The 263,213-nt window shown below is 47.3% G+C and overlaps 24 protein-coding genes, 8 long non-coding RNA genes and 2 pseudogenes across 46 annotated transcripts; 18 read left to right on the top strand and 16 right to left on the bottom strand.

The window, feature by feature from the left end:
* Positions 1-8,667: 8,667 nt before the first annotated feature.
* On the bottom strand, positions 8,668-10,875 carry LOC120672636 (eukaryotic translation initiation factor 3 subunit D-like). Its single transcript, XM_039953146.1, has one exon. It carries the CDS (start codon positions 10,726-10,728, stop codon positions 8,977-8,979), a length of 1,752 nt encoding a protein of 583 aa, XP_039809080.1. The 5' UTR covers positions 10,729-10,875; the 3' UTR covers positions 8,668-8,976.
* Positions 10,876-14,863: 3,988 nt separating this feature from the next.
* Positions 14,864-15,912, bottom strand: LOC120672638. The gene is made up of 2 exons (XR_005674219.1): positions 15,603-15,912; positions 14,864-15,372 (listed from the first exon to the last, which is right to left on the bottom strand). It is a non-coding gene; the product is annotated as an uncharacterized LOC120672638 (long non-coding RNA).
* An 8,886-nt stretch (positions 15,913-24,798) lies between these two features.
* LOC120672637 lies at positions 24,799-26,395 on the bottom strand. The gene is made up of 4 exons (XR_005674218.1): positions 25,832-26,395; positions 25,384-25,459; positions 25,198-25,262; positions 24,799-25,042 (listed from the first exon to the last, which is right to left on the bottom strand). It is a non-coding gene; the product is annotated as an uncharacterized LOC120672637 (long non-coding RNA).
* Positions 26,396-52,160: 25,765 nt separating this feature from the next.
* On the top strand, positions 52,161-55,645 carry LOC120673824 (probable receptor-like protein kinase At2g42960). The gene is made up of 8 exons (XM_039954845.1): positions 52,161-52,519; positions 52,885-53,624; positions 53,697-53,801; positions 54,107-54,226; positions 54,328-54,498; positions 54,601-54,730; positions 54,811-55,020; positions 55,146-55,645. Exons 2-8 carry the CDS (start codon positions 52,990-52,992, stop codon positions 55,230-55,232), a joined length of 1,458 nt encoding a protein of 485 aa, XP_039810779.1. The 5' UTR covers positions 52,161-52,519; positions 52,885-52,989; the 3' UTR covers positions 55,233-55,645.
* Positions 55,646-56,558: 913 nt separating this feature from the next.
* On the bottom strand, positions 56,559-64,138 carry LOC120673823. Of its 4 annotated transcripts, XM_039954842.1 has the most exons (9): positions 63,986-64,129; positions 63,474-63,867; positions 61,900-62,602; positions 60,717-60,905; positions 60,559-60,650; positions 60,351-60,410; positions 60,150-60,219; positions 57,371-57,574; positions 56,559-57,227 (listed from the first exon to the last, which is right to left on the bottom strand). In XM_039954842.1, exons 3-9 carry the CDS (start codon positions 62,578-62,580, stop codon positions 56,847-56,849), a joined length of 1,677 nt encoding a protein of 558 aa, XP_039810776.1. In that variant the 5' UTR covers positions 62,581-62,602; positions 63,474-63,867; positions 63,986-64,129; the 3' UTR covers positions 56,559-56,846. The 4 variants fall into 4 exon arrangements, with proteins under 4 accessions (XP_039810776.1, XP_039810777.1, XP_039810775.1 ...); XM_039954843.1 differs by lacking the exon at positions 63,474-63,867 and having other exon boundaries at positions 63,986-64,138; XM_039954841.1 differs by having other exon boundaries at positions 63,474-64,126.
* Positions 64,139-65,486: 1,348 nt separating this feature from the next.
* Positions 65,487-71,092, bottom strand: LOC120673826 (carboxyl-terminal-processing peptidase 1, chloroplastic-like). The gene is made up of 13 exons (XM_039954846.1): positions 70,669-71,092; positions 70,371-70,490; positions 69,779-69,916; positions 68,946-69,050; positions 68,679-68,847; positions 68,070-68,146; positions 67,628-67,672; positions 67,123-67,206; positions 66,652-66,690; positions 66,509-66,571; positions 66,262-66,391; positions 66,090-66,177; positions 65,487-65,805 (listed from the first exon to the last, which is right to left on the bottom strand). Exons 1-12 carry the CDS (start codon positions 71,014-71,016, stop codon positions 66,122-66,124), a joined length of 1,374 nt encoding a protein of 457 aa, XP_039810780.1. The 5' UTR covers positions 71,017-71,092; the 3' UTR covers positions 65,487-65,805; positions 66,090-66,121.
* A 3,314-nt stretch (positions 71,093-74,406) lies between these two features.
* LOC120676272 lies at positions 74,407-82,035 on the top strand. 2 transcript variants are annotated; one of them, XM_039957505.1, is made up of 10 exons: positions 74,407-74,813; positions 76,673-76,716; positions 77,091-77,211; positions 77,295-77,373; positions 77,467-78,101; positions 78,760-79,042; positions 79,117-79,396; positions 80,118-80,255; positions 80,819-81,283; positions 81,429-82,035. In XM_039957505.1, exons 1-10 carry the CDS (start codon positions 74,636-74,638, stop codon positions 81,702-81,704), a joined length of 2,499 nt encoding a protein of 832 aa, XP_039813439.1. In that variant the 5' UTR covers positions 74,407-74,635; the 3' UTR covers positions 81,705-82,035. The 2 variants fall into 2 exon arrangements, with proteins under 2 accessions (XP_039813439.1, XP_039813438.1); XM_039957504.1 differs by having other exon boundaries at positions 74,422-74,813; positions 76,661-76,716.
* Positions 82,036-82,267: 232 nt separating this feature from the next.
* Positions 82,268-85,603, bottom strand: LOC120676273 (pterin-4-alpha-carbinolamine dehydratase 2, mitochondrial-like). 3 transcript variants are annotated; one of them, XM_039957506.1, is made up of 7 exons: positions 85,388-85,603; positions 85,232-85,293; positions 84,460-84,545; positions 83,955-84,040; positions 83,745-83,868; positions 83,313-83,396; positions 82,268-82,643 (listed from the first exon to the last, which is right to left on the bottom strand). In XM_039957506.1, exons 1-7 carry the CDS (start codon positions 85,448-85,450, stop codon positions 82,549-82,551), a joined length of 600 nt encoding a protein of 199 aa, XP_039813440.1. In that variant the 5' UTR covers positions 85,451-85,603; the 3' UTR covers positions 82,268-82,548. The 3 variants fall into 3 exon arrangements, with proteins under 3 accessions (XP_039813440.1, XP_039813441.1, XP_039813442.1); XM_039957507.1 differs by having other exon boundaries at positions 83,313-83,381; positions 85,388-85,597; XM_039957508.1 differs by lacking the exon at positions 85,388-85,603 and having other exon boundaries at positions 85,121-85,264.
* Positions 85,604-87,937: 2,334 nt separating this feature from the next.
* Positions 87,938-93,143, top strand: LOC120676323 (aspartic proteinase oryzasin-1-like). Of its 3 annotated transcripts, none has more exons than XM_039957559.1 (14): positions 87,938-88,050; positions 88,223-88,602; positions 88,701-88,761; positions 89,832-89,926; positions 90,026-90,138; positions 90,399-90,567; positions 90,705-90,744; positions 90,835-90,899; positions 91,207-91,320; positions 91,498-91,562; positions 91,777-91,936; positions 92,024-92,143; positions 92,511-92,599; positions 92,874-93,139. In XM_039957559.1, the coding sequence occupies exons 2-14, from the start codon at positions 88,237-88,239 to the stop codon at positions 92,956-92,958; spliced, it is 1,542 nt and encodes a 513-aa protein (XP_039813493.1). In that variant the 5' UTR covers positions 87,938-88,050; positions 88,223-88,236; the 3' UTR covers positions 92,959-93,139. The 3 variants fall into 3 exon arrangements, with proteins under 3 accessions (XP_039813493.1, XP_039813492.1, XP_039813494.1); XM_039957560.1 differs by having other exon boundaries at positions 87,949-88,050; positions 91,780-91,936; positions 92,874-93,143; XM_039957558.1 differs by having other exon boundaries at positions 91,780-92,143; positions 92,874-93,143.
* Positions 93,144-93,968: 825 nt separating this feature from the next.
* LOC120675537 lies at positions 93,969-95,141 on the top strand. Its single transcript, XR_005675385.1, has 3 exons — positions 93,969-94,111; positions 94,205-94,430; positions 95,096-95,141. It is a non-coding gene; the product is annotated as an uncharacterized LOC120675537 (long non-coding RNA).
* A 3,696-nt stretch (positions 95,142-98,837) lies between these two features.
* On the bottom strand, positions 98,838-102,183 carry LOC120674235 (mannan endo-1,4-beta-mannosidase 1-like). The gene is made up of 3 exons (XM_039955380.1): positions 101,697-102,183; positions 101,330-101,524; positions 98,838-99,959 (listed from the first exon to the last, which is right to left on the bottom strand). The coding sequence occupies exons 1-3, from the start codon at positions 102,021-102,023 to the stop codon at positions 99,216-99,218; spliced, it is 1,266 nt and encodes a 421-aa protein (XP_039811314.1). The 5' UTR covers positions 102,024-102,183; the 3' UTR covers positions 98,838-99,215.
* Positions 102,184-115,558: 13,375 nt separating this feature from the next.
* LOC120676790 lies at positions 115,559-117,150 on the top strand. The gene is made up of 2 exons (XR_005675991.1): positions 115,559-115,961; positions 116,783-117,150. It is a non-coding gene; the product is annotated as an uncharacterized LOC120676790 (long non-coding RNA).
* A 1,931-nt stretch (positions 117,151-119,081) lies between these two features.
* Positions 119,082-120,455, bottom strand: LOC120675493 (GATA transcription factor 15-like). The gene is made up of 2 exons (XM_039956696.1): positions 119,810-120,455; positions 119,082-119,720 (listed from the first exon to the last, which is right to left on the bottom strand). The coding sequence occupies exons 1-2, from the start codon at positions 120,218-120,220 to the stop codon at positions 119,442-119,444; spliced, it is 690 nt and encodes a 229-aa protein (XP_039812630.1). The 5' UTR covers positions 120,221-120,455; the 3' UTR covers positions 119,082-119,441.
* Positions 120,456-124,991: 4,536 nt separating this feature from the next.
* On the bottom strand, positions 124,992-125,673 carry LOC120675544. Its single transcript, XR_005675387.1, has 2 exons — positions 125,360-125,673; positions 124,992-125,285 (listed from the first exon to the last, which is right to left on the bottom strand). It is a non-coding gene; the product is annotated as an uncharacterized LOC120675544 (long non-coding RNA).
* A 16,393-nt stretch (positions 125,674-142,066) lies between these two features.
* On the top strand, positions 142,067-144,941 carry LOC120675207 (1,4-dihydroxy-2-naphthoyl-CoA synthase, peroxisomal-like). The gene is made up of 9 exons (XM_039956314.1): positions 142,067-142,424; positions 142,589-142,711; positions 142,794-142,895; positions 143,508-143,546; positions 143,627-143,725; positions 143,927-143,974; positions 144,148-144,243; positions 144,334-144,456; positions 144,586-144,941. The coding sequence occupies exons 1-9, from the start codon at positions 142,152-142,154 to the stop codon at positions 144,700-144,702; spliced, it is 1,020 nt and encodes a 339-aa protein (XP_039812248.1). The 5' UTR covers positions 142,067-142,151; the 3' UTR covers positions 144,703-144,941.
* Positions 144,942-146,203: 1,262 nt separating this feature from the next.
* Positions 146,204-149,440, top strand: LOC120675209 (iron-sulfur cluster assembly protein 1). The gene is made up of 3 exons (XM_039956318.1): positions 146,204-146,649; positions 148,138-148,192; positions 148,945-149,440. Exons 1-3 carry the CDS (start codon positions 146,334-146,336, stop codon positions 149,102-149,104), a joined length of 531 nt encoding a protein of 176 aa, XP_039812252.1. The 5' UTR covers positions 146,204-146,333; the 3' UTR covers positions 149,105-149,440.
* Positions 149,441-149,546: 106 nt separating this feature from the next.
* On the bottom strand, positions 149,547-151,924 carry LOC120675208 (50S ribosomal protein L12, chloroplastic-like). The gene is made up of 2 exons (XM_039956317.1): positions 151,252-151,924; positions 149,547-149,813 (listed from the first exon to the last, which is right to left on the bottom strand). Exon 1 carries the CDS (start codon positions 151,807-151,809, stop codon positions 151,258-151,260), a length of 552 nt encoding a protein of 183 aa, XP_039812251.1. The 5' UTR covers positions 151,810-151,924; the 3' UTR covers positions 149,547-149,813; positions 151,252-151,257.
* Positions 151,925-160,908: 8,984 nt separating this feature from the next.
* Positions 160,909-169,443, top strand: LOC120671957. Of its 2 annotated transcripts, XM_039952236.1 has the most exons (2): positions 160,909-161,259; positions 167,935-169,443. In XM_039952236.1, exon 2 carries the CDS (start codon positions 167,993-167,995, stop codon positions 168,647-168,649), a length of 657 nt encoding a protein of 218 aa, XP_039808170.1. In that variant the 5' UTR covers positions 160,909-161,259; positions 167,935-167,992; the 3' UTR covers positions 168,650-169,443. The 2 variants fall into 2 exon arrangements, with proteins under 2 accessions (XP_039808170.1, XP_039808169.1); XM_039952235.1 differs by lacking the exon at positions 160,909-161,259 and having other exon boundaries at positions 167,246-169,443.
* A 6,313-nt stretch (positions 169,444-175,756) lies between these two features.
* LOC120676212 lies at positions 175,757-177,072 on the top strand. The gene has a single exon (XM_039957446.1). It carries the CDS (start codon positions 175,926-175,928, stop codon positions 176,736-176,738), a length of 813 nt encoding a protein of 270 aa, XP_039813380.1. The 5' UTR covers positions 175,757-175,925; the 3' UTR covers positions 176,739-177,072.
* A 2,777-nt stretch (positions 177,073-179,849) lies between these two features.
* LOC120673269 (AMSH-like ubiquitin thioesterase 2) lies at positions 179,850-186,368 on the bottom strand. Of its 5 annotated transcripts, XM_039954030.1 has the most exons (10): positions 184,098-184,382; positions 183,953-184,031; positions 183,593-183,634; positions 183,231-183,507; positions 183,029-183,118; positions 182,880-182,942; positions 182,700-182,774; positions 181,639-181,701; positions 180,624-180,676; positions 179,850-180,467 (listed from the first exon to the last, which is right to left on the bottom strand). In XM_039954030.1, exons 3-10 carry the CDS (start codon positions 183,604-183,606, stop codon positions 180,284-180,286), a joined length of 819 nt encoding a protein of 272 aa, XP_039809964.1. In that variant the 5' UTR covers positions 183,607-183,634; positions 183,953-184,031; positions 184,098-184,382; the 3' UTR covers positions 179,850-180,283. The 5 variants fall into 5 exon arrangements, with proteins under 5 accessions (XP_039809964.1, XP_039809965.1, XP_039809966.1 ...); XM_039954031.1 differs by adding an exon at positions 186,070-186,368 and having other exon boundaries at positions 183,593-185,231; XM_039954032.1 differs by lacking the exons at positions 183,953-184,031; positions 184,098-184,382 and adding an exon at positions 186,070-186,314.
* Positions 186,369-187,313: 945 nt separating this feature from the next.
* LOC120672648 (putative exosome complex component rrp40) lies at positions 187,314-194,829 on the bottom strand. Its single transcript, XM_039953171.1, has 10 exons — positions 194,657-194,829; positions 194,489-194,563; positions 194,288-194,374; positions 193,495-193,551; positions 192,919-193,011; positions 192,242-192,314; positions 188,658-188,733; positions 188,489-188,579; positions 188,266-188,387; positions 187,314-187,683 (listed from the first exon to the last, which is right to left on the bottom strand). The coding sequence occupies exons 1-9, from the start codon at positions 194,702-194,704 to the stop codon at positions 188,268-188,270; spliced, it is 720 nt and encodes a 239-aa protein (XP_039809105.1). The 5' UTR covers positions 194,705-194,829; the 3' UTR covers positions 187,314-187,683; positions 188,266-188,267.
* Positions 194,830-194,836: 7 nt separating this feature from the next.
* Positions 194,837-195,927, bottom strand: LOC120672650 (annotated as a pseudogene).
* Positions 195,928-196,161: 234 nt separating this feature from the next.
* Positions 196,162-198,616, top strand: LOC120672651. Of its 2 annotated transcripts, none has more exons than XR_005674232.1 (3): positions 196,162-196,302; positions 196,391-196,830; positions 196,930-198,616. It is a non-coding gene; the product is annotated as an uncharacterized LOC120672651 (long non-coding RNA). The 2 variants fall into 2 exon arrangements; XR_005674233.1 differs by lacking the exon at positions 196,162-196,302 and having other exon boundaries at positions 196,689-196,830; positions 196,930-197,037; positions 197,775-198,616.
* Positions 198,617-199,358: 742 nt separating this feature from the next.
* Positions 199,359-202,593, bottom strand: LOC120672646 (CASP-like protein 4A3). The gene is made up of 3 exons (XM_039953170.1): positions 200,877-202,593; positions 200,637-200,772; positions 199,359-199,811 (listed from the first exon to the last, which is right to left on the bottom strand). The coding sequence occupies exons 1-3, from the start codon at positions 201,731-201,733 to the stop codon at positions 199,620-199,622; spliced, it is 1,185 nt and encodes a 394-aa protein (XP_039809104.1). The 5' UTR covers positions 201,734-202,593; the 3' UTR covers positions 199,359-199,619.
* Positions 202,594-202,797: 204 nt separating this feature from the next.
* LOC120672647 lies at positions 202,798-204,849 on the bottom strand (annotated as a pseudogene).
* A 2,880-nt stretch (positions 204,850-207,729) lies between these two features.
* Positions 207,730-209,517, top strand: LOC120674897. The gene is made up of 3 exons (XM_039956000.1): positions 207,730-208,256; positions 208,559-208,829; positions 208,916-209,517. Exons 1-2 carry the CDS (start codon positions 207,730-207,732, stop codon positions 208,698-208,700), a joined length of 669 nt encoding a protein of 222 aa, XP_039811934.1. The 3' UTR covers positions 208,701-208,829; positions 208,916-209,517.
* Positions 209,518-210,529: 1,012 nt separating this feature from the next.
* Positions 210,530-212,067, top strand: LOC120674896 (protein FAR1-RELATED SEQUENCE 5-like). Its single transcript, XM_039955999.1, has 4 exons — positions 210,530-210,623; positions 210,707-211,162; positions 211,273-211,557; positions 211,660-212,067. Exons 2-4 carry the CDS (start codon positions 210,779-210,781, stop codon positions 212,065-212,067), a joined length of 1,077 nt encoding a protein of 358 aa, XP_039811933.1. The 5' UTR covers positions 210,530-210,623; positions 210,707-210,778.
* A 2,216-nt stretch (positions 212,068-214,283) lies between these two features.
* Positions 214,284-215,496, bottom strand: LOC120676406. Its single transcript, XR_005675803.1, has 2 exons — positions 214,984-215,496; positions 214,284-214,723 (listed from the first exon to the last, which is right to left on the bottom strand). It is a non-coding gene; the product is annotated as an uncharacterized LOC120676406 (long non-coding RNA).
* A 15-nt stretch (positions 215,497-215,511) lies between these two features.
* Positions 215,512-216,591, top strand: LOC120676405 (Werner Syndrome-like exonuclease). Its single transcript, XM_039957672.1, has one exon. It carries the CDS (start codon positions 215,648-215,650, stop codon positions 216,248-216,250), a length of 603 nt encoding a protein of 200 aa, XP_039813606.1. The 5' UTR covers positions 215,512-215,647; the 3' UTR covers positions 216,251-216,591.
* Positions 216,592-223,229: 6,638 nt separating this feature from the next.
* Positions 223,230-224,321, top strand: LOC120672201 (Werner Syndrome-like exonuclease). The gene has a single exon (XM_039952510.1). The coding sequence runs from the start codon at positions 223,311-223,313 to the stop codon at positions 224,010-224,012; it is 702 nt and encodes a 233-aa protein (XP_039808444.1). The 5' UTR covers positions 223,230-223,310; the 3' UTR covers positions 224,013-224,321.
* Positions 224,322-227,938: 3,617 nt separating this feature from the next.
* LOC120671930 lies at positions 227,939-229,886 on the top strand. Its single transcript, XM_039952191.1, has one exon. It carries the CDS (start codon positions 228,451-228,453, stop codon positions 229,609-229,611), a length of 1,161 nt encoding a protein of 386 aa, XP_039808125.1. The 5' UTR covers positions 227,939-228,450; the 3' UTR covers positions 229,612-229,886.
* Positions 229,887-230,309: 423 nt separating this feature from the next.
* Positions 230,310-231,374, top strand: LOC120674895 (Werner Syndrome-like exonuclease). The gene is made up of 2 exons (XM_039955998.1): positions 230,310-230,333; positions 230,676-231,374. The coding sequence occupies exons 1-2, from the start codon at positions 230,310-230,312 to the stop codon at positions 231,372-231,374; spliced, it is 723 nt and encodes a 240-aa protein (XP_039811932.1).
* An 18,843-nt stretch (positions 231,375-250,217) lies between these two features.
* Positions 250,218-250,859, top strand: LOC120674894 (Werner Syndrome-like exonuclease). Its single transcript, XM_039955996.1, has one exon. The coding sequence runs from the start codon at positions 250,218-250,220 to the stop codon at positions 250,857-250,859; it is 642 nt and encodes a 213-aa protein (XP_039811930.1).
* Positions 250,860-253,863: 3,004 nt separating this feature from the next.
* LOC120672290 lies at positions 253,864-254,600 on the top strand. Its single transcript, XR_005674047.1, has 2 exons — positions 253,864-254,313; positions 254,435-254,600. It is a non-coding gene; the product is annotated as an uncharacterized LOC120672290 (long non-coding RNA).
* The last annotated feature ends 8,613 nt before the right edge of the window (positions 254,601-263,213 follow it).

The raw sequence follows: 263,213 nt of genomic DNA, 5'->3' as shown, positions 1-263,213 counted from the left end.
CGCTTCCGCACTCGCGCGCCTCGGCGCCTCCTCGCCGTCTACGCCTGCGCGCTCACGACGCCACCGCGCCCACGCCTGACTCCTGCGCTTCGCTGTCCTCGTGCCTGGGAGCCGCCCGCCGCCGTGCCCCGCGCCTGGGAGGACCCGGCGCATGAGCCGCCACCGACGCAGATCCGCCACCATGGCCGCCGGATCCGGTCGCGGAGACACCGGATCTGGGCAAGCCGGCACCGCCGCGGCTCGCCCCGCGGCGTGACCCTCCGACACCATGCGCGGCCGCGCCCGCCAGGCGAAGGAGGATGAGCAAAGGTGGCCCCGCCGCCGCCGTCCTCGCGGGCCGCACGGGCTTCCAACGGTCGGCTCCGGCGGCGGCGCTGTGACGGGGAGAGGGAGAAAGGGGGCGGCGGCGACGGAGGGGGCTTCCGCCCGTGTCGCCCTGCGCGGGGGCAATGCGGGGGAGAGGGAGAAAGTCACACTGGAAGTATATACATATATATAAGTTTCTTGGTGGGTGTTTAATTGTTTATAAACTAGTGTTCCATTTGGATCCAAGTGCTAATAGGTGAAAGTGCTAGCTCATATAAATTGGTCAAACAGGCTAAGATTTAAAACCTTTAGCATGTATATGGGTACTAATATGAGCTAAACTTTAGCACTTAATTTTTGACCATAAATTCGCGGTCACGCCCTGATTTTTTAAATTTTTGACTTTTGTCGCAACGTGGACTACCCTACACCTCTCCTTCAAAATGCTTTTTTCTTTTTGTTGTTCTGGATTGATAGCAAAATGATCCAAACTGCAGGAATTTACGTGTATACATGTACCAAACTAGACAAAGTTTCTATACACGGATCCGGTTGATCCGACCTCTCTACTCGACACCTGTGACTGCCTTGTCCTCATGGTTTCTTTCTTTTGCATCGGTTGATTGGTGTCATCCGAGAGCCGTGTTCCTCTGTTTAGTTAAAAGCACGCAACATGATATGGCGTGGACCAATGACAGTTGAAACTTGAATAGCGTTTCGCACGGCTTCGTTCGTACCTTGACATGGCGCAGTTCGCACGCAGTCTAGTCAATTTTGTACTACCAACAGTTTGCGTGTGCTGCAAAGGGGGGAAAGAATGCGCAGCAGCAAGTATACCGTCTCAACCCTGCTTCATGGCACCAGCAAGCTAGCGAGAAATTGGTAACGGTTAGTGCCTCCCGTTAGAGGCAATAATCACCACACGTTATTACCGCACCTGTGCCGATGTCACATACTATATTTTCGGTAACTTGGCACGTGACGGCCGCCATCGCAACAACTTTTCTTGTTTCTTTTTTTTCCCCCCAAGACACCCAGCTCCAGTCCAACTTCACATGGCAGCGCGGCGGCGTTACGGACGGACAGACCGGCGCGCTCGAGCCGTCGCTGTTGCTCGAAAAGCGGCGTCCACATCCCGACGCCCGGGCCCAGAGCCCCCCATCCCGATCCCGATGCCGATGGAGCTCGCCGTTGGCTCGCGCCGTCGGTTCCTGAGCGCGCCCAGGGGCAGCTACGCCACAACCGGCAGCAAGTCCCGGCCCTGTCCTCGATCGAGCACCATCCGCGGCGGCGATCCGTTCTTCATCCTCACGCTGCGCTCGCCGACTCGCCGTCGATGATCCCCAGGGCGACGTGCACGGTGCACCACCCACCCGAAGCCCGCGTGCGGACACGCCCGCAGCAAAGATGCAGCGAGAAAGCGGGAAAAAAAATTATACCGTCTCGCGGAATCGGAAGCGGACACGGGCGCGCGGCGCGGGGGGATTCCGGCGGCAACTTGCGCGAGTTGCCGGAAGCGGACGGCCGAGATCGAGCAAGAAACTGACCGCGCGCCGGCCGCGATCGGGCGGGCCGGGAAGCCGACGGCGCCCCCGCTGCGGTCTCGCTACCAGTCGCAGGCCGGTGATAAGCTGCTTTTGGCTGCTGGTTATGCACGCATGGCTTGGACGTCCCTGGAATTTAATGATTGCGATAATGATGAGTACTAACAAGACATCAGAGTGCCGTCGGTTTTGTGCTGCTACATGCATGCGAATTTGTGTTGATGTGACATTATTCTCGGTCACAGCAGCCAATAAGAACCTTCCAGGAAAAATGATTTTTTTTTTGTAAATTTCAGCTCGCTATTTTTCACACGCGCGATACGAGTGGCCGTGCCCGCGAAAAATAACGAGCTGAGATAAGGAAGAAATTTATTTCCAAAACTTGAAGGAAGGAATATGTTTCCTCCAAATAGGTTTGAGGAAGAAATTTTTAAGTTTCATGCTAGGCGCGAGCGTTGTTAAGCATAACTAAAACGCCGAGCAAGACAACAAAAGTGTTACTAGATTTGTACTGTGTATGTATGTAAACTGTGTTGATGTGACACTGTCGGTTACATAATGAGAGGGGAATCATGCAGGAAAAAAATTGTTGAAATATCAATACAAGAGAAATGCTACTATATTTGTACTGTAGGTGTGTTGGTGTGACATTCTCAGTTACATAATGAAAGGGGAACCATACAGCAAAAAAGTGAGCTCCTTCATTTTGACACGCACGCCTAAGAGGATATTTGTAGGCTGCTGCTGGTGCCATTAGTTGTTAAGGGTGAGTATGACAAGAAAAAGGCTATAGCAATCTTATTATGTAGATAGGTTGTTATAGCTAGCTAGCTAGCTAGCTCATTGGTCGATGTCAATCCATAAATCTTTGAAATGACAGTTAAAGATTTTTGGAAAACTGTCAATCCAAAAATCTTTGAAATGACAGTATATGAAATTTATCTTTCAAGAAAAAAGACTAAAAACAGGATTTAAAGACTTTGGCCGATACGCTATCAACCGAAACTTTATCCTACGATCATTCTATTCCATGTACAGTGATCTTTGGTTAGGTTTAGTACTAGAAAAATAGGACATCTCACCTTCACAGTTAGCACAAGTATTTCCTCGGTCAGTTTAACCGCTTTTCCTCCTAAGAGCTAAACTAAGATATTTGTAGGTTTCACTATTAGTACCATGGTTGTTAGGATGACCAAAATAAATAGGACAAGAAAATTGCTAAAATTTGATACATACAGTTGTGTTACAGCTACCTAATAGCTCGATCGGTATCACACTACACCAAAAATGTAGAAATATTGGTGCTAGGGTCTCAAGTTTGGCCAACAATAATCAACTTGCATCATAAAGAAAACATTTTTCCCAGGTAAATAGCATCAAGAAAATAATTATTGTTCTTAACTCATGAGGGATCTGTGTATGATAACTTGTGCTTGATCCCTATTAAAGCTGGGATAACAATCCTCGCAAAAAAAAAATCCTGGCGTATGCAATTATTAAAATATAGAATGCAGACGTGGCGCATAGGAGAGCAGGTGGTCCCACATGTAGATTTTGGAACCTTGTTGAAATATGTATGTATGCTTCAGCATCAAAGTAAAGCAATCAGGGCAAAGCCAATTGATCACAACTCAGCAAGCAGGACATGGACACTCTCCTACTAGGCATAGCAACTAACTCCATCCAATAATTGAGATTGGAATTAATAATCTAAAAGCTGCCCCACGCATGCCTCTGTCGGTCAGGAACATGATTGGCCGATTTTTTGCTGACATAACAATGCGATCCGGATCTAATAACTATTAAGGTGTTCCTTTCACAGTGCTGATAATTATATCGTTCGTGATGCTGACATTTGAAGAATAATGCACTGCTCAGGGGTGGCAGGGGCGGTATGCATCACCCTCCGTTCCAAATTGTAATTCGTTTTAGGAAATCTAGATATATATAAATTTTGCTACGAACCTAAACATATACTATGTCTAAGTTTACAGTAAAATTTATGTACCTATTTTTGCTAAAATGATCTATGATTTGGAACTGAAAAAGTATTACTCTAAACAATAACTAGTCACTGGTGCTTCATGCCAGTGAGGCTAATTTGGGAAAAGGAGGCTGCAGCTCCGGCTTCGACAAATGTAATAGTAACAAAGCATTTTTAAATCAGTGCAAAAAATAAATTTCCTAGATCAAGGTGCCACGTGGTCCGCACGCCCTTGGCAGCACGCCGGATGGTGGTCGACTTGTCGGGTCCCATGGCGTTATCCACTTGACAGGCACAGTCGCGAGCGAGGCTGCGAGAGGGTGGCCACTCTCGGAAACTTCTCGCCGGCTCGATCGTGTTGTTCAGTGGGAACTCCGTACACAGCTCGCGCCCACTGTTTACAGTTACAGGCCGACCTGGTAGTGGCAAGCAGCAAGCACCCACTGGTTCAGGGCACCCGCAACAGTCCTAGCCAGTGCTAGCGACGTCGCCGGCTCAAACGAGCTCGGCACAGTGCCGGCGGGGGCGTGGGCGAGCGTGCTGAGAGAGGAGACGGCATCGGCAACTGTGAGCGCTAGCGCCGAGAGAGTCACTAGCTCGGCACGGTGCGTCACTGTTCATCGATTAAAAAACCAAATCGCCGGGCAAATCGCCCACTGCTGCGGACGCCCTCACAGCTGCAGGCTGCAGCAGCATTCGGCAGAGACGAGCCTCTGCTTTGTTCTTTGTAGCTAGTGCATGAAGCTGTAGCAGACGATGGGATGGGGCCGAGGCCGATCTAGTGGCCCCTAGGACGGACTCCATTTCTGGAAGACCCAATCATGCCGCCGGCGGGCGATCGGAGACACAGACACGGTCCCTTTCCTCCCTTTAATACGATAAACGGATGGCTTGGATGCAAGCGTGGAATCGCCGGCAATTATAACTGATCGCCACCACATTCAAAGCGCAAAGCAACATGCCGAAAGGTCAAAAAGCCAAGCCTAATTGTGGTTACTGGAGGACATGCTCCTTTTTAACCTCCTTTCCCAGTACTGTATGTGCTAGCTTTCGGTCACCCGGTGTGCGATTCTCCTCTAAAGCTCGTAAAGCAACCAACTGTGCGGTGAGCTTATCGGCTGCGGACCAGCGTGGCACCTCGATCGTTGCTTCTGGGCTAAGTAATTCTACTTTGCATAATCTATTTCGACTGATTTAAGTAAGTAACTATAGGTACAGTCTACAGGGGGCACATGGTATTTTTCAGTTATAGACTGCAGCCATCAGGTGCCCTGGCGGCCAATGCAGTGCGATCAGACAGGTTTCACATGTAGATGGATTACAGTTCAAGAACAGTGACCGGTGGCAGTGTTCTACGGCTAGCAGAGAGTAACATACGCACACGCGCCTACGAAGGCCAAACTGGCAGATCGGCTTCAGCTAGCTGTTCATCTGGATTGAACAGAGAAGCTAGCAAGGTTCTAAATAGCGGTTTATAGGTTTATATCTCGATATAGCACGCTTTAGCCTGCTATAGCCTGCCAAATCGTTGTTATAGCCTGTTGCGGCGACCTTCTCCAGACGTTGTAGCGCCGCTATAGCTGGTCTATAGCCCGCTATTTAGAACTATGGAAGCTAGTAGCATCGCTACGACGTTACCACCATTAAAACCCCATCTGATCATTATCACCGCGCGCGCACGGACACGCACGGCAGCGGCGACATCGACGGGGTCGGGCAGCGGCAGCGGCACGCGCGCCGCGCAGCACGGCGTGCCATGGCATGGGATCGATCCACAGCCACATCGGCCAGCCGGCCGGCAAGCCTATCCACAAGCCGCTGCCTCTTGCCTGCCCGTATGGGCAGCGCGCGCCCGGCTCTGGCAAGTGTGGTGTGGCTGTGAAGTGCCCGAACCCGGCCGGCCGCGGCCATGCCCCGCCGCTTGCGGAACTGGGCTCGTAACGGCCGGCAAGCCTATCCACAAGCCGCTGCCTCTTGCCTGCCCGTATGGGCAGCGCGCGCCCGGCTCTGGCAAGTGTGGTGTGGCTGTGAAGTGCCCGAACCCGGCCGGCCGCGGCCATGCCCCGCCGCTTGCGGAACTGGGCTCGTAATTCTCCCGGAAAGGGAAGGGGACGTTAAGGGCGGCGGGCCACGGCTTGCCGGCCGGCCTGCTGGTTCGGTCCATGGCACCTTTGCCTTTTTTTTATTGATACTCGGCAGGCGGGACCTTTGTTTTTTTAGGAGCTTTGTCTGCTAGCCGCCTCTAGAGTCTAGATTCACAGTTCAGCAGTTGCATGCTACTCCTACTTCCTCTTGCAGTTGCATACTTGCTGTTTCTGTGCTTGCTCCGGTAGCCTCTTGCAGTTCCTCTTTCGCTCTCCTGCCCAGAACAGAAAGGCTTCGCCGATGGATGCAGGCATGCAGCACTGTATATCTTCGGACTCCGGTAGCCTGTCTGGCAACGCCAACGCTTGCCGTTCCCTTTGCTGTCCCGGCCAGGAAGGATCGTCCGGCCGCCCAAGGACGTGCGATCCGGTGCCGATGAGGAACACCTAGGAACAGTGACGCTCCTGCGCTGGGCAGTTGGCCACCGCGCGATCGATCCCTATTGGTCGATCTCCATTGGATACGGCAGGCAGCAGGCAAAGGCAATTGCTTTCGCCTTTCTAGTTTCGTGGCGGGGATGCACGGTGGAAGACATGCGTCGCCACCTTGCCTTTCTTTCTCTCCCCGTCATTGCCCTGTGGGCCTGCTCTGCTTCTGGGGCTCCCCCTTTGCTGCAGGCAGGCCCGGACAATGCGTCTTGCCCTTATTTAGTTGCATCTAAAATTCTAAAACTTTACAATATTCCACATCACATCGAATCTTTGAACGCATGCATGAAATATTAAATGTAGCTAAACAAAATAACTAATTACGTAGTTTGTCTGTAATTTGCGAGACGAATCTTTTGAGTCTAATTAACCCATGATCAGATAATAATTACTAAATACAAACGAAAATACTATAGTACCAAAATTCCAAAAGTTTTTGCAACTAAACAAGGGCTTGCTCCAACCTGCAATTCACGCCAGGTTTCGAGCAGAAGCAGATTCTGCGCGGGGAGAATTGTTTCTAGGTTTGGTGTTTCAGTGTTTCTGTAGTCTAGCCCTGGAATCCGAGGTCGTGGCAGAACTTGCTGGGGGACCCAGCAGTCTTCACGCCATTTCTTCGCCTCTCCTCTCATCCATTTGTGCTGTCGCCTACCCAAGAATGCACGATCTGTGCAGTCGATTATCCTCCGACGATCATCATCAAGTCGTGGTTTGTGTGATGGTAATCCGGAAGCGGGCGTGGTGGATGATTCATAAACACCAAATTATAAGCAAGCTCGCCGCAGCCGCTACCACCTGTCGTCGCTGCAGTCCAGCTGACAGTAACTCGCCGGGAAAAACCGGCAGCCCGCGGCGCGGGCAGGCCACATGCGTGATCCGTCACGCCATCGACACCAGTAGAGGATGATGTGTCCGCCCCTCTCCTCTGCGCTGCGCCTCCCGCTCGCTGAATGATCGAATTGGATAGGCACGCCACGTTGGCAGGTTCTTGCGCGCACGGAGCGCGTGCGCGTCGCCGGCGAAAGCGATCGAGCGCGTTTACTGCGCGAGGCGACGTGTGTGTGCGCGCGCGCGCGCGGCCCTCGTCCGCCAGCCGGGAAAGGCAAAGGATTTCTTGGCTTCTGCCTGACTGCCTCTTCTTGGGCTTCCTCTTGTGGCTAGCTTCCGAATTGTGTTCCGCGACGCAACTCTGGCGTCGTGAAGAACGAACGGAAGGAGAGACGGCATCGTCGTCGTGGTAGCTAGGCTCAAGCGAGGCGTAGACGTGTAAACAATGGAGACTTGGGAGAGATCAAGGAAACATCCGAACACACCACACGCGCGCCATGATGTGCCTTGCATTTTGTGAGGTGGAAAAACTCGTACGGACCAGTAGCACCGAAGGCAGAGGGAGCGAGCTGCGAAGACGAAAATATCAGACTTGGGTTGAGCTCCACGTACAGCCCACGAATCCAAAACGGGCCTCAGCGATCGAGCCCAAACGTTGACCTACTTCTTTTTGGCCCATCCATACTGGCTCCGTCCAGCCCACTCTAGATTGATCGAGCACCATTCCTAGTAGTACAGTATTGAACACGCTGTCAGAAAATCCCGCATTGAACATACGGCCTGATAGCTTCGGCAACTTGAAGCCATGACAGACTATTTTTTAACGACCAGTAATAGAGGAGTTGTACAAAAACTCCATCAACATGACAGCAGCGACAACCACGACCACAAACAACGAAAAAAACGACCACTAAACTTCCGGTATACTGGCACTTCTGAAGTGCCCATGGCTTCATGCCTTGAGACCAAAGCCCCAAACCAATGATCAAGTATCAAAGAAGTATGTTTCTTCCATTCCTGAACTTTGACTACATCCCTCTTCTGTTTCTTCCATTCCTGAACTTCGACTACAGCCCTTGCTCCCAAAGAATACAGCCCTTGCTCCCAAAGAATACTGAAACTACAGCTGCCTGTTATGGGTTTTCAGTCTCAGTAATGACGTTGGTGGGAGCAATATTTGCCTTCTAATCAGCAATCAGGCAGCCTTTTGCCCTGGGTCGCGCCAACCATAGGGTAACCACAAAGCCCTAGTCTGCGAGGCCAGCTTCACTCGGAAGGGGGTGAAAATATGCTATGCCACGAGAAGCAATATCCCACGCATACATTTTCTCTAGGTTGCTTTTTCGACAGATGCGAAGCAATGGATTGCACATAGCATCATAAATTCATCTAACATTCAAGCTACGAACAAACATAAACCAACATTTGAATATGGTCAACTAGATAAATCACCAAAACTTAAATCATAGGAAAACAATAATCTGACTACCCGTAGGGTATGATACAAGTCTAAACGTGCAATATGTTATTGCAACAAGTCGGCCCCAAACTTAAAAGAAATTAGGACAGGTACATAGGAAACATAGATAAATAATTCACTGGTTTGGTACATCATAACGACAATAGCATAACCTTTGATAGTAGAAACCTAAAACATCTTTCAAGCAGCCCTTGATTGTAAATAGCTATCCAAGGTTACCTTTATTCGAGATCCAAAGAGACCTCTGTATCCTTTCTGCCTTCACGCAGCAGCTGCTTCACCACTCTTCTCAGCATCTCCATCTGCACCTGCAGCTGCACCAGTAGCCTCTGCCTCTGCAGCAGCATCCATTTCCTGTGCAGTAGCATCGACGTCCTCGGAAAATGGACGCACTTGCTCCTCCTCAGGAAGTGGTTCCTCAACATAGTCATTCTCAAATGCATCATTCGGCACTTCATAAAGCCGGACCTGAGGCTTCACTGGGTCCTTAACAAGCACATACTTGCCCTCTCCAAGCTTCATACAGACATCCACAATCGACTTCACAATTCCCCACATGTTTGCGGTGTTGAGATTGATCTGTGCAGCAAAATCCCTAGGCTTGTACCCAATCACACTGAGTATGAAATGGTTGTAGTGATCGCGGGGGTGCAGACGCGACACATAACCCAACTTCATCATGTCTGCACCGGCAAGCAATGCCTGAGTAGTCCAGCGTGCAAGCTTGTTGGCATTGTTCTTGAGCTCAGTAGCAAGCACAGCTCCCCGCTGGGTCTCAAGCTTCTTCCTCCAGTCAACACCAGTGACCTTGGGATCAAACTCATTCAGAGCATTGAGTGTAAGGAACTGGCGCTCACCACGTGGATCAACATTCACGGCATGAACCTCACAGCGCGCAACCAAGCTGGTCTCATCATCAAGCTTCCATCGGCGGTAGCGATAAGCAACAGAAGCAGCTTCCTCCCCTTCAGTGGCAAATGGGTTAGGCTCATCGAAAGTGACCTTCTCACCATTGCGGAGCAGCACCTGCTGCGAGAAGTTCTGGTTGATGTATGTGGCCTCAACTGCGAGGGAATGTGCAGAGTTGATGTCTTCCTTGGCCTCGGGGAGTGGCTCCTGGGCGGTTTCGTTGACGGTGAGCAGATCAAGCTGAGAACCATCACGCTTGTCAAAGAACAGTTTGTTGCCCACGCGCTGAATGACAATGTCCCAGGACTGGACACTGCGGGGCGCACACATGAGCGCCGCCAGGATGGTGTCAGTGGCAAAGACCGTGGCAGTGTCATTCTCGGCAAGGCGGCGGATGACGGGGTCGTCAGTGGTGGTGACCTTGAAGAAGTTGCGCGACTTGAAGCGCTCCAAACGGCGCTCCGCCCTGGGGGTGACGCGGTCAAAGGCGCGATCGTAGAACTCGACGGCGCCGCAGACCAGGAGATCCTCAGGCTGGTCGGCTACAGCGAACGAGAGCTTGGAGAAGGACGAGAAGGGGATCTGCTCCTTTACCGACCACTCGGGCTGGATGTCGACGGACGGCTTGGCGGACGAGGAGGGCCCGCCGCGGTTGAACTGGTGGTGCGTGCGGCGGTTCTGCTGCCAGTGGCGGTCGCGGCGAGCGCGCTCCTTCTCGGCCTCGCGGCGCCGGGCCTCGACCTCCTCGTCGCGGCGCTGCGGGAGCTGGGGACGCTGCTGGAAGCGCCAGCGGGGCCCGAACCGCGGGTGCCGCGGCGGCGGCTTCCCATCGACGAGGCGGAAGGAGGCGTCGTCCGCGGACGCGAGCCCGACGGAATCCTCGAGCCCCGCGAAGTCGAAGACGGTGTCGCGAGCGGCGGCGAACGCCCCCGGGCCCGGCGGGTTCCGGGTCCAGTCGGCGATGCGGCCCAGCTTGTCGGAGCGGGAGAAAGGGGCGAAGGGGACGGACGCGGAGCCACCGCCCAAGGAGGACGGCGCGGCGGCGGCCTCAGGCGGGCCCCACCCATCGGGATTGTAGGGGACGAAGCCCACGTCGAAGCCCATCGCGGTCCGGCGGCGGCGGCGACGATGGCGGATTGGGGATGGCTCAGGCTTTCTCAGGAATTGGTTGGATCGGGTTGGGTGTAGGAAAACGCTAGGCGGCGCCGCGAGGGTTCGGGAGGAATTAGGGTATGGTGCGCCACTGTGAGAGCGATGCTGAAGTGCTGGGCCCACGCGTCAGTCTCCTAGTTCAGATGTTACCGAAAGTCTCGTCAATACCATGATCGGAATATCGGATCTCAGAAAGAAAAAAAAAATCATGTGGAAATCGTCTAAAATGTTATCGCTGAAACGCTGAATTAAACTGCAGCCAATTCTTACGTAGGACAACCTGCAGAAATAAATTTGCAGGTCTCTAAGGATCATGAAGTGAGTGTTGTGTGTTAGGCCAGTCCAATGGAAGTATCGTGAGAGTGTCATGAATATTAAATTTGTTGACATGGTAGAAAAGAGAAATGGAAGTGTCATGAGATGTGAAAGAAACGTCATCACCATGACACTCCTCTAGCTCAGTTACCTAATTCACAGTCTTAGTAGCTGTGCGATGACACTCTCCAACTAATCTTATTTGTCATAGAACCGTTTATTAAAGTTTTCAATTCAGCACACTCACACTTAAGTCTAATTATTATTTTAGTGATAAGTGACGTGCTTTCAATCACAAGGTTCATGTGATGAATTTATCACCTCAAGATATGTGAGCCTAGTTTCGCAGATATGCTTATAAAAATAGGTGTGTATATTTATGTGGTCATAAGAAATATGTTTATAAAAAATGGTCTATAAGTTTTGATTTTTTGATTTTTAACTTTTTTAATAATATTTTAATTTCAACCCGTATTGGTTTTTATTTGCAGCGAGTAGCCCATTTGGTCGCGCCACTTGCCCTGGCGCGACAGATAGGCTCTGTCGCGCCAGTGCATGTGGCGCGACAGGGTGGCCACGCTGGCGGCCCTAGCCAGCGTCGCGCCGCGTCGGCGATGATGTGACCCTCCCTGTCGCGCCACATGCACTGGCGCGACAAGCCTGTCATGCCATGTGGGCTGGCGCGACAAGGCCAATGTCCTGGGCCCACGCTGACCCCTTCTCCCCCACCCTCCCTTTCTTTCCCTCCTCCTCCCCGACCAGTGCTGCAGGCAGGGCGACGGTGCCGGCCGCCGCCCCCCAAGACCCCCCCCCCATTCGGATTTTTTGAGGGGAAAAAGTGGGGGGAATCGTTTCTCATCCTTGTCCGAAGGTATTGCCCATAATATCTCATCGTTTAACCGTGTGCATTAGTAGTTATTGGTGGTTTTTTTTATTAGGGTTAGGTTCTTGATATGAGAAACGGTGGTGTTGTTGATAGTTTTCTCATGATTAGGGCTTTAGATGATACGTAGATGGTACTCTGCTCTCGATTTGGACGTGAGGTAGTACGTGCATGCATCGATTAATATGATTTCTAGGATTGAGTAGTGGGGATGTTAATATGAGTTACATGTAATTTTATTTCATAGTTTTACGAACGTACATATTATATTTTGAACGCTGGTATATTGTGCTTAATTAGTATATACTTTGTTTCCATAAGTATTTTGTTTTTGTTTCCATAAGTATTTTGTCTATTTCACATGACAATGGAATTTATGTATCTACAGTACACATGGCAATGAGCGATGCCCGGTACAAGCTGCTTGGTGGTGATGCCCGGTACAAGCTGCTTGGTGGTGGACAGTACCCATCCGAGTGTGATGAGGATGCCCCAGTCCCTCCTGCCCTTCCAGTTCCATTCTGTCGTTGTGAACCGGGCAATCAACTGGCAGTAGTGAAGCAATCGAGGCATCCCAAGACGGCCGGTAGAACATTCTACATATCCAAGTGGAATGATTCATTGAATTCTTGCCACTGCTTTTTCTTTCAGTGGATCGATGGTCTGGATAAGTTCGATCCTAGAATTCGGCTGTTCCCTTATTATCGGTCAGAGCCGTGGGCGTACAATGAGTTTAGACGATGGGTCGATCGATGTCCACGATTGTTCTTCAGTTATGCATTAGAGTAATAGTTCTTTTTTTATGTTAACTTGTGCCAATTGTTAATGGATCTGGTATTCTGGTGCACAAATGAATCGAGTTTCTGCCCCTGACAGCAGAGTTACCCATTTAACCGTGTCGTGCAATGGCTACCGGTTCCTGAACACGGTTTCGTGGCGCGCACGGGTGAGCACCATGGGTTTCTCGTTAGACATATCACATTAGATTTGTCTCAAATCAGATTTGTTAAACTTTGATTGAATTTATAGAAACTATAGCAACATTTATACTATCAAATATATATGCATTATCAAAACATATATCATGATGGATTCAATGAAACAAATTTGAAACAGGCAGCAGGTAGCAAGTGCCTTGTCGCGCCAGTATGGGTGGCGCGACAGAACAGCCGTGCCGCGCCAACGACTGCCCAAGACCAGAAAGGGCTGCAAATCGCGCACAAATCCACTCCCAACAGCGCGACAGAGTAGACTTGTCGCGCCAGTGTTGTTGGCGCGACAGAGCCACACTGCCGCGCCATGGAGTGTTAAAGTCCAGAAAGGACTGCATTTTTGACTTGGTGGCGTGGCAGATTCCTTTGGTCGCGCCATTCCCATTGGCGCGACAGAGAAGGATTGGCGTGCCATCCTTGTTGGCGCGACATACCCTTTCTGCCGCGCCTTGTTTTCCCACAGCCCAGAAAGAGCTGCATTTCGCCTGCGGTGGCGCGAGGGCACAGTTTTGTCGCGCCACCCGGAATGGCGCGACAAGCACATAATTCGGCCATCTAACTACCTTGGTGCTCTGCCTTGCTGCTCCCTCTCGCTGATGCTTGCTTCTGCTGCTGCTCGCCGCTGCTTGCTTCTCCTGCTGCTGCATGCTTGCTTCTGCTGCTGCTCAATGCTATTCTTGTTGCATGGAATTCATTATGAAAGGGTCGGTGGGGCGCCGTTACAAGCTACAGTGTATCATTACAAGCATCTTGTCCATCACAACCTAAAGTGGTCCATGACAAACACAAAGAGTTCATGACAAGCACAAATAGGTTCTAGGTAGTATTTTTACAATACATCTAGGAACAAAGTATCGGTGCTCCTTCATCTACGGCGCCGTCCACGCTCGGCAGGGCTGAAAGGGTCGGTGGGGCGCCGTTGCCTTCCAGGAGCTGTTGGGAGCTCGTTCAGGCTACCAACGTCGGTGTGGTCACGAGAATGCCTTTGTCGGCGACGCGGAGGAGAGTCTGGGGGTGCATCCTGAGGTGCCTGCACAAAAATATATAATATGGAGGCATGTTGAAGACCAAAAATGTGTACAAAATCACGTTTTCTTTATAATGATGCAGTATCACCTCTAAGTTAAAACATTTCAATTACACATGCTTACCTGGCTCGATTCACCCTGAGTCTGCGTTCCTGGGGGAGCATCAAATAATTGAGACATCCTGAGCACCTGAAAGGTTGGGTCTTCATCTTCTGAGTTGTCCTGGTGGTCGGACTCTTCACTGGTTTCTGGTGATTGGATAGCTTTCCCCCTAGACACGGCACGTGATGCCGTCCTCGAAGTGGACCGCGAACGACTTCTGGAACCGAAGGGCAAAGGAGTTGTAGCGGTCACATCACCGTAGTGAATCGGTGTACGGTTGCTTGAGGTGGGGCCACGTGCACTAGAAGCTCCCGCACCAGGGGCCAGTGGACCAAAGTCCTCGTCAGGGCGAGCCATGCAATTAAGCTTCGCGGCCATCCGCCTGCAACTCTTGCGTACCCTCTGTGTGCAGCCATAAAATGTTAGGCAAATACCGTAAGAAAGCATTACAAAGATGGTGACAGTATAACTAAACATAAATATGGTTACCTCGGCAAATGCCCTAAAGTGGCCCCCTCCATTATCTCCTTCGCTTGTCGCGCCAGTGCATGTGGCGCGACAGGGAGGGCCACGTCATCGCCGACGCGGCGCAGCGCTGGCTCGGGCCGCCAGCGTGGCCACACTGTCGCGCCACATGCACTGGCGCGACCAAACGGGTTACTCCCTGCAAATAAAAACCAATACGGGTTGAAATTAAAATATTATTAAAAAGGTTAAAAATAAAAAAAATTCATAAGTTTTCGATGGCATTTCTAACATAAGAAAGGTTCATAGAAATCTAGGATCACAATTACTTATCAGAAAAATTCATAGTAAACTCACCAAAGAGCTACTAGTCTGCACTGTAATATCGTATCTTGACTCTTGTCTCATGACTCTCAACAAACTTTTAGCCAACCACTTCACATATCAAAGCTCTCTGTCAGTAGATTAATCACAGGTTCACAGTCAGCTGCGACTGGGAAAGGAAAGCTGCAAATCAGTAATGATAGGATCCCATATTCAGTTGGTGCCAGGATCTTGAATTACAGTATTCCCTCCCTTCTATCACGAAATAAAAAGGCTCTGTTACTTTTAGCGCATCTCTGCACGCTCATGCACTTCTCCTACAAGCCTTGCAATTGCAATGAGAGCAAGAAGCAGAGCTTTGACAACTTGAGCCGTTTCAGAACACCAGCATCAGGGTGATAAGTGTCATGCAAATGATGCACAAGGTGGCAACTATTGCTTCACGGCCGCTATCACCAAGGACAGTATTGCACGGCCTTGGGACTCTCTGTCCAAATATTACAAAAAATATGATAAATTTTCATTAAAAAGTTCTGCTGAACTCGTATGTAGTGTAGTGTGCTGCCAGATGGTAGCCAATGAAACAGATGGCGAAATACCGAGAAACTCAGATTTAAGAGGCCATATATAGCTCAACACATCATATGTTTTCTTTCATTAAAAAAGTAGTGTTATGAAACACCTTAGTTCTAAAATGATAGGCAGATTGAATCGTACCTCAAGTCGATAAATTGGAAAAGGGCAGTGGCGATGACAACAAGTAACATCGTTGATACAGCAAGGACCAGTTCACCTGTAATAGTAAGATGCAGGCACTGGCATTTTCGATTTTTGCATTTACTTCTTACACAAAATCTTACTATCACTAATTGGAAGCTTATTTGGAGCCTCCACATGAAGTGACCTAGGATCCTAGGTAGACACTAAAAAAATAGAGAAATTCTATAAATTCTCACAAAAATCAGAAACATCCGGCCATCAATCTAACTAATTATAATAATCATTGGATCTGTTATCTTTTTTAATAAATTACCAACATCTGCCATTATGAAAATAGACTAAAGTAACCCCTAAACATGTATCTAAATTACCCGCCTATGCCATTATTAAAAAAACCTAAAGTAACCCCTAATCTTTGTGTAAACTACCCACCTATACCATTACAAAAATTACTATTACTAATTGGAGGCTTCTTTGGAGTCTCCATATGAAGTCACCTAGAATTATAGGTGGACACTCTAAAAACATAGAGAAATCCTATAAATTCTGACAAAAATAAAAAACATCCAACCATCAATCCAACAACTCTAATTATAATAACCATCGGATCTGTTAACTTTCCTAATAAATGATATACCTCTGCCATTATGAAAATAGACTAAAGCAACCCCTAAACATGTATCTAAATTACCCTTTTCTTTTTTTTATGGTTAAATTACCCATTTCTGCCATTAAAAAAATCTAAAGTAACTCTCTAATCTTTGTGTAAATTACCCGCCTATGCCATTATACAAATAATACAAATACCCTCTAAATTTGCACATAAATTATCCAATCATATTATTATTATTACAATTTAAATTACTCCTAAATATGAATCTAAATTATATAACTATAATATAATATTAAAGTGCACCAATATAAAATTCTAAATTACTATTTATATCATTATTAATATATTATTAATATTATTATTTATATAAAAATGCTAGCCAAGATATATATCACCACGTATTTATGTATGATGGATGAGATAAGAATACCAACCCACAGACAAACAGTTCAACTAAATATATATTGAATATATATGGAGGTGTGATGCAAATTGAAATTTATTATAAGTAGATAATGATAAATATATATTTTAGAATATGTGTTAGCGTAAGATTGATAACTATAATTATTGATCTTATTTTTTAATCTATTATCTTATTATTTGGTCAATAAACGGAGCCTCCACGTTCGCTCTTAAGGGCTAGAAATTCCCATGTTAATCAAAGAAAAAATAGAAATAATAAAAATTACCCACCATTGCCATTACAATAAAAATTAGCCTAAAATACTCGTGAGCCTAATTAAAAATTACCCACTAATGTCATTATTAAAAATTAAATATAAAATATCATTTAGCTATGTATTAGTTACAAACATACTATAATAAAAACTAAAGCTAACAACAATCACTTAAAATAAAAAAGAAAATAAGAATAATTATATGCATAATATTATTAAAGCTCAACAAATCAAATTGTTATTATAGGTAGATCATATTTGAATTGTTTTAACCAACAATAAGACATAATTTACGATAATAAATAGAGTGATGTATGGTAACAAATAGTATAATCTTTAAAAAATCGTAAGGATACAACGGCATGCAAATTTTTGAATTTTCAATACTAGCCGCGCAAATGCGCGGGCCATATGCCTAATTAATTCTAGGGATCCCTTAATTCTAATTAGACCGTCGGGAACACGGGTTGATAGACTAATATAGTAAAATAGGACACTTGAATTTCCTTCAACTAATCACCTCACTTTGTAAAGAGGGATCGTATAGACAACACCATCTTTTACTCTACCTGGATTGAACCAGTGCAACAAGCGTATAAGAAGACTAATGACGGAAGCAATCATCGGACCGTGACCGCCCCTGAAAATACCATGTCAGAAATTGTGTATACCAGGTCAATGCCTCTATTGGCTTTTTTTTTTCAGAAATGGTAAAAAGAAGTAGCGTCGGCTTCTACTTGATCCAGGAGATGCCGCTAGAAGGTGCCTGCAGAGCAAAGAAAAGCACGAGGAGGCATTTGTCTACGGTAGTTCCCGTGGCAAGCATCAACCTCCTGCGCCGGAAAACAAAGAATGGCACAGAAATGTTCATCAGCATTCGCCAAAACGAGTGAAATCCTTGGGACGAATCGCTCATCTGTGTCATCATCAGCGTCAAGAGGCAAGAGCTTGGAGAAACGGGAGGGCTCACTCACGCTGCGGCCGTGATGGAGAACCAGCGCAGGGCGTCAGCGCAGTGGTGCGCCGGCGCGCAGCACAGGGCCGCGCCCGCGCTCCCCAGGCCCAGGCGCCAGCACCGGAGGCTGCTCCGGGCCGACGGTGGCCTCTGCAAGGGCGAGGCGCATGCTCCCCGCAGCACGAACAACTTCACGCCCATCGATCGCAGAGAGGTTCAAGGCAGGGACAATCCTTTATCTAAAAAAAGAATCGATCGCAGAGCCTGGAGTGACCTTGGCGGTACGAACTATGAACCGGCCATCCGACGGGCGAGCTGCAGGAAATGTCGATTCGTCCCGTAGGTAGGGTCGCCTTCACCGCCGGCTTCCAAACGAGGGGGAAGACAAGGTGCACGGCCGGCAGCCTGGCAGGGAGAGACGCGGGGGGAGAGTGACCTGATCACCTGAGCGCGACCCGGGCGCGGTGGTTTTGATGGTTGCTTCAGGAGAGGGGACTAGGCAGAGCTCCGGCAGCCGCAGCGCGAGCGGATGGCGGCACGGCTGGAGTAATGACTACACAACGGATGCTGAACGAAGCTGACTCATCACTCAACACTCAACACTCATCAGTGACTCTGGATACTGAAATCAACCAACCACAAACGGTCCAACAGATGACACAACGATACGATCCTGTAGCTCTCAGGACACTTCGATGGGAGCAGGGCTCTGCGCCACACGTCGCGGCAACATATGTTCGAGTCCAAATATCAGAAGAAAAAAGATGCAGAATAATACTAGTACTACTACTGCAACGGCTAAGAGCATGAACTGGTAGCTGGTTAGCCAGTATATGAACAAGTGATGCAGCATAACCAAGGACCACCTCAACTTTTTTTCAAAGCAGTTCACAATCACACACCAAAATCCTCATGCCACTAGATTAATCACAATATAATTTCATTATACAGTGTAATGTTAGGATCTTGCATTGCAGTGTACCCAGACTTGTTCCAGAGGAAAAGGGATTCGGTACTTTTCGTATGCTCTCTGAAGACTGCAACCAGCTTTTCAGGTTAGTCTTTTAAAAAAAAAGCTTTTTAGGTTAGCTCTGTTGGGTTGATCGACTCGCGCTCTGATCGGGAGCGCCCAGCCCAGTGCAAGGCTGGTGGGCCCCCGTCGCGCAGTGCAATAAATAGGAGGTGAGGGCTAGTGGCGCGACTCATGAGTTTCGCTGCCGCCACTGTTCCATCATCCCAACCCTAGACCGATCGAGAGGTGCACTGTAGGCGACGGGAAGCCCCACCGCCGCCGCCACTGTACCACGACGCCGGCGCCCCTGCACGCCGTCCGCGATCTCTTCTCCAACTACGGCGCCACCTCGTCAACCCCTACGGCGGCGCCATGGACCACGGCAAGTGGAGCCAGAAGAAATTTTGCCAACAGAGTTAGTTTTCCCGTTTGATCTACACTCTAGTCGATCCCAATGTTCTAACAATGGTACCAGAGCCGATCTAGTGAAGTAGATCAAATTTGGGGATGGATCCGAACACGGATCGAAAGAAATAGAGACAAGAAGGAATCAAATCGATCTCGGATCGACCAAGCAAACGAATCCGAAACCCTAGTTGGTCTGGAGGATTCGAAAGATTGCATCATTTCGGTGTGAATCGAAAGAAAAGACAGAGATTCGATGCAAATCGATAAAACACAGTTAAACCCAAACCCTAGCAAATGAAAAGGGCGACGGGACACACCCACCGACGCCACCGCCGGCCCTAGCCGCGCGTGTAGCCACCCCAAGACGGCCGGCACACCAACGCCGGCGCCAGGGATGGACAGGAGCCACTGCGCTCGAGAGAGCTCCGTCCCGCCATGCGTGCGCGGGCTCGGGGCACCATCGTCGAGCCACTCAATGGCGGCGCGCTCCAACTCGGGTGAGCGCGCGGGCCGGCGAGGGGGCCGGCGGTGGCGCCGCCGCTCCTCCTCCGGCCGCCATGGCCGCCGCCGCTCCGTGCTCGTCTCTGTGTGCGCCGCGGACGGACAAGACGGGGGGAGAGAAGAAAGAGTTGCGCTCAGGATCGCCGGCCATGGTGGCTCGGTGGCCGGGTCGAGCAGCATGGCGGCGGCGCCACCGAACCCGGATCGGAAGAGCTGAAAAAGAAAGAAAAGAAAGAATGATCTAGGGTTTCAGGGGGAAGGGCGACCAACCCGGTTTTGTTCGGGCGAAATGGACGGGCGACCGTCGGATTCGATCCGACGGCCAGCGCCGCTCCGCCGCTAATCGGGTCGTGGCCGGCCCAGGCGGGTGCCGAAGTGAGCCGTCTGCCAGCTGCTGGGCTGCCAAGCCGCTGGGTCGATCGAGCCAAGGAACTGGCGCCGCGCGTCGGGCCGTATGAGCTGCTAGCCCAGGGTGAGCACAGAGCTGAGCAGGCCACGGGCCGAATCCCCGAGCTGGGCCGCGTGCACAGTAAAAGAAAAAGGTAAATTTCTCAATTTCAGAGGCAGATTTTGATGAAATTTTCAATAGTTTCACCCTCTAATCAATTTGAACCAACGGAAAATTGATCAGAGAAAAGTAAAGTCAAAAGAATGCTTCTGAATATAGAATTTTATATGTGTCAGCTGCAAAGTTTTTAGAGTTGATGCTCTTGATTTTAAAAGCATGATTAAAGGGCCTACTTTGAGTAAGTTTTGTACAGTTTTATCTCTATTCAATTTTGAACCAACGAGATAAATTGTTTAGAGAGAAAATATTTACAAAATACTCTTTCTGAAAAGAAAGAAAAGTTTTCCACTGCTATAAAGAAATGCAAAGATTTCCGCTATCTTACAATTAAGTCGGAACCAACGAGAAGATTTAATTGGATGAATAGTCTAAAAGTCTTAAATGAGTTTTTCCCTGTGGCTAAAAGATAGAAAAGCTTCCGCTATTTAAAGTCAAAGTTGAGTTTTAGCATTATTCTGCCATTTGAAGTCTCAAAGTTGAGTTTCGCTGGAATCATAAAGATAATTCTCAAAGGAGAGAAATTTAAAGTTAATTATAGTATTGTTATTTTCTGACCAACGTTGATGATAACAATATTTTTGTTATGAGTCATAGCTTAAAGTTTAAAGTCTCTGATATATGTTGCATCAAAGTGACCATTTTTCAGAGAATAGATAAAGAACTACTCTTAAACTAGAGATATGTATTTTCTAGTTTTTGCTGCGACAAAGTTAATTACCCTCTAATTAAATTCGAACCAACGGGATAATTTAATTTTAAGGAGTAGATATATGGTTTTAAAGTAATTGAGTTTTCCATACGTTAATTCTGTTTCTGCCCAACGGTGATGTGGAATTAACGTAAAAGGAAGATGTTTTTATTCTATTTCTGTCCAACGGTGATATAGAATAGAACTTAAAGTTTTAATTGTTGTATGTTCAGACAAAGATTTGCATGTAGTCCTTCTTGAAGGGACAAAAGAAAATGAACTGAGTACTTGCGACTTATAAAGAAAGAAAGTCATCGCAAGAGAAAGTGTATTCTCTTTAAAGAATGTCTTGAAAAAGAAAAGTACTTATGGATATTGATCCAAGGAAAAGAAGATAGAACAATAAGAGATTGTTTTGAGAAATATCTCTTATGTACTCTCTATCGAGTAGAATTCATTTTGAGTTCATTCAAAGTTGTGATAAGTCATACATGTTTAATTTAACCAATGTCGGATTAAGCATGTGTGTCATGAAATATTTAGATTTATTTCTGAATTTGATATGAGCCAATCCTGACATTCATGTCTGGAAAAAGTATGAAACAATACCCGCATGACGGGGTAAAGTTGACATAGTGCTAATCCTGCATGGTGGGAGAAAGTTGTGATGACTCATGTGCTGGTCTATCCCACACTGGGAGAAAAGTTTGGAGTAGCTTTGCTATTCTAGAATTTATCGGGCACTTATATTGTGTCACAGTGATTTAGCACTCAATGAGTTTTAAGAAGAACAATACGAACCTCAAGATAAAAATGATATGCAAGCGTGACTTGCCAAAAGGTCTGAAATAAAGGACTATGTTGAGTCCTTAAAGTGAAATGGGGAAAAGAACTATCATATAATATAAAGGACTCTGTTGAGTTTTTAAAGTGAAATGAGTAAAAGGTACTTCCATACGAATTAAGAAATTATTTTTGTTCTGCATGACATAATCATGTGGATGAAGTATAAAGTTTTCTTATTTACAAAAGTTGTGAATAGTTTTTGAAATTATGGCAGAAAAGTTCAAGCCACATTTCGAGGGGGAGAAATATGAGGCAGTTAAGAAAGATACTCTCCTGTAATGTGCATTGAAAGTAAGAGATGATCTATTAAAGAATGAATGTGACCGTCAGGGGGAGTACAACGGTCACTATACTGATACCCCTATGTAAAGAAATAGCTACATTTCAGCATTCATGCTGGACGACAAACAAAGAGATTTACAAATACATAGTAAGATGGTGCTTACAAAGCACATATAAAGTTTTTTAACAGATAGAACCCAAGCAAAGAGATTTACAGATACGCCATCTTTACAAAAGATGGCAAAATTTGGGGGAGCATGGTATGTAGAGACCTAAGACTTGAATAGAAGAGGGAATCCGTGTCCGCTTCGATGATTAAAGAACAACAAGTTTCTCATACGTGCTGATGTTGTATACAACACATGTTGTTAGCTCTCAAAGAAAATGAATAAAGAAAGAAGAATTTTGTTATGGTGGACTCATTAGTCCATTGCAATTTCGCAAAAAGGAGCAATAGCAGCCATATACAAAGTAAAGAAAATCAAATGGAGGTCGATTCCACCTCATTTGTAGAAGTCATAAGAGTTTCATGTGTTAAGTCCATAAAAAAGGAATGATTCCTAAAAGAGCCATCACAGTAGGTTATAATGAACCTACAAAACGAAATGTGACTCCAGAGGGAATGTTGAAAGATATAAAATAAGACTTGTGTCAAAAGATACAAAGAGAAGAAAGTTTGGGTTTTAAAAAGATATTGAGGAGGGCAATAGCTTTTAAGCAAAGTAAAAGAATGGGAAATCTGATTTTCACTTTTTAAATGAAGATAACATCCTATTTTCTAGTGGTGGTGTTAATATACTGATAGATAAAGAATTCTTATCCTCTAGTTTTGATCTCAGTGATGAGTTTTTCATTCTACGAATTGAGACTCATCGAGATAAAAGAAAGGGGTATTACTATTACTGCAAAGGCATACTCAGAAAAACTTCTAAAGAAATGAAGTATGCGAATGAGTAAACATACGCCTGTTCCTATAGTCAAGTGTAATAGTTTTGGGAACCTTAGTGTTCCAGGAACGAATGTGAAACAGAAATAGTCCCATATGCTTCAGCTGTTGGAAGCTTTATAAGCGCGCAAGTAAAGACCTTACCCTGACATAGTTTGTGTATCCGGGTTATTTTGGCAAAAGTTCAATCCAGATATAGATCACTGGAATGAAATTGAGAATGTCGGCCTCATGCTAAGTTGGAAAAAACATGTACTCTCAAAAGATTGTGAGTACAAAAAGTAGAACTTGTGAAATGTATAGCGAAATCCACAATTGTCGCTAACTTTCACACTTGGAGGTTTTGTGTGGAAAAGCTCCAAAATAAAGCAATTATGATCATTGTGATGCAAAGATATGGTATAGCATGATACGAGACTGAGGGACAGGCAAAATGATTAAGGGAACCTGTACCCGGAGTTGATAATGGTTGACAAACAGCAATTACCATTAAATAGTTCGCTCCTATGGCAACGAGTCAAGTGTGGTGCCAAACACATTGACACAAAGTTATACGTTGTAAAGGAGAAAGTCTGGAATCATGATAAAATGTATTGTGAATATATATGACAGAGAAGTGTTTACGGATCCGCTTATTAAAGGCTTACCGCCCAGTGTGTACAGAGAGAACACAGTCGACATGGGTTTATGGTATAGCCTATGTTTTCTGGACAATAAAGGGCCCAAAGCTAAAAAAATCTATTTCAGAACAGAGACATGTATTGTAGCTGTTGAATCTATCGGCAACTGACCGTGACGATGAAACTGCTCTATGCATTAATCTGTGATGAAATATAAAAAGAAGTAAAAGATATAAAGTTGAAAGTATAAGATGAGATCAAGGGTGAGAATGTTGGGTTGATCTCCACAAGTTGGCCCAACGGCCAACTGGGCCTTTGACTCGCGCTCTGATCGGGAGCGCCCAGCCCAGTGCAAGGCTGGTGGGCCCCCGTCGCGCAGTGCAATAAATAGGAGGTGAGGGCTAGTGGCGCGACTCATGAGTTTCACTACCGCCATTGTTCCACCATCCCAACCCTAGACCGATCGAGAGGTGCACTGTAGGTGACGGGAAGCCCCACCGCCGCCGCCACTGTACCACGACGCCGGCGCCCCTGCACGTCGTCCGCGATCTCTTCTCCAACTACGGCGCCACCTCGTCGACCCCTACGGCGGCGCCATGGGCCACGGTAAGTGGAGCCAGAAGAAATTTTGCCAACAGAGTTAGTTTTCCCGTTTGATCTACACTCTAGTCGATCCCAATGTTCTAACAAGCTCCTGCACTTGATTAAGGCCATTTGCATAAAGAATATCATGCAGATGATGCTGAAGGTGGCGATCATCGATTCACGGCGAAAGGCCCTCCTCCAGCTTCCCACCCCGTTAAATTGTTGAAAGGTGAGATACATCGCTATTGCCGCGGATAGTATAGCGCCACCTTGAGACTCTTTGTCCAAATATAACACGACCTAGGGGTGCAAAGAGGTGCACCTAAGAATATCCACCGGCCCTCTTTAGTTCAAAAGTTTGTACTAATTTTTCAGAGTGGGAGCTCAATTTGAAAAAAATAGTATAATTTTATGAACTAAACAGGGGCAGTGGATACCCTAAGAGGCACTCATTTGCACCTCTAACACGACCAATATTGAGAAAAAAAGTTACACATTAAGGAAGCAGTCCTGCTGGATTACTCTGGTAAGTGTGAGCGGCTGAGCGCTATGGGCCTATTGTTTATCCTTTACATAGCCAGATGGTTAACCAGTGAAGAAGAGATGGCATGAAACAGAGATGGCATAATACCAGAATGAGCAACAGGCAGCTTGATTCCGTACCTCAAGTCCATAATTTGGTAAGAAGCGGTCACAACAAGCAGAATTGTTGACAAAGGAAGCTCCAGTTCACCTGTAAGATGCAGGCACAAACACTAATGATTTCTTCATTTATCAGTCTCACAAAAACTTAATTCAGACTTATCTAGTCGATTCTGAATAATGCAGAAGAGTAGAAGAAAGTGGCGGTATTTGTGAAAGATAGCTTAGAGTTATCTTCAGCTCTACCAGGAAGGGAGTAAAACAAACGCAGGAGAATACCAACAAAGGCAATCCACCGGCCGTAATCACCCCTATTAGCAAAATGGCAGTGTCAGAAGTTCCTAGTATGCAACAATATGATACATTTTCCTTTTCCAAAAGTGTTGAAAGAATGTAAGTGTTTCTTTCCTTGGCCAAATAGAGGCACCTTACTTGATCCATGAGACGGTGCTGGAAGGCGCTTGTAGAGCAAACAGAGGCACAAGGAGAGATCTGCGTATGGTTGTTCCTGTAGATAAGATAGCTTTGTATTAGAACGTAACACAGTTGAGTAGTAAGCTAGCTTTGTATTAAAACTAGAATAGCTAAGTTGTATGTGTAGCGCAACCCTGTGGCCATCGAGGTCATCTATCTGAAGTCAACTTGATGACTAGCTAGAATAATGTAGAATCTCACACCATCACTGAGCATTAAAGATGATCTAAAATCGAGCCGAAATAAAAGAACACTATGCGTGGTTTGAAATTTGATCAGCTTAGTTTTGCGTAATAAGACGGTAAACTGTCAGTGCTCCTCATGAATCGCACGAGCTGTGCAAGCAACATCAACAACGAGAGCAATGTGTGGATCCGAGTATGGAAACTGGCAAGCGCTCACTCACGCGGCGGCCGCGGCGGAGACCCACCGCGCTGCCTCGGCGCAGAGGTGCGCCGGCGCGCAGCACACGGCCGCGCCGCCCAGGCGCCAGCACCGCTGGACCAGGCTGCCGGACGACGGCCTCAGCGAGGCGAATGGTCCCCGCGGCATGACCGACTTCCACGCCGATCGATCGGAGAAAGCGCGGGCGGGCCTGTAGGCTGTAGTACTCTGGTCAGTAGCCACGGCCGCAACCCACGGACGCAACGGGAGGCGCCGATCCTTGTGCTTTAATTTGAGGCGATACGAGCTATGCGCCGCTCGGCCGGCGAGCAATCCGCCACCGAGTCGCAGACGAAAAGGAGAGTGCACGGCGCCGGCCGGCAGCCATGAGAGTGACGCGCGTGGAAGCCTGGCCTGGCCTGGGGCGGCTAAAGCGCGAGCAGCCGGAACGCGAATGGCGGAGCGCCGTGGGTGGGTGTTTGTGAAATTTCGTCCATGGGCCGCCAGGACTCGACTCGCCTTCGGTAGGCCCGGCTGGTTGTATCTGCAGAGAGCCTGGCTGAGTCATATCCAGGCCACAATCATCCCTCATAAGTCTAGATGCCGTTGGGTATCCAGTGTCCATACCCAAACCCATACCCGTTGTATTTGGGTAGGGTATGGGTTTACCCATCTAAACTTAGGTATGGGTAGGTATACGTGGGTAATATCCATTTTATCCATGCCCGTAAGTTTATACGCAGTAAGCGTAGCTGCCATCGCAGCGAGTGCTGTTCTCTGTGGCATTGTCGCCGCCGGCTGCCATCGTCGTATGACTAGCAGAAGGTAGAGCACGCCATGCATCTGCCAATCACAGTGCCCGTCTTCATGCACCTTTCCTCGTCTGGTGGCCGCGGCGCCGGCGCCGGCGCCGATCGAAGTTCACGGACGGTGGCGGCGCCGGCCTTTGCGAACATGGCGGCGCTAGAGTTCTCGATTGGAAGGTACCTGTGCTCAGCGCTCAAGTGTTCATGGATGGCGGCACATGAGTTCGCGAATGGAGGTCCTCGTGCTCAGCTCAGGTGTTCATGGACGGCGGCGCTAGAGTTCGCGAAATGGAGGTCCCCGTGCTCAGCACTGAGGTTCGTTCTCAGCGAACTCAAGACCTTTGCGCCGGGTCTAGGGCCGGACACCCTAACGTACAAGCCTCAGCTGCCCGCACTACTACACAAGCCTTTGCGCTTCCAGCGACGAGTCAGCGCGAGCTAGGGGAAGCAGCACTAGTTACATAATCAGCTGCATTTAGCCGTAACGTGCAAATGCTGCTCTGGATATGGATTATCTGTGCCCATTGGGTAATTGCCCATTGATTTGGGGATGGGTAAATTGGGGATGGATAATATGTGGGCATGGGTGCGGGTAACCCGTTGCTTCCCCAACGGCATCGTGAAGTCTCATAAGAAAAGAAAAAAATGGCCTCAACTTGTTGTATGGGCCATATCCCGTGGACTTAGTTGAAAGGAGCGGACCCTAAGAAAAGGATGAACATTCTCAGAAAGAAAACTTGTGCTCCTAGAATAGCTGCTGGTCAAGGTCAATCTGTATGTGCTCAATGTAAAGTATAAACCGACTAGGATGTACTCCAGCTACTAGAGTAGAGCTAATTAAGCTCCACCACTGAAGCTGCAGATCATCATCAAGTGGCGCACAAAGAAATCTGCTCTTAGCCAACTAAAAAGGTAGTACCCCCTATGTGATAAGATGGATCTGATGACTACGCAGCGACATCCGCGTGGGGCGCCTGCAAAATTCCCCCGGCACATGCGGAGATCTGATCATCTGCCCCTCACCTACTCCGAGCTAACCTCATACCGATCAAGCAAATCAAATCGAACCGCGCACCCGGCCAAGCGCACACGGGGAGTTACCGATCTCCTTCCCCGTACACATTGCTGTTAGTACTACTCGGAGTGCATAATACAGTGCTGATTTGCTAGGTTTCCTAGAGTCATAATTAGGGGTGGTAAAAAATCTTAATTTTTAACCTAGATAATCTAAGAGCCGGGCAATAATCGGGGTCTAATTTTATACAATTTTGAGCTAAAAAATTAAGAATCAAATTGGATTGTGAAGAAAACATTAGGACCGTGACCCATTATCACACCTAGCCATAATTCAGTTTTTCTTTCTGGAGACAGTTGGGCTGATGCTTAGTTATTTGCCGTTGCGACGTCGGCGTCAGTAGTCAGTTAACCTCTCTGAACAAACAAGGTGGAGCTTCGCATTGGGATCGGGACGACGTGGTTGCCTCGTTAACCACCATATAAAAACCACGGAGCAGAGACGGAGACTATGTTGACGTCAACCGCGAGCAGTTAGCCAGTGACCGACCGACACCGTCGGGGCCGGCTCGGCGCGGCGTTCGTGCATCCCCACACCGTACGCTGCCTGGCGCATCCCCTGCCGCGAGCGCATCGAGGCCGTCCGCACGCAAGCGAAGGGCCGGCGATCCCCCGAGAACAGGAAGCATGGAAGGAATCCTAGCTAGTTTGTAGGTGCGCGAGGCACGACGTGCACGCCAGCGAGGTGTGCAACATGTCGCCCACATCGCGGACTTGTAGTTGCAGGAGGTGCAGTGTGTTCTTCTCAGCCCAGCTACTACCGAGATAAAATCCTTGGAATACTTGCGTGTGTCGGTCGTCCCCGTGCAGGCAGGTGACCAAAAAAACCCCCGCAATCCGCGGCCGCGCGGCACATTTTCCACAACGGAGACGATGGAAGATCGAGCACAAAAAAAAAAAAAACTCCACCGCAATCCGCGGCCGCGCGGCACATTTTCCACAACGGAGACGATGGAAGATCGAGCACAAAAAAAAAAACTCCAGCAAGGACGGCTAGGGGTGGTAATGGGCCATGGCTTTAGTGGCCTCTTCACAGTCCAATAAAACCCTTAAAATTTTTAGTTCAAAAATACATATGTTTAGAGCCCGACCCTTTTAGGACCCGATCCTTATTTTCTAGTTCAAAATGTTGGGCCCTTTACCACCCCTAAGGACGGCGCGTACAGACCGGGCCAGCAATCCATCAGCACGGGGGCCGTCAGCTAGCTGTCGTCCGAACAAAATGATGATTAGCCTAGCTAATATCTTAAGCGAGGGTGGTTTTGCCAATAATCAACCACGGGATGATGACTAGCCGAGCTAGAAAAAGTCGATGCCGCGCCATGATCTCTCCTGTCCACGAACCTCCGCGCTGATGCTGTTCTGTGATGTTCTCCCTTTACGCTCTCTTCGCGCTAGCTTAAGAAGAGGGGAGTGATATATAGCAAGACAGGGTCATGATGGCCTGGGGCGACACCGGCAACTAACAAACCGCTAATCAAGCACGCATGCTTGGTCTAGCTGCAATAATAAACCTAATTAGGTAGGCCGGGCCGGGGCAGGTAGTACACTGTGCAGATTTTGATCGGAGCCTGATCGAGTGTGTCGTCAACCTAATAATGCCCTGCAAATACACATATATATATCGCCGGCCGATTTTGCCGCGCGAAGGAGACACCCTGCCGATCCGGTGCGTCCCCTCAAGCTCCGTATGCCCGCGTGCACCGGAGGGAGATCGATCGAGTCGACACAAATAGAGATAGCTAGAATAGCATCAGAGAAGGACTACGTGCTGCAGGAGCAGCAGCTAGCAATGGCAGTGACAGATGCTGTAACGAACATGGCCTCATTTAGGCCATTTCGAGTAATTTTGGTGATCGAGTAACAACGCAATCAACGAAACTAACGAGTTTGCGAGATCATACTTGTAGGATTTCTTAGGTTCCTTGGGTGACGTCCAAACCATATCCGAGACGCCCAATGCACCGTCGAGACGAGACGTCCAATGCACCGTCGAGACGAGACGTCCAATGCACCGTCGAGACGAAGTGTCCAACCCGCCGTAGAGATATCAAGTGTCCAAATGACCGCTGCGACGAGTTGGACAAGTGGAACAAGAAATAGGAAAATTCCAGAGGGGTCAGATAATCCGAAGCAATGGGGTCGGATAAACACACCGAAGAACCCGTTGCAATGATCAGTGAACGTTGCAAATAGAATTCAAATTTGGCACTGCTCCGGATGATCCGACGCATTGATCAAGTATGAGTCGGATAAACACGTCGGACAAATGACGTCAGCAGGAGTTGCACAGGGTAACAGCTACTATGGAAAAGCTAGTGGGGTCGGATGATCCGACGCCTTGTCACAGGCACCGTCGGATTATCCGACGCTATGTAGAAAAAAGCAGCAACGGCTACTCAACGGCTATCTGAGTTGGTGACCTATATAAGCGACTCTCCCTGGTCATTTGGAGCTTGCTGGAGTTCAGAGAAGTTCCACACACATCCAAGAACATCTCCAAACCAACCAAATTGCTTAGTGATCACATCTTTAGGTTTAGCACTAGTTTAGCTCTTGAGTGAGTGAGTGAGTGAGCAAGGTTGTGTGCTTTGTGCTGTGGTTCTATAATGAACCAACATATGTACTCGGTGAGCTGGCCATCCTTGGAGTCTTGGTGACTCGCCGGCACGTCTTCGACCCTCCAGCTTGGTGTGGAGCGGCGACGACAAGTTTTGTGGGGGGGACGTGGAGACCCCCTTCCTTGGTGGAGAAGCTCCTTAGTGGAACCCGGGATCAAAGTGACCGTGGACTTGGTGTCCTCGGGAGAGACTTGATTGCGGAGAAGCAATACTCTTTGTGAGTGCTTCAACAACGTAACGTATGTGTGCTTTTATGGCTAACCGAATCACGGGATAAAATCTCGTGTCACAAGAGTTTGCATTCTCTCATCCCTTTTTAAGCTTCCGCATTTATCTTTTGCAATCTTTGTGTGCCTTTACTTTCTAGAGTAGAATCTTGATATGATTGGCTATAGGTTGCATAACTTTTTTGGGATGAGAGTTTTCATACTAGTTGAACCTTAGTTGCATATCTAGATAATATGTCTTAGTTTAATTTATATGCAAGTAGTTGGAGTTTAAGGTTAAGATATTTAGTTTGTCTAATTCACCCCTTGTTTTTTTAATTACGAGCACCCGATTCTTTTGAGATGCGCGCTGATGCGTAGCACACTGTCTGATGCGACAGCAGGCGGGAGCAAATTGAAGCTGGCCTCTTGATCGTTATCATGAGCCCACAGTGCCCTACTCCACCAGACGTCCGGGGCTGACGGGAAACACGGCTCGCGGCGACCGGCACGTACGCGTGCATCAGATAAAGCCTGCACGACCTAAGAGCATGGTTTATAGTTCCGCCCGCTCGTCGCCGGGGGTGGCAAGGCGCGCCAGAGGTTGGGTCCCGCTACTGTTTAATGCTTAAATTCCTTCCTCGTCCAATCGTAGCATGCGCGGCGCGATTTCGCCTACCGCAGTCAGCGAGGAGCTACACGTCCGTTCTTAATTTCTCTCCCCTCCACGTAATCATACGCCGGCCATAATACCTGCTCTAATTAATTTGCCTTTAGAGAAAGGCCAGGCGGACAGAAGCAGCTAGCTGTGTGCCGAAGTTGATGGTTGCAGAGTAGAGTGTTCGATCCGCTCCTCCGATTCAAGGCATATTAAACTTTAGTTTCATTAGGATAAACAAAGAAAATGATTTTATTTTCGTCATGTAGCAGTTGATTCTGTTTGAACAAACAATAGTGATTCTAAAGGCACATGCAGTACAGTGCTTTTATATAACTTTTTTTGGCAGCTGATGGGATAAAATCTGATGAGATGAGACTAGACAATGGAGGTGATCAATCGAGCTGCTATTTTTCTTTTGTCGAGTCAACAACCTGAATGATGTGATGAGACATCAAACCCTACAGTCATATACAATGCGTGCCATTTGGGTCAGTTTGGATCCCAAATCCCCCCAACGTAATATCAAATATTTGGACATATGCATAGAGTATTAAATAAAGTCTATTTATAAATTTTTTTGCACGGATGTGTTGTAAATCGCGAGATGAATCCAATGAGTCTACTTAATCCATAATTTGGAACATTGATGCTACAGTAACCGTCTGCTAATTATGAATTAATCATGAGTTAATTAGGCTCATTAGATTCGTCTCGCGATTTACAACCCATCTGTGCAAAAAGTTTTGTAAATAAATTTTATTTAATACTCCAAATTTGCAAGATTCACTTTCAAATTTTTTTTTTGCCAAAATGATCTAAACATTGTCATGTCAGTATATAGCTTTTGGTAACAATAAATTGAATCTCATAAAAATATCAAACTCACAAATCCGAAGTCACAATACAAACAGGCATGGAATCTGGTTGTAGTCGTGTGACAAACGAACTCCTATGTCAATCTCTTGGCACCATGTCAATCTCTGTCGTCCTGACAACACTTGCCCAGTCAGCAAGCCGAGCCCTAGCCCCCAGCGCCGTGCCTGCCAATGCCGGTGAGCTCCCCATGCGTGGGGAACGGGTGATCAGGCTGGGAGAGAGAGAGAGTCGGGGGAAGGTGGGCACGACTTGTTGACTAGGCAAGTGCTACCACGTCAGACGACGTGCGTGCCACAAAACCGGAGTGGTTTTGGTCTGAGGGGGTTCTTTGTACGGTTTCGACAATTGCCAGGTGCAGAATGTCCGGTTTTATAGTAATGACTAAAATCGAATGATCGTGATAGTTTAAGGTTAAAAATGAATTTTACCCTTTTGTTAGCTAGCCAGACGACATATGAACTCCCACGTCAGTATAGCTCTTGGCAACAAACCGAAGAGGTCACACGCGAATCGATTCTACATACATGACTTATTGACAAGATGACACGGAGACTATATACCGGATGCCGCTCACCAAAACTACGTGTTCTACAAAAGGCACCGCCCACCACCCCCTCCCCTGACCCGGCGCCGCCCATCGCCGGCGGCCGCCCCACCCAAGATCCTGCGCCGCGAATCCCCTACCACAAATCCAAGCCCGCAGATCCACAAGCCAGCAGCCGCGGCGGCGCTTAGCTCGTGGGAGAGCTTCTTCCTTGAGTCCCCACCTCCGCCTCCGCACCATGGACGCCCGCTGGTCGACGAGGTCGACTGGGTTCCTCCCTCGCCGGATCCGAGAGTCACTTAACCAGATCGAGCCCCAGCGGCTTCGCCCCCGCCCATCTCCTACGCGGATGCGGCCCGTCTCGGCAAGTCAACGCAGAACCAATGGCCGGCATCTCCTACAATTACTCTGCCGCGTCGCCAGAGTCATCACTCCGCCGGATTGGCTCGTCACCCATCCGCACCGGTCAGGCCTATACGACACCTAGGACGCCACCCTGAGCCGGCCTTTACTCTGCCGTATCGCCCCCTGCGGGGGAGGCACATTCATGGCGACGATGGCGATGGACGTACCACTGAGTTGGAGCCCGGCTGGACAAAGGTAAAGGACCGTGGGAGACGCACCTTGCGCCGCGCGCCGCCCAGGACTCCTCGACAAGACGGCCGACATGACTAGCATTCACGGCCACCTTCAAGACAACCACCTACCTCAGCACTTCAGGCTTTCATCCGAGCCACCACGGGGTGCTGCTTCAACTGCTTGGCAAGGGACCATCGCGCGGCTGCCTGCAGGGACCTGGTCAAGTGCTTCCGCCATCGCCGTTCGGGGCACCGCGAGCGAGTCTGTCCTTCCCTTCTGCCTCGCCGCCTCCACAAGCGACATCAGCCCCGCCCCCAGCCCCGGCCACTGCGGACGCCGCCGCCACCTCCACCGCCGCCTCCTCCCCCTCCACCGCCACCACCACCGCCTCTTCGACTGAAGCGTCCCCTCATAAGAGAAGACTTAAATATGATACAATATCAGTCCCAGGAGGCTGATAACACATTTATTACATCAGATGGTACATCACCGTACAACTCTACGCGGTAATGGGCAGTGAAGCGCCACTATCGCGAGGACAACAACTACAACCAAAACAAGAACGTGAAGCACGAAGAAGTCATCAGAGTCTTGCGCCATACGGAGCTCCAACGGGTGACCCTATCCACAGGCAAGGTTGGGTGCAGAATGGAACCCCTACTCAACGTCCTCGGGAACAAAGTCTGGATCTTCCTTTGTAAAAATTAAGTAAGGGGTGAGTACAAATGTACTCAGTAAGTCCAACCACACCCACGGAGGGGGTATAAACAGAATACATGCACAGGATAGATCAAGGATAAGGCTAGGGTTTTATTTGCGGAAAGCTAATTTTTATGCATGGGTTTACTTGATAGAAAAGGGTTTTCCAAAGCAATTATCTTGTACCGAGTACACGTAGGGTTGGTCTACACAGGATCCCAGTTTATAAGTTGCTACCGGACTCCCCGTCCGCTGTAGCACACGGCACAACTGCCGGACACTTTCCAAAACAACTCATGCCAACCCATCCATTCCCAGAAAAAATGCTAGTTGTGTGACCAAACCGTAACTCGCCCAGTACCGTGGGCACGACTATTCGAATAGATTTTATACTCTGCAGAGGTGTGCAACTTTACCCACAAGCGGGGTACCACAGCACGATCACCTTAGTGTCGGTGCATATCCCAACAAAGCCATTACCCACCTTCGCTAGACCTGACTAGCCAACACGGGTTCCACCAAGGGGCCATTGACCTATCACCGAGGTTTAATCGGGGCATAAGTCACACAGAGCTTATCCCTTCTCCTTGGTCACCCGTTGCTCTCAGCTCTCCTGATGGTATAAGACTAACTAGTGGGGTTTATGCTAAGCCGTTGTCACATACAACGGTCGAGTGGTTTGCACAATAGTTGAGTTAGGCAAGATGGCACATCAACTCAGTCCTTAATTGTGACAAGATGGATATCTCCCAACCTTACTCAACCACACAGGTACGAGCACACCTTTCGGCAATTCACACAGAAGTGCCATCCATATCATCTTTCTTTTGTTTCCAAAAATTCCACATTCTCCCTTCCCACACACTCACATATTTTCCTTTTGTAAAACAAGTTGTACCATTTTCAAGGTCCTAAGCGTTCTAGCAGCGATTAACATCCAAATAGAATAAATCGTATTCAGACATTAATCTAGGTGGTCAAGGAATGGTTATAACAAATCGAGGGGTGCTATCCAACCGGGTTTTAGAAGCAAAACAACATGCAGTTTTGAAAACAGGCCAATAGGTTGTGTTTATAAAACTGGGGCAAAATATGCATCAAATGATGAGATTGAACTTGTTCTCAAAGCCTTCCGGGAAGTCCTGATCGAGGTACTGTCCTTCGGGTTCGGGGTCGCGGTACTGGTCCTCGCACGCTTGCTCGCATTACTGCTCATCGACAGGTTCTCCCTCGTTTACACCGTGATCTACGACGCACACAAGTAAGCACACAATAAAGAAAAAGAAATAAAGGTTTTATCGTTGAGCTCGAATCGGGAACAATTAAGATATAGAGATAGGAGTAATGTTTTTGGGCGGTTTTCTAATGGCATGTTCGAACTTATGTTAGAAATGGCGTGGTAAAGTTTCAGGTCAATCCGGGGACGTTTGATGCATGAAATGATAGGTTATTACAGAGAGGTTTAGGGGCTAAACCGGTATCAGGGGCCTATTTGTAAATATGTTTGAGAGGGCAAGGGCTTGATTGGAATTTTAGAAAATATCTGGGCTACTCGTAAAAAGGGCAGGGATCTATTTAAAATTAAATTTATATGGTGGAGGGGCTAGTTCTTAAAAAGAAACAAGGGAGGGGTCTCTTTTGCAAAAGGGCTAGAGATAGAGAGTGAACTCTTAAATAAAAAAAGAAAAAGGTAGGGGGTTTTGGGCATATTTGACCTTCTTATACCTCCCCTTTCCCGTGAAACAGGGGAGGGGGGCGCAGGGCGCCGGCGGCCCTGGGCATGGTGGCGGCCGAAGGGAGGGGGAAAAGGGAGAGGGGAGCCCGGGGGTTCGATTCCCTGCCGCGGCTCGAGCGGAGTTGGAGCGAGGCGGCCTGGCCACGAGGGACGGCGGGCAGCGGGCATCAGCGCTGTGGTGGCGGTGCTGCTGCGCAGGGGAGGGGGTCACGCGGTGGTCGGACGGGTTTGTGGGAGTCGAGTGGGTCCTAACCCTGCCCTCACCTTGGGCGGAGACAGCGCGAGGAGGCCGGACCACGGCGGCCGGCGGAGGTGGGCGGCACTGGTGGTGGCGGCGGCACTGGGGAGCTGGAGAGGAGGGCTAGCGTTGGCGGTGGAGGTCGTGGGGGCGGTGGGCGACGTCGAGGGCCCTTTTATAGGCAGGGAAAGGCGGTGGAGTGGTGGTGGCCGGTGAGCTCGGCGGGCGGCGAGGCGGCACAGGGTCGACGATACGAGTCGAGCAGGGGCGCAGCGAGCATCTCGGGTGCGTGGAGCGCGTGGGTGCACAGGGGCGCGCGTGCCACGCGTGGGCGCACAGGGAGCGGCCGGCGGCGATGGCGGGTCGCCGCGCGTGGCTCTGCCAGCGGCGTTCGCGGCGAGCGTGAGCGTCGAGGCGGGCAGGGAGCACGGGTGCACGCAGAGGTGGGGACGGGTGAGCAGGAGGCGGCCGCGCAAGTGGGGGCGGCGGTAGCCGTGGCTGGGCGCCGGTGTCGGGCGCGCTCGGCGCGCCGCGCATGTGGGAAAGGAGAGAAGCAGGAAGAAGGAGAAGGAAGGAGGAGGGAAAAGGAAAAAAAGAAAAGGGGAAAAGAAAATGGAGAAAAAGAAAAAGGGGAAGAGAGAGAGAGAGAGAGAGAGAGAGACGCGGGGGATTCGCGGCGGTGGTCGGCCACGAGTGTGCCGCGATGTTCGGCCGGACAGCGACATGCACGCAGAACAGGGGAGAACAGAGAGACGAGACAGCGATCGGTACTGGTGTCGGAACGACGAAATGCCGGGAGAAAATTTTGGGAGATTGGGAGCTCGGGCGGGGAACAATTTTTGAACGGATTGAGCTCAACGAGGAAAAATATTTTGAAATGAAATTTTTAGTGAGCGATTTATTTTGGATGAATTTTACGGGTGTTACAGACCTACCCCACTTAAAATGAATCTCGTCCTCAAGATTCGGCTGGTTCTTAAAGAGATGGGGAAACTCATTCTTCAGAGCATCTTCGCGTTCCCACGTAGCTTCTTCTACTCCATGTCTGCTCCATTACACTTTGCAAACCCGTACTTCTGAGTTCCTCGTCCTTTTAGTGACAGAGTCCAGAATTTTGACCAGTACTTGCTGGTATCGTAGGTCTGGCTGCAAATCTATTGCCTCCACTGGCATGTGTTCTGTCTCGGGTACTCTCAAGCACCTTCTTAATTGTGAGACATGGAACACCGGGTATATGTCTGACATTCCTTCTGGTAGTTGGAGTCGGTAGGCTACCTTTCCGACTTTCTTTAGCACTTGGTACGGTCCAATGTACCGAGGGGCTAACTTTCTGTGTACTTGAAATCTTCGGGTCCCTCGAATATGTGAAACCTTAAGATGGACGAAGTCTCCTGTATTGAAACTTATTTCTCGTCTTTTCTTGTTCGCGTAGCTATTCTGCCTGGACTGGGCTACTTTCAACTTTTCACGGATTTCTGCTACTCTTTCTTCCGCTTCCTTTATGAGGGCTGGTCCGACTACTGAATGCTCTCCTACTTCTGACCACACCAGAGGGGTTCTGCACTTTCTCCCATAGAGAGCCTCATATGGTGACATACCTAAACTTGCATAGGGAAAACTCTGTTCCCAATCTTTACCATAGGTAAGGACACATGCCCTTAACATATCCTCCATAATTTGATTTACCCTTTCAGTCTGACCATCAGTCTACGGGTGATAGGCCGAACTAAAATCCAATTTGGTCCCCATGGCCTTATGCAGACTTTTCCAAAACTTGGAGGTGAACTGGGTCCCTCGATCTGAAACGATTCAACTAGATACGCCGTGCAGCTTTACTATATTATTCACATAGAGCTGGGCTAATTTTTCTCCTCCATAGTTGGTCCGTACGGGTAGGAAATGAGCGACTTTGGTGAGCCGGTTCACTATTACCCAAATGGAGTCATAAACTTTCTGGGTCTTGGGCAATCGTACCACAAAATCCATTCCTATCTCATCCCATTTTCATACTGGGATAGGCAGGGGTTGTAGTAATGCTGCTGGCTTCTGGTGCTCAGCCTTGATCTTTTGACATGTATCGCAATGGGCAACGAACTGGGCAATGTATGACTTTATTCCATTTCACCAATACTTTTGTTTTAAATCCAAATACATTTTGGTGGATCCTGGGTAAATGGAATATGCCGAGTTATGAGCCTCATCCATGATCATTTGCCGGAAGTCCCCTTCTTTGGGCACACAAATCCTATCTTTATACCACAAGGTTCCCTTATCGTCCACTGAAAAATCCGGTGCTTTGTTCCCTCCGATATGTTTGCGGATTTTCATTAAATCCTCGTCCGAACCTTGGGCCTCTCTGATTCTGTCCTCTAGTGTGGGTTGGACGTCCAGCGTGTGACTGGAGCCTCGAGGGACGATGTGCACATTCAATCGTGCCATTTCTCTCGCAGATGGGCATCCTTGGGTCCATAAGATTTCCGACTTAAGCCATCGGCTACCACGTTAGCTTTGCCAGGGTGGTAGTGAATTTCCACATTGTAATCCTTGACTAGTTCTAACCATCTTCTTTGTCTGAGGTTTAGGTCTGGTTGGGTAAAGATATACTTCAGGCTCTTATGATCCGTGTATATCTCACACTTGTTTCCAATCAGGTAGTGCCTCCAAATCTTGAGGGCATGCACTACGGCTGCAAACTCCAAGTCATGTGTTGGGTAGTTCTGCTCATGAGGCCTGAGCTGTCAGGAGGCATATGCAACTACCTTCCCGTCTTGCATAAGGACACACCCTAAACCTTGTCGGGATGCATCACAATAGATGACAAAGTACGGATGAATATCCGGTAGGGTCAGCACTGGAGCGGTCTGTCAATCTACTCTTCGATTCTTGAAAATTTCTTTCACATTACTCTGTCCAGGTGAATTTCTTATCCTTCTTGAGCAATTCTGTCATGGGTCGGGCTATCTTGGAAAATCCTTCAATGAACCTTCGATAATACCCAGCTAATCCAAGAAAGCTTCTGATTTCACTAACATTGGTCGGCTGCTGCCAATTGGAAACTGCCTCTACTTTCTCGGAGTCGACTGCTACCCTTCTGCGGTCAAAATATGACCAAGAAATGCTACTTTCTCAAGCCAGAATTCACACTTGCTGAATTTGGCATATAGCTTATGTACTCTCAGCTTTTCGAACACCACCCGCAGATGTTGCTCGTGTTCCTGGACACTCTTGGAGTAAATAAGCATGTCGTCGATAAAGACTACGACAAACTTATCTAACTCGTCCATAAACACCTTGTTCATGAGATTCATGAAATAAGCAGGTGCATTGGTGAGTACAAAAGACATCACCGTAAACTCAAACTGCCCGTAACGGGTGACAAAAGCTGTCTTTGGGATGTCACCTTCCTTAATCTTGAGCTGATAATATCCTGACCTCAGATCAATCTTGGAGAAGTACTTGGCTCCTTTTAGCTGATCAAAAAGTTCATCAATCCTGGGGAGGGGGTACTTATTCCTGATGGTAACTTCGTTCAGTGCCCGGTAATCTACACACAACCTCATACTCCCATCCTTCTTCTTGACAAATAGGACTGGGGCTCCCCAAGGCGACGAGCTTGGTCTGATGAAGCCACTTCATTGTAGTTCTTCCAGTTGCTTCTTTAATTCCGCCAATTCAGAGGCCGCCATCCTATAGGGTCTCTTGGCTACAGGAGAGGTTCCAGGGACAAGGTCGTTGACAAACTCTATATCCCTATCTGGTAGCATTCCGGGGAGTTCTTCAGGAAAAACATCTGGGTACTCATTTACTACTGGAACTTCTTCAAAGGACTTAGCTTCCATGCTAAAAACCATTGGGTCTGGTCCACTTTCCCGGGTATGGCAGGTCACTTGTACTCCTTCTGGGTTTGTTAGGTGTACCACTTTATCAGTACAACCTATAAGACCATTGTGTAGGCTTAACCAGTCCATTCCAAGAATCACGTCTATTCCCTTAGACTTAAGTACTACTAGGTCTGCTAGGAATTCTACCCCATTTAAATTGATCCTTACCTGTAAACAACCTAGTTGACACTTGATGTCACCTCCAGGCGTCCGGGTTAATAGGGGTGTTTTTAGTAGTACCATAGGTATTGTATGCTTATCCACAAAACTTGACGATATGAATGAGTGTGATGCTCCAGAATCAAATAATAATGTTGCCAGAGTTGAGCTGACTAGGAACTCACCAAGTACCACTCCTTGTGCACCCTGAGCCTCCTGCGCGTTGATGTGGTTGATGCGGGCTCGTCCATAAGGCTGTTGATTGTTGTTGTTGCCCTTGTTGTTTCTGCCGACGGGGACACGGTTGGCTCCGGACACCAGTGGCCTAGGCCCATTCACCGTGTTGGAGAAGGCTGATGCAGCAGGCTTGCTTTTGGCATAGGGGCAGTTGGCAATGTAATGCCCTGTCTAACGGCAGTTGAAACAGGCTTTAGCATTGTTGTTGGTGGTGGTGACTTGGCTGGCATTGCACTGCGGGGCTTTTATAGTGTTCTGGCTCCTGAACTGTGTGTTAGAGGCCTAGGAGCCTGTCACCTGAGACTAGGTCCTATACTGCATTGGGGCCTGAGATCTCGGTGCAATATAGCTGGAGCTTCTTGGTTTCTGGAAGCGGTCCTGCTGGTGAGCCTTGCTTTCCAGGAACTTATGCTTGTTTTCCTTTCTTTCTTCAGCTTTGGCCCTTTCTGTGAGGATGGCCATGTTCATCAGAGTATTAAAGTCTGGGTATATCTAAGGGGTAAGCAAGGTCCGGAGTTCTGGGCTCAATCCCTTCTTGAACATGTCCTACTTCTTTTCATCCTTATCCACTTCTTCTGGTGCATAGCGGGAAAGCTCCATGAACTGGTAGGTGTACTCTTCCACAGACATGCTCCCTTGCTGTAGTTCGCGGAACCTATCCTCCTTACGCTTCATAGTGGCTGTGGGGATATGGTAGCGGCGGAACTCCTTCACAAATTCATCCCAAGTGATGGTGGAGGCGTCTTCGGCAGCGGTACAATAATTTTGCCACCAAGCTAAGGCAGTTCCGGTGAGTTGGTGAGCTGCCAGAAGAACCTTGTCCTAGTCTTGGCATTCGAATGGCTCGAGCTTCCTTTGGATCACACGCAGCCAGTCATCTGCCTCCAAGGGGTTGCACGATCCTGCAATGGTGGGTGGCTTGGTCCTCAAAAAAGCTGTCAGCTTGTCATTCATGGTCTGCTCTCGTGGCCGCATGTTGATGAGGGCATTGGCCAGGGCTTCCAGTATGAGGGTCTGATTCTTATTGCCTGTGCCAGGTCCCCGAAAGGTGGAGGTGGTGGCAGTGGCGCTTCTCCTTGGTTTCCTCCTCCATTCTGGCTCACTTCCTGTTCGTTCGGAAGAGGGTCCTGCCCGTTAGGCTGTCCTCCCGTGCCAAGGGCTGCAGGGGTCCGATTGCGGGAAGCTCTCGAACTGTTTCAGGAAGCCATCTGTAGATTTGGTAGAGTCTTTGTGAGATTGGGATTAGGATTTAGTGATGTTTAAGTTGTTTAGTTTGTATTTTTGAAAAGGCAGAATCCATCTTCTGCCGATAAGCACACAGACTAACAACAAGCACACAGACTAGCAAACAACAAGCACAAACAACTTCATTACTGCAAGGGGGGCTACAACATGGGGGGCAAGGCTAATACACGCAGTACACGTCCGGTTACAAAGGCCACAATTAAGAGTACAACTTAAGCCAAAAGGGCTGGGGGATTATTCTAGGGTGGCTTCGGAACGTGCTACTCGCGGGGCGAGCCTTCTTCGGAGTGTGCCTCCAGGGGAATGAGCAGTCCTTGCTCGCCGTCCTCTAGGTTTCCAATTTCTAGGGGTTTCTCAGCAGCTTCACCTTCAACGGCGGTAGTAGGCCTTTCAGGGTTCTCGGGTGGGACTTGTGGGGTCCCCAAGAGTGGTCCCCATCCTATGACAGGCGTTCCAAGTAGGACATGGTTTTACCCAATTGCCGTGACTGGCGTTCCACTTCTGGTCCATTCATGCATACGTCGGTCCCGGGCCTGCCTGAGGCTCTCCTGGGCAACCGCTTCGCTGCTAACAGTAGCTATGGCTCTTGCCTCGGCTTGGGCCGCTCGGATCCATTGCAGTCTTACCGCGAGCTCTGCTTGCTCGGCCCGGTGGACTTGCTCCCTCAGGATGCTGGCTTGCTTGTCAAAGAGATGATCCAAAGAGGCTAGGTAAGTAGCCACTTGATACAGGGGGTCCTCTTCATGGCGGCATCGTTCCAGGCTTCTCATGCGAGCCTCCCAAACTGGGGTTCTGATGGTCGGAGGAAAGAACCTCATCGGTGTGGGGGCGAGGTGTCCTTCAAAAATCCGGCACAGATATCGAAGCGCCTTCCTGACGACCAAGGGATAGGTGTCTTGGTGCATAAACCCCATGGCGGTCACTCGCTATGGCTGGAAGTTGGGGTAGCGGTATCTTTTGGCGATGACCGGGATCACCCTGCAGCGGAGGGTACCATGGTGCTCGTACTCCCTGCTGTAGTACCTTGGGCGTTTCGAAACACCAAAGCTCTCCAGAGCGTTGATCAAAAGGCTAGGGAAGCCAGGTGCAGCTTGGAAAATGCCCTGGGTCCATCCTTCCTCAACCATCTGAAAATCAAAGATAGGGTGAACAAGCTTTGCACAAACACTTGGGTACAAAGAGGATAGATGGTCCTAATGTGGAAATGCTTGAAAATAAGGTCTCGATCCTAGGGGTCACGTCCTACGGCCAACCTACGGCTCTGATACCACCTGAAGCGTCCCCTCATAAGAGAAGACTTAAATATGATACAATATCAGTCTCAGAAGGCTGATAACACATTTATTACATCAGATGGTACATCACCGTACAACTCTACGCGGTAATGGACAGTGAAGTGCCACTATCGCAAGGACAACAACTACAACACAAATAAGAACGTGAAGCACGAAGAAGTCATCAGTCTTGCGCCATACGGAGCTCCTACGGGTGACCCTATCCACAGGCAAAGTTGGGTGCAGAACGGAACCCCTACTCAACGTCCTCGGGAACAAAGTCTGGATCTTCCTCTGTAAAAATTAAGGGGTGAGTACAAACGTACTCAGCAAGTCCAACCACACCCACGGAGGGGGTATAAACAGAATACATGCACATGATAGATCAAGGATAAGGCTAGGATTTTATTTGCGGAAAGCTAATTTTTATGCATTGGTTTACTTGATAGAAAAGGGTTTTCCAAAGCAATTATCTTGTACCGAGTACACGTAGGGTTGGTCCACACAGGATCCCAGTTTATAAGTTGCTACCGGACTCCCCGTCCGCCGTAGCACACGGTACAACTGCCGGATACTTTCCAAAACAACTCACGCCAACCCATCCATTCCCAGAAGAAATGCTAGTTGTGTGACCAAACCGTAACTCGCTCAGTACCGTGGGCATGGCTATTCGAATAGATTTCATACTCTGCAGAGGTGTGCAACTTTACCCACAAGCGGGGTACCACAGCACGATCACCTTAGTGTCGGTGCAGATCCCAACAAAGCCATTACCCACCTTAGCTAGACCTGACTAGCCAACACGGGATCCACCAAGGGGCCATTGACCTATCACCGAGGTTTAATCGGGGCATAAGTCACACAGAGCTTATCCCTTCTCCTTGGTCACCCGTTGCTCTCAGCTCTCCTGATGGCTATCAGACTAACTAGTGGGGTTTATGCTAAGCTGTTGCCACGTACAACGGTCAAGTGGTTTCACGATAGTTGAGTTAGGCAAGATGACACATCAACTCGGTCCTTAATTGTGACAAGATGGATATCTCCCAACCTTGCTCAACCACACAGGTACGAGCACACCTTTCGGCAATTCACATAGAAGTGCCATCCATCTTATCTTTCTTTTGTTTCAAAAAATTCCATATTCTCCCTTCCCACACACTCACACATTTTCCTTTTGTAAAACAAGTTGTACCATATTCAAGGTCCTAAGCGTTCTAGCAGCGATTAACATCCAAATAGAATAAATCGTTTTCAGACATTAATCTAGGTGGTCAAGGAATGGTTATAACAAATCAAGGGGTGGCCATCCAACCAGGTTTTAGCAGCAAAACAACATACAGTTTTGAAAATAGGCCAATAGGTTGTGTTTATAAAACTGGGGCAAAATATGCATCAAAGGATGAGATAGAACTTGTCGTTCTCAAAGCCTTCCGAGAAGTCCTGATCGAGGTACTGTCCTTTGGGTTCGGGATCGCGGTACTGGTCCTCGCACGTTTGCTCGCGGTACTGCTCGTCGATGGGTTCTCCCTCGTTCACACCGTGGTAAAGTTTCAGGTCAATCGGGGGATGTTTGACGCATGAAATTATAGGTTACAGAGAGGGTGAACTCTTAAATAAAAAAAAGGCAGGGGGTTTTGGGCATATTTGCCCTTCTTCTACCTCCCCTTTCACGTGAAACAGGGGAGGGGGGCAGGGCACCGGCGGCACTTGGGCCGGCGGCCCTGGGCACGGCGGCGGCCGAAGGGAGGGGGAAAGGGAGAGGGGAGCCCGGGGGTTCGATTTCCTGCCGCGGCTCGGGTGGAGGTGGAGCGAGGCGGCCTGGCCACGAGGGCCGGTGGGCGGCGGTGCTGTGGTGGCGGCGCTGCTGCGCAGGGGAGAGGTCACGCGGTGGTCGGAGGGGTTGTGGGAGTCGAGTGAGTCCTAACCCTGCCCTCACCTTGGGCGGAGACGGCGCGAGGAGGCCAGACCATGGCGGCCGGCGGAGGCGGGCGGCACTGGTGGTGGCGGCGGCGCTGGGGAGCTAGAGAGGAGGGCTAGCGGTGGCGGTGGAGGTCGTGGAGGCGGAGGACGACATCGAGGGCCCTTTTATAGGCATAGAAAGGCGGTGGAGCGGTGGTGGCCGGTGAGCTTGGTGGGGCGGCTTTAATGGCGCTCGGTGTCGCGGCGCGGGCGGCGAGGCGGCACAAGGTCGACGAGATGAGTCGAGCAGGGGCGCAGCGAGCATCTCGGGCGCGTGGAGCGTGTGGGCGCACAGGGAGCGGCCGGCGGCGATGGCAGGGCACCGCGCATGGCTCTGCCAGCGGCGTTCGCGGCGAGCGTGAGCGTCGAGGCGGGCAGGGGGCACAGGTGCGCACAGAGGTGGGGACGGGATGAGCAGGAGGCGGCCGCGCAAGTGGGGGCAGCGGTGGCCGGGGCTGGGGGACGGTGTTGGGCGCACTCGGCGCGCCGTGCGTGTGGGAAAGGAGAGAAGTAGGAAGAAGGAGAAGGAAGGAGGAAGGAAAAAGAAAGGGGAAAAGGAAATGGAGAAAAAGAAAAAGGGGGGGGAGAGAGAGAGAGAGACGCGGCGGGATTCGCGGCGGCGGTCGGCCACGCATGTGATGCGGCGTTCAGCCGGACAGCGACAAGCACGCAGAATGAGGGAGAACAGAGAGACGAGACAGCGATCGGTACTGGTGTCAGAATGGCAAAATGCCGTGAGAAAATTTCGGGAGATTGGGAGCTCGGGCGGGGAACGATTTTTGAACGGATTGACTCAAAGAGGAAAAAGATTTTTAAATGAAATTTTTAGCGAGTGATTTATTTTGGATGAATTTTACGGGTGTTACATTGACAGGACGTGGTTCCCATGGCTCTGGGTGACCCCAACACGCGCCCAGAGGAGGAGACGGTCTTCGTCCCCAACTCCTTCGATTTGGAGCGCAACAGCCGCGACTGGGAGAGATGCGCTTTGGTCCCATGGGCGATGCACCTCCCACGGGGCGCGGGCGCCCAGGACATCGAAGACCTTCTCATGGACAAGCTGCACCTACGCCAAGGTGAGGTCACTGTCTTTGTCAACCAACCGGAGCCTTACCTCATCTGGTTCGAGAACGCCACACATTGTGATGAGGCGCGACGTCGCGGCCGCTTCACGGGCAACGGCATCGACATCTGCGTGCGGCGCTGGCATAGCCTCACGCACGCATTGGGGATGCACATCTTCTTCAGGTTGCGGCTCTACCTCGATGACATCCCCGACCATGCCTGGACGCCGGACATCGTCGAGCGCATCATCGGCAGCAGATGTGCCCTGCAGTGCATCAACACCGATCTTGTCCAGTCCACAGACATGCGGCACATCGACCTGTGGGCATGGACAGTCAACTCGAGCGACATCCCTAAACGGGTGTGGTTGGTGTTCACGCACAGGCCGTCCGACAGGTCCTCGGCTTCGCCGTCGGTGTTCGTCGTCACGCGGGAACGTGAACTGCAGGAGTGCTGGCAACAGGGGGTCCGATATGAGGTGTTCCTTCACATTGGTCTTGTGGAGGATTACTCCGCCGCGGCTACGGATCTCCCCGGTGTTGTGGCCAACCCGGCGGCCTTCACCCCAATCCGGCGGTCGTATGTGTGGCGCTATGGCCTCATTGACGGGGCGCCGGCGGATGCAAGGTCTCGCTTCCCGGCACGCCTTCCTCAGCCTCCCCAAGTGTCGGCTCGCGAGCGCGACGGCCGATGGGGAGAGACGGGCGGCAAAGGACAGGGAGGGGGCAACACGCGTGGTGAGCCTCGGCACCTCGCTGGTGGCCGGAGCTACAAGGAGGATGGCTTCACCAGGCCCAAGCGCCGCAACGACGATGACGACGGCAGCGACGACGACGACTATGCCCATCCTGGCCGTGGTGGGCGCGGCGACCATCAAAGCCGGGTGCACAAGGACACTGAGGAAGTGCGGCGCGAGCGGACGCGCTCGCCGCAGTGCCGCGACGTCGAGTTCTGGGGAGGACGTCACCGGGCGGAGCAAGAAGGGCCACAACGCACAATGTCACCACCACGCACGTACGCGCGTGTTAACCTGGGCGCTTTCTACCCTCCTCTACTTGGGGTGGAAGAGCTGCGATCCAAATCACAGGCTGAGGTCCAGGCGCTGTTTAGTGCGACAGCCGACGGTCTGAAGCATGGCATGGCGGCACTTCTCGGCGACAAGTAGGATGTGCTGCTTCACGGGGCCCTGGACTACATCAACAAAGCGGGTCTCCTGGCAGACCGTCTGGGCATCGTCGGCTCGCCTGCTATGTTGTCGCGCCTGCACGCCGATGCCGAGAATGCAGCCTGGTCCGTGCCTTTAGAGTCACTAATCCCTGCACAGCGTGCTTTTGACAGGATTAAAACCTCCACCGCGCCAACAGTCACCGAGGTTGAGCAAGCCCTTCGGCTCATGGAGATCCAGGGGATGGTGGCGGCAACTGATGCCGCGGTGCTGGCGATCCGTGGGCCGCCCACGCCCAACTCGACAGCCACATCGCACCAGGGGGATTCCGGCACCACGCTTGCGGCCCAAGTACTGCAAGGCACCCAGGCCACACAAGTGACGACGTCTCAAGATGCAGCTGCCAGCGGGGTGGTGGCTGCTACTCCCAGTTCGCCAGACGACACCGTCGGCGCGCATGCCCAGGGGGATGCGTGCCACCGGCCGACCTCATGGGCGAACATGCTCCGGCCAACATCGCGGGCGTGCATGCCCAGGGGGCCGGCGTGGCGATGGCCACCCCCGGGGGCGCCCACGCTACATGGGAGGAGTTCACCATTGACGATATCTTCACTGCCCCGACACCACCGGCCGTCATCGAGAAGCCGCAACGCCCGCAGAGACAGCGCCGCACCTTCGACATGTCAGCGGTGCGCCGCAGCACACGCCTGGCCAAAAAGCCAAGCATGCCGGCCATCCAGCGCGCCCAAAGAAACATCATCCGCAAGCTGGGTCTCTCTGAGGACGAGTTGCGCCCTATGGAGGAACACCTACAGGATTTCATCAGCATGTTCTCAGGGCCTCTGCCAGAACAGATAGTGGCGGGGATGACGGCAATTTTCGACCTTGACGTTGATGAGGCAGAGAATGTCAATGGCGCGCTGCTTCAACACGCAGGAGCCACCATTGAGGACCTCCAGGAAGACGTTGCGGCTGAGCAGGCTTGATCGCCCCAGCCTAGCTCATGAGCATATTGCACCCTTATGTCTCGGCATGTCCAAGTATCTATTTTACTCCGTGTAACTGTGCCCTGCTGGCTGCGACCTTCGGGCACTAGAGAACTCCATTTAGCTACTGCACTTTCGCCCTGCTGGATGCGACCTTCGGGCTCCAAAACACTCCTATACTTCCTACACACCCGCCTTGACGGATGCGACTTTCGACCACGTATTGTTGCTGCTCCACGGCGCTACTACTGTCGACACTTGAACTCCCCCTACCGCCATGAGCTCCCTACTTCCTCTCCATGTCAGAAGAGCCTCCTTCGGCCTCCATGAGTCAAAACGACTTCGATATCCTTTCCTGGTATGTTTGAGGCTTAAACATGGCGGCAAGATGTTTAGCGGTGCATGAAACGATTGCGGCGAACACATGTCACATTGCCTGCCTGCAAGAGACGAAACTTCAGCACATTGATGACAGCCTCGCACGCTTCCTTGGCGCTTACAAACTTAACTGTTTTGCTTACAAGCCTTCTGTTGGAACCAAAGGTGGAATCTTAATCCTTTGGAATGATGTGGTAGTTGATCTTTCGAACATCTCTATTAGGTGGTTCTCAGTATCGGCAACAATACAGCTGCAACGACAAGCATCTGACTCCTTCCTCCTATCTACAGTTTACGGCCCGTCTAGAGCAAGAGGGAAGGAGGCTTTCCTGCAGCACTTGAGGTGCCTAAAGCCATTGACGGGAACCAAATGGCTCATCCTTGGTGATTTCAATATCATCTACCGAGCACGAGATAAAAATAACAGCAACCTCAACCTGCAGCTGATGAGGAGATTTCGAGCAGCAATAAACCATTGCCAGCTAAAAGAAGTACATTTGCAGAACCGCAAATACACGTGGAGCAACGAGAGGAGGCGCCCGATGCTCGTTCATCTAGACAGGGTGTTCTGCAACGAGAGCTGGGATCTAACCTTCGAGAGTCATTCACTTCATGCTTTATCTTCTTCACACTCCGACCATTGCCCGCTACTGCTAGCGCATCACGAGGGCTTTCGCAAGCCGGCGCCTTTCAAGTTTGAAAATTTCTGGGTGAAACTCCCAGGCTTCCAGGATGTTGTGGCTCACACCTGGGCACAACCAACGTCGCACACTGAGCCTTTTCATCAGTTTGGCCACAAGCTTCACGTGACTACAAAAGCCCTACGTAATTGGAGCAAAGCTTTAATCTCAGACGCCAAACTAAAGTTACACATGGTCCAAGAAGTCATCCCGAGGCTGGACATCGCTCAAGAATCTAGAGAACTCACGGATTCAGAACACCGTCTCCGGTGCAAGCTCAAGAAGCGCATTCTTGGCTGGGCAATAATCGAGAAGGCCAGGAAACGACAAAGCTCGCGAATCTCCTATCTCAAGGAACGCGACGCCAATACCAAATTCTTTCATCTTAAGGCGACCTCAAGAAGGCAAAAAAAACTTCATTCAACGCCTGCGGAATGGACAGGGATGGGTTATTGCTCATCAAGAGAAGCAACAACTCATCCACGACCATTTCTCCTCTATTATGGCGGATCCGCCGATGCGTGCTCGGGACTTCAACTGGGATGCCCTTGGCCTGCCTTCGGTCAACCTCGCTGCTTTGGATGACCCCTTCTCTGAGCATGAGGTCCTAACTGCCATTAAACAACTGCTACACGACAAGGCTCCGGTGCCGGATGGTTTCACGGGCTGCTTCTTCAAAGAATGCTGGAACTTAATCAAGCACGACCTTCTAGCGGCGATCAATTACTTCCATATGGGACGATGTGCAAACCTCAACCTGCTAAACAAAGAAAATATTGTCCTCATTCCAAAAAAAAGAGGAGGTTGAGTCCATCTCGGATTTCAGGCCGATCAGCCTCATCCACACCTTTGCCAAAATTATTAGCAAGATCCTTGCTCACCGGCTTGCACCGAAAATGCAGGAACTCATAGCTACTTGCCAAAGCGCCTTTATTAAAGGAAGAAGCATACACGACAACTTCCTCTATGTTAGTAACTTAGCACAACGCTTCCACCGGAGCGGGACGCCTTCAGTGCTTTTCAAGCTTGACATCTCCAAAGCCTTTGACTCAGTACGCTGGGATTACTTGCTCTCCCTGATGCAGCATAGAGGCTTCCCCTAGCATTGGATAAACTGGATAGCAGCGATTCTTTCCACATCTACTTCAACAATTCTGGTCAACAGAACTCCCACCGAACACATCCAGCACGGTCGCGGCCTGCGGCAGGGGGACCCCCTCTCCCCACTTCTATTCATCCTTGCATTCGACCCACTGCACCGGCTGCTTCTAAAGGCCACCGAGCTAAAATTACTACAAAAGCTCTGAGGAAGGGCCACCCGTTTCAGGATCTCCATGTATGCTGATGATGCAGTGATCTTCATAAAGCCAGCTGGAAGGGACATCAGTAACTTGGCGCTCATCCTCAAGAACTTTGGCGAAGTCACCGGCCTTACGACGAACTTACTGAAAACAAGCGTTACACCGACCAGTTGTGAGGGCATGAACCTAGATGACATCTTGGCTGGATTCCCTGTCGTGCGCACCAGTTTCCCTACAAAATACAGGGGGCTACCACTCACCGTAAGGAGACTGCGGAAATCTGATTTTCAACCGCTGCTGGAAAAGGCAACTTCCAAGTTAGCGGGCTGGCACGGGCGACATCTCACTCAGGCTGGACGGGTCTATCTGACAAAATCAGTGCGTTCTTCGCTGCCTGTCTACCTACTATCAGTGCTGAAAGCGCCCAAGGATATCCTAGATGCACTTGACGAAGCACGAAAAAAGTTTCTCTGGGTAGGCGACAGGACATTCACAGGAGGGAAATGCAAAGTAAACTGGACTAAATATGGCATGCCCAAGGAAAATGGTGGCTTGGGCATTCTGAACCTTGAAAGATTCGTCAGAGCTCTCAGGTTGCGGTGGCTATGGCATGAATGGGTGTCTCCTGAAAAAGCTTGGGTAGGAACAAAAACATCGTGTGATGACACTGATGGTCTTCTCTTCGCGGCATGCACGACAATTTCAGTCGGTGATGGTAACAGGACGAGTTTCTGGCACTCAGGATTGCTGCAGGGCTGCAGGCCGAAAGACATAGCGCCTAACCTTTTCAAAATTACCCGTCCGAAGAATAGAACAGTGGCAGCCTCACTACAGCGTCATACTTGGATACACGACATACGTAGAGCAGAGGGGGTTGCGCTTGTCCACGTCCACGAATTTTTCAAGCTATGGGGGATGCTTCGGAACGTACAGCTAAATCAAAATCAGGAAGATCAGATCAAGTGGAAGCTCACGAAGACTGGAGAATACACTGCGGCCTCAGCTTATAAAGCACAATTTATTGGCAATGTCAATGTGCCAAAAGTACAAAGGATCTGGAAGGCTTGGGCGCCGCCCAAGTGTAAATTCTTCGCCTGGATGGTGACTCAAAACCGAGTATGGACTTCGGACAGGCTACAACGTAGGGGATGGCTGCACAATCCCTCCTGTCCTCTCTGCCGAAGTGCCCCGGAGACCGCTTTTCACCTTCTGGTAGAGTGCCGTTACACAAGAAGAGTGTGGAGCCAAGTTGCGTCTTGGATGGCACAGCCCGCTCTGTGCCCGTAGCAGTGGAGGCCGAGTGAGGACACTCTACAATAGTGGACCAACATCACTTCAAGTGAACACGTCCCACGGAAAGCAATTCTTTCCCTCTCCCTTTTGATTATCTGGGAGATGAGAGAAACGCCAGAATTTTTAGGAAGCGGGAAAAGTCAGCCCCATGGCTTTTCTCCAAAATAAAGAATGAGGCTGCAGCTTGGGCTCTCGCTGGAGCTAAACATCTAGAGTCACTAATACGGAGAGAGTAATCCTTTTTTGTTTTTCTTTCCGGTTATCTGGATGTACTCTTCTTCTTTATCAATGAAATAGGCACAATTTCATGCCCTTTGTTCAAAAAAAAATTCTTCCATTGCACCTAACAACTAACCAGACTGTAAGACTCCTACGTCACAATTTGTTGTTACTAGAGAAATTTCGACTAGGTACATTGTTTTTCATCTTAATTAACACCCCTAGTCTGATAGTACATTGTATGGTTTTGGTTCCGTGGGGCAAGCAGCAGCCACCGCCCGCTGGTCGCCAGCGAAGCAGCGCAAAGGCCCCTGGACGTTTGAGTTTGACTTCCCCGGCTCACCCGCCACATGCACCAGCCCGTCCTCAACCATCCCCACCATTAATCCGATCCCTTCATTTCCCCCATTCTTATTTTCTTAATCAACTCCACCCTCGTCTTAATGGCCTCCTCCTTTTTCGTCACCCCACCCCACCTTTAATTCCAAACACGGCAACCCCTTCTCTTCTCCTTCCCCTCCTCCTCGGCTCGCCTTCTCCCTCCGCGTCCCCTTTACTCTCCCTCCCTCTCTCTAGTCCTCTCTCTCTTCATGTGTGCAGGTGCGCTCTGTGCTGGGCTTTGCGGCTTCCCTTCCTCTCTCGCGAAGGAGCAAAGGCCGCCCGCCCTTCTCCAGGCTCCGCATTCCGGCGTCACCGCGCACGAGCAGGAACAGTAGCGCCGGAGCGAGCGCCCGGCTTCTCCGGTGTCCGGTCCCGACTGAGTGTGACGCGGCGGGAGCTCGTCGTGGAATTCTCGTTCAATGGGGTTCGATTCGAGGTGCTGCCCAAGGTAAGTTGTTCTTCCCCTGTTCGTTTTCCTTGCCGCGGTCCATCTCTTCTCGTTTAGGAGTTGACTTGCCCTGTGCCCTCAGAATTATGCCGAGTCTTGGGTGGGGTGTACTGATGTCGGCACGGCTCCAAATTCCTGCACATTGTCCTGTTTTATTTTTCCCGAAATCCCTGCACATCTTGCTGTTTGATTAGTTTCCCTGTTTGCGTGCTTCCCCCACACATGAAAGTGGAACAACTGTGCTCTCGAATGATGCGTAGCTTTCTTCTAGAGACAAAATTGCCCTTTTCTTTTGTAGTTATGCTCATGTGCTACTTTAGGTGTTCCTGAGTTGGCTAATGTACCTTTTCTCCTTTCTTGCGCAGATAAAGCGGTTGGGATAAGTTTGTGAATTCCTTCGTCAAATCAGAACAAGATTCCGAATTTGGGGAGCATATCGCACAGTCCGCTCATCAAACAGACCGAAGAACATGTCTATCAGTGCGGCACTCTCAAGAACCACCACCGTGTTTCAGTTGAGAGTATGGGAATTGATTGCCATTGGTGTTGGGATATTCATGGCAATTCTGTTGGTCTTCGCGATGTGCCTTTCGCTCCGAAAGAAAAGGAAGATAGTGAAAGGGTTCGACAACACTTCGTTGGCTGAGATCCCTATCGTGTCAAAGGAAATCAATGTTGACAGAGTTGATGCGCAGATTCTAAATGAAGCACCCTTCATGCCGGTGCATGATAAATATACGCAGATGAAGGGTGCAGGGCAGTTGGGAGAGAGTAGATCTGTTGATGTCGATACGTTCAGCCAGTGCAGCTCCGTCTACAACATAGAGAAGGCTGGGAGTTCGTACTCTGAAGATTACAGTTACAGCAGCTCTGGACCCGCTAGGAAAGGCAGTTCACCATATGCATATTCAGCATCGCCATTGGTTGGCTTGCCTGAGTTATCACATTTGGGCTGGGGCCACTGGTTTACCTTGAGGGACCTGGAGTGCGCGACGAATCGGTTTGCAAAGAGTAATGTCCTTGGAGAAGGTGGGTATGGAGTTGTCTACAAGGGCCGGCTGGTGAACGGTACTGATATTGCCGTGAAGAAGATCCTTAATAATGTGTAAGTCTATGCTGTCTTGCTGAATTTTCCTTGTATTAACTTAGAGCTAAGATTTGGTATCTGGGTTTGCAGGGGCCAGGCAGAGAAGGAATTTAGAGTTGAAGTTGAAGCCATCGGTCATGTTCGGCATAAGAATCTGGTGCGGCTTCTGGGATACTGTGTGGAAGGGATACACAGGTTACTATTTTGTCTTTTTTGGATCCACCTTTCTGCTCAGTTCATTTACAGTTGTTCATCATGATATCTGTACTAGACATTATGTTCTGAAGATTTGACAGTGGAAAATAAAATAGCCGATACAATAAAAAAAGTTTTCCCTGTTGTACCTAATACTACTTTGACCTTTCTCTTTTCGTTGTTTTCATGTTTATCTGTTTTTTCTTAAACTATAGTAGTCATAGTTCTTTTGCAGAAGCTTTTCCTTGCATACGGGTTGTTCTTTTTGAACAGCATACGGGCTTGTTCTGAATATTTACCTGCAGGATGCTTGTCTATGAGTATGTCAACAATGGCAACCTAGAACAATGGCTTCATGGCGTGAATCAGCGTGGTGTCCTTAGTTGGGAAAATCGCATGAAGATTCTCCTTGGCACTGCAAAAGCGTAAGTTTAGAGTTTCGACATGATTCACAATTATTTCCTGAAATCTTGCTTAACACGGACTGTGACAGTTACATGCTAATGTTGTTGTTCATGATTTGCAGTCTTGCTTACCTTCATGAGGCCATAGACCCCAAAGTTGTACACCGAGATATTAAGTCAAGTAATATCTTAATCGACGATGAATTCAATAGCAAGGTTTCTGATTTTGGGTTGGCCAAACTTCTGAATTCTGACAAAAGCCATATCAATACAAGAGTGATGGGAACATATGGGTATAGCTCCATTTTTTATGCCCTTTCTTGATGTTATTGTTAGTTCTTCTGTTCGACTGTAAAGTGGAAAATAGTTTCCTAATGTTTTGAATCTGACACCAGGTACGTAGCACCCGAATATGCAAACAGTGGGATGTTAAATGAAAAGAGCGATATCTACAGTTTTGGAGTGGTGATGTTAGAATGTGTGACAGCTAGGGATCCAGTTGATTATGCTAAGCCTGCAGATGAGGTATGGGGTTTTCCTATTTCAGACAAAATGTGTGATTGTGTTTCCAGTTAATCCCTAAACTTATTTATTGTTTGTTTCAGGTGAATCTCATAGAGTGGCTTAAAATGATGGTTACCAATAAGAGAGCCGAGGAGGTAGTTGATCCAAACCTCGAGGATAAGCCACCAAAACGTGCCCTTAAGCGGGCAATCTTGGTTGGCTTCAAGTGTGTCGATCCTGATGCTGACAAGAGGCCAAAGATGAGTCATGTTGTCCAAATGCTTGAAGCAGTTCAAAATGCATATCATCAAGTATGCATCTTATCCTAACATCTTTCTTTCTCAGTACTATTTTCTTTTCAATTAGCACAGATCTATATCCTTCTTGGAGCATCTGCTAACGTCAGTGTATTTTTTTTTTCCTCTCATCAATGAAGGACCAAAGAAAGCTCAGCCAGGTGGGAAGCATGGATGTTGAATCCCAGCAGTCACTAGAGGAGACTTCAAACAGCGCTGATGCCTGAATCTCCAATCTGAACCAGCACAGAGGAATAGGGCACCTGAAATCATCTGATAACAACATTGATTCGATCGATGTCAGTACTTTATTAGAGTGAGTGGATCAGATTTACAGTTTGCGTATACTGGAGGTGGTGGTGGTTAAATCGATTAGGAGCAAGCTGCTCATTTCCGTTTTTCCTTTACCCCTTTTTCTGGGTGTGCTTCTATACTCCCCTAAAAGATTTGCCTTCATCTTTTTACTCTAGGATATGTGTAGTTTTCCTTTAGGGGAGCATAGAAGCATCTTCTTCACCTATATTTATCATTTCAGTCACCAAGTGGGATTAACCTCAAAGACATGACTATAGTTACCGGATTCTGTTACCCTTGTATAGAGGCTTTATGGAAACTTAATTTTACCCTATAAAAACATAAATTTGTTGCTGTACAGCATGAGCATCTGAATCCCTATTTCCTCTCAAATTTTTACCCTGATCGAAGGCCATTGAGCAAGCAGAGGCGCCTTCCTCAGAAAAGAGATAGAGCATAGTTGATGTCATTGTCAGTGGGACTGGAACCAATCATCTGCATGATTCAGTACTGCACTTTCTCTCTTCATTGCTGTGATTGAAAGGCAGATGTCTGGCCCTCATCACACCTGGAGGCCGATTAGTTTTCGGTTCCCGACCATGGATGATTGCAGGGTGCCAATGATTGGTGCCTGCTTGGTTTATAAGTTTTCACACCCTCGATGATTCCTTTTCAAGGACTGGATGACAATCATTAGCGCTTTTGCAGCTGGTTGTGTTTACTGAACCTGCACTCCTTGCATTTTACTTTTTCCTCAAACATAATCATTCTGTGAGGCTTGTACTGTAAGTCTGCAAGATCCTCGTTTGCTAGCTGATGGCTGCTAGCCTGCTAGGCCCTGCTTGCATTGCGTTTGTGTGCTTCACCTAAAGCATCTGGCTCGTGATAGGCTTTTCTGACGGGACCAGCTCTCTCTCCCCGCGCAACCAATGTTGCCGTGTTTACCGTTTGGAAACAGTGATCTGAAAGACGTGGTGGGCGATGGCAACACAACCGCTCAAAGGTAGGTTGCATGACGGCGGCTGAAACCAACAAGACTCCCAGGGTCCAACCGATAATCACCGTCGAAGTCATCACAATGCATGTCTAACGGTCACCGCGGCAAGGCGCCAACACCACGCTCTGGGCCACCAGGGTCCAGGGGGATGTACCGCGCTGGCGAAGTGGCGAGCCGCGAGCGTACCGCGAGGGTATTCCAAATTCATTGCATTTTGACATGCACAAGCCTGATGGCTGAGACGTATGCTCCGAGGCATTTACTGCAACAGGAATACATCTAATTTAAGCCAGAACTTTTCTCCTTCCATCCCTTCTAACAATAGTAATTTTTTTCCAAAGTTATAACAATATAGATACTATAAAGCAGCTACTCTAGCAACAGCAGAGAGCCAACCTAGTGTTAGAATTATATCCAACATTTTGATGTCCAATTCCTTGATAACAACCCTTGCAACGCGGGCAAGTATACCATCACCATGACTTTGCACCCTTCTCTTCAGTTCCATACTTTCAAACATGACTTTGCACACTAGCAAAAATATCCAATCTCAGGCGATAAGAATGTACCCTTCATCCGAGGCTGCAGACGAACTCAGTGATGTACCATGCCGGCTAAGACCTTCCCTGACCTTGCCGTGCTGCTCTGCTTCATGCTGGAACATGGACACCAGCTGCTGTAGCTCCAGCTTCCTCACCTTCACCTTCTCACTGTTAACTGGGTTCTGTAATCCGAGATACAGCATTCCCACGCCGATTAGGATGACTCCAAGAAAGAAGAGAAGCCCTGTAAACAAACCGAATGCATAGGGTGTATTCTGTGCTCCTGGTATGCCATCAACGTTGATCCCAAAGAGTCCCGTGATTATGGATAAAACCATGCCACCGCCTCCGAAAATAGCCAAATTGTGGGTGACACGGAGACTTCTATCCTGGAAAATGGTAAAATTTGGCAATCCCACCGATAGATATGTTAACACTGTCACGGTAAATTTTTCGCAAAAAAAAAAAACTGTCACGGTAAATGTAAAAACGCTCTGCCTTTTGAACAGAAGTGTAGCAGAACCATTCGAACCTGTAACCATGCACGAACAGTGCTTTGCATAACATCCTGAATAGTGAACAGGCGTCCACGCACAGCTTCCTGCTCTTCCAACATGTTCCTTGTACACTTTCTGATACTCTCTAAGATAGCTCTTGTGGCGTTACCCCTCAAATGTCTGAGAAGCTCATCTACGATTTCTTCCCTTGCATGGAGTGACCATTTAACCCTGATTACCTAACACAGGGATGTTTTATGTTCTTATATGTTCTGGCTCGTTAAATATGATCAAATGAATAATAACATTCAAGAAAGTTGTGTGCGGAAACCTTAAGAGCTTCATTATGGATTACAAAAGTATACAGATGCTTAATCTGCTAATTATAAATTTAGTTTCCTCTAATGAAACAGTGTCACAGAAAAGAGTAAGACTGGCAACAAAATGGGAAACACATTACATAGCTAATACATCATTGAAAGTTGAAACACAGGCTGGGAGTAAGGACAAAGTACTGTAATGCATAATATCAACAGAACAACCAGGATTTAGCTGTTATGAATAGCACTTGTATTCATCATGAGGGCTCTAGGCCCGAATATATACATGTACAGATATTAGGAAATATGCATAAAGCCCCTTATACAATGGGGAAACTACAAGATATACATATACATCTAACACCCCCCCCCCCTCAAAACTCAAGGTGGATCAACAACACTGAGTTTGGAGAGATAGAACATGTGCTGAACTCTGGTCTGTGCCTTCGTAAAGAAATCTACCAACTGAACCTCTGAAGGCACATACTGAAGAGTAATAACATCATCATGTACTTGTGCTCGTGTATATGAAGCATCAACACCAATGTGTTTAGTAAACTCATGCTTCACCGTATCACGAGCAATGCTGATGGCACCTGTACTGTCAGACAAAAGAGGAGTCGGCCCAGAAACAGAAACACCAAAATCCTCAAGCAACCACTGCAGCCAAGTAACCTCTGCTGTCACAAGAGCCATAGCTCACAACTCAGCCTCTGCACTTGAACGAGAAACTACTATTTGCTTCTTAGTCTTCCAAGCAATAAGAGAACCACCAAGAAAAACACAGTAAGCAGAAAGAGATCGACGATCAGAGGAATCACTAGCCCAAGTAGCATCAGAATATGCCTGAAGCTGTAAAGAGCTGAAGCGCAGAAAGAACAAGCAACGAGATATGGTCCCACAAAGATAACGTAGAACACGAAGAAGATGACTATAGTGAAGCTGAGTGGGAGCAGACACAAACTGACTTAGGATATGTACAGCATATGAGATGTCAGGACAAGTAAAACCAAAATAGACAAGACTCCCAACAGTATGACGATAACGAGTGGGATCTGCAAGAAGCTCCCCATCAGTGACACAAAGATGAACATTAAGTTCCATGGGAGTCTCTACAGTACGATGGTCAGTGAGAGAAGCACGATCAAGAAGATCCTGAATGTACTTTTCTTGAGACAGATAAAAACCCTGAGGTGTGGAAGAAACCTCGATCCCAAGAAAGTAACGAAGAGGACCTAGATCAGACATAAGAAACTGCTCACTGAGACGTGCCTTCACAAAGGCAATAAACTGAGGATCATCTCCTGTGATGATCATGTCATCAACATAAAGAAGGAGAAGGGTCCGACCACGAGAGGAAGTGTGAACGAATAGCACAGGATCATGAGTATTGGCAGAAAAGCCAGCAGCAGTGACCACAGAGGCAAAACGCTGGAACCAAGCATGAGGAGCTTGCTTGAGGCCATAAAGCGAGCGGCGAAGACGACAGACCATACCCTCAGGCACCGAATACACAGGTGGTGGCTGCATATACACTTCCTCACGGAGTTCACCGTTAAGAAATGCATTCTTCACATCAAGCTGAGATATAGACCACTCACAAATAGAAGCCACAGTAAGAAGAGTGCGGACCGTAGTCATATGAGCCACAGGTGCAAAAGTCTCATCATAGTCCCGACCATGCTCTTGCTGAAAACCACACACTACAAGACGAGCTTTGTAGCGCTCAAGAGAACCATCAGAACGGGTCTTAACCTTGTAAACCCATTTGCAAGTGATAGGACGGACATGTGCAGGAATAGGAACAAGATCCCATGTGCCAGTGCGCTCAAGAGCAGCAATCTCCTCTGTCATAGCATGCTGCCATTCCGGATGATGAATGGCATCACGATAAGAAGTAGCTCAGAAAGAACAGTACCAGCAAAGCCAAGCCTATCTGGAGGCCGAATCGACTTCCGATCATGAAAAGCATATCGTGCTATGTTGTTGTTGTTGTTGTGTATAGGTACTAGGAAATATGCACAAAGCCCCTTATACAATGGGGAAACTACAAGATATACATATACATCTAACATTAGCCATTGCTATTCGATAAAATAGGATTTCGGAACTGATGGCAATGTGATGACTAGGAAATGAGGTATTCAGGTTTCAATCAGGCAGATGCAACAAGCCATATCATGATAAACCTGAGACCCTTTGAAGCCATTCTACCGAACAAATGTTATTGTAGACTGACTATTTTTATAGTCAATGAAATGATGATATATATGTGGTGCTGCCAACAAAGAAGATTACTACTTGACTAGTCAACTAGTTCTAGTGTGCGATTCCCTAGGAGCAGCTATATTACCCGATCCTCTTTTTATAATATTGTTTAAAAAATAGTACAATCACATCAATCACTCTAGAAAATGTGGAATGAGAAAATTTTCAACAAGAATTTGTTAGTAGAAACAATATTAAAAAAAGAAAATCAGCACAACATGCTTACCTGTGTTGCTAACCTTCTGATTTCCTGATTCAGTATTATGCTAACAAGATTTAGATCTTCATGATTTCTCCTGTGAATTTGACATTTTAAACATGTAATGCATTCAACTGCTAACTTGATGTGATGAAATCATCTCTGTATTAAAGCATTAATTCAAACAAAAATGTTCTGATAGTTGAGACATTCCCACAGTGTTCTTACCTATTCACAAATTTCAGTTCAATTTCATCTGCCTCCCCAAAGATATATTTCCGGAATAATCTGCAGTAATAATGCAACAGCAACTATTAATATTATTTGTTGCAGGAAATAACAGTATTTAGATGTAATAAGGAATAGAGTTCTACTACCTACTGTTGAAACATCAATGAGCAAAGATGAAAAGGAAATTTATATTTGTGAATTTCACCTATCATCCCAACGTGAAAGACGGTTGACCAAATGAGCAATTACTTCATGCACTGATCTAGGTGTTTGGCCTCCACCAGCAAGAAGCAACTCCTGGACAGATTTTTGTAAGCATATATTAAGCTGGAAGCTTAGAGACTAGAAATTTCGAGTTGGTACCTGCACTTCAGTCACTCCTAACACATTTATATTGGATGAATGACCTTTGACATGCATTGCTGTTACAAGAAAATTTTGAGCTTGCCAAGACCGAAGCACAATGGGTATATCGTCCTCTTCTTTATTTGGATCTCCAACCGACTGACCAAGAAGCTCAAATAACAGTCCTCCTGCAACTCTTACTGGGACCTGAAAAGCTAACGGAAAATTATATGATAAATATGATATGCACAGCACATTAACACAGTAGGAATATTTCTTCTAACACTGACATATGACAAAGTCGATAGATGTACTGCAAAACAGTCAGCACTGCCATGGTTCAATAAACTAATAATTTGGGGATCTGCAATTATAATATAAAAATAAGGATTTTTTTACTAGAAGGTACATATCTGCCTCCATCTTCAGTCAATCACTCAATCTATATAAGTATCAGATGTAGAAATAATACTCGAAGGCAAAACAATTTGGTGATGAATTGGCAAGTATATAAAAGACAACTGATCCACTCATTTAATCAGGAGCAAAATCCAGCAACTTGTGAAAAAAAAGAAAGGTACATTATGTTGTTACGTCACAGATGATTTAACCATTCAATTAGGGTGTATCTGATACATCGCCACATAATCTAGAGTGAAAAAGGTGGATGATAAATTACTATGCAATGGGGGCAGCCACAGACAATCACAGTTAGCATATAAAAAAAACCTGATAGTTTAGTTTTTTGCGCATTTGTAATCCTGTAACTCCCCAGTGGCTGGGGCAGTGGTGTGTGTCTTGGGTGCGTAGTGGTGTGTGTTGTACGGCCATTTTGGCCTTTTCCTTCTTAATGCAATGATATGCAGCTCTCCTGCATATTCGAGAATAACAAAAATCTGATAGCCAGAATATTGACAAAGAGTAGAGTTTTCTTGGGCATAAACAGATGGCAATATGTACATTACGAATAGTGAATGCAGAGTCTATTTCTCATTAGTTCAGGAAATATAGGTGACTAGATTCACTAGAAACTCAAAGCAATGACATCAAAGAACCCAAGTATACTTACATCACATAAAAATTTCAGGTAGAGAGAGTTACATGCACTACAGATTCAAGGTAATGAATTGCAAAACATTTAAAAGCCACACATGGTTATAGGTATCTTAATTATTAAACAGAAGAGAATCAGAAAGAAAACCTCGTAGAGAAGGTACTTCATCCGGTCGCTTATCAGTTTGCTCTCATCTCTGAGCGCAGTTCTGATGGCCGGATGCATCCAGTGAGCGCTATTCAACCATGCATCGATTGAGGGATGGCCCGCGATGACATGGCACCACCAAGTAGGGCCCCCAGGACGCTGCCAGTATGGAGCTGCAAGATCAGCCACGGTGTAATCATCCTCACTATCACTGAACTCCATCAACTCATTCTCCCAGCTGGAGTCTGATTGAACCCTCTGGACCAGTTCGGCGATCCTACTCCATCCAATGGGCACCCATTTGTGATCCAAAATCTCCCCAGCATAAACTGGCCTGTCTTTGGGAACTGAAGGATCATTATAGAATTCAGCCTGACGGGGGTTCTCCAACACAATGCTCTGATCCACTTTTGGAGCTATCATAGGGTGCCCATTCCTTCTCAGGTGCTTCCTCGTGTACATAGTGGATCCTTTCTCCTGCACTTGCTCAATCATTGGCCATGATTTGCGATGAACAGGCTTCCTGGGACCTTTGATCAACTCAAATGCGCAGATGAGCCCATCCGTCCAGAGCTCACTCCCTGGAACGGGCTCTTTCCCCAAACTGGGCTTGGTAACACCGTCTTGCTCCTTGGACACGTCGCTGACCTGAGGCGGCAGCTGCTCCTCAGCGCCACTCATCTTCTCATCAACTTATATCTATCTGCGCGTGAAAACAAATTAAAATCATTAGGCAATTGAGTCTACACTGAGTAATGAATATGAGTGTTCTCTTCAAACACAAAGTAGCTTATTGGGAAATGGGATTCAGAGAGTTGAAAAACTGTTCCAAGGAATCCGGGATGAAGTAGCAAATGTTAGTGGGAAAAGAGGACCGTATTATCCTATACTGAACACTAAAACTACAATTTTATCATCATATAATGACCCTTATGATGGCAAAACGAAGCAGAATAAACTTTTTTATGAGCATAAATACAAATTAGACAAGGTTTATGAGTTGTAACAAGAAAAGCAAATCAGGGCCGCAAGCCTACTGCCCTGTTTGATTCCGCTTTTCTGGATCTCGCTTGTCTGAGATAAGCCAGCTGTCTGAAGAATCGGTTATCTACATAAGTTGGATGTTTGGCAATCCTAATTATTTTGTGTGTATGAATTGAGTGGTAAAATGTCTGAAATGCCCCTGAGGCTGGTGATATCTCGTTTTTTTTGCTGAAGACAAGTAGAATTCAATAGTTCTTATGTTTTTGAGTATCTTGACTACATAATTATATTACAAAATATACATTAATATCACAAATATACCAAAAGATATACAAGCACAAATTTCTAAATTCCGAGATGGATAGAACTAAATCACGGAACTATAGCGGTAGCGATAGCATCACATGATGCACCTATATCGACGTCATCTCCAGTAGCACTCCAATCATCTGTGGTATGTTGAGTTGGATGAGGACTATCATCTTGAACATCTGATTCAAAATCCGAATCTTCAAAGACATCACCCCTAATGAAAATTAGTCGATCATCCACTACTTCATACTAATAGCAAGAGAAGGAGGGATACTTACAGCTCTGAATGCCAAAAGGGGATGCAGCGGACAGCAATGCAGATGCAGCAGGGGCGGAGAGGGCAGGGCCTGCAGCAGGGAGATGGAACGGCCTGCAGGGGCGGCGGGACAGGGTACAGGGGGGCACGACGGGGGCAGACGGCAGGAGCATAGCCCTGGGCGGTGCAGGGAGCGGCCAGGGGCTGGGGAGCCAGTTGCAGGGGCGGTGCAGGGTGAGGAACGGGCAGTACGAGGCCGCGGGAGACGGTACGGGCAGCGGCGGCGCGGGGCGACGCGATTCGTGCGGGCGGCGCACAGCACGGGAATCGGTGGCAGGCGGCGGGTGTGGAGGGAGAGGAGGCCGCGATTCGGAACACAGCGCCGGGCCGCAGCCACCGCACGCTGCGGCTGCGTCCTGAGCACGCACGAGTACAGTGAGTTAGCTCCGCAGAGGAGAACAGCGAGAGAGGAGCTTCCGAGGCGGCGGAGGCCGAGCCGCTGAGGGATCAGGGGTGGGGGGCGGAGGCAGTTACCGGAGGAAGAGACGACGGGTCGACGGCAAGGGCGGTGGTGGACGCTTCCAGAATTAGATGCGGGTCGCTGTCGTCGTCCTCTCTAGTCGACGTCGTCGTGTCTCTCCTCTTTTTTTTTTTTTGAGTAGGCCACTGGCCACCACCCCACCGGCCCACCGCCACGGGCCTCTCTCCTCGCTTCGGATCTGATGCCGTTGCGAGCGGCGTCGGCCGTGGCGGGAGTGCCTCACGAGGTCATCCGACGTCTCAGATCAAACGAAGGCTCGCCTACTCGTGTCAACGTCTAGTCCACGGGAGTGCGGCCGAATCAATTGAACGGCTTCGGCGGGGACTGGCTGGGACGAGCTTTTTTCTGATTTAGCACTTCAAATGTAGGGCTTCTCTTTTCAAAAAAAAAGGTTGGACTTCTCCAATTTACCATTGCTAACAATGGATTCGTCAATTTAACCACGGTAAAATATTGCCCCTTTGCTTATCTAGCCACTTTGGCCCGGTTTACCCTTGACCTCGCCCGTCATATACCCTTCTTCCTCACCTCCTCCAACCCATGGCACACATGCGCAGGCCCGGCCTCCATGGCACACACGAGGCAGTGGCAGCGGCGCTCGACCTCAACCCTCGTGAGCCTCTTCGGCTGCTCCCCGTACGCCGCCCGCTGCCCAGCGGTTTGGCTGGCCCAAGGTTGCGGGCGAGCGCCAGCGAGAGCACAATGGGGATGTATATGCTCCAACCCCCATATCGCCATGGCTCCGTTAAGCTCCAACCAGACCGACTGAAACGTAGGTTGTCGTTGCGCACGAGCACCCGAGCAGAGACTATGGCCGAGGGCACATCATCCATGCCGGCAAGCGACTTTGGGCGGCGGGGCGACAGCGGGCTCGCGGGGGAGCGGCGGCGAGGCGGGCTCGCGGATGAGCGGCGGTCGGGCGACGGCGAGCTCGCAGATTAGCAAACTTTAGGTTGTCGTCGCGCACGCGTACCCGAGCAAGGACCTTGGCCGAGGGCTCATCATCCTTGCCAGCGAGCGACAGCGGGCTCGTGGGGGAGAGGCGGCGGGGCGACAAAAGGCTCGCGGATGAGCAGCGGCCGGGTGACGGCAGGCTTGTTGGGTGAGGCGATGGATGGCTTGAGGCAGAGCGCGTGGCTGAATGTGGCCATGTAGGGAAGAAGGATATGATGGGTGGGACAGGGGTAAACAGGTCATAATGGATAGATAAGCAAAGCGACCATATTTGAAGCGGGTTGTCCCTTGGAGCTTGCAAACAATGGTATCGGAAAACCAATGTTTGAAGTGCTAATCCGTAAAAAGCTGGGCATCGACGTCAAGGCCAACAGCCCTGGCGTGGCGTGCCGCAGAACCTGCCGCGGCGCCTCCTCTCCATGACCAGCGACGCGCTAGGCTCTCCAGCGTACCCGCGCGCCGTGCACGGGTTCTTCGCCACCGCCCAAGTTCTCTAGGTCAACGGTCACGGGACTCGAGGGGAAAAGGGCCCACAGCGCATGATGGCCGACAAGCGACCACATCAGCAAGTCAGACAAATTTTACCATCAGGGTTAACCGACAGGTACAGACCATTAGCTATTCACAGGTGGTGTTGGTTTAACCCCAGATCGATGGCCTCGTTTGATGAGGTCTTTGTGTTCTCCACTTCTACACGGCGCTGTGGCACCAGCAAATTGAAGGTCGTGCTCACTGCGCAGAGGCTTGTTGACACATGAATACGCAGCTTATGGTATCAGCGCGCCAAGGAGAGACCGTTGTACAGTCAGGTTGGGCAGCATTTCTGTTCCATCATTCTACCGTGTTGGGCCAGCTAACCCTGCAAAAGAGAGGTATTCCAAAAAGATTTACAACAGCAAATTGGCAATTAGGGTAACATCCAAGCAACAGGCATGCATAAGAAGACGCCAAGATGCAGTTAGTGCAAAACCATATGATGCCACCATTTCTGCAAAGGCGCCCTTGACGGTGTGAGCAGTTCTCCATGAACAACCACTCTGTGCATCTCTTATTTTTCTTTTTTGAGAGTTCATTGTCTAAATCTAAACCTCTATGCACAGCCCTAAGAACCAAGCATGAAGCAGCAAAATAAAGCTTTCTTACCTTCTGAGAACCTTCAGAATAAAATGCTTCACTCAGCTTAGGTCTTTAAATCGGCAACGTGAAAGGTAATCTCTCGCTTCATTGAAATCTGTCACAAAAAGAAAATCAGCTACCGAAAACTACATTGCATGCTTTAATTGTCACAAAAAAAATGGGTGATCTCAAATACTACCAGGAAGACGATTGTAATCTGGTTCTATTCCATTTCCATTGATGTCCTTGTGGTTTGGTGTAACATACTTGCCAATCGTGACGACAATACCAGAACCATCATGAAGTTCAAAAACAGATTGGATTAAGCCCTGCAACACCCCAGACATAGAGTTACCATACAAAAAAGGGGCATAGCATAATCCTGTCGATTCCAGAAAAAACAGCATCATAGTATTCCCCTCTCCCCCCATTTGGGTGGTTCAAACCTTGCCAAAAGTCTTTTCGCCAACAAGAACAGCTTTGCAATTGTCATGAAGTGCTGAAGCAACCTAGAAAATTGTTTGGTATCTCGATGAGCTTTGATTATTCGCCATTCAATTACTATCAGTGGGAGAAAATGTTTACTTACTATTTCACTAGCACTTGCTGTCCTATTATTCACCAGTAACTGTCACAAAATGTAGGTAAATATATGAGAAATAGAATCGGAAGTCTAATGATAATCTGATTATATGCAGACAATTAAAATATGACATGGTTCAAAAAAATATATGATATATTTTTTAACTTGAGGTTGCTATAACAGATAATCTGAATAGTATCATTTCTAGGACAAGCCAATCAAAAAGTGTAAAATCAGAAGAACCATGGGCCATGGACATGAACAAATGCTCTAAACGTTGATGTTTCTCTCAATATCAATTTGAGTAAGTTAAATGTCCAAATTGCATCAATGGACTTAACAATTTTCATGTGGCTCTTCACACTTTTCTGTTGAACATTTTAACACAACAGTGTAAAACTAGCATTTGTTTTCTATTTCTTAGCATTATTGCTGCTTGAAGTCCTAAATAGTTCTATCACCCTATCATAAACAAACCATAATGGGAGTAGAAATCATAGGTCCACTTTCAGCAACAATTGTGTTCTGGACTTGATGATCCCGGCCAGCAGTATAAATGACCTGAAGAACATAGGGAAATGAATTGTTTGCCTCAAAAAATCAGTTCATAATATGTACGACAAATTAGCAATGTTTCGAGCAATCAAATCACCAAAGAACAAATTTGTTAGTAAGCATCTTTGCACTGAAATTTGGAGAAACTGGTTCGTTCAAAAAAAAAACATTTGGAGAAACTGACTAATTGTTCATGAAGCTAAGGTTTAACTTAGATGGATATTTGAAAATTCATGGAATCTAAGAAATTTGAGAAAAATGTACTGTTGCTTTGACGGATTCTTTCTATAGGCATTGGAGAGTAGTTTTCATGGAACAGTAAGTAACCTCACCATTTGGGATCAAAAGTGAAACAAAAGAAAAAGAAATGCACAAATTTTAATAATGGTTACAGAAAACAACTGAAGTAGCAATACCGCATCCTTACCGTGTCTCCTTTATTGAGAAAGAGCTTTGCAGTCTCTATTCCAGCCTTCAAAACGTAAATAAAATAAAAGCTTCGTAAACATCATGCCATAAGCTCATAGCCATATGCAAACAAACTAAGTCTTGCTAGTTTCTTTCATAATGCGTAACCATAAACATCAAATTGCTTTGAGAAGCTTGTGATTCATGAACATATTGAGACAAAAAGCCCGACGAACCTAGGAGGAACTAGGTGACATTGTAAATAAGAAGAAATAGACACATGAATTCGAGTCGAAGAGACTCGAATCTGGGTGTTAGAGATGTACACCCATATCTTTGACTAGGCTAAGCTCTTTACCATAGAAGAAAGAAATATTATCCCTCACGAACATCATGCAAGTCTAGGAGATCAAAAACAGGCATAGCATGATATATGCTTGGGAAGAAACGGGATGGCATACTTGAACTAGCCCACCAAGATTGTCCCTCAAATCCAGAACGAAATAGGTGGCACCTGAATTCTGTAGACGTTTTAGCGCTGCAAGAGACAACATAAGTTAAATGGACATACATGCCATGCCCCAACTGTTGTCGTAAAAAAAAAGGATATCTACAATCGAGATTATTATTTATTAATATTGCAATACAAAAACACATTAACTTTGAAGATGCATAACAAGGAGATTGCTAATATTACAACATAAAAAGCACATGAACTTCAAAGATGCATAACAAGAGAAATAACATCCTTGATGCACATTCAGTTTGTAGAACGGGAAGCAATATTTGAAGTTTTCTGGATGCTTACAGAACTGAATCAGGATGAGAGGTATATGTTTAGATATACATTTATCAGTTTAGACATTTAAAAGATTGACCACAACAGCAGATGTCCCCTTGGCTTTGTCTTAGGAGAGGGGAGCCAATGACATGCAAGCAGGTAGGTTCATAGTTTAGACATAAGAATTAAACTATATAGAAATCAGAAACAGAACAATGACAGAAACTATTGCATCCAGAATATGCAGGAAAAAATGACAGATGATAAGGTTAACAAACCAGCAACACACCACTAACCAAATCTTTCTTGGCCACTGCATTGAACTCTTTAATGCGAATATATCCAACAGATGAATCATCGTTCTCTCTTTTCTCCAAATGATAGAAAACTGGAGTTCGAGCAACCAGTTGTCTCTGCACCTTCATTGACTCAACAGGACCACAATCACCATGCTTCACCTAGAGATGACATAAGAAAGACTACAATAGTGAGATAATGGGTACAAAGAGATCCGGGCATAACCCAGATACAAATATTTATTTAGACTGTCCATTACCTTAATAGTAACAAATGTCTCCTTTGGACCTTGCAGCATGGATGAAGTATCAAATGCAGATTTACCCCTTACATCAATGCCATTGACTGATAAAAGCTCATCACCCTGATATTAGATAAAAGAACTTAAATGGATTAGTTAATTTGTTCACCTTATCCAAACGTAAGAAGTGTATTAGTTAACTGATACACGCACAGCCACAATGATCGGAAAAGTAGATACATCCAAGCATTTGATACCCTACTATATTACAGGCAGTCCAAACAAGACACGAACATACCAAACAAGAGTGCCCTGTGATAATAATATTATCAATAACAACCTACTCTAAGAAAGTGCAGGTTTAAACTAAAGACTGAGAACAGGAGAAACAAAACTGTCCCAAAGCTTCGAAGTTGCAACATTTGTAATTTTAGCAACGAACAAAAACATCATGAGCTGAAAATATTCAGTGTAGCTCATTCAACTCCTTAGACTACTACATAGACAGAGAGTCCTCTTTTCTAGCTTCATCGCAAACCTTTTTTTCTCATATAATGCAGAGGTAGACATGTGTCACCTTCTTTGATCAGTTGGGCATCTCATTTTAGAGTGTAGTGGAATGTTGCTCATATCCAATTATGTTAATAAACGGAATGTGCAGTTTTATTTATAGATATTATGAAGTTTGAGTGGTTCACTACGTCAACGTATTACATCAAGGTTCATTAGCACAATTGCAGAACAAACAAACTTCACTAGTTCTATATGAATAGTGGTGAAAGCAATTTTCTCATCAGCACGTACAGGACAAACATACACTAGGTTAAGAGGATTATACGTATATTTGATACCTGTCTAACACCAGCAGAGTAAGCAGGCCCATCTAATAGCAGCCCTAATACCATCAACTTGAAGGAGCCATTGCCATCAGGAATCTCCCTCAAGTTTAATCCAATCCCGGTCATGTCATATTTTGACATCTTTGAGAACTTCAGCAGATTGATTAAACATATGCAAAATAACATCAGAACTGCAATTACAATCAGAACATGTATTCACCACAAATATCCGAGACAAGTAAAGGCATCAAGACTTAACTTTATCGTATGACCTCACTGTGAAAGCAAATTAATAAGGAATAGGGCATAGCAAGATAGCAACATTGTTGGAACTTGGAAGAGAGATTAACAGTACTCCAGAGGGTTAAGTAACCATTTCCACATATATAGTGCTACATATTACAATACAACAGTTTTCCCAATCCAAAAAAAAATGTCAACTATTTATATGCTACACCCAATAGCCAATTTTCCTTTTCAAAATATTATTTATGTTAGTTTCAGCACCTATAATTGGTCTTGAGAAAGAAGGAAATGGAATCAGCTCAGTACGTTGAACAAGAAAAATGTCAAGCCCGTATAACCAACAGCACTCCAAACTTACTTCTGAGGGAGATAGAAACCTTGTATAAGGATCACCGAGGCTCGCTAGCATTTTCTGAATGATATCATGGGCTCTAGCACGGGATTTGATTGTGCCTTGGAGAATATCCTGCTTCCTTTGCTTCAGTGGGTCAGAATCAACTATCAAATTAGGAAGACAGTGTGCCAAGTGCTAACTGCTATAGTAATTAACAGGTAAAATGAGCATTCTGACTTCAAAGTCCGTAGAGACTTGAAGCTACGCAGCTGAGCCACTTGATACACCACACTCGTGATCACATTGCCGCAAGTCAACTCACCATCCACATCTCTGGCGACCACGGGCGGCTCCCGGCGTCGGGGAGGAAGCTCTCGTTGACCACCTCCCACGCCTCCTCCACGAGCTGCTCGTTCGTCACCGCCTCGCCCCTCACCTCCTCCACCACCGCCGCGACCCCGTCCCGGCACACCTCGACGGGCTGCGCCACAACCGCGCCCACGGCGTCGCCGGTGAGGAGCGAGAGGGAGACGGCGGCCGCCGCCGCCGCCGCGCGGAGGGCGTCGGGGAACGGCAGCGCGCACGGCGGCGGCCTGGGCCCGCGGCCGGGGCCGGGGCCGGAGCTCGCTCGCGCCTGCGGCGCCGGCGGCGCGGAGGAGAGTGGCCGCATGGCGGTGCGGCTCTGGTGCTGTAGCCTGTAGGCGAGGGAGTAGAGCCTCCGGTTATTAGTGGTGGGGGGTTTGCAGTTGCAGTGGATGATGATGGCTGGTTGGGCAGCAGAATCCTTAGCGGTGAGCGCCAGTCGGCCAGTCCATGGGCCATGGGTGAGGTTCGTGGAAGGGGAATTTTTTGCTGCTCTTTTGCCCTTTTCTTTTCCACAAGAATTATTTATGCTTTATTCTTCCCTTCCCACTTTTTTTGTGCAACTTCCCTTCCCACTTTTTCATCAGTATGCAAACGGCCGATTCAACTTGTGAGCCATCGAGTTTGTGTGCATCTGCATGACCGTATTCATTCTGTTCGTTGTCTTTGTTTGCCGCACAATCTCGGTTTTGTTGAGAGGGACGGTTTCACATTTGGGACCATTTTAATTTCATTTTATCTTTTCCTCAAAAAGAATCGTTTGTGTCTTGATTTCTTGCATGAACAAATGAACTGTTCTGGATGATCTGTTCTATGTGATAATTTTGCTAACAGTATGTATTCGCTTGACAGATAATGTTGCTTTAATTTACATTTTATACACTTCAATTGTCTTATTTTTGTTATGCAGATAGGTTCACCGTATTGTTTTTTTTTTGAAGGGAAGGGGACTTATATTAAATCTTGACAAAGTACATTCCAAAATATACATGAAAAAATCTGAGGTAAAAAAAACATAAAATTCTATCCAGATTCCCCCATCGTCTTCTTCCCCAATGGCTTCCCTCGAATGTCGAAACCAAAGTGCACTCCTCGTGCCGATTCTAATGATCAACCCCAAAATATTGGAAATGCCGTAAGATCCAACGCTTCGAGACCAGTCCAAAACGCATCTAAATCGCTAAAAGAATATCGGCGATTGCATCATTGGGTATAGCATAGGATGCAGATTTATCACCTTCAAATCTTGATTTCCTCTCCGTGACCATCGACGATGAGATCAATGACCCGGAGACGTTGTATTCGTAGGGGTTCCAGAAGGACCCCTCCCCTTGCAGATAGAGGCCACAAATTGGCCGCCTGCCAATGAAATCGATGCTTGTAACGACGATCTTGTTGTAGCAATTACTAAAGCAATTGCTGAACACACAAACTCGATCGGAAGTCATCTGATTGCATCGGAAGATTATTTAAACTCAAACCCTAAAATACTAGAAATTTGCGGGGAAAAGGAAAAGAATGGGTCCCCTCCCCTTCTCTTCTCCGGACGAACCGGAGAAGAAGAAGGAGAGGGACCCTAGATGCGACGGAGATGGCAGCGACAGCGACAGCGGGAGCGGTGGCTCTCTCCTATGGCGAGGGCGGCGGTTTTCGAACGAGTACCCGGTTAGGTTTCAGGTTCACCGTATTGTTGAGAAGAGTAATTCCATGTTCAGATATTACTCGCAAGTATCACAACCCCAATTTCCTTCATAATAAGAAACCAACCCTTTCAGAACATTGGAAGCAATATGTAATTGGAGCAATTAACCATGAATGCTTACATTTAGCGTTCTAGTTACTAACTTTTTATTTGTTTGTATGAAAATGTATTGTTCTTAAAACAATTAAAATGAGCCTTGTGCGCATATTATCATAATGTTCAGTTGCTACGGACTAGACAATACAAACCTAGTCATTGGAGGTGCATTATTGGAAAAGGCGATGAAAGGATTTTTGTTCTAATTCACCAAATCATCTTAGCCGTTAGTACATTAATATCGCATAGCTTATTCTAATGATACTACAAACGATGCTACGTAAAGGATATTTATAACTTGCACGATACCACTTTGGGTAAAAGTTCAAGTACTAAGTTCATAAAAAGTGAAGTGATCGTTCCATGTTGGACGGATGAAAAAAATAGCGAAGGACAAATTCAAAATCAAGTGCTCGCCTCTTCACAAGAACATACACCCAAAGAACACACTCCCAGTAGAAAATTAACACGACGAGAGCAAAAACACTCAAAACACAAGCCGATTATCTCCTAGGAAAAAGGAAGAGGTCGAAACTCTTTTTTTTTTGACAGAGCGTTTTTTTTGAGAGAGCAAGAAGAGGTCGAAACTCGAAAGAGCCCAAAGAGAGACGGGAGACTCTTAACTAAATCCGGAAACACCAGGCGAACTTGCCCTACGGGGCGTGCAGATCTACACTCACTGCCGCCTAAATTCCTTTCCGGTGAAAACCCACGAAACCAAACGAAAAAGAGGAAAGGCTGTGTTTAGTTCCCCTTAACTCCTTCAAATTTTCCAAACTTTCCATCATATCAAAATCACATCGAAATATTAAATATAACAAATGACTCATGCATGAAGTAATAAATGTAGGTAAATAAAAAAAACTAATTACATAGTTTTGATGTACGTTGCGAGACGAATCTTTTGAACCTAGTTAGCCTATGATAGGACAATATTTACCACATACAAACAAAAAGTGCTACAGTGCTTTTCGCAAACACTTTTCGCATACTTTTTCAATTAAACACATACAAAGAATGATACAGTGTTCACATCGCAAACACACTTCCAACGCGTCACACTGCCACGCACGCACGAAAGGCCCAATACATCTCATCCCTGACATTGACGAGGTGTCCCCCCACGTCGGCCCGTTCGAGGATAACCCCATCTGCCACGCCGGTGAGGGGAATGGATGACACGTGGGGTCAGGGGATAATAGCCCCACATGCTAGCCTCGGGGCGGACTTTTCCTGTCCTTAGCCGTGTTTGGTCAGGCTTCTGAAAATTTTCCGGCCTTTTAACTACTAATTAGAGGTATTAGATGAAATCTAATTATGAAATAATCTTCACAATTATGGTACCGTAGCATGTGTTATAGCTAATAAGGTCTTTAACCGCATAATTAGAAGATGATTTGTAGATGGTTACTATAGCACAACTGTAGCCAATTATGATGGAACTTGGCTCATTAAATTCGTCTCGAAAAATTACACTCATCCATAAAAAAGTTTCGTAAATAAATTTCATTTAATACTTCGTAAATAAATTTTGTTTATTACTTTATGCATGCATTTGTTTTTTACGAGAAGTTTTACCAAACACGGCACTTGTTTGCGAGGGTTCACCACTCCAGGGCAGGGAATCACGTGCATGTTACACCTACGTGACCCGATGCACCCCCCGAAGCGCGGAGACCACGTATGGGCCCGGAGGAAGGTGGGCCCATGGAGTCAGCGTGACGTGTCGACGTGCGACCTGAGGGGATCAACGTCTCCACGTCAAGTGTGCTCGGGGTGGATAGAGAGGAATGGAGGTGGGGGGAGGGAGGTTAAGCGCGGACAAAAGCTGGAAATTATTTTTAATCCGTTTTTTCCCGGCTGCAGCGCATCGCGGTATATAAAGGCAGGCGAGGGCGAGACAGGGAGGGTTTTGGAATTTGGCCGCCGTTTGCGTTTCGTGGGTGGGAGCAGCAGGCGCAGAAGCGGACGCGGAAGCAGCCAGCCCAGGCCCGAGCCGAAGCGGGGAGGCGACGCCGCCGCGCTGCCACTCGCCCTCCCGGGCCAGCGATTCGCCGCCTCGCGGGAGCCAGTTTGGCGGCGGCGGAGGCGGGCGGGAGTTCCCCGGCGAGGGGTTCCGGCGGCGAGGATGAGCGGCGGCGGCGGAGGGGGAGCGAGGGGGTCGGCGGGGCCGGTGCCGGCGTCCGCGAGGAAGCTGGTGCAGGGGCTGAAAGAGATCGTGAACCGCCCCGACGCGGAGATCTACGCTGCGCTGCGGGAGTGCGGCATGGACCCCGACGAGGCGGTCAGCCGCCTCCTGTCCCAAGGTCCCATCTCTCACCGCTCCCCTTTCCCTCGATGTTTCGTGTGGCTTTGTTCGGTCTGTACTGCTTTACCGGAGGGTGTGTGCCTGCGTGGTTGGATTGGATAACTGAGGGCTGGGGAGTGTTGGGATATGACTTATTAGGAATCGTGCCTCTTTTTTTGTTCCGCTTTGGGGATTTGCGGTGATTTGTTACTGCTCTGCTGGAGTTCGGTGGTGAATGTGCTGTACGCTAGTGGCAGTCTGCAGGATATGCTAGAGTTGTTTTGCTTGGATTTGTTATTCGGTTTTGTAATTTTTCCAATTCATGACTTCGGGTTTGGAGCTTTTGGATTTGTTTGCTGCGTGAAAGTTTGGTGCCGTTCCAAGTGCTTTTTTTTTTCTGATTTCTAGGTCGCGAGAACTGTTGGAAATAGAGTTATTCCTTCTGGGTCTCTAAGGAGAAGCACATGGTGTTTCTATGCACGAATTGGAACGAAGCGAAACAGTTCCATCCTGTTATTGCCCGGTCCCTTTTTAGTTTCACAGAGGCGCAGTAGATATGGATCTGTCAGATGTTTGCTAAGGAAAATGGATATGTTTATTTTTTTATCTCTGAATTTTGGTGCTAAAAATGGATTATATTGACAGAAGAATGAATGACATGCAAACCTTTAGTGGATGCAAACAGGTGAGCTCAGTTGGTAAGAAGGCAAATAAAGGCATAGCTGTCCACTGAATTGAGTGGAAGTCTGGAAGATGCAATACCTCTTTTGTTTGGGTCTTAAGTTCTATCGGAACTAGATTTATGGGTCACTAACAATCTAAAGCTTTGTTGGCTTAGGACTTAGGGTTGGATAAAGTTAGGATGACAATTCTCAGTTTTCTCGAACCTCCGATTATGAAAGATAGGGGTGACTTTAATCTTGGATCTTTGATGTTTGAACTGTACCGTCTGATTTCTTTCATCTCTGGCAGAATTTAGACGAGCTGGTGTAGTGTAGACTCTGTTTGCTTTTGAATGATGATGATTGCTGGTATTCTTGTGATCTACTTGTGCTTCTACATGCCATAAGTATGGTATCACCGTATCAGATATCACTCTGCCTTTATACATGAGCGTAACCTTGTCAGGCAGAACCGTAATTATGAATATTATGTAAGTGTCTTAGTTGCTTCAGAGATTTGGTCTTTTGTTACTTTGTTTGGTACTAAAAGGCCAAAAGATATTTATGGTTTGACATTCATATTTCGCATTCTTTTTGAGGCTGATGAAACAAATGATCTGCATTAACATGTGTTGGCACTTTTGATGCCAGATCCAACTTTATTCTATAATTTCTCGAGCTTATGAGAATGAACGAAAATATTGAGTGGAAGCTGGAATATTATCATATTGAACGTTTGAGTAACTGCTTACTTGAACCTTTATATGTTGTTCCACCTTTTACTTTTGATGATTGATACTCACATTATTTTCATGCAACTGAGGGTCTGATTTATCTACTGGGGAAGGTCTGCCATTTTTATTGCAAAAGATTAGTAGCTACCATAATTTCTTAAACACTTATTCCTCTGTGACCAATCCCAACATATGCGGTAAGTTGCAAAATAAATTATAGAACCTCATCTAAACAAATACAAATATTTGATTTACACAAACAACTTTCCAAACTGTTCTGGCACAATTCATATTAAATAATTTTGGGATGCTGGCATTTTAGATGGAAAGACCTTATGCTTCTGTTTATGTAATGGACATTGGCAATGTATTTCTAGATTAAGCATCAATTTTGTTGACAATGTTAAATTGTTTTATTGTTATTTCATGTTTCCAGCTGTCCTCTTGTATATGGTTCTCACATATTGCAGATCTTTCTCCAGATACTTTCCAAGAGGTAAAGAGCAAGCGTGATAAGAAAAAGGAGGTCAGTTGAGTTTGAGCATTATTTCTATGTGCCTGATGTTCTTGGTAATTTGAGCTCACCTGATAGCCAACTTTTATTCAGTGCTTGAAACTTGTACCCTTTTTGTTTTTTTCCTTTTAGAAGAATCAATAGGGTCATCTCTGACTGTGCTCGTAAAAGCTTGTATATAATCTTCTCTTGCACATATTGTTATGTTTCATTGGATATGTAGAATCAATAACAACTATTTGATATATGAGATATTTAGTTTCTTGATTTGTGATTGATCTTTCTGTGTTAAAAGCTTACATATGCAAACTCACTCTCTTGATATATTACTGTCTCTGGCTTTAGTATTGATATCTTACATTAGAGTATACTGGATTTTCTCATAGGTTAAAGAAATGCCAGAACCAAGATCTCGAGGAGCAAGTAACTCAAACAGTCGAGGCACTAGAGGTGGTTCAGACCGTGCTGGACGAAGCAGTTCAATTCAGTCTGGATCCAGTGGCACTGGTAGGATTTTTTCGCCCAAAGTTTGTATTCATGAGCTTTTAAATTTGGTCACTCAGTTTCATGTTTTTCATTTACACAACCAGATTATATGGCATCAAGATCATCGATATTGGGGCCTGCTGTGGCAGCATCCAATTCAACTCAGAAGCAAACAGTTCCAAGGTAACAAATATTCTGGAACTGGAGGTTTCAGGTAGAGCTGGTTGTTTTCTATGTATTACAGATATCTAATCTGTTTGCTTTTCATTTTTGTAGTTTGTCTGCAAACAAAGATGTGGTTCCTAATGGATCAGTTGGAGCAGCACAATCATCATCTGGATTTCCGAACGCTTGGTGTGGGGTGCCAGGTCAGATGTCAATGGCGGATGTTGTGAAAATGGGTAGACCTCAAGTAAGGTCTTCTGGCAAGATGGCAACAACAGACATATCATACGCTGGTCAAACCCCATCTTTGTCTAGCTCTGTAAACCAGAACTCAAAACATTGTGCAAGCACAGCCCTGCCGACAGCGTTTGACCAGGGATTTCCTGCTCTCCCAGACCCTATTCCTCAGAATGTGAATTTTAGTCACGCTTCTGCTGAAAGCAACCAAATGCATCAGAATGATTGGTTTCCACAGGATGAGCCACCATCGAGAAGTCAATCAAAAGGCATTGAGACATCTGGTGGCACATCAGTATCAGTTACACCATTTGACTCATCGGTGGTTGTTGTTGATGCTGCTTACTCGCAAGAAAATTCTCACACAGAAGAGAACAGCTCAACTAAACCAGCAATATCTTCTGAGAGGCACTTGGAAATCCTTGAGGAGAAGAATCAATTCAATGATGGATTATTACAGAACTCAACTACGTACCAGGCTCAAGTGCATTCAGATGTTGATAATGAAGGTTTGTATCTGCCAAATGAACATACATCCCTTTCCTGTAATGGAATTTAGGAGCTCTTTATTTCTGTCTGCCTTAGCACACAACACATTTATACTAACATGATCTATAAGACAGATAAAGGAATACCATCTATTGTTTTTGTAAGGCCCATAATTCAAGTGTTGAAAGGAGTTACCTTTGCATTAGAAACCCAAATTGGCACGTCATATAATTTCACATTTTTTCCTTGTCCCTTATAGTACCTCATAGCGCCAGTGTATGCTAGCAATGAGAACACAAACATTGATGAGTCATTTTAAACTTAGCACATCAACAATGCCAGATGTAACGAGCACATTGTTTTTTATTTAGAAGCAGCATTCCTTCTCATGACTAAATAAGCAGCAATGGTAATATAGTAGCATTGAACATACATGAATCATCACAATTCACATCAAGACCAAGATTGTTGCATTAGTATTGACGGTCTGAAAGGTGGGAAGTTGAGATTTAGAACTTGTAGAAGGGTTTGTGTTGAGCCTTAAATAGATATGTTTAAGAAGAACAGTTTTCAGCAATATAATTGTTTGGAAGGATTCACACAATTTTAGATAACTAGAGCTGACCTCTGAAAGTCTGAATATGCTTTTTTTCTTCCTATTTTTTCTTTTTCTTGCAGCCGTGGTTTCCAATCTTGATGCAGAATCAGCTGCGGCAAACTTTCAGCATCTAAGCCTACAGGATGACGATTTAGTTGCAACTAAGTCTACTGAAGATAATCCTGCGGTCATACTACCTGATCATCTACAAGCAGCAAATGCAGACTGTGCACACTTGAGCTTTGGTAGTTTTGAATCAGGTGCCTTTTCTGGCTTGCTTTCATCGAAGGTACCTAAAAGCAGTTTGGAGGAGGAGGTGCCTATTCCAGATGAATCCCCATCAGTTAACGAAATAGATGTTAGGTGAAAACTTTCTCCTAAAACCTTTCAGTTGATTACATGAAGTGCCCCTCTTCTGATGAGGTTGTTATTTACAGGAATCAAGATTACTATGACAACGGTGCTCTAAATCCTCCAGCAAATGAGGATGTTGAAACTGTTGAGACCAGAATTGATACTAACCTGGAAACTATTGATGGACCATCAGTTTCAGAGCCTGATGTACTGAGGCAGGGTGCCCTAGATGTGCCTGGTCTTCAATATAATCTGCCATCGGTATCAAGTCATGCATATTCAAACACAACACAGCCAAGTGCAATGGATGATACACAAGGAAACACTCAACCACAACATCTTTCCCCCTTTTCAAGCTTACTGGTACATCTTCCTTTTTGTCACAGAGATAGGCTGACTGTCAGTTCTAATTCTGAAATAAAAGAGCTAGAAACTTAACTTTTCACACAAGCACTTGTCTAGTCTCAGATCCTGTGGGGCAGTTAGGCATGAAGTTATTTGGCTGAGAACCTGTAGTGCACCCAGGAATGAAGCTGTTTAGCCTATATGAGATGCAACAGCATCCAGTTCTGAATTTTATGTCGTCTTAATAATTGAAGGATGTAGCTAGTTTGATTTCAAATTTTAATGCATTGAATAATATTAATATCGCAAAATGCATCATTGCCTTCTTAAAGTTATATGGTCAGGATGTTTATGTTTTGTTCTCCATTGGATGTTGCTTTGTCAAAATTGTTTTACCTTTTGCCTCTTCGGTGCTTAAATGCCCTAACGTGTATTTTGTACTCTCTCCGTTTCAAATTGTAGGTCGTTTTTGCAAATCTAGATACATAATTTTTGCTATGCACCTAGATAAATGCTGTCTAGATACATAACAAAAACTATGCATCTAGATTTACCAAAACGACCTACAATTTGGAATGGAGGGAGTATGTTACAACATGAAGTTGAATTAAAACTTTATCATATTCCGTACAGTGTAATGGGATACCATTTATTCTTTTATTCTTTCTTGGCAATTTTCATGCTGTTATCTTTTCCCTCTTGTAATCCTTATATTTGTTCTTCTAATATCATTTTGCAGCAACCCAATAACTTGTTGGGGTCAAACCTTGCTCCTCTTCGCGACTTCGACTTTTCACAGTTGCTTCAAACACAGTCAGCTACAAAATATAACCCACCTGTTGCACCTAGTAATTTGTCTGGAATCTCCATGCAAGAGGTAATTTAAAATTTTGACATATTTCTGTATTCGTTATCCGTTATTTTGCAAGTACAATAGAACATATGGTGTGTGCTTTTGACATGTTTCTGTAATTTTTTATTATTTTTTATGTATGCTCCAAATGTCCAATTGATAAGAAGCGATTAAGATCTGAACTCATTAAAAAGATCTGTTGTGAGTTTGTGACCCCACTTTTAAAATGGAGTGTCTATTCAAGTTCTGACAAAAGATGATGTGAGTTTGTGACCCCACTTTTACAATGGAGTACTGTTCAAGTTCTGATGATTTGATTACTTTTAGCTATTAATTCAATTGTGTCACCTATTCATACTTGCAGAGATGAATCACATGACCAAAAAAAAGTAACTTAGGCAATGCAAGTTTGTAGTGTGTATAGAATGAATCATGCCTATGTAGAGTCTTTCGGTTTGTATTTTTGAGATAGCTCGGGCTAGGCTCATTTTATCACTGTGTTGTAATGTGGTATTGACGTTGATGTGCTGCCATTTCAATATTTTCTCTCTTGTTATCACTTTTCACTTTTCTTGAACTTTCTCCAGACCTTGAAACAAGGAGGCTTCCCCAACACTCAGTCTACGCAACATGTTCCTAGTACGAGCATCCCATCAGGGCTTCCTGTCCCGCAGCAACTGCCTGTACATCCATATTCTCAGCCAACTCTACCCCTTGGGCCCTTTGCCAGTCTGGTTGGCTATCCGTATATGCCTCAGAATTACTTCGTACCATCAGCAGCCTTCCAGCAAGCGTACTCCAGTAATGGACCTTTCCATCAGTCTGCTGCTCCTGTGCCTGGAGCTGGAATGAAGTATTCAATGCCACAATACAAGAGCAGCCCTCCTGCTTCGAGCCTACCACAGCCATCATCACTCTCTGGTTATGCTAATAGTATTCCTAGAAATTTTAGCCTAAATCAGGGTGCTCCCTCTGCGCCCACAAGTTTGGGGTTTGATGAAGGTTTAGGGACACAATTCAAAGATCCCAATCATTATGCGGCGCTACAGCAGGTAATAAAATACTGCATGCCATTGATCTTCCGGTGTCCTTGATTGGATGTGTAGCCTTGTTTGACTGTATCGCACTTCGCACTTCTGTTTTTATTCTTCGATTTGGATGTTTCATTCATTCTGAATGGTGCATTTTTCATTTCAGAGTGATAACTCGGCAATGTGGCTTCATGGAGCTGCCGGTTCTAGAGCAGCGGTTCCACCTGGCAACTTCTACGGTTTCCAGGGACAGAGTCAGCAGGGTGGCTTCCGCCAGGCACAGCAACCCTCTCAATACGGTGGTCTTGGGTACCCGAGCTTCTACCAGTCGCAGGCCGGTCTGCCACAGGAGCACCCCCAGAACCCCACTGAGGGAAGCCTGAACAATTCCCAGGCGGCACCGGCCCAACCATCGCACCAGCTCTGGCAGCACAGCTACTAGACACCTGTGCTCTCGTGGGAGAAGCCTCTCTACACTGCCAGGTTATCTGCAAGCCTTGGCATGCCGCGCCGTGAAGTGAGCAGACTATCTGAGCTGATGTCTCGAGCGCTGCTGAGCAGAGGATGATCCATCCAACAGCGTCGAAGTGTGTTTTTTCTTTTCCTTTTTTGCCAGTTGTTGCGTGTGTTTTTTAGACTAATTTCAGCTGCCGTGTTTTTTTTTTTTACTTTGATAGTGAGTGATGTTGCAGAGGTGCTATCTTGTAACGGTAAAGTCCTAACTCATCTAACAGATCTGCTTCTCATACCTTGTGATGTGCCATTTTTGTCCCCTCACCTGCAGATAATCTTGAACTTCATGGATGCCCATAAGTCACAATCAGGGTCAGTGTGTTTTCGTCGCTCTATCGTTTAGCTCAGCCCCAACTGTGATTAGTGACTACTCGTACACGCGACTCAACAGGTAGTCAGGCTGTTTTTTCCGTACTATTATAGATTATGCTCATCGAACAGTGCAGAAATCCGGAATTAGCAATAGCTGGATATCTGTCTACACGTGGGGGATAGCAGAGAATTCGACCTTTATTGCCTAGTTGCCCACCTGCTCCTACCGCAGCAGCTGAGCTACTGACTGAAAGTAATCTATCTCGAAGAAATTAGCAAATTAAAATTAGCTACTGAACATGTACTACTATACTATTTTTCAGCAAGTCAAAACTCACAATCAGGAGACCTGACATTTGACTTCACCATGCGTATACAGCTTCCCAAGAAATACGAGTTGCATGTAAAAAGTTGGGAGTGGAGCACGTAAAAATAGGTCTGATTTGGTCGACACGTTTGAGCTACTTCTGGACATTGGCTCTCTTGCTTAAAATGCCTTCTAAATTGAGATGATTGATCTTTGCAGCAAGGATGAAATCATTATCTGTTAAACCTCCTACAAACACAATAAAGGATTAACATTAGACTAGATAACGTGCTTTTAATAGAAAGCAAAAATAAAGTTTGCTGAGGTTTCCAGCTTACAGCTGAAAGCACATTTTGGCATACCACCCCAACTCAAGATCTAACCAAGTAGTAGTAGGCAGTAGCTAACGAAAAGTAACGGTTTCATCCTACAATCCTATAAAGTATCCAAATTGCTGCAAACTTAACAGTACAAATTAATATAAACAAGTGATCTCATCATTTTTTGTAAGCTTTAGCACGCCTTTCCCTAGACAAATTTGTAATAAATTCAACGTGCAAACTGCTGTTCTGAGCTCATATCTCTCTCATGATTTCTTGACTACCTTAAAAAAAATATTTGATTGCCTCAAGATGTTGAAAACCCTATAAAATATAATGAAGCACAAAAGGAAAAGGACATGGATATGGTATTTTGGATTGGAAAAATTGCAAATCAAGTATCAAATATGAATATCTGAACCAGTAAAACTAAATAGCTACTAAAACATCATCTGACCATCGGATTCACAGTGATCAAAGTGAAGCAACAGTGCAACAATTTTGTAACGAATAGTTTGAAAAGAAGATAATACAAATGAGTTGCTTCAGTGACATATAAATCAAAATAAACTAGGAAAAAACCTCTTGAATCACTTACTGACAGAGTGAGTCCAAACATCAATTTTCACGTTATTCCAACCAACAAGATGAAGATCTGGATGGTGACCTGGAGAAAGCATATCTGTTTAAACAAACTATGCTCACATTGTTATCCGGAAGAAAGATTTGCATATCAGTTGAAGGAGTTTTTTCACAAAATATAATGAAACCCTCACAGCATGCTATACATAATTGTCACATGTAAGGATCTAACTACAGTAAACACTATGCATTAGGTGACAGAAAGTAGCTTGGTTCTGACACCTTGCATCCATGAGGGGATAGCTATCTCCATTGTGTTCACATAACATTATAACAATCGTATGGAAGTTGGTGCAGTTATTTAATTTTTATCATAAAGCATAGATGAAAGAGTGACTATTCGGTAAATAAATAAAAGACAGTAGGTAGAACAAAGAAAAGAAAGGACCTTCTTGCTCAGCAATTGCAGCAACAAGTTTAAAGAACTCAAGTCCTTTAACAAAGTTCTTCACCTTCCATGCTCTATGCAATTTCAGAATACCACCTTCAGTTGTCAGTTCCCAACCATTCACCTGTTTTCAGGTATCAGCCAATGGAGTAGGAACATGAACAATCTTATCAAAGATTTTCACTACAAAAAACTAAAAAAGATGAATACCTGTCCAAGCAATTTTTTAGCAGAATCTTCTGACATGGGATGTAAATCCTTAGAGCTGCATGGAACACAACTTTTCTTTGCTAATTCTGATATAATAGAAATGCACAGAATTATTTACAAGTGTCAGGTGTAGACATACCAGTAAGAATTTAAAAAGTTCAGGTCGGGTTAGAAGAATGTGATCTTAAGTTCCTAACATAATCCTTATCCAATGAAGAATAGAATATATTGCCTATAAGAGTATAAAAGCTACATTACCATATGTAATTAATGCATCATTGTTTGTTCACCAAGGCCATAAGAAGGTACCCTGGATATAACTCAAGCAGTGTGTGTAATCATATTTGCATGATATGTACGAGTACTTATTATTGCTGCAGTGATAGATGAATTGCTTGCACAGGGACAAACAATGTATAGAGTTGATGGACACATTAATGTACGCCTCATTTGTGCAAGATGCATTTCAGGCAAATTTGAAGAGACCAATGTATCTGAAGATGACCTTGACTCTCAGGGGAAGTATGGCACCCTCTTGCAGTCAACACTTTATTTTCATCTTGTCCTCTTGTGCCCATCTGATAGAAAGGACTGCAAGATAGTGATGCCTCCATTCAGTGAACAAACAATAAAAGCACACGTAGGACACGAAACAATGCCATTTGTCAGGGAGCTTGAAACATAAGAGCACATAGATTTCAACTCGATCTGGTGACTAACCATGAGTTCAACAAACCATAAGTAGAGCTTCAGAAATTTGGTTAGCTAAGTCGAACATTACATTCTTTTGACCTATAGCTGTGCATCTAATACGAATCTCACAGGGGCAAGGCACGAAGAAGGGGTTAAAGGGCTTATCTTCATGTTGATTGGGTAAAATTGCAGGGCTGTGCCTATGCCTAACACCCCTTTGCATTTTTCTTTTCAGTGTTATATGAAGCAGTGTACAGTACTTGAAGCCAACCGAGCATACTAAACTCTAATTTTTTTAAAAAAAAATCCAAATCAACCCTAACCAGCAGATTATTGCACAGCAAAAAATACAAAACCAAAATTCGACATGAGACATCAATTCTTAATGGTTTTATATGCGGGTTCTTTCAAGTTAATAATCTGAATATGCAACCAGACAGTGCGATCCTCGAACATGAGCCAATTAACACAACCTCCATGCATCAGCATCAAGACTAATAGCGATAACCACTTGTAGGGTACGCATTAGACTTGTCAGTTGTCACCATGATGCTCTGGAAGTTGCAGATAGAACGAGGCCATACCGCCCACACCCAAGAAGCGAAGGCTTCCTGGAGACGAGAGGCCAGCGGGACGCCGCCTTTGCCTGCACGGCCAACAGAAAGAGGCACATCAGCGGCGCACGGTGGGTGTTCGATGAAATGCTCCCACGGATGCGGGTGGATCTTTCCCATGCTCACCTGGCTTGCGTAGGAGCGCGGCTGTAGGAGGAGTTGAGCATGCACCGTTGCTGCCCGGATCATCGGGGCTTTCACCGGATCCGGAGAAGAAAGCGGAGTCGGCGCAGAGGGACGGCACGCACGACGGCCTGAGAGCCTGATGACTGATGAGCACGGACTGATGGATACCAGGGTCCGGTGGGAGTGGTCGTGTTGAGTTCAGACTTGAGATGGGCCTCAATGTTTCGCGAGGAAGATGGGCCTCAAGTGTTTTTCAAGAAATACGGGCCTCTGGTTCGTTTTCAAAGGAAGGAAGACGGGCCCCGAATTTCTTCACCCCCAATGGTGGGCTCCACTTATTTCAAAAAAAAAGGTGGGCTCGCTCATTTAAAAAAAAGGTGGGCTCGCTCAATTCTTCGTCAGTATGAAGATTTGTCTAGTTTTCAAAAAAAAAAAAGTCAGCAGAGGCGATGGCTTTCTTCAGTTCTTGCACCGCTCACAGCTATCCTAGAGAGAAGGCGGCAAACCAACTTGTTGGTAGAGCTTTGTATTTTTTCGGGAGTTAAATACACCAGCGGTCCTCAAATTTGTCATGATGTTCCACTTAGGTCCACGAACTCGCAAAATCGAAATCTAACACCCTGAACTTGTTAAGTTGTGCCATTTTGGTCCATACCCCTTCACATGCGCCACGCGGCATGCACATATGCAAAAAAACCCTCCAAAGTTACTATCTTCTACCTTCACCCCCTCACTCCCCCTCCTCCCTTCTTCTCCCTCCCAGACCCCGGCCCCTGCTCGACGCGCCGCCCTCCCTGCCCCGGCAGTGAGCCGGCGCACCCCCCTCCCTGCTCCCTCGCCGGCGGCGGCGCCTGGGAGCGACAGCGCCGTCCACGTTGTGCCCCATCTCTGGCCCTCTCCGCCGCGGGAGGGAGGACCGGGCGGAGCACGCGGCGGCTCCATGCCAGCGCCCCTGCCTCCCGCCCTATCTCCTCCGCCTCGACTTGGCCCCAGCGGCGGCGAGTTACTGCAGCGGCAGGTGGCCGGCCCCTCCTCGCGAGCTCCGGTGGCCGTGGCCACATCCGGCGGTGCAGGGGATCGCAGCCGCAAGTGCAGGGCTCGTGGCGTCGGCGGAGGAGCAGGGGACGGCGATGCGGGTCCGTGGCTGTGCAAGCTTGGGGCCACGGCGGCGGGCGTGGATCTACGGTGGCACACAACGCCGGGCTCGAGTCCATGGCGGTGCGAGGAGCTTGAGGCCGCAGGGGCTCCGGACCGCAGTAGCGCGAGGAGCTCGGGGCCGCGGCGGAGGATGTGCGTCGATAGCGGCGCACGACAGTGCTGATCCGCAGCAGCGGGAGCAGCTCGGGGTCGCGCGCCCGGGTGCTAGTCCGAGGCGACGCGAGGAGCTCCAGGCCATGGCGGCGCGAGGAGCTCGGGACCGCGGTGGCTTTGGATAGCAGCAGCGCGAGGAGCTCGGGGTCGCGGCGGCGGGGCGAGTCTGTTGCAGCGCACGGGCGACGGGCTCTTGTCCGCGGCGGCGTGAGGATCTTGGGGCTGCGGCGGGCTTGGGTCTGCGGCGGCGGGCGCAGGTCAGCAACAGCGCGAGGATCCAGAGGCCGCAACAGCGGCGTGCCAAGGGCGGCGTGCCGCGGCGCCGGCCCTGCTCGTCACCGGTCCTCCCCCGCCGCCCGGATCTGCTTGGAGCCGCGCCGCGGGTGCCGCGAACGGGAGCGAGGCCGAGGCGGCGGCGAGGCAGGCCCAAGCCCCCGTGGGGCTCGCGGCCGCGCGCCGCGTGCGGGGTGTGGAGTAGCGCGCGCGAGGAGGGAGATGGTGGGACGAGCTCGGTGCGGCAGAGGGAGGAAGGAGGGGGCGGCACGCCGCTGCCACGAGCTCCGCCATGGCCGCACACGAGCTCCGCCATGCCATGGCCTCCACCGCGAGGAGGGGTGCGCCGGCACAGAGGAGGGAGCAGGGAGGAGCGCAGGGCCGCGGCGGCGCGCCTGGTGGCCTACGGCGGCAGCGGCGGCGCTTGTGGGGGAGGAGAGAGGTGAAGGTGACGAGGAGGACGTAGATATGGAAGATGAAAAAACTTAAGGGTTTTTTTGCATATATTCATGCCCCTTGAAGGGGTATGGACCAAAGTGGCATAACTTAACAAATTCAGGGTGCTAGATTTCGATTTTGCGAGTCTTTCAGCGATCTGCGTGACGAATTCGTCACGGGTTATGCTTGGGGGGTTATGAACAGTACGACACACAGCTCCTCTTGCGTTAGCGTTTTCGTTTCACCCGGGGAAGGTGAGAACAAAAGCGGTTGCTGTTTGCATCCACTTTCCACGTATTGCTTGCTTGCTAGTGCCAATCAATCTATCAGACTTATCTGAGCAAAACTCTCTCCCCCAGGGTACGAAGTGGATGCCAGCGCGTAGAAACTGGCACTTCATCTCGATCCAACGGCGCATCGAACACCACCCAGACATCACACGGCTAGGACCGCCGCCCTGTTTGTAGCCCCGGCTCTTCCGCCACCGACCAGCCACGTCACTATAAATCGACCCACGTAGACGAGCGGGCTCCACTCTCCTTTCCCGATCGCCAGTACACCATCCAGAGCAGTGCAGCACGGGGGCGGGCCGCGGGCGGTTGCTCACTTGCTCCTGCTCCCCCTCCCGCTCGAACCATCAGGTGAGTGCAGAGTTCTTCGCTTCCGGATTTCGCGTTGTGCTTGATGGGATCACCGGGGGAATCGAACAAATTTGAGCACGCAGTGCAGACATGGGAACAAATTTGTCTCGATTTCCCCTTGATCAATCTCGCATTATCGCCTCGTCTTCCTAATTTGGATTTGGATTCCCAGCTCGCAGTGCAGCCATGGCAACCGGCCGCGCCGCGCTGCTCCTCCTCCTCCTCACCACCCCGCTGCTGCTCCTCCTCCTCGCCCCGCCGGCAGAGGGCCTCGTCCGCATCCCGCTGAAGAAGCGGCCGGCCGACACCAACGGCCGCCTCCACGCCGAGCGGCGCGGCGGCTACCCCGGCAGCAGCAGCGGCGATGACGCCGCCGCCGCGTTGAACAAGGCCGAGGCCGAGGAGGAGGGCGACATCGTGGCGCTGAAGAACTACCTCAACGCGCAGTACTACGGTGAGATCGGCATCGGCACGCCGCCGCAGACGTTCACCGTCATCTTCGACACCGGCAGCTCCAACCTCTGGGTGCCCTCCTCCAAGTGCTACGCATCGGTGGGCACCGTGTTGGATTCTGCGATTGAGACTGTTTTAAGTAGTATACTTGTGTGTGTGGCTCTAAAATGGGGTGATGATTTTGGTTGTGGCTGCAGATCGCTTGCTATTTCCACGAGAGGTACAAGGCCGGCCGATCAAACTCTTATAAGAAGAATGGTTTGTGACTTGGTCCCTCCTAGTTCCCACTAGGCCCCTCTTACAAGCTTGATGGTGTTTATAGTGTATTGTGTTTTGGAGATCAGTGTGCATTTTTATATATTTTTGATTGATCACTATTCTGTTGTCATGACTACTGTAGTTTTGTGGCTTTAGTGAGTAGTTAGGTAGGCATGCATGACTATTTCAGAATATTATCTACATATTCATTTTAAAACAACTTTTGTCTAGATATTAGTGATTGTAAAATATAGATTTCGATAATATGTCAGCTTAGATTTTTTTTCTTTGGGAAGCAATCAAATCGTAATGTTGATACACAGTGAAGACCTAGTTGATGCTTTTAAGGTGTAGTGAAAGCTGAAAAGAAAATATTAGAAATTATGTATGCTTATTTACTGGGTCGTTGAACTATGATAATTGCCTTTGGTAGAAATGTAGAATTCTTTAGTCTGGTGAGGTTTCTCATCACCCATCTCTGACACCTGGGTTGGGGGACTTGGGCAATGTTGACATGGTGCTGCTTGCAGTCCAAAGTACTCTGTCAAAAATTATAAGCCAACCACATTTTTCAGACAATGGGATTATTCAGCCAGCCATGTCTATTCTCTGAATCTGAGACTTAACATGGAAATTGTTTTGTGGTAGGCATGAGCTTCACTAGTAAACAACTACTCCCTCCGTTCCAAATTATAAGTCATTCCAAGAATCTTGGAGAGTCAAAATTTTCTAAGCTTGACCAAATTTATATAACAAGATGATAACATTTACGATACCAATTAAGTATCCTTAGATTCTTTGTCAGTTATATTTTATAGTATACCTATTTGATGTCATAAATCTTTGTGTTTCTCTCTATAATTTTGGTCAAACTTTGAAATGGTTTGACTCTCCAAGATTCTTGGAATGATTTATAATTTGGAACGGAGGGAGTAGATTTTTCTGTCCACTATTGGAGACATGAGAACCCACAACGTCCATTCAGAACAATGCATGGCTTTATTCTTAAAGCTGCAGTAAGATTTTGTTTGTTAAAGTGATTGTAACTCATCACAGCTTCCTCTTTGCAGGAAAACCTGCTTCTATACGCTATGGTACTGGTGCAATTTCTGGCTATTTTAGTCTGGATAGTGTGAAAATCGGTGATGTAGTTGTGAAAAATCAGGTTTGTTCCAAGCACCACGTGTCCAACACTTGTTATGTCTTATCTGTTCATGTACATCCTTTCTTAGAATATGTGGGTTTTACTGGATTCTGCCGTTAGGATTTCATTGAAGCTACAAGGGAGACAAGTGTTACTTTCATGGTTGGAAAATTCGACGGTATTCTTGGGCTTGGATTCAAGGAAATCTCTGTTGGAGCTGCTGTACCTGTCTGGTGAGCAAATCTGGCAGGCAAAGTGATCTAACGTGTGCCTATTTGGTAATGTCAACAGTTGAATCAATATTCCCTTTGTGTGTACTATATGGTAAAATTGGTAATTAGATCCAAACACTGTCACTCCTGATTTTCATTTATGGTCTAGTTTTGCTTATGTATTGTACTGCAAAATGGTAACACTTATGGATTATGTCTTTTATATTTTGCAGTTCCCTCATATTAAACAGATAACATATTTACCATAAACAAAATTATAGGTACAACATGGTTAAACAGGGTCTTGTTGGTGATCCTGTTTTCTCATTCTGGTTCAACCGACATGCTGATGAAGGGCAGGGAGGTGAAATTGTGTTTGGAGGAATTGATCCTAATCACTACAAGGGAAATCACACGTATGTCCCTGTCACTAGGAAGGGATACTGGCAGGTAACATCTCATCACTTTTCAGTTAGTTGAGTATTGATTATTACATTTTCAAATGTATTCAGTGGTAGCTAGAAATTTTTTGTGCTACGTCTGCTGACAAAATTTTAATCCATGAATTAACCATTTACTTCTTGCAGTTTGGTATGGGTGATGTCCTGATTGGAGGAAAGTCCACAGGTATTGTTTTATCATTTTTTCTCTGTCCAATATGCCTGTATCTAAATGCAAAATGTTCTACTAACTTTTGTAATGCCTCGGTGTTATTAGGATTCTGTGCTTCTGGCTGTGCAGCAATAGCAGATTCTGGAACTTCATTGCTTACTGGTCCCACAGTATGTTGTGATCTTTTTTTTGTTTTTTTTTAAACTTTGCCCACAAAAAGGGAAAATGCGTGTGTTGGATTGGATTTAATGCTGGGGTTGTTATCATTGATTTATTTCTTATTAAGTCCTGGTACCGATGAAAGTGATAAGATTTTCATTTCTGCTATAAACATATCTAGTAACCAATCTAACAAAGTAACTTCCAAAACATTCGACCTCTATGCTTTCTGCTTAAGTTTTAATTTCTACCCTGGCTAGTGTACTGCTGTTTTAATTTAATATTTATGTGTCCTAATGAATCTATATGGATATGCAGGCCATAATTACTCAGATAAATGAAAAGATTGGTGCTGCTGGGGTAGTCAGCCAAGAATGCAAGGCAATTGTTTCTCAGTATGGGCAACGGATCATAGATCAGCTTGTAGCAAAGGTTTGTGCATTCCTGAAGCATGGACCCTCAAATTTGTCTCGTTCTGGTTTGGTACTTATATATTAGACATGCTAGAAATTTGTTGTGTTCTAGTCTACCCCAACTTGCTAGGGACTAAATGTTGCTGTTGTATAACATGCGAGAGAATGCTGAATTTTATCTGGGATCATGATGCAGACACAGCCGGCAAAGATATGCTCTTCAGTTGGTCTATGTACTTTTGATGGAGCTCATGGTATTAGGTATGAGTTGTGGATTCAATATAAATGTATACAATTACACTTCACAATTCTGCAAGTAGTAATTACTTCAATGTTAGTGTTTGCTACCTGCTATACTGGTGCTGACTAAATAAGCTTGCTTAATATGAAATGGGTGAACTTCATGAAGTTAGTTTTCAATCTATTTATGAGCTTTCATATTGTTTTTTAATGTCTTGATAGTTGAATTTGTTAGCAGTACTGGTATTTGGAGTGTGGTAGATGATGGAGCTAGGGAATCAAATGGTCTCTTCAATGAAGCTATGTGCAATGCCTGTGAAACGGCTGTTGTATGGATACAAAACCAGCTTGCACAGAACCAAACTCAGGATGTGGTGTTGCAGTACATTAATCAAGTAAGTTTCATAGCTTGTAATGCCAATGCAAGAATCTTCCTTAAATACAAGTCTAAAAAATGTTGCAAAACTGGCTCAATTTTGCAGCTGTGTGAAAAGCTTCCTAGTCCTATGGGACAATCATCAGTGGACTGCAGCAGAGTTGCATCCATGCCTGACATTGCCTTTACCATCGGGGGTAGAAAGTTCGCACTCAAACCAGAACAAGTATTCCATCTTCTCTGTGGCTATTATCTTGTTTGTTTTTTCATTGGAAACTGCCAGTTAAGTATATATTCTTGCTCCTATTCTACTAGTAAGCAAATAAGGACGCTAAATGTACTCTTTTCATAAACCGAAGGTCCTACAAGTTTTTATACATCAGTTCTCATCAGGTGTTCTCATATAGGCATGCTTCATTATACTAGTATTATAAATGTATGGTTTCAATACTCTATTGGCATCTAACTGGTGAATGTACATATAAGGTTTAACCCTTTATTTTTATCATGCTATACACATACAATTTTATTGATATATTTTGCTATTTTCCTTTTTATTTTCAGAAAACTGATTCATCATTTCTATTATTCAGTATATCCTGAAGGTTGGTGAAGGACATGCTGCTCAGTGCATCAGTGGTTTCACCGCTATGGACATTCCTCCTCCCCGTGGCCCTCTCTGGTAAATTATTCACCTTAAAGTTGTTATCTCACCCAAACAAATACCCGAGTCATCATTGAGCATGCTTGTTTTGGAATTATCCGGTAAATAACAAATGTAAAATTGTTTGGCTTTGTCCAGACTTTAAAAACTAAGGTGTTCCTATGTTTGTCCTCTGGGAGATTAGCTACCAATCTTTGTTGTTCTAACTGATTAGTATTTCTTCTAAACTACTACTGCAATAAAAGCGAAGCTTCTATTCCTCAATCTGATAAATGAGAACTCGGCGATGCAGGATCTTGGGTGATATATTCATGGGAGCCTACCACACCGTCTTTGACTACGGCAACCTGAAGGTTGGCTTTGCAGAGGCGGCATGATGTGGCGCTCTGAGGCGTCCCGAGGAACCCTACCCTACAGAATTTGCATTTCAGCTCGGGGGTGATGTCCTGCAAGCGTGTATGTATAGGCTTTACATCCTCAATAATGCTTGTGAGATCTGAGATATAGACCTGTCTGTTTCAACTGGCTAATATATTTATCGAGGCGGGTTTCAAGCTGATTAGTTGCTGGTGACCATGTTTGTGCTGGCCTCTATCTTCAGTTCCAAGTTGTCCCAGCCGTCGTGCTGCAGAACTAGGAATCAGGATATGCAAGCAGTAAGCAAGTGTTGACAAGATAATTGGTCCATCTCTTTTCGTCTGAAAAAGGATCCTTTCCATCTAATGGACGTGCTAGTTGTTTCTCTAATGGTCGTCACGGAACCACCAGATGACAATGAACCAAGATGAAAGCAGTTAATGAGGAGATTGAGTGATCAAGGTAGATGAGAACAGAAGGAACACTATTGTCATGACCCAAAAATTTTAAACATGATTAACATTTAGTTAACAACATCATGAGCATCATCAAAGCATAGTGGAGCATCATGTGCATATGCATGCTTGTTTGAAATTAAAGTTTGTGTGCAATTGAATGTGTGCTTGTTAAGAAAGTTCAATTTTTGTTATGCAAATTGGCCTCCAAAATTTTTATTTAAATACTATATTTCAAATGTTGATTTAAAAATATTTTTTTCAGGATTTTATAACCTTTGAACCGAACTACAAAATTCTTGGAAATTTTAAAAATAGCCCTTTTGTTCTTTTTACTGCAACCAAAATACAAGTGATTTTCGAGTGATTCTTGTTGCAAAATGATCTTGGTGATTTTATCTAGCTCCAGTAAAAATTTCGTGAATTCTTGAGTTCGGGAAGGCCTTGATTTCGAATTTTGAAGTTTAACCGTTCTCTTTCCACCCGGGCCCGCATGTCAGTCTCGCCGCCAGCCATCTCCAGGACACGCGCCGGCCATCCTCGGGTGCCGTGCCATGCACGTCCTGCCACGCGCGTCCTTATCCGCCCGCTCGCCCTTTCCTCCTCCATTGAGCCCGGGCGCCCCCTTTGGCCGAAACCCTAGCCCCTTTTTGCCCCTCCACCAGAGCCGTCACCATCTCCATTGTTGCCGCCAGCGAGCTTCGATTCATCATCTCCGGTGAGCCTCCCTTCGATTTCTCTCGCGGGGAGCATCTCCTACCTCCCTGCGACCGATTCCGGCCCTCAAATCCCCTCCTCCCTCGTCGTGCAGGCACCCCGGCGGAGCCCCGTCGCCACCACCGCTGGACGCCGTCGCGCCGCCCGTCCGCCGCCGCTCCCCGTCCGCGCCACCGCCAGTGAGGTTCGCCGGCCACTCCCCTCCCTTGTGCGCGTGCCTGTGATCCTAGTGCTCCTCTCCTTGGGCGGCAACGCTGAAGCACGGCAGCTCTGTGCATGCGCCATGGGTCTGTTCGTGGACATGAAGAAGATGAACAGTGGTAGAAGCTAATAACAATTCTTGTTGTACTTGTGTGTGTTTGAGTTTGCAAAAATCATAGAAAAATATATATAACTCCAAAAATTATGAAACTTATTTTGTTAGATTCCTCTAGCTGAGATCTACTTAGGAAAAATATTGTTTTGCATGTTACCTTGCTATAGATTTATCTATAGTTTTATCTTGCAAAAGTGAGTTTAATGCTTAGTTATTTGTGTACTGCTCGAAAAATGCCAAACCAAATTTTGTTAGGTTCCTCGTGAAATATTCTTTCCAGTGGTGCAACTTACTCATGTGTTTACTTGCTGTTTGTTAGGGTTTTGTTTCGATTTCGTGCTTGCTGTCCAAAATGTGGTTTAATATAGAACTTTTTGCTGGAAAGAGAGAAAATAGTAAAACCAGTTTTGTTAGCTTTGTTTTCATTCCTAGTTTCTATGATAATTTTCTTGGATTTTTTTAGTTAAGTTTGTATGCATTTTCTGTTTTACCTTGTTTAGAGTGGCTGAAAACTAATATATTTATGATTAATTATAGGAAAATGCTTTTGCTGCAAAACCAATTTTCATGAGTTCTTTGCAATGTTCTCTGCGTGCTCAAATTATTTCATGATTTATGCTTGATGTTTAGTTCATTTCTGAATTCTTGCATTGCATTCATGCATTATAGTGACCGAACCGCCGGAGGTCGAACCCGTGGAGCCCGCCGAACCCGTTGAGCCTGAACCCGGAATCCCGTTCGTGGTCGAGCCCGAAGTTAACCAAGGCAAGCAGCTAAGCATATTCCTTGCACCTGTCTAATCTGATTTAGTTTAGCTATTCCACCTGGGTATTGTTGGGCTATATATGTATAGTATGTATGTATTGCATTTTTATACCTATCTTTATGCATAATCCTTCCTTGATTTGTTATCCTTATTCCTGGCACTAGTTAGTTAGTTAATTACTTAACTTGACTAGATGCTTAGCCCTGCTTAGATAACTTGACTAGATGCTTAGCCCTGCTTAGAATACTTCTACTGCTCGCTAGACAAGAATGGTTTGGAGGTTCACACTTACCGATAATCCTTGATTGCACTGGTTCGGTTTGGGTGGTGATGAAGTGGGAGTACCGAGATTCGAGCGGAATGTTAGGGTCTAGAGAATGAAGTCACATGGGCATAGTCCGCTTGGATCGATTAAGGACCGAGTGGACGACGTCGGTTTTGAGCACCTTTCCGTGCTACCACATATCCAATATAATGGTACGGATAAGCCAATTACCTTCTTTGACTTGATCATTGATGTGCAGTCCTAGATACGTGGCTACGGGCTATGTAGAGAGGCTTAGTGTGTCCCCAGGTGGACCTATGTGTAGGAAAGTTTAGAGATGTCCCTAGTGGAACTAAGTCTCTACTCGTAAGCTAGGTGTGAGGTTCAATGATCGAGCCTTGTTGGGAACGGTTGACGTGAGTACCCCCTTGCCCGGCGTGATCGGCTGGGTGAGTCGCATGGTCCTCGCGTCGTGTGGGTAAAGTAGTACACCCTTGCAAGGTTATAACCAATTCGAATTGTCGCGCTCTCGGTTATGAGCAATCTCTTTAACTCATGAACTCCTCATAGATTATCATATATGATGAGAATGGTTCATGTTAAGCTATGAACAGTTATAGTTTACTTTACTCTCTTAATCAACTAAAAGTGTTTGGGGTTGGGCAAGATTAATTAATTCTGATAGGTGATAGTGTAGAGAGCTAATGCTTCTGCAATAATTACTTAACCTTAAAGCTTTTACTTGAGCCATTGCATGATCCTTGTATATGTAATCGCGTAAGTCTTGCGAGTACCTTTTGTACTCAGGTTGCTTTCTAAACCTAGTTGCAGGTGAGCCCGAAGTGGTGTTCGGCCACTTCTACCCCGCTGATCCAAACGCGGGGGAAGAGTAGGTCGTGGTGGCTGTAATGTTGTCCTTGAGCAAGGCATCATTACCTTAGTAAGTCTTTATCGTAATCGAGCTTCGTGAGAGCATGTAAATGCAATAAACTTTATATTTCTGTTTAATATGACTTTCGTGAGCCCAATGCTTAGGGCATCAGAGCTAAGGTTTCATGAAGTGAACCTAAAATTGGCTTAGTGGGTTGAGAGTCAAATAAAATTTGACTACTTGCACTAAGATTTACTTTGGTTAAAAATTTGAACTTAAGGTGAAATGCTACATTTCTTCCTTGGTCTTAGAACTAATTCCTCCTTATTGCTGCACTTGTTTAATTAAATATGCTTAACTCCTCTGACTTTCATGGGTAGCGGGCGCGTAGGAATACCCTTTCTCCTGCTGGAAACCTTTTGAGCCTTTTACCGGGGTTTTGAAGGTAGGAATCACCTATTGTCCTAAGTGCTGGTAGGAGGGTTGTAGCGCTATTGGGTAATGCGGTTGTTTCGGGTCGTGAATGCGTGCTAGAACGTTAAGACGTGCTCACGATGTGAGGAGACGTCATATTGCACTCATCTTTGGCATGCATGCATACATATATAATGCTTGTTGGAAAAGTACTTGTGACAATTTTCTCACCCTTTTAGTTCCCAAAACCCACCCCCACTTCCTCAAGAGAAGTTCATCTTCTATTCTCTTATATGTGTACACAATCACCCTCACAAAAATTTAGATAGCTCCACATAACATCATGCTTCCTTTAGGAGAACCTAATCTCTACTCCATTTTTCTTATATGTGTATACAATCACCACCAAAGAAACTCTAGAAAGATTCTACACCACTACACCACCCATTCTATTGTACATCAATCCTTAGATGTTTATCATGTCTAGATGAATATGGCCTCAATATACTCGGAACTTTTTATCCCTTCTTTCCACCTACCAAAATCTCGGGACGAGATTTTCTTAAGGGGGGGGGGGAGATTGTCATGACCCAAAAATTTTAAACATGATTAACATTTAGTTAACAACATCATGAGCATCATCAAAGCATAGTGGAGCATCATGTGCATATGCATGCTTGTTTGAAATTAAAGTTTGTGTGCAATTGAATGTGTGCTTGTTAAAAAATTCAATTTTTGTTATGCAACTTGGCCTCCAAAATTTTTATTTAAATACTATATTTCAAATGTTGATTTAAAAATATTTTTTTCAGGATTTTATAACCTTTGAACCGAACTACAAAATTCTTGGAAATTTTAAAAATAGCCCTTTTGTTCTTTTTACTGCAACCAAAATACAAGTGATTTTCGAGTGATTCTTGTTGCAAAATGATCTTGGTGATTTTATCTAGCTCCAGTAAAAATTTCGTGAATTCTTGAGCTCGGGAAGGCCTTGATTTCGAATTTTGAAGTTTAACCGTTCTCTTTCCACCCGGGCCCGCATGTCAGTCTCGCCGCCGGCCATCTCCGGGACACGCGCCGGCCATCCTCGGGTGCCGTGCCATGCGCGTCCTGCCACGCGCGTCCTTATCCGCCCGCTCGCCCTTTCCTCCTCCATTGAGCCCGGGCGCCCCCTTTGGCCGAAACCCTAGCCCCTTTTTGCCCCTCCACCAGAGCCGTCACCATCTCCATTGTTGCCGCCAGCGAGCTTCGATTCATCATCTCCGGTGAGCCTCCCTTCGATTTCTCTCGCGGGGAGCATCTCCTACCTCCCTGCGACCGATTCCGGCCCTCAAATCCCCTCATCCCTCGTCGTGCAGGCACCCCGGCGGAGCCCCGTCGTCACCACCGCTCGACGCCGTCGCGCCGCCCGTCCGCCGCCGCTCCCCGTCCGCGCCGCCGCCAGTGAGGTTCGCCGGCCACTCCCCTCCCTTGTGCGCGTGCCTGTGATCCTAGTGCTCCTTTCCTTGGGCGGTTCCCACAAAGGGTATCAGAGCCATACTCTCGCGGTTTCACGTCACGTACGGGCAGAAGTGCGCGTACATGAGCACGTCGGCGCGTGGGAACACAGATGCCAACAGCATGTGGACGGACACACATGGGCTGCTGGCAGTGAACCCACGGGCGTGGCACATGGGATCGTAGCACTAGACGTATGGGACGTGGCCCAAGAGAGGGGATCCTGCTCATTTGTCTCGTATGGGTAAGCTGGTTCGATGTCTCGACGAGGACGTCGATTCCTCAACGGGGGGTGACTGTGACAGCCCGTGGCCAGTTAGGCCGGGCTGAATTCGAGTTACTGTAGCGCGAAAAATACTGTAGCTCCGACACAGTGTTCCCAGTTTAGTCCCATACGGGAAACCGAACGCGAGCAAGACCAGCTTAAATAGCCGGATCGCGGGAAGCTAATAATTTCGGCTGCAGCTTTTTGCGCGAAGCGAGATCGAAAGCGCAAGAGAGTTATTAGCAGGTGTGATTTACTCAAAATGTAGAGTAGATCTTAACCGTTATCCCGGACCGGGTCGTTACAACTATTTGGACCAAAGATCCCTTCATAGGTCTACGGAGTAACCAAGGTAGATGAGAACAGAAGGAACACTATTTGGACCAAAGATCCCTTCATACAAATCATAAACAAATGACAACCTTACTAACACAGGCTGCTTCTTCCACAGCCTTGCACCATAACTTCGCTCCTCTCGTGATCCACAAGAACACTTAAAAGCATGCCCTCTAAGACACGGAGGAGGACGCCACTTCGCTCCCGCCTCCCGGATGAATCTTCAAATCATCTCGAGACATCGACGCGCACACACCCTTTTAGCTCACCACACACACACACACAAAACCCAAACGTATGAGAGAGAGAGAGAGAAAAAGCATTCCTGCTGCAAATCACCCTGACATTAACGTTATTAGCAGCTGTCCATCGCCTTCAGTTGCCGCCCTGGCCCGTCTGTCCCTGCTTTGGCTTGCGCGCGCGCGCGAACGCCCTGGCGAGCCCCTGCAGCCTCCGGCTCTGCGTCGCGATGACGCCGGCGGTGGACGACGCCTGACCCAGCACCACCTCGTAGCCGTCCCCGTACGATTCCATCCCCTCCGCCAGCAGCTGCCAGAAGAGCGCCCCCGCCGCGGGCCCGCCGGCGCGCGCCGACTCGTAGACCTTGCCGTACACCGTGCCGAACACCGCGTCCCGCTGGTCGCCGCTGTACCCGGGGTCCCGGCGCGACCTGCCGAACTCCGCCACCAGCAGCGGCTTCCGCAGCGCGTCCCGCGCGTCGGCGACGTGGGCGTCGAGCCAGGCGCCCAGGAACCGGAGCTGCGACGGCGCGTCGAGGCCGGGCAGCCACTGGTCCGGGTACGCGTGCACGGTGGCGAAGTCGATCCCGGGCGCCCGGTTGTTGGCGACGAAGTCGGTGCCCAGCTGGTACCCCGACGGGTTCGCGGCGGCGGCGCGGGACGGCGTCGACGCGCCGTAGAAGCCCTCCAGGCCGGCCTCCAGCAGGTGGGCAGCGTCGATGGACTTGACGTGCGCCGCCATCTCAGCGATCCACGACTGGAGGGTCCGGCCGGAGAGGTCCGACTGGCACCGGGGCTCGTTCATCAGCTCCCACGCCATGATCGTCGGGTCGTCCTTGTACGCCACGCCCGTGATCGTGTTCACCCGCGTCAGCACAGTCTTCGATCCACCGCGCAAAAAGACGAGCAAAGTTTTTGTCAGAAGCGTGCTGGGTGGAACTAGCAACAAAAGATTCAGACAAGCGATGATAACACTAGGAGCTCAAAAGGTCAAAAGCATACCAGTATGGTCCGAGTTCTAGAGCAAGGCATTGTTTGACTGATTGTCTGATGTCCAACAAGATCTCCACAGAATGTGTTACGTTTTAGGCCTTTTCCCTCCTTTTCTCCTGCCCGTTTTCCATGAATTTACTACGGTACTAATAGTTCCAAAACTCAGTGGTTTCTCTTTAAAGAGCAAACAGTGCACAGTGTTCAGTACTAGTATTATCCACCGACAGCGTCACAGTATTCAGACCAAAATAATTTTACTGCCTATCACAGTATGGGTGTGCGTAAAGAATCACTCTAACGGTATCGTGTATAAGAAAGATGCTTTAGGTTTGGACCCCCAAAAATAGGAAGATGCTTAAGGTGCATTAGCTCCATGAGACAGAGGTCTTGTTTGGCATTCTTCAAAACTAGCGCGCACGTTTTCTGAAAAAAAATCTGGCATGCATGAAGTATTAAATAAAGTCTATTTGTAAAATCTTTGTAAAATCTTTTTAGAGATGGTGTAATTTTTCGCGACGAATCTAATGACGGTAATTAATGGATGATTGGCTCCAGTGATGCTACATTAACCATCCTCTAATCGCGGAGTCAAAAGCCTTATTAGATTTTTCCGGGTCACTAGCGCGGGGTGACCCTAGCGCGGGGTTCTGGAGTTGGTTTTGTAAACTGACTTTGTTTGACACCATAATTAACAGAAAAAATATCACTATTTATTAGCACGCTAAAATCCTAGCAAGAAACAAACAAGCTATAACCACTCTATCCTTTATTTGAGGCCTCGAACATACCGCGTTGCACCTCTCAAGGTTGGATATTTTTACCGCGGTGATTCCATAGATCAAAACAACGAGGAAAATGCTCTATCTCTTCTCTTAATGCCAAACATTTAAGATTTTTTATTTACTTGGCCAAAACAGGAAAGAATCTCTATTTCAAAACAAAAACGAATGCAACGATTTCGATTCAATGGAAAGAATTAACAAGGAATGAAATGATAGCCTATATTTGGAACTAAATCCTCTAGCTTTATCGGCACTATCAGTAGGTAGCATTTATGAGGGCCTAAATGGAGCAACAACCAAATAAGCAGGGCGATTTTGCTCCCATAAAAAAGAAGAAAAGCACGGTAAACAGGTCATGTAATCGTCCAAATATTGTCAGAAAAAAAACAGCGATTGAGCCAATCGATTCAGCAAACAAGGGAAGTCCTAGAAATGAACCTCAGCAAACAAAAACGATACCCTGCCTTTTTTTTACCTTGATATGGTTTTTGTAGAAGCCCTTGACAACAGGGTTAGTGAAGAACTCATCGTCAGATCCAATGCTCTGCCCCTGCTCTCTTGCCCACTGCACGTACTGCTTCCTCCCTCCAAAGCTGTCGTAGCTGTTCACGAGGCTCAGTATCATCTTAATCCCATGCTTCCTGGCCTCAGACAGCACGAAATCCAACCCCTGGATGAACACCGGAGAAAAAAAAAAGAGACGGGAACGCATCAGCTCACGAGCAAAGCAAAGAAAACAAGAACATCGTTTATTTCAAAAGAAAAAAGAAAGCAAGAACATCTCAAGAAACAGAGCCGTTGGCACAGAGGGGAGCGAGTGGCAGACAAGTGCGGCCAAGGACCTGGAAGGTGTTCTCGTTGTAGCGGCCGGGGGAGTACTGCAGGGCATTGCTGCCGCCGTCGCTGAACGCCCACGTCCTGGCCACGGAGAGCCCGGCGGCGGCGGCCTGGCCCAGCGCGGAGGTGACCTTGCCCCTCCGGGCGGGGTCGGCGCCGAAGGACATGAGCCAATAGGCGTTGAATCCGTTAGCGAAGAACGGGTTGCCGTTCAGCACGAAGTGGGTGCCCTGGACCCTCACGAACCCGTCCCGCCCGGCCTCTGCTCCTTGACGGCCGCCATGGATGCAGAGGAGCAGCAGCAGAGCAAGAGCTCCACGAAGCCTCCTCATTCTCCTATGCACTCGAGCTTTTGTGGCCTGTCTGCGTTGTTGTCTCTCTCTAATCTCTATCTCTCTCCTCTTGGATGGCCAGCAATAATGGTGGTGAGATGAAGTTAGGAAGAAGAATGAAACTCTGAACTGTGAAAGGAGGAGACGCCAAGTTGTGGCCAACTGAGGTTTAAATAGACCACAACACAGGGAATGGACCTTCAGTGCGTTTCGCGAAGGAAACAGCATGAGGTGGCCCCACCTGTCAGTGGGCCTCTGGAGCTCCCTTCTTTCGAATGGTACCACTAGACGGTTGGCAAATAGTCTGGCGAGTGAAGAATGAGAAGAGGACACTAAACGCTGTCGGTTCCGGCGCTTGAATGCAAAAGGCTTTTGATTTAGTTTGTGGACACCCCACATGGGCGTTGGTAACATGAACATGATGGTGTTTTGATGGTACGGCTGCATTGGTAGACCCATGACGGAGTAGCAAACCGCAACTGAATTTAGGGCCTCCCGCTGGAGTACTGCGACCGAAGTTCAGTGATGATACGGGAATCTTCTTCCCTCCTTGTGCATTGGCCCATCATGTACGTTGTACGATTTCTGGATCCAGATTCACATGTTTCCTCTGTCTTTTTCCCCCCTGGACAGTTTTAATTTCCTATTGTCTAGTAGTACATTCATAAGTTGCTAAAATGAATTTTATGCTTGGTAATAAAGCATCATTATAATCTGCCAAATACGGTGTAAATTCCTTATGTTTAGATTTAAGACCACTTGTCATCATACCACGAAATGAATGCACTACATCCCTGCTTTTATTATTTCAAGGAAGTTATATTTTATTAAAAAAACATTCCCTTATCTTATACTAGAAATGTAAAGCGTTTTTTTTCATAGCATGAACCGTTATTCCTACTTCTTACCATCTTTTTTTCATAGCATGAACCCTTATATGAGAATGCAAGCTAAAGGGCTGGTGTATTGCTTAAAAAAAAAATCGAGCGGGCCGGTGTATTGCTGAATAGCGCGAGGTCGCAGGATCATCAAGGCTCGGAATTTAGGCAGCCGTGAAAGTAATAAGTCTGTTCCTTGCCTCTGCCGGAAGCTCGGTATCATCAGTTTTTTTTTTAACTTGGTATCTTGTCTGCAAGATATCGTACGGTAAGGTACCAACTACCAAGGTGCATTACTAGCGCCCCTACTACGTACATGAACAGAGATGCGCACGGGTCCATTCAGTGGCCGACCGACTGGTTGCTAACTTCGCAGCTGCGTTTCCTTAAAAAAAAATCGCAGCTGCGACGCTGGAAATTGGCGCTAACGTTCGGGGTCATGCGCCGAGTCGCTGCAAGTGGACCCAGCACCTGTTCATCTTTCTCCTCGCGACGCTGGCCAGTTTCAGGGAGGAGGGCTGTCGGCGGCTGGGATTCCTTCACCACGGCATATAGAATGGGGAGGGGGGCAGCCCAGGGAAGCCTGACGGTGTAGTGGGTTGAGGGAGCGGCGCGGCGAGATGGTGGGAGCCGCCGGCCACCAGCGGTCGGTGAGACAACCGGTTGGGCAGAACTAGGACGGGGGTGTAGGAAACCGAGCGTGGTGGCGGAGGCCGGCGGTGGCACATCTGGCGGCGAGGGCGAGCTTGTGCATCGCAGTCGCACCTACGAATGAGAATAGGACGTGTGATCAGAGATGCGCATGGGTAGTACGCTGAGATCCATCTCGACGTGGTACGTGCACTTGTACCGTGGCGTATGTCCGCTGGCTGCCGCTGATGAATTTGCAGCAGCATGTGGAGGCACATGGGGTCGGATCGGAGTGGACAGGGACGTCGTCCCCTGATCGTCCGGGTGGGAGGATCCGCGTACGTGCCGTGCCGTGCCGTGCCACCGGGGGGGGGGGGGGGGGGGGGGGGGTACACCATGCCAATGCCTCCGGTGTCTGCGCCGGCCGCTCCGATCCATCCACGGACGGTGGCGTGCACGGCCCATTTCGTAGCGATCGGCCGGCTGCAACTGCTCGTAGTTTTGCTCCTGGCAGTCACGGATGATCGGTGATACTGTATCTTCGATCCTTTCCTTTCCTTCGCTTTTACTTTCTCCGAAAGAAGAAGGATCCGTACGTTGGTCGAGAGCGCCGGGTGCTGCGTCGTATGCGCCCGTTGCGGCCCATGATCCCTCGAACGTTCGTCAGGATGATCCTGAGAGATCCCCTTCGCTGCATCCTGCAGGCCGCAGCAGCATATCGGTGACAGGCGCACGCACGCACGTTCCGTGCCGCCTGCCGCGGAAATGATCCGGCTGAACGCACGATCCGGCCAGCCCGTCCGGAGCGGCAATTGCGCACCCGTCGGTTTCGGCTGCTTGCCCGCAGAGGTAGGGAGGCAGTTACGCCCGTTTTCTGTTGGTTGAGTCGGGGCGCACCACATCACATGGCTTCTCTCCCTCTGTCCCTCACATGGAGTGGAGGGTCCCGCCGAACTGTGTCCACGGCTCCACACGGCGCGACGCGGCCTGAGCTGCTTCCACGGCGAGAGCCGAGGAGGCCAACTGCGGCCCATGCACCCGGGCGGCGGGCCTCGCCGTCCGCCGACTAGTAGGGCCGGCGGTGCCCCCCACTCACTCACCGACGCCCTATTTCCCCGGTCACCCACCACTCCCGGTCTTTTCAGGGACCCCGGTCCCATGTCGCCTGCTGCTGCTGGTCCCGGTCTTCTCGTGGCGTCACGCGCCCGCGTCGCGTCACGCGCCAGCAGCCGGCTCGTGCTCTACTGCTCTCGCCTCTCGGGCGTCGGCACCGCCTCGAGCGGCGGATCTGTGGTCCTGTCCTGTGACTCCTGTCCCGGCCCCCGGGGTTTGCTGTGTTGTGGGTCCTTTTCCCGTCACCGTTGTTGCAACGTGGGCGCGTGGCGTGGCGCGTCCCGTGGAGGGGATGAGTCGATGCGAGGATGGGCTTCCTGTGGCCACGGCCTGCGCGCACCGCCAAGCCGAGGTTGCCTTAGGATGCGTTTGGTTCATGGGACGGATCGAGACGGTACAGAGCGGCTCCGTTCCTTGCACTTGCACCGTTTGGTGAGGAGCAGCTAGAATAGGACGGCTTATGAGGAGAATATTCCTCCTAGATTCAGGACCAAGCCATTCTCAAAATTTTGCCGAACGCACTCGCTCCCGTCAACGGCGTCACACGACTCTTGTCTCTCTGTTCTAGGCGGCGCTCGGCGAGCGGCGGAGAGCACGATGTGCGGAGGCTGCGAGCTGCGACCAAGCACAGGAGGCGAGGCGAGTCGCACGGCGCGCAGAGGCCAGAAGCTGCGATGGGGCGAGCAAAGGCGGCGAGCTGCAGGTCTCAGGGCGTGCGGGGCGGCAAGGCCGCGAGCGCGGCGGCGGCACGGAGGCAAGCAGATGCGGCGACCTGCTGGCAGGCGAGAATGGAGCTCAATCCTAGAAGAATCAATTGGTCCAAACTTGGCCGCGCGCTTCGATTCACCGGCAAGGGAAGGCAGCCACCCAGCGATCGAGCAAATCAAATCCGAACTCCAGTTCGTTCATGCCAAGGAAGAAAAGGCATTGAGGAAGTGGATTATTCTGAGGAAGAGGATTGAGGGTATTATCCGAATGACAAGTGGACCCCACAGAATATTGCCTAACAGCGGCTGTTATCTGGTCCTTTCCATCCCTCCAACCAAACGTAGAAATGGAACCGCTCCATCCTGCAACCAAACACAACATAGAACCATTCCATTCCTGAAACTAAGAACGGAGTCATTCCATTCTAACTCGCTCTTCAACCAAACGCACCCTCAATCTCATGGCGACTGCCCGTGCCGTGCATGTCCGACCTCCCCCTACGGGGGGCGGCTATGGTAGTGCTAATCAAAGCGCTGGTGGTAGTGTGGTATGGAACGCAGTGGCTGGCTTCTTTGGAAAGCAAAGGCGTGCATCGTCTCGTCTGGAGTTGAGAATTTAGACTATACAAGACATTTAAATGATCAGGTTGTATTCCAGCGTGCTTGTAACCTGATGATGTACTCAACTATGGTCTAATATATTCCTTCTTTCGTCTAAAAAAAGGCGTGCAGTGTCTCAGATCAAGCAACTGCTTTGCGTCTCTCTCCGGGCGCTCCGACCAACAGAAAAGGGCTGGTGCGGCGGTGCTGGCATGTCGCTGTAGCCCCCAGAAACAGGAGACAGGAAAGCTAGCATTCGAACGAAACCGCGCGCGCGGGCACCGGATACCAGTGGCGGATCTACCGGTGGGGCAAGCGGGGCTCAAGCCCCCTACTGCCGGAGAAGTCATGGAGCCCCTCCTAAATTTTTTGGCCATGGGAGGAAGGATAGGGGGGTCTGGAGGTCTGCTGGAGGTTGAAGACGACCAGGGACGCGGCTGGGCTGGCAGCTTGGGCCAATTCTTTTCCCCTTGCGCCAAAGCCCAAAAAGCCCAGTAGGCCCAAGTTAGCCTTTTTTTACCGATCTCTTTTCCCCTCTCTCTCGGTCGTTCTCTGCATGCGCTCTCTGTTCGTGTCCGCCTTTCTCCTCCTTCGCTCAGCGCTCTCGGCCTAGCAGTGGCGGATCTACTGGTGGGGCGAGCGGGGTTCAAGCCCCCCTACTGCCGAAGAAGCCATGGATCCCCCCCCCTTAGCCCCCCCCCCCTTCCTAATTTTTTTGGCCATGGGAGGAAGGATAGGGGGGTCTGGATGTCTGCTGGAGGTTGAAGACGACCAGGGACGCGGCTGGGCTGGCAGCTTGGGCCAATTCTTTTTCCCTTGCGCCAAAGCCCAAAAAGCCCAGTAGGCCCGAGTCAGCCTTTTTTCTTTGAACGATCTCTTTTCCCCTCTCTCTCGGTCATTCTCTATGTGCGCTCTCTATCCGTGTCCACCTCTCTCCTCCTCCGCTCAGCGCTCTCGACCTAGGGTTAGGCAGCTACCGGCTCGGGCGCTCGGCGGCTCCTGCAGTCCTGCGCGCGGCGGCGCCCTGCAGCCGGCGGCCGGCCGCAGCTCCTGCTCGGCTGCTACATCCGGCCATCCCGGCAGGCGGCGGCGGCCAGCAAATCGGAGGCTCGGCGGCCGGGCGAGCAGTGCTGGGTGGCGAGCCGGCGAGTTGGGCAGGCCGCAGGCAGCAGTACTGGCAGGCGGCATTGATGGGGAAGGGGGCACGACGGTGGTCGGCGGTCGGCGGCCGCTGCACAGGTGGGCAGCCAAGGACGAGAAGTCGAGAACAGTACTGGCCACTGGCCTACTGGCCGATCCAAATGTATTTGGCTAATTGGCTTGTCCTAGGTAATGGAATTACTCAATTACTAGCTCAGTTTGGCTATTTGCATGTGTATGGTCTGATCCAAATGAGTTAATCTTGTATTCAATTAGGTAAATGAGTTAATCTTGACATCTTGTATTCAATTGGGTAAATGACATATCTTTGATTTATCTGTGAAGAACTCAACTCAAAATGTCAAAAAGAGCGCTGCACACATATTTTTCAAGTTCAAGCAGTGAGACTCCAATTTCAACCACCAATGAGAACACCGGTCAATTGAAAAAACTAGGGTGGAGTTTAGGCACTCAGATATCATTGGTGATCCAGGAGACCGCAAACCAATTGACGAACATCCCCAAGAAATTAGGGATCAGTTAAGGAGGGCATATGCTCTAGGTGGACCAACCCAACCTAGTAATTATACTTTTCCTCGAAAATGGCAAAGTGGTGAATGGAGATCATTTCAGAAATCTTGGTTTGATGAATTTGATTGGCTGGAGTATAGTATTTCAAAAGATGCGGCTTATTGCTTATATTGTTATCTTTTCTTTAATGTTGGAAAGCCAGAAAAATTTGGGAGTAATGTATTTGCAAAGCAAGGGTATGTTAATTGGAAGAAAGCTAAGGATACTTTTAGAAATCACAGTAGTTGCAAGGTTCATGTGGATTCTAGGCTGAAGTGTGATGACTTCATGAACCAAAGGACTAATGTGGCCAGAAAATTTGTTGAAATTAGCAAAGAGGAAGAAAAACGATATAATATTCGATTGTCATCTTCTTTAGAGGTTGCAAGATTTCTCATAATGCAAGGTGATATTTTTCGTGGACATGATGAGACATCTACTTTTCTCAACAAGGGTACATTTAGAGAGTTGGTTGATTGGTACAAAGAAAAAGTTGAGGCAGTGAAGGATGCATATGATAAAGGTGCTAAAAATTGCCAGATGTTATCTCATCATATACAGAAGGACCTTACATAAGCTTGTGCAGAGGTAGTGATGGAAGAGATTATGGATGAGATTCGTGGTAGGAAATTTTCTGTGCTTAGTGATGAGTCTCGAGATGTATCTATAAAGGAGCAAATGGCTGTGATTTTGAGATTAGTAGTTGAGACTTTTTTTACTTTATTTGTCTAATTTCAGATTATGTGCTACCTTAGAATAAAACTTGATGTGCAGATTTGTGAATGATGAAGGAAAGGTGTTGGAGAGGTTTCTTGGACTTCAACATATAGAGAGATGTACAGCTGTTGCTTTGAAAGAAGCTTTACTTGGTATGCTTTCTAGCCACAAGTTAAGCATCTCTATGCTTCGTGGGCAGGGTTATGACGGTGCTTCCAACATGAGAGGGGAATTTAATGGCGTGCAGAAATTGATTCGGGATGAAAATTAGTTGTTGTTACCGTTTCAACTTGTACTCCAGCCATTGCAGATTTCTTTAACTATGTTCCTTTAATAGTCAACACTGTGGATGCTTCTTGTATGAGAAAGGATGCCTTGCTTGCTAAACATCATGCTTTACTGTTGGAAAAGGTTGAGAATGGAGAAATTCTCACTGGAAAAGGTTTAAATCAACAATGTAGCCTAGTTAGACATGGAGATACTAGATGGGGTTCGCATCTTAAAATGTTGCTTCGGATATTGATAATGTGGGAGGCTATCATAGATGTCCTTGAGATAGTAAAGAAAGATTCTATTAAACCAACAAGTAATGGTGGAGCTTTTGGTTTGATTGGTAAAATGGAGAGCTTTGACTTTGTATTTATCATGCATTTGATGATAGAATTGTTGAGCATCACAGATAGTTTGTCACGTGCTTTGCAAAGCAAGGATCAAGACATTGTGGAAGCAATGCATTTGATTATAGGTGTGAAAGATAGCTTGCAAGATATGAGAGAAAATTGATGGGAGCCATTATTCAGAAGAACAAAACAATTCTGTGATAAGAATGAGATTGAAGTGCCAGATATAGATAAGGAAATAAATGCTAGCGGGACATCTACACGGCGAAGGCAAAAGGTAACAAACATGCACTTTTACCATGTTGAGATTTTCCTAGCTGCCATCGATGCCATTATGTCGGAGATAATCATCGGTTTGGTGAAGTGAGTTCGGAGTTACTAGTAGGCATGGCATGTCTTAATCCAAGAAACTCCACAAATTTTGATGTGGATAAGCTTGTGAAACTTGCTGAAATTTATGCTGAAGATTTTGACATTGCTGAAATTGCTATATTGCCAAGTGAACTTAGAGGTTTTGTTGGACGTGCTAGAAGAAATCAAGAATTTCTTGGATGTACAGAGCTTTCACAATTTTCTGAAATTATGGTGAAGATTGGGATGCATAAATCATATCCATTGGTTTATCGCCTTATTGAGCTAACACTGATACTTCCAGTGGCAACGGCTTCAGTTGAGCGGATCTTTTCAGCTATGTCTATTATAAAGACAGATCTTCATAACAAAATGGGTGATGAATGGCTTAATGATTTGATGATATGCTACACCGAGAAGGAAATATTTAGAAACATTAGTAATGAAAAAATCATTAAGAGATTCGGAGAGATGAAAAAGCGTCGTATGTTAGTGCCTAAAGAGAATATGGTGGTATGCTTCATTCTACTCTTGTTTGATAATTTAAATTCTTTCAAGTAAATTTAGGCTTGTCTCTAATTTATTGTTTGATTCATTGTGTGTAGATTACTTCTCATGAAGATTGATTTGCATCGCAATAAGGCCTTCCATGTCATCTATTTCGTTGGGTATGTAAATTGCATAATTTGCTTATTGGCGTGATGTAAAACTTCAATGTTAGTTTTATATAGGATATCATGAGCTTGAGCTCTCTTATACTTCAGCCACCCCCCCCCCCCCCTATATATTTTTTGGATCCGCCACTGCTGGAAACAGCCGACTGATCATGCATGCAACTGGTGGCCGGCTGAATTCGCTCAACTGAAATGCCGTGTGGGAATCGGCAAAAAAAATTTCGCTTGCCCGGTGCTTCCTCCCACCGTTTCCGTGCTGCTTGGGTGACAAGGTCGCCCCGTTTCGTTTTTTCCCCCCGAAGAAGTTCGTTAAGAAACTTTAAAATCCATCCGGTCGACTCAAAGCCACATTAGCCCATCCAGCCACTAGGCCCATCCAGGCAGGGGCTTCTCGGGCGGTGGAAGGTTTGTCAGCCCACGGGCCAAACAGCAGGGCCCAGAAGCCTGCGGTCATGGGCCAAACAATAGGCGGCCGGACCTTCCAAAACACGCCTCCCGGACTTCTTTCTTTTGCCTGAACGAATGGGGTGTGGGCCCAGAAGCCCGCGGTCATGGGCCATCTCCGATAGACAGACTGTGGCCCGGTGCGCGGGCGGCGTCAGCTCTGGACTGCTGGCTGGAGGGTCACCCGCGCCGTTTTGCATGCTTGGTGCACCTACGCCGAACACAGCAAAATTAAACGAAGCTGCTTTGACGCCCTGGGATTAGACCGCAGGCGTACGTGCACGTAACGACTAACGAGTACGATCGAGTTGTGACTTGTGAGCTAGCAGGTGTGAGTTGTGACGGAGGGGTTACGTTCTATCTTCTCTCCTGCACAGCTAGCCCTGCCGCAGTAGAGTCTCCCAGCTACCGCAATGGCAACATCTGGCGTATAGCCGCCCGGCGTGAGCATGTACTAGTCGATGTGTCATTCATCTGTGCCACATACAGCAATTGTCCTGGCCACTCCTGGAGCGCTAGCTAGGCTAGAGCTCGATCTGGCTGGCCGCGTGCTGCTGAAGCTAGAAATCTTTTGCATGTGTGCTCGTTTTGATCAGGTGATCCGATCGTCCTCAAAGGCGAGGCTAGCCAGCGACATGTGGATTCCTTTTGCATGGACATCTCAAGGGACACTTCCGCAAGTCTGCAACACCAGGTCACCAGCTGCCACCGGGACCAGGCTAACCCCTTCCGCAGCTTGCGCCGGGCGGAACGAATCAGGCATCCAGCCTGCAGCCTCTAGCTAGGGTGTCCTGCCGGCGGCTGCGACCACGAGACCGCGACACGACTGCCGGCTGCGCACCCTCTTGCTACCCGCAAAGGTGAAAGCCCTCGCGTTCCGATTCCCGCCGACGTGATCACTAGATGGATGCTCCGCGCGGCCTGCCCCTTGGAGATGCAGTAGCGGCGGCCGCGCGGAATGCATGCAGCAGCTGACGGGGCACAAGACCGGCGGCCGCGAGAGAGCTGGCTCACGTCGTCCCGGCGGATCCGACAGGATATCCAGCCGCACACGCCGAGATGCGCCTCAGCAGCTCGGTGCCTGGCTTCATCACTCGTCATCAAAGCGGCAGCTTTCGGTTGCGATCCAAGGCCGGATCGGAATCTGGTGACTGTGCCGTCATGGTCCTCCGATCATGGAAGAATAACCTTTAATTCTACAGCCTTATTACACCGATTACCAGTCATCAGCTAGCTGCCGGGTGCCAATCACCTTATTACTTCGTCCTGATGACACCGTGTCGATCTATCAGATAATTAAGAGAAGAATGTGCGTATTTGATCTGCTTAATTAGATAGGCTTAGGCTGGGCATATTTGATCTGCCGATGGAATCCGCATTCCCATCAGGATTGGGATTCCTTTCCTCGCGATCGAAAGTGAGAGCTCAGGGCAAATGTGCTGAATCCCTGTGTAATAAATTGATGCAGAGACCACCTGGATTCCAATCCTGCAACTTGGCGCCCGGAATCCGGCCGGGCTGCTGCCTTTGCAGATTTGGGATCCAGTTGACGCAGACCACAGAACACCTGGTGGGCTGAAGATCCGAGGGATTACACTTACAGAGCAGCAGCCGGAGTGAGATTCTAAGACACAGGGTTAGGTTATCTGATTCATCGATCGAGCACATGTGCTAAGCCAGCCATTGCTGAAATGTGCTCGATCGGAGAATGCATTCCTTCCGAGCGGATTATTTCGCTCCGAAAACAAAAGCTCAGAGGCCGGCCGGCGGGTTCGAAATATCACGGGGAATCATGTATCTTTTCTGAGCGCCACCGCGCTTTGTGCAGATTAGATTCCACGCAAGATTGATCTAGCTACCTCTCACCTCTAGAGGACGCCGGCGGCCGGCCGGCTCGACAGGTCCGTGACTCCGTGTGCATGCTTGCGCCACGATGCCAATGCAACTTGGTTGCTTTGCCTTGGTCCAGCCCCCCAGCGTCTTCGGATGGACTCCGACTCCTCCACGTCGGCTCGTACAAAGATTCCGCAACTACCAGGAGCTGATCCTGTGGCTGCAGAAATCGTCTCGGCGCCGGAAAATCCCTGCGTGATTCCGTGGCCTCCGTGGCCAACCAAGGAGCAAGATGAGAAGGTATCAAGAGTCAAATTCCTTTTTCCAAGGAAATTGGAGATAGGGAGATCCATCCATATACCATTTGGTCCCACACGGGTGTTTGCACACTTTTACCTGCAACATGGAATCGGTATCCTGCGCTCTTTTTCAGAGAATGATTTTGAGATGCTTCCATCATCTTCAACAACTGATATCTATAATAACATATATATTTCTAAGAGGAAGATTAAATCAGAACATCATGTAGACAGTATAGACACTGAACCACATTGAACCATTTCTCCACTCTGCAACACCGAATTAATCAAGATAGGAAAACACCAAATTAATCACCAGCAGTTGGTACAGAGTCAGAGACCACAAAGGGACGGAACATTAGTACTGATCACGAATTAGATTCAACCTTTGCCCATTGGTCAAATGTAAGGGCGATAACGTGCTTATTTGTGCCTTTTTTGACATGTCATTTCTCATCAGAATTTTGTTAAGCTTACAAAATTATTGAGTGAACAAAAAAGAATTGAAGGGGCTTTTATTTGAAGAACAGATCAGTGAACATGTCATGCTTGTTTCAGACCTACTGGTTGCTCATTAGTGCCTGCAATTCTTTATAAAATATGGGGAAAGTATGAACGAGTATACTCCCAAAGAGTGATGCAATGGGATCGTAAATTTTTTCTTAGATTATCAACTACCCATAAACTTTCGAAGTAAGGATCTATGTCCTTCAACTTTTTAAGTGGTTCACTCCAAGCGAGAATCCAAGTACAGAAATTGATTTAGAATGAATCTACATGAACCACTTAAAAAGTTGAAGGAGTCAGATCCTTACTTTTGAGAGTCTATGGATCTAGGCAAGAGAATTTGTGCATTTCACTCTATACAAAACGTCTCTCAAAAGGTTCCGAGGTTCAAAGTTCAGTAAGTTTCTATTAACAGTGTAAGAACTAGAACCGAGGGGTTTATCTTATAGACTAATATCAAGTAAACACCATATAAAACGTGTAATCAGGACACTTGAGATACACATGTATATATTTCTCCTACTCCCTATAGTCAAAAGTAAAATATTTCAAATGCGAGCAGTGAAACTATTTTATACGAACCGCCAAATTAATGGATGAAGCACACATTTATTATATGTTAGATATATCAAATATGTTAAATGAAAAATCGCCAGCCTGTATAGAGTTTTTGACAATGTCTAAACACATTTAATAATGATTGGATAAGTAATTAATAAATGACAATACTTACAGAACAAGCATTGAGTGGTCCACATAATTTGTTGAAATTCAAAGGCCAAAGATTAAAGACCAAAGAACCGATGCAATTCTCTCCTCCAATGTCCTAGCAGCCGACAGGGAAATACCTATTCGTTGGTCCAGGTCCAGCCCATGCTTTAGCACATATTCTGTTTCTGCCCATCTTTTTTTTTTGAACGGACGGCAAGAGCTTTGCCGAATTTTTATTAGAAGATGAGAAGAAAGAAAGGGCAGAGAGCCCCCTCAAACAATACAAAAATCCCCAGGAAAGCAACTCACTGCAACAAAGGAAAAAAAAAAGAAACCATGGGGGTTAACAACCAAACAACAAATCAACTAATCAGGGGCACCGAGGACAAGAAAAAACTAAGAAAAAGCTAAGCTGAACTGCTGGAAATCCTCTTTTGTTAGGAGGGCCACTTCCTCTTCTGATTTTGATACTGCCCATCTCATGTGTACTGTCCAGACCAAGAGAACTTTCAGGACTATAAGAGCTTTGATAGATTTTAGTTTTTTGAACGAACATATATCTTGAGTTTTGATTCTTGAATCAGTATTTTTGTCGACCTTGCTCTAACCACCTTCCAATGCAAGAATAAGCTGTGCTATGTATGGATGTCATAATCAAGAATCAAATTAAATAGTTTGTCTAAAAAAGAATCAAATATATAGTTTGAAGTTTGGACATTGTTATAATCACACAAGTACTGCATTGGAATCAGAATTCCTTTTATTCAACCGAGTCCCCCTGTGCCTAACCAAATAGCGTTATTTGCTCAGTAGTCTACCTAGTTAACTAAGCTACCAGCAACCAAACGTACATGCAGGTCCAGGGAATATGTTTCATACTTTCATTCCATTAGGGGAGAGGCAAGCAACATCCCATGGCCAACTATGCTTCAATCATTCTTCCCAGTGGTGCAAAACCATCTGATTTTACCATCTCATCGCTAAGATCCGTTTTCTGTTCTTCAGGCATGCAGTTGCCATTTCCATGGCCCTCAGCATGCCACACACGTCTTCAGTCTAGAGAACTGCTTGTCTTAGTACAGGATCGCCTACAGATATATAAATTAAGACCATGTGTCCAGTTATCAGTCTATCACACACTACTAATTCGAACTCAAGATAAAGGTCACCACCATATATACCACATCTGACAATTGAGCACAAATGCAATGCAATGCTAGCATGGCTGAAGGTTGGAAGGAAAATGGGGTCACCAATTTACCTATAGACAAGAAGTCAGCCTAGCTCAACTGGTTGGGGTAGGGGGTATGGTTGTGCATCCCAACTATCCGTGTTGAAGCCCATTTAATTTGGGTACCTATTTTCTTCTTAATGAAAACCACAGTTGCTACTAGGACGATGTATCTCTCTCATTTTTTTAAGTTTACCTATAGACGTGTGACATACATTTTGATCTTAACTCGTTTCCCTTGTTACTATCAGATCCGTTTGTCAGAGGGGCCCAAGAATCTTCATCCGAAAAGGAAGCTCTTTTATCTCCGTATTAGAAGATATTGGGATTCTCCTTTCCATCACACCCACGCTCACACACACTACTCTTCTTGTGGGTCCTGAGTTGAAAGCACGAGAATCTTATTCTATTCACCCTTCATTCTTTCAAGCTTCCACCATATTGCAAGCATTGTAGCTTGCAGTATGAGCAGCTCACGCTCACCAAGCGTCTATAAATAGTAGCCACCCTAGCAGCACAGAGATCAAAACATCAGAGCATTGGAAGAGCTAAAAGCTTCAGTCCAGCTATCCAAGCAACAGGAGTGTCTACACATAAAAACATCAGCACTAATTCGGTTTCCAAGAAAGAAAGTCCAGTCCAAAGATGTCTGGGTCGAGGAGCTCTTCTTCCCGCAGCGTCAACGTGGACTCCACGTGGAGCAAAAAAGAGAACAAGCTGTTTGAAGAGGCCCTCGCCTACTACGGCGAGGACACACCCGACCGCTGGCACAAGGTGTCCCGCGCCATTGGAGGCAGCAAGACGGCCGACGAGGTGCGCCGCCATTATGAGTTACTCGATGAGGACGTCAAGCTCATTTTGTCCGGCAATGTTCCGTTCCCCAAGTACAACACACAGGGGCCTTGGAACTAAGGTAATAGAAATCAACCTTATCGTCCTCCAGTTAAGATCGAAGTGGTTTTCCCTAGCTAGTGATCACTTGTCCTTCAAAGTCTTGGCAACAAGCAACATAAGCTGCAGCCCACATGGCTGCTTGCTGATGTCTCAAGCTAAGCACCACCATATGTGATGAATTACACATGCATCCACTAATGCAGAAACTAAACAATTTGCCAATAGCAACAACACTTATTTGAGCTCCTGCTGTCAGGCCATCATGCATGCAGTAGTAAGCAGTATACTCCAATCTAAATCTGTGATCAGTTGGTTTCATGGCTTGCAGTTTGTACACAGCCCCACGACATGGCTCTGTAGCTTGTTCTAACTGTTTGACCCCTATAGTACGTGTGGCACTGTCACTTAATCACGCGGGATTCTCCCTACTCAAAAGAGAAGTTAACATAGATCGTGCACTCTAACCCCTTCAGTTCCAGAAGGCTTGTAGCCGACATGCACTTCAGTATCTCCTTTTCAAGTAGTACTTATTGCAAAAAGGATTTTGTTCCACTTCTAAAGCGGCACATGTCTTTTGCAAAAGGCAACCATGAAAATGCTATTCTGTGCTGTCTTGTAACAGAGCAAGACCATTCGTACTCGTACCCCTCGAGGAGGCAACTGTAAATATCCATGGCTAGCTAGCGGCAATTGATGAGCCGTCCATTTTAACGAAACTAGCATCCATGCAAACAAGGATAATACAAAGAAAAAACGAGCAGCTTTTCTATCCCTAACCTAACAAGAGTTCCAAGTTTTATTGCTGTTCAGATAAACTTATGGGTATGCCTTTGTTTTCAGAGTGAAGCATGTGAAGAACCACCGACAGACACTGCTGCTACACAAGCATAAACAGATTCAGATATCTTAGCTATATATTCAAGGAAACATGCCTGATATATTTTTGTTTTCTTATGAAGTTAATGATCGCTTGGTCAACAATAAAAGGAGCCAGTAGCCATATGTATGTGTGTTGTGTGTGTATATATAACGATAGATTGTACGCAAATCAGCTGTTATGCTACAGAAATTAGGGTACACTATCTGCCCATAGTGTGTAGTTATGGTCCCCTAGCAGGACTACTTGTGCAGTAAACATTATTGTAAATAAATAAAACTCCTGTACCGGTTTGCTAATTATAATATAAATTGCGCTTGGTTTGAAGTAATGAATCATGCTCCTCCATGTACCGTCGAAAGGCGTCATATATACTCCCACATTTGCAATTTAAATGCATCCATTATTGTATTGTTCCTTCTCTATGAAATTAAAAATGCATGTAACACAGATGTCAGATGTCCGACGTGAACTCAAGCAGGTCGGTAGTAGCCATATAAATTGCAATGCTCAAGCTCAACCTAGATAGTCTGCTCAATGTATTAAAAAGCCCGAGTCATTTCATCCTCGACTCAAAAAAAAAACATCATTAACCCATTCAATAGTTTTAAGTAAAGCCACGAGCAGGTACAAAGTCTAATAAGAACCTGAGATTCCAAGAGCTAGCTCTCGCAAGCAACCAATGAGGAACTAGTCTAAGGCCTGATCCCGAACTAATTCTTGATACGCACTGGTGATTCATCCCCCGATAGAATCAACAGCAACGAGAACATGAACTGCGAAATTCGAATCTGTACGTACATATACTACAAGTCTATATGACAGGCACAAATAAAAAGTTCGTTATTCTAGCATTTCCTAGATCGCTATCGGCGTATCGATTTCTACACCACCATCTGTGGTCAATACAAGCGAATAGCATGTAGTAATACAATCATCTCAAGTCTGGTTGATAGCTATCAAAAGGCCGCAAGTACTAACCTAGGTAGTAGCTCGGACTCGTCGCTGATGGCGGCGGCGCCGATCGCAGTCCCCACGCATTTGCAACGCGTGACCGGCCAGGCCCCGGGGTCTCCTGCCACAGGTACTATCGCAGCATGAAGCGGGGTCCGCGGTCGCCGGCGGCCTTCATTCACCCTACCAATTGACCTCGGCGCCGGCCGCCGGGCTCGCAGTCACAGGATCCGTGCCGTGCGGTGCGGGAAGAAGATGAGGGATTCGGTAAGGGTGTCGATGGTTGGGCTTCGGATGCTGTGATGGGCCGAACGCTCCGTGCTGGTTTGCTAAGCCCAGGCACGAGTCCAACAAGAAGGTGTTTGGAAGTGCTAATGTCCAAGAGTGCTCAAGTTTAGTACCTTAAATCCATCTAAATATGAGTGCATATACGATGGACTAAACTTTAGCAAAGATATGATATGCTAATGGAGTACTCCCTCCATATCACTACCGAGTGACACTCTTGTAGAACTGTCCCAAGCGTCGAGAAGGACAGATCGTTGCCGTTCAGCTCGTCGAGCATTATGGGGACATACATCCACATCGTCTCAACATCATGCGCATGTCTCTTTATCCAAACACCAAAGCGTAATTTGACTGACGTAATGGTACAGGTATCCAGTGTAATTTTCTTATTAAGGGTGTGTTTAGTTCACTTTGGATTTTGGAAGGGAATCTTTCAACATTTGAAGTATTTAATGTAGACTAATCACAAAACTAATTATAGATCTCGTCTGTAACCTACGAGACGAATCTAATGAGCCTAATTAATTCATCATTAGCATATGTTTACTGTAGCTTTACCGTAGCAATTTAGTGTCTAATCACGTCCTAATTAGGCTCATTAAATTCGTCTCGCGATTTACAGTCCATTCGTGTAATGCGATTTATTTTTCGACTATATTTAGTACACCATACAGGCGATTTATAAAAATTTTGAATTTTGAGATTTTGGATCTAAACACGGCCTAAGTTAGGGGAAATGAACACATCAACACAACTCTCTGACCCTTCATCATGTGACTAGCGTGAGAAGCAGGAGAAGCTAGGAGGAAAAAAACTAAAAGGACCGGGCCCGTTCGCTGTGGGTCCCGAAAGATATGCAGCTACCGATGATTGACCGTTGGCCCCAGCAAAAGGTGCAAATCTAGCAAGTTGTGCACGGTGTCCCGAGTGAACCCAATCATGATCACCAAAGCAGGGCCCAGCCCAATACTGCACATTTGAAACATGAGAGCCTTTAGTCCCCCTCCTAGATTCTGAGGCTGCTGAACTGCACTCTTGCCAAATTTGTAGGTTTCAAAAAAAAAAATTGTAGGTTTCAAAACGAATGAAGGCTACGCCAGACTAGTAGATCTCCATCAGATCATTATCATGCAGCAAGACATATTCAAACATGGAGAGACAGAACCACCCATGTCAGAATCATACAAGAGCCACTATTCATGCATGGAAATTTGCTCGAGCAAAAGAGGAAAAAAAGAAATGAGCAGGAGTGCCCCGACTTTTGATGCCGCTAGGTCGTTGGTCAAGTACAGCATCTTGTTGTTACCAAAAGGGGCGAAAGAGAAAAGGAGTCTTCGGACTCGCAGTCTACCATTTCGATAGCTACTGGTGGTGAAGTACCTAGTAGTACTGGAACAGGCTCGGCATCTCCCGGGCGGCCCCGAACTCCGGCGACGACGCCGGCATGACCCCGAGGCCCCACGGCAGGCACGGCCCGCCCACCTCGCCGGCCGCGTCGCCGAACACGCCGAAGGACGCCGGGCCGTAGCAGCCCCACTGCTGCGGCTGCCGCGCGTACCCGTACGACGCGTACTCCACGCCGCCGTCCGAGGCCGCGGCGGCGGCCGCCGCGCGCCGCTCCTCCTTCTTGAACCGGATCCCGCACGCGTTGCACAGCGACTGCACGCAGCAGAAACCAACCGATCAAGATTAGGACGACGAGCATTATTTTAATAGCAGAATACAATGCATTGATCACCACGTAGTACCTTGGGTCCGCGCGGGCCGTTCCTCCAGAGCGGGGTGGAGGTGGTGCCGCAGTTGGCGCACCGGCGGGCGTTATTAGCCTCGGCGGCGCCGTAGTGGCTGCTGCCGCTGTTGCAGCTGGGAACGGGCGGCGCTTCCGGCCAGGGCAGCGCCCCGGACGGAGCCGGCGGCGCGCGCGGCGCCCCCGCCGCCTCGGCGCGGCGCGTGGACGACGTGCCGAGCGAGAGCGTGCAGTCCACCGAGCCCCCGTAGGAGCCGGCCGCACCGAAGCCGGCCTCCTTCCCGCCGCCGCCGCAGCGCTCGTAGTACTGGCTGCGGTGGCTCCCCTCCGACGCCGCGAACAGCAGCGAGCAGCCGCCGCCGCAGGTGCCGTAGAGCAGCCCGCACGTGCAGGGCACCGCCTCGTGCAGCATCCTTAGCTTGACAGTCGATCAGCAGCCTGCCCGGCGGGCCAACGATGATCGAGCTACAACTGGAGGCGGTGGCCCGGTGTCGTGATGATGATGATGGGAGGACACAGGAGAAGACGAGGTCGAGGAGGGGATGTGTTGTGGATGTCTGTCCTCGGAACTGCCCACCGGGCGCGCTACGGCTCGGCCGTGCAGGTCAGCTCGTGCTACGCGCGGTCGATGTGCTGTGGCGTGTGGATGTGGGGGGTGGCAGGGCATGGGGGGGCCTCGGGTTCTTATAGCGGCGACGTGGGGTAGGGAAGCTGGCGTGGCGTGGGGCGGCCTGTCTCGGCTGCCAGGTTCAGGATTCCAGCCGGGCGGGGGCGCGACACGCGATGCAAATGCAGCGCTGCGCAGCAGGGAAGGAGGGAAAGGACAGACGCGAGGCGGATGTCTGCGTGCGTGCCTGCCTGCCTGACTTGTTGCCTGTGCGGCGAGGCGATGTGTGCTCCTGACCTGGGGCGCGGTCAAAGAGCGTTGGAGCCGCGCGCGCCCGGTCAAAAGCGAGGCCACGTGAAGCCGGGAACAGTCTCCCACGCACGTAGTATGGTGACATGGAGCCGAGAGGCCCATCGGACCGGAGCTCATCGATCAGCTGTGTCTGTGTCGCGCGCGGTTCGCGTCCCGGCCTGGGTCGACTTGCCGGCTGCGTGCTTGCGGTTGGTGTTTGCCGATCACGAGGTGCACAGTTCGACGATCTGTCTGTGAGGCCTGCCGCCTGCCTGTCCGTCGGCCCTCTGCGCTGCGGCGGCGTCGTCGTCCTCGCCGCGGAATCCCCTCCTAGCAGAGTCCCAGTCCCAGCCCCAGCTGAAGCTGAGCCGAGGGATGAGCTAGGCAGCTACTAGCTCGCTAGCAACAACGAGATGGGTATGTACGGTGTCAGTCCGGCATGCATGCCATGCATGCATGCAGGCAGGCATGCGTCGTGCCGTCGTCCATCCGTTAGGTGAGGGAAAGCTGCAAGCAGGCCGCAGCGAGAGCCTGGTGCGCGCTCAAGCTGCATCGATCGGTGCCACCGATCGAGCCGGTCTTCTTTCTTCCCTCCTTCCTGTAATGACACGATCGGTCGAAGCTACTGCCACTGCCACCGCCGTCGCCACGGGCTCTTCCCTGATCCCTCTCCAGCAGCCAGCTGTGAGCCTGCAAGCCATGCATGCATGTCTCCCACCGTGCGCACGCTGCAGCACGTTATCCCTATCCGGTCTGACTGCACCGACTCATGCATGCTACAGCACGGTCCACGTCCTGAACACTCATGTATGTTACGACGCACGATACGGTTCGGTACTTCTCTTGCGCAGCGTAGCCTATCGACGGTTGGTGATCTCATGCGATCCAACGGGATCTCGACGGAGCACAAAAGGAAAAAAAAAGCTGCATGTTCATGTAACAAACAGCACGTTTGGGCACATGATTGAATTGAATCGAGAAGGAGCAGCGCAGCGCCGCGGCCGGCCACGAGCTAGCTTCCAGACGCCAGAGAGCTAGGGTAAAAGAGCAAAGGGGTCCCGGCCGGCCGTATCGATCGAGCATAAAGAAGGTGACGGGAGTGGCGAGAACAAAGGGTGGGTGAGGAGGAGGAAGAGGGTGTGGGTGGAACAACGGGGGCAAGCAAGCAACGACACGAATCAAAAGAAGCAAAAGAGCAAAGAGGAAAACGGGGAGAGGAGGGGAGCGGAGGGTGCACAGGAAAAAGACGGGCGGGCGGCGATAGATGCAACTTGGGGGCGCCGCGCGCCACGGCCACGTAGGCAGCCGCGGCGGCCGCGCCACCGCGCCATGACGGCTGGCCTGGCCCCTCGGAGCCAGCTCCAGCCTCCAGCATGCCAGCATCAAAAGGGCGGCGTCGAATCGATGGAATCCGATCGTCGGTCCCAAGGAACAGTCGCGGTCCGGCATAGAAGATCCCGCCTTTTGGCACCAATCCGAAGTCCGAACTCCGCGCACACAGACCTAGGCTGGGGCCAGCCGCGGGGATCCCGTGCGGATCCCAACTTCCCAAGGGTGTAGCCAGTGCCTACACCCTCCTCCTCCTCTCCTGATCATTCGGCCTGCATGCGTGCATGCATGCTTCTTGCTCCCTCCTCCTCCTCCTGCAGCAGCAGCTAGTCGTAGTCGTGGTCGTATTAACTAGTAAGGTAAGCCTTCTTTCCTTTTTCCCCCTTCCCTTCGCTTCTTTTGTTTTGTTTTTTTCTGTGCTCTCCTTTCCCCTCTATCGATGATCCACCACTGCTGCCGCGACGCCGCTGGTTAATTCCCCCCAGCTGCCAGGTCAAAGGCAGCAGCGAGCGATGGCAGGGAAAGCGAAAGCCCGTGGACCCCTCGGCGTTTCCGTATGCCGCACTGCACCCGACCCCCGACGGCCAAAGCATGCCGTTCGTGCTGTTTCCGTTGCTCCCGTGGTTCGCTGCGACTCGAGGAGCGGAGCATGCATGTACAGTGATCTCGCAGCAACCTAATGCTGGAACCTGACGAAGTGACGAGGGTTTGTGCGTGCTCCGTCTGGGATCCGTTCGCTTCTTCTCGCGTGGCCGCCAGCCACCGCACCGCGGGGAAGCAGGACACCGCGGCGGCAGAAGAAAGGGACGGGAGGGGAGAGGGGTCCGTTCGTGTTTGGTGCGGTGGCGGGGGCAGGGGATCCGATCCGGCCGAGGAGATCGCCGTTCAAAAAGTTGCCCCGACACGGCCAGAGTTAAGCCTAGAGATTGGTGTCCTTTGGTTGGGGGGGAATATCTGACACTCAAGAGCCCCTCGCCGTCGCTCTCCGCCGCTTTGCCTTTCGTTCCCTGGAGCACTTCCCGTTTCTCTAGGTCCGAACCATCCGTCGCCCACTTTAACTCACCAGCTGCCTGTCGGGACGCTCTCGTATACTCTACGGAGCAAGCTGCATGTTCGCTAAGCATAGGATATTCTCCAAGATCTACGTTAAAAACTTGATCGATCGATCACACTGTTTCCGCAAAAAAAAATATAATGGGGCTCTTCGTTGGAGCAGCGGTATGATCTGCGGAGAACGGCCGTGGGCCCACGTAAAGCTTCTGAACGGCCGTGGGCCCACGTAAAGCTTCTTCTTCGCGCAAGCTCGCGTATCGGTAGGCCACCCTCCGCCGCCGCGTCGAGCGTAATACCTTCCGGGCGTCGCTTTATACACGCCGTCGCACCGTCGTCGTCGTCGAGTGAGCGGGGCCCCGCGTGACGTGACCCACCGGCGGTCCCCTGCCTCGCGGTCGCGGGCTGAAGCAACCCCGGCCGCTGTCGGCAGCCGCCACCGAGACTATTGACCGCCCGGCCGGCCTAGCTGGCGCCGCGGAAAGAGCAACGACCACCCGATACGGGCATACGGCCCACACGAACCTTTGTTGTTAGTCTAATCAGATCATTTGCGTTAAGGTCTTGAGGATGGAAGCGCGGATTCCGTCTTCTTTTTTCTTTCTGTTTCCATTCACTAGAACGGAAGTGAATCGGATTCGTACGGATTCAAATATCTGGGACATGCTGGCCGTCCTACGCCCCGTCTGCGGATAGCTTTCTGTTCTTTCATGGCACGAAGCTCCGGCGCTTCAGTGAAATTAGAAATCTCAAGGCGCTATCTGGGCCAAAATGCGTCAGGTAAGGCCGGCCTTCGTATGATGGTCCATGAACCATCATTCTTCGGCCCAATTTCAAAATCCACTCTAACCGGCCGAATGTGTATGACACCTGACACACCCCTGGACCGGACCATCAAGACTCAGAAGTTGCTCGGCGTCCTCTCCGGCAGGAGGCCGTGGGGACGGCTCCCCTCCTAGCCGGCCGCCTCTATGGCGCCTGTGGGTGAGGGGGGACCGGCTCTCGCGGCTCCTGCGGAGGGTGGTCGGCGTCGGGTGCGGCTTCTGCGGGTGGGGCTGGCGTTGGAGTCGTTGGTGACGGCCTCGGGAGCGGCAGCTGCGGGGGTGGTCGACGTCCTGCGCGGCGGCGATGGCCCTCGGGTCCGGTTTCCGGTGACGGCGTCGAGTGGCGGCGGCGGCGGCGGCGGCGGCGTCCCTTTTGGTATAAGATCTCCCGAGCTCCACCCCGTCGGTGGTGATCTCCTTCGACACTGTCGATGAGCTCGTGGAGCTGGTTCTTCTATGAAGGAAGAGCTCGGCGTTGGGTGCAGCTTCGTCGAGCTCAGTCTTAGATGTCTCGGGCACTCTCTCACGCGTGGAGCCACAATGGGAGGTGACGTCCCTCGTCGCACACTGGATTCTCTGATTATCGGTGATCTCTCAAAGAACGTGTTTTGTGTTTTGATTGTGTATAGTTGTAGGTCTGTTGGTATATGTAGGGAGGTGTTTCGGGTTCGAGTGCGTCTCTATATATGCGAACAGATACTACAATAATATTTTCTAGTTTGAGAGGGTTCAAAAAAAAGCTCTCTACGCACCGGTATGGTATGGTCCAGAGGGCCCGCGCCCCTTCGGCGGGGGCACCTAGTGGGCGATCGTGCGCCAGGCAGGGTTCGACTTACCGACAATAAGGCGGTTCCCGGCTTTTGGCGGTATTGGTAAACCGACCGGTAAGCTTCGGTAACCGCTAAATACCGGACGAAATTGAAATTTAAATTAAAAAACGGTAACCGTTGCTTACCGACCGGAAACCGCTGTTTCCCGGTCGGTAACCTCTGATTTTTACCGGTAAACACCGTATGACGTCGGAAAATAAAATTTTTTGGCAACATTTCCCCATAATTTTATAAATATCATTGTACATGGTATATATCAAACAATTTTATAACATTCACACATACATAGAATAGAAGTTCATATACATATAAATAGAAATTCACATCCACAATCCATATAGACCATCACAACAATAGTCCATACAAATCATCACAACCATAGTCCTTACAAACCATCATTGCTAAAGTTCATAATACATAGTAGTTCACACGATACATACCACATGGAGTTTATTCTTCAGAATCATCCTGTTGATATGAGCCATAGCCATAGCCTCCATAGGCCCCATATGCGCCATATGCACCATATGCTGCATATCCTTCATCCTGCATAATGAAGGTGATGAAATTTCGATGAAACAATCAAATTAATACAAACTAGTTGCTAAACCGCCATTTACCTGCACATTGGAAGCATCTTGCATGTTGGGTAATCTATAGCCAACATATGGAGGTGGCAAATAGGGTAATGTTGCATGTGGATCAGGTCAAATATTTTTTTTGAACATTTGAACATGTTCCGCATTTTTTTAACGGGTTCCGCATTTTTTTAACATGTTCCGCATTTTTTTAACGGGCCTTAACGGGTTCCGCATTTTTTTTTATTTTTTTAGTGCCCAAACGCTCAAATATTTGAACATGTTCTATATCAGAATGATGTATGTCATCTCTACTTTCTTACCATATTTTTTCCTAATTTATTTCAATTTTTTTTGAAAATTCTAAATTTCGGCGAAATTTTTTAAAATTTACCACCGGTACGTGTTGCCGCCTAGTAGCGGTATCGGTAAATTTTGGCGGTAACCAGACCGGTAAGTCGAACCCTGGCGCCAGGATGAGTCCGCGGCGAACGCGTGCTGCGACCTACTACTGGCGCACAAACCCAGCAATTAGCTACCGGCGCATACAAACTAATTGGAGTGCGTGCACAGGCGACAGATGATGTTCCCATTTTTCCTGTCTAGCTTTGATTATTGTTTCTCTTATCTAGCTTCTGTTAGCACTTCGGCAGATTTTTTTTTTGCTTTTCTCTTTCCCTTCTCCTTCGGGACAACGGGTGTGTGGGAGATAATATGGGTGGGGAATTGCTTTTACACCTATATGGATATAGAAGAACTTAGAGAATGTTTTCATATATCATCTTAACTATTTGAAGAAAGAAGAATCGGCATTGAACAAGATAAAAAGAAACATCAAAAATAGCTTTGTGAGTTTTAATAAAAAAAGTAAAACTCTATACGATATGTATTATAATATTTTCACATACAAATATATAACCATTTTAAATTGACAAAAAAAGTTCAAATACACATGGGTGGGGTATTAAAAAACTTTCTACATCTCGATTTTTCAAAGTCACATGTCAAAACCTTGGCACATATCAAACTTTCAAGTAACACTATAAAATCTTTGTAATTGGAAGTGAAAGAGTTTTATACTGTATATTTGAAACTTTCTACATCCCTAGCTTTCAATGTGCTACATATCCAACTTTCAAGTCACATGTCAACCAGTGCACGCATAATAAAAAACCTTTCAAATAATATGTTCAAATGTTTGTACATATCAAACTTTCAAATAATATTTTAAAATATTTGCAATTGGAAGTAAAAATCTTTCAAAATATATTTCAAACTTCATATATCTCCAGCATTGAAAGTTCTTACGTCTCCAACTTTCAAATCAAATGTCGAAAACTCTGTACCCATAGTTCAAAAAAATTTGAAATCATATATTAAAAACTAAGGTTGCTAAATGCACGTAGATGAGCCTGGAATAACACCTCGTCGAACACTAGTAAAAACTTTGTACATATCAAATTTTAAGCAATATTCTAAAATCTTTGTAACCGGAGATGAAAAACTTTCTACATCTCCAATTTTAAAATTTACACATGTTAAAAATATTGTGATCCAAATTTATGAACTTCATACTTTAAATTCAGGAACTTCGAAGCCATTAGTAAAAAACTTGTTAAAAATGCTAACTCAGAGCTTTGCACTCCAAAATTCAAGAGCATACATTTCAAACATTGTACTATGAATATACAATTTTTTTGTAATTTCAAACTTTACACTACAAATGATAAAACTTTGTTTTGAAATTGTAGGTTCATGTAGGCTAGTTCACCCTAATAATGTAAAAACTTTCGTATGCATCAACCAAATTTGCCTTTAAATTCTGAAATCCAAGAAATCTGTAGGAATTTTTTTAAATTTTAATTCTTTTTAATCTAAAATTTTAATAATAACCTACGTGGATCTAAATTTCCAAGAACTAGCCCTTTTGGTCACGCCAAAACTCGTGGCGCGACTCACTGAAGGGTCGCGCCACATGCTTTGGCGCGACCAACCTGCCACGCTGGCAACTCAGCTGACCTGGTAAGGCTGAGTCGCGCCACATGATTTGGCGTGACTCCTCAACGAGTCGTGCCATGCGGCGTGACGTGACTCTTAAAGGAGTCGTGCCATCCGGCATGGCGCGACTCTTCAGGGAGTCGCGCCATGTGGCGTGGCGCGACTCATCTTAATAAATGATCACCTCTTCTTCCTCATCCGTTTCTTCCCCCGGCCCTCCCACCCAACTTCTCCATGGCACCGCCCCTCCCCCCTCTAAATCTACTCTATCCTCCACCTCCATGGCACGATCATTGGCATCATAAACTTTTCAGCATAAAGAAGAATTATGTGCCTTGTTTGGTTTGGGGTGAAAAAATTTTGCGAATTTTTTTTGCACCTTTGACCACCAATTTAGAGTATTAAATAAAATCTAATTACAAAACCACCTTCAGGACTCTTGGTAAATTCGCGAGACCAATCTAATAAGGCCTTTGACCGCACGATTAGAGTATGGTTACTGTAGCATCACTGTAGCAAATCATGAATTAATTACCATCATTAGATTCATCGCGAATAGTTACACCCGGTCAGACCCGGGACAGCGAGACAGCCCACGGGCACGGAATATTCTAGAGTAGGGAGTAGCACATGTGTAGGGTCGAGATGGCGGACTAGAGGGGGGGTGAATAGTTCTTTCTAAAACTAATTGCGCCGGCTAACCGAAACTTATGCGGAATTGAAACTATTCGCTTAGCCAAGACTACACCCCTCTAACTATAACTCTAAGGCACCTCCAAAAAGATCCTACACAAAGCAAATGGAGTGCCAAGCTAGTAAGAGCTCTCTTAATAAATCTAATGCCAAGACACACAAGCCTAAGCACTAGTACTTCACAAACCGCGGGAGCTCCTACACAATTCTAATGAGCAAAAGCACAAAGCCAACCTAAGCTCACTAGATGCTCAAGGACAAGGATACACAATCCAAATCCAAGAGCTCAACTTGCTTAGTTACACAATCTAAGCAAGAGCAACTAATTAAGCTACACAAGCTAACTAGATACACTAGGATCTCTACTTCTAGCTACACAAGCAAGAAGTTGATTAGCAAGCTACACAAGCTAACTAATCACTAGAGAGCAACTACACAAGCACAAGATATAGAACAATGTAAATACAATGCTTGTGATTTGGAGAAAGCAAACCACCGAGAAGAGTAGACAAAGTTGACATGGTGATTTTTATCCCGAGGTTCACTTGGTTGCCACCAAGCTAATCCCCGTTGAGACAAGCTCCAAGGTTGCCGCCGATCCTCTTGCTAGTGGTGACTCTCAAGTCACACTCTCCCACGTGGAGTGCTCACACCGAGCTCTAGCACATGATCCGGCCGGACCACTTGTTGCTTTTCACGTCTCGCTCAACTAGAGTTGCTCTTCGCGGCTCCCGCGGGGTGAGCACAATACCCCTCACAAACTCTTCTCCGGAGCACCGCACAAACTTCTTGCGGGCTTCAACGGAGTCTCTTGCCACCAAGCCGTCTAGGAGGTGGCAACCTCCAAGAGTAACAAGCACACCGGCTTGCAACACGATCACCTAGTGCCACTCGATGCAATCTCTCAAAGCAATCGCACTAGAATCGCTCTCTCACTCGATCGGATGAATACTATCAAGTTAGAGTGAGTAGAGGGCTCTCAAGCACTCTCACACATGGACACTAAGTCCCCAAAGTGCTCAGCACTCACAAATGGCCGGCCACACCCTCTATTTATAGAGGGAGGCCCCAAACTAGCCGTTACACTCAAATCCCGTGAAAACTGAGTTTTCGCGGACTGTCCGCCTCACAAAAACCGGACCGTCCGCCATTTAAAACCAACGGCTAGAACTGCAATGATTATGTGTCAGAGTCGACCGTTAGAGCCCCGGGCGGACTGTCCGCGCCCCTGGGGCGGACTGTCCGCGGTTCAAAACTTCGAACCAACCGATTTGCAAACGTCTCTGACTAAATCTGGAAGTTACCGGCGGACTGTCCGCTCCCCAGTGGCGGACTGTCCGCAGTTCAAAACGTGAGCACACACAGAAACCGCAGTGTTTCTGTCCCAGAAATTTCAGTAGGAGGCGGACCGTCCGCCCCCAAGGACCGGACGGTCCGCAGGTCATTTTGGGCACCCAAGACAGAACAACCAAGTTTCTGCGCCCGTTTCAGCTTTTAAAGGCGGACCGTCCGCCCCCATGGACCGGACGGTCCGCAAGTCATTTTGGACCACCCACAGAGCCAAAAACGGTTCTGTTTGAGCTCAACCGAGATAACGGCGGACCGTCCGCCACTCAAGGGCGGACCGTCCGCAGGTCTAGCGGACCGTCCGCAGGTCTATTTCCAGCAGAAATGTACCTCGGTAAAACGGCCATAACTCTTAGCTCCAAAGTCCAAATTAGGTGATCTTGGACTCTATGGAAAGCTAATTCAGAGGGCTACACAACCCAACTGAATACTTGATCCAAAACACAATGGATCAAAGCAGTATTCCACTCCAAGGGACAACCTAATTTCCGGAGAAAACCGAAAAACCTTTCTTGCTTCCCAAAGTTGATCAACATCAACTCCAACTCTTTCTCCTTTGCACATGTGCCAACACCACCACGTGAACAACACCATGTGCATGTGTGTTAGCATTTCACAATCATTTTCAAAGGATTTTCACTTGATCTCACCACGCCACTCGATCCTAGCAACATCGCAATGTTAGATCGCTCAAGTGGCACTAGATGACCGATATGCAAACAAGTTTGCCCCTCTTGATAGTACGGCCATCTATCCTAAATCCGGTCATGCACTTCTCTACACAACCTTTGACCGGTGAAATGAAATGCCCTACAAGTCATACCTTTGCCTTGCGCATTCCATTTCATCTTTCCAAATATTGATGCCACACAAGCACCAAACTCCATCAAGCCTTTTGATCATCTTCATGAGTCAACACTTGGCTTGATCTTCCTTGAATGATATGATCCACTCCATATCATCACATGACCTCTTTGGTCCATCGATCTTGACCTTACTCGCTCTTCACCGTTGCCTCGGTCCATTGGCGCCAAATCTTGCCCAAGCTTCACCGCCTCGCGGTCCATCGCTTCAAAGCCTTGACTTGCCCTTCTCCATTGCAATCGGTCCATAAAGCCAAGCATTGTCTTGATCTTCTCCACTTTGGTCACATGACTCCATGTCATGTCTCATATGCAATGAGCTCCTCGATCACACTATATGAGCATAGCATCAATCCCTTAGCCATTTCTCCACCATGGCACATGTTGCTCATACTAGTGTCTTTGTGTGGACTAATTTCCTGTGTATCTCAACATAAACACTTATTAGTCCACCTAAGTTGTCACTCAATTACCAAAACCAAACAAGGGCCTTTCAACCTCCCCCTTTTTGGTAATTGATGACAACTCTACAAAGATATGGAAATTAAGCATATTCCAAGCTAGCACTTCACACATGTGTAAATAGCTAACTTGGTTTGGATTTTATGTTTCTTATCCACCATTAAGACCACTTGTAAAGATTGGATAAGCACCATAAAAATCCGACTTGGTAGTGATAACTCCCCCTACATGTGTGCTCAAGAGATTTGGTTTTAAACTCACACACATGCATAAATATGAAATTTGTGGGATTGTTATCACTACTAAGTGATGCTAAGGTATATAGGATAAACCTTTGAAGCGTGATACCAATTTGAGTTGCATCCTTGGAGTTCATTCCTTAGCATCAATAAGTAACTAGACATTCATCAAAAACTCAAGATACCTCATGAGATCAACAATATTAGCAAGGCTCTTGATCCATTTGTAAAAAAAATGTCTAGCTACAATCTATGCATGCTAGTTATCAAATCATCAATTAAGTTCTATGACTAGCATACATCACACACAAGCAATGCATATATAAATTTTAAAACTTATGCAAATGCAAGCAAGCACATGAATATGCACATATCAAATGCAAACAACTAAGTTCATGAGCTTGCTCCCCCTACTTGTGTGCTCCTCTTGTCCAAGAATATTGATCCTCCTCAATATTGCCCCTCTTGATCCATGTCCATGATCGTACTCTCATCTCATCTCTCCCTTTGTCATCCAAGGATAATTCATATCTTTGTTCATTTCTCTCCCCCTTTGTCATCAATGACCATAAAAAGGGCCGAAGCCACATGAAATTGGCCATGTGAAGATCAATGGCTACCACTTGAGGTTGTACCTCTTGTACTTATAGGGTTACCACTTGAATACCCCTTGTAGGCAATCATATGAAGCGTTTGTGGTTTGATACAAAGAGTTGGACTTGGGTAGATGGTTGAGTCTTGAATCTTCATTTTTGATGGACACTTTCAATTTGATTGGAATTGACACCACTTGTAACAACAACATGTGGAAGCATGAAGATCACCTTGAAATGCCACATGTAGGATACTAGTAGGATCCTTGACCTTGATACTTTGTAGTGGGGCTCCTCCCCCTATGTCAAAGAGTTTTGTCAATCTACTTGAATCTTGAGCTCTTCTTGATGAGGATAGCTTTCTTGATTTGAATTGATCACTTAAAGTTGAGGATCACTTGTGGAACCACCATTGTTGTACTAGATCTACTTGAATGAGTACCACTTGTATGACCATGTATATCACTTGTAGAGATACAATGATATACCTTTTGTTGAATCTAGTATCATTTGTAAAATTATGATGGATCACCTTGTGGAATTTGACATTGATAACCAATTCTTGAACTAGATTGTTTCCATGAGCTTCTTTCTTTTTGACTTGATCTAGACTACTTGCCCAAAAAATTCAACTCGGTTTGAACCAATGACAAGCTTCTTCACACCTCATTCTAAGGGTTATCTTGACAATGTTGAGTTAAACACTTGAAAGCTCATTTTCTAGATCAACTACTTGGGTTTACTAGCTCATGAACATGTCATATGTTACCACTAGATCATATCAAGCATAGAAGCAATAGTGGCATCATAAAACATTTAAATTTATTTTATTTTTCATGAATGATCACTATATATGACTATATGCATTAATCATTTCCTTAGCATAGTATGAATGCATATGTCAAGCAATTTCACCTTGCTATGTTGGAGTAGAGGATAGTCATTAGATTCCAATTTAGCTCTCCAACTAGTATCATGAAGTCCAATTATAATAGCTTGGTGAAGACAATGAATGTCAATATGAAAATCATTCTTCACCCATATGAAATAAATATCCCTTATCATCAAATGCACTATCTTGTTGTGGTTGGCTTGCTTCATCTCTTTGATCCTTGCTTGCATGAGAGAATACCATTTGAATATCACTTGAATTTTCATGAATCTCTCTACTTTGGGTGTTGCTTGTTTTTTTTTGATCAACTCATTTGATATTTTCAACTAAGAATCTCCAATGACTCTAGATCACCACTTTCATATTGGCCTTCCAAGCACCTTGCTTGTCAATCCCATTGTTGGGTGGCTTGGTCCCTCTCTAGGGAGAAGTGATCTATCCAAGAACCATTCTTGACACTCATTTGAGATGAATTTAGTTGATTGATCAGACAATGGACTTGTTATGATGAGTAATTTTGGAGTCTGCTCTAAGTCCTTTTTCTTTCTACTTGAGGTTGGTCTTGATTCTCAACTTGAGTACTAAAAGTGTGCCAAAAATACTTCATAATCAAATGGCCTTGTACCCAATACTCGTCATGCTTCTAGATTATTTCAAAACCAAACCTAGGTTCCTCAACCACTTGTAAAGATGATCAACTTGAGGACCTTTCAATTTAAGTGACTCAAGATTAATCCAATATTTGTCACTTTTCTGGGCAGATTCAACTTGTCTCAGGCGGACCGTCCGCGGTATACTTGGTGGACCGTCCGCGCTTGCATAGTGGGCATATCATCGGTGTAACCGAAGCTTACCGGTGCATCTGGCGGACCGTCCGCGATCCATGGGCGGACTGTCCGCGCTTTAATTTTCTGCTGATCAGAGCCTCTGGTAAACAAGTCTCATTAACTGCGGACCGTCCGCCTCTTACCCGCGGACTGTCCGCACTACCAAATTTCAGACAGCCCAGAATTTTTCTAAATTTCACAATTTCAACTTTGAATTGGGATCATTGCTCAAATAAAATTCCAAAAATCTCAAAATTAGCATGAACACCATCCAAAGACTCATATGAGTGAGTAAGAACGAGAAATCAAAAATAAATCAAGTAAAATCAAGAAAACTCATAAATAGCCCATAAAAGCCTCAAAAATTCAGAATTTTGTACCAAGGAGTGCACAAAAGAACCAAATGTCATAAGAACTAGTTTTCAAGCCACATTTGAGAAGTAAATGACTTTTAACTCATTTTTCAATTTGCAAAAGATTGTTCATCCAAAAGCAAGGTTTAACACAAATAAGTTAGCAAGCCAACAAATATTTCCAATGAATTTCTCACAACTAGAAAAAGAAACTTGTATGTTGTAGCACTTGGACTTCATTGTTTTGATTTGGCATTGGGTTGTATATATGCAAAGAAAATTTGAATTCCTTGATTCAATCATAAGATCAAGAATATGAATTTTATTTGAATCAAGCCTCCAATGCCTTTGGTACCTACACACATTCATCCACGTTTTGATGGTACCCAAACTAGGTTGGGTCCTCTCAAGTTAGGAGCAACATACTTTGGCAATGACTTAGTATGAATAGCGGGATGTTTTGCAATACTAACAAATGAGGTACCATTACCATCCTTTCTAAGCATAATATTTGCATCAATTGAAATAGGCTTAGAATTGTTACCTAAGGGACATGAATAAGCCATGTGTCCCCTTTCCCGGCATAAGTAGCATCTTCTCTTTTGTTGAGCCTTTTCTTCCTTACTCATTTGATGCTTCTCATTGCCTTGCTTCTCATTGTTTGCTTGAGCCTTCTTCTCAAACTTGTTTGGGCAACCCGAAGCTAGGTGACCCAATATTGCACAACTATGGCACTTGATGTGAGCATGTGGATTCTTCTCTTGAATCTTGTTCTTGCTCAACTTCTTGGCATCTTGAATGTGAGTTGGATGCCTTGTTCTTGCCTTGCCACCCCTTCTTGTTCTCTTTTTCATCATCTTCAAGTCATCAACTTGATCATCATGGTTGATCTTGACTTGAGGTTGGGGTACCTTCTCTTGCTCAACTTGTGGTTTTGGTTGAGGTTCTTGTTGCTTTACCAATTGCTTGGTTGGGCACATTGAGGTGAGGTGACCCCAAGTGCGGCACTTGAAGCATTTGATATGTTTAAGCTTCTCTTCTTCCTTCTTCAACTTTAGCTTTTCTTTGTTGGGGCAACCATTTGCAAGATGTCACATCTCATGGCATTGAAAGCACATGAAATGAGATAGCTTCATTTCTTCTTGCTTCTTCATCTTTCTATTATATTTATTTTTGCTCCATTTCTTGCCTTTGCCTTTGCTCTCGATGGAACCAATGCCACTCATGTCACCGAAGCTTCTTTGATTTTTGATTATGCTTTCAAGGGTGACTTTTGATTTTGTCCATCTCTCTATCTTGTTGCTCAAATACTTCACTTGACTTTGGAGCTCTTTATTTTCTTCTACAAGGTTAGTCTCATATTGCATAGTAGAAGAAGAACAAGCATCTATATGTGAAGTACATGGCATAGACAATAAATCATCACATGAGGTGGATACATGTTTTTTGCCTACATCACAAGGGTTAGCAACATTTTGCAATTGATCCTTTGACCCATGTGATGAGCTCTCACTAGTTTTAATTTCTTTATTAGAAAGCTTGCTAGTGAGTAAAGCATGATCTAGTACCAAATTTTCATGAGCAACACTAAGCTCCTCATGAGTCAATTTTAGCTCCTCATGTGAACAACTTATGACATAAAGTAGATGCTTTTGTTGTTCACATGTGTCTTTGAGAAAAGAGTTTTCTTTTTCAAATTTGATTGTTTTGGCTAACACTTCCTCAAATAATTTAGTCATGCTAGCATATCTATTCAAGAGCTCATCATATGAATTAGGATCAATCATATTACAATTTGATACCTTTGTGTCACCTTGTGACATGAAGCAATGTGATGATGGAGATGAGCTTGAAGTATAAATATCATCCATGCATGAACCACCTTTATTAACAAGTGTGCTTGGAATAGGATCATCATTTGCAACACTTGAATTATCACCATCAATTATATCAAGTGAGCTTGTTGTAGTTAGATCATTATCATCATCATCATCATCACTTGACCATGAGGTGGAGCAATCTTCCACAAGTACCATGTCGTGAATATGCTCACCATCCTTATGCACTTCTTCCTTGGCCTTAAAATCATCATCATCATTGGAGGCCGCCCCATATTTCTTATTGAGATAACTCCAAATCTCGTGTGCGGTTTTCATATCCATGATCTCATCAAGTATACAATTATGCAAAGATCTAAATAAAATGTTAGTAGCTTGGATATCTAGATCTAGGCATTTCTCTTGTGTTGGAGTTAGATTTCCTTCATCTAACACATGAGAAAATCCTACATCCACCATCCACCACATTTGAGGGCAAATAAATTCAAAATTGCATATCATCCAAGTTTTCCACCATGTAAAGTGTGTGCCATCAAAAATGTGTGGACACTCAACATCTAACCCATAAGTCGCCATCCTCTCGAGTCGGTAAGGACCACAAATGAGAGACCTCGGCTTTGATACCACTTGTAGGGTCGAGATGGCGGACTAGAGGGGGGGTGAATAGTCCTTTCTAAAACTAATTGCGCCGGCTAACCGAAACTTATGCGGAATTGAAACTATTCGCTTAGCCAAGACTACACCCCTCTAACTATAACTCTAAGGCACCTCCAAAAAGATCCTACACAAAGCAAATGGAGTGCCAAGCTAGTAAGAGCTCTCTTAATAAATCTAATGCCAAGACACACAAGCCTAAGCACTAGTACTTCACAAACCGCGGGAGCTCCTACACAATTCTAATGAGCAAAAGCACAAAGCCAACCTAAGCTCACTAGATGCTCAAGGACAAGGATACACAATCCAAATCCAAGAGCTCAACTTGCTTAGTTACACAATCTAAGCAAGAGCAACTAATTAAGCTACACAAGCTAACTAGATACACTAGGATCTCTACTTCTAGCTACACAAGCAAGAAGTTGATTAGCAAGCTAAACAAGCTAACTAATCACTAGAGAGCAACTACACAAGCACAAGATATAGAACAATGTAAATACAATGCTTGTGATTTGGAGAAAGCAAACCACCGAGAAGAGTAGACAAAGTTGACACGGTGATTTTTATCCCGAGGTTCACTTGGTTGCCACCAAGCTAATCCCCGTTGAGACAAGCTCCAAGGTTGCCGCCGATCCTCTTGCTAGTGGTGACTCTCAAGTCACACTCTCCCACGTGGAGTGCTCACACCGAGCTCTAGCACATGATCCGGCCGGACCACTTGTTGCTTTTCACGTCTCGCTCAACTAGAGTTGCTCTTCGCGGCTCCCGCGGGGTGAGCACAATACCCCTCACAAACTCTTCTCCGGAGCACCGCACAAACTTCTTGCGGGCTTCAACGGAGTCTCTTGCCACCAAGCCGTCTAGGAGGTGGCAACCTCCAAGAGTAACAAGCACACCGGCTTGCAACACGATCACCTAGTGCCACTCGATGCAATCTCTCAAAGCAATCGCACTAGAATCGCTCTCTCACTCGATCGGATGAATACTATCAAGTTAGAGTGAGTAGAGGGCTCTCAAGCACTCTCACACATGGACACTAAGTCCCCAAAGTGCTCAGCACTCACAAATGGCCGGCCACACCATCTATTTATAGAGGGAGGCCCCAAACTAGCCGTTACACTCAAATCCCGTGAAAACTGAGTTTTCGCGGACTGTCCGCCTCACAAAAACCGGACCGTCCGCCATTTAAAACCAACGGCTAGAACTGCAATGATTATGTGTCAGAGTCGACCGTTAGAGCCCCGGGCGGACTGTCCGCGCCCCTGGGGCGGACTGTCCGCGGTTCAAAACTTCGAACCAACCGATTTGCAAACGTCTCTGACTAAATCTGGAAGTTACCGGCGGACTGTCCGCTCCCAGTGGCGGACTATCCGCAGTTCAAAACGTGAGCACACACAGAAACCGCAGTGTTTCTGTCCCAGAAATTTCAGTAGGAGGCGGACCGTCCGCCCCCAAGGACCGGACGGTCCGTAGGTCATTTTGGGCACCCAAGACAGAACAACCAAGTTTCTGCGCCCGTTTCAGCTTTTAAAGGCGGACCGTCCGCCCCCATGGACCGGACGGTCCGCAGGTCATTTTGGACCACCCACAGAGCCAAAAACGGTTCTGTTTGAGCTCAACCGAGATAACGGCGGACCGTCCGCCACTCAAGGGCGGACCGTCCGCAGGTCTAGCGGACCGTCCGCAGGTCTATTTCCAGCAGAAATGTACCTCGGTAAAACGGCCATAACTCTTAGCTCCAAAGTCCAAATTAGGTGATCTTGGACTCTATGGAAAGCTAATTCAGAGGGCTACACAACCCAACTGAATACTTGATCCAAAACACAATGGATCAAAGCAGTATTCCACTCCAAGGGACAACCTAATTTCCGGAGAAAACCGAAAAACCTTTCTTGCTTCCCAAAGTTGATCAACATCAACTCCAACTCTTTCTCCTTTGCACATGTGCCAACACCACCACGTGAACAACACCATGTGCATGTGTGTTAGCATTTCACAATCATTTTCAAAGGATTTTCACTTGATCTCACCACGCCACTCGATCCTAGCAACATCGCAATGTTAGATCGCTCAAGTGGCACTAGATGACCGATATGCAAACAAGTTTGCCCCTCTTGATAGTACGGCCATCTATCCTAAATCCGGTCATGCACTTCTCTACACAACCTTTGACCGGTGAAATGAAATGCCCTACAAGTCATACCTTTGCCTTGCGCATTCCATTTCATCTTTCCAAATATTGATGCCACACAAGCACCAAACTCCATCAAGCCTTTTGATCATCTTCATGAGTCAACACTTGGCTTGATCTTCCTTGAATGATATGATCCACTCCATATCATCACATGACCTCTTTGGTCCATCGATCTTGACCTTACTCGCTCTTCACCGTTGCCTCGGTCCATTGGCGCCAAATCTTGCCCAAGCTTCACCGCCTCGCGGTCCATCGCTTCAAAGCCTTGACTTGCCCTTCTCCATTGCAACCGGTCCATAAAGCCAAGCATTGTCTTGATCTTCTCCACTTTGGTCACATGACTCCATGTCATGTCTCATATGCAATGAGCTCCTCGATCACACTATATGAGCATAGCATCAATCCCTTAGCCATTTCTCCACCATGGCACATGTTGCTCATACTAGTGTCTTTGTGTGGACTAATTTCCTGTGTATCTCAACATAAACACTTATTAGTCCACCTAAGTTGTCACTCAATTACCAAAACCAAACAAGGGCCTTTCAACATGGATATGCCCTATCTTTTTTGTATCTACCTGAATAGGAGTAGAACTAGTCGGCGTACTCGGAAACCAGTCAAACCCCTCGAACTAGAATCCTAACAGAACTCGACTAGGACTTTCCATGTAACCCTGTTCCCCCGGATTATATAAGGGCGATCAAGGACTCCCTCAAAAGGGACGAGACACATCGAACAACACCTAAGGAAATACAAACCACCACACATGACGTATGGTATTACGCTCCGGCGGCCTGAACCTGTCTAAATTCTTGTGTTCCTTGCACCATCGTGTTCTGATCTCGGCAAGTCCCTACTCATAATCACTCTCCTTGGGAAACCCCTCGGAGAACCCGACGGTAAAACATCGACAGCTGGGCAACAAGGCAGTGTTCGTTGCTGCCAAATGATCAAAGATATTGGAGAATTAGAGACTCAAACTTAGAGCCGCAGCAATCACAGGATCTAAGAACTACTGACATATAACAAGTAAGCTCATGATAACCAGATGCGATGCGCAGTGGAGGTCCTGGTCAGGCTTACGTTGAAATCGCATGTGTAGCGGCGCGTGGACCGTAGGCCGTGACCTCTTTTTCTTTCCCTTTCTGCAAACTTCATGTTCATTATCAAATCATAAGTTTCTCTGGTAACCAATAGAATCGCCAAAACAAAATTTTATGACCAAAACACACTTGACATGTTAAAGATAATCATGATGCCCAAATTCATTTGGCTAATCACATTGAAGAAAAACTGCTAGTGGCTCTCAACCTATATGCTGGAAGGGGAAACTAAGAAGAATGATAACTGGCTCTAGTTTTCTATCTATAGTGGACATTTTTGCAAGCATATTAAACCATCACTTAACATAATTTATGGTGAAAAATCAAATTTAGCCTGCTCGTGAACACCACTTTTTAGAAGAGAAACTTTCTAAGAAAAAAATCATTCAATTATGTCGAAGTACCACCTGAATTTCTGCATTTCTTAAGAACAATTACCTTCATTGTACAGATGGCAAAATATCTTGAAAAATATTGAATGCGTAATATGCTTTTCGCTTATTGGAGATGTCGTAATGTTACATTACCGACTGAGTTAGCAGGCCATCGTGGTCATTTGAACCTTCGCCTCCATTGGTAACTGAGATATGGAGAAAGCGTTTGTTGTTAGACGGATTTAAAGATAATTGAAATTTTAAGTCCACATATTTTGCCCACTCGTACTGGCTTCTGTAGAGCAGTTTGCTAACCTCTTTACCACTAAATCTATACATGTAATCTGTGCAGATCAAACCATGGACAAAAATTGAATGTACAAAACAATTTTTGATGTCAAGGAAATCTACCCTGTGTATGAGACATGAACTAAAATGCACACTAAGCAATACACAGAAATGAAGACGAAATTTGAGAAATATTGTAAAATCTCATCCTCGATTCAAGTTTGGATTTGTTGAGTTTCGATTAAACAAGGCTTTTGGAGACATAACTAGTTTTCATATTGATTAAGTAGGTACAACTATAAGAAATTTGTACAACGGATACTCATCTCATTTGAAATGGGAGTCTTTTAATTCTTCTGCTCAAGAAGGTGAGATTGCAAGGTGAGAAAAAGTTCACTCGTATGGCAATTTATTCCTGTGTGATAATGATAGATTTGACATGTTACACTGGTAGAAGATGCATGCACAAAAATATCTAATTCTAGCTGGTATGGCCCGTGATGTATTGCCTGAAACAGCATCTACTGTTGCAACCGAGTCTTCATTCAGTACGGGTGGGCGAATCGTCACTGACCATTAGTTGAGTCGCGCCACGCCGCACGACGCGACTCCCTAAAGAGTCGCGCCACGCCAGACGGCACGACTCCTTCAAGAGTCGCGCCGCACCGCATGGCACGACTCACTGAAGAGTCACGCCAAAGCATGTGGCGCGACTCAGCCTTGCCAGGTCAGCTGAGCTGCCAGCGTGGCAGGTTGGTCGCGCCATAGCATGTGGCGCGACCCTTCAGTGAGTCGCGCCACGAGTTTTGGCGTGACCAAAAGGGCTAGTTTTTGAAAATTTAGATCCAGACAGATTATTATTAAAATTTTAGATTAAAAAGGGTTAAAATTAAAAAGAAATTCCTCTGTAGGCCTAGATAGTATAATTACAACTGAAAGCTAACAACTAAAAAAACTCAATGACCAAAAGGAATTGTTGAATGTAAATTTTATTAACTTTTGAATGACATATTCAAAACTTTACACATGATTTTGTGAAACTTTCAAACCACATACCAAATAGTTTATACCCTGAACTTTCATGTTACATATTTCAAACCTTCCTATTTAAGGATAAAATATTTGAAATGTGCTAATTAAAATAAAGTATTCCCTACCTTCAAGGTATATGTAGGAGACTTTGTAATTGAAATTGAGAAACTTTTGACTTTTAATGCTACATAACAAAATGTACATGAATACTAATATCAGGTAAAACTTTGACCCCATATGTTGAAAACTTTCAAACGTGAATTCTAAAACTTTAACCAACACTTAAAAGAACTGGACAACATATATTGGATAAATCTTTAGACATGTATGTTGAAAGCTTTCAAGAAAGAACCCTAAAACTTTCAATAATATATAAAAAAAACTTTGATTGAAAGTATATAAAAGAATTTTGAGCCCGCCATAATCCTATATGCACATGAATTGATTGTAGCTCAGCTTGTAAGGTTGTTTGTGGTGGAATGTATCCATCCAAAATCCGAATCCTCAACTTAGCATATGTGCTCGTATTTTTCTATATTTATTTTAGGAATACTGATATTTTCTTTCAGTGGTAGGGGATGCATCCATTGACAACCAGATGTCTGTAGTGACTTCGTCGGTCTTGAGATTTGCTGGCTCAGTCTCTCGGATGTGCTTATAGAAGTAAGATTGCGTGCGTGTATTTATTGGACGAGTATACGACTATACATATATGTAAGTCTGCATCTATACTGTGTTTCGTAAAAAAAATTTATACACACAACACTAAAACTAAGAAAAAAGGGTGAAAAATAATAAGCAAGAAAGCGATGATGTGAGGAGATCATCACTCGAAGTAGTTAATTACAGAGTCACGTGACGCAGAACTAGAAAACTAGATTTATTGGGAACTGTTCCCCGGGACATGCTAGTAGCGCACGCGCGCTAAGGAAATTGCCCTTCGGCCCTTCCCACAACCTCATCCAGACAGAACCCAGCAAAGCGCCAAAGCCGCACCCAAATCCAAGCCAAAACCGACCACGCCACGCGCTCCACGCCCACGCACACCACAATCCGAGCGACGCCTACGCTCTCTGCTCTCGCCATGGACGCCGCGGAGAGGAGGCTCGCCCGCGTCGCCGCCCACCTCGCGCCGTCGTCGTTCCCGGTCACGCACGCCGCCGCGCCCCCGCTCGTGCCTGCTCCCACCGCGGCGTCCTCGTCATCCTCCTCGTCGTCGCCCGCGGGGGACAGCTACAGGCGCGTGCACGGCGAGGTGTCGGCGGAGCCCCCGGAATGGCGCGCGGCGACGGACGAGTCCGGCAAGGAGTTCGTCGACATCATCTACGAGAAGGCCGTCAATGAGGGCATCGCCAAGGTGACGAGTTATTCTTTCCCACCCATCGGTTGACGACGTCCTTGTGAAATTCTGGGTTCCTAGCGAAAGCGCGGCCGCTGGATTGCCTTGCCTGGATCTCGTTTGCAGTTTTCCTCTTCCTACTCCTCCATTTCGTGGTTGTCCAACACTAATTTCTGTCGCAGATCACCATAAACCGCCCGGATAGGAGGAACGCGTTCCGCCCGTTGACCGTGAAGGAGCTCATGCGCGCGTTCAACGATGCCAGAGACGACAGTTCGATTGGAGTCATCATTCTAACAGGGAAGGTAAGCGATTTCATCATCCTCTCTTCCTAGTGTCCGGGTTGGATGAGGAGATAAGATTGTTTTTGATGTTTTGGCTGACCAGGGAACTAAGGCCTTCTGTAGCGGTGGTGACCAGGCGTTAAGAGATTCTGATGGATATGTTGACTTCGATAGCTTTGGCCGCCTCAACGTTCTGGACCTCCAGGTCAGCGTTAGACGCATTACTCAAAATAATTTACCCAGTATCGTACGATGACCATCTTGTGCTGATTTTTTAAAACAATTATGTTCAAATTGTGCACGTCTTCGATCAATGGTTTATTTACACACAAACACACAATGTAGGTACTCTACCCACTTGTAGGTGATTTGTTGAACTGACCTACATCGTTCAGCTTCAACTCAAAATGTGACGATGACATAGTACTTTGACAGTTTGACTAGAGCTCCTGATTAATGCGAGTATATGTTGATTGTTGACTACCAAATATGCCCGGGCATTGCTATGTCAAAGGCTCCGACGACCAAGACTTTTTTTTTTATGTGATGAGTTTTCTTCAACACGGATTTTTATTATGTTTTCACGTTGAAATTATATTCCAGTCCGTTTAGGTTACATTGTAGTGTTGTTGTTTGGTTCTCATTATATAAATGATGATCCAGAAATAGGTAAAGATGTGCGGCTTAAGATTTTGTGTGTCCTGTTGGCGCTTACTAGTATTTAGTATGTTACACAGTAGAAAATGATTAAAACTTTGTTTGTAAGACATTATAAACCATTGTTAATACTGTGAAAACCAATGAATCATTTCTTCAGGTGCAAATCCGCCGTCTTCCAAAGCCTGTTATTGCCATGGTATGATCATCACTATCATTCCCCTTTTCCTATTTTGCTTGCATCATCCTATAGACTTATTTTCTGTGATTTACTACCAGGTTGCTGGTTATGCTGTTGGTGGTGGGCATGTTTTGCATATGGTGTGTGACATAACAATCGCAGCAGACAACGCAATATTTGGGCAGACAGGACCCAAGGTGATTTTCTGGTCTAAAACTTGCATCTTCCTGTCTATGGACGCGGACTGAAAAGCATACCATTTGTATCTGTTCATTAAATGCGAAATACCTAAAATCTTAATCAGTTTCTCTGTTAAATTAATAACACTTTTCCATTCTTCTATTGGAATTGTAAACAATTTAGTTTATTTTAACACCCCCTCGTAATCTATATGACAGGTTGGAAGCTTTGATGCTGGCTATGGATCTTCAATAATGTCCCGATTGGTGAGTTATCTTACTGTTCTACTATTGGTTTCTAGAATATACTCAAAAGACTTCAATCTGAACAACACATTACTCATCAAGTATGAGAGTGTATTCCATTTCATATTATTAACATACCTAAAAGACATTAAATGGCGTCCTATTCCTACTTCAATTCTTTCTCCTATGGACAGGTTGGACCGAAGAGAGCGCGTGAGATGTGGTTTCTGTCACGGTTCTACACCGCTGATGAAGCTGACAAAATGGGACTTGTGAACACTGTAGTGCCGGTGAGTGCTGCAAATTTAATTGCTGAAACTAAGCTAATATGATGTTGCATTCTTGCTGATGCACTGACAATATATGCCTTGCACATTTAGCTTGCTGAATTGGAGCGAGAAACCGTGAAATGGTGCCGGCAAATCTTAAGGAACAGCCCCATGGCCATTCGAGTTCTGAAATCTGCACTCAACGCAGCAGATGACGGCCATGCAGGTCTTCAGGTATAATTTGCCAAAACAATACCCTTTCCTGAATAATTTCCGGAACCCAAGCTCCGAAGTTAGCTCAATATATTCAACTGGATGCTTCTGTCTCCGTATTTGTAATTACTGATCAAGCTTGTGCTGCAGGAGCTTGGCGGTAATGCCACGCTGATATTCTACGGCACGGAAGAGGCAAAGGAAGGGAAGAACGCGTACATGGAGAGGCGGCGCCCGGATTTCTCCAAGTTCCCACGGAAACCTTGAAGCTTCACTTTGATGCTATCGTGGTCTAGTAAATTTTTTTCCCTGTAAAAGAGGTACAGTCCTAAATACTAATTGTCAGCCCCGCATAGCGTACATCACTATGTTTAGTAAATACTATGATACTATCGACGGATGTTACCCATTCTTTGTGAAGCTATTTGCATACGCGAGAAAGAAATGTAATTCATCTGGACATTCAGATCGATTATAATAAATCTCTGCGCATTTGATTCAGCTTTCTTTTCCTTTGCCGGTTTCTTTTTCTTCTTTGTTTTTTTAGAAACCGGAATTGCATTTCACATATAAAAGGTTTACATTGCAACTTTTGCAAAGGCACCCTTGGAAAACAAGAAAATTACAATACAGCCCAAGCAAGGGTCCCCGGTCGCCTTCGTCTCCGGCGCCCAGAGCAGCCTCCCGACGAGCCTCCGCCACTCTGAAGATTGGAAGAGGAACGCGTCCAGGATGCAGCTTGAAGCCGAAGCCTTTCCCGGCGAAGAAACGAAGTTTTTGACTGCCTCATCGAGTAGCACATCGAGCACATCGACATGCTGTAGGAACGTTGAACGCTCGAGCAGAAGAAGGTGACCATTGGCCACCTCGTCGCCGATTAACTTGGGATATGATGCCACAAGCACCGCCGGCCACCCCAACACACCGAACGACAAATCAACCGAAAGGGACAGCCCGCCCAAACAGTTGCAAGTAAACCACTTCCCCGATTCCTCAAGAAAGTGGTACGCATACCTCCCTGGATCCTCCACGGAGAAGACACCGACGCCAGTGCTGTCGCCGAAGAAGACAGAGGGACAAAATAACTCACCAACAAGATCTTGAGCTTCTAGGGAAACTCCAGATCCGGCGAGGAAGCAGGACACCAGCCCTTCACCGCTGCTAGCAAGCACATCGGCGAGGTGGAGAAGGGGCTAGCGAATCTTATTCTCTAAGGGCGGCGCCGCCTCCACCAACCGCCCGCCACCGAGCCGTAAGGAGCCTAGATTAGTAGCTATATACAACGGCCATCTAAATCCCTGTTCCCCATCCCCTCCAACGCCGCTACGGTCGCCGGAGTGGAGGGGGAACGAAGGATCTTGGCGCCGGATCAAAGAGATTCTTTTTCACCCTCCCTCAACTGTTGCTCTGGAAATATCGGGAGGAAGAAGATCTTTCTTCTTTGTTAGGCAGACAGCTGGTTCAACTTGAGTTTCGTTTGCTGATTTGAGAATTCCCATGGCCCATGGGAGAAGTGACAGCCCCCGTCGAAAAGGAAACCTTCTAACGCTTATCCCCTTTCCCCTCTTGCCTCTGGCCTCTTCTCTCGTTCCGAATCTCGTTGCGTCCCCAAATCCCCATTCTCCTCAGCGGGACCCGATCCCTGCACGATCCAGCACACGGCACAACGATTCACTCCACCAATATTCGCGCCGTCGCGCCACGTGCGCATCTCAGGCACACCCTACGCCAGCCTTGCCGCACCGGATCCCCGCCGCCTCCTCACCGCCGCACCGCACAACAAATAGAAACCACAGCCACCACAATCCTGAGCGAACGCGGAGAATAGAAAAGGATTCCTCCAATTCGGAAACCGGAAAGACCAGAAGAATCCGGAGGCAGCTCCAGGATCGTGGGCGATGCTGCGCGCGGGAGGCAGGCGGCTCCTCGCCCCGGGGCTCCGGCGGCTCGGCTTTGGCGCCGCCGGCGAGGCGGGCCCGGCCGCGGCGGGGGCGAGGGCGTACCACGAGCGGGTGGTGGACCACTACAACAACCCTAGGAACGTGGGGTCGTTCGACAAGGACGACCCCAACGTCGGCACCGGGCTGGTCGGCGCGCCGGCCTGCGGCGACGTCATGAAGATGCAGATCCGCGTCGACGAGGACTCCGGCAAGATCGTCGACGCCTGCTTCAAGACCTTCGGCTGCGGCTCCGCCATAGCGTCCTCATCCGTGGGTGAGCCTCCTCAGCCCGAGCACGATATCCCCGAGTTCCTGGCTTTCCCTTGGTGACTTACTGATTCCGGTGAAGGTCTAATACTCTGTCCTGCCAGATTTTAGAGGGAGACTCCTTGGAGCTTGTAATTTTTGTGAATTGAATTGCAGCATCAATTTTTTTCTCCGACTATTCCGATGTTGTTATTCTGATTGTGGTGGTCATTTGTAGAGGATGATGAATTTCAGCTAGAAGTATTGGGGTAGACTTTTTTACAATTGAATTATTTGTGCCACGATTTTTAGACAATAGGTCATTTTCGAGGGACCATCTGAGGGAGAAAATGTGCTGGAAGAGATATATTTAATTTGATTTATAGAGATATAACAACTGAACTGCTACATTTCATTGTTATTGTGATCATTACAGTCCTCCTTTCATTTTGCCTGTTTTTGGCGCTGTGCTAACCTAATTGGCTAGTTGTGTTGTATTTCATATGTGTGATGCATCCATATTTTAGGTATACTAACTGTAAGACAAAGAAGTTTTGTAGCGAGTTGCAGTTTCATACTCATTCTATGCTTAGTCCCAGATTTAATTTAATATATCAATTTTGCTGGTTTAGGGCTCAAATGCTTATGCTGAGTATTCCATTATGATACTCTGTTTTTCCTTTTCTTTTTGTTGTATTGTCCAGCGTGGGCTTTATTTTTTAAGGAGAACGATACTGAAGGCTTTGAAAGTTACCTCTTATAGGAAAAATGATGAGCTGTAATTAGAAAGTTTCTTATTCCTGTTGGTACCATTATCTTTATAGATTCACATAGTTGTGATCTTGAGAATTTTTATTAAATGCTGAAACCAAGTTGGGATGATCATGCCTTAGTTTTGATTGAACTAGCACTTATGATAGTTTGCAACTGGAAAAACTGTAGTACGTGCTCAGGCCGTTAAAAACTGGAAAGGTACAAACAATGAAATACCAGATGGATCAGGGCTGCTTTTAAGCATCCTTGTTCGGATGCATGTTCACTATATATAATCTCCTGTATGGCTGTTATGCATGAAAATGTTATGAATTGCTTGTGCTGTGTGTCTTGTAAGCCAACAGCCATGGTTCATGGGAGCCTAGTTGCCAACTTAAACATGAGCTTTATCCCAAGTGACTGGAATATAATCATACTTGCGTGATGTGAGGTGGTTTAAATATGGTTTATGTTTACATTTTTTTTTGTTATTGTATTAAACGATGCCAGAGATCACCTTGGATGCAACAGTGTAACCACTGGTTGCTTGTATCTTAGAAGCTATAACCGTTCCTGAATCATTACTCCCAAAGCGCTTTGACTGTTTGCTCTTAGTTTTCTCAAAATTTCGGAACCTATCTTAACACCATCTTGCTGCCCAAAGTAATGTTATTTTGAGTGCTTGAGTGTTTGCTCGTAGTTTTCTAGTTCTATTTCCTTACAACATGCTTATCAGTATTGTTCGCAATCTTTCTCCTTGTAGCTACTGAATGGGTGAAGGGAAAACCAATGGATGAAGTTTTGACTATCAAGAACACGTAAGTTATCCATCTTCCTTTTCCATTGTCTTCATTGTGCTTATATTGTTCACGTTTTAATCAACCTAAATGTTCCAATTTCACTTTCTAATGCACTTGCTGCTTGTGTGTTCCTTTGCAAACATCATTCTGTTCTTTATAATGTGAATACCAGTGTGAGAATTCCGGGAGTTTGTATCAGAAAAGAGACTATTCACTACTGATTGTCATGGGCTCATGGCTCCTTTTATTTTTTTCCGTTGGATTTTTAATTATTAGAAAAATATTCTGTCAATTGCATGATGAATGTATCCTTAATGATGTTACATTCTAGTTTGTGTGGGGTCTGTATATTGCTACAAATATGGCCTTTCTTTATTTGGCAGGGATAATCATTTTAGTTTTTCTCCTTGTCTTTTGGAGTGGCAGATCTGTGATATGATGTGCTAGTTTATAGCAATATGAGCTTGCTTGAGTCGGTGAATCAAAAACCTGCCTGTAACCAGGGACTTGACTTTCTACTTGGTTTTTGTTTGACTTTTTGTGTTCGTAATTAAATATGTGTGCTGGGTTTTTTAGAGGAAAGATGCCACTTATGGTCTTATTTGCTGCTTTCTTTAGAAATAAGATAAATCTTTTTGTTTGTTTTCCACCTGCACTGTTGGTGGTGCTGCTGTTGTCTGTCACAATGCAGTTGAGGTTGTTGTCGTTACTATCAGAATCTTTCGAAAATTCCACATTACCATAATTGACTCTGCTGTTCTGCTTTTCAGTGAGATTGCAAAGCACTTGTCGCTTCCACCAGTAAAGCTCCACTGCAGCATGCTTGCAGAGGATGCGATTAAGGCTGCTGTGAAGGACTACGAAGCCAAGAAGGCGAAGATGGGGCAAAAGGGCGAAGACAGCCCTTCGGAGAAGGCTGCTGAAGCATGAACGTGAAGTTTCTGCCATGAAGACACGGCACTTGCATATTTTGATTCCCGAATCCACCATCATGCATCTGCAAAGATAAATGCTACTGGCCGTAAGGTGGGGGATTATGTGCAATGTTCACAAACTCTGGTACTGCAGCATGTATCATAACTCGGGTACGGAGAGGGACAATTTCAAATAAATCTGCTGCCATCTTAGAAAAGAGTATGTTCATGTACAAGAGCTGTGTCTAGAAGTGCTGTTTGGCTGTACGTTAGTTATGTACAATACAACTTGCTCGTCGATGCACTTCTAAAGGAAATTCGCACTTCGACGATGCCTTTGCTCGTCGGAAATTCGAATATTACGACCAAATAAAAGGTGTAATTTGCCGGTATAGGCAAATCCGAAGTATGCTCGGGCTGCTCGCTGCAGACAACCTGAACAGATACCATGGCAAAGATTTTGGCTGTAGCCATAGCCGTTTTGATGCAAATACAACTTGAAGACTAATGATCATAGAAAATACAACAATGTAAGGTATCCCGCAACCATTAACAGCTTCGACAAATAGAACTCTCGAAATAATATAGGATTACAACAAATAATTTCCACAACTAACTCCACCGTTCAGCTCCCTATGTAGATATATGCATCTGGAAAGTACATTATTCTCCAACTGATGATACACGCCATGTCAAATGCAAAAAGGGGTTTACTCATATACGCTCTGCAAAAATAAGAAAAAATAATGTGATCAGATTAGTAATCAAAAGGTTTAGTGTTGAAAGTCCAGCTTCAATACATCCGCTCTGCACATATATTGTACTTTGTATAGCACAGCTCATCTTTCAACTGTATAAACATTTTCACTTGGAGATTGCAATATTTACCACGCAGAAGCATTTCCAAATTGTGTACATGTCAACCCAGAGTGATATTATAGATGCATGCTGTACGGGTACTACTGCTGGAAGGATAACATTATAATAAATCTAATTTCCCCATGAAGCAAATTAAATGCATACATAAAGATTAAGATTAGAAAATATAGAACCTGACAAATGACAAAGCATTAAGATAAATATGTTAATGAAGTAATGAACTGAGCTAATTCAAGAATGCTGACAAGAACATTGTGCCACAGGTAATGAATCATGACATGGGAATGGAAAACTAATATTTGCCTAAGTAACAATGAAATAAGCAGAAAATAATCTTCAAAATTCATGAAGCTCTGCCAAAACAACCCTCAAAATGTAAAAAAGAAATTCAGAGAACAAGCAAGCCAACAAAAACAGAAAGTTATTTTGTTAACTCTTCAATTGAAGGAAAAAGCTGAATGCTGCATCATCAGTTCATCACAAGATTATAGATTTACACTAAATAAAAAAGAACTATTAGGTGTCCACTCTGAGGTGACAGCAAAGATACGGCTTACATTCTAAATAGCTGGCATTATATGTCATGGTGAATATTACATTCTTCTCAAATGAAGTGATGGATAATTCGCTTCCACCGTGAAAATGAAGGACAGGAAGAGGTACTTTTGACCAGATGTCTGGAGATTTTCAGGACATTACCAACTAAGGATAACTGATCTGACAAATAGTTTCCCCAATTCAGTATGCAGATATATGCTTAACTAAACACGGAACTAATATCTGATTGGAATCAATTAGATATCATATAAATATGTGAGTAAAGTAGAAGAAATTTCATAGAATGGTCTGAAACAGGATCATGAAGCAATAAAGAGATATACACTATTTACAAAAGACTACTCTGGAAATGTTTGAACTAACATTCAGTAAATATGATTTCCTATCAAAACCCCCTTCCATTTCTTAATAACAATTGTAATGCCCAATTGCAAGCACAATGCAAACCACTACAAATATTGCTCCTGAACAAACTCTCATACAAGGAAAGCACAATGTCCACAATCATGAACTGCCAGTGTCATCTCGCAATGTACATTACAAGTTTAGAGCATGTCGCATTCAGTGTCAACTCAAGGTAGAGACATGATGCAGATATGAACTAGCGAATCCATGCATACAAAAATCTCATATCAAACAGCAATTCCTTGTGAAGGACAATGGGGGTACAAAAGATTGGGATGCAGAGAAAAGAAAGTGGAGAAGAAAAAGAAAGTCCTAGTATACCTAGTGTCACACGATGGACACCTTGGCGCCGACCTCCTCGAGCTGCTTCTTGGCATCCTCGGCCTCGTCCTTGCTGACGCCCTCCTTGAGCTTCTTGGGGAGGCCCTCGATGAGGTCCTTGGCCTCCTTGAGCGCTAGGCTGGTGAGCGCGCGCACGACCTTGATGGTGGCGATACGCGCGCTGCTGGGCACCTCATCGATGACGACGTCGAACTCGGTCTTCTCGACGGGGGCCTCCTCCTCGGCGGCCCCCGCGCCGCCAGCCCCGGGCGCCGCGACGACGGCGGCCGGCGCGAAGGCCGCGGCGGTGACGCCGAGGCGCTCCTGCAGGTGGTCGACGAGGCTGCGGGCCTCCTCGAGCGTAAGCCCGGCGATGGCGTCCCCGAGCTCGAGAATCGTGGGGGACTCGGTGGCGGTGGACGCGACGGCGACGGCGCGGCGGCCGCGGCGGCCGTGCGGCACGGCGATGGAGGACCTCGGGAGCGAGGCGGAGGGGCACGGGGAGGAGGAGGGACGGGAGAGCAGGGTGAAGGCGGAGGAGAGGGTGGTGGACGCCATGGGGGGAACTTGCTGCCGGGGAGCTCGGGGCCTCGGGTCGGGAGTGAGCAGCAGCGGCGGGAGGAAGGCGGGGGATAAGAAGATTAGGCGATGGGGGTGTGCCGTTGCGATAAGATGGGGGATAGGTTTATACTTGCTGTGCGAGTGGCTAACACCTGCGCTTCTTCTAACTGCAGATTGGGATTGCATCTCTGGATTTGTTTAAAAGGTTTAAAGCAGATGAGGTAAGGTAACTCTGAATTCCATTTTAATTCCAGTAAAACATCATCCTCTTAAGTTTGAGAAATAAAAAAAAGATCAAATTCATGAATTTAACAGCACAAAAAAGTTCGAAAAGAAAAGGTTTGCCTTCAAAGTTGCAGGGCGCGTTGCGAAAAACGATCAGTGGCCCATGGATCAGAGATTCAGAGTTACAGGAATGTCTAACTCTAAACAACAGAATGCAGACGCGACTGGAGGTACATGCTCGTCGGCGCGTACACCTGCTGCGCCGTGCTCAGCGACTGGTCCGAGTCGGTGCTGCTGCAGCACGTGTGCCCGTCGTCGCCGTCGCCGCCGGTGCGCGGAGCGCTCCAGGCGTGCCACCACGCGTCTCCGGGTCGCCTCGCGCCCCTGCAGGGTTGACCCGGCTCCACGCCGCCGCATTCGATGTCCCCGCGGCGGCGGCGGCGGCAGCTGAGGACCAAGCATAGCAGCACCACAAGCAGGACCACCCCGACGAGCAGGAGCGTGATTACTGCGTCGTTGCCCATGACGACTTGCCGAGGCTCTCGTATCTGGGTTCCGCCGTGCTCATTTGGGCTCGTATATGTATGGCGGTGGCGGCGGCATCACGAGCCTTTCCAAATGCGAGGACTTCGTGTATGGAATTGGAAGAAGAAGAAGAAGAAGGGGATCGTCTCGTTCCTCGTGATCTGTGTTCTTCCAAACTTTCGCAATGCGTGTGTTGAAGAAAAAGGAATTACTTGCTGACTGAACCGGATCCCGCGGGCCCTGTCAGGTTTGCCCGAGAAAAAAAAAAAGGCTGGAGGCTCTCTAGCGCCGTGCTGCCCGGCCCGGTGCCGCGCTCGCACAAACGCCGAATCATCATCAGTGTGAAGATGATCTTTGGGTTTGCGTAAAAAATGTTCAAAAAAAGTTGAAGACGAAACATTGCTGCTCGGTTGGTCAATTCTGAGATTTTCAGGCAAGGACGGGGGGCTCCGACGACCATAGCCGTGGTGGCATGGAGATGGGGCTGGACGGGGCGAAACTGAAGCCGGTAGGCCCCGAAAAGGACACAGGCCGCGTAAACAAGAGCGCGGGCAGTTGTGCTTGTGCCGGCGAGCAAGAGTTGTTGAGCGGCGACGGCGGCGTAACGGTGACCTCGTCGCGCCACCGCGCGCCGCAGACCGGGCACACGCTGCCGGAGAAGCAGCGGAGGTGGAACGTGCAGTGTGGGCGCACTCCGACGTGAACGCGGCCTGCCAGAGGCCGATGCCGTCGAAGCAGGCGTCGCACCGGCTCTGCTGGTCTTTGTCGCCATGATCTCGACCCTTGGGATCTCTGCTTTCTTCTTTGTTGTGATCCGGCGATGCTTCCAATCGTGAGTATTTGTGTCCGCGGAAATCGCGGCTGCGCGGAAACGTCGCTGAACATGCGCGAATTGCTGCAATCCCTTCCTCGTTTTCGGATGATCCGGACGCGGGCTCTCGCGGATTCCTATTGTGCTTTTATCCGTAACATAAATATCCACGCGCGAACTACTACTTTTAGATTTTTTTTCTTTTTAGAGGATCCTGCAGAGTTATTATCTGTTAACCACTTCTTCTTTTTTATCTTAATGGTGGCCTTGCGGGCTGGAAATCAATTTCACTAGGCTTCGGAGGCCCAGCGCCTGCTAGACCGCGTTTCGCGCGCCAAAGGCTCCAATTCCTTTCGGTTCGATACGGTCCGAATGTGGTGTGCCCACTGTTCTTGTTCGCGTCGGGCCAGACCGCCAGAGAGGTTGCTCAGGCCCATCTCCGGGCCACATGCTGTGCAGATTCGGCGGCGCCGCCGCAAGCCCAATACAACACCGTTGTGGGCTTGTGGCGGTAACGGCATATCAAAGGTTTTATCAAAGAAGTTCATGCCAAACATTTTTGTTAGGGTGTGTTTAGTTGGTGAAATTTTTTGGATTCGGCTACTGTAGTATTTTCGTTTGTATTTGATAGTTAGTGTCCAATTATGGATTAATTAGGCTCAAAAGATTCATCTTATCATTTACAGCTAAACTGTGTAATTAGTTTTTTTTTCTTTAACTACATTTAATACTCCATACATATGTCTAAAAATTTGATGTAACGGGGAATCTTGAAAATTTTTAGGAACTAAACATGGCCTTAGTCATAGTGCAAATGAGATCGTCATCTGTTGGCTGGATTGCAAATGAGATCGTCATCTGTTGGCTGGATCGAGTCATTTTTATTGTTTTCCTCGTTATATCCAAGGTGTTGTATTTGCCGATCACTCCTATAAACATAGATCGTACTTTATCTGGCGGTGTGCACTTTTGGGGCTTGAACTCGGGTGCTCATCTTCTTCTTGAGCGAACTCTGTTTTCCTGTTCTATATTCAAGGGGAAATTATTATTCTGTTGTTGCACTAGCCGGACTTTATAAGGCCCTTATTTGGTTCCCGTTCTAGGATTCCTCGAACGGGTATTCTAGTGCACGCATGGCGGGCTAAATAAAATCTATTTGCAAAATTATTTTAGAGATGTGTATAATTTTTCGCGACGAATCTAACGACGGCAATTAATTAATGATTATCTACCGTGATGCTACAGTAACCATCCTCTAATCACACGGTCAAAGACCTCATTAGATTCTTCAGGGTTTCTAGCGTGGGGGTTCTAGAGTTGATTTTGTAAATTGACTTTGTTTGATACTATAATTAGTGGTCAGAATTTGTTCTAGGCATTCTAGAGGGTAACCAAACGGGGCCAAAGAAACGTAGTTGATGTTTGTGGGCCACATATTAACAGTATACTACTCACTCCATTCTAAATTATTAGTTATTCTGGCATTCCTCCGTTCCACATTATTAGTTATTTTGGTATTTCTAGATATATAATTTGATATGCATCTACATATATGTTATGTTTAGGTGTATAGCAAAATCTATATATCTAGAAAAATTAAAATAACTAATAAATTAGGTCGGAGGGAGTACATACTTACACTACCATACAAAGCCAATGGCATAATCTAAAGCGAAGGGGGGCAATAAACGGCCCCGTCGGTTATTTTTTAGACCCCCAAAACGGCTTTCCCGATTGGGGAACGACCAGCAGGTCAATGCATAAGTACTAAGTAGTGATGGCGACGTTCTTCCGCTGGATGATTAGTCCGTTTGCTGCGATGTCGCTCTCATTGGTTCTCAGGTTTGTACGTTTCAGTTCTTGTTTACAAGCATGGATCCGTCCCCTCTCGTCTCTCGATTACAAAATTGGGCTCCGTGACTCGGCTGTACTCGCAACAGACGGCACGCTCCAGGTGGAGTCGGTGCACACGTACGTGCTGTCTCCTCGTCGTTTAGATATAACAGACACAGACTCCATCATCATGCATCCGGATCACTTGCTTTCCGAATATTAATCAAGCAAAGTCTATATACATGTTAATTCCGATCCGTTATATTAGTTTGCGATCGACCTGGCGGTTGTTGATCAGAAAGATGAACAGAACAGAGAGATTGGGAGAGGGCACTAACCTTTGATTCTCGAAATAGATCGATCGATGTTAGCACTTGCATTGGTCCTTTACATTTTTATATAAGTTTATATGTATTGTGATAATGTACGTCCACACTTGTTAGCTACGCCTAGTGCTATCATTTAATAATTATTAGGTGTCCTTTATCCTGTTCTCGTATTTCTGTCATCCATGTATCTATGTCTGCTAGTGATGAATAAATCGTATGATTCTCTTTAACCAGTTTCTATTAATTTGTGTGGTTTCCTGTCATCGACGCAGATAGCTCATCTAACTGATGAATGACAATGAACTGCATTTTTAAAATTTGGAGTGAATGATAGACAGCACTCATACTATTTCATCCTTAATAAATTTTTTTTGCGAGATGAGTAATGGCGGACTATATATCATATCAATAATCCAATAATGAAGTACACTCGGATAATAAGATACTTAATAGTTAATCATAATCAGTTTTAAATACAGGAGAAGTTTCCTTTTGCATTCCTTTCGTCTTTTGCAGGCGTACTGAACTCAAACACGCAACGAGAGATTAGTTGCGTGCCCATGCATGGAAGGTAGCAAGATTAGTAAAGCTTACTTTTGAGTTATGTAATTTAACATAAGAATGTTATTCATTATCTAAAAAAACATAAGAATGTTGTTAATTCAACTCAACCAAAAAGGGAAATGTCTAATTGCTGTTAGTTTTTGTCTTTTTGTGAGGAAGCTGTTAGTTTGCCTATCAGTTTGCGTGAAGATTTCTGAACAGAATTTGTGGATGGATTTTTGAAGCTCAGAAACTAGTACACATAATAACAAAGAAACTTTGTAAACGCATCTTCAAAATTCACATAAAATTATTAATGGAGGAAACAATAAATTGAACACGGAGGCTCCTGGATGTTTATTTTTCAGCTAACTGCTTGTATACAACTAATCAACAAGGCATGTAGGGGGGAGAGAGATTTTAAGGCGGTTTGCTCTTGCAATGCGAGGCCTACACACAGTTTGAGAAAACAATTAGAAAATTGCTGATGCACGAGTGCAGAGCTGATTGACAGCAGGGCTCGTCTATCTCTTAGCAATTCATCACAAGGAAACTTTAGCAACAAGTTAGCTGATAGACAGCAAGGCTTATCTACATCTCTTAGCTTCTACTCCCATCGATCGTGTGTAGTCAAACACGGGGTTTGTGTTGTGCTAGTGAATAGTGATATTTTGATCGCTAATTACGGTGTTAAATAAAGTCAGTTTATGAAACTAACTTCAGAACCCCGTGCTAGTGACCCTAAAAAAATCTAATGAGGCCCTTGGCCGCGCGATTAGAGGATGGTTACTGTAGCATCACTGTAGCAAATTATCGATTAATTACCGTTATTAGATTCGTCGCGAAAAGTTACACTCATCTCTGAAAAGATTTTGCAAATAAACTTCATTTAATATACCATGCATGCGAGATTCTTTTGTAGAATTGAATAGAATAGATGGAAACAAACAAGCATCTCATCACATGGACCGGTCATCAGTACTACTACTACCAACGCAGTATCACACTATCATATCTTTGCTCGTACTATAAAGCTGTATGTATATGTATAACATCGACATGTAGATCAGATAAGCGTACGAAGAAAAAAAGACGGAGAGGAAAATGACAGAACGGCGCGTAGCATGCACCAAGCTAGCACAACTCACAGCTTGAACCATCACGAGTCACTCGCAATAACCCACCTCTCCTAGTCCTAGTAGCTATAGCTGGCCAAACGACTCACATGCATGGCTCTGCTGCAGAATGCAGATCGTCCTCGACACCTCTCATAATAATGCAGGGCCGTGTGTGCAGTGTACGCAGGCCCCCGTGCACTGTAGTTTACCAGGCCAGCCAGCCCGGACAGCATTTGACCAAAGTTTAACGGCGGGCCACGCACATGACCTGCAGTTCCCGTCGGCGTCGAGCTATCTGGCAGTGCCGCCACCGTCGCTCGTCACCTGATTCGGATCTGGCTTGCTACTGATCCTCCTGCTCTGCTGTCCGGTTAACCAACCCATGGATCATTTCATTGCTCAGAGCAAAGTTAACAAGGGCAGTCCTAATGCAGACTCCACTCATAGAGTCTAAGTCTCAAAGACTCCATCACAAGAAACTATACTTCCCAATGCAAAGTGTGTTACTTTAGTTTATATGGCCCACTTGTCTCTCTCACATTCATTCTTGATTTACGTGAAGACTTGGAGTCTAAATAAGACTTGGAGTCTTGATTTCTCTCCCTCTCTCTTCCATAAATATACTGCAACATCAGCAAAACATAAGAAATAGGAGGCTTAAACTCTATGGTAGAGTCTGGGTTGGGACTGCCCTAATATAGCTGGCTGCTGATTTGCAACCTACTTGTCAATCCACTCTATTTGTATAGTAGCTAGTCATTCGTCATTAATATATGGTCCACTTAACTACACAAAGATTCTTGATTTTTTGTGTTAAAACTAACTATAAGCTTAGGGCAGTCACAATGGGATATTAATTATAGTTTCTATCTCTCTTAAATATATTGACAGCTCACCATTTTGCTGATGTGGTAAGAGAATTAATGGAGAGAGAGAGTAGAAAACAGAGAAATGGTTTCTTCTTCAAGGAACCGAGTCCTAGCTGGAATCGAGACGGGAAGAAACTAGCTATTTCGCCGTCCTCCCCTTGGATCCACTGTTCCTATGTGAGCTGCAGCGCCAAATCCGCCTCTGCACCTGGCTCTCTCCCGCACGCGCGCCTCGCGGCTGCGCCTTCCCGCGCGAGCCTGCAAGTTCCCGCCAGCTAGCCTCCGTGAATCCCCCCACGCCAGGCATCTCTCTAATTAGCAATCAGTTCCAGGCCATTGTGTTGCATGCACAGCTGATCCACGCCTTTTTTTGGTGTATTCAAGTTACCCAATATATGAAAACTGCTATAGAAATTATGGGTTGGGGAAGATACTCAATTGTGCTCTTTTCCTCTTAGAAACTGGCCATGGAAACTGTCCATTAGGACTGCCCTTACAACCCAATTGTTCTCACACTTATCTTCTCTCTCCTCTATATAAATATTTAGTCTGTTTACAACCTCTTATAACATTTAATCTTAGAAGGAAAAGAAAACTAAAAAAATGCAAGCCCTTTGTGTGATTAGATTAACCGCTGCTGCCCTCGTAGTAGGCTCATGGCCCTAGGAGATTCGGCCTGAATGGGCGGTTGGTTGCAGCGATTAGGTGAGGAGGTTCGGTTGGGAGAGAGCGAGCGAGGGGATGGAGAAAAGCGAAACTGTCTCGTCCATCATCCTCGTCACCGGCGCATCACCACCGTGATCGAGCGAGCTACTACTACAAGACGGCACCCGCCCGCGCACTGCGCACATGCACACGAGCTCGTGCCTCGTAGGGCATCAGCGGCGGGCTGCTATAAAGGAGAAGAAGTCGTCGCTGAGGGCGTGGAGCCAAGCAGCTCGCCTAGCCATGGGGACACGGGGAGGGCCGGGCAGCATGGATGTGATTTGATCTTTGATAGGATGCGTACTGCGCAACCATCAGCCACGTATTGAAAGGGGGAGACGAGAAAAGGGCGCGAGGTCCACTCTTGATTGATCGTTTTGTTTGTACCGACAGGAACTGACTGGACATGGCAAATAAAAGAGGGGAGGAAAAATTCAAACCGTAGGACAAAATGGTTCACGCTTGCTGGCTGCTGCCGTCTATATTTGTTTCCTAAAAAAACTACCGACAAGTAAATAAATGTAAAAAAATTTGCATAATAATCACTTGGGTTTGTTAGTGCTAGTTACTAGAGGATGAATCTGGATGGGATGTGATACCTTAGCATCTATCTGCAAAACTATCAAATCCTCATGGACTTGTAGATAGTATTGTTGTATAACCTAATCTATCAGGACGCATTTATATAAACCAGGCCCCTGGCCTGGTCCTTAAGACCATAAAGATCTGATTTGGTTGCCAATGTCTAAGTTTCGTAAATTATTTTATTACTTGAGTAAGAAGTCCCCATTTGATGCCATTGCGCGTGCTCTCTGTGTACTGTAAAAAAATAACATAAGTTGGTACATGGTGATGAACCATCTATTCATGCTTCCTAAAAAGAAAGTGTCTTTCTAGGTCCGTAGAGGTGCGGAGAGGCGCCATGTGAGCCAGTGATAGTGCTAGTAAATTGCCATTGGAAGGGAGAGTGTAGATTTTGGCTTTGTTTGGTTTATGTCATTCTAGGAAATAGTGACACTTTGACCGCTAAATATGGTGTCAAATAAAATCAGTTTACAAAACCAACTTCAGACCCCCCGCGCTAGAAACCCTGAAGATTCTAATGAGGTCTTTGACCGCGTGATTTGAGGATGATTAATGTAGCATCACTGTAGATAATCGTCGATTAATTACTATCATTAGATTCGTCGCGAAAAGTTACACTCATTTCTGAAAAGATTTTACAAATAGACTCCATTTGATACTTCATGTAGAGGCTAGAAAAACCATTCTAAGATTCCTAAAATGAGAACCAAACGAGGCCTTTGTTACGTATGCGGACCGGTGGGAATCCACAATCCAGAAAATACGGATGAAGCAAATGTATAGTAGTATTTGACAGTTTGCGTTGGAAATGTTTCCCTGCTGATCTGGACTTGCATCCTCGCTCGTGTCGTCCACTCGGCATATCACCGTGTGATCCAGTGAATACGTGGCCTGAACCTGACAGAAAATACTAAGTAATGTACAAATAATTTTGGAGTTAAAAAAATGCCAAACTACCACTGCCCGTCCCAAGCGAGAAGTCAAACGAGACTCTCACTGTCCTCGGTAAACAGATGCCGCTTTGGCAGTTTGGCACCCCCTATCTCTGTAAATTCTCAGCACGCTGGTTTCTTTCAAAAAGAAAAAAAACTCAGCCCGGTGCCAGGACTAAATTTCAGCGCGGTATTTGCAATGGTTCATCTCGGAACGAACTGTAGGTACTTGAGCGGTCTACGTTTTCGAAGAGGAAAACAAAATCTAGCACCGTCGGTGGTCGCCGTCTCGCAGCCGAGCTGATTCATGCATCCGACTCGTTGAATCGGCAACACCTCATACATGCGGTTGCAGCGGTTGCTTGTTGCCTCCACGGCAAATTCGACAAGAAAACATTATCCCTAGTTTCAGCCTAACATTAGTATATCCAACCTGATAAAAAGAATTCCATGTCAATTATTTCCTCGCGCCAGCAGTGCATCCGAGGGTCCCAGCGAAATACCAGAACCGTAGAGTGGCTTTCCTGCAAAACCACCCCTCTGCCCCCCGCATTTCCGATGCAGGTTTTTGCGCAGGTCGCCGCGTATAAAGTCCCGAGGGAAACAGAGCCAGCGCCTCTGCCTGCAGGCTGCAGCTGCGGACGCTTCCGCCGCCGTTCATCTCTCTCGGCACGGCAGAACTAGCCAGCTAGTCGCCCACCCGCGCGCACGCCGCCGGCCGCCGGCCACAGTTCGTAGCAGGCGCAGTGGGATTCCCTCGCCGCCGCCGGCCGCCGGGCCGCTAGCGCGTCCAGGGGATCATGACTCGCGGCGACGCGCTCCAACCGGTGCCGGTCGCGTCGCGGAAGGCCGCCCCGGGCAGCTCCCGCCTCTGAAGGCGCCCGCGGCGGCGCGCGCCGGTCCTCGGACTTCTCCCCGGAGGCAGGGAGGCGACCGAGCATAGCTGACGGCACGACCTTTCGCTCGCTGTGGGTGAGTTGCTGCTCTTGCTTAATCCTTGCCTGCTTCGTTAATTGCATCGCTGGAACTGCATTTGGGTCGAGACTCTGTTGCTTGCATCACGATCAGTCCATCCATCATCCTTCATCGAGTAAAGTAGGAGCAAAAACTTAAGCACACGTTAATGGATGACCACGAAATCAGGTTTGACGAGACCTGCTGGTACTTTACCAGGGTTTACCTTTTCGTTTTTTTTCCGAATCCCGCCGTTTGCCGGAAACGAAATTTCGGCCGAAATTTCGCCGAAATTCGCTAATTCCGAACGGGAAGGGACCTCAAATTCAAAAAACGAAATTCCGATAAATTCCGACCGAAATTTCGGTGATTTCGACCGAAATTCGGTGATTTTCGACCGGAAAATTATGTAATTTGTGTTTTTCCTACTGTTCCCGAGGTCAAATGAAAAACTTTTGAATACCAACTTTGTTTAGTTTTTTGAGATCTACAACTTTTGTTTTACGAACTTTTTCATTTGAGCAATGGTTTGAAAGTTATTTAATTATTTCAAAAACTACCAATTAAAAGTCTTCATTTCATGTGACAACTTCCATTTTCTCTCTTAGGCCTCAACTGGACTTTTATTATTCTTGTTATTGCGGATATGCCTATAAATTATTACAATACAATACATCCAAAGTCTATTAGAATTATTACAATCCAAAGATACAACAGAGGCAAAGACATAGTCCATACTAAGTCCATGTAGCATATTCTCTGCATTTAAATACAACATAGTACACCAATTGTTATATATATTCATCATCTGACAAGGAAGCTTAATTTATGTAACAATGTTAGAAATTATTCTGTTGACTGCGCATACATTGTAAAATAAGAAAACAAATCTAATCTGTCTCGGTAGTTTACCATCCCTGATAGGACAAAGATACTTTATTCGTGCGTACAAGGCAAGCAACCTATATAGTACAAGCCTAGCAGTCAAATTTCCAGACAAACTTTTATTTTAAAGTGTGAGTTCGGTCATGAAAAACATATTAATAGCTGGTTAAAATTTTCAAGTTCTCAAATACTCCAATCTGTTTTACTCCTACTACTTGCCATCCTAAAATAATTACGGTCTCTCACAAATTTTGTCGCTAACTTTAAGGAAAAGCATCATATAGATATTGTCGGTACCCCAGGACTGGGGTACCCCCTCTTGCTGTGTCTAGGCAAAGATCTTATAGTTATCCTTAACTACATCCAAACAACCGGACCCCTGCGGTCCGGAATCCTGTTCTCCCAGCAGCGGCCTGGGCCGTTCCTCAGTTGGGAAAGGTCCGGAGACACCACGTGTCCCGGAAAAGGCAGGAACTCGTGCGCAAGCAGTCGGGACTCCGGACCTCCCCGAGAAGACCGGACCCCCGCAGGGTCCCGGACCCCACATAGGGTCCCGGACCCCCTGTATAATAACCGGACCCCTCGCTAAGGGAAGAGATCGACACCCCGCGTCGGGGTGGTCCGGGGCCGCCACGTGTCTGCAAGACATGGCCGTTTGGGTTTCCATACCAATGTTCACCCACCATTGCATTTATTGCAGTAGGTGAACGTCTGCATTGATATGACAGAAGCTGAGGCGTTTCATTGACCAGGGGATACTATTGATCGCGTATTACCAAGGCAGTGGAGCCGCTGGCGCCGCCCATACTGCGTCTGCCAGATGGATACGACGGCTCAGCTTCGCCCATTATGACGCTACATAATAGCCTTAGTAGGCCACGCCGCAAGCTACGCTACTCCAACGAGCGCCTAGTTGACGGGACAAGAAAAGACCCCCCTGAGTCAGGAGAGCAGCAGTAAAGATTCGCTACCGCTGTAGCCACAGTCACGTTGGGCCCACCTGTCGGGGCATCAACGCCCTATGTATCCGCTCCCCCTTGATCTATAAAAGGGGGGGGGGACGCCGCTAGAAGACCTCAGGCTGAGCAAGAGCCAAGGCCAGCAGAGGATAGGTTCATACACAACCAAGAACAATACATCTCACAGTGGACGTAGGGTATTACGCTCCGGCGGCCCGAACCACTCTAAATCGTGTGTTCTTGAGTCCCCTTTCTCAGCGAAAATCTAGCCCCATTGCCTAGTACTTCCCCGAGTACTCCCTCACTGGAAATAGGCAGGTGCGTTCCGCCACCCGGCTGTGGGTACCCCTAGAATCCCCACAACAGATATTATTACAGGAAAAAAACAATTCACATGCATGATACGAACGGATTCATCGTCAGAGTTAATTCTACATTACTACAACTTCTCATGGTTTCTGCGTATAGCTACCAGAAGCGACATAATTAAAGAGTAAATGTGCGTGTGTATTGCACACCTGCCCATGTCATGTCCAAACCACAAGCAAATTCCTGACAAATAAAGAAGAAGCGTTTATGTGCGTATGAAATTGAATAGGTACGTCACCAACATCATGATAAACCAAAGTCTAGTTGAAGTCGAGGGGAGAAAACAAATTTTTGCACATGAAATGACGAGTCATTCAAATTACGGTTTCAAATGTTAATTTTAGCCTAGCAAATGATCTTAGATTTGAGTGTGTTCTAGTCCGATTTGCTTAGAAAAACACCTAGTTTTTTATCATATTTTTTTTCCAATTTTTTATAATTTTTTTTTTGAATTTTGAAACGAAATTTACCGAAATTCCGATTCCCGGTAACTAGCGAAAACGAAAAAAATACCGAAATTTCGCCGAAATTGTAAACCTTGCTTGGTACCCGACAAAATGTGGTATCGTAGCACTCAGTTAACAACAGCAGGAAAAAAAAACCGCAGCGTGCTGGCAGTACAGTGTACTGTTGTCCTGAAACATTTTTCCGTTCAGGACTGTAGTTTCAGAAAGGAAGGCGCGCACATGGCGACCCTTAACTACGCACGCTGCACTGCAGCACCAATAACTTCCTGGCTGCTCCGGCTCTGATGAACACAAGACTGGAAATAACCTTTGTCGTGGCCCATGCCGTTGTACCTCGGCAAGCGTGGTGTCCTAGGAGATCTAGCCGCTGCTCTGCAAGTCTGCAGCAATGGCAGGATTCAGAGCCCAGACGGCTAGGGCCCTGTTTGGTTGTTTAGCACGAGTAGCGCGTACAATTTTCGAGAAAAGAATTTTATATGTATGGAGAACTAAATAAAGTTTATTTGCAAAATCTTTTCACGGATGGGTGTAATTTTTCACGACGAATCTAATGACAGTAATTAATTGATGATTGGCTACAGTGATGCTACAGTAATCATCCTCTAATCGTGCGATCAAAGGCCTCATTATGTTCGTCTCGCAGAGTAGCGCAGGGTTGTGGAGTTATTTTTGTAAATTGATTTTATTTAGTACCCCTAATTATTAGTCAAAATTTTTATACTACTTGTGCTGCACACAACCAAACAGGGCCCAGACTGGTGGGCGGTGGTGGCGGCTCTCCCGCTGACACCGAGCATGACACGCGCCCAGCTTTTTCTCCTGCCGCCGAAATCATTTGGACGAGCAGCGCATGCGTAGCTTCCTCACCGGAACATTGGTTAGGGCCCGTATAGTTGGGCTCCCTAAAATTTTTGAAAAAACATTTTTCATGTTTGAAGTATTAAACATAAATTAATCATAAAATAAATTACAGAACTCGTCTGTAAATCGTGAGACGAATGTAATGAACCTAATTAATCCGCAAATAGAGGTTGTTTACTGTATCATTACTGTAGCAATTTAGCGACTGATTACGGACTAATTAGGTTCATTAGATTCGTTTCGCGATTTACAGGCAGCAGTCGCAATACATTTTTTATTTCGTCTAGATTTAAGTCTCCATGCAGCCTCGTACCTGTAAAAAAATTTGGCCTCGGCCTCGGCTCTAGGCATGCAATGGCAATGGGCCAATGTTAGTCGGTAGAGCGTCCTGTCCGTCCTGCGGACAGGCTCCCGCTGTGGCCGCGCCATGCCTGCGGACTGCGGATGAAGTGGATGGAATCTTCCCCTTTTGTTTACAGGCATGAGGCATGAGGCATGAGGCATGAGGCTGAGGGCGGAGTGATCATCCTGGTTCCTGGCTCTTGCCCCTTCGTCCAAACCTAAAGCCGTGACCAAGGTCTAGACGGCACCAGGCGGCCAACCTATACGGCTATACCTAGGCCAAGCAGCCCCCTGTAGCTGCATTGCTGTCCAAAGACAAGCGCATCAAACAGGGGTGTGTTTAGATCCCAAAAACTCCCACAAAATCTAAATTTTTCATCACATCAAAATCACATCGAAACATTAAATATAACAAATGACCCATGCATGAAGTACTAAATGTAGGTAAATAAAAAAACTAATTGCATAGTTTTGATGTACGTTGCGAGACGAATCTTTTGAGCCTACTTAGGTCATAGTAGAACAATATTTACCACAAACAAACGAAAATTGCTACAGTGTGCTACAGTGTCCGATGTGTCTTTTTCTCCCACTTTTTCCCTAGATCTAGACACAGCCAAGATGCCTGCGTGCTCCTTCCTTCCTGTGATTGTACCGTGGTAGCTAGGCTTGTTGTGCAGCAGTAAATGTAAACCCCTGGCCGTGCACGGCTTGCAGCTTCCAACGATCACATAGACAACAGCTATAAATCATTCACACATCATCTTTGCTAGACTATGAAACCACATGAAAAAAAAAATCAGAGGCCGCCTGCTAATCATGCCCTAACATCCGGTTAACGACGTCCAATTCGTTCTAACAAAAGACAGAGACATGTCGTCGTTTCTATCATCCGCCCTGCACTGATGGCGAACTGGATCCTTTCATGAACACAAGAGGCCTCTTTCCACATAGAAAGCTACTGGTTCTCCCCACTAATCAAAAGGACTTCACACAGTTCTCCGTTGCCGTGTGGCCCTGCGCTGACGGCAACTAAAATTGGGGGCCTGCTTTCCTCACCAGACCCTTAAACATCGAGGAAGCGTGCGGCTTGGTCGCCGCAATGATCATCATCGTGTCTTCCAGGCTAGGGTCGTCGTCTAACCTGCAATGATTTGGGGACAGGGACGACACGGCAGGTTCCCCGCTCTGCCCCTGCGTGGTGGTACTACTGCTATTTAATTGCTGCCCGGTGTGCACCACGGTAGGATTGATGGCGACACAAATCCGATTGGTTATGCATCTTGTTAGGATTCGACCGTACTTAGACACGCGTGTTTGTCCCCCCACTTCTTCTTGGACATGATCAATGTTAGGAATAAGTAAGTTTCTTTTTTTTTAAAAAAAGGAGAGAGATAACGTTAGGAATGGAAAATCAGGCTGCAAATAGCATTTGAAGCAGTAACAACAATAACAAATTTAACTCAAGTTTACTTGAGGTTAAATTCTTCAGTAGGAACTAGGAAGCAAAATTTAAATCGTGTATCTTCAGTTTTTTTTAATCTTGAAAGTAAAGTTGAACTTCAGTTTGGTCAAACACCTGATTCGCTCGATCCTGTGACGGTACATGTTAGTAGCCTGCCTAGTCAAGCTTAGGCGCTTGATCAGTGGGGTGATGGCGTGATGCAATGCACAGTAGCAGACAAAATCACAGCAGATCAGATGCTACCAGATCCCTCCTACTCCGACATGTCTCACTCATGTGCCCTCCTTCCTTCTCTCCAGCTATGTTGTCAAGACTCATGATCAGTGACTCACCGTCCAATAGTAAAACAGGCAAATGGGAAAAAAAAACCAAATTTTCTTTGAGGATAGGGGCATTATCTGCGCTCTGTCCTTGGCATCATCTGATGCAGTAGCCACTAGAAAGCAGAAATCTGAAATCCATCCATCCGGCACCAGAGGAGACGACGCTGCGCAGAGCAGCCGGGCTACATGGCCCAGGCCCTTGATTGCTTGAATGAGGCACATCTCTTGCCCTCTCTGCACAAATCTTACCCAAACCCCGGCAATTCACTCCACGCCGGGCCCGCCCTGCGTCAGGCGCTCACTCAAGGCCGCCCTCCGAAGAGGAGTGGGAGCAGAGCAGAGCGGAGAGCAGGGTGAACTGGTGGCGGCTGGCTACCATTGCCTCTCCTGTTCTGCCGTCCTGGCTGCCCGTAAACCGTTACCGGTTGCTGCCCTCCTGGCGTGGCCGAGTAATCCCCTACAGGCTACAGCACTAGAGTATCCCTCTCCTCTCTCCTGAATTCCTGACCTGTCACGGTCTCGCTTAGCAGCTAGTTGGGCAGGGTTGATAGCGTCCAAAGCTTAAGCTATCTCCTAATGGTGTTGGAGTTGTTCAGTCTCGGCGGCCTCGGCGGGTCAGGTCTGGTCTACTCGAGGAGGCCGAGTCACAGCCACCACTTGACGCCTTCGCCATCCGCCAAAACCTTCCATTTATGGAGGGGTTTGCACATCGCTCCGCATGTGTCCGTGCCCGGGCCTCGCCTCGCAACATGTGGCGGCGTTCCCGGCCCGCCACTGTGCCGGAAAACGACAGCTTTTGGTTTCCCCCCCTCCCGCCCCGCGCAGTCCTCCACGGCTCCACCAGCACCACTCTACTTAATTACTGCCTTCCGTTTACTCGCCAGCCAGGCTGCTGCTGCCTTCGAGGCCCGACGGCGAATTGCGCGCGGTGTGATGCGGTGACGCCATGGTCGTCTGGCCTGCCGGTTCTCTTCGGTTGTTCTTCAGCTCACGGCTTCGCTCCCACTCCCCGTCATGGACAGGCTGCAGCGGCGGAGGCATGAGGAGCTGACCGCCGGGGCTCGTCGCGGCGGCGGCGCGATGGCGGCGAGCCGGCGCGGGCGGTTCTACTACCACGACGGGCACGGCGGCGGCGGCGGGTGCGGGCCGGCAGCCGCGGGCGTCCCGGTGGTGGACCAGGCGGACTGCACGGCGCAGACGTGCCGGTCCTGCGTGGCGGTGACGCTGGCGGACGCCATCGCGCTGGGTTGTTGCCCGTGCGCGGTGGTCAGCCTGCTGGGGCTGGCCTTCGTCAAGGCCCCGCTCGCCGTGGCGCGCCGCTGCCTGCGGCGGCTGCGTCGGCGCCACGGCGAGCTGCGGCACAAGAAGCGGGTGCGCGACATGGACCCCGCCGCCAAGCCCAAATGCCGCGCCGCTGCCGCTGCCGGCGGCGGCCGCGGCCACGGCCACGGGGCGCTGGAGGTGCTGGACGCCGACGCCGCGGCGAAAGGCGGGCGGGGCTTGGACTTGGAGGCGGACGCTCGTGGCGAGGTCGCCGCGCGAGCGTCGTCGTCAGGCAGGCTCGACGCGGAGAAGGTGTGGATGGAGATGTACCGGGTGGGGCACTGGGGATTCGGCCGCCTGTCCATCTCGGTGACCCCGCCCACGCCCGTGAGGCCCGGCGGCGTGGCCACGGCCCGCAGCGCCGACGGCGGCGACGGCGGGAGAAAGGACGCGGACCTGCGGTGCGAATCGTGACCGGCGAAGCCATCCCGCACCCCGCTGTGCCTCCGTTCGTTCATTCGTCCTCCCTGAAAGGATTGTCGCCGCACGAGCACGGCGGCAGCAACTGCAGCTGGCGCACGCCGCCGCGGCCGGACGGCGCCGCGGCAATGCCTGGAGCTTGGGAAGCAGATCCTCCTACTTCGCACGGTACAATCAGAATCCATGGTCCGTGCCACCGAGGGGAATCGGCCGCTCGGGAGAATCGCCATGGCTGGCTGCAGCCGGGCATGGGGATCGCTGCTTGATTCCCGGCCGTCAAAGCCGTCGCGTAGCGTGTGCCGCGCAACCCCGAACAGAAAACAATTTCAGAGCGCGGACGAGCTCTAGCTAGCTCAGTTGGTAGCACTGGCAGTGGCCAGGCTGCCCGCCCACGGTTCGATTCCCAGTCTGGGCGACCGTGGGTGCCGCACCCGGGAATTTCCCCAGAAGGGACTGTGGCGGGTGTGTTGTACTGTTGTGTGTATAGGGTGCGTGTGTGTGCGCGCCGAAGTAGACGTGTTTTGAGATTTTTTAGGCAGTCTCATCGTACAGTCAGCGTAGATGCTCATATACGAGTCTTACATGATAGCCAGTGCTCCTAGTAATATTAAAAAAAACAATTTCAGAGCACAGTGGCAAACCCGGATGGCACTTTCTTCTGCAGTTCTGCTCGTGTCCAAGTGGCTCTCTGTTCCGTCCATTTCTTCTTCTTTTTCTTCGGGTTCTTGGAGCTCCCGCCTGTATTTTTCCAAGCTGTACATAATTTTACCGGCCGATCGAGTTTCCCAGGTTGCTGGTGTTTTGGGCGGTCTCTTGTACATACTGCTACCTGTTTTTTTCCTAGAAAGATTGCACATCCTTGGCTCGAATCTGGTCGTCGGCGTCGGATCAGACGGATTGCAAAAGGCTGACGCATCCATGCACATGATTCGCACACGATCGCTATCGCCTGACCAGGCGCGTGCAAACAGTTGTCGGTTGCGAATAACTACCACGTTCAACTGACATTTTTCCTCTTTGACTGGATGGTCAGCTGAGCAATTACTATTTATTATCTTTGTATGTATATATCCAACTTAACCGAGATGCTATTTCTTACGAAATGTTTGCCTTCTCGCGTGCTAGTATTACATGGCGAAACTTGGTAGGCGAAGCCCCCCCAGTCTGGCCTTCTTCCGCTGGTGTTTGATCTGTTGGTACCTCCTCGCGCACGAATGCTTCCGTCCTCATTGCGCGCAACGGGACGGGACACGACATGCATGTTTTGTCACAGCCCTGAAAAAAAAAGGAAAAAGAAAATAAAAATCGCGCCTGGGCCCACCTGTCAGCCCCTTCCCTTCTCTCCTCCCTGCTCTGTTCGGCGCCGCGCGCACGCGTCGCCCGCCGGCGTCCATCCTCGTGAGCCGCGCCACGTGCCGTTCATCCTCGCGACCCGTGCCGCCCCTTCGCTCCTCCCTCGCCCCTCTCCTTATCCGCGTCGAGCCCCGGCCTCATTACCCGCCTCAAACCCTAGCCCCCTCCACCATTGGTGCCGCCGCCGAGCTCCGTCCTCGCCGCCGATTCACCTGCTCCGGTGAGCGCCGCCCCAATTCTTCGCTTGGGGAGCTTCCTCGCGTCGCCGTCCTCCGATTTTGGCCCTCACCCGGCCTTTTCTCCCTCCCTGCAGGGCCGGCGACGAGCGCCTCCGCCCGCCGCCGCCTCTGCTCGTCGCGCCGCCGGTCCGTCACCGCTCCTGGTCCGCGTCACCGCAGGTGAGGCTCGCCTCCATCCCCTCCGCGCCATGCGCGCCTTCCCTTCCCTGCTCTGGCCCTGCTTCGCCGCCCTGCCTCGCGCCGCCGCCGTCGCCGCGCGTGCGCGCGCGCGTCGCGCCGCGCGCGTGCCGTGGCCGCGCTCCCGGGCGGGTCAAGGCCGCTGGCCTTGCCTTGACCCGGCCTGGTGGGCAGCTGGCCCGTGGGCCCCGCCTGTCGGCGCCTGGGCTGGCCGGCTGGGGGTGTACCTAGCAATTTTGCTAGGGTTTCTTAGGTTTAGTTTTTCAGCAAACTTGCAAAATCCATAGAAAATCATGTATAGCTCCAAAAATTGTGAAACTTGTTTTGTTGGATTCCTCTAGATGAGATCTACTTAGGAAAAATATTGTTTTGCATGTTACTTTTCTGTATATTTATCTATTGTTTTATCTTGCAAAAGTGAGTTTATGGCTTAGTTATTTGTATACTGCTTGAAAAATGTCAAACCAAATTTTGTTAGACTCCTTGTGAGGTGTAGTTTTCAGTGGTGCATCTTACTCATGTGTTTCCTTGCTGTTGGTTAGGGTTTCATTTCGATTTTGTGCTTGCTGTCCAAAAGGTGGTTTAGTATAGAACTTTTTTCTGGAAAGTGATAAAATGGCAAAACCAATTTTGTTAGCCTTGTATTGCTGCCTAGTTTCAAAAATAATTTTCTTGGATTTGTCTAGTTTAGTTCGCATTCCTTTTCTGTTTTATCTTGCTTAGAGTAGCTGAAAACGGTTTTATTTATGGTTAATTCTAGGAAAATGCTTTTGCTGCAAAACCAATTTTCATGAGTTCTTTGCTTTGTTCTCTGCATGCTCAAATTGTTTCATGAATTATGCATGTTGTTAAGATCATTTCTTAATTCTTGCATCGCATTCATGCATTTTAGTGACCGGACCGTCGGAGAACGAACCCGTGGAACCCGCCGAGTCCGTGGAGCCCGAACCCGGAGTCCCGTTCGTGGTCGAGTCTGAAGTTAACCCAGGCAAGCAGCTAAGCATATTCCTTGCACCTATTTAATCTGATTTAGTTTAGTTATATCACCGGGTAATGTTGGGTAATATATATTATGTATGTATTGCATTCTTGTACCTGCTTCCATGCATTACCTTTCCTTGAATTGTCATCCATATCCTTGGCACTAGTTAGATAGTTAATCACTTAACTTGACTAGATGCTTAGCCCTGCTTAGAATACTTCTTTTGCTCACTAGATAGGAGTGGTTTGGAGTATCACACTTACCTGAGTATCCTTGTTCGCACTTGAGCATCTGGAGTTAGTAGAGTGCAGTATCGAGATTCGAGCGGAATGGTAGGGCCTAGTGAATGGAGTCATATGGGCATAGTCCGCTTGGATCGTTTAAGGACCGTTCGTGGATGACGTCGGCTTTGAGCACCTTTCCGTGCTACCACATATCCAATATAATGGAACGGATAAGCCAATTACCTTCCTTGACTTGATCATTGATGTACAGTCCTAGATACGTGGCCAAAGGCTATGCAGAGAGGCTTAGAGGTGTCCCCGGGTGGACCTGTGAGTAGGAAAGTTTAGAGATGTCCCCGGTGGAAACTAAGTCTCTACGCGTAAGCTAGGTGTGAAGATTTCAATGATTGAGCCATGTTGGGAACGGTTGATGCGAGTACCCTCTTATCCAACTTTAGCGGGTTGGGTGAGTCGCATGGTTCTTGCGTCGTGTGGGTAAAGTAGTACACCCTTGCAAGGTTAAATCAATTCGAATTGCCGCGCTCTCGGTTATGAGCAAGCTCTTTGTCCGTTGAACTCTTCGTAGAAAGTTTCGGTTATGTTGGAAATGGTTGATGGCACCTCTGTGCCTCATTAGTTGTATGCTCTTAATTTACTAAAATGGTTTAAGGGTTTGGGCAACATTAATCAAATCTGATAGGTGAAAGTATATAGAGCTAATGCTTCTGCAATAATTACTTAACCTTAAAGCTTTTACCTGAGCCAATGCATGATTCTTGCTTATTTAATCGCGTAAGTCTTGCGGAGTACCTTTTGTACTCAGGGTGCTTTCTAAACATAGTTGCAGGTGAGCCAGAGGTGTTGTTTGGCCACTTCTACCCCGCTGATCCAAACGCGGGGGAAGAGTAGGTCGTGGTGGCTGTAATGACGTCCTTGAGCAAGGCGTCATTACTTTAGTAAGTCCTTATCGTATCTGAGCTTCGTGAGAGTATGTAAATGCAATAAACTTTATGTTTCTGTTTAATATGACTCGCGTGAGCCCAAGGCTTGTAAAGTGAAATTTGAAACCCACCTATGTTGAACTTGTAATTAAGCTGTGAACTCTGGTTTGTATAAAACTGCTCTTTGTGGTTTATTTGGCAATGTATTCGATTGTAAACGGTATGTGCATATGCTGAATCCTGGGCGTATGTTGGAGCACATACCGGGACTACCGGATTTGATATTATTTTGGATGAATGACGTGTCGGTTATTCGTGTCTCTAGATGTGAGATAACACGTGGCACGCACTCTGGCAAGCACGTGTTAACTCTCATCTGGATGATAATGACCGGCGGTTCGTTTAAAATAGTATCAAATTGGGTGGTTCTCACATGTTTCATTGTTTCGTCGTCCACGTCTCCGCGCCTTCGTCATCCTCGCTGCGCTCACTCTCCTCGGTCAATGCCTCAATAGCCGACACCGCTACACGAGCTCTTTGTGCGCGCCATGCCCCGGCATTCCGGCAAGCCGTCCGAGAGGCCTTCGTCGCCAACGAAAGGACAAGCATCCGGGACAGCATCGCACGCCAGACGACGAGGAGGGTGAGGGGCAGTTAATGAGCTTCGTGATCGATGGTGACTGGATCCAACGATGCCGAGAGATGATGGAGCAAGAAAAGCAGCCAAAGTGGGTCGTTCTTCACCTCCAAGGGCTCATTTTCTTCTTGTTTTTTCTCTTTTCTTTTTCCTCTTCTTCTTACTCTCTTCTCATTCTTCCTCCTCTTTCACTATGCTAAAATTTCTTTGAGGGGTTTGTGCGAGCTTCAATGGACAACATGGGGGGGGGGAGGCTGCTCCGCCCCTGTTCACCTCTTCTCTCCCTCCTTAGTCCTCCCCAACCGACAATGGGCTGCCGGTCTGCTTGGCTGCTTGCCATCCCCGACATCCTCTCTACTCCCTCCGTTTCAAAATAGATGCAATTCTAAGATCAGACATGCAAACCAATGCATGATGTGAAATTATAAAAGTACCCCTTGTTTCTTGTGGGAATAATCCGGACACTGTCTTATCTTTTTTTGTAAGAAGACTTCGGAAACTCTTGTCTTTTATGATAGTTTTCAAAGTAGCTATTGAGGGACAAATTTCAAACTCTAGATGTTTTGTGGTAGTTCGGAAACTCTAGATGTGCAATTGTTTTGGGACGGAGGGAGGACTCGCCTCCATTCAGACCTTGTTGGGTTAATCTCTTCAACAAAAGGAACGAGGGAGATTGGAAGACATTGTTGGGAATTTGAACATGAGATGGTGGCCGTGGTTCTTTGATGGCCGTACGGGAACAGAGCTCATAGTCCTCAAAACTTTTTAAAAGTTACTCCACTACTCTAAATCAGAGATGAGCTTAAAGGTAAATAGGGGTCAAGTTCTAGCAGAGAAATCTGTTTACCAGAGTCCAGAAATGCTTTTAAGGGATTCTTTTTTTTAATGAAATAACATATCTTGGGGGCGATCGTTGGGACACGAGTTCCACAGGGCCACACATTGCACTGTTTCTTAATCCTGCAGCCCATTGGGCACTGGCGGACTTTCAGCGCTGCCGCTGCAAGCTGCATGCTGCTGTTTTTTTCTTCTTTTTTTTAGGGGTACTGCGTGCTGCTGCTGCCAGCCACAGCGCAGCGAGGGAGGAGGGAGTTTGCTGCAGGCTTTGAGAAACTGGAATCTGCAGGCCGCGCTGTGATGGGCTTAGGCGGGCTAGTTTCGCCTAGGCGGGCCTCGTTTATTAGTGTGTGTTTAGTTGGTGAAAAAGTTTAGATTTTGATACTATATCATATTTCGTTGTTAATTAATAAATAATATTTAATTATGAATTAATTAGATTTAAAAGATTCAGCTCGTGGTAATCAGTTAGACTATGTAATTAGTTATTTTTTGTAATTGTATTTAATGCTCCATGTGTGTGTTCGAAGATTCGATGTGACGGATACTGTGTAAAAAAAAATTTAGAACTAAACGGGGCTTTTTTTTTTAGCAGTAAACGGGGCTTTACTACTGCGCAGCGAAGGGAGGAGGCGTCTGTTCTAGCAGCCGCCAGGCAGAACAACTGGCGTGCGTGTACGCCGCCGCCGCTCCCCCGATCCTGTTAACGTGACACGCGTGTGACATTCTCCCCAGCCTAGAGAATCTGCCACGGTGCCACCTACCTAGGTAGAGTACCTACTGGGCTGCTACCACCGCTACCTAGCTGCTAGCCATCATCAGTCGACTTCCAGGAGCAGCACGAAGCCGACGGCCCAACAACCCTGCGAACGACGGCCGATCACTCTGGGCCGTATTTGGTTGTGGCGTGAAAACGTTTTGACGAGAGAGAAACGATAATTTAACCACTAATTAGGGGTATTAAATAAAGTCTAATTACAAAATTATCTCCACACCTATGGTACTGTAGCAATTATTTTAACTAATGAAGCTTTTTTGACCGCATAACCAGAGGATGATTGGGTGCGGTTACTGTAGCATTACTGTAGCCAATCATGATGAAACTTGGCTCATTAGATTTGTCTCAAAAATTTACACTCATTTCTAAAAAGGTTTTGTAAATAGACTTCATTTAGTACTGCATGCAGGCATTCGTCTTTTAGTGAAATTGTGATGTGATGTTTAACCAAACATACCCTGCTCGGGCCGGCGCGATCGCCAGCATGCCAACCACGGAAGCAAGAGGCCGGGAGGCGGATGCGGATGGATTGGGTCAACCAGATCCGTAGGCTGTTCAGGCGATCTAACAAGCCCAGCTCCCGTGACCGGCTCCCGCCGGAGTTCGGTGAGCCACTTCCGCGTTCCGGGAACGACCAGAACAAATCACTCACCGAGGTTTGGGGGTTCTCTTCTGGGCCGAACCCATCCAGCTCGCGTGCTGACACGTTCTACTACTCCCAGCCTTCTAGAACTGCCACCCCCTGCGGCCCTGCCCCACCCAGCCATGCCCTGCGCGTCGTATCCTCGGACCGGCACGTGTGACGTGTCCCTCGACCCCCGGCCCCGCCGCTGCAACTTTCCTCCGTTGCCACACTGACTCGTGGCCCCGGCCGGGTGGTGTGACCCACCGTCCAGCGCCACGGCGAGCGCCCCCTTATCTGCCACCCCGCCCGCCCTGGCGCCCGCGCGCCCCACATCGCACACCGCCCGCGCCCTTTCTCTGTTCGCGCCGCCACCGCCTCACGCCGAGAGAGGGGAGAAAAGGAAAAATCAGGGGAGCGCAGCCAATCAACCGAGGTCGCAAAAAAAAAAAAAAACTCCGAAGCGAGGAGAGATCGGTGATGGAGGAGGACACGGGGCAGGGTCCCCACGAGAACCTCGCGGAGCCTCCTCCCGCCGCCGAGGCCGAGGTGGAGGACGAGGACGAGGAAGACGACGGGTTCAGCTTCCCCGCCCCGCCGCTCGCCGCCGACGCGTGCATCGTGCCCGTGTACCCGATCTTCGGCCGGCCGCCGTCCCCGCCGCCCCCGGCGCCGGGGGAGGACGAGCCGGAGACGGCCACCGTGCGGGTGCCGCTGGGCCGGCTCCTGCTGGAGGAGCGGGAGTTCCGCGCGCTGCGGCAGGACGCGCGGTCGGAGAGCGCGCGGGCGTGGCAGGACGATGACGACGGCGATGGCGACGGGGCCTCGGCCAGCGCGGACGAGGAGCTGGAGGGCGTGCCGCCAGAGAGCTACTGCCTGTGGGCGCCCGGCGGCGGCCAGGCGTCGGCGCCGGCGTACCCGCGGCGGTGCCGGAAGAGCGGCTCCACGGGGTCGGTCCTCCGCTGGCGCCGCATCAGCGACCGCCTCGTCGGTCGGAGCCACAGCGACGGCAAGGAGAAGTTCGTGTTCCTGACCGCCGCCGCCGCCACCGGTCCGGAGCCTCCTTCTCCTCCGCCTCCTGGTCACAAGGAAGAGGAGGAAGGCGGTGGCAGCAACCGAGTCCGCGATGGCGGCGGCGCGGCCCATCAGTTGAGATATTACGGCAGAGGCGGCGGCGGCGGCGGCGGCGGCGGCAGCGGCAGCCGGAGGCGCTCGTACCTGCCGTACAAGCAAGAGCTTGTCGGGCTGTTCGCCAACGTCAGCGGGCTGCGCCGGAGCTATCACCCGTTCTAAAACTCGCTTCCTCCAAGCTGGCCCCCATGTCCGTACGATCTTTGCTTGCTTGCTTTCTGTGCATACTCTGGCTACCACTAGTACTATACACTTGTTTTACAGTTAGTACAGCAGTAAATCGGCGTGTTCTCTCTAAATTATTGGCTTGGATAAATAGGATTAGTGTACAAATAGCTAGCACGGCCTCAACAATGGAGTTTGCATGGGGATGTCAAAAAGGGCAAAAAGAAGGTAACGGAGCACTAGAGCAGCATGTACTGATTGTTGGCATGTTATTTTTGGTTTGGTTTGTTTATTCATTTTCATAATGTGACTCGTGTTTGATGTTTCTCTACACCCTTGTAGCATACAATGTCTCTGATAAAAAATATGTGTGGCACTGTCGGAGAAAAATTCGGTTTAGATAAGAGCCTGTTTAGTTTCCAAAAAATTTTGAGTGCTACAGTAACTAATAACATTTGACCACTAATTAGGAGTATTAAACGTAGATAACTGACAAAACTCATTCCACAATCTCCGGGTAAAATTGCGAGACGAATCTTTTAAGTCTAATTGGACCATGATTAGACAATGTCATGCTACAGTAACCCACCTCTAATGACAGATTAATTAGTCTTACTAGATTCGTCTCATGATTTTCCGTCCATCCATGTAATTAGTATTATAATTAGTCTATATTAATACTTCTAATTAGTGGTCAAACGTTATCTAAAATTTTTCACCCAAAATTTTTTGGAAACTAAACTCCCCCTAAGCTTAGCATCCAGTTTCGACGCCTGAATCGCTGAATTGGTACCTTGTTTTGCGTCAGCGGCAGCGACAGCTCATTTTAGTACCGTCGCGTTGTGCAATACTGTTGCATTGGTGACGTGTGTGTTAAACAAAGTTTCCTGCATTGACAACTTCATGTTAATTTCCCAGTAAGCAATCTGTTACTACGTCAATGCACCGCTGATGTCAACGATCGCCACGATAAACGTTAGCCTAACAGCAGCAGCCACCGTTGTTTCATGCGCGTGCGAAGCGACACGTTCTCTCGATCGTATCTCCCTTGCCACTACGAGTCTACGAGCCAGGAATCCGGTCGCTGTTGCTATCCGATCGCGGAGCCCCGCCGTGCCTCCCACTTGGCCACTTTTTCTCTCTGTGCTTGGTTGCTGAATGCTGGCTGGCTCCATTTTCCTCCCTTCCGTTCCTTAGATTGAAGCAACCATGGTAATGGTACAACACAAATACGCCCCGAAGTCTGAACTTATCCCAGCTGTGTGGTACCGAATCCTGTCCTCTTCCCGTCGAGAGGGACAGCGGCAGATAGGGGGGAGCCTCGGGCATCCAGCAATCCACCACCAGTGGCTCCTCCACCAACTCCACCTACTCGAATTCCATTCGGCTTTAACTTCAAAAAAGAAGGGCTTCGGCTCGGGTCCTGGCATCGTCGTCTCGTCTCCTTGTCACAACTCACACCCATCCATGGTCCATGGAGTACACGGGGCGCGATCGCGACGAGCATCCACCGGAGCGTGACGGCGCGGCGCAGGGCCAGCCACGCACGTAACAGTTGCGTGCTTCTGAGGAATCGTTTTTGCTGCGCTCCTTTTCGTTCTTATTACTCGCTCATCAGGCGGGGCTAGCTAACAGTAGCTAGCACGGCGGAGCCGGAGGCCTCACCATCCAAAAACCAACAAGCCTTTTTTCCCTTTTTCTTTTCTTTTTCTTTTTTCCCCCGTTGAGTAATGAGTAGTGAGCCAGCCAAGCCATCTGGCGGCTACGCGCTCCTACTCCTAGCGTCCGCATCACTCATCTGGTGGCCATCCTGCGAGCTAGCTAGAGCGCACAGGTGTCGCCACCACCGGTAGTAGCTAGCTAGCGCACGCGCCTAGTGCGGTGCCCTCATGCGCAGCGCGACGCGACGGGTGCTGCTGGCTGCCGACTCGGGCGGCCGGGCCGGGGGGCAGCGTGGAGACAAGGGGCGCGCGCCTGGTCCCGCTCGGGGCTCGTCGCCACCGGCACCGGGCGCCGCCCGCGACGCCGACGGCCTTGCGCGGGCGCGCGCACAGGCCGCGGACGGGGTTGTGTGGGGTGATCGAACGAAGCGGCCGGTTCGGTGGTGTCCGTCCGCCAGTGTGCGGGAAGTGGGCTCCGCGCTGGCGGTGCCATGCCGTGCGGGCGCCGGCGGGTGGTGTCACGCCAGCTCCCGGGCCCGCCGCCCTTGCCTGGCCGCCGGGCCAAGTGGGTCGAGCTCTCCGCCGGATTTCGACGTCGGATGGAAACGCCACCGGAGCAAAAGCAACCTCGTAACAAGTAGTCGAGGACAGTCTAGCTTCTGCCTCCTGCGTGCGCCGTGCGAGCGATAGAGACCGGAATTTCGTCCAGTGCACGTCCAAATTTCTCATCCATCCGGAGAGGTGGAATGCGATTGCGCTCGTTCGTAGTGCTGCTACTACTACACGGTTCAACCAACAGCCCAACAGGTGGTCCTCAATGTAAAGCGACTCAGTTCCTTGTGCTGTGCCTGCTCCGTGTCTTCTCGCCCCGCTTTCGGCCGTTCATCATTAAGGTATCTACAGGGTTGTTCCTGACTTCCTGTCGACACCCCTTCATGCAGGGCAGAATCATTCTCCTGCGAGTACTCTTCTCCGGCTGCCCTGCATCCTTGCCAACAGCTACTTCCTTGCTCTGCAATTCGCTCACTCCTTTTGCTTAAAATAAAAAAGAATTCTAAGAGATGCTGGTTCATCTGCTAGCCTTTCTTTGTAGCCGTAGGATTTGCTTGCACATCGATCCTCCCGTCTCGTTTACCAAGCCCATTCATGCAGCCCATGTGGACAAGGGATTCGGGTACAGCAAACTAGTACTGCCCAAGTGACGATGATATGGCTAATGCAAAGAAATACCGTGATTAAATCGACTGTCCATACTTTTGCTAAGCGTATTCACTCGGTAAAACATGAGACGCGCACCCAGTACGAATGAAAATAATGAAGTTCTAGCATCCTGTATGAAAGAACAGGCGTGATGACGTCACAAGGGAACTTTATATGGATGTCGCTTGAATAGCAACTCTATTTTCTTTGGACAGACATCCCATTTTAGAAACCAAACGTACCATTATACAGACTCTAAAATCACCAATATATACCACTTTCACCCTAGTTTTCAGAAAGTTCTCATGTTAATACATGCATTGTCTGAAGCTCCCAGCAGATTCTGTATATGATGATTTGGCAGTGCTGCTGTCAAGCGTTATGTTCCAATCGTCCATTCCAAGATAATCATGGGTATGTATGTGTTCCCAAGTTACATACTTACAGATGCCAGCTCAATGGCTGATGGAACAACCGGATTCAGGATAACTAGTGCTAGTTTTTCAGTTATGCTCACAAAGACAAGCAAAGATGCCAAAAGGCTTGGTGACGTATCACTCTATCGCAGATCAGTAACAGCTTGTTTATCTACTTAGGAATCACTCGTGAGCTATGTGGTATATACTTCCGCCACAAGGGTGCGTAAGGAAGAACAAGCTGCTATAGCTTTGCTTTCATTGATCATGCACCAGAACGCAGGTCGACAATCTCGAACCGCAAATTGGGATTGAAGTGCACCTTCGAACAAGTTTCATAGATTGGACTGCCGTCGGTTGTCTCTCGGTGAGTGTGGAATCCACTTTCATCGCACCCCCTAAGCACCTCCATCCCTCCAGGATCAGTTAGCCTAAATATTCCGTAACTCCTGAATGATTTGAGAAACAGGGTGACAATTTCAGATTTTATTGTTATTTATACTAGCCAGAAGGTAGCACCAAAAGAAATTAAGAACAAAAGAAGTGCAGCTGTACGTCACACACTTTATGAACAAGTGTCTTAGTTATGAGCAGGAAGCACTTGCCTGGTAGGATCGGTGGGTGCAACCACAATTGCAACAGCTTCTGGTAACATAACCTGCAGGAATCCACCATTTTTCATCAATCAAAGTTAATGGCATGCCAAAGCAGGTAAAATAATTTTTTTTCTCTAAAAACAAGCAGGTGAAAAACTTAACCATTCGGAGCTACAATACAAGTAATTATAAATGCTATTAGAACCATAAAAAAAAAATGCAAACTGGTTAAATAATGCTTTTTGCTGACTATAGGAGTATGGTTGATCTTTCACAGTGTTAGTCAATACACTATTGTTAAGTACATGGTTTTTATCCTACGAAGATGAAATATGCAAATAGTTGAAGCACCATTGCTACTTGGGCGACATGATAATGATCACAACCAGAGACCACAAAAACTCAATGGCCTGCCTTTTCAGTATTGGGCAACTTGTGATTTAATCAGGACAAAAAGGGAAGGTAGGTTATCCAATACCAGCTTGTAAGTCTCATGGATGCTCAACAAGGGTTAGGGCATAGTGTCCAGATATCAGGGTGGAAATTAAGTAATTTTTTTTGTAGATAATCACTGATACCATATTCTATAGCCATCTTGAATTGTGTGGCCATGTCTTATGGTTCTGCATGGTTGATAGTTCAGAATTGGTTGTTCATCTAGCAGCTCATGTTACCTAAAGAGATAACTGGTCAAATAAGGAACCATGTGATACCATATAGTATCTAATCAAGTGCAAAAATGTAAGCTTCAGCAACTGCAGTTTACAGTCTACAAAACACAGACATTCATACTGAAATTGTCACATAAAAAAGTTCAGCTTACATTCTACAAAACACAAAACTCTCCACGGCAATATGATGTCGATAATTTGTGATGTTTCATGCAGATCATTCGAGCAGAAGTTGTCACTTAAAAAGTGAATACTTCTAAAAATCCTACTCTCGTTTCTAATATAGAAAAAGAACACAATTTCCTTTCTTTAGATCAACACACCACAGGCACAACTTATCTGAACAAAATTACCTGGTAAGAGTATTGAGTATGCAAATCAATCGATGACAGGAAGCATGTTTGCGAAGGATGAGTCTGGAAAAGGGGAAAAAGTGCCAATTCTCAGGAACTGTTAAAGAAAAGTGACCATTCCATACAATCCTCAAAAGCACTAGAAAGGGATCTACAGCTAGAATGTTCGAAAAGGGGGGGAAAAGTCAAGTCCACATCCTGTAGAAATAATTAGCAAAGCAAGTCAAATTGAATTTGAATTAGACATGGGGTTGCTCTTTCTTCATCCTTTCGTATAATTTATATTTTACTACATATGTTGCATGGATTCACTACACATTCATCTTGCGGCATATTTTGAAGCACTTCTGTTCCATGCGAGATATGCCACTATCATACTACTAAGAGGCAGGATGCGTTTACCAAAACAAAAAGAGGGGGGGACGCGCGGCGCACAATGCCAGGGTCAAGCATATTGCTTTTCTCAGACAGGAAATCTACTCCATTATGTACCTATCCTTCCTATGGCCAATGCAAGAACGACATGTTATAAGTAGTGTTTTCTTAGATGAATTTTCTATGTTAGATGCAATATAATTGCCAAAACTGGTTATGTGTAGTGTTTCCTGAGATGAATGTTCTATGTTAGTAGTGCAATATGATTGCCAAAACATATTTCAATGTAGCAACCAAACTGACTGTTCTAATCATTTATCTTGAGAATAATTGTTACTTTAGATGAAATAAATATATTTCCTATAACCTTGCCAAAGGAAGAATGACAATGGCTAACAGATAAACAGTTTTTCCTCTGAAAATTAGCAGAAGAGTAGGAATTACACTGATTACAAGAAATAATTGCAACAAGCCAAAATGGAAGGAAGAAGCAACTGCAAAAAGAGAGAAAACAAGGATAAACGAATACAAGATGATAGTTTCAGATCAGATGATAATTGATGAGTAATTATACATGCTGCAACCAGGTAGCAGTCTACTGCAGCCATCAGCTTACTTATCTTTTCAGATTAGGTGAGACAGGTAACATGCATGTACATAAAGTATGGCAATGCTAGAATATATACATGAATCCATCCTGCAGGGTAAAGTGACTGCTCTGATAATACGGCATGTATCTCCTCCTCATTAACAGCCTGACACTGTATTTGGAAAAGGAGGAAGGTTTCAGAGTGGGACAGGCAGATATTTGTCAGAACAATTGATATATTAAGTATATGATTGAAACAATTCAACTACTGACATACTGAGTGAGCAGTTCCTTCTTGCTTTGGTATAATCAACATTGTCACAAAGTAAGTTCCATCCCTCTACATATAAACAGGAAAAAAAAGATGAAGATCCAAACTGAAAATTCAGTATGTTTGTCACATTGGCAAGTGGCCACCACACTTACAAATGAAGCACCGAGAATTCCACAAGTCTCTAGATTACTGCTTGTGTTCTCCTTTGCAAGCTCCATGAATTCTTCTGTCAACCTCACTGACTGAATAGCATTCATAATGATGTTATTTCAGATCTTAAGATATTACCAGCCTCCTAGAAACAACAACATACTTTTTTTTACAGAAATGGATGGGAAATGAAAGGGAACGTACTATTTGCATGTCATGCAAATTGCTTGATGTTGAAGACTGTCCCACTGAAGCCCTGGCTTGCTCATCCACATATTCAGAATCGGGGCTAAAAGAAACACTGCCAAAGCTCGAAAGATCTTCTATCCAAGATACGATTGGCGATGGGAAGTGATGCTTCACAGCGCAGGGGCCAACATCACGGCCTGTAGCTTGGCAGTGGACAACTTGTTGAGCATCTAGATACATCGATTTACTTGGCGTTGATTGAGTCCCACATCTCCAAGCATTGATGTCATATCTGCCAGTTTTGCATCAAACATGTCATGATGCAATACCAAAAACAAAATCGTCAACTGCTGCAGAAGACACAAAGCACCACATACCTTCTGCTACTCATGGCTGGAGCAGACCACTAAAATTTCGGCCTGCAAAAAAACTCGAACAATAAGAAACACTAAAGACAAAAGGACTGGAGACTTTGAAAGAAATGACAGCAGCTCGAGGAGCTGCCTAACAACCCCAGGGCAGTATTACTATCGAGCATCATGTAGGCGAACTAACAGAAACATTGAGAGAATGACAAGCAATCCCGGACGGCAGGTTCAGGATTCAGGGTACGGCCTCCACCCATCGTACTAGTAATTGGCATAGCAATCGGAGACCACGCGTTGATTCGAACAGCAGAAACACAACCACTGCTGATTAGAGGTAGCAGTCCAACAATAAGTGGAATTAAGAACGACCTTTTTCATCACCACCCAATCCAGCAGCAGGTATGCAAAACACTACCAATCCTTAGCTCCCCACAAAGCAGTACCAATCCTAAAACAGTAAAACCCAATCAGCTACCGCGGAGTACCTCCTCGGACAGGAGACATGCTCACTCACCTTGAGAAAATCTGAAGCGGAGCCGAGCCGCGATCGGCGCGAAGGAAAGGATTGGCGCGCGCGCGAGAGAGAGGGAGGGCGAGCGAGGCAGTTCGGCTTCAGCGAGGTGAAAGGGGGAGTCGGGGAGAAAGGAGAGGGGGGAAAGGCGAGCAGCGAGGAGTACCGCGCGCTGCCGTTAATCTGACGCGAACAGGAATCCACGCCACGGGTCGGGAACCGGATGGGCGCACGCGCGGCACCACGTCGCTGTCGCTGTCGTGCATGCCGCCTGCATCTTGACGCGGCTCCCGCGACGAGACGCCGACACCGCAGCACCCCCTGCTGCCGACGTCGCTCGCCTCGCCGGCTTTGCCGACCCGGCGCTTCCTTCGTATCTACTCCCGTCCGCCCCCAGCCCGCAGCGCCCGCCGGATGCCTGCAGGGCCTCCCGCATTACCTGCCAGCACTCACTAATGACTCTGCTGGAGCCCGCCAATGCACGTCGGCAACCTGCGACCTCCAGCCGGGCTTTGCGGCCAAAATGACGCAGGCTTGCAGACGCCTGCAGACACCTGCGGCCGAATAGCTGATGTCTGCTGCATATCTATCAGCCGCCAGCTGCATGCAACGGCTACTCTGATGCATCTCTCCTTTGCTGATTATGTCAGACTTCTTAATTTGCAAGTCAAATTGCATGCCAGAACAAAACAAGTTAAAGCAGAATGAAATAAAAGGGTCCTGAGCCGCTGGCATAAAAGATTGATCTCCCATGCTTTGTCAGTAAAGATGAACATGACTGAAGAAACGTTCAGTGTTCAGAAACAAGTTAAACAACAGTGGGTGCTAATCCCACAGTACCACGCTAAGATAATAAGAACAGGACACACTCACACAAGACAGATCCTGCAGCTAATTTTGAACCACCATTATTGGTAACTTTAAGTCTAAGCTCTGAACTATTCATGGAGCTACGATGATATAGTCAGATCAGTGATGATCAAACCACGGCAAGAAGCTATCAAACTAGCTTACGACAAGCTCTACAAGGAACAAATGGGCGACAAGAACTTTGAAGCAGTCCGAGATCTGCTGCCTGCACTTCGGAATATGGAAGAAATTTGTTTATTCATAAACAAAAGCAGCATGGACTCCCTCCTGCAAGTATAATAACATTTCTCATGAGGTTCAAACATTCAAATATGGACTATAATAACTGCTTGCTATTTAATTTAATGTACCATCACATATATGAAGAAGGTGATGTTCACAATTTGATAAGAGAACAGGACAGGATGAAAAGAGCATGAAATTATTAACACTTCTTTCCTTACAGGTCAGGATAGCAATAGTATAACAGATATACCAGATATCTGATTAAGAAAAAAGAACATGTACCAGATATTCAAAGCTTGACGCCACAATCTATGACTGAAAAAAATGAAACCCTTCCAAGGAATAGCTGGAAACATGAAGAATAGGACAACAGAGATGTTGTAACTTTCCTATGGGTTTGGTCGGGAGATCAACAGAGACATTAGCCTATATTATCCAAAATACTGCTGCAAACTATGCTAAATGTTTCTGAAAGTGAAGGAAAGGCTACGACAAAGACAGCAAGGGAAACATGCATATCTGATATCTAGTGCATGGTATACACAGCCTAAACCCGAACCAAACAAAGGAACCTGAACCCGAACCCCAACATCTTCTAGCCTGAACCTGAACAAAGAAATGAACGGAACTATGCAGAGATGTGTTGCACAAAAGGGATTCAGGGTAATTGAATCTGATGCACATGGAACACATTTCCCCCTGTACGTCACTGCCTTCTCCTCAACACTAAAGCCCCAAAGATGCCCGTGCAGGTCTAGCACACCCTTCGAAACTTCATTCTTTTTCTTGACGAGAACATCTTTGAAACTAAAACTCAACAAAGGAACGAACTATCCACCGAATCAAAGCCGCTTGATGAGCAGATCTAGGATGCACTCACCTGGTACGGATGCAGTGGCAGATTGCAAGCCGCAGCACGCGCTCCGCCTCCGTCCTCCGGCGGTGCCGCAGTGGTCGCCCAGCGTTCCGCCTCCCGTGCTCCGCAGCTCTTGCCTCCGTGCGGCCGTGCCCTCCGCAGACGTGGAGACGCCGCCGGCCGCACCCAGTCCTCGGCGATGTGCGCGCTCGCCGGCCACCTGCCGCCCGCCCCCTAACCCTAGGCGAGTAGTGAGGGAGCGAGCGGTGGATTGGGTGCTGGACGGACGGACAGTGGGTGAGTCTGCTGATGCTTTGGGCCTGCCGGTGTCTGCGGGCTTCCGCTTTAGCCCAGCAGGCTTCGCAGGCCGATCCCACTTGAGCCCGCCTCCAAAATGCGGTCACCTGCAGAGGTCTGCTCACACGTTTTCGCAGGGCGGGCCTAGCGGGCTGGCAGGTCCACCTGCGCCTGCCTGCATCCTGAGAGCCGCGCGTGGAGCTGCCGAGCTGGCGCTCCGATGCCGGCCCAGGCGCGGTGCGGTGTGCAGCGGTTAATCTGGGGGGGAATCGAGGCCAGGGGGCCGTCACGTTCGGCTCGCTGCCCCGGGCCCGGCCCCCGGCGCGCCGTCCGCCGTGCCGTGGGCGGCTCCCGGATCTACATACTAGGACGGCGCACTGTTGGCTGCCGCGCCGCGCTCGTTGGCAACTTGCTTGGGGTGCCGATCGGGGATAACGCATTCGCACAAGGGAGAGCCGTGGATGCAATCGTACCATAAACCCGTACGTCTCGTTATTTTTTTTTGACATTGTACGTTTAGTTACTCGCGTGTATGAAATAGCACGTTGATTCCGGCAACGGCAGCAAAGAGTGGCGAACAGGCAGGCCATGACGGTAGGTGAAGGTACGGGAACAGGTGAAAGCACACACACCGTCATCAACTTGGCTCATCTCACAAGAAAGCAAATGCTAACGTTATCCGGGATAATCTATGCTGTCAGCCGGTATTCATAATCATTTTATTGTTTTGCAGCGGATGTCGCTCTCTAATAAGCTCAAACCGTATCCACACCTGTTGAACTTGATGTCACGAAAATAAGCCGCGTCAAGAGTTGAATTTTCGTGGGACAGGACAAAAATCCTATGCGTCCCCCCAAAAGTTGCACCTAGAGTCAATTAATGGGATCAGCAGAACTCAATTTCTTAGTGCAAAGTATTAAAAATGATGTTGCAATTGAGCCATCATGAGGCTTCTTTCAACAAGATCGGCATTTCTGAGTGCAGCGAATATAAAAAAAAATGTTGGAATTGAGTCATCATGAGGCTTCTTTCAACAAGATCGGCAGGCTAGTGCAGATATCCGACTTACAGCGCATCCAGATAGGCAACAGACGATGCAATTAGCCAGAAAATTCATTCTAAACCGGCCAATCTATTAGTTGAGTCACATTCTACAACACTGAAAAAACACCAGTCACTTTTGCCAATTCGCCATATCTAATTTATGTGCAAAGACAATGATCCATCAAGTGTGCCCTGCTGAGATTATAGTGGCCACCAACCTTTTCCTGTTGCAGAATTGGCTGTGGCATCTAACCAAGCAATTCTCCAAAATACATCGATAGCGTCAGAGTACATTGCCTGCACATAAGTCAATAAATATCAGACAATTCTGACTAAAGTTTAGCTATGGTAACAATAATAATAACAATAAAAGGAATCAAATAGGCAAGTAAAACATTGAAAATTTCTTCTATATACAGAAGTCAAGAAGTATGTTACAAATTGTGATATTGGATGATGTTTAGTCCAGAAACATGCCATCATTACCACTGATCCCACAAAAACCTATCTTGATAAAATAAAACTGAAAGCGATGAAGTTGCCCTATTGTCCAACATATAGGGTCAGTAGTGGATGCAACATATACCAATATAAGGGAAATCAAACAACATAGAAGTATGATTTCATCTGGTGGAGATAGCAAGCACACAGTGCTCAAGATGAAAAATAGAACTACTTTTCTTTTGCAAAATATAATATCTTTTTTCAAAGAGAGAAACGGGAACATGCATTTATATAAATAAAACAAAAGGAGAGGGTATTACTACACGTGATACAATAATAATCTTTGACGTGGACAACCATCTTGATCTCAAACTTCTCTACAAGGTGAATTCATAATAGACCTGTTTTACTTTGGATTAAAGCTTGCTGACTTACCATCATGACAATCTCTCCAGGAGATTTTCTACCATAGCTCTTTGTTTTATGCCACTCAAAGATTCTGACCTCATAATCGCATTTGATACAAGAATGACAGTACTTGGTGCAGGAGCATTAACCTACACAATATAAACCAAGGTATCAAACACAAGAAACAGTACATACAATTTAACGAAAATGACATGATAAAAAACATAAGAAATAGCAGTAGCAAGCATACCCAGACTCGACCATTGAGTCCAACAGCAATCTCAAATGATAGTTTTTTCCCAAGGGCCTCCAGAACTGGACATGTTGGCGAACTTAACAACCTATAAGCAACCAATATCAAAATATAACAAAAAACTGCTACTGATTTAGTGGAAGAGGATGATATGTATTATCCTCACATTCGTGACATGCCAGTTGATGTGTCAAACATATAGCCACCTTTCAACTGACCAAATTCAGCAGCTTTCCCAGTAGCTTCAAGATAGGAACAATATTAGTACGATAAAACTGTAAAAAGAATGATCAGCTAATGTCAAAGACAAGCGTTCAGACTGAGAGTGCCATTCACAAGTTGAAAGGCTCTCAAAACCAAGGTGGCCACATTGCTAACAACAACAACATAGCCTTTTTTCGCAAGCAAGTTGGGGTAAACTAGAGATGAAACCCAAAAGAAATAAAGGTCATGGTTCAGGCACATTGATAGTTAGTCTTCAAGCGCTCTTATCCAAAACTATCTCTTTAGAGATATTCCAATCCTTAAGATCTCTCTTAACCGACTGATCCCAAGTCAGTTTAGGTCTACCTCTACCCCTCTTTACATTATCGACCCGCTCAAGAACCCCACTACGCACCGGCGCCTCAGGAGGCCTTCGTTGGACATGTCCAATCCATCTCAGCCGATGTTGGGTAAGTTTCTCCTCAATTGGTGCCACCCCGACCCTATCCCGAATAGCTTCGTTTCGGACTCTATCCCTCCTTGTGTGCCCGCAAAACCACCGCAACATCCGCATCTCTGCTACACTCAGTTGCTGAACATGTCGCCTTTTTGTAGGCCAACATTCAGCACCGTATAACATCGCCGGGCGAATTGCTGTCCTATAGAACTTTCCTTTTAGCTTTTGTGGCACCCTTTTGTCACAAAGGATGCTAGAAGCTTGACGCCATTTCAACCAGCCAGCTAAAATTCTATGCTTAACATCTTCATCAATGTCGCCATCCTTTTCTAGCACCGATCCTAAATACCGAAAAATATCCTTCTGTGCCACCACTTGCCCATCTAGACTAACGTCTCCCCCCTCATGCCTAGTCGCGCTGAAATCACACATCATGTACTCGGTCTTGGTCCTACTAAGTCTAAACCCTTTCGACTCTAACGTGCGTCTCTATAACTCTAACTTCCTATTAACCCTTGCCCTACTCTCGTCAACTAGCACCATATCATCAGCAAAGAGCATACACTAAGGGATCTCACCTTGTATATCCCTTGTGACCTCATCCAGCACTAAAGCAAATAAATAAGGGCTCAAAGCTGACCCCTGGTGTAGGCCTATGTTAATAGGAAAGTCAGTGGTGTCGCCATCACATGTCCGGACAAACGTCGTCGCATCCTTGTACATATCCTTGATGAGGGTAATGTACTTAGTTGGGACTTTGTGCTTCTCTAAGGCCCACCACATGACATTTCTCAGTACTTTGTCATACGCCTTCTCGAGGTCAATAAAGACCATGTGCAAGTCTTTTTTCTGCTCCCTATATCTCTCCATCAATTGTCGTATTAAGAAAATTGCCTCCATGGTTGACCTTCTAGGCATGAACCCAAACTGGTTTTGGGTCACACTTGTCACTCTTCTTAGGCGATGCTCGATAACCCTCTCCCAGAGCTTCATCGTATGGCTCATCAGCTTAATCCCACGGTAGTTAGTACAACTTTAAACATCGCCCTTGTTTTTGAAGATATGTACTAATATATTTCTCCTCCATTCTTCCGGCATCTTGTTTGACCGAAAAATGAGGTTAAAAAGCTTAGTCAACCATAATATTGCTCTGTCACCTAGGCATCTCCACACCTCAATGGGGATACCATCAGGGCCCATCGCTTTGCCTCCCTTCATCCTCTTCAAAGCCTCCCCGATCTCTACCTCCTGAATTCTCCTCACAAAGCGTCTGTTGGTATCGTCAAAAGAGTCATCTAACTCAAGGGTAGGACCCTTACTGTCCCCATTAAACAACTTGTCGAAGTACTATCTCCATCTATCCCTGATCTCCTCATCCTTCACTAGCAGTCGATCTGTCCCATTCTTGATGTATTTGATTTGGTTGATGTCCCTTGTCTTCCGCTCGCAGAACCTAGCCATCCTATAAATGTCCTTCTCCACTTCTTTGCAACCCCCTTCGCTAATTTATAGCCCTCGATGTTGGCTGCACTCTTGTCAAGGTGGAGGCACTTGAAACACTCCTTCTCCTTAATAGCCCCTTGCACCTCGTCGTCCACCACCAGGTGTCTTTCCCCTCCTATTTGCCTCCACTACTCACGCCAAACACATCTGAGGCCACCTTCCGAACACACGTTGCCATCTTTAGCCATATGTCATCTGCATCTTCTCCTTCTTCCCAAAGCCCCTCACCTAGCATCCTCTCCTTAAACGCTTGTGCCGCTTCCCCTCTAAGCTTCCACCACTTTGTTCTCGCAATCTTGGCACGTTTGTCCCGGTGGACACGTACCCGAAGACGAAAGTCCGCCACCACAAGCTTGTGTTGAGGGACAACACACTCCCCAGGTATCACCTTATAATCTAAGCAATCACGTCTATCCTCCCTCCTGGCAAGAATAAAGTCGATCTGGCTCGAGTGTTATCCACTACGAAACGTCACGAGATGGGATTCTCTCTTTTTGAAAACGGTATTCGCTATCAACAAGTCGTAGGCCAACGCGAAGTTCAACACATCCTCCCCCTCTTGACTCCTGCTACCATACTCAAAACCCCCGTGCACTCGCTCGAACCCTACATTAGTCGCACTCACATGGCCATTGAGATCTCCTATGAAGAGTTTCTCGCTGGAAGACACGGTACTAACCATGCTATCTAGATCTTCTCAGAACTGCATATTGGTGCTTTCACTAAGGCCTACCTGAGAGGCATAGGCACTTATCACATTCAAAGCCGAATCTCCAACTACCATCCGGATTAGGATAATCCGGTCGCCTTGCCTCCTAACCTCTACGACTCCATCCTTAAGGCTCCTATCAATCAAGATACGTACACCATTCCTACCCGGTGTTGCCCCCGTGTAACAAAGCTTGAAGCCAGTATCTTCAACCTCCTTCGCCTTCTGGCCCTTCCATTTAGTCTCCTGAACGCATAGAATATTTACACGTCTTCTAATTGCTGCATCAACTAGCTCTCGCAACTTACCCGTTAGGGACCCTACGTTCCAGCTACCTATAGAATTCTAGTTGGCTCGGCTAACTTCCTTACCCTTCGCACCCGTCGAGGGAAGTGCGAAGACCCTTGCTCATTTTTCACTACACCCGAGCGTGGATGTAGCACGCCACTCAGGTTGCGACGACCCGACCCTTGCTCACTTATCATCGTACCCAGGTCACGATACGACGCGCCATTGGGGGGATGGCGACCCGGCCCTTGCCCATTTATCACCACACCCGGGTTCCGATGTAGCGCGTCGCTAAGAGGGTTACGCCCCCAACGAGTTTCTTATGGGTTTCAAATCTATTAGAGTGGCTATTTTTTATGCTGATTGGCCAAAACCTAACGCAACCCTCCCCCTTTACCCGGGCTTGGGACCGGCTATGCTGAGACGACTCAGGAGAGAGAGAATCTTCCAGTCAACATAGGCGGAGTTGGTGGCCACATTGCTAAGTTGGAGAAAATTTGTACCATGTACTTCTGATGGACAACTGAACATAATAAACACTGAATTATAAGGCTCTAAAAAAACACTGAATTATAAGCTGAAAATTTACCATCCATGCATGAGAGCTCTGGATTCATGATGCTATTTGCCTTCACCACTCGAGCATATATTAATGTACCAATCTGCAAGAGAATTACCGTGGTCAGATGAAGATAAAATCAGCAAACTGAACACTAGGCTCAAAACACTGTGGAAATAACGTAGGGACCACCCATAGATGAAATCATGCTGGATATAGGACACCGTTTGTAACTGATTTACACTATCCATTCCTTTTTATTTGAGTTATAGGATTACGAGAAGAATAATATTTAATTTACTTTCTTAAAATGTTCCAATCGAAGCGAAAAAAGGGTACAATCCAAAGACTATCTACTTGTTCATTAATGACTAACATTAAATGTAAGTAGCTTAGGAGAAACGATTTAATTTATGAAGTGGAAAGAGACAGCTTTAATTGGGGCATGTCGCCATTTTGTATGTTTTCTTAGTTCTATTGCAGAGAGTTAAAACATCAAACATAAACGGACAAGAGTATTTGAGGGGGAAAAACAGGAATCCACATGTTACTGAGTACATGTTTATTTTTTTCAGAACTCAGCTTACTGTTTTTTTAAAAAAAAATAATGTGGCCTACTGTATACACCTTTAAGGTTTTTCTTATAGTGACTGAAAAAAGTACGAAACTCAATAACGCTGGAAAGTGCAGATTCCCCAATGCCATACCTCAAACTTTGGTATGTTTCTCCTGGTACCACCTTCAAATGAAAGCACTGGTAGAAAGGCCACATTAGGACCCTTTATGTCCACCAAAAAGTTCTGTACAACCAAAGCTATGTGAGGTAAGAACACATATGGAAGGTAGGCCAAAATAGATTCATTTGATATAAAAAAGAGGTTCCCACCAAGCTTCTAGCGAAAGCTCATTTTAGTTTCTGTTTACGTATTATAATGTGTAGAGGTAATCATCTGACTATCTTGATGGAAATAGGGCTAGATATTTCTGAGTGATGTCATATATAAAAACTCCATCCTTGTAACATCTGTCCATATAAAGAGGTAATCAAGATAGCAGTTTCACAATGTTTCTCCATTGAGCTCTTTCCCCTGCTTTACAGCGATAGTAAAAGTGATTATGTAATTGTGTATGTCATTTAATAAGGATTGTCCATGGTCCAACACTAGCAGCTATCTTGATTTGGTCTAGTGCTTCTTTGGTCAGTACCATGGTAGCCTTGGACAAATATCTAGAAACAGAGGGAGTACTGATTTACATACTTCTGAATGTAGATACATACTTACATCTGGTTTCGTGTCGACCACGACACCAAGAACTGTATCTTCTACAGAAGGTACATACTGCACAAAAAGAAAATAAGAAGACACATGAATGGGCGATTGCTAAACAAAACAAAAGGAGGACACTAACTGCAGTCTCCCACTTTACCGTCAAGAAGATATAAGAGTACAACAAGATTAGAGCTTTTAAGGATTAATTGTACTTTGATAGATGAAGAGAAGTAATTAAAACTTAAAACTTTCTTTTAAAAAAGGCCAGAGCAACATATATTCAATAGTTCAAAGTACATATGAGGACGGTCAATGCATATCTGTGCACAAGTGCTTGAATTTTCGTAGCACCAAATCAAAGTAAGACAAGAACTTTAGGCTAACGCATTAGTTTAGTAATTACTCAGGAAGGGGCATTGATATTCTGAATATCTAATCAATCAGCACCCTCCAACGATGGTAATAAAATATAGTCTTTTCATAGGTTTCAGTCCGACCATGAGGTGTAACAAAAACTTGGCCACTTGGTTATAAAGAGCAATTCAGTACTTCAATCTGAAGGGGGCATGCGAAGGTATGTTTCATTCAGAATGTAAATATAGTCTATAAACAGCACTACAGTACTCTAATTTGAAGGGGGGCTTGCCAAACTATGATTCATTCATACTATCATAACGGTAGTAAACCATGTTCCATAAATCCATATTTTTTTAAACAAACAAACATAATCTTAACACGGTGCTCTCAAGAGGAACCAGAATTTTGAAGAATTTGAGCATCTATAAGTGCAAACCAGGGGACTCACCCTCTTCTGGGAGCTCTCAACCCAATACTTGTTGGGCTTCGACAGCCGCAGCACCCCAGCAATGGTGGCCTGGATGGTGTCACATTCCTGCAAGCCCCAGGTACCACCGATAAGCCTCATGACGCAGAAAAACCCCCATTAAACCCTAACTTCTAAACTCAAAGGATAGCGGTTCCCACTTTCCATCGTGAAAGGGTTTACCTGACGCAGGCCCGTGCCGAGCTTTATGGTCTGGTTGGTCATCTCGGAGAGGTCCAGGACGACGTCGCCGGGTACCTGGGCAGCAACGGCGGGTGAGGGAGCAGGCCGACACCCGCAGAGATAGCGGAAGTGAGAGATCAAGGCGCGGAAAGGGGCTGCGAGGCTTACCACATAGCTGTCGACGAGGGGGGAGGGCGGCGGCCTCCTCGACTCCATTGCTCGAACTCGAAAGCGGTCGGGGGCGCCGGCGAGGAGGAGCGGTACGCGGCGGCGGTCCTGGCTTCTGTGCGTCAGTGCGTGTGGTTAGTATACGGAGGAGATGGGCCTGGGCCTCAAACTGTTGTGCGTCAGGAGATGGGACTGAGCTACGAAGATGGGGCCGTCATGGATTGAAAAATTTCGGCATCAAATGGTCGGCATCTTCTAATATCGAAAGCTGGGTCGATTCCCACGTCGCCCGTTAGCCCACGATTCCGGCACAATGCGGCTGTAATCAACCAACCAGCCAAACAAGCTACGTCACTATATCCATATGAAATCAAAGAGCCAATTGAAATAACAGAGAGCCGGCGTGGACTAGGCTGGCATGAAGGCATCTCACCTGCGGTTGACGCCGTTGGCGGCGGCGATGATCTCGGCCGCCTGGTACGCGCGCTGCGTGATGGACGGCCATATCCAGCAGTCGTCCTCGCACGCGCCAAGGCGCTGGAGCTCGAGCGCGGCGCGGGCCGTCTGGCGGAGCCCCACGGGGGAGAGGCCGTTGTCGACGGAGGTCTTGGCGACCGGGTTGGTGCGGAGGAGGCCCTGCCCCTCGTAGACGGACTCCCCCGCGCGCACCAGGAAGTAGCGATTCGCCAGCCGCTGCGGGGGCATGCGGAACAGCCCGCGGGCCGCGCCGGCGCGGGCGCCGCGGCGGGAGGGTCGAGCGGGAGGCACAGCGCTGCGGGGAGGATGAGGAGGTCGCGTCGGCGGAGGGCGGGGAAGGCGACGCGCGGTGGCGGTGGCGCGGAGGGGGGGAGCGGCGAGGACTGAGAGGAAGCGGGGGAGCGCGCGGTGGTCTGCATTCCTGTCCGGCCGTCCGTACCTGTACGCTCGTCGTCGGAGTAGCCGGGAGCAGAATGCGAGTGGAGCAAAATATCCAGCTAGTTGGGCCGGCCTAATGATCAGTGAGGGCCCAAAAATCTCCGATGAATCACCGGCCCATCTGGTAAAGATTTAATAACCGCCTAACCCTTTTTGCCTTTTCTTTCCTCCTTTCTCAACACAAGAAATGTTCTAAAAACTCAAGAATAAGAAATGGTATTTCAAAAAAAGGGCTAGAAGGGAATGTCATGGTCTGAGAGGAGACAGGACATGCCAGACACGGGGGGATCTATTCTGCGGGCAGGTAGCGGGTCCACGTCGCCCGTTAACCCACGAGCCATCGGATTCGCCTAGCTCGTGATGTCGACCGTTCGATCGTGTCAGTGCGAACCTCTCTGTCCGTTCGAACACTCGCGAACCCGCTCGTCCCCTCCCCTCGGCGCCCACGAGCAGCACTCACCTCCACCACCAGCGACGCCACGATTGTCATGGCCGGAGGTGCTCATGCCTCTCCCACCTTCGCGCCATGCTCTCCTCCCACTCACACCCCCCATTGTCTGACCCTCCTCCTCGCGCTCCCACTCTCTCCGGCCACGTCCCTACTCCTCCTCGATTGGTACGCGTCCTCCTGCCCTGCGCTCTTGTTGTCCTCCCTCCCGCTTCGCCCCACCCTCGCCACCGCCGATACGGACCGCGCGCAAGGCCTCCTCGACTCCCTCCCGCCCTGCTCCGTGAGTCCTTCCTGGTGCCGTTCCTCCGCTCCCTGTCCCCCTGGGGCGCCCTCCACCTGCTCGACTAAATGGTCTTCACACCTCGCAGGATATGGAGCTCACCCTGGACATCCAGCCCGGGTGGACGGGCAGCTTAACCGGCGACATGGCGGAGCTCAGTGCCAGCTCGAAAAAATTGTCCTTGACGTTCCCTCTTCCGCTTCATTCCCAATTCCCATCCAGTAAAAATCACCATAGCCCCTTGCACTCATCCTTTCAATCTGGATTGGATTGAGGGATCCATGGCGGCCGGCAATCATCGGAGAGACGCGGCCACACGACAGCAACGGTGGCCCTATTGCCCTTCTACTCTCTGACCGTGGGCAAGCACCTGGTGCTCACGCGTGCATCTGTGCCTGCAAGCTCGGAGATGCTTGAGTGCAGGTGCACAGGTTGAATCGATGTCAATACAGGAGATGCACAAGATGTGCTCGATGAATTGATTATGAGAGATGACGCCTAGGTTCTCCTCCCCATGTCCCTTACAGTGTAAGTGTATTAATCGAATTATTTGTAATTTACTGTATGCAGTGACAAATATAGCAGCAAGTGCCGATGAGACTGATTATGTGCTACATGAAAATCCAGGTCGAGTGCCACCAGGTTCAAGCAAAGCTACAGGGCGTTCAGCTGTCTTCTTCCTCAAGATAATGGCAAAGAAGTTCTGATGATCCCCTTCCAATTCATTTGTTCAAGGTTGATTTCTGCTTCTGCATCTCGTCCATTTCACTTGTCTCTGCTAACAAGTTCAACTCGTGTGCCCAAATAGGAGACTTAGAGAGAAGCGATTGGTTTGGCTCTCACCTCATTTGGTGCTCTCTCCTTGAAATGTGTTTGCTTTTAAGTTGGTGGAAGCAAAAGAAAATTAGATAACAAAGAAAAACTCTGTATGGCATATGAAATCGATTTGAGTAATTATCTGTCCTGCTTAGCGTCGTGAACTCGTGATAGTAAGAAATGCACTGATTACAATGGATTCTGTTTCCAAGATGAATCAGAGGGTAGCTAAAACTATAAGCATACTGAAGTTAGTCCAAGGATGCAAGTACATAGTTGTTCCATGGATAAATATGATCTATGTTTGGTATTTTCCATACATAAATAGATTGTTCTTTACCTCATCACTAACTTAGATCACTAGAGCTCCAGCACAATGTATTAAAAGCTTTTACTAATAGTTTAATACTCAGTTTGCTTCAAAAACAGCAATCCAAGACGCAAAGAAGAACATAACAAAAGGTGCTAGGAATCACCACCAAGTTTACTGACGTCTGCATTGTGTGACAATATCTATTGCAACTTAATTGGCAAACAATTCAAGTCTGCTCCGTGTGCACAAAGCCATATACGTAGATGTATTTTCAGTCTAAAATGGAAGTAATTATAGATTCAAATCCAAAGAGATTGTTCAGTTAAAATTTCCCGATCTTCAGATTTGAAGTTGCGCACAAACACCGGTCTTCCCGCAGCAGTGGTGGCCGAGTTCCGCGCTGAGCTCCAGCGCGCCCTCCCCACGGCGATGACCGATTGCGCGTCGTCCGCGGCAGCATCCAAGCTCCACACGCCCTTTCTGTCACGACCACGGTGGCGGTGCCAAGGCTGGTGGTTCCGGCAGCTACCGCCGCCGATACAGGGGCGACAATTTTGAGACAACTATAGATGCAGAGTAGTAAAAGGTTTAATTTGATTGGGTTCAGTTTTTGGCTATAAATCCTAATTTATTGCTGCATTTTCCTTTAGTTGATTCAGTATTATGATTCATGCCATTCTTTTTTTTCATTCCAGCGTTTGTCCATGTGCAGACTTGGATTAGGCTTCCAACTGGTGCACAGATGCAGTATACATCACGTTGCTTCTTCTATCAACAACAAAGACTGACTATTTTGTAATTGCAGCTCTGCATCCTACGGTGCTTGCTGATGCTTAGGTCCTCTGCAAACATATAATGGAAAGATCATCACCAGATACGGTCAATGCAATATGCACAGGTGGTTATCAACGGTTCCTCCTCCTGGTAATTTGTTGAAGCTAACCGGCAGAATGATTTTGTTGGTTATTGAGACAAATGTGACTGGATTAAGTTTGTAGCTGTAAATGTAGAGCGCATATGGCTACCTGCATGGGCCAAGATCACACTCCAAGATATGGTCGCATACTCGCATGAAAGTACTGGCAACATATCTGTTTGGTAGAATGGCACTATATAAGCATTTCCTACCATATCTGTATGGTCCTAAAATCTCATAACAATACGCATCATTACGCATTTACGCTCTTGATTGCTTTGCTAAACTTCAATGTCTCCAACTCTTGGGTATTCAGACACCTGTAGGTAAAATAGATGAAGAAGATCTGACATACCAAAAACAAATGGACCAGAAAATGGCCCAGCGCGGCAACGCCGCACATTCTTTCTAGTTCGATTCAGTTTCTTAGTTTTTTAAGAAAACCGGTTCCTAAAAATAAGAATTGATCAGATTAAAAAAAATTTAGGAACAAATAATTTCGGTTCGAATCGAACTAACCGAAATTTGTTAGCATAAGCTAAAATAACAAGAAAAACATACATGTTCTATAGCAAATTTGAATAATATTTCCACTATTTTAGGAAACAATAATTGAGAAAGAAACAATAATGATATAGTAAAAGAAATACATAGCAATTGATATATGAAATATCATATACAAACTAAATATATTTTTACAAAATGCAAGATTTTATGTAATTGGGTTGTTTCAGTTAATTCAAGAGTATGAACCGAATTTTTTCAGTTATTTCGGTTCCATGGTTTCTAAAACTAAACAAGGAACATATTTTTTTGTTTCGTTTATTTCGGGTTTTTGGTTCTCGGTTAACTATGCCCACCTGAGATCACATCCAGCTTCGCCAAATGGCTTTGCATCTGACTAACTGCTGATACACCCCTGTCCTTTATACGCCCACGCCCATCTGAGTTGACAAGTCAGTAGGGCACTACAAAATGAAGCAAACACTCGAATGCCTTCACCAGCATATATACAGGATCACAACATTAGTATGGCAATTATTACCCAGCAATTGAAGTGGTCTCAGGTGCATATCTTTTCAGATTCATGAGAAGACCAGCATGAATCCTTGGTACATCCACTTAATTTTTATAAAAGCCAATCTTGAGTTCCATCTACTACTGCAGCAGTGCACCCAAGTTGTAGAGATTAAGGATGTCACAACCCAAGTTCAGCGGCCCGAGATACATCCATGACATACTATTCACATCAAGTAATGCTCATGAATAGGTCTACGATACCAAGCTGAAGACACAGTAAGCAGAGATGATTGAGCTAAGACCAAGGGCAATGAAAGCAAGGAATGCCATGGAGGCTGAAGCGTTGATCAGTTTCGTGAATTGGTCCCCTCCAAACCGAGACATCCAAACATCATTACGAGAAAGTGCTGCTGAAGATGCTGACAGTAGGAGGTAAGCTAACATCTGCAATAAGGATCATAATGCCAATTAGCCAGAACTCAACTAGTAACAATTGTTAAGGCAAAATTGCAAGTCCAAACTTGAGCGGAACTTAAAAGGTGGGCTTAAGAGCATTTTCAGAAACCAGGTCTGGCTAATTTCAAAGGAAGAACAGAATAATATAAACAAACCAATCTACTTGCAAGTCACAAGGAGCATTTAAGCAACATGATTTTGAAGGAGAATTATGCAATTGCTAAGCACGAAAAATTAATACTACCAGTCACAAATGCGTCCTCAGTTATTTCTGAAAAGTGACAACCGATTGAAGTTGAAGGACTTGGAATTTGGAAAGCTATTATCATAAAAGGGAACAACAATCCTTTTGCAATGAATGTGCAATTCATCTGCTTTAGGTAGTTAAATATGGATATGGAGTTTAATATTCGTTGACCAACTCTGTCAACTTGTCACTACTTACACCTGAGGATACACACTGTTCTGTATCCGAACATTGTTTATACTGACTGATCTATATAGTCTTATATAAAAATAAATGCAGGATGAACAATCACGAGCATAGCAGAAACTGATATTGCCACCTAACGTTCATCAACAACTTAAGATTTCTGTAAGCTCCAAAAAGAAAAACAATGCAATGGTTCATCCACTACACACAACTTTGGAAAAATTTGCAATAATTCAACTACCATAAACTCTAATCTAGTTTGCTGACATCAAACACTATATAACTAAGGCTCAAGTTTGTAAAATTGTGCTACCATAAACTCATTGTTACCAATGGCTAAGACATTCAGAAATGCAGAGTTACAGTTCATTGATGCTTGCCTGATCCATGGCGAGATTGAAGTAGCTGCGCCACGGGGCTTGAATGATGTGCCTCCTAGTGACAATGTAATGCACCTCGGCTACCAATTGGAACCCCGAGTAGGTAAAAGCCACGACGCTCGCAGCAAGTACATACCTACATTGCCAAAAATTCACAGATTTACAGCTCGCATCAGCACTAAATAAGAAACAGTAGTTTTAACTAATAGTAAGGAAGGTTTGAGCTGAGCTCAGATCAACCTGTACTCGTTGTAGCGGCGGAAGGAGTCGCCGGACCAGCCCGTCGTGGTATCGGCGGCCATGACAGAGAGGGCAACCAGGCAGAACACGGCGGCTGAAACCCTAAACCCCAGCTCGGCCCTCCTCAGCTCCGCGCGCCGCACCTTCTCCGGGACGCCGCCGCCTATGAGCCACCTCTTGGACCCCACGCCGCCTCCACCTCCACCAGCGCCAGTGCCGGCTGCCACCGCAGCGAGTGACCCGGTGTCGCTCGGAGGGGCAACCTTGTCCGCCGCGGGCTTCGCCTCCGCCGCCGCGAGGTCTTCGCCGGAGAGGAGCTTCGCGATGGTGACGGCCGATTCCTTCAGCGGCGAACCGGCCGGTGACGCCTCGGCCGAGGAAACCTTCGGCGGCGTCGGCGGCGTCGAGTCTTGTGTTGGCGCGAGGGCCAGCGTCATGCTCCCCGACTCGCTGGCCGATTCCGCCGCCTCCTGCTCCGACTTGGCGTCCGAGGGCGCCGGCGCTGGAGGAGGTGGCGATGCTGGAGTCGGGGAGGGGTGGGGCGGAGAGCGCGGCGGCGATGTTTGGCCCTCACGCGGGAGGGGAGGAGAAGCATCGGCGCTGGGCGGAAGCGAAGACGGCGGCGGCGGCGTCAGCGGGGATTGCGGAGGTGAGGATGGAGAAGAATCGCTGGGAGGAGGCGGAGTGGGGGTAGGAGCAGCCGAGAGAGGAGGAGGAGGAGGAGGTGGTGGTGGAGCTGATGCTGGGTTCTCCGGCGAGAGGGATCCATCACGGGAGAGATGCTGTGAAGGGGGAGAAGAAGGCGCGACGGGATCGGCCGCCGGCGGGGGCGGCGGCGGCCGGATTGGTGAGGCCATCGAGTGGGGGCAGTGCTGGTGGCTGTGGCGTCGGGTAGTGGTGGCTTTGTGCGGCCGAGCTCTAGTGAAGAATGACGCTGAAAGTGTTCGACGAGGCCGGTTGAATGGTTGATGGTGAGGTGTGTGGCAAGCGAGATCCGTCAGTGCCTTTCCGTTGAACTGTCAAGATAACAAATTCAATGGCAACAACGTCGAACTACTAATCAGCTGCACGGCTTGATGCCCTGATTTAATGATAATTCAGCTAAATATTCAGCTCTTTCCTCATTGAATCATGGCAAGTGATTAACCAATCAAAAGCTAACTTTGGTGATACCAAATGTTCGACTTTTGAAATATAGACACCAAATGTCCAACACGAGTTAGGGATATTTGTATCCAAAATGGTAATGCCCTAAAGTGTAAAGTTTAACAATATTCTATCCAAACGGAAATGCTAATAAGATAGACTAAATTTTAGCCAAAGTTTTTTTAAAAATAGCAAAAATAGAAGTGCTAATAAGTACTACAATTTAGCACTCAATTTTAATCCATCCAAACAAATTCTTAACCTGGTGCCTAATAATTAGTACAACCGAAAGTCGCAACCAGCGTTGGAGGCAGCGACTAAGTTCGTCACTGAACTGCCGAGGGCTTGGTGCGGCAACAATAGGTTGTGGCCTTGTGGGATTGAATCGTCATCTCTAATTCGCTACATGTTAGCATTAGGACCACACATGATAATTTGGGAATTTTTGAGCTTAAAGGCTTGGTTTTCTTGGCAAATCTCCGAATCATGCATGTCCTCACATGATCGAATGCTTCACCCCACTTGTAAACCAAAGCTGCACATTTTGTGGTGAAAATTGTCAATAAATCTTCTGATGATATTTCAATTTTCAATAAATGACACTTAACTTTGGTTTCACTTCATACAGCTACTGTTATTGCAAGAAGTACCATGCAATGTGCCGGTAAGAACTTTAGTCCATTCCTTTCAAAAAAAAAATTAGTCCCTGTGCACAAAACAAAAGTACTACACAGATACAAGCTGCCTTGCCTACTCAGAAATGACACACAGAACATACTTTGAGCTATAGAAATTCCTTTTTTAAAACTGAGCTATACAACTTTGGTCCCACTGTACAAAAGTATATGCGAATTCAAGCTGACTTGCTTACTCAGATGCAACACACAAAACGTACTTTGAGCTATATGCTATAATCTATGAGAGATTTCTCATGGGTATATATTCATACATGTACAGAAATATGAACTGCAGTGACAGGAAGTGACCTATTTACAACTTGGCGGATTCGTACACTTAAAAACAGTAGAAGCAGGTTGCTTGTATTCAGGAATGCTACTGGGATCAACTGGCCTGACCTCACCGGGCTTAAAAAATAAGCTGCTATGCCTGCAGAAGTGGCACCAAACTGTTAAGTCCCCCTCTACAAATACCAAAAATGCCTGAAGACCATTTATGTGCGTAACAACTAGAAAACAAAATGAAAACTGTCTGACCCAAGTCTTCCTGAGAGTAAGAAAGGTTTCCTAAATGATCCCACAAAGGAGCGCACTGTATTTACCAATTACCAGTGACAAATCTTGCAAAGTAAAGATGAATTCAGAATACAAAAGAAAGTTTACTAGTTGTAACCTTCGTAGGTCTAGCCCAATCAATCCAGCTTGAAGAATCGACAGGTTGTCAGAATCTGGTGAAACGAAGACAACAGTTTCCCCTGAATACTGGGTCTCTAGTATTGACATGAGCTGTGTCACCCGGACAAATACATCTGCTACGCTCTCATTAGGAGTACCATCGCTGATAGGAGGCGGCTTCATGTCTGGTGAAATGTTATCCGACGCATACACCTGCAGCCATCATGCCAAAAAAAAAAGCATAGTTCAATAAAAAAAATAGGAGAAAATTTATTGCAAAAGCTATTTACACACCAAATTTGTTAGATCGGTTCAATGAAAACAATAGAAAAGTATGAAAACTTATTTTAGGATACTCATATAGTCATCTCAATAAAACTAGAACTATAAAAGTATGAATCCATTATCCTAGGATACTTATTTCATTCCCTGATACTTATAGTCATCTTCAAACGATGAACAGTATTTCATTCCATGTTCCTTAAGCCAGACAGTTTTATCAATTTAACGAAATCACATATCACTATTAAATTACCAGCAGCTTGAAAGGAAAAAATGGCATTGACATTGATCTGGCAATAGTTTGGTTCATGAAGAAGTAGCCGAACATCTGCACCTAACAATAAACCAATATGCCAGCCGTTTCATAATAAGAAACGTTGCTCCTTTCAAACTAGCTCTCTTGTAGTTCTTTACTAAATCCATAGTGGTGATATGCAACTGTGTGTGGACTGTGGTGAAGATTGTTCGTGGATCATGATAACGTTCAGAGATAAGTACCTCAGGCAGTGCATCCAGGCTCTTCCCCTCGAACGCACCCAATCCGCGGGCATCCAAGAAGCTATACTCCGGCACAATGCGGCTGCAATCAACCAACCAGCCAAACAAGCTACGTCACTATATCCATATGAAATCATAGAGCCAATTGAAATAACAGAGAGCCGGCGTGGACTAGGCATGAAGGCATCTCACCTGCGGTTGACGCCGTTGGCGGCGGCGATGATCTCGGCCGCCTGGTACGCGCGCTGCGTGATAGACGGCCATATCCAGCAGTCGTCCTCGCACGCGCCGAGGCGCTGGAGCTCGAGCGCGGCGCGGGCCGTCTGGCGGAGCCCCACGGGGGAGAGGCCGTTGTCGACGGAGGTCTTGGCGACCGGGTTGGTGCGGAGGAGGCCCTGCTCCTCGTAGACGGACTCCCCCGCGCGCACCAGGAAGTAGCGATTCGCCAGCCGCTGCGGGGGCATGCGGAACAGCCCGCGGGCCGCGGCCGGCGCGGGCGCCGCGGCGGGAGGGGCGAGCGGGGGGCACAGCGCTGCGGGGAGGATGAGGAGGTCGCGTCGGCGGAGGGCGGGGAAGGCGACGCGCAGTGGCGGTGGCGCGGAGGGGGGGGGGGGGGGAGCGGCGAGGACTGAGAGGAAGCGGGGGAGCGCGCGGTGGTCTGCATTCCCGTCCGGACGTCCGTACCTGTACGCTCGTCGTCGGTCCGTCGGAGTGGCCGGGAGCAGAATGCGAGTGGAGCAAAATATCCAGCTAGTTGGGCCGGCCTAATGATCAGTGAGGGCCCAAAAATCTCCGATGAATCACCGGCCCATCTGGTAAAGATTTAATAACCGCCTAACCCTTTTTGCCTTTTCTTTCCTCCTTTCTCAACACAAGAAATGTTCTAAAAACTCAAGAATAAGAAATGGTATTTCAAAAAAAGGGCTAGAAGGGAATGTCATGGTCCGAGAGGAGACAGGACATGCCAGACGCGGGGGTCTATTCCGTGGGCAGGTAGCGGGTCCACGTCGCCTGTTAGCCCACGAGCCGTCGGATTCGCCCAGCTCGTGATGTCGACCGTTCGATCGTGTCAGTGCGAGCCTCTCTGTCCGTTAAGCGGCGGATCTGAACACTCGCGAACCCGCTCGTCCCCTCCTCTCGGCGCCCACAAGCAGCACTCACCTCCACCACCGGCGCCGCCGCGATGTCATGGCCGGAGGTGCTCATGCCTCTCCCGCCTTCGCGCCATGCTCTCCTCCCACACACCCCCATTGTCTGACCCTCCTCCTCGCTCTCCCAATCTCTCCGGCCACGTCCCTACTCCTCCTCGATTGGTACGCATCCTCCTGCCCTGCGCTCTTGTTGTCCTCCCTCCCGCTTCGCCCCACCATCGCCACCGCCGATACGGACCGCGCGCGAGGCCTCCTCGACTCCCTCCCGCCCTGCTCCGTGAGTCCTTCCTGGTGCCGTTCCTCCGCTCCCTGTCCCCCTGGGGCGTCCTCTAGGTCCGATGAGCCCCCCAGCAACCCGGATCCATAAGCTCCGCCGCTTCCCGCCACCACCTCGGCCACCGGCGGCCGCTCCGCTCACCTACCACCCATTCCCGCCCCCTCCCCCTCCCCCCTTGCTCGCTGGGGCAGCGCCCCCTCCCCTGTCGCGAGGTAGAAGATGAACAGGGGAGGGGGAGCGCTTCTGCGATGCGGCGTCCGAAAATCGCACGCGCGATGAATAGATTTAGCCCCAGATGCCGCACTGGTCAGATCTGGCAGGTGGCGATGACTGAGCTCCTCTCGTAGTTGTACGCCGGGCAACGGGCATGGACGAAAATATGGGTCAAAGTTAGTACCTGATAACTCTGATTCGCTTTTTATAAAAAAAGAACTTTTTTTTTTAGGAGCTATAAAAAAGAACTTTGATTCGCTTGCCTTCTCCTGGTGCTGGGTCCTGCCAGTGAGCGACTGAACAGATGTGCGCGCGGAGCAAAGCAGCTGTACGCCTGTACTGCTGCATTGAACGCAAAAAGCAAAAGTTTCTCAAAGCATGCTCTCTTTCAGCAAAGCACTCCAGCTTTCCCCAAAACGCCCTAGCAACACTTGCAGTTTTACGTTTTCAAAAAAAGACCGATGTGTTTACTAATTTCAAAGAAACACATGAATAAATAGCAAAATGGAGAAAATGTTAATATATTGCGGCATAAAACGTGTATACTGATCTTTCAAGTGGCACTTAACCATACTAGTTGACAAGAGAGCTGAGAAAATCGACTCCTTCAACACACGTGGTGCATTGCGAACATTATCTTCACTAAATTGTTGCTTGCTAATCGGAGAGGCAGTGGCTTCTGCTCAAAAGAGACAATATGTGAAACTGAAATAGAGCAGACGCAAATGTGCTTCCATTTCCTCCTCTTTATAGGCTTGTTTGGATCCAGATGACTAACGTTTAGTCACGTCACATTACACATAATTTTTGGCCTCAATTAGGAGCATTAAATACAAGCTAATTATAAAATTAATTGTATAAATGGAGCTAATTCGTAAGATGAATCTATTAAGCCTAATTAATTTATCATTAGCTAATATTTGCTACAGCACAACATGGTCAAATCATGAACTATTTAGGCTTAACAGATTCATCTCTTGAATTAGCCTCCATTTGTGTAATTAGTTTCATAATTAATCTATATTTAGTACTCCGAAAATGTCCAAACATTTGATGTTATAGGAAGTATAGTTGGGGTGATGTAAACTACCCGATCTTTGGTCCCGGGCTCGTGGCATCCTGCTACTCCACTTTCTAGTTCTGCTTCCATTGGGGCCACGGAGTGTGGTTGATTTTGCTTTTCCATACCATCTTGTTGTGCAAGAGAGACACTTCTGAATTTCAAGGCATATGAATAAACAACAAAAAAATAAAGTGTTAAAATAATTTCATAAAATCCATATATTCTTTTGGAAGTGACATTTAACAAAAGTTAGACAAGAAATATGAGAAATTAACTCCTTTAAGAAATAAGGCCTTTTGGGAATCTTAGAGTATCTTCAGCAGATTACTTATTCATCTCCCGGATACTAACAAACTATCAATTTTGTAATAGGAGATGTTCCAGCAGATTACCAATTCCATCCCCAATAAATACTTTTGGTGATTACAAAAAATGTGCGTCCCTCCTACTCAAATGTAAATGTAGAGGAATTTCCCTACCATATTCTTTGATTAATCTGCTACAACATTGGCTGTAAAAAATGGAAAAGGTATTATTGGTTGTGAAGAGAGAAAATATATAAGGTAAGAGAGATTAGTAATTTACTAGAGATGCTGTGGAGGGTCTTAGCTTCTCCAAATTGATACTTGCTAAATTGTGGAGGGAGGCTCAAAAGAAATGGTGCGAAACCGAGATAACTCAGAGGTAAATGTACCATTTACACGTCTTCACATGGCGCACGGTTTGGACTCTTTGGTCCTTCCTGTGGAGAAGGTATTTCCCACAACGGTGTGCCACGGCACTCTTTATCCAGCGGCAATGTTCCTTTATGATTTTCCGAGGAGGGCGAGGGAAACTGATTTGAGGCGAACTAGAGTGTTATTGGGGGCAGATGGAGTCACGGGTGACGATACGTACGAGATTGGGTTCTTCTGAGAAGGAGACAATTTTACCTTTTGAAGAGGGGTACTATGGAGGTACTGAATCTGAGAAGGAGACAACAACTTGGAACTCAGGTTGTGCTGATACAGATGAAGAAATGAGTGACGCAGAGGAAGCAGAACTTAATCAATGCAATGATTACAATGCAGTACATGAATATGTTGCTAGTTTCAGTGATGACATTGCAAGTGAAGAGTTTGTCCGAATAGTTGATGATTACAATGTCGGGGGTGGCTTTTGTGTCAACGGTGACATAACTGAGATTGATGATGATTTCAGTGAAAAAAATCAGCAAGAGTTTGAACAATTTGCAGAACAAGAAGAAGGTAATCATTATTCAGATGCAGATTACAATTTGCAAAGTGATCAAGATGTACCATCATGTGATCTTGGTGATTGTGGATGTGTAACAATTGAACTAGCTCAGGAGATTTGTCCTAAATATCTAGAAGTCGAGACCATCGGCTACAAGAAACGGTAAGATACCTAACTAATATAGGAATGCTATGTTTGGTACATTTTTGCATAGCGTCATTATATTAACACAACTGTTAGGTACAATGTGCTAATAAAACTGTAATATAGTCTCCTGTGGTCATTTGTTAGTGCTAATTTTGGACCATTGCTCATTCAGTTTTCTTGAAAAATCCATTGTATTATGCTTTATTTTAGCATCCCATGATTTGCCAATTTTTATGCAACATTGGTCTTTAACACAATGTTTATTTTAAGTATTGGAAGTATTCAACGGCACCCTTTTAAATGTCATTTTTCTGCAGTCAAAGAGCTAGAAAAGGTGCTGTTAGAAGTAATTGCCGCAATCCAAGAGACATGGGTGCTATAGAAATAGCTTTGAGGACATCAGGAAATCGAAAAAATCAGCCCATATTTGAACCAGTTCGAGGTATGGTTTTTGATTAACGTGAGGAAGCAAGGGAATTCTATAACATGTACTCCTGGGAGATTGGGTTTGGCATAATATACAATCGAAGGCGTATGAATGATGACAAGTCATATAGATCAATGCAGGAAATATGTTGCCACCAAGGGGTAAATTTCAATGATCTAATTATTCCAAGTTAACTATAATTGCTGTAGCTTCTACATATATGTTTTCATATGGAAATATTTTGCAGGGGTCTGACAGCCGTGTCCAGGCAGGGACAAAGAAAGTTAGATGCAAAGCAAGAATCAAGCTACTTCGTACTGATGATGATGGATGGTATATCAGTGAATTTGTGAAGGAGCATAATCATGAGCTTGCTGAAAGCTATGCTGAAAAGAGGGAGTGTCCGTCACACAAGCAGCTAGATCAGAACACACTTGATATGATCAGGTATCTACGTGAAAATGATGTCAGCCAAACCAAAGTGCGTTGCATAATTAGTAGGATGTTCGGAAGTCTTGGGGATGCTCCTTGCACCAAGAGATCCGTACGTACAATATGTAACCAGCTTAAAAGGGAGCAGATGGATAATGATGTGATCAAGAAAATAGAGATTTTCAAGGAAATGAAAGAAAAAGACCCAGGATTCCAGTGGAGTGTTGAGCTGGGTGAGAATAGTACAATCAAAACACTAATGTGGTGCAGTGGGAAAAGCCGTGCACAATATTCTTGTTTTGGTGATGTAATCACCTTTGACACGACATATTGTACAAACTTCTACAACATGCCATTTGGGCTTTTTGTTGGTGTTAACAACCACTTCCAAAGTATAATATATGCTGGAGTGTTGATTATTGAGTTGCATGCACCGACCAGTTCAACCCAAAAGCTTAAGCTGATGGGGAGAGGTGGGCAATTCACTTATATTCCAACACTCCCCCTCACGTGGAGGCTCCCTCAGGCCTCGGACGTGGAATAGGAGCGAGCAACAATTATTTTATTTAATTGCGCTAACCAGGATTTGAACTCGAGACCTTTGGCTTTGATACCATATTGAGTTGCATGCACCGACCAGTTCAACCCAAAAGCTTAAGCTGATGGGGAGAGGTGGGCAATTCACTTATATTCCAACACTCCCCCTCACATGGAGGCTCCCTCAGGCCTCAGACGTGGAATAGGAGCGAGCAACAATTATTTTATTTAATTGCGCTAACCAGGATTCGAACTTGAGACCTCTAGCTTTGATACCATATTGAGTTGCATGCACCGACCAGTTCAACCCAAAAACTTAATGATGGACTATGGATAAAAGCCCCCACCCCTCCCACTATGACACCTGGGTTTTATGGTCGGGTTGGCTAGGTGGGGCGCGCTAACATGGTACCAGAGCCGAGGTCCCGGGTTCGAACCCACCCGGCCACGCATTTCCGCTGCGCGATTTCCCCTGCGCCTCTCGTGTGCTGAGACCTACTGCGGGCTACGCCGGGCACTAGAACCTGCTGTGGGCTACGTCGAGCTCGCACGCCGTAGGGGGAATGATGGACTATGGATAAAAGCCCCCACCCCTCCCACTATAACACCTGGGTTTTATGGTCGGGTTGGCTAGGTGGGGTGCGCTAACATGGTACCAGAGCCGAGGTCCTGGGTCGAACCCACCCGGCCACGCATTTCCGCTGCGCGATTTCCCCTGCGCCTCTCGTGTGCTGAGACCTGCTGCGGGCTATGCCGGGCATTAGAACCTGCTGCGGGCTACGCCGGGCTCGCACGCCGTAGGGGGAATGATGGACTATGGATAAAAGCCCCCACCCTCCCACTATAACACCTGGGTTTTATGGTCGGGTTGGCTAGGTGGGGCGCGCTAACATTGATGAAAGAAGAAACCACTGATCGCTTCGAATGAGTTTTCAATGAATTCCTCAAGCTTATGGAAGGAGAGCCACCGAAGACGGTGCTAACCGGTATGTATGCAAATCTATACTTTTTTCCATGGAAGCAGCACTGATCATAACTTAATTGTGTTGCTATTTTCAATTTGGTTCAGATATGTGCAAGTCCATGACTATTGCTTTAGGGAAGGTATGGCCTGGCACATATCATATATGGTGTAAGTGGCATGTCAAAGGGTATTAGAAAGAATTTAGGACGTTTGTTCACAAGGGATGCAACATTCAGAGAGCAGTTCTTTGCTATTGTTAATGACATGCTGACCAAGGAAGAATTCGAGTTGGCATGGCAAGATTTATGTTGCCGATACAAAATCGCAGACAACCCTTTCATGATAAGGACTTTCCAGTGTAGAGAGAAATGGGCAAAAGCTTGGTGTCAGGGCAACTACTGTGCAGGAATGACAAGTACCCAAAGGAGTGAGAGTGCTAACATGATGCTCAAAAGATTTGTGCCAAGGAACTCCTCAATGCACCATTTTGTTTCTCAATTCGAGTTGCTGTTGCAGGACCGTGAGATGGAGGAGGGTAGGCAAGAGTACCAGACAAAGCAGGTAAAAACCTTTGTATTGTTTATAGTTTGTTTGCAGCATACTTTTGAGCAGTTAGTTCGTCTCCCAAAATTGCTTGCCTTATAAGACATTCATGATTGTTTTTTATGCAGCTTGAAACGAAGCACAAACGTATGTGGCCTATTGAGAGGCATGCCTTAAAGATATACACTAAAGCCATATTCATGTTATTCCGTAAGCATATTGATAGGGCATCCCACTTTGTTGTTAGCGGGAAAGGGGAGAATTATTATGTCATCTCACATAACAACGCTGATAACAAACCTACCTGGGCAAAATCTCATTTTATGGTGTATGTGGAAGGTGGAGGCACAAGATATTCTTGCGAATGCGGCCAGTTCGAACATTTGGGGATTCTATGTTGCCATATACTAAGGGTAAATCATGTTTCTGTTAAAGAAAGCAACATTCTTTTGTTGTAATATGTTGTTACTGTCTTATTTTTTGACTACTAATATTTGATTTTAATGGACTTGCAGCTTATGATTCGACTTGATGTTGCTGAGATACCAGAAGCACATGTTATGAAGCGTTGGACACGCAGCGCCAAAGAAGTTGTGCCTGATCATTTCAAGTTCCCGAGTAAACATGTTGGGACTAAGCAGCCACTGACACATAACAAGGCGATGCTTAATCAAAATGCTATTATGGCTGTAAACAAGGGTAACATTGACATGGAAACCTTTCAAGTTGTGATGAAGCATTTAATGCTGCTTTTAAAGAAGTTGACGACATACTGCTTGCTAGAACCAAGAAAACTGTCGGAGATTCCACAACTGATGATGATGGTGCACATAATGGTGTATCCTACATTCAGTCGGACACAGGGAGAAAAGACAAATATTTATGGAGCAGCAAGCAGCAGGCAGCAGCGCTGGCATGAGTGACACAGAATTTTTGAACATTAAAGCTCCATTAGTGAACAGAGCGCGCGGACAACCTAGATCCAATAGGTTTCTTTCAAGTGGTGAGTCCTCGGGAAAGAATTGTGCCAAAGCAATTTGTCGGTACCCCAAAACTGGGGTACCCCTCTTACTGTGTCTAGGCAAGAGGAGCCTTTTAGTTATCCTTAACTACGTCCAGCAGCCGAACCATTGCGATCCGGAAGCCCTGTTCACCCGACAACGGTCCCGGACCCGTCCTCTGGTTGGGAAAGGTCCGGGAGCACCACGTGTTCCGAAAGAAACAGGCGCTCAGCCTGAACAGCCGGAGGCTCCGGACCTCCCGTGGAGGTCCGGATCCCCGCGGAACCCCGGACCCCCCTTTGGGGTCTCGGACCCCCAGTATAGTAACCGGACCCCTCGCCAAGGGAAGGAATCGACACTCCGCCTCGGGGTGGTCCGGAGCCGCCACGTGTCTGTAAGCACAGACACGTATATAAAGCCGCTTGGTCTCCATATTAAAGTTCACCTACCGCTGTATTCATTGTGGTAGGAGGACGTCCGCATTGATGTAGCAGAAGCCGAGGCGATTCTTTGACCAGGGGGCACTATTGATCGCATATTACCAAGATGCATAGTGGGGCTGCTGGCGCCGCCCACGCCGCGCCTGTCAGTCTGCCATAACAGATGTATACGACGGCTCGGCTTCACCCATTATGACGCCTACATAATAGCCTCAACAGGTCACGCCGCAAGCTACGTTCCCCCAACGGGCACCTTGCTGACGGGACAAGAGAAGACCAACCTTCGTCAGAGGGTCAGCAAGGCATGGAAGCGTATCGGAGGAAAGATTCGTAACCACTGTAGCCATTTAAATACTCTGCAGTATGCTGCACAGTCACATTGGGCCCACTTGTCGGGGCCCCAACGTCCTATGTATCCGCACCCCTTGGTCTATAAAAGGGGGCGCCCGCTAGAAGAAAAACTCAGGCTGGGCAAAAGCCAAGGCCCGGCAGAGGATAGATTCATACACAACCAAGATCAATACCTCTCCCAGTGGATGTATGGTATTACGCTCCGGCGGCCCGAACCACTCTAGATCATGTGTTCTTGTGTGCTTGTCTCAAAGCTAGATCAGCCCAATCGCCTAGTACCTTCCCGAGTACCCCCTCTCTGGGAATAGGCGGGTGCGCTCCGCCACCCGGCAGTGGGTCCCCTAGAAATCCCACAACACAATTCACATGGTGAAATGGGGTACTATTTCTAAGAAAAAAACTTTGGTCAAAAGCCAAAAATCCTTAGGCAGTTCAGCAAAGAAGAATGCCAAGTTGAATAGCAATGAAGCATCTGGTACCAAGGTTTTAAAAAACGCTAGACGCTAGGCGAACGCTTGCCTATAGTTTAGAGTTTTTTTGATTAAACGTAGATTGAACATGATTAAATGTGTGTTGTGATTAAATGACACTGTGATTAAACGCAACGCTTGGCCACCGTTCAGCGTTTAATCAAGATTAAACAATGTTTAAAAATGTTTTTTAAAACACTGTCTGGTACATCAATAGATAATCCAGGTTTGCCACGCCAAAGTACTTTCTGCACAGAATGTAGAGTGGCAGGTCACAATAGAACAAGATGTGGTATTGGTAATCCTCCAAGACCAAAGAAGGGAAAGGCAAAAAAGAATCAGGATGCAACTCGATGTAGTCGATGTGAACTTAGCGGACACACCCCGGAAGAGTGTTTGGTACTTGAAGATGACGGTGACACATATTATCTTGAATAATCTGTGATGTTGCTGCATGCGAATCTTTTTTTTTTTTGTTTAGAGGGCACATCCTGATGCCACTCTAAATTAACATGTAAGCTGACACTGTATAGAAACTTTTCTATATGGTGCCTAATATGGTAAACATGTTGGCATGAACTGTTAGCCAAAAATTCATGTAATTCCAGTTCTGGAACTTAATCCAAGGATCATTTAACGGACCATTTGTCTAATGTGTTGTAACTGTGGTATGATTAGTCTGTTTGAGACAAATTAACATTGATTTGAGTAATTTATGTCTTGTTTTACGTTTGAGCTAGTAACCTGCAACCTGAATACCTTTCAGATTATCAGTGCTGTGTTGGTCAATCAATAAATCAGAATCATGTTACGTAATAGAAGTTGTGGTGCTACTCGTTTGAAGAATCATGCAGAGTGAGAGCACTGAAGAGAATTGTTTAGTATTAAATCAAACATCGTGGTAAATCTCTCCAGTGAATAGCATCTGAAATGTATTATTTTTGACATAACTATGGCTAGTTACAGTTCAGTTGAAGAGCTCAACTTGATCATTGACTAGTGCTTTTAACATTGATGAACATTACAGAAATCCAGTATTATGTGTTAGCCTTCACCATGGAGCGCATTTGTTTTAGCTCACCCTCAAGAATCAAAATCTCATATTTGGCAGTAGTCACCTCAGCTTGCAATCTGACGATTTCATCATCCTTTTGTTTTGGGCCGTCATTCGCAGTTCATCTACATTCTTCTGAAGCTTTTCCACTGCTCCAGTAGCTTGCTTGGCCTCGTTTCAGTAATCACCTTTAGTTCAGAAAATCCAGGAAGCCAAAGTAGCACTACAACTTCTGAAATCCTCAGCATCACTACCTGCGAGTTCTGGTTCGAGCACACAAAGTGAATGCACTCCTTTCAAAAATTCATATTCATTCATCTAACAACATAATAAATGGGAAAAATAACCAGCATTCAAGCTTCTTGATTGTACTAGAGAGATATCTCTGCACTAGCATAGAGTTGTCCTCTGAAATTGCATCTGCAGCTCCACTGAGTTGCAGTCCAACATCAGCAAACAGCATGCCGATATTGATTGACGGCTAGGCCTAGAAAGAAGAATCAATGAGAACTAATGGATTTACCTGCTTCATCCACGGTGACCAAGTTCCAACAGCAGCCAAGTGTTGGCATCATGTCCAACCGAAGTGCCATGTTGATCTAAATATGCATTGGGAAGTAATGGAGGCCAAGCACAACAACAGCATCTAAGAAGAATCAAAAGCACGACAACGGCGAGCAGCACCGAGGACTACAAAATTAGTCAGCAGGAAAGATAAAGCTGCAACCAGCACGGCAATGGAGAGCGGCGTGGATGAATAAGCAACAAAGCTGTAACCAGCGAGAAAGAAGAAGCTGCAATCAGCAACTCAATAGCGTGCGGCACGGAGGAAGAAGAAACTCAGATGCCAATGGCGAGCAGCGGTAGAAGGATGGGGCACGGACACTGACACACGGAGGCACGGGCGAGACAGCGGCGAGTTACTCTCGAGTTGGCGCCGGGAGAAAATGGAGCAACCGGAGAGTCACATGTAGGCCCAACACGAATCTCGAGCGGCAGAATGAGCGGTGGGAGATAAGGTAAGGGGTGGCATACCGAAGGGGTTATGATTTTCCGCCTTCCTGTGCTATATACCCGGATGGCCGGATACCCCAGCTCTCCAAGCTGTTGCCTTTCGTAGCCCGGTTGATTCACCTTTCCCAGACCATCTTGTTTCGCAAGAGAGCAGGGTTTAGAGAAGGGATCCGATGGTCGAGACCAAGGTGTGCAGGGTGATGTTCGAGCGCGGCGAGATCAGAACCACCGTGACGTCCTCCGGCGATGCCGTGGAGGCCTGGATCGACGAGGTCCTCTCCGTCCACCGCCGCCGCCTGAGCAATCTCGTCGTCGGGCTCGACGTGGAGTGGAGGCCCATCTTCGGCCGTGGGTACAGCCGCACCGCGCTCCTCCAGCTCTGCGTCGGCCGCCGCTGCCTGATCTTCCAGCTGCTCCACGCGGACTACATCCCCGACGCGCTGGGTGAGTTCCTCCGCGACGACGACTACAGGTTCGCCGGCGTGGGCGTGGGGGCGGACGCGGAGCGGCTCTGGAACGACAAGGGCCTGAACGTGGCCAACACGGTGGACCTGGCCGAGGTCGCGGCGGAGGAGATGGGCCGCCCGGACCTCCGGAACGCGGGGCTGAAGGCCATCGCGAGCGCCGTCATGGGCGTCGACATCGACAAGCCGGACGCGGTGAGGGTCGGCCCCTGGGACAACTACTACCTCTCCGACCAGCAGATCAAGTACGCCTGCATCGACGCCTTCGTCTCCTTCGAGGTCGGCCGGATCCTGCTCACCGGCGACAACTGATCCCTGATCGAACGTCGTCCGGCGGCCGCCGCTGCGAGTCCGTGTCCATGGAAATTGCAGTGCTTTTTTGTTCCAGATTGTCCTAGACTCGTAGATCCAGCACTTCCGAACGGGCTCGACTTCTCTCGTGATTGCTGTTAGGTTTAGTTGGTATGGTAAGGTCTTAGGGATTTCCAGGGTGAAGGAATAATCAGGGCAGCCGCGGTGGAGACGGGAGTAATTCTGGAGCATTGTCGTGTCATGTGTTCGTTCATGTTTGCTGAATATCAGGTGATTAATCAGGTATTTGCGTCGGTATGAATGGCGTGAGATCTAATCTTAAAGAAGTTTTGCTAGCGTCACCAAAGCATTCGTGTGATCTAAATGATGTTTACTAGCATCGCCGGAGCTTTTTTTTTAGGCAATGTTAGTTGGGCTTCGCGAGTTCAACACTCTCAAGATTGACTTCGTAAAATTGACACTCTCCTCGTTAACATCTTGATTTCCTTGACATTTTCATTGTTTTAATGATTTGTAATTCCTTTTTTCACTAAAAGCCTAAGGAATTGACTAATGTGCCCCTAGGATATATTGTCTTAATTAATTGGCTTGATTAGGCAATCACGCACCATCATCGATTGCCAGACCATCGGCGACACCTCCGGCAGCCTGCCGGCCGTCTACTACGTCGTCGATGCCGTTCCCGTCCGGCAGCACACCGGCCGTCTGCGTCGTCGATCCTGTCCAGCAGGCCGCCGTCTGCAACGCTGCCATCCACTGCCGCCGCCGCTGTGAACTCATCGTTCTATCCTATTCTACTGAACATCATCAGATGTTCCCGACGTGCAGGCACTCCATGCTCTATCCAAATTCAGATTGCGCATGCACTTCAAGCTTGCATATGAACTCCAGGAGAGGACGAGCAGCGCCGGCGGCGGCATCCCCCGGCCCCATGCAGACCACTAACGGTCTCACTGGCGGAGCGCGCGAGAGCCGTAACCAGTTGCTAGGATAGGCTCATGGCCAAGAAGTTTTTGATGCAGCGACGGGTGACGATTGATGGCGTGCTGCCGGACGGGATCGACGACAACGCAATCGGCGGGCTGCCAGAGGGGTCGACGATGGCGTATGGTTGCCTAATCAAACCAACCGAGACAATATATCCTAGGGGCAAATTAGTCAATTCCTTAGGTTTTTAGTGGGAAAATGAATTAAAAATCATTAAAACAATAAAAATGTCAAGGAAATCAAGATGTTAACGAGGAGGGTGTCAATTTTACGAAGTCAATCTTGAGAATATTGAACTCGCGAAGCCCAACGAATAGTGTCAAAAATCCAAATTTCTCAATACCGGAGGGACGAAGAGTCCCCACATGCGGGGGAAGCCGGTGATGAAAGGCAGTGTAAGATCTGCGGGGAATGATTTAAGTTAGCAAGGCAAACGGGGTTTGATTACATAGTGAACAAGTTGCTCCAGTAGTAGACCTGGGCATCCTCCGGGCCGAGTCGGGTTCGGGTCGGGCCAAAAAAAGCCCGGTGTTTTTTCTAGCGGCCCGTGCCCGACCCGACCCGGTGGCCGGGCTGTAAAATTGAGCCCGCACCCGACCCGACAGCCAGTTGGGTCGGGTCGGGTTCGGGTCGGGTCGGGCCGGGCCTATGTAAAATGTCGGGTTCCTTCGGATTTTTCGGGTTTCGGGTCAAAATTTTTAGCCCGTGCCCGGCCCGTCAGTCATACCGGGTCAAAAATTTTGACCCGAGCCCGCCCATCAAACTCTTCGGGTCGGGTCGGGTTGGGCTATTTTCAGGCGGGTTGGGTCGGGTCCGTCGGGTCGGGCAGCCCATGCCCAGGTCTATCCAGTAGTCTGCGTCGCAGCGTTGTGACACCGGCAGACGGCAGCGCCAAGTCTTGGTGGCATCGCGGCATTCCAGTAGAAGGCGTTATAGGCTCGGCACCATCGCTGGAGCATTTGATTGTCGCTGTGTTCGCTTGGCTTGTCAGCCAACCAGCCAGCAGTAATATTTTCTCATACTAAATCAGCACCAGCCACCAGCTACCAGCCAGTCAACAGTACTGTTCTCTCATAATATATCAACATCAGTCATCAGTCACAGCCAAACGAATACAGCGCGTGTGATCCAGAGTTTTGTGCCTTCTGCTCGACTACCATGCTCACCGGAGCGGAAGGCGAGGCGCGGTGGAGGGAGTGGGGCCCAGGGAGCGGTAGTCTGCAATGCTGCATCCGCTCGCTTTGCTTGGATACGCTAGACGGAGAGCAGCAGCGGCAGCGTAGCACCCACCCGGCCACCCGGTGCGCCTCTGCTCGGCTCACGGTCCGTGAGTCGGCGAGACCCATCGCAGTTGATTCGCTTGCGATTCGCTCGCCGTACGTGGTCGATTCTGCCAGCGAGCAGGTACAGCACCACGACTCCACGAGGCCAAAAGCAAGAGCAGAACTGCAGGGACGGCACGGGTTCCCGAAGTGTCAAGTTTTGCAACAGCTCCGCGGACCTTTCGCGTATGACCGATCTCAAATTTCAAAAGACTTTTGCGCTGCAAACTCGGAACCATTCTTTTCAAAAAAAAAAACTAGGAACCATGGGAGACCGGTGCTATTTTTGTTTGTTTTTCCCTTTCTTTATGATGAGTCCTGAAAACGCTTGAGAGATGTTGGTAAATTCAACTGCGAAATGTTACTAGGAGATCCCTGAAATGTCTAGTGCAAGTCCAACCTGTGTTTCTTCAAGCTAGCGGAGAGGGAGCACTTTACCCTTTTTCTATATGTGTAAACTTTACACGGTCATGACTCTCACTTTGCCTGCCATTGCTCACTGTCGACCACCTCCAACCCGCGGACAAGTAGAGCAGTGTAGGGCTAGCATCTAGCAAGCAATCACGGCAGCAACATTGCAGCACAGTAGCGAAGAAGGTTTCGTCGTGCACCACGAGACCAAAAGCAAGAGCAGAACTGCAAGGACGGCACGGGTTCCCGAAGTGAAGTTTTGCAACAACTCGGCGGACCTTTTGCGTATGAACGAACTCAGCGCTGACAGCTGTTTCAAATTTCAAAAGACTGTTGCGCTGGAAACTCGGAATCATTATTTTCAAGAAAAAAAAGGAGAAAACTTGGAACCACGGGAGACCGGTGCTATTTCTTGTTTTTGTTTTTCCTTTATGATGAGATATTGGTAAATTCAACTGTGGAATGTTACTAGGAGACACCTGAAATGTTTACTGTAAGTCCCACCTTGTGTTTCTTCATAAGCTAGCGAGGAATATGTAATCTTAGGGAGCACTTTATCCTTTTCAATATGAAAACTTTACACGGTCTGCCCGGCCGGTGGCTGGCGGGGGCGGGCACGCGGTCCGGGCAGGGCTGTGCTATGCGTGGCCGGTAGTTGGCGGCGCTGGGCACGCGGTCCGCTCAGGGCTGCACTATGCGCGGCCGGTGGCTGGCGATGACGCCCCGCTCGCTGTGAGGCGCCGCGGACGGTGACTAGCGGCGGAGGCCGCGGCCGCGCGGGCGGTGTGGCGCGCGGCGGTCACCAGGTCGGCGGCGTTCCGAGTCGGGGCGCTCGGCTGCCGGTTCGGAGAACAGCGTACAGAGATGGCATACGGCGACATGCCTTTGAGGATGCAGCGGCGTCAACCGTGTCGGCCAATGGCCGATCTTCTGGGCTGATCTCCAGGTGGAGGACATCTCTGACTCCGCTGGTCGCCGCTGGGGGGCTTGCCTTCCATTGCTGTCTGGGTATACTACTGGGCGTTCTTTGGGCGTGCTAGTGGAGCTGCCAGGGATAGCCGGCTGCCGTGCTCTTGCTTTTTGGTGTGCAGGTTCTGAGGGGAAAGTCTAACAATTGCCAGTAACGACGGTGCTTGTGGGTATCATTTTCCTTTAGGGACAGATTCGGGTGAAAACGTAAGAACCGACCAGCCGGTTCGGGCGACGGTGGCATCTTCTTGTCGCTCACCGTTTGAGGTGTCATCTTGGAGCTCTTGATCGTGGCACCTTGAATGACAGGACGACACATGACCATCGACGATGCTTACATCAAGAGTTTTTAAAAAGACAATTAATGTAAGATTTTATTACTTAAGGACCAAAGCAAGGTTGAAGTAAGGTTCTAGAAGAAGTTTGAAGCTTAGTCTTTCGTGCTTTCTTTCTTGTTTTTTTCTTTCTTGTCCTTTTCTTGTCTTTTGTGTTCCTCAATTGGCGTGTTAGAGTCTAAGTACTCATGTAAACTTCTAGTTTTGTGGCTAGACCTGTTTTTTTTGTTGTAGTCATTCACTTGTGAATGTTCAAGACCGATTATTCCCTTAATCTTAAAAAAAAAACACGGTCATGACTATCACTTCTGCCATTGCCCTGTTTAGTTCCTAAAAATTTTTGCACAGTACCCGACACATCAAATTTTTGGACACATGCATGGAGCATTAAATATAGTTGAAAAAATAACTAATTATATAGTCTAACTGATTAGCACGAGCTGAATGTTTTAAGCCTAATTAGTCCGTAATTAGACATTATTTGTCAAGTAACAACGAAATATAATATAGTATCACAATCCAAACTTTTTCACCAACTAAACACACCCTTAGGGTTTTGGGTTCAGTTAACCACTTAACCTCTAGTGGAGCAACATCCAATCCGCGGACAAGTGGAGCAGTGTAGGAGTAGCATCTAGCAACCAAGCACGGCAGCAACATTGCAGCACAAATGCACAATAGTGAAGAAGGTTTCGTGCAATCGGCAGCAACATTGCTCATTTGCCAAAAGATTTGAGGCACAAAAAACACTCATCCCTCCAACAGTAGCCTGATTTTTGCTCCCAAAAATGTTAAAAGTGCCACGTAATCAAAGATAGACCTCCTTCCCGCCGACCAAGCTTGTGAGTATAATTTCAGCGTATCATTCCGATTATACTAAGAACATATTTGATATCTATGTGTCCTTGTTATCTGTAATTATTATTCATATGTTTCCAATGTGGCTTAATGCACGTTGTACGGGCAGTGAAACTCTGATCTACTATTCTTTCAATAAAAAAAAAGCTAGCTGCGACCTGTATTATGTTCCTAGGAAATCTCTTCTCTCTCGTTCTTAGAGCAATCACAATGTTGCAGCAAAGTAGTCCATAGAGATTTTAATATTGTGTATCAGCTAGCTGAAATATTGTGGAGGTAGTTCATAGAGCAATCCATAACTAAAGCTACCCATAATTTTATTGGCTGCTCATAAAGAATAAAAACTATTTCTTCTCTCTACTGCTCTCTCTCCCTTTCCTCCCACATATAGACTACCCAGTCTATAGATATTGTGAAGACAACAATAACTATGGACTACTGACATAAAAACTGTTCATATGAACTACTTAGTCCATATACATTGTGCTTTCTTATCTCTCCCACAACAAAAGAGCAATCTCTTTCTACCTCGTCTCTCTCCCTCTCTCTTGATAGATTTTTTTTTGGGTGGAAATAGCTCTCTCTTGATAGTTGCCGCTGCCGCAGCCATGCCGCTGAAGCTGCTTGGAGCTGTAGAAGTTGAGAACTTGAGATCGACCAACGCGCACTCCTTTGTGGCCGGGAAGCAGGATTCCTCCCCATGCCGAGCCATCGCTCACGTGAGAGTGTGAGACCGCCGCCCGGACGAAGGAACGCAGTGGCGGGGCGAAGCCAGACGGAAATGGTGACGGGTCTTTCTTACCTAACGCCGGGGTTTTTGTCTTTAGAAAACAGTAATGAACAGTGATTCATATTGATTTTTCTCAAATCCATCGGGTTCGGCTGACCCCGACAGTCATGTGTAGCTCCGCCAGCCGGCCGGTGCTGACGGTGCCTCGAAGGACCTTTTGATTTCTTTGCACTAGCTCCGTCCTAAAATATAAGTATTTGTTGATTTTTACTGATCATTTTTTATCATTTGTTTTATTCAAAAAATTTATAAAAAATAAAAATAATTAAGATATACTTCAAATATATACGATGATAAAACATATTATAATAAAATAAATAATATTTTCATAATTTTTTGAATAAGACGAATGATCAAACATGATTAGCGGAATTCAACAAATGCTTATATTTTGGGACGAAGGTAGTAGCACAAAGTTTAACCGTTAATTACGAATATTAAATGAAGGCAGTTTGTAAAACTAACTTTACAACCCCTGTGCTACTTCGCGAGACGAATCTAATGAGAGCTTTGACTATACGATTAGAGAATGATTATTGTAGCATTATTGTATCCACTCATATGTTAATTACCGTCATTAGATTCGTCGTGTAAAGTTACACTCATCTGTGAAATTTTTTTGAAAATAAATTTCATTTCATACTCTATACATATAAAATTATTTTTGTAGCGCGAGTAGCATAACCATAAAACAAACAAGAGCCTGTTCGCCAGCCGGGCGAATGGGCGATGGCATGCGCGCTTGATTTGGATCTAGGCTGGCACGAAATCTGGCCACGGATGTCGTCTGCTTTGGGTAGGCAGAAATATTGGGTGTTTGTGTTGGTAACTGTTGGAGCTTGATTTTTCTTATCACATCAAAAATTTGTTGGATGCCAATTTTTGCCAAACAAAAATCAGAGCATAGCAATAAAATATTAGTTCATGTTTAAAAGTTGGCACTTTGTTATTTAGGACCAAAACAATGGCAAGTTATTGTAAATTTCTTATACTTATAAAAAGGAAAAACATATTGGTTGTCATGTTTTAGCACTAAACTAAAACTAAATGAATGTCTAAGTTTTTTTACCAACACTACGGCAATGTCCTGACTTTGGTAAGCTAATATCTTAGCTTGCCATAATTTTAGCTTGGTAAAAATTGACATCAAACCAATATCGAAATTTTGACGGATTTTATTGGATTTCACATTCATAACTAAGATTCTACAGAATTCAAAAAAAAAATCCTCCTCTCACCTGTCTATGGAGATGCTCCAGTGCTCAGCATCCTCGTCGCTGTGTTTTCAATAAATCCAATCCGCTCGATATCCTTTGTCGTTTTGGCGAGGCAGAACAGAAGGAGCGCCGCAACAGCAGCCGCAACCGGAGAGGACGAGGAGGGATCCGATGGCCGAGACCGACACCGACGTGATCGAGGTGACCTTCGGGGACGACGTGATCGCCACCACCGTCACGTCCTCCGGCGAGGCCGTGGAGGCCTGGCTCGCCGAGACCCGCGCCGCCGCCGCGCCCGGCAGCCCCATCGTCGGGCTCGACGTCGAGTGGCGCCCCAGCAGGCGCGCCGACCAGAACCCCGTGGCCACGCTGCAGCTCTGCGTCAGCCGCCGCTGCCTCATCTTCCAGCTCCTCCACGCGGACCGCGTCCCCCGCGCGCTGGTGGAGTTCCTCGGCGACCGCGGCGTCCGCTTCGTCGGCGTCGGCGTGGCGGCGGACGCCGAGCGGCTCAGCGACGACCACGAGCTGGTGGTGGCCAACGCGGTGGACCTGCGGGGCCTCGCGGCGGAAGGGATGGGCCGCCCGGACCTCCGCCAGGCGGGGCTGCGCGCCGTCGTGGCCGCCGTCATGGGCGTCGACCTCGTGAAGCCGCAGAGGGTCACCATGAGCCGCTGGGACGCGTCCTGCCTCAGCTACCAGCAGATCAGGTACGCCTGCATCGACGCCTTCGTCTCCTTCGAGGTCGGCCGCAAGCTGCTGGCCGGCGAGGCCGAGGCGACGACGGCCGATCCAGCGACTCCAGCCGGCGAGGCGGCGGCTGATCGAGCGGTTGCCGCCGTCGCTGGTGCGGTGGCAGCCGTGCGTCTGCAGTAACCCTGCATTGCTTAATTCTAGCCTGCCTCCACAAAATTTGACCCGGTTCGTCTAGATTGGGTTCCTGATTTGTCTATTTCTCGAATTCACCTTTAGAATTCAAGCCAAGGTCCTTCTTCTAGGTGTTTCTGACTTTCTATGACTGAACAATCGATCAGGCAGTCGTGGAGATTGGGACTGGCAGTGGGTTTAACTACTGTGATCGATGTAGTCGTTGTTGGATTGGATGTTGCCTGAGCAGGCAGAAGATTGTGGTGATTAATCATTTGCTATTATCATTATCATTGGGCATGCGTATTATTCAGGTCTTTTGTAAATGTCGCTGCGCGTGGATGCTCGATATACACAAAACCTTCCTCGCTACTGTGCTGCAATGTTGCTGCCCTGCTTGCTTTCTATTTCCTCCGTTTCACATCAAAACAAATCTAATCGAGCTTCACATCGCTTTTATTTGGCCATCACGACTTGCTCGATCTCAATCAAAATGTACAATTTACGTTTTACTCTTAGTAAAGTCTTTTTGTTTTTCAAGATATAACTATTTTCCAGAAATGAATAAGAAAGGACAGCACATGCACTTGGATCCTTGCTGGGCCACATGTTGCAATCACTCACTTTTCTAATTGACTATCGAAAAAAGTACTTTTCGCCTCTCTCAACTTTGAGCCGAATCTACTTTTCATCCCTGGACCACAAAACTGTCCGTTCAGTCTCCACAGACTCACAAAACCGTTCACATAACCTCCCTGAGCGGTTGTAGGGTGAGGTGGCAGCGGTTTTTCTATTTTTCTTTTATTTTTTATTTTGACTAAATCTTTAAAAAATCACAAAAAATCATAAAAGAGAAAATCCAATTTTTTTGAACTCCACATAAGTAGATCTATGCATTTAACATATTATATGATATACTTTAGTACAATTTTTTTTCTGTAGTTTTAGATATATGATTTTTTATAATTAATTTATAGTTATAGTTTCCATCATCAAATTAAGATGAAAATTGTATGGTAGGCTAATCATTATATAATTGAGCTATAGTAAAATTTTTATAATTATCGGATCATGTTTGACTGAGCTATTAATTTATCTAGGTTTAACTATAGATTGGTCTAGATTTATCTAGGTTTATATAGATAAATCTATATTTCAGTCAAACATGATCTGATAATTATAAATTTTTTACTATAGCTCAATCATACAATGATTAGCCCACCATAAAATTTTCATGTAATTTGATAATGGAGACTATAACTATAAATTAATTACATAAAAACATATATCTAAAACTACAGAAAAAAATTTGTACTAGAGTATATCATATAATATGTTCAATGCATAGATCTACTTACGTGGAGTTCAACAAAATTGGATTTTCCCTTTTATGATTTTTTGGTGATTTATTGTGATTTTTCAAAGATTTAGTCAAAATAATTAAAATAAAAAATAGAAAAATAGAAAAATCGCTGCCACCTCACCCTCAAACCGCCCAGGGAGATTGTTTGAACGGTTTTGTAAGTCTGAGGAGGCTGGACGGAAGGTTTTATAGTTCAGAGAGGAAAAGTAAATTTGGCTCAAAGTTAAAGGAGACAAAAAAGACTTTTTCCTTGACTATTGAGTGAGGAGAATCGAGTAGCTCGGCCACGCCCAGCGGCAGCCAGACTGCCACCACTTCAACAGTCAACAGGGACATGAAAAACACATTTGCACTGCCCCGCACACATATAGGCACAACAGCTTCGTTCGGTTGAGCTACATGCAGCCGGCTGGGCTGACCAGCCCAGCCGTTCGGCTGCATGGTTCCCACAGGCCCAAGACTTTTTTTTTATATTTAAAAAAATACAAAATTTCAAAAATATATGGCCGTTTCAAGAAATTTCAAAAATGAACCCCTGTCGCCCAGGGGAGGGGGGGGGGGCGACAGGAACCTTTCTATATATTTTTTTTCTCCAAACTTGTTTTTTCCAAACTTGCAAACAGATCCTTGGCGGGGGACAGTGCAGGGGGGCGGTCGCCCCCCCAACGGGCGACAAGAGGGGCCTGTCGCACCCCTTCACCGGGCGACAGGGTCCCCCCTCTATATAACGCCTTCCCCTCATTCCCTCCTCATTTGAGCCAAAAAAATTCTACCAAAAATCTAGAAAAAAAAGAGAGGGGTGAGGAGAAGGGAAGCGGCAAAACCCTGCCGGATTGCGCACTTGTGATCTGCAGGTAATTATATTTAACTTATGTATTTTTCCATTGCTATTGTAGAGTAATTAAATTTAATTAGTGCTATAGTAGAATCATTTAAGTAGGGGTTTAAAGATATCTTAGTTACGTAGTAGTAAATTAGTTTAGGAAATTAAGATTACGCGTTTATTATTACAATTGCAGTACTATTAGAGACATGTTTATAAATTAGTTATGATTTAGACTACAATTTCGGATATGCAGTATAGAATTTGAGTGTTATCATGTAGTTATGAATACTTATATGTTATAGTTAAAATTCGTACTTAGTTTGGGTTCTCATGTTCTTCCATCTCCATTGCGGCATGGTCTTCTGCATCCATCTTGTCCATGATGCTATGTATCCTCTCTCTCATCAGCAAAACCCTGTGGTCCGATGTTTGGGATCTCTATATCTTTTGACTCATCTTGCTCAACATAGTTTGTCTCTCTTTGAATACTCGGAGTTGCTTGATCTGCATCACCTCTTTAAATACTCGGAGTTGTTTGATCTGCACCATCTCTTTGAATACTCGGAGTTTCTTGATCTGCACCATGTTGGATTTCATTTCGTATATTCTTCCGAGTTTGAACAAGAATTGCCAGAGGCCACCCACGCTCTCGAGCTGCTTGCATGTACTTCTACCAGTCATCAGTGCTGTGTATCGTCATCAATTCTCATAAATCACCTTCTACCTCCCAATTCACAAGCGCATGGACGGTCATCACATGTGTCTCCGGATCAACACGGAACCCACGCCGCAGCCACTTATATATAAAACCAAAACTCCTCTATTGAGGTTTATCTATGGTGCTAGATGTGCACTTAAAGGCAGAAAAATCTACTCCATTTGGTCCATACAAAATATTATAGTTACAAAAAAACACTTGAAACTGCATCTTGCTCGACATATCTGTACATCACCAAATACTTATCGAGTCAAACTCTTTACTTCACTACATTATTCAATCATCTGTACAAACTAAATACGAATTTTAACTACAACATATAAGTATTCATAACTACGTGATAACACTCAAATTCTATACTGGATATCCAAAATTCTAGTCTAAATCATAACTAATTTATAAACACGTCTCTAATAGTACTGCAATTGTAATAATAAACACGTAATCTTAATTTCCTAAACTAATTTACTACTACGTAACTAAGATATCCTTAAACTCCTACTTAAATGGTTCTACTATAGCACTAATTAAATTTAATTACTCTACAATAGCAATGGAAAAATACATAAGTTAAATATAATTACCTGCAGATCACAAGTGCGCAATCCGGCAGGGTTTCGCCGCTTCCCTTCTCCTCACCCCTTTCTTTTTTTCTGGATTTTTGGTGGAATTTTTGGGCTCAAATGAGGAGGGAATGAGGGGGGAGGCGTTATATAGAGGGGGGACCCTGTCGCTCGGTTGGGGGGTGCGACAGGCCCCTCCTGTCGCCCGTTGGGGGGGCGACCGGCCCTCCGTGCACTACGTCCCCCGCCAGAGACCTATTTGCAAATTGGAAAAACAAGTTTGGAAAAAAAATTATAGAAAGGTCCCTGGCCCACATTTGGAAAAAAAATTAGTCGATGGTTTAGTTGATTATTTGCAAATTTGAAATTTCTTAAAACGGCCATATATTTTTAAAATTTTATATTTTTTTAAATATAAAAAAGAAAAAAAAGTCCCACGGGCCCACATCGCCCGTAGCCGCCCGTCCTCTTTTCCTCTCTCCCTCCCTCGTTCCGTTCCCCAAATCGCCGAGCGCTAGGGTTCCCTCTCCCTCTCGCGCACTCTCCGCCGCCACCGTTCCCGTCGTCTTGTTCGCGTCGTCGGCCTCCCTACGTCCTCGCCGCGGCCTCCATCGCCAAGATCCAGCCGGGGGCAGGCTGTTCCTCGCCGGCGCCGGACGTACCGGCCGCGACCCCTCCTCCCTCGTGTAACCCCAAAGGCTCGACGCACCCGGGTCCAGCCGGTCGCCTGGGATCCTGGGTGCCTCCCACGGCGCTGAAAGGGATCCGGGCTCCCGGCGGCAGCCGATTGCCCCCCGCAGCGCCTCCCGCCGAGGAACTCCAGCTAGGATTCTCCGTGCGTCAGACGGCGAAAGCTTCCACGCATCGGTGGCACGGCAGAAAGTCGCGGGCACCGAGCATTCATCTGAACTCTGCTTCTTGCACGGCAGAGTCTTTCCGGTCTCGATCCTCCTCCGCCTTGCCACTTCCGCGCGCCGATGGCGCCGTCGTGGTCGGAGCTGCCGTCGGATCTCCTCGGCGTCCTCCTCCTCCACCTGCGCTGCCTCGCAGACCGCGTCTACTTCGGCGCCGTCTGCCGCTCCTGGCGCTCCGCCACGGCCCACGCGGCGCTGCCGCCGCAGCTCCCGTGGCTCCTCCTCGTCCCGTCCGCCGGCGCACCCTGCTTCGTCAGCCTCCTCGCGGGCTCCGCCCGCCGCCGCATCTCGCTGCCCCACGGCGCCCAAGGCGCGCGCCTCTGCGGTGCCCACGCCGGCGGCTGGCTCGCCGTCGCCGCCAGCGGCTGGCGCGCGTGCGCGCTCGTCAACGCCTTCTCCCGCTCGTGGGTCCCCCTGCCCGACAGGATGCTGGTGCCCAGGCACGGCATCACGACCTGCCTGGTTGTCCGCGCGGTCGCGCTCTCGGCGCCGCCCACCTCGCGGAGCTGTGTCGCCGCCGCGCTCGTCTGCGGCGTGTCCAACCTCGCGTTCTTGCGGCCCGGGACGGACCGCCAATGGCTGGCCTCCGATGACGTGCCCGGTCTCCAGGACGTCCTGTACCATGACGGCGAGGTCCTTCGGGGCTTCCACGCCGTCATCAACGACGAGGCGGTCAAGGTGTTCCTGCCGGAAGGCGTCCATAGCGCGCCCGACCTCATGATGACCTGGAGGTCCTACCGGATGCAGCGGCAGCAGAACGCGCCGGCGCCGAGCCGGTCTCCCTCCGCCGGCGTGAGCCGCTACCTGGTGGAGTCCCGCGGGAAGCTGCTGATGGTCGTGCGCCGCTTCCCCTCCGTCAAGCACGGCGGCGGCGCGGCCGCGGCGCGCGGGTTCGAGGTCTTGGAGCTGGGGGTGCAGACCCTGCCCGGTGGCGACCACGCGGCGTGGTGGGTGGAGCTCGACGGCGGCTTGGACGGGCGCGTGATCTTCCTCTCGCGAGGCTGCTCCAGGGCGTTCGAGGCGTCCCAGTTCGCCGGGTTCCAGGAGGGCATCTACTTCTTGGAGGACACAAGCTTCGACATCTCCTTGGCGCTGTCGCGCGGGGGCAATTTCCCGTGCAGCGACGTCGGCTGCTACTCGGGCAGCGAGATCATGCCTGGGATCAAGGGCTTCCCGTCCGAGTTCCAGTCGACTATCTCCTCACCGACCTGGTTTTACCCATGACTTCGCTGCTCTGCTCGCGTTCAATGGATCACTCTGTTCTAGTTCTACCATGAATTCGTGCCCAGTGGGACCACTTGTGCATCACCAATGCGCCATGACTTAGCAGTTGTCCTCTAGAACAAAATTAAAAGCACCATTTAATAAAAAAGAAAAAAGAACAAAAAGGCACACTTTGTCCATCAATTGCCACATTTTTTTCGTTACAACGATGTAAACCCTAATAGGTGGAGTGGTACAAGCCTCCACGGCTACGTTGAGAGGTGGTTCCTATCTCTTGTCTTGCCAGTCGCCCCATATTTTGTCTGGAGTTCGGAACTGGATCAATGAGGAGATCGGTGAAAGCAATTTTGTTGAAACGAATCCACAGGCGAGCTGCCTATCTTATTAAAAAGAAGGTGAAAGCTTATAATAGATATAAAAACATAACCATATAAAGTAAAGAAAATAGGTCAAAGCAATTGTTTCTCTGATCGAACAATCGATCAAGGCTATTGTCGAACACCTTTGATTACGCGTCATATTGATCCTGTGTGATCTCATCCTTACCCCTTTTTGCATCGTTCTAGTTTGAACCTCTATGGTTATTGGGAGCGACTGGTTTTGGTTTGGTCTCAAATTGTGTCCAGATTAGTTTTGATTCGGGGTTTTGCACCTGGACTCGTGGACAGGTCCGGATGGAAATAATGTGATTAATCGAAATGGTCTGGAGTGGATTCGGCTCGGTTCTCCGGCCATTAGCAGCTTGACCTGCCAGCGAGCAGAAAATATTTCTTGAAAACAAAATAGAAAGGATGGAAAAGATGTGCATCAGGGCTCTATCTGTATGCGAATAGAATAGAAAAGAAACTAGTAGTGCGTGGGAATTTGCTTCATTGCTTGCAAGTTTCCTATTTCAGCTTGGGGGATAAAACATTTCCATACTAAAATTTATTCTGGATTAGTAGGAATTAGGAGTTCTTGCTAAGTAGGTTTCACCTTCACTTGCAAGATTCCCATCAAATTGGAAAAACCCTTGGTTCTCTGTTGACCCCCACGCTCCTTCTATCCATCCACTATAAAAAAAGGAGGAAAGGAGCGCCGCCGCCACAACCAGACGACGGACGGACGGCGGCAAGCGATTCAATGGCCTGGCCGAGACACGCGTTCTCAACGTGACCTTCAAGGACTACGTGATCACCACCACCGTCACGTCCTCCGGCAGGGCCGTGGAGCGCTGGATGGCGGAGGTTCTTTCGGTGCACCGCTCCGGCGGCGGCGTTATCAGCCACAACCAAATCCACGTCGGGCTCGACGTCGAGTGGCGCCCCAGCAACTACGGCGGCCAGCAGAACAAGGCCGCCACCCTGCAGCTCTGCGTCAACTGCCGCTGCCTCGTCTTCCAGCTCCTCCACGCCGACTACTTCCCCGCCGCGCTGGCCAGGTTCCTCGGCGACCGCAGCATCGGCTTCTACGGCGTCGGCGTGAGGGCGGACGCGGAGCGGCTCAGAGCCGACCACGACCTGGTGGTCGCCAACGCGGTGGACCTGTGCGGCTACGTGGCGGATTGGCTGAACCGCCCTGACCTCCGCCACGCTTCGCTGCGCGCCATCGTGGCCGCCGTCATGGGCGTCGAGCTCGTCAAGCCGCACAGGGTGACCATGAGCCGGTGTGACGCGCGCCGCCTCAGCGACGAGCAGATCAGCTATGCCTGCATCGACGCGTTCGTCTCTTCCGAGGTCGTGCGGATGCTGAGCTACGCGTACAGGGACTTGATTGTATCGTGAAGCTGCTGCTCGATCGAGCGCGACCACTGGCCGAGCCGCAAGGTGACTGGCCGTCGCGCGACCACCGCGAACTCGCATTGCTTACTAGTTCTAGCTTGTTCTAGTAGTTATTTGCATTGCATCAGCGACAAAAAAATCTATGATGGTGCATAGAGACTCGGTTCTTGCTGCATTTTAATTTCCTAGGCCAAAGGATTTTAGGGTTTCGTTCTCCGATTTTAATCAGACAGTTTCGGTGTGTTTTAGCTTCTGCGATGTATTCGTCCTGGTTTGCCGTTTGTTTTACATCAGAAAGCAAAAGATTGTGTTGAAACTAACACCGCTAATGGTCCCGAATTTTTTACATTGTGGTGTCGTGTGGTTGTTTTTTTGGGTAAGATTACAACGGTTTCTGATTGATCAAGTTGCAAGCGGGACGGATTGTTGCCGATCGTGAACCCGCAAAGCTCGCCGCTAAACTAATCTGGCGGGTTTGTGGCCGCCCACTAACAAATCTGGCAGCTGAATTTGATTACGTGGACTTTGGCCACCCTACAGGAACCCGCATAGCCCGCATGTGCGGGTCTGTCCCTCCGGACCACGGGCGCTCACCAGATCTGCCCCCACTCAACTCAGCCACCGGATCCCCGAGGCGCGACTATGTGGGCAACGGCGGCAACCTCCCCGTTGCAGCTCCGGTCCACACTCTCCCCACTACACGGGCCTACCGCGCACGCTCCCATGGCTCCTGCTCCCCACGCCCGGCCCAATGGCTCCACCCGCGCTGCTTGCTGCACCCTCGGCGAATGCAGCGTCAACCGCCTCACCATCGCCCCGCGCAGGGTGCGCTGCTTCGGCTACCACGACGGCGCTCGGCTCTTCCTCCACTCAGCTAGAGGTCCGACCACTGTAACACCCTAGGTGTTAATTATTCGTGATAAGACTAATCTCAGCCATTAGCTTTAAATCTTCATGATTAAAGCACTAGAGGAAACTTTTTCTGTCAAATTTTTGTTAGTTCGAACTAGACCGGTCCGACCGGTCTGAGTGACCGGTCAGACCGGTTGAGAGTCTTTTAATCCCCATACCATCTCCCAATTCTTATTTATTTCACTCAGCTCTCTCTCTCCTTCCTCCACCGAGCCGAGCTGAGCTCGTCCCGTCGCCGCCCCCTCCCATCGATCTCCTTACTCCGGCCGCCGTTCGTCGATTCCTTCCACGAGCACCTTCCTCACCTTGTCCTCCACCTCCCCTGCACCTCCCCAAACCTCGCTCGAGCTTTCTCCGCCGGAATCGGCCCTCCATCGCCGGCCGCCATGGGAGAGTCGCCCGAGCTCCACCCCTTCGCGTCGATCTGCTTCTTCGGTGCTTCTCCGCCCAAATCGACCCCAAGGATGGGTTCTTGTGAGCTCCTCCACCTTCCCCGCTTCTTCCCCGCCCTTTTTCCGAAGCTTCCTCACCGGAGCGCCGCCACACGCCGCACGCGTGCCGCCGCTCCACCTAGGTCCGGATTATCCGGCCTAGTACCGGATCATCCGACTCAACACTCTTTTTAGGCACGAAACTCACTCCAGAAAATACCCAGATCCGGATCATCCGGCCTAGGGTCGGATCATCCGGCACCTTCCAGTGGCAAAAAATACTGTTTGGCCGGATCATCCGGCCAATGGGCGGATCATCCGACCAAGGGGACTTAACGGCAATCCGAAGCCAAAACTTTCTGGTGGTGGTCGGATCATCCGGCGTTGGGTCGAATCATCCGATCAGCACAGACCTTCAGTGCTTGTAAAATACGTAGAAAATTGTAGAAAAATGGGAAAAATACAAAACTAGTTTTGTTAGCTTCGTATTTTTATTCTCTACATGGTAGAACTATGAAATGTGTTATTTGACAGCTTTTTATGTGCAGTTTTATTTATACTAGATAAATGCTTTTCTAGATTGTTAAATGCGTAAATAGAGTTAGGAATGTGCTAAAAATATAAAACCAGTTGGGTTAACTTTGTTACACTCGTGTAAGGTTTAATTATCCTCCGCTAATGTAGTTGTTTAGGTTTAGGTAATGGTGACCTTGTGCTCGTATTGCTGCATTTTTTGTTGCATCGTCCATGCATTTATACATATGTATTGTTGAACCTCATTTAGGTACGCTAGATGTACAACGCGCGGACGTGAAGCACGCGGTGGTAGAGCCGAACTACAAGACGGTGTTCGGTGGATATCTCAAGAAAATGGAAGGACCCACTGAGGCAACCGAAGACCCGGCCCAAGGGGGGAAGGGCCCAAGGCCTTAATAGTATTAACACTAACTTAGTGTTACCCCAGGCAAGCCCCGTTGCATGCCCTATTATTTTAAATTATGATTCACTATATATATGTTTATTTATTACTTGTGCATTAAGTTTTAGAAATTATTTGGAACCCTAGTTGTATAATCCTTAGGTTCCCTTGAGTTATACTAATATGTATAGGACGATAGTGATGCCATGCTTAATAGGTCTTGGTAGAAGTCAGGTAATTTCTTGTCACTCGCGAGATATAGGATTTGATAGAAGTCGAGTAATTGCCGGTTACTCGCGAGATGTATAGTTGTCTTTATACTTCAATGTGTGAGATATGAAAAGAATGGAAATGGAGACCGGACGGGGAAGGTTAATGAGATGTAGGTATGGCAGCAGGACAGGATTCCTGGGTGTCTTAGCCCCGTCCGTGTCGATTAAGGACCGTACCGTTGTTGGCCCTACTGATCATGTTTGAATTGTACTAACCGCATGCCGGGAGTAGGAGGTAGTCGAAACCGGTAAGCCTAGTACTGCTTTGCTTCGAAAGTATAGGAATCCGCACCCAACTCTTAGGGTAGTCGAGTGGCAGCAGAGAATTGGGAATGCATATGTTTACTTTTGGTAGTCTCTCGTAGGGCTCGGCTGACTATATGTCGTTGGGCTGGTTCCTGTAGTTCGAGGCGGGGAGGGGAATGGTTGGTGCGTGTGGTCCGACGGGCTTATGCGTGCCGTGTTGGTTAGGTCCACCTTGCAAGGTTAAATCGAATCGATTCGCCGTCAGTCGCTCTCGGATATGAGTACCTTGATCAACTGCGTCACATCATAGTAATATGATATGGAACATGGATTATATTATATATGTTGATGTCTACTTTAAATTGTGATTAATATTCTACTATATTTGCTTTAGTTGGTTTATGCAAATATTAGATCATGGTCAGTCTATATAGAACTTGGAGCTAAAATATTAAAAATAAGGAACCACTTTTAGATGTTTTTCTGTAAAATAAATCACCAGCCAGAAAGCTTTGCATGTCTAGATATGTGGGCTAAGTATACCCAATAGTCGGGTAAATCTTGCTGAGTATTAGTTGCTCAGGGTTTGTTGTTTACCCTATTTCAGGTGTAGAAGCTAACTGGGATTCACGTCAGTGGGCTCGATGTGATGTCCTCCCGTCTCCGTAGTTCTCAATCTAATTTTACTGTTTTATGAGTCTTTTATTAAAAGTGTTCCCCAGGTTAGGTTCTTTTCTACTGCTATCCCTTCTTACGTAAATTCTAAATTGGAAACTATTTTTGTAAATTTTTATATTAAAAGCGGTTATGTAATTGTCTTAATGTTAGTTACTATTTTTGTAAGATTATATCATGCTGGTACCGTCTGCTCTCGCCGTCGTGCGAGACTACTGGTGTGTTTCGATCGGCCTGTGGGTTGGAAACAGACTGTCAGGTTACACTTAATTAAACTAATACGCCTGATGCGTTCAAATGATGGCGGTTACGCTTAATTAAGCTATTTAACTTGACGGTTCTGTCACAGCTGCTATCAGAGCTAAAATGCACCAGAGGATACCAGTATGTTTCTTCGTGTTTTCAAAACTAAAAATGAGTTTCAGAAAAAATAATAATAAATACGCTTCTTCGCGCTTAATGGATTAGGAGAAGTTAGTTCGTAAGCCCAATGTAGAGTAGGTTATGTCAGTTGGCTATAAATAGAATATTAACAAACTCCTAACCAGTTATTAGTGTTGTATATATATATATATTGTGATTTTTCTACAGGTACACTAACCTCGCTTACGTAGGGCAAATTCATAGCAAATGGCTAGTATATATACAGGGAGAGTACGTATGTATGCCACCGAATAACTATGTATCTTGCCATAGTCGTTTTGGCAAGAATTTCTTTTGGTAAAGTACGTATAGGTCATGCATGCATCATGTCATTTATTTAAATTCATCTTATGAGCCTAAATCAGTAGCGTTTGTAATTAAATATGTGCCAGTTCCTTTCCCTAGAGTGGATCTTGCTATGTTGGGTTTTCAAGTTGTGTTGCTGTTCTCATAGTGTTAATCATATCGACAACTCTATTTACAAGAAAGATTTCGGAAATGTGATAAAGAGTTTGCTAGTAAACCTTCGTAATTTTTCATGACATATTTCTCGAATTACGCTCAACTTGGTAGAATTTGTGAAATTTCATATTGTACATGGACAGTAAAATCCATTTTTAATCTTCTTAAGTATGAAATTTAAGCAAACCCACGATTGCAAAGTTGTATGTAACCCAGTTATGTGTCGTCAAGAATTGAGGGTTTTTAGATTGTGAAATTTGAATTTTTGAATATTGCAATATAAAAAAAGTTAGACAGATTAAGTACTCTATACATATTACATATGTTTTGGCCTATTTTGAACATGAAAATAATGAAAGAACCATCAGCAGCGGTATAGCTCACTGATATCTTTCCAAAACAGACTTTCCATGCCATACACAAATTTTTCATGCCAGGTTAGTTTGCAGTTTAGGAGAAATAACTAAAATCGTGAATTATTTAGAGTATTTTAATTTATGACAAATCTAGTCATGCACAACTCACTTTCGATAGTTTTGGCCTTAACGTGGTTAGGGGATCATGAAAACCAATGCGTCCATTTGCACAAAACCTATCTATTTGTTCAAACAATTTACGTTCAAAACCATGAATCCGGTAGTGTTGTGAATGTTTCTCATTCTTGGGGATGAACTCTTCGAATCGACATTTTTCCCCAAGATTTAAGATAAGCATATTATCCTTAGATGAAACCCTTAGTTATTCTTTCATCTACGTATATATGTATATACCCTTCCCTACCATGGTCAATGATAAGTCGAGATCGTATATCCTCGTCTCCAGCCCATTCATTCCAATACTTGGGGATAATTCATCCCGGCTGTCCATGATGACTGAAGCTTTCTGTTATTCTTCTACTATTAATATTCGTTATTCTAATTGTCTTGATTCCTATACCTACCATGGGTTCGCTTGCATTCTTGCTCAAATAAATATAAATAAATTCAGAACTTGATCATATACATTATAGTCATCCTGCATGAATAAGATCGCACATTGGTTGCCAAGTAAATGAACTATTGCATCGCATCGTTTTGCGTTGTGGGGGCAATGCAAGGTTAGGGAAACCTTGGTGGTAGTTTGACTGACCATATAGATTCATGCCTTTGAACATATTTTATGGCTGCTTTTTGCCTCTTCAGTCTTTCTATATTCAATCGTGTTGTTCGAATTTCTATTATTGGTTCTTATATGGTGGAGATTTGTCACACGACCTATAGCGCCGCGACGGGACCTAGGGCCTCGCGTGTGCGGTCGCCACGCGATTGTGCTACTGGGAGCGCACTGGTGCTTAGGTTCGTGCGAATAAAACTACATCGATGATTCTTTAGAGCAATAATTGGAACCATTTTTTCTTTACATTTGTTTTTAAGGGGGTAGGCCCTTTGGAAGTAACAATGCGGATAGGTTGTTTATAAATAAATTTCTAGGGATCATAATCTACTAATCTCCATAACAACATGTGCATTTTGCATCATGCAACTTATTTAATGGATAAAGTTGAGCAAGAATGTTCTTGAGCACAAACTTGCCTTGATGTTTTTTTTGGATTCCATGAGCTCCTAGAAGCTCACAATGTATAAGTAGTAGTCTCCGTTTTGGCGTTTCCAACCCAAGTTAGGAATTCCTTGAGTTCTTTTTCTTTTTACTGTTTCCATGACCTTATTTGGATGTCTAGCACGGAGCTTGAGTAATTATGTATATAGTTCTTAGAGTCCATTCTCAGCCCTTTCCTTTCATTTAAATCTCGGGACGAGATTTCTTTAAGGGTAGGATTGTAACACCCTAGGTGTTAATTATCCGTGATAAGACTAATCTCAGCCATTAGCTTTAAATCTTCATGATTAAAGCACTAGAGGAAACTTTTTCTGTCAAATTTTTGTTAGTTCGAGATAGACGGGTCCGACCGGTCTGGGTGACTGGTCAGACCGGTTGGGAGTCTTTTAATCCCCTTACCATCTCCCAATTCTTATTTATATCACTCAGCTCTCTCTCTCTCCTTCCTCCACCGAGCCGAGCTGAGCTCATCCCGTCGCCGCCCCCTCCCATCGATCTCCTTGCTCCGGCCGCCGTTCGTTGATTCCTTCCACGAGCACCTTCCTCACCTTGTCCTCCACCTCCCCCGCACCACCCCAAACCTCGCTCGAGCTTTCCCCGCCGGAATCGGCCCTCCATCGCCGGCCAGCATGGGAGCGTCGCCCGAGCTCCACCCCTTCGTGTCGATCCGCTTCTTCGGTGCTTCTCCGCCCAAATCGACCCCAAGGATGGGTTCTTGGTGAGCTCCTCCACCTTCCCCGCTTCTTCCCCGCCCTTTTTCCGAAGCTTCCTCGCCGGAGCGTCGCCACACGCCGCACGCGTGCCGCCGCTCCACCCAGGTCCGGATTATCTGGCCTAGTATCGGATCATCCGACTCAACACTCTTTTTAGGCACGAAACTCACTCCAGAAAATACCCAGATCCGGATCATCCGGCCAAGGGTCGGATCATCCGGCACCTTCCAGTGGCAAAAAGTACTGTTTGGCCGGATTATCCGGCCAATGGGCGGATCATCCGACCAAGGGGACTTAACGACAATCCGAAGCCAAAACTTTCTGGTGGTAGTCGGATCATCCGGCGTTGGGTCGGATCATCCGATCAGCACAGACCTTCAGTGCTTGTAAAATACGTAGAAAATTGTAGAAAAATGGGAAAAATACAAAACCAGTTTTGTTAGCTTTGTATTTTTATTCTCTACATGGTAGAACCATGAAATGTGTTATTTGACAGCTTTTTATCTGCAGTTTTATTTATACTAGATAAATGCTTTTCTAGATTGTTAAATGCGCAAATATTAGATCATGGTTAGTCTATATAGAATCTGAAGCTAAAATATTGAAAATAAGGATCCACTTTTAGATGTTTTTCTTTAAAATAAACCACCAGCCAGAAAGCTTTGCATGTCTAGATATGTGGGCTAAGTATACCCAATAGTCGGGTAAGTCTTGCTGAGTATTAGTTGCTCAGGGTTTGTTGTTTACTCTGTTTTTGGGTAGAAGCTAACTGGGATTCACGTCAGTGGGCTCGATGTGATCTTCTCCCGTCTCCGTAGTTCTCAATCTAATTTTGCTGTTTTATGAGTCCTTTATTAAAAGTGTTCCCCAAGTTAGATTCTTTTCCGCTGCTATCCCTTCTTACGTAAATTCTAAATTGGAAACTGTTTTTGTAAATTTTTATATTGAAAATGGTTATGTAATTGTCTTAATGTTAGTTACTATTTTTGTACGATTCTATTATGCTTATTATGCTGGTACCGTCTGCGCTCGCCGTCGTGCGAGACTACTGATGTGTTTCGATCGGCCTGTGGGTTGGAAACAGACTGTCAGGTTATACTTAATTAAGCTAATGCGTCTGATGCGTTCAAATGATGGCGGTTACAATTAATTAAACCGTTTAACTTGGCGGTTCTGTCACAACCACTGTCACCTCAACTTCCGCAGCGGCTGCGCTCGCGAGCTCCCGACCGCGCCCGGGAGCTTTCAACCGCGCTGGTAGCCCGGACCGATTTGCTCGTTCGCGGCATGGGCATCCTTGCCGCCGCGCTCTCGTATTGACGCAGGCTGCATCGGCGCTCATTCTTGCATCGTATCTAGACCTGGGCATGGGTCACCCGACCCGAACAACCCGACCCAACCCGCCCGAAAAAAACCCGACCCGACCCGACCCGAGCTACGTGGCGGGTGGGCGCGGGCCGTATTTTTTGACCCGCAACAATCAACGGGCCGGGCACGGGCCGTGATTTTTGATCCAAAACCCGACCCAACCCGAAAAACCCGACCCAAATGCCAAAAAACCCGACCCAACCCGAAAAAAACCCGACCCAACACGCCCGCGCAGGGTGCACGGGCCAACCCGACCCGACCCGGTGATAGGTACGGGTCGGGCGCGGGCCGTCCTATGCGACCCGTGACCCGGCCTTGACCCGACCCGAACCCGACCCGACCCGACATTTGCCCAGGTCTAATCGTATCCTCGACGCCGCCAGCCCCGGCGAGGGCTGAAGGGCTCCTGGTCCTAATGGGATAGGTCCCCGATGCAGATGGCGAGGCCATCGACCGCGCCACCGATGCCTTCGCGGAGCACCTTGCCAAGGAGGAGAGGGAGAGCAGCACGGCAAAGGATTGGCAGTGAGAGACACGTGAGACGAGGTCGCGGGCTCTTGCGGGTCCTCACGGACCTCCACTCTTGTTCGCGAATTTAGCTGGCGGGTTAATATAGATCCGCAAATAAATAGTAGCTGGGCGGCATCTATCGCAATCTGTAATTTTGCGGGATGGATACGCGGGTTCATTTAAGAACCCGCCCCGCCTGCAACCTCAACTGATTGATGTTTGCAAGTGTGATATCCGCAGCATTGGAAATCTCCTACGAATTCTGTGTCTATTCATTTATGGTATGCGATTGTTTATAGTATGCTATTGATTTGTTGATATTCATGTCGATCGTCGAAGGAAGAGGCGGCAAACATCAGAAGCTGATCCCGCCGATCCCTCCTCCCGCGACGAAGAGAACGTACACGTACGAGTATGACACCGACGTCGTCATGAACGACGGCGCCGTGATCCGCACCACCGTCAGCAACTCCGAGAGGTCCACACACACGGCCAGCGCCTCACCGTCGGCCTGAACACCGAGTGGCGGGTGGTCCACGGGAAGGCCGGGCGCGGCGGCGCCAACAGGATGGCCGTACGTGCTGCAGCTCTTCGTCGGCCGCCGCTGCATCGTCTTCCAGATCGCCCGCGCCGACTACGTCCCCGCCGCTCTGCGGGCCTTCCTCGGTGCCCGGACCACAGCTTCGCCGGCTTCGGCGTCGGCAACGACGTCGAGCGGCTGTACGTCGACTGCGGGATTGCGGTCGCCGGCGCGGTGGATCTGCGGCAGTCGCGGCGGAGGTGCTCGATCGCGCGGCCAGATCGCCTGGGGTTGATTTTTGGGTGTTTAATTCAAGACCAACCTCGCATGTTTATATTTGTTCCAAAAAGATTTGGATGATTGGGTGTTATGTTGATGGTGATTTCGTTGTTAATTCATCCTTTAGTTTGTAATGCCAACGTGTGACTTAGCACTCCCTCTGCGAATGAACGGGGATAATTCAAGGGTAAAGAGTTATTTTGGGCCGGCCGTAAATTGGATCGATGGTACCGCCCCCTGTCAGTAATGTGTGTATGCATGTACATAATTTCGAAGATAAAAGATACTATAGTTTCAACACCGAGCATCGAAATCAAAATCCGATTGCACATGTGTGTTTGGTTCAATAAAAGCTTCAAAACAAGATCTCACACCACTATGTTTTGATGATATAAATTTTTTGAGAGAAATTACTTTTTCGCGTATTCTAATTTGCTTATCATTTTTGCAGAAATTGCTCATAGGTTTATATAATGTTGCTTTTGCATGCCCGAGTTCAATTAAGTGGATATTGGTGTTCATATTGTGAAGATAGAATGCTTAGTGTTAATAGTGGATAAGAGTAAACAACTTTGTTAGGTAGGTGAATGTTGATATCATGATTAATGATAGGCAACTTTAGATGATCGATTGAGTGTTTTGACTAATTGATTTTGGTATTTTTTCACAGTACATAAAACAATTTATGTGTTTTGAAAAGTATCGTCGAAATATATTCAAGTGGGGTCTTGTTTTGAAGGTCTCCTCGAAAGAGATACAATTGTGCAATCGGAATTTGAATTTGATGGATGATTTAAGAACTACAACTTTTTTTTTTAATTTTGAAGTTGCTTGCACGTGTCACGGTGGTGGGGGGTCGCTTGGACCACGTGATCAAAAAGCAGCCATGTGGGCTAGGCCTGATTAGTAAAGTACAAACGATAGGATTAATAGTTTTACCAAAAATAGAAAGGCTGTACCGGGTGCAACTTTTACAGCCGGCCGTAGGATAGCCGAGTCCTAATTCAAGACCAACCTTGTCACGGCCAACGGGCCGACTACGCCGCGTGGGTTACTGTAGCGCGAGCTACTGTTGCACCGCGGCTCAGCTCCTTAGTCCCAAACTAGAAGTAGAGAGGGAGCCGAACCAGCTTAAATAGCCGGTCCCTGGGAAAAGCTAGTAACTCCGGTTCGAACATTTTGCGCGAAGCGAGAACGAAAACGCAAGAGAGTTATTTAGCAGGTGTGGTTTACTCAAAGTGTAGAGTAGATCTTAGCCGTTATCCCGGGCCAGGTCGTTATAGGGGTATCAGAGTTATACACTCGCGATTTCATGCCACGTACGGGCAGAAGTGCGCCTACATGAGCACGTTGTGTGCGTGGGGACACGGATGCCACCGGCCGTATGGGTAAGCTGGTTCGACGAGGACGTCGAATCCTAACGGGGGGAGATTGTTACGGCCCACGGGCCGACTGGGCTGCGCGGGTTACTATAGTGCGAGCTACTGTAGCACCGCAGCTCAGCTCCCTGGGAAGCTAGTAACTCCGGTTCGAACCTTTTGCGCGAAGCGAGGACGAAAGCGCAAGAGAGTTATTTAGCAGGTGTGGTATACTCAAAGTGTAGAGTAGATCTTAGCCGTTATCCCGGGCCGGGTCGTTACAAACCTCGCACGTTTGTAATTGCCACTGTATCCACCACCGGTATTAATTTAAATGTTTTCAAACAAATATGAACGGGATAGGCAATATCCTATCCCACACGGATATTTCTCATCTGATTTTTTATATCTTTTCTTCTTCGCTCTCCTCTCTTAACATTTTTCAAAGCACATTACAACTGCGGACACCACATATACATAATATATATGCTAATGTCTTGGATGATTTGGAAATAACGTAGTAACGCCAAGATCTTCAATGGCAACGAGCAGAGCTTGGGTCAGCTTATTCAAGGAATTCTCGAAGAGGGAAGCAATTGGATTCACGCTGGTGCAAGCAAAACTTGCGGTTATTGATTGGCCTCACCAGTTGAGGACGAGTAGTGCCATTTTTGTCTAGGCTGCTTTTTCATGAGCCTCTCGATTGTAATGTAGTGTTATATAGTCTTATTTTTACTTGTTGAGGTGTATGTGCTCCCCTTATGGCTCGTGTTGTAAGAAACTCTATTGTATTTTCTTCTTAATGCAATGGTACACAACTCTTCTGTATATTCTAACAAAAAGAATATATATGCACGCATCTACAGGTACTAAATAAATTATTAAATAAACATTGCGGTCAAAATTTGAGCAAACAGTCAGGGATATCATATTTTTAAGAATGGAGGGAGCTAGTATTTTCTATTATTGACTTTTTTTTTGAATTTTATAGGAAACATTTGTCCAACTAAGGGCGTGTTTAGTTCCAAAAAAATTTGGGCAAATTTTTTTGGGAGCGTTTACAACACTAATTAGGAGTATTAAATATAGATTAATTGTAAAACTAATTACACGAATGGACGGAAAATCGCGAGACGAATCTATTAAGCCTAATTAATCCATCATTCGAGATTATTTACAGTAGCACGATATTGTCTAATCATTGCATAATTACATTCACTAGATTTGTCTCCCGATTTTGCCCGGAGGTTATGGGATGTGTTTTGTCAATTATCCACATTTAATATTCCTAATTAGTGGTCAAACATTCGAATTTACTGTAGCGCGGGAAAAATTATGGGAATAAACAAATCATAACTGGTTAAGTAAAGTAAAATGAGTACCAATAAATTTGTCATCAAAGTACGAATGGGAAAAAGTTAGTGATAATTAACAAATGTTCATTTTTCAACTCAGGGTCTGTACTAATATCATCAACAGCCATATGCATGCATATGATGGAATAAAATAAAGTCTTCCCGAACCTTTATGGACAAACACCCGGACCGCCAATTCCATGCTTATTGTCGGAGGCAGACGTTATCCTAGAATTTGCTTCTTACATACAAGTAAACACAAAATAGTTGAACAAGTACACTAAGTATTCCAAATTCTAGTTTTAGGAGGAATCACATAACAATCCTTGAAATTATGAGATAGAGATATTGTCCAGTTGTCCAGATCGCCGTAATCAACAGGTTGCAAGAAGTCAATGTCGGACTTGGAGAGCTCGCAGGCCTTGAATCCGATCGCACTGGCAATTCTGCTCGCTGCTCGGATGGACTCAATCGCTCCAATGGATCGGAGATGAACTCATCATGACGCCCCTAGAGTCTAGAACTTATATAAAATTTTATAATATATATATACACACACTATATTTTTTGTAAAATGGAAACAAATATATTGATATCTTTTTAATTTATTGTTGGGAATTAAGGTGGTCCTAATACCCACTAAGCTGAACATCTACACCTAAGACATACCAACTCACTCTAAAGTCGGTTAGTTTTTAATTTCTAGCTACTTAGTGTATAAGATACTTTCGACGGCAGAGCCACTTTCTCGCTTTTGGGTGGCAGAGCCTACCAATAGATTAAGCTGGCTTTCGGAAGGCAGAACCTCATACGATGAAAAACCCAGACCCTTTGTGATCCCGGGTGGCAGAGTCAGCCTACGATAGATCACAACTTATACACTAAGTACTTAAAAAGTTGGAGACTAGCACTTACAAAATACTTACTTTATTACAACACAATATTATTACACAAGAGTACACAACACACCTTCTCTTTGTGGCTATCCTAGCACTCACCCTTCTCAACTACCATGCTCTTAGATAGATGTCATGACAAAGAGCAGGTCCTCTATTTATAAGCCAAGGCGAATCAAAAAGTAGTGATATGTGTCCCCCTTTTAGAGAACTAGAACATTAAGCGCGCTTTGCGCGCCCTAGCATGACTACCATAAATTTTAACAATATAAATGAGTTAAAGAGCATCTACTTAGAATTTTCTTCAAAAAAAATGTAAAAAAATATATTGGGTATCCCTAATATAGTGTGCTTTGCTTAGCCTATGCTTCCCTTTTCTTATTCTCAATAGTCAATTTATTACAAATATTTTAAATAGCATCTGGTAAAAACTTTGACCGAGTTATGATGATGAATAGAAGCTCAGATGATCAGCTATTAATTCTACAAAATAAAGTTGCATGTTCCCAATTAACATCTACACTATATTAGTGATTAGTGATAAGAACCTAATAAATCTTGTTATTTTCTATTTATTTTCTTCTTTTGTTTATTTATCTTGTTCTTTTCTTCTCTTTCCTATTTCTTTCCTTCTATTTCTATTTCCCTTATTTTTCCCAATCCTTTGTATCTATTTATTTATCTATTCTCTCTCTCTCTCCTCATTATAAATCTCATGTACATAATCTTTGTTTGTGTATATAAATTATCATTCTTATAATTTATCAACCATGTTTGTTTCTTTTATAAGATATTAGTAGATCTGTACTTACTTACCTTTTACTATGATCTCAAAAAAAACATTTTACTATATTATCAAACTTTTTATCACAATTAAGAGTGAGCCATGCTTAATTTGTATTAATTTATTTGTGTTGTGGACTCATAAGTCCAGTGTGAAATAATTTATTTCCTTTTATGAGCTAAGCTGTTCATCACATTTATGTATACTTATAAAAATATATTTTTTCAATGTAGATGTATTTGTTCTTCATATAAAGTTCGCGATGTTTAATATTTTGTTCGTAGTATATTATTATTTGTTCGATATGTTTAACTTTTTTCGTATGAAATATTTATTCCCAATAGTTGAAATTAATTATTTAGTGTAAAAAATGTTTTTTTTTTTCAAAATGTCGTGAAAGATTTTGTCATAAGAAAAACAATGGTGCAATCTAAATTTAATTTAGAAGCTTGATTTAATAGTTATAATTTTTTTTATTTTAAATTTGCATGTAGGTGGGTCACACCAGCTAAAACTATTATCCCGCGATACGCGTGGAAACAGTTCTGCGGCTGGGCTGATGACGGCCCATCGTAGCATGGAAACAGTTCCGCGGTTGGGCTGATGATTGCCCATCTAATATATCCTCTAGGTAATGATAGGTGGAAATATCATTTGAAGTGATATATAACCGCACCCTGAGCCTTATTTGTTGCTTTTTCCCATCGCTGCATGTGGGGTAGTCACAGTTCAGGATCCATCAATATGTGTGGGTGGAAGTTGGGCATACGACACGGATGAATGACGTTGTATTTTTTTCCTCCATGTCCATCGTCGTGTGCCAAGCTGAACCCGTTCTACACTGACTGCGATGCCAGAGCGATCGTGTAGTCCATCCTCCCGTGTCTAGCATGTCATGATCCTGATGCACGGAGCCTTGAAGTTTGCCTAGGCTTCCGCCTTGAGGGATGTCTACTCATAGCATATGCGACTACCATCATACCATTGCATAAGTTCATTGGAGTTAAAAATATTCTAGAGATGCAAATTGTTCCAGAACCAATAAAATGTTTCGAAACAAGAAAAAAATTTCTCCAAGATAGAAAATGTTCATGAATAAAATAAAAATGTTTTAGAAAAAATATAATATAAATATAATCAAGTGTGGTCTAGTTTTGAAGATCTTATCGTAAGAAACACAACGGTGGTGCAGTCGAAATTTAATTTGGATAATCGGTTCGCAAGGTAGAGCATTTTTTAGTTTGGGATGCACAAAAATCAAGACATAAGAGCACTTTTCCCTCTTGGAACCTGCTGCGCAGCACCAGAGCTCATCTCGACGACGTGGCATGATGCGGAGAGCAGCGCCACCCGTGAAACGCGGAGGAAACCGGAGGAGGCACCAGTCTTTAAGAAACGCGATTCCTAAATATTACAAGATTTTTAAATTTATTTATTACTAATTTTAGGGTACTTCATAAAAATATCTTCTCATTGTCTTGTGAAGAATACTCTAAAAGGTTGTCTTGCATTCTTCTAACATTTAACATATTTGATAATTATCGGGGAATATTGTAGACTAAAATAATAGTTTATTTGTACTTCTAGAATTAATTTGATTACCATATATTTGCACTCTATTATATCCATTGGCTCACAAAAATATATTTCTTCTGGTGTTTCTTGATGCAAAATCATCAAAATGTTATTGATATCAATAGTGTCCAATATAGCCTTCTCGGTGTTGCACATTGCAAAGTCATCTAATCTTTCTTGTGATATAGTTGATCTCAAATAGTTGTTCAACAACTTTAGTTTTGAGTAATTTTTTTAAGCTGAAGCTATAGTCAGAGGTACAGTTAAGAGGATTCGATAAGCAACTAAATTATTTAGATAGCAATCTACAGCCATAACAAATTTCAGTATCTCAAGAGCTGATATCAAAGAATCTGGCAAAGTTATTTGCAGCACCTTTAATGCTTAGCTCTTAGACTTTTAGACTGCGATTACATAAATCAGCTGATCAATAGCTGTAATGTATGTACATAATATATATCTGAGCTTGGACCCTCTCGTAACTTGAGTCCTCGGCCAATATATATGTGAGCTTGGACCCTCTCCTAACTTATTTCCTTGGCCATCGCACATGGTGGCCTGCCCCTATGGCCGGGCACTGATCCGATCGGACTCGGTTGTTCGGATCGGAGTCGGAGCCTCCTCTTTTTCCGTTTAAAATAACACCAAGCACACGTAGAGAGTCAGTATCGACCCATCGGCCATCGCCCAGACCCTTCATATTATGAAACCCAGATCCTTTGTGATCTCTGGTGGCAAAGTCAGCCTACGATAGATCACAACTTATACACTAAGTACTTAGAAAATTGGATACTAACACTTACAAAATACTTATTTTATTACAACACAATAATAGCCAGTATCGACCCATCGGCCATCGCCCAGACCTTTCATATTATGAAGCCCAGACCCTTTGTGATCCCACACTTTGTGATCCCTGGTGGTAGAGTCAGCCTACGATAGATCACAACTAATACACTGAGTACTTAGAAAATTGGATACTAACACTTACAAAATACTTATTTTATTACAACACAATAATATTACAAAAAAGTACACAACACACTCTCTCTTTATGACTATTCTAGCACTCACACTTCTCATCTACCATGCTCTTAGATAGATGGCATGGCAAGAAGGAGGTCCTCTATTTATAGGCCAAGACGGATCAAAGGTAGTGATATGTGCCCCCCCCTTCTAGAGAATTTTTAAATATTAGAGGATTTTTTAATTAATTTATTACTAATTCTAGAGTACTTTATGAAATTATCTTCTCATTGTCTTATATTTTTCCAACATTTAACATGTTTGATAATTATCGGGGAATATCGTAGACTAAAACAATAGTTTATTTGTACTTTTAGAATTAATTTGATTACCATATATTTACACTCTATAATATCCATTAGCTCACAAAAAGATACTTCTTCTAGCGTTCCTTGATGCAAAATCATCATGTTATTGAGGTCAATAGTGTCCAATATAGCACATTGCAAAGCCATCTAATCTTTCTTATGATATAGTTGATCTCAAATTCAACAACTTTAGTTTTATGTAATTTTTTCAAGGTGAAGCTATAGTCACATGTACAGTTACGAAGATTCAATAAGCAACTAAAATATTTAGATAGCAATCTACAGCCATAACAAATTTCAGTATTTCAAACACTGATATCAAAAAATCTGGCAAAGTTATTTGCAACACTTTTAATATTTATCTCTTAACTTTTTAGACTGCGATTACATAAACCAGCTAATCAATAGCTGTATGTACATAATATATACCTGAGCTTACCCTCTTCAAACTTGATTCCTCAGCCATCGAACATAGTGGCCTACACCTATGGCTGAGTGCTGATCCGATCGGACTCCGAGTCGGAGTTTTTTTTTCGAGAAGCCTACAAGGAGAAATCAGTTAGTGTGAGAAGAAAGTAACAAAACAAATCGATTTGCAGTTCTTCTCTTCTCCAACTCCGGCGAGGACACCAACTCCTCCGGTGGGTTGTGGGCGGGGCGGTCGGCGGCGGGGTCGTCGCCGGCCGGGGTGGCGGCGGAGGCCAGCGGGGTTAGGGTTCGGGTTAGGGTTTGGGGGTTCGGGTTGGGGGAGCTTCCATGGCCGGCGGCTTTAGAGGGATGGCCTTGGGCGGCGGCCGGCCCGGCGGAGGAGGCGGGTTGTGGGCGGCGAGGCCGGCGGCGATGGCGCTGCCGGCCGGGTGGTGGTGGACAACCGGTGGGTAGGGTCGGTGGCGGGGGCGAGCGGTGGAGGCGGACAGGAAGGAAGCGGAGGGGAGGGGTTCGAGCGGCGGTCCTCGCCGGCAGCGACGCCGGCGAGGGGGAGGTCGGCCGCGGGGGCGGATGGAGGCAGATGGGAGAGAAGGGAGAGGAAGGGGGAGGGGTAGGGGGAGAGGAGGGGTTGGAGTGGCGGTCCTCGCCGGCGTCGGAGGTGACGCTGGCGAGGGAGAGGGCGGCGGTGGGGGCGGAGGGCGGCGGGGGTGGAAGGAGGGAGACGAAGATGAGGAAGAAGAAGAGAGATAGAGGAAGGAGGAGGGGGGCTCTCGACCGAATCCTATCGGGAGAACCCTCTCCTCATAGCAGTTTTTTTTCGCCATACTGGTTCTGCGGTCGATCGTGCGGAGCCCTCCGCGCGGTCGATGCGCTCCCCGTGCACATGGGCAGTTATATCTACATGGTTCCCTTCCAGCCACGCACTTTCATGTGTTCTAATTTTTGTCTTTATTTTTTTTATCTTAAAACTTTATGCCAAAACATTTATTTCCAATCTCTCTATCTTAAAATCTTTTGCTTCAACTTTTTTTGTTCCTGAAATTTTTCTTGTAGAAAAATTTTGCACGACGACTTTTCTTTCCAAAATTTATCGATCTCAAAAATATTTATCTTCAATTTTTCTGTTTCACTTTTTATTTTCCTTACCTAGTTATAAGTTATAACCAATGACTAAGTTTGTTCCCGAAATCTGTATCCCAAACCAGGTAACAAAGTTATGCTTTCAAAATTTTTTGCTTCTAATTTTTTCTCCAAAAGTTATTTTTAAAATTTTTATCCCCAAATTGGATCTTAAGTTTTTGCTTTTGAATTTTTGTTCCCCAACTTTTTCTCCCAAATTTTGTTTCTCAAAACTTTTTCTCTTGAAATTTTTGTCCACATTAGTTTCCTCCATTCTCATTCGCGGACACCCACAAAATAAATTAGTTCACCGCAGTTCCCAATGTGAAGTTGACAACTAGCACCGAACACACAGACAACATTTACATATGCTCCCAAATCGGGCTCCGTACGGTCATCCGGGAATTAGATTCGCCCGCTCCATTCCAGATATGGAATTATGTCATGTCCGCAAATCGACCGGACGCATCGATCCCGTGCGGTTGACCGCAAATTAGCGGTATTTTTTTTTCCCGATCGGACTCGGTCGAGTCGGAACCTCTTTTTCCCCTTCCGATCGGACTCCCTCTTTTTTCCCTTCAAAATAAGGCCAAACGCAGGCGAATCCATCCGGCCGTGTTGGCTTATTGCTGCCTGAGAGACAACACCCAAAGCCCTCACTGCTGCGACGATGAAGGGCACGTACGACACCGACGTCGTCATGGACGACGGCACCGTGATCCGGACCACCGTCACGTCCTCCGGCGACGCCGTCGAGGCCTTCCTCCGAGAGGTCGGCATCGAAACCGAGTGGCGCGTCGTCGTCCCGGAGGACGGCCACGGCCGCCGCCGGAACCGCATGGCCGTCCTGCAGCTCTGCGTAGGCCGCCGCGGCCTCGTCTTCCAGATCTTCCACGCCGACCGCGTCCCGGGCTCCCTCAAGGACTTCCTCGCCTGCCCCGACCACCGGTTCCTCGGCGTGGCGATCGACGGAGACGTCAGGCGGCTTGCCGAGGACTGCGGCCTCGTGGTCGCCAACGCGGTGGAGCTGAGGCAAGTCGCGGCGGAGGCGCTCGGCCGGCCCAAGCTCCGCGACGCTGGGCTCAAGGCCCTGACGCGCGAGGTGACGGGCGCCCACATCGACAAGCCGAAGCGGCTGACGATGAGCAAGTGGGACGAGCTCCGCCTGACGGTGGAGCAGGTCCGGTACGCCTGCATCGACGCGTTCGTGTGCTACGAGATCGGCCGGCTGCTGCTCACCGGCGAGTGCGCAGAAGGTGCCGCGGCGATCTCGCCATCACCGCTTGTTGCCTCCGCGGTTCCGGTGGCCTGAGATTCGGAGATGCGTTTTTCTCGCGTCAATCCCTGTTGTCTCGCTTTAGGTAGTTAGGTTCAGCCGTTATTGCTGGTTTATTATAGCATCTTGAATGTTTAGAGATCACCAAAAGTTGGATACTAAAGATTTAGAAATCTCTAATTTTGGATTCCCGAATTATATTGTAACCTAGGTAGTATTATCGGCTCTGAATATTAAAATTGACTTCAATGGAGGAAAAAGGTTTTTGGAGTTTCGGTATCTGCACATGGCGGTACCGAGTCAGATGCATGCCATCCGATTACAAGGCGGATAGTAGTTTGGATCATATCTCACATAGACTTCGTTATTGGAGCCAAAGGTTGGGGTGAACCGGTGATAATGCAGCAGAACTGCAGAAGTGCAGAACCAATCGAAATTTATTTGCACTATGCCCTTGTTTAGTTGCAAAAACTTTTGAAATTTTGGTGCTGTAGCACTTTTGTTTGTATTTGTTAATTATTATCTGATCATGGGTTAACTATGCTCAAAAGATTCGTCTCACAAATTACAGACAAACTATGTAATTAGTTATTTTGTTTAGCTACATTTAATATTTTATACATACGTTTAAAAATTTGATGTGATAGGAAATTTTATAAAATTTTGGAATTTTGGATGCAACTAAACAAAGACTATGTGTTTATTCAGACTTGATGATAAAAACACATGCCAATCTGATCAGATACATAAGCTTGTATTTCCACAGTGAGGCTCAGTAATTATACGTCATCTCATCAGCCTGCCATCGCGCTCAGGCTTTGCCAGGCAGCTACAGTAGAGGCTGGGTCGGCTGGCCGTTAGGGCCCTTGCTCCAGTGAACGGGTTGAGGATAAAGTTGCCGCGGCCGTGGTGCGCGACTACAGTTGGCCATGCAGCCCGTAGCTCGGCGGCCTGCCCGGTGGCCCGGTTTTTTGGCCCGGCCTGTATCGTGCCTAGGCTGGCACGGCCCGACAGGTAGTGCCGGGTTTGGGCCGCCAGCCCAGCACGCCGGGCGGCACGGCCCGACACGAGGGAGCAGGCCGGCCCGGTACAAGGCCCGCTGCCCCAACGGCCGGGAGCAGCCTAGCCCAAATAGCCCCGCCCTCACCCCGCTCCTCAGTCCTCACGGTCCCTCACCCCGCTCCTCACCCGCTCCGCCAGATCTCTGCGACTCCGTTGCTCCTCAACCGCCGGTCCGCCGCTCGCGGCTCTCCCGCTCCTCCAGATCTCCGCCGCTCGGCCGCTCCCCCACCTCTCCTCCACCTCCGGCGCCCCCCTCGGCCGCTCCCCTCCCACACTCGACTGAGCCGCCGCCTCCCTCCGCCCGAGCCTTCCCTCCACAGATCCCGCGGCCGGCTCCTCCGTAGACCCCGGCGGACGATGCTTCCCCCAGATCCCGGCGACAGGCGCCTACCCCGGCGGCGGCCGCGGCTCCACCAGACCCCGGCGGAGGCTTCACCAGACCCGCAGCACGCCGTCGCTCGCGAATCTCCCTTGCCCAGTCACCGCCGGCAGCAAGCGACGTCGGCAGGGGCGGGCGCGGGCGGCGTCGGCAGGCGTGCGGTAGGAGCGGGCGCAAGCGCCGTCGGCGGGAGCGTGCGCGGCGAGCGGGGCCGGCGAGGCCGGCGTGCGGCGGACGGCATGAGCACGGCAGCGGCGTGCAGGCTTTTTGGGCTAGCCCGGCACGAAATAGGCCTGTGAGCCCGTGCCCGGCACGGCGCGGTAAGGAATAGGGCCGGGCCAGGCGGCCCGGATGGATATCTATATGCGCGACCAGGAGCCAGGCGTCCAAGCCAGCAAGGGAGGGAGAGCAGGAGGTGTCGAAGCGGCCTCGGCTGGCAGATGGCGCCGAACGAAGCGGAGAGCCACCAGCGTCTAGCCATGAGAGACGCCGCTGCCGCCCCTGCTTCATGGCCATGGGTTCCAGTGCAGTGCCGTGGATTATGACTTAGGGAGGGGCCGGGGAAGCTACTCCAGACTTCATCTTGCATAGATTAACTTTACAGAATATAAGAATGCCCTGGAACTCCTTTCTCTCGAGAAGCTTTTTGGCCATCTTCCTGCTCCTGTCTAGCATCGTCCAGCCTTGCAACGGTGGACCCCGAATTCTTACCACTGGATCGATGATCATACACTCAAGTCTGCGAATTCGAATTCATCAGATATGGTCGGCACTCACACGGTATCAAATAAGAAATTTTCTCCATAAGTTTACCATGCCTCGCTGGTGCCAACCATCAGCCGTTATTGTTTGATGATCGTAGCATCACAGATACAGTATATAGCTAGCATATTTATAATGTCATTATTAGTTTGCATTGGCGACTCCGTAAACCAACTAGTACACCATACCTATGCTGGCAACGGCTACGGTAATTAATTAACACTACTAGAAAAAGTGGCATTCGTCCCCATTCAATTAATACCGGTTGCTTTTGAGCCGGTACTAATATCAATTTAGTACCGGTCATATAGCACAGTGCCCCCTGAGACCATTTAATATCGGTTTGTAACACTATCCAGTACTAAATACCACCATTTAGTACCGGGTGGTGTTAAAATCCGGTACTAAATGGTCCCCGGATACTGAGGCCGTCGGACATTTAGTACCGGGTCATAATATCACCCGGTACTAAATGGTGGCATTTTAATACCGGTTGGTGTTATGACCCGGTACTAAATGATCATTTAGTATCGGGTGGTGTTATGACCCGGCACTAAATGGTTCTCCCGGGGTTACTTCAAAAGGATAGCATATCCTATCCAATCACAAGTGATGTGTATGTGGGATGGTAGGGGAGATACACGCGAAGCTAAAGGTCGCGAGTTCGAACTCCACGGAGGAGTTGATTTTTTTGTGGCCGCGTGCCCAGGTTTTTACAACCGGTACTATATGGCTCCCCCATTAGTACCGGAGACACAATACCGGTTGTCGCAACCGGTACTAAGGGGGCTTTAGAGACGGTACTAAAGCCCATATTTCTGGCAGTGTAAGCTGACACGAAACCACTACTGCTACCTGTCACTATGATAGCTAAAGCTAAGTCCTCATAACCCTCGTCGTCCCTGATCTCTCGACCTGCTCATCCTGAGAAATTTCGATATTTAACCCTAACTACCCTTCGCCTAATCCACTTGAATCATCAGGGAGGCGATCGAACCCACATCATCTCATCTCATTCTTTCCTGTTCGGAGGCCCTGCTCCCTATCGCCCCCCATCCCGGCGAGCGGCAGCCCCCATCTCCGGCAAGCGGCGGCGCCCATCTCCGGTGAGCGGCGGCGCCTGCGTACCCCCTACCAGGCCCCGCCAAGGTTCCGCGAGGGACTGGGCGTGCGCAGGAGGAGCGCCACGGATGCGGCCACCCTACCTAGGGTTTCGGGTGCCAGCAACAACGGCCGAATCCACCGGCCCTGAGGGAGAGCCATGATCCCCTTCGAAGTTTCTGCTATGTAAGATCTAAAATCTCTAAGCTTGTGTTGTTAATTTTTTTGAGGATTGAAATGGGGAGATGTCGTGTCTTGCATATGCTCACTGATGCATATGCTTTTGTTTTGTTCCGTTACTCGGTAGGGTCCATCCGGATGCAGCATTTGTACTAGGTGTTCATGTAGGTCAGTTCTCAGTGGTCCTTGATGATGCTGCGACCTCACCTACTACTACTATGACCTCTCCTACTACTACAGTCACCCCGCTTCGGAGAAAGAAGTTAGCTGTGAAGAAGAAGACCACTCCAAGGAAGGCAAAAAAATGTTCTTCATGCCAAACTGTTATGTTTAGCCAAACTTGTGTTGCTGTTTTGTTGGGAAACTATGAACCCCAATGCTATGTTTCATGGTTGCTTTTGTGGAACTGGATGATGTTGTGACCATGTGTTTATGTGCTATCTAGGAGGCCCCTAATGCTATCTGATGCTACATATATTGCAATGTTTATGTGTTATCTGAATGTTATATATAGCATGCAACTTGTCATCCCTAAATCAAAAAATTATGGCCATATGCTGTCAAAATTTTTTTGGGGGAAACAACATCAGTCCGCTTGAACGAGGTTGTAGGGACATCTCTAGTCTGAAGTACAGAGGAGAACAAACAGAGGAGAATGATGGCTTCGATCCCTCCTGATCGATTCAAGTGGACAAGGCAAAGGGTAGATAGGTCTTTTTACCTTGGCTGGGGAAGGCAAAGATTAATGGAGATAGGGGGGAAAAATGGAAAATAGGTGAAAACCCCCTGTTTCGAAACACTTCGCACGCACGATGTCAAATTTCAAAAGGCTTGCGAACTTAGTGTTAGAACGCGTGAGGCCTCCGAAGTTAGGGTTAAATATCGAAATTTCTCGCTCATCCTCAACCCTGACCTCGACCTCCCAATAGGCGCACCCGTAAGCGTTGTACTACCTGAGGATCAGCGAGTCGATGTAGCTCTGCTCGACCTTAGTCCTTGACCATCTTCGTCTTCTTGTTCTTGATGCCCGAGGTTGCCATCTTGCACGCGGCCTCGGGGGTGACGCCAATCTCGCCGCAGCCGCTAGCAACGAAGGCCACTACTATAAAAAAATGATTTATTATGATCTTTTTAAGCATCTCTGAGGCAGACATAAAAAATAACTATTTTTGTTAATGACCAGCATTAACAAAGACAGTCATTTCTTATTAACCGAGCTGTTAAAGAAACCGTCTCACACAATCGATTAACAGAGGCGGTCAATATAAAAGTGACCGCCTCTATTAATACTCCTTTTCAAAGACGGTCCAATTATAAAAATCTGCCTCAATTAATAGACCGAGTCCATCTTGGAGCCCAAACAACCCATCTCGGCTCGATATATCACCTAGAGTATATAATGACGAGTTGGGGTTTCCTTCCCCTCACTCCTCCCTCTCACAGCTGCCTTTCTCCCTCCCCATGAAGGTGTTCATCTCTCTCCCTCTCCCTCCCCTTACTCCCCCCTTAGGCGCTCCACCTCCATGGGATCCGGTGAGCGGCGGCGGCCTCGGGCGGGCTCGGGCTGGCGGTGGCGACCGTGATGTCGGTGTCCAGACCTTGCGGCCTAGCACTAACTAGTAACGATGCTATGTGTCCCTAATCCTAGACGGTTGATGCAAGAGGTAACACAGTAACGCAAGGGTTTATCCTGGTTCTGGCCATGGGGCCGTACGTCCAGCAAGGTGTGCGAGTGCACTGTATTATCTTGCACCGGAGTGCCTGTAGTAGGGGAGTACAACCGAGGCGAGAGAGGGAGGGAAGCTCCCAAGTCTCTGCTAGAGGGATTGAGGCGAGTGCCAATATCGGGGGGAGTGAGCGAGTGGGGGTGAGTTCATGTGCGAGTGGAGTGATGGCTTGGGAAGGAGCCCGCCTCCTCCTTTTATAGGCACAAGGAGGGGCAGTTACATGCACGGGGAAATTTCAGAAGTCGTCGTCTTCTCCCCGAATCGGGGGGGGGGGGGGTGCAGTGGGTGGTTGCTGTAGAAAGTACACTGTGGAGCATGGCATCAGGCGTGACAGTCGTCCTGGGGAGCCCTTTATCCTTGTGGAGATCACGCCGGCGTCCGGTGGCGTCTGTAGACGGAGTGGCGGTTGCTGTGGAGAGTACCGTCCTCTGCCCCTGACTTGGCGGAGAGCCGAGGGTTCTGCTGACGGTGTCGAGGGTCCTGCAGAGGAGAAAGTACGGGGAGTTGGCAGCACATTAGCGGGAGTAGTGTCAGGCACGTCTGCATAGTGCGTCGTAGGTTCCCACAGGATCGGAACAGCACCGGGAATAGTAGCACAGTGGTCGGAGTTGGCGGACGGTACTTCGGTTACACCCGCTATGTGGCATGGCGGCCTGACGCCGTCTGACTCCGGCGCTCTGCGGTGGAGTGGTTGGCATTAAATGCCCCCGTCAGTCGGGGTGGGTGAGCAGATGGGTTGTTGTTCCATCTGTCGAGGGGTAGCCTCTAGCGAGGCAGAGTTTCCCCCCGAGCCGAGGCCCCGCGGAGGGCTCGGCCGAGAGGGTCTCGAAGGAGGCGGAGTCGGCCTTCTATCCGAGGGTGGGTCTCCTTCCCTCGAGCGAGGCGGAGATGGAGTGCGCTGCCGGAGGCCTCGGCCGGGGGGGGGGGGGCCTCAAGCGAGGTGGAGATTATTCTGCGGGTTCGAGGGAGCCTCGGATGGGCCGTACCGCGATGTTGGGCCGTGGGCCGAGTGTGTATTGGGCCTTTTTGGAGCCTGGGGAGGATCTGGGCGCCATGGAAGAGCTGGAGGAGCTCCATGGTGTCCGGGTGCAGAGCGACGATGGAGTGGTCATCATTGGTGGCTTCGTGATCCACCAGACAGTTTAGCGACTTCTTCCTCTCCAGGATTGCCGTTGTGTAGTCCTTCTCCTTCGGATCGTAGGAAGACGGTTTGCCTTGGTTTGTCATGATTGTAGAGTACAATGAGGTGGCTGGCACAATGGGCCTAATTACCTGATTGCGTTTTGCGTTTTTCAGGGCGATTTAGTCCTTAGGTTAGGGTGCTCCTGATTGTGGTGCCCGATAGTAGCCCCCGAGCCTTAGTGGGAGTGAGTATCAATCCTACAAAGGCTTAATCCCTCGGAGCAATGACTCGGATGCTAACTTTGGGTTTAGTCCCTCGAATGTGTGAAGATTCCTCCGTGGGGGCGCGTCGGCGCACCCACGGGTGTAGCCCCTGAGGCCTTGGAGGAGTGCATGCACTCGTCCAATGGCTATGAACGCCGCGTTTGTATGGTCAATCAGGTGACGTGGCCATTCAGCATTCCTTTCAGCCAGTTTCGGCATTCCTTTCAGCTGGCATGGCGACGCCCGCCCTATTTGGAGCAATCCACACAGTGCATTGATCATGCAAGGGGGTTTGTTTGACACGTGGGTTTCCACAATCGGCGGCAGCCGATTTATTCGAGGGTACGGCATATCCGCGGCGTGCGAGGAGCCCCCGAGCCCTGGCCCGTGTGAAGGCATTCAGGGGAGCCCTTGACTTACTGTTACGACCCTCGTCGCCCTTCCGCAGGGAGGAGGGGTAAAGCATGCCATGCTACCCTTGCCCGCGCCGCGAGCCATGGATGCTTCGGTGAGCTGTTAACTGGTAGTTCAAGTGGACGTCCGTGCCCCGTTTGATAAGGGTCGGCTCGTGGTCTGTCTGCGAGGGTTATTTGGGAGTGGAGGCGCACTGGGACTTCTGGAAACATTTGTTCCGGGGGGGGGGGGGAGCTCTACACCGAGCACGTCCAGCAAGGGCCGAGGAGGGCCGTCCGCGCCGGTGGCCTCATGCTGCATGTGCGGGAGAACAGGAGGGATTTGTACATCCTGAGCAAGATGACATCGAACAACCGCGACTGGAGCAAAGCGTGGTTCTATCTACACAATGATGACGGGCGGCTCCCGGCGTACACTGGCAATGTCCTGACGGACAAGCTGGACACGTGGGGGTACGGGGTGTCACCCCCAGTCGGTACTTTTACAGCTCGCCTACCTTGGGATGCCCTAAGGTTGGAGATTGTTGGGAGCAGATTGCCGAATCTGGAACTTGAAGGTAAACGCTAGGACACAAGACACAAATTAAGACAGGTTCGGGCCGCCGGAATAGCGTAATACCCTATGTCCTGTGTGGTGGTTTGGTATATTGCGCCCTGCACTGGGGTGTTGTGCTCTGTTGAGCTATTGGTTCATCTTCTGCCAATCTAGGTATCCGACCCTCCTTTATATAGTCCAGGGGGTGGAATTCTAGTCGGTTTATAAGGTAGGAGTCCTAGGAGGATTACAAAGTAGAGTCCTAGGAGGAGTCCGCTTTCTTCCTTCCTTGTGTGTATTCGGAATCTTCCTCACATCTATGCGGTGTGCATAGTCCTATGGGCCCGGGTCTGACAAGCCCCGAGCTCTTCGTAGCCGAGTACTGCAGGCGTCGAGTACTTCTGAAGTCGTCTTCGAGTACTTCGAGTGCTCCATTGAGTGCTTCAAGTGATCTTCCGAGTACTTCCGGCTGCATCGAGGCTATGAGGTGCTCAAGCCCCGAAAGTCTTCTTTTATATGGTGCGCGATGAACTCGTGCTCCATATGGAGTAGCCCCCGAGCCTTAGGTTGAATCACAGAATCAGGCTGAGGGTCAAATCAGTCTTCAGTCTTCTTGTCTTTATCTTTCAAAATTTTGAAAAATAAGCGTCGATGACACGTGTCCCGTAGCCCCCGAGCCTTGAATCCAAATTCCAAGATTTGGAATAAAGGATCAAATAGTCGTGGCATCTTCTTCAAGAATTTTTCTTGCCTCCGGTCTTCACATGAGTCAGCATCGAGTAGTTTTGCAGCATCCAGCCTCCAAGCCTGCGAGCCAGGCAAGCCATGGAAGCCACGTCGAGTAGTTTTGTTGTCCAGCCCCCTAGCCTGAGAGCATGACGTGCCAGCAGCACGCTCCAGGTCCAATCTCCTGTGAAGCAAACATAAAAATATGTTGTAAAATGATATACATGATATCAAGTTGGGAGGAATCCCTGCATTGCAGAAAATGCTTGTAAAAGAATGGGAGAAAATTCCAGCATTAAAGAATGCATATAAAACTTTTTTTCGTGTCTTGCGGTCATGTAATTTCCCCGAGCAGTTAGCCTATTACGTGTAAGCACCTGATCCCTGATAGCTATAGCCCATAGTGCAGGGAACGTGGTCGCATGCACGCGTAGGAACATAGGCGTACAGAAGAGTCAAGGTTGGCGTATGCTCCTCGAGTACTTTAACAACTGTTGAGAGAAGACAACGAAAACAAAGAAGTCGACAAGGCGACAAATAAGATGCGCGGCGCGCATAAAGCACTCGACGAGAATGCGGGTTGCAGACAAAATAGTCGGCAAAAGTGCGGGTTGCGCACAAAAAAGAGGTCGGCAAGAGTGCGGGTTGTGCACAAAGCAGTTGATCATGGTGTAGCCCCCGAGCGTAATTTCGGTCGAGAGGTGTACCCCAAAAAAGTAGTCGATCTTGTGAAAAAACAAGTTGAACAAGGTATAAGTGACTTAGCTTGGTTGATGCCGACTAGTCGGAGTTGGTTCCGACTAGTTATTGATGGTGCGAGGCCCACTCTCGACAAGTTTTCTAGTCAAGACAAGTAGTCGAAGTAGTCGACGCCGCACCATCGAGTAGTCGACGAAGGTTGTTGACGTTGCCGAGTAGTTGAAGTAGTCGACGGAAGTTGTTGACGTTGCCGAGTAGTCGAAGCCGAGTAGTCATAGCTGTATAGACGTCTCTCCTTGCTGTGTAGATCTTGGAGAGTAGCATGCGTACACTTTTGTGTACAATTAGCTAGCATATTGGAGCCTTCATGGTAGTCATCTGGTGCTCGAGTAGCAATTTCTGCTAGTTGAGAATCAACCGCACAATGGTCTCCATCGTGGCATGTGCCAATAGCAATTTTGCAATCTTGATGCGTGTGCTGGTACCCGAGACTGCAGCTTTTGTAAACAAGGAAAGCACGCCTCGCCTCGACTCCTACTCAGATTTGGATTCAAAGCGGCGCAATGATTACTTGCGTGTTGATCGATGCCGATCCAATCAGGACTCGAGAAGCTGATTGTCTGTCTCCGACTCTGCTATGGATGTGAGGCACATGCAGTCGCACAGCAGCTTCCGCGCGCCCTTGAAAACAGAGCAGGCTGCATGCCAGATGGAAACCGGGCAGAGTCCGAACTCCACGCTCGCTTCCAGCTCGATAAGTTGGATCTCGTCGAAATTTCCGACGAGTTCATCGTACCAATCTCCGAACTCGACGAATTGATCCATCACGTGGAGTAGATTGATCTTGATGATGAGGTCCTTCAAGTTCTCCCAATGATCGCGACGATCGGCCTCACGTTGAGCGCCAACTATCGCTACCTTTACCTCTCGCCTACCTTGGGATACCCTAAGGTAGAAGATTATTGGGAGCAGATCACCAAATCTAGAATTTTAAGGTAAACGCTAGGACACAAGACACAAATTTAGACAGGTTCGGCCCGCCGGAAATAGTTTGGTATATTGTGCCCTGCGCTGGGGTGTTGTGATCTGTTGAGCTATTGATCCGTCTTCTACCGATCTAGGTACCCGACCCTTCTTTATATAGTCCAGGGGGTGGAATTTTAGTCGGTTTACAATGTAGGAGTCCTAGGAGGATTACAAAGCAGAGTCCTAAGAGGAGTCCGGTTTCTTTCTTTATTGTGTGTATTCGGAATCTTCCTCACATCTATACGGTGTGCACAGTCCCGTGGACCCGGGTCTGACACCCCCCGAGTGCCAGGCCAAGCTCGAGGTGTTCATCGAGGCGCTGAAGCGCCTGGTGCGCAGGGGGCTGACCGCGGCCGCCGTCGCCGCCAACTTCCATCGGCAGAGGGTGCTCCCTCTCATGGAGAGGAGGCTGGCCATCTACCAGCTGACGCCCCAGGCCGCATTCGAGGGTTTGCGAATGTCGGGGGAGCTGCTCTCCCACGACGTCGCTACCCAGAGGGCGATGAGCACGGTGGCGCACTTCCCCTCCGACACCGCAGAGATCTGGGCAATCAAAATGTGCCCCAAGGCGGGGTACGTCCAGCTGGTAAGGATTGTTTCGATTATGTTAGTATCGCATTGCTCCCTTTTCCTCTCCTAATCTTAGTCACGTTCGCAGGGACTGACCCGCAACGGGTACATCTCGGACCCCCCGCTCCCCGAGACCCACACCGCGAACAGCCTGTGCGCGGAGGCGGACAAGAGGCGGAAGGATGAGGAAAAGGCGACCCGCGACAGGAAGAGGTGGAGAAGGGAGGAGCACGAGAAGGAGAACAGGAGGCGGGAGAGGGAAGGCCTCTCGCCGCAGACTACGCCCGAGTCCACCCAGGAACGGGACGATTCTTCATCCGACGAGGTGGACCTTGAGATGTTTGAGGACCTCGACACGGGGGTGGCCGGAGGCCCACCGCCGGTTCAGCAACGGGCTGGTGTCGAGGCCTCGGCGTCGGCGGTGGGCGAGAAGGCGCCTGCGCCGGCGGCGATCGAGAGGACGCCCATGCCGATGGCGGGCAGGAGGTCGCCCACACCGACGGCGATCGGGAGGGTGTCCACGCCGACGGTGCGCAGAAGGGTGCCCGCAATGGCGGGTAGGAGAATGCCCGCGCCTGCGACGGTGGTGGGCGAGCAGACGCCCGCGCCCGCATCGACGGCGGGCGGAGGGACGTCCGCGATGGGCGCGGCGAACCTCGGGCGGACGGCGCCCCCGAGGGTGTAAGCTGGTCCAGGGGTGACGCCCCCCAGCCAATCGGCGGGAGGCGGTGGGGTGCTGCGAGCCCCGAGGAGCAGCTCGAACAAGCGCAGGTTAAGCGCACTTTCGAGGTAAGTACTTCTTCGTTCGTTCCTTGTACTTGTGTTCTGTTTGTTCCCTTTCCTGGTCCCTGCTGATCCCGGTTTTCTTTTCCTGATTCGGTTGCCGAAGGGCTACCCTGGCTGCTGGCGCCGACCAAGGCCCTCAAGTCGAGGGTAAGCGCCACGCTACAAACGGCGGCGCAGTCCCCGACCGGGGGGCCTCAGACAATGGAGGCGACCGTCGCGCGCTACTGGGCGCAGGCGGCGCCGGTCGGAATGGTGCGGAGGCCGCTGCTCAGCTGGGTGCCGAGGGAGAGGTCGGCCAGGGCGGCGCGAAAGATGCCGCCCAGCCGGGAGCTAGAGACGCCGCCGGCCGAGGCGGAGAAGACGCCGGCCGGGGCAGCATGGAGGGTGCTACCCGACCGGGCACTGAAGGAGGCGGGGAGACCGGCGGGGACGCATCGGAGCGCCCTGCCGGCCAGGTGGAAGGTGAAGTCCGTGCCCCCGAGCCCACGGGGGACGGGGATGAGAGGGTCTCGAACGAGGCGGAGTCGGCCTGCTATCTGAGGGTGGGTCTCCTACCCTCGAGCGAGGCGGAGATGGAGCGCGTTGCCGGAGGCCTCGGCGGGGAGGCCTCGAGCGAGGCGGGGATTGTTTTGCGGGTTCGAGGGGGTCTCGGATGGGCCGTACCGCAGTGTTGGGACGGAGACTGAGTGTGTATTGGGCCTCTTTGGAGCCTGGGGAGGATCTGGGCGCCATGGAAGAGCTGGAGGAGCTCCATGGTGTCCGGGTGCAGAGTGACGACGGAGTTGTCATCATTGGTGGCTTCGTGATCCACCAGCCGGTTTGGCGACTTCTTCCTCTCCAAGATCGCCGTTGAGTAGTCATTCTTCCCCTTCGGATCAGAGAAAGACGGCTTGCCTTGGTTCATCATGATTGGAGAGTACAATGAGGCGGCTGGCACAGTGGGCCCGATTACATGATTGCGTTTTGTGTTTTGCATTTTTGAGGGCGATTTAGTCCCTAGGTTAGGGTGCCCCTTATTGTGGTACCCGACACGTGCGT

The sequence above is a fragment of the Panicum virgatum genome, chromosome 5N (genome assembly GCF_016808335.1).
Source record: "Panicum virgatum strain AP13 chromosome 5N, P.virgatum_v5, whole genome shotgun sequence".
Lineage (NCBI taxonomy): Eukaryota > Viridiplantae > Streptophyta > Magnoliopsida > Poales > Poaceae > Panicum > Panicum virgatum.
This window is presented reverse-complemented; position numbering and strand designations above follow the sequence as displayed.

Excerpts from the sequence above, each read along its gene's own strand:
- LOC120672636 (XM_039953146.1), bottom strand. The coding sequence starts at position 10,728 with ATGGGCTTCGACGTGGGCTTCGTCCCCTACAATCCCGATGGGTGGGGC.
- LOC120673824 (XM_039954845.1), top strand. The coding sequence starts at position 52,990 with ATGTCTATCAGTGCGGCACTCTCAAGAACCACCACCGTGTTTCAGTTG. Across the intron at positions 53,802-54,106 it reads TGTGTGGAAGGGATACACAG|GATGCTTGTCTATGAGTATG; the intron begins GTTACTATTTTG and ends ATTTACCTGCAG. Across the intron at positions 55,021-55,145 it reads TTCAAAATGCATATCATCAA|GACCAAAGAAAGCTCAGCCA; the intron begins GTATGCATCTTA and ends TCATCAATGAAG.
- LOC120673823 (XM_039954843.1), bottom strand. The coding sequence starts at position 62,580 with ATGAGTGGCGCTGAGGAGCAGCTGCCGCCTCAGGTCAGCGACGTGTCC. Across the intron at positions 60,906-61,899 it reads TGAAGTACCTTCTCTACGAG|GTCCCAGTAAGAGTTGCAGG; the intron begins GTTTTCTTTCTG and ends TTAGCTTTTCAG. Across the intron at positions 60,651-60,716 it reads TAGGAGTGACTGAAGTGCAG|GAGTTGCTTCTTGCTGGTGG; the intron begins GTACCAACTCGA and ends AAATCTGTCCAG.
- LOC120673826 (XM_039954846.1), bottom strand. The coding sequence starts at position 71,016 with ATGCGGCCACTCTCCTCCGCGCCGCCGGCGCCGCAGGCGCGAGCGAGC. Across the intron at positions 69,917-70,370 it reads GGTTTCTATCTCCCTCAGAA|TTCTCAAAGATGTCAAAATA; the intron begins GTAAGTTTGGAG and ends AATCTGCTGAAG. Across the intron at positions 66,392-66,508 it reads GCGAAAAGACTTTTGGCAAG|GGCTTAATCCAATCTGTTTT; the intron begins GTTTGAACCACC and ends GGGGTGTTGCAG.
- LOC120676272 (XM_039957504.1), top strand. The coding sequence starts at position 74,636 with ATGAGCGGCGGCGGCGGAGGGGGAGCGAGGGGGTCGGCGGGGCCGGTG. Across the intron at positions 77,374-77,466 it reads CAGAAGCAAACAGTTCCAAG|TTTGTCTGCAAACAAAGATG; the intron begins GTAACAAATATT and ends TCATTTTTGTAG. Across the intron at positions 79,397-80,117 it reads CCCCCTTTTCAAGCTTACTG|CAACCCAATAACTTGTTGGG; the intron begins GTACATCTTCCT and ends ATCATTTTGCAG.
- LOC120676273 (XM_039957506.1), bottom strand. The coding sequence starts at position 85,450 with ATGATCCGGGCAGCAACGGTGCATGCTCAACTCCTCCTACAGCCGCGC. Across the intron at positions 84,041-84,459 it reads TACTTCCCCTGAGAGTCAAG|AATTAGCAAAGAAAAGTTGT; the intron begins GTCATCTTCAGA and ends CTATTATATCAG. Across the intron at positions 83,869-83,954 it reads CTAAAAAATTGCTTGGACAG|GTGAATGGTTGGGAACTGAC; the intron begins GTATTCATCTTT and ends ACCTGAAAACAG.
- LOC120676323 (XM_039957558.1), top strand. The coding sequence starts at position 88,237 with ATGGCAACCGGCCGCGCCGCGCTGCTCCTCCTCCTCCTCACCACCCCG. Across the intron at positions 90,568-90,704 it reads CTAGGAAGGGATACTGGCAG|TTTGGTATGGGTGATGTCCT; the intron begins GTAACATCTCAT and ends TACTTCTTGCAG. Across the intron at positions 92,144-92,510 it reads TCGCACTCAAACCAGAACAA|TATATCCTGAAGGTTGGTGA; the intron begins GTATTCCATCTT and ends TCTATTATTCAG.
- LOC120674235 (XM_039955380.1), bottom strand. The coding sequence starts at position 102,023 with ATGAGGAGGCTTCGTGGAGCTCTTGCTCTGCTGCTGCTCCTCTGCATC. Across the intron at positions 101,525-101,696 it reads ACAACGAGAACACCTTCCAG|GGGTTGGATTTCGTGCTGTC; the intron begins GTCCTTGGCCGC and ends GTGTTCATCCAG. Across the intron at positions 99,960-101,329 it reads TCTACAAAAACCATATCAAG|ACTGTGCTGACGCGGGTGAA; the intron begins GTAAAAAAAAGG and ends GGTGGATCGAAG.
- LOC120675493 (XM_039956696.1), bottom strand. The coding sequence starts at position 120,220 with ATGCTGCACGAGGCGGTGCCCTGCACGTGCGGGCTGCTCTACGGCACC. Across the intron at positions 119,721-119,809 it reads ACGGCCCGCGCGGACCCAAG|TCGCTGTGCAACGCGTGCGG; the intron begins GTACTACGTGGT and ends TGCTGCGTGCAG.
- LOC120675207 (XM_039956314.1), top strand. The coding sequence starts at position 142,152 with ATGGACGCCGCGGAGAGGAGGCTCGCCCGCGTCGCCGCCCACCTCGCG. Across the intron at positions 142,896-143,507 it reads TCAACGTTCTGGACCTCCAG|GTGCAAATCCGCCGTCTTCC; the intron begins GTCAGCGTTAGA and ends TCATTTCTTCAG. Across the intron at positions 144,457-144,585 it reads ACGGCCATGCAGGTCTTCAG|GAGCTTGGCGGTAATGCCAC; the intron begins GTATAATTTGCC and ends CTTGTGCTGCAG.
- LOC120675209 (XM_039956318.1), top strand. The coding sequence starts at position 146,334 with ATGCTGCGCGCGGGAGGCAGGCGGCTCCTCGCCCCGGGGCTCCGGCGG. Across the intron at positions 146,650-148,137 it reads CATAGCGTCCTCATCCGTGG|CTACTGAATGGGTGAAGGGA; the intron begins GTGAGCCTCCTC and ends TTCTCCTTGTAG. Across the intron at positions 148,193-148,944 it reads GTTTTGACTATCAAGAACAC|TGAGATTGCAAAGCACTTGT; the intron begins GTAAGTTATCCA and ends TCTGCTTTTCAG.
- LOC120675208 (XM_039956317.1), bottom strand. The coding sequence starts at position 151,809 with ATGGCGTCCACCACCCTCTCCTCCGCCTTCACCCTGCTCTCCCGTCCC.
- LOC120671957 (XM_039952235.1), top strand. The coding sequence starts at position 167,927 with ATGGACAGGCTGCAGCGGCGGAGGCATGAGGAGCTGACCGCCGGGGCT.
- LOC120676212 (XM_039957446.1), top strand. The coding sequence starts at position 175,926 with ATGGAGGAGGACACGGGGCAGGGTCCCCACGAGAACCTCGCGGAGCCT.
- LOC120673269 (XM_039954031.1), bottom strand. Across the intron at positions 183,119-183,230 it reads ATTTGCATGACATGCAAATA|TCAGTGAGGTTGACAGAAGA; the intron begins GTACGTTCCCTT and ends AATGCTATTCAG. Across the intron at positions 182,775-182,879 it reads AAGAAGGAACTGCTCACTCA|TGTCAGGCTGTTAATGAGGA; the intron begins GTATGTCAGTAG and ends TTCCAAATACAG.
- LOC120672648 (XM_039953171.1), bottom strand. The coding sequence starts at position 194,704 with ATGGAGTCGAGGAGGCCGCCGCCCTCCCCCCTCGTCGACAGCTATGTG. Across the intron at positions 188,734-192,241 it reads AGAGCTCTCATGCATGGATG|CTACTGGGAAAGCTGCTGAA; the intron begins GTAAATTTTCAG and ends CCTATCTTGAAG. Across the intron at positions 188,388-188,488 it reads GACTCAATGGTCGAGTCTGG|GTTAATGCTCCTGCACCAAG; the intron begins GTATGCTTGCTA and ends TATATTGTGTAG.
- LOC120672646 (XM_039953170.1), bottom strand. The coding sequence starts at position 201,733 with ATGGCCTCACCAATCCGGCCGCCGCCGCCCCCGCCGGCGGCCGATCCC. Across the intron at positions 200,773-200,876 it reads CGCCGCTACAACGAGTACAG|GTATGTACTTGCTGCGAGCG; the intron begins GTTGATCTGAGC and ends TTGGCAATGTAG. Across the intron at positions 199,812-200,636 it reads TCAATCTCGCCATGGATCAG|ATGTTAGCTTACCTCCTACT; the intron begins GCAAGCATCAAT and ends TCCTTATTGCAG.
- LOC120674897 (XM_039956000.1), top strand. The coding sequence starts at position 207,730 with ATGGAGTCACGGGTGACGATACGTACGAGATTGGGTTCTTCTGAGAAG. Across the intron at positions 208,257-208,558 it reads ACCATCGGCTACAAGAAACG|TCAAAGAGCTAGAAAAGGTG; the intron begins GTAAGATACCTA and ends ATTTTTCTGCAG.
- LOC120674896 (XM_039955999.1), top strand. The coding sequence starts at position 210,779 with ATGTCAAAGGGTATTAGAAAGAATTTAGGACGTTTGTTCACAAGGGAT. Across the intron at positions 211,163-211,272 it reads AAGAGTACCAGACAAAGCAG|CTTGAAACGAAGCACAAACG; the intron begins GTAAAAACCTTT and ends TTTTTTATGCAG. Across the intron at positions 211,558-211,659 it reads TATGTTGCCATATACTAAGG|CTTATGATTCGACTTGATGT; the intron begins GTAAATCATGTT and ends ATGGACTTGCAG.
- LOC120676405 (XM_039957672.1), top strand. The coding sequence starts at position 215,648 with ATGGTCGAGACCAAGGTGTGCAGGGTGATGTTCGAGCGCGGCGAGATC.
- LOC120672201 (XM_039952510.1), top strand. The coding sequence starts at position 223,311 with ATGGCCGAGACCGACACCGACGTGATCGAGGTGACCTTCGGGGACGAC.
- LOC120671930 (XM_039952191.1), top strand. The coding sequence starts at position 228,451 with ATGGCGCCGTCGTGGTCGGAGCTGCCGTCGGATCTCCTCGGCGTCCTC.
- LOC120674895 (XM_039955998.1), top strand. The coding sequence starts at position 230,310 with ATGGTCTGGAGTGGATTCGGCTCG. Across the intron at positions 230,334-230,675 it reads TCTGGAGTGGATTCGGCTCG|GAGGAAAGGAGCGCCGCCGC; the intron begins GTTCTCCGGCCA and ends CTATAAAAAAAG.
- LOC120674894 (XM_039955996.1), top strand. The coding sequence starts at position 250,218 with ATGAAGGGCACGTACGACACCGACGTCGTCATGGACGACGGCACCGTG.